This window comes from Meriones unguiculatus, chromosome 1 (genome assembly GCF_030254825.1).
Source record: "Meriones unguiculatus strain TT.TT164.6M chromosome 1, Bangor_MerUng_6.1, whole genome shotgun sequence".
Classification (NCBI taxonomy): Eukaryota; Metazoa; Chordata; class Mammalia; order Rodentia; family Muridae; genus Meriones; species Meriones unguiculatus.
The window spans coordinates 27,034,652-27,310,538 of NC_083349.1; the positions used below are offsets into that span (position 1 = coordinate 27,034,652).

Sequence of the window (275,887 nt, forward strand, 5' to 3'; positions counted from 1 at the left end):
TTTGCATAAATAATTCTGATAAATTGAATAAACACATGAATAGACTCATACCTTGGTGTACATAGGGCAGTTAAGTGTGAGATACCCCGGCATATTGATGAGAAATATAGTATTAGCTTCACTATACTATGTTGACAAGCTGTGTCATTAGTCTATAATTTTACATTTAGATTTTCTTCATTAGTTTAATATCTCTGACTTTATTGTTCAAGAAATTCAACTTAGTTTGAGGTTGAATCCTGTTATAAATATAGGGATGGGCCAAACAATACCCTTCAGGTCTGTGGAACTTATGATCTAATATGAATCGTGTCTTCTACATATGATCTTACATTCTCTATTTCCACAATATATTTCCAGTCTCTGAAGAAATAATTAGAAGAATGTATCAGAAGATGGAAAGATCTCCCATGGCTCACTTTCTTTTTGTTCCCTGACTGTAGCAGGTATTTCAATAAGTAACTAAATTACCATATTGTACCCTGCTACATAGCAGCTTTCAAAACACCCTGACTTGATTTAGTTAATTGTATATTTATAAAAACCTTGACCTAATCTTTTTTTTTCTCAGAAATCTTTAGTTAAATCATTAATCTATCTGTGTGACTTTATTTTTTGGGACATGATCACTATTGGTATGCACTGTGATTGCATTGCCCAGTGAGGAATTAGAAACCTCCTAAGGATATTCATACAGGGCAAAAAAACCAGGGTGACTAAGGCAGCAATAAATATAGTCAGAGCTAGCAGCAGCAAGAGGTCTTTAGAAAACAGGACCCTCTGTGATTTGCTTTTTTGTTCTTTTTTAATTGACTTATTGTTTATTTAGTTTATTATTTATTCATTAAATTTTATTCACTTTTTATCCCAGCTGTAGCCCCCTCCTTCATCCCCTCCCAACCCCACCATCCCTCTCTCATCTCCTCCCATGCCCCTCCACAAGTCCACTGATAGGTGAGTTCTCTTCCCCTTCCCTGTGACCCTAGCCTATCAGGTCTCATCAGAACTGGCTGCTTTGTCTTCCTCTATGGCCAGGTAAGGCTGCACTCCCATAAGGGGAGGTGGTCAAAGAGCCAGCCAGTGAGCTCATGTCACAGACAATCCCTGTTCCCATAAATAAGAAACCCACTTGGACACTGAGCTACCAGAGGTTACATCTGTGCAGGGGTTCTAGGTTTTCTCCATGTATGGTCCTTGGTTGGAGTATCAGTCTCAGAAAATACCCCTGGGTCCTGATTTTCTTGTTCTTTTGCTCTCCTTGTTGAGCTCCTGTCTTCTCCACATCTTTCTGTCTCCCTCTTCTTGCATAAGATTTCCTGCACTCTGCCCAAAGTTTGGCTATGAGAATCAGCATCTGCTTTGATACACTACTAGGTAGAGTCTTTCAAAGAGCCTCTGTGGTTGGTTGTTGTCCTGTTTCCTGTTTTCCCACTCTTCTAATGTCTATCCTGTTTACCTTTCTGAGTGAGGATTGAGAAACTTTCCTAGCTTCCTCCTTCTTGTTTAGGTTTTTTAGGAGTACAGATTTTAGTCTAATTATCCTATATTATAAGTCAAATATCCACTTATAAGTGAGCATATAGTCTGCGTGTCTTTCTGTTATGGGATACCTCACTCAGGATGATCTTTCCTAGATCCCACCATTTGCCTGAAATTTCCTAATATCTTTGTTTTTAATTGCTGAGTAGTACTCTATTGTGTAAACATACCACAATTCAGTTGAGGGACATCTGGTTTTTTCCAGGTTCTGCCAATTATGAATAAAGTTGCTTTAAACACAGTTGAACAAATGTTCTTCTTATATACTTGAGCATATTTTGGGTATATTTCTAGGACTGGCATAGCTGGATCTTGAGGAAACACTATTCCTAATTGTCTGAGAAAGCGCCAGATTGATTTCCAAAGTGGTAGTACAAGTTTACATTCTCACCAGCAATGGAAGAGGGTTCCCCTTTCTTCACAATCTCTCCAGCATGTATTGTCACTTGAATTTTTTATCTTAATAATACTGATGGGTATAAAGTGAACTCACAGGATCATTTTGATTTGCATTTTCCTGATGACTAAGCTTCACATATTTAGTACCCATTGGTTACTTTTACAATACCATGACTAAAAATTCTGGAAGAAATGGATTAAAGGCAAAAACCTCAGTTTGATTCATGAATTTAGATGTTCAGTCAACCATACTCGAAAGAATATGGCAGCATTTATATGGGCAGGTGCTGGTGGCAGAGGATTTTCAGATTATGGGGCCCAGGATGCATGACTATAATCAAAGGCTAGACCTTGCGTGACCTATTTGACAGGAAGACCTTATCTCCTGAAGGATTATTACCCTCCAAAATATCAGTGTTTCAAAGTGAACCTAGTAGGTGTAAATTTTTTTAATATCATCCTCAACAAAATTCCAGGCATAAAGATACAGTGTACCATGTTTTGCTTTAATTAGCATGACTTTTAGCCATTCTGATGGGTATAAGGTGAAATCTCAGGGTCATTTTGATTTCCATCTCCCTGCTGACTAAGGATGCTGAACATTTAAGTGTTTCTCTGCCATTTGATATTCCTTTTTTCTTTAGCTCTATACCCCGTTTTTAAATTCAATTACTTAATGTGTTGCTTTTTAACTTCCTTAGTCCTTTGTATATTCTGGATATTAGCTCTCTGGATATTAGATATAGGGTTGGTGAAGATCCTTTTCCAGTCTGTGGGCTGTCGTTTTGTTCTGATGACAGTGTCTTTTGCTTTACAGAAGCTTATTTTCATTAGATCCCATTTGATAATTGTTGATCTTAGAGCCTTGAATAAACCCACACACCTACAGATACTTACTTCTTTTGATAAAGAAGCTAAAACCATGCAATGGAGAAAAGACAGCATCTTCAACAAATAGTGCTGGTGTAACTGGATGTCTACATGTAGAAAAATGCAAATAGATCTATATTTATCAACCTGTGCAAAACTAAAGTCCAAGTGGATCAAAGACCTCAACATAAAACCAGACACACTAAATCTGTTAGAAGAAATTGTGGGGAAGAGCCTTGAACTCATTGGCACAAGGGGCAACTTCCTTAACAGAACACCAACAACACAAGATTTGCTTCTCAGGTTATACTTATTGTGGCTTTGCAGTCTGGGGAGTTGTTTTCTTCAGGCCATCATACTGGCTAAAGCTCTTCCTGCTGCAAAGCTACCACCATGTTTTTTTTTTCCAGTTTGTAAAATGTTTGAAAATGTGATCAGAATAAAGCAGAATTTTATTTATTTTAGTTTTTAGACTTCCAAATACAGGCACATTATCTCCAAAGTAAAATTTTGTTCAGTGATATGATAAACCTTTATCTCAAAAGTGTCCACACCAGTAAATAGCATGTAATTCTGAAACTGAGGTGCCTTTATCCATAAGTTGTTTAACGTTACATTAGAATTTATTGGACAAACAATTTTATAACTTATTCAAGTGATTCTTTATCATTAACAGAAAATGCTTGTTGAATCCCCTTAGGATCTTTTGGTCTTTCCTCTCTCACTTTTTAGAACTTCTCAACCTTACACACATAATCAATGTCCATCATCAACAAAATAATGATATAATCAGCGAGGATGTTATACTCCACTCCACTAGGTCCAATGTAAACTAGGGAAGCTTCTATGAACATTGGTGTGGTGGTTCCTCAAGAAAACAAACCTTGGACTACAAGATGGTACTAAGCACAATTGTCATAGTAAAATAGCCTTAGAGCCAATTCACAGTTGAATGTGTAAAGAAAACATGGTGAATTGACACACAAAGGAGATAGAAATATATACATATATAAGTAGATACATACATAGATACATAGTGTCCTAAGGTTTTATTGCTTGGAAGAAATACCATCACCATGACAACACTTAAAAGGAAAACACTTAATTAATAGTTTAGAACTTTGGTCTTTTATCATCATGGTTGGAAGCAAGGTGGCAAGCAGGCAGACATGGTACTGCAAAGGTAGTTGAGACTTCTACATCTGGATTTGAAAGATTTTCTCTAATCTGTTTTTCTACTTGAACACCAGACTGAGATCCATTCCACTTCCTGGTGCCTCAAACTGTACATTTTGTATTTGTTTCTTGCTTAACTTACTCCTTTTTATTATAAATCTGGATAAGAGTGAACACTAGTTAGAGTCTTTCAGATGCGCTCAGTAGACTCCTGTCATACGTTCAATGCACATCCCATCTGTCTTTCTAAATGAGGATTGATCATCTTACCCCATGTCCGCTCAATTGATTATCTTTTTTAGGTGTATAGATTTCATTATGTTTATCATATCTTATAGGTCTATATAAGTGAGTATATCCCATGTTTGTCTTTGTGTTTTCAAAGCAAAGACTCATGACCAAACCTTTGGCAGAGTACAGGGAATCATAAGAAAGAAGGGGAGTTAGTCTGATGGGGAAAGGATAGGAGCTCCACAAGGACCAAATATATCTGGGCACAGGGTCTTTTCTGAGACTGACATTCAACCAAGGACCATGTATGGATATAACCTAGAACCTCTGCTCAGATGTAGCCTCTGGTAGCTCAGTAACCAATTGGTTTCCCAAAGTGAGGGGAACAAGGACTATTTCTAACAGGAACTCAATGACTGGCTCTTTGGTCTCCCCACCCCCGAAGGGAGGAGCAGTCCTGTTAGGCCACAGAGGAGGGCTTTGCAGCCAGTCCTGAAGATACCTGATAAAACAGGATCAGATGAATGGGGAGGAGGTCCCCCCTATCAGTGGACTTGGAAAGGGGCATGGAGGAGATGAGGGAGGGAGGGAGGGACTGGGAGGGAATGAGGGATCAGGACACGGCTGGGATACAGAGTTAATAAAATGTAACTGATAAAAAAAAGAGTGAACACTAATAACCACATGACAGAGTCAATACAAGGCTGTTTTGAGATTTCCTCTGCCAATACACCTAATCCAACACTCTTCAATTTAGCCTCAGTAAAGTTTTTTTCTTTTTTGGAAAGGACAAAAAGCATGCACATTCTTAGTGGACATCTCATAATAATGATTACTACGCCACATACAAATATTCTCCTCTGAAACTTTTGAGCTCAATATCAACAGTTCAATCTACCCTCGGCACCACTGTCTTCCATTCTCCTACTTCTTTGGCCCACTAAGCCTCACTTAAAGCATTCAGCTACATTCCTGATCCAAAGTAACAGAGTTCATATTTCTCAAAACAAAAGATTGATCTGGTCTATCACAGCAATATCCTAATCCCTGGCAACAACTTATGTTTCTGTGTTGGCTAGATAGATGAGTTCAAGGGAGATGTAGTAGGAATCACCAACCATTCATTTTTAAGTCCTCGATTGTGGTACTAATTTCTGCAATTCCTCAATGGATCAATACTGGTTTTTGTAGTACGATTTATTTTGTGTGCCTGGACCTTTAAAGGATCTGCAGTCACTAGCCAACTGGCCAACTGGCTCTTTTAGAATGTTTAACCAATGGAGCTGCCTGATCCTATGACCTTCAGGGTTGGTTGCCTTTTGCACTTCTGAGAACAGGAGAGGGAAGAAAAAGCCTGAGAAAGATTGAGTAGGGTTAGAAAAGACACTTGATGTAGAAAGAAAATAGGACTGCATAGAATTAGAGAAGACAGTTGATACAGGAAGAAAAAGATTGAGTAGGACTAGAGAAGAGAAGAGATCAAACAGAGTGAAAACAGGAGACAGTTTAAAGTGAACTGAGCTAGCAGAGTAAGAAGAGAAGACAGCTGGTGACAGCTGAGCCAGGAAAAGCTGAGCTGAGCAGAAAAGATTTTTTTTGGAGACAGTTGTGAGAAGAATCCATGAAGTAACAAAAGAAAAGGCAAAAAGCTACAGATTTTGGTTCACTATTTTCTTTGACTGACTCAAGTATAAAGGCAATTATAAAATTCCTAACACTGCAGGTAGGGAACCAATATAAGAAGTTTGTGAATTTTTTTTAACATTTTTTTATTTTATTATTATTATTATTATTTCAATGCAGTTTATTCAGGAAATCGAAGAAGATATCAGAAGATGGAAAGATCTCCCGTGCTCATGGATTGGTAGGATTAACATTGTGAAAATGGCCATCCTGCCAAAAGCAATCTACAGATTCAATGCAATTCCCATCAAAATACCAACTCAATTCTTTACAGACCTTGAAAAAAAGATTCTCAGCTTCATATGGAGAAACAAAAAACCCAGAATCTCCAAAACGATCCTGTACAACAACAGATCATCTGGAGGTATCTCCATTCCAGATCTCATGCTGTACTACAGGGCAACAGTAATAAAAACTGCATGGTACTGGCATAGAAACAGAAAGGAGGATCAATGGAACCGCATAGAAGACCCAGAAATAAATCCACACACCTATGAATACTCGATATTCGACAAAGAAGCCAATTCCATTCAATGGAAAAAAGACAGCATCTTCAACAAATGGTGCTGGACCAACTGGATGTCTACATGCAGAAAAATGAAAATAGATCCATATTTATCACCCTGCACAAAACTAAAGTCAAAGTGGATCAAGGACCTCAACATAAAACCAGATACCCTAAATCAATTGGAAAAAAAAGTGGGGAACAGCCTAGAACTCATTGGCACAGGAGACAACTTCCTGAACAGAACACCAACAGCACAGGCCCTAAGAGCAACAATCAATAAACGGGACCTCATGAAACTGAAAAGTTTCTGTAAAGCAAAGGATACCGTCATCAAAACAAAACGACTGCCTACAGATTGGGAAAGAATCTTCACTAACCCTTTATCTGACAGAGGACTAATATCCAGTATATACAAAGAACTAAAGAAGCTGAAAAGCAGCAATCCAAGTAATCCAATTAAAAAATGGGGAACAGAGCTAAACAGAGAATTCTCGACAGAGGAATATCGAATGGCAGAAAAACACTTAAAGAAATGCTCATCCTCATTAGTCATCAGGGAAATGCAAATCAAAACGACCCTGAGATATCACCTTACACCCATCAGAATGGCCCAGATGAAAAACTCAAGCGATAACACATGCTGGAGAGGTTGTGGAGAAAGGGGAACCCTGCTCCACTGCTGGTGGGAATGTAAACTGGTACAACCACTCTGGAAAGCTATCTGGCGCTTTCTAAGACAAATAGGAATAGTGCTTCCTCCAGACCCAGCTATACCACTGCTAGGTATATACCCAAAGTTTGTTCAAGTACACAAAAAGGACACTTGCTCAACCATGTTTATTGCAGCTCTATTTGTAATAGCCAGAACCTGGAAACAACCCAGATGTCCATCAACGGTGGAATGGGTACAGAAATTGTGGTATTTTTATACAATGGAATACTACTCAGCAATCAAAAAGGAGGAAATCATGAAATTTGCAGGCAAATGGTGGGATCTAGAAAAGATCATTCTGAGTGAAATATCCCAGAAGGAGAAAGACAAACATGGGATATACTCACTTATATAGACCTATAAGATATGATAAACATAATGAAATCTATACACCTAAAAAAGATAATAAATTGAGCAGACATGGGGTAAGATGATCAATCCTCGTTTAGAAAGACAGATGGGATGTGCATTGAACGTATGACAGGAGTCTACTGAGCGCATCTGAAAGACTCTAACTAGCAGTGTTTTCAAAGCAAAGACTCATGACCAAACCTTTGGCAGAGTACAGGGAATCATAAGAAAGAAGGGGAGTTAGTCTGATGGGGAAAGGATAGGAGCTCCACAAGGACCAAATATATCTGGGCACAGGGTCTTTTCTGAGACTGACATTCAACCAAGGACCATGTATGGATATAACCTAGAACCTCCACTCAGATGTAGCCTGTGGTAGCTCAGTAACCAATTGGTTTCCCAAAGTGAGGGGAACAGGGACTATTTCTAACAGGAACTCAATGACTGGCTCTTTGGTCTCCCCACCCCCGAAGGGAGGAGCAGTCCTGTTAGGCCACAGAGGAGGGCTTTGCAGCCAGTCCTGAAGATACCTGATAAAACAGGATCAGATGAATGGGGAGGAGGTCCCCCCCATCAGTGGACTTGGAAAGGGGCACGGTGGAGATGAGGGAGGGAGGGAGGGAGGGACTGGGAGGGAATGAGGGATCGGGACACGGCTGGGATACAGAGTTAATAAAATGTAACTGATAAAAAAAAAAAAAGAAAGTAATATTTTAATCTGCCTCTCATTCCACAAGATCATTATAAGTTCAAAGCAATATTTCTGTGTTACAGATTAACAAGGATTTTTACCAATAAAGAGATCATCTATTTTATGTTTTATTTTTGAAGTCTTGTACAACTAATTATAATTTTTTTCTTTTATACTCATAATAAAACCATCTATTCCTAGTTTATAATTTTCCATATCCTTGGTGCATATCAAGGCGTGTGGCCTCATCTTTGTACCTAGATTAAATATTTTTCTAGATTTTAAATTTGCCTCAAATCTGTTCTCTCCCTAATAATATATAAGTGGCCTGTGGCATATGAAAGTTCACAGAACTCTTAACAGTTTTTGATATTCTACAAGAAGGTTAAATTTGCTTGACTCAAATGATGGATTCTATAAAATCATTATTAGGAATTATAAAATCATCAATTCCTCTAAACAGTATTATTTCATAAAAGTACATCTTCATATTGATCTGCAGGAAATTTGGCCCACAAAGTGGTTAAATGCCTGGGAAAAGATAGGTAGTGAGGGTCTCTCCACACCATGACATATACATGAGGGATACAGTAATGGCAAGCATGGAAAGGCCTATCAACAGCATGAAGCAATCAGGAGACAAAATTCCTGGGGTGCATGCCTTACAAGAGCAAACTCATCAAAGCCATGCAAATATAGTGGGCTGCCTTCAGAAAGCTAACTTCCTTGCCATAACTTTGTCTGCTTGGCCTATTTCAGACAGAAATCTTAGATCCAGAAGTCTGAAAAAATTGATGATTCATGGCAGCAAGTTTACTGAGTAGTTGAGCATCTTATATACTGTTTGCAGAGAAGAAATGAAACAGAGTCAGCAAAAAGCTGTCACAAAATGGGATGATTAGCAGGAAACTAATCAAGAAATGTTGTGCAACAAGATTCCAATATTTCACAGACCAGTCACATAGCAGCCTTGGGACTCATAAGACCCAGCTCCAGACAGGAAGTTGCCAACTATGCCCATTGACAAGCTCACAGAGCTAGCATTGGCTTGATCCTTCCATCCTCTGAAAAAGGCGTGGACTGGACTGGCTCCAAATAATTGATATTTCTTTTCTTCCTACAGTATGACTTTAGAGGGTTTGCTGAGTTGCTATGTTAGACATGGTTGTTTCTTTATGAAATATAGTTTGTTTGTCTGTGGTTTTGATAAATTATATCCTTACATGTATTCACAAGAAGACTATCTTTCATCTTCTCCTTTGCAAATCATTCCACAAAGAACTTTCTGCAGTGATGGCTTAGTTGTCATGAATCACCCTAATTTGTGTTTGTCTTGAAATTCCCTTATCTCTCCATCAATTTTGAAAATAGCTTTGGTGAAGATCCTTTTCCAGTCTGTAGGCAGTCGTTTTGTTCTGATGGCAGTGTCCTTTTCTTTACAGAAGATTTTCAGTTTCATGATTATTTATCTTAGAGCCTGTGCTGTTGGTGTTCTGTTCAGGAAGTTGTCTCCTGTGCCAATGAGTTCAAGGCTCTTCCCCCTTTTTTTCTAACAGATTTAGTGTGTCTGGTTTTATGTTGAGTTCTTTGATCCACATGGATTTTAGTTTTGTGCAGAGTGATAAGTATGGGTCTATTTGTATTTTTCTACATGTAGACATCCAGTTAGACCATTTGTTGAAGACACTGTCTGTTTTCCATGGTATGGCTTTTACTTCTTTGTCAAAAATCAACAACCCTATATCTGACAGAGGGCTAATATTCAGAATATATAAAGAACTCAAGAAGTTAAACAGCAACAAATCAATTAATCTAATTAAAAATGGAGTACAGAGCTAAACAGAGAATTCTCTATAGAGGCATATCAAATGGCAGAGAAACTCTTAAAGAAATGTTCAACGTCCTTAGTCATCAGGGAAATGCAAATCAAAATGACTCTGAGATGTCACCTTATGCCCATCAGAATGGCTAAGATCAAAACCTCAAGTGACAACACAGGCTGGAGAGGATAGAAGAAAGGGGCACCCGCCCCTGCTGCTGGTAGGAATATACACTTGTACTACCACTTCGGAAATCATTCTGTTGCTTTCTCAGACAATTAGGAATAGAGGTACCTACCTCAAGATCAAGCTATGCAACTCCTGAGCATATATCCAAAATATGCTCAAGTACACAACAAGGACATTTGCTCAACCATGTTTGTAGCAGCTTTATGCGTAATAGCCACAACATGGAAACAACCCAGATGCCCCTCAACCGAGGAATGCATACAGAAATTGTGGTACATTTACCCAATGGAATGCTACGCAGCTATTAAAAACAAGGAAATCATGAAATTTGCAGGCAAATGATGCAAAAGATCACCCTGAGTGACGTATCCAAGAAGCAGAAAGACATGCACGGTATATACTCACTCATAAATGGATATTAGACTTATCATATAGGATAAACATACTAAAATCTGTACAACCTAAATAAGCTAAGCAAGTAGGAGGAGCCAGGGTAAGATGATCAATTCTCACTCAGAAAGGCAAGGGGACAGACATAGGAAGAAGGAGAAATCAGGGAACAGGATAGGAGAATACCACAGAGGGCCTCTGAAAAACTCTACCCAGCAGGGTAACAAAGCAGATGCTGATGACCATAGCCAAACTTTGTGCAGAGTGCAGGGCATCTTATGAAAGACGGGGGAGATAGAAAGACCTGGATGGGAGAGGAGCTCTACAAGGAGAACAACAGAACCAAGAACTTGGCACAGGAATCTTTTCAGAGACAGATACTACAACCAAGGACCAGGAATGGAGATAACCTAGAACTTCTTCACAGATGTAGCCCATGGCAGTCCAGCATCCAAGTGGGTTTCCTAGTAAGGGGAACGGGACCGTCTCTGACATGAACTCTGTGGCTAGTTCTTTGATCACCTTCCCCCCGAACAGGGGAGCAGCCTGGAAGGAAGAATGCAGCCAGTCCTGATGAGACCTGATTAGCTAGGGCCTGATGGAAGGGGAGGAGGACCTCGCGTATCGGTGGACTTGTAGAGGGGTATGGGAGGTGATGAGGAAGGGAGGGTGAGCTTGGGAGAGACTGAAAGATGGAGGTATAGCTGGGATACAAAGTGAATAAACTGCAATTAATATAAAAAATTAAAATTAAAAAATAAAATAGCCTTAGTGGGTGCAGCATTTTTGGCTCATGCTTGTTGACTTTCAAAATTGTCATTTGATGGTCTCCTGGGTATTAAGTTGCTAGCAACAGTGTGGGTACTTCTGACATTTCTGTCCTTGTATGTGAGTGGATGTCTTTCTCTTGCTGCTTTCAGGATTCTGTCTTTACTTTGCATTTTGGCATCCTGACTGTAATGTGTCACTTCAGCACTTCTTTTCTGATTATATCTGTTGGGAGTTTATGTACCTCTTGAATGCGGATGTCTACTTTCTGTACTATTCAGAGGATTTTCTGCTACCTTTTGGATATATCCCAGAGCCTATTTGGATATCCTATTCTATGTGACTCTTCTTAAAGGAATGTCTATGGGGCATTCAGCGACAAGGACTGATGAAATGATATTCACAGATGAATTACTGAAGTTGTCATGGCTCTCTGCTAAGGAACAAGGGTGGGGCTGGATACTAACTACCAAGGTGACCAGATGTAATCAAAATCTTAGAATATTAGAGTCTATGAACTTGCTGAAGGAGAGATGCCAAACTTAGCATGTGAAGTCTGCCCACTATCAGAAAGCTGTGTATAACAGAGCTCAAAGTAACCTTTACCACTACAGAACTATAGACTCCAGGTCCTAGAGTGATATTTAACACTGGAAACATCAAAACTTTGCCCCATAATGACCTCAGGAACCAAAGCTCTTGTCTCTCAGAGGATGTTTGGCACAGGTGCCACACACTGAATACTTGGGGCACAATGCTAGAGACCAGGTTGCTGGTCTCTGACTTTACATTAGCTGGAGGCCTATGTAACTTGTGCTGTCTGGTCCTGTACTAGCTGGATGCCTGAGCACATGGCATTCTATACTCTTTCAGAAACTTGGGTATGGTTACCCACAGCCACAGCTCAGTGGTCCTAAAAATCTGGAGATCTGGTCACCTAGCACTCTCCTAGGCCACAGAAATCTCTATCATGTTCGCCTTTGGGGAGTTTTACTTCCCTCTTTCATGTTGACTTTGCTGATTTCATACAAATACCCATGCCATCTCTCTCTCTCTCTCTCTCTCTCTCTCTCTCTAACACACACAAAAATGCACACACGCACACTAATGTAAACACCAAAATGTAATATGTATACATGACAGAAAATGTGGTTTTTATCATTCTGAGCTAGTGTTACAAATTCTTGCTAAACGTACTATCAAATGAAAAAAAAGAAATCTCCAAAGGAAAGTACATCATCAACTTTGAGTTGAAATATACTTTACTTTTACTCCCATGATTAATGAAAGGTGCTGTGTCACAACACCAAAAGTTCAAGTTTTCTATGTTTTTTTTTTTTTCTCAACTATGTTTTATGTTTTATGCTCCAAGGGCAACAGCACTGGGATTCGTTGGAACTGCTGCTAACTTGGGGGCGTCCCTGGCTCCTCTTTTTATGATGCTCACAATATACTATGCCTCATTGCCCTGGATCATCTATGGAGTCCTCTCCATTCTCTCTGGCCTTCTTCCCCATCTTCTTCCTGAGACCAAGAATCAGCCTCTGCCTGACTCCATCCAAGATGTGGAAAATGAGTGAGTAAAACCTGTACTGTATCTTTAGGGGACTTGTGTGGCAATGATTTGTGACAAAGAAAGTGAAATAACATTCAGATCATCTCTCTCCCAAGCATTCAGACAACTAGGCTTTTCCCATTGTAAACATTGTGATTGGCATAAAACTCTTCCTCATAGATTCGGGTGGGCTTGCATTTTTCTAGACACAAAAGATGAACTCTACTAGGGTAAACAAAGGGGTTGATTGATAAGGAGACATAATCATGCCTTCTGCCCACTCTGCCTTCATGCAAAGCACACAAAGTATAAAGTATATGTGTTAATTTGGTACATGTGTGACATACATGTGGGTGTTCAGAGACCAAAAGACATCAGCTATTAGAACTTACGCTCTCCATTTTTATCTATTCTGTGGATGCTGTTGGTGATCCTGGAGTTTGGATGGAGGACAAAAAGAAGCAGTGAGACTCCTGTCTCTTCTTCCCGTTAACTGGGGTTAGAAGCATGAGTGTCCATGCTTAGCTTTTTACCTGAGTTTCTAGGATTTGAACTCTGGATCTCCTTCTTGTGGAGCAAACACTGTATCCAAGGAGCCTTCTCTTTAAGCTATGAAATAGATCTTCTTGTCTATATTTCACAAGTGTGCAAATAGCATATCATCCTTCAGATTCAGTTACCTGTCAACACAGTGAGTGCCCGTAAGCTGTCTGAAATTGACAGGTTTTGGAGACTTAGATGTCTGCCATGATCACTGAACAACTTAGAGGAAATTATGTACAAGACTAGAGAATCTCCCACAGATGACAGTCACCTGAGGGAAGGACTCTTAGTTTTTGCTGCAAAATTTAGACTATCTTGATTTCACTAAGTATAAAAAGTTCATAACAGAAAGAATGGCATGACAAATAGTGAGATCATAATACAGGAAAGAATTGGGCAGGATTTTTGCATTTTGGTGTACTTTCCATGCTATTTTTCCTTCAAGCCTCCTTGAATGATACTATGACTGCCCAGGTAGTAACTACCAAAACTGACTCGTAGCGATTACTAGGCAGAAATTGGTTTTAATTTCCTCAGATTTACTCAAATCCTCTGAAAGGAACCATGAATTTTCCAAAACCTGATGCGTGAAGAATGATGCTTGCTCTCACAAATTCAGAAGATGCCTTTATTCTATGTTCATTCAGGTTTTTTACATGTTGATAGTGTTTGTTGTATTTCTTCTAGGTGTAAAAGGTCAAGACAAGCAAGACAAGAAGATGCCATCATCAAAGTGACACGGTTTTAATGGAACTCCAGGAATTGGCCTCTGATCAAACAGCAAAATAAAGAAAATGTCACTTAGAGTGGGTGGCCCCAGAATCATTTGCCTCTGCCCCAATCTACTTCATGATGCTATTCTTTGACAACTGAGTTTCACTTCATCCTGTAAATGTACTACATTTTCATTACCCATTCTTCAGTTGAGGCAATCTAGGTCATTTCCAGTTTCTGGTTATTATGACTAAATCTTCTATTAACGTATTTAACCAGGGGTCCTTGTGGTATGGTGGAGCGTCCTTTGGGTATATGCCTGAGAGAGGTTTGGTGGCTCTCAAAGTAGTTTGATTCCCAATTTTCTGAGATCTCACCATATTAATTTCCAAAGTGGCTATACAAGTTTGCACACCAATGGAGTTCAATGGAGGAGTTTTTCTCTTCCACATCCTCACCAGCATGAGCTGTCACTTGTGTCTTTTATCTTATCCATTGGTCCTGATGACTAAGGACATTGAACACTTCTTTAAGTGTTTCTAGACCATCAAAGAGAATTGAGAATTCTGTTTAGATCTGTACCCCATTTTTAATTAGATTATTTGGTTTGTTAATGTTAGTTTCTTAAGTTTTCCAGATATTTTGAATATATTTGTTGTATATATGAAGTTGTCGAAAATCTTTTTGCATTCTGCGAGGTAGTGTTATCCTATTGATGGTGTCACTTGCCCTTCAGAGCTCTTCAGGTTCATGAGGCCCCATTATTAATTGTCAGTGGTAGTGAATGTGCTATCGATGGTTCTGCTTTTCTGTTGAGACCCTTGGATCATTGGAGTTTAACGCAGAGAGATAGACATGGTGATTTCTACATGCTCATATCTAGAGGATGTCAAATAATTATTAGCATTTGTTAAAGACACCTTCTTTTATTTTTATTTTGTATTGATGGATTCTCTGAAAAAAACAGGTGTTCATAGTTTTATGGATTTCTGTGTGGGTCTTTTGTTCAATTCCATTGATGACTCTCTCTGTTTTCATGCAGGTACCTCACAGTTTTTACTACTATAGCTCGGTAGTAGAGCTTGAAATCAGGGTTAGTGGCACATCCAAAAGTTCTTTTATTAGATGAGATTGTGTAGCTATACTGGGTCTCTTGTTTTGTTTTGTTTTAATATAAAGTTGAGTATTGCTTTTTTCAAGGTGTGTAAAGAATTGTGTTGGAATTGATGGGGATTGTGTTGAATCTGTAGATTTTTTTTGGTATGGTGAACATTTTCTTTACAATGTTTTTCTTTTGTTCTTTTTCTTTTTATTAATTACAGTTTATTCACTTTGTATCCCAGCTGTAGCCTCCTCCCTGATCCCCTCTGAACCCTACCCTTCCTCCCTCTTCTTCTCCTATGCGACTCCCCAGTCCAATGAGAGGAGAGGTCCTCCTCCCCTTCCATCTGACCCTAGTCTATGAGGTCTTTTCAGGAATGGCTCCTTTGTCTGCCTCTGTGGACTGATAAGGTGGCTACCCTCCTCAGGCGGAGGTGATCAAAGAGCCAGCCACTGCGTTCATGTCAGAGACAGTCCCCTATTATTGGGGAATCCTCTTGGACACTGAGCTGCCATTGCTATTTCTGTGCAGGGGTTCTAAGTTATCTCCATGCATAGGCCTTGTTTGGAGTATCAATCTCAGAAAAGTCCCCTCTGCTGAGATTTTTTTTTTTTTTTTTTGGTTCTGTTGCTCTCCTTGTGCAGCTCCTGTTCCCTCCAGGTCTTTCTATCTCCCCCTTCTTTCATAAGATTTCCTGCACTCTGCAAAAAGTTTGGCTATGAATCTCAGCATAATGTCTTGATACCCTGCTGGATAGAGGCCTTCTGTGATAGGCTCCTGTACTGTTCCCTGTTTTCTCCCTCTTCTAATGTCCATCTCGTTTGTCTTTCTGAATGAAGATTTGGATTCTTACTGGGATCCTCCTTCTTGATTAGCTTCCTTATGTGTACAGGTTTTTGTATGATTATCCTATAGTATATGTCTAATATCCACCTATAAAAGAGTATATACCATATGTGTCTTTCTGCTTCTGGAATACCTCACTCAGGAAAATAATTTCTAAATCCTACCATTTGCCTGCAAATTTCATTATTTCCTTGTTTTTTTAATTAAATTTTTAATTTTTAATATTACTTACAGTTTATTAACTTTTTATCCCAGCTGTATCCCACTCCCTCATTCCCTCCCCATTCCACCCTTCCTCCCTCATCTTCTCCCTACCCCTTTCCAAGTGCACTGATAGGGGAGGACCCCCTCCCCTTTCATCTGATCCTAGCTTATCAGGTATCTTCAGGCCTGGCTGCAAGGTGGCCTAAGGGCTGCTCTTCCTTTGGGTGTGTGTGTGGGGGGAGGAAGGTCAGAGAGCCAGCCATTGAATTCATGTCAGAAATAGCCCCTGTTCCTCTTACTAGGATACCCACTTGGATACTGAGCTACCATGGGCTACATCTGAGCAGGGGTTCTAGGTTATATACATACATGGTCCTTGGTTGGAGATACAATCTCATAAAAGACCCCCGTGCCCAGATGTATTTCCTCCTTGTGGAGCTCCTGTCCTGTCCAGGTCATACTAACTCCCCCTTCTTTCATATGATTCCCTGTTCTCTGCCGAAGGTTTAGTTATGAGTCTCAGCATCTACTTTAATACACTGCTAGGTAAAGACTTTCAGAGGCCCTCAGTAGTAGGCTCCTGTTCTGTTACTTGTTTTCTCCTACATCTGATGTCCATCCCCTTTGTCTTTCTAAGTGAGGGTTGATCATCTTACCCAGGGTGCTCTTTCTTGTTTATCTTCTTTAGGTGTACAGATTTCAGTATGTTTATCCTATCTTATAGATCTAGTACCCACTTATAAGTGAGTATATACCATGTGTTTCTTCCTTTTTCTGGGATACGTCACTCAGAATGATCTTTTCTATATCCCACCATATGCCTGAAAATTTCATGATTTTTTTTTTGTTTTTGATTGCTGAATAGTATTCCATTGTATAAATGTATCAAAATTTCTTTATCCATTCCTCAACTGAAGGACATATCAATCTGGCACTTTCTCAGACAATTAGGAATAGTGCTATCTCAAGATCAAGTTTTACCATTCCTACGCATATATCCAAAAGATGCTCAAGGATACAACAAGGACATTTGCTCAAGGTGGACATTTTTACTCTATTAAATCTACTGATCTATGAACATGGAGATCTATTTTCTGATTTCTTCTCTAATTTCTTCAAACATTTGAAATTCTTGTAATATAAGTCACTTGTTTAGAGTTGCATCATGATACTCTATAGTTTTTGTAGCTATTGTGAAAAGTGTTGTCTCCCTGTTTTCTTTCTCAGCTCATTTGTTTTTTCTATATAGGAGGTAAGCTACTTTTGTGCCACATCCCTGAAGGTGTTTATCAGTGTAGGAGTTCCCTGGTATAATTTTGAGGTTGCTTATGTATACTATTGTGTCATGTGCAAATAATGATACTTTTTACTTCTTCCTTTCTGATTTCTATTCTTTTAATATTTTTAAATGTTGACTCGATTTAATATATCTTAATATTATGAGAGAACTAACTGAAGATTTTGTAACAGAGATGAGTCAATGAGGCCTTCCTTTTCCCATCACATTGATTCATCCTCCAGAATTCACTTTTTAACTGGTTGTTCCCTCTTCCTTCCTGTTCTTTTTTTAATATTTTATTTTAATTATTATTAATTATACTTTATTCACTTTGTATCCCCCCTGTAGCTCTCTCCCTCCTCCCCTCCCTATCCTACCCTACCTTCCCCTTCTCTACCCCTGCCCCTACCCAAGTCCACTGATAGGTCTTCTTCTCTTTCCTTCTGAACCTAATCTAACAGGTCTCATCAGGAGTGTCAGGAGTGGCTGCATTGTCTTCCCCTGTGGGCTTGTAAAGCTGCTTCCCCCTCAGAGGGAGGTGATCAAAGAGCAGGCCAATCAGTTTATGTCAGAGACAGTCCCTGTTCCCATTACTATGGAACCCACTTGGACACTGAACTACCGTGGGCTACATCTGTGCAGGGGTTCTAGGTTATCTCCATAAATGGTCCTTGGTTGGAGTATCAGTCTCAGAAAAGAACGGTGTGCCCAGAATTTTTGGTTCTGTTGCTCTTCTTGTGGAGCTCCTGACCTCTCCAGGTCTTACTGTTTCCCACTTCTTTCATAAGATTCTCTGCACTCTGCCCAAAGGATGTTCATGAGTCTCAGCATCTGCTTTGATATCCTGAAGGGTAGAGCCTTTTAGAGGCCCTCTGTGGTAAGCTCCTGTCCTGTTCCCTGTTTTCTCCCTCTTCCAATGTCTATCCTCTTTGCCTTTCTGGATGTGGATTGAGCATCTTACTCAGAGTCCTCCTTCTTGATTCATTTCCTTAGGTGTATAGATTTTAGTATGTTTTTCCTATATTATATATCTAATATGCACTTATGAGTGAGTATATACCCTGTGTGTCTTTCTGTTTCCGGGATACCTTACTTAAGATGATCTTTTCCAGTTCCCACCATTTGCCTGCAAATTTCATTATTTCCTTGTTTATATTGCTGAGCAATATTCCATTGTGTATATGTACCACAATTTCTGTATCCATTCCTCAACTGAGGGGCATCTGGGTTGTTTCCAGCTTCTGGGTATTACAAATAAAACTGCTACAAACATGGTTGAGCAAATGTCCTTGTATACATGAGCATCTTTTGGATATATGCCTCACAGTGGTATAGCAGGATTATTTTTTTAATTTTTTTATTTTTATTATTACTTACATTTTATTAACTCTATATCCCAGCTGTATCCCACTCCTCCATTCCCTCCCAATCCCACCTTCCCTCCCTCATCTGCTCCTTGCCCCTTTTTATTTCCACTGATTGGGGAGGACCTCCTGCCATTTCATCTGACCCTATTTTACCAGGTATCTGCAGGACTGGTTGCAAAGTTCTCCTCTGTGGCCTAACAGGGCTGCTCCTCTCTTAGGTAGTGGTGAGGTCGAAGAGCCTGACATTGAGTTCCTGTCCAAAGTAGTCCCTGTTCCCCTTACTAGGGAAAAGCAGTTGGTTACTGAGCTACCATGGGCTACATCCGAGCAGAGGTTGTAGGTATAGCCATACATGGTCCTTCGGAATAGTGCTTCCTCAAGACCCAGCTATACCACTCCTAGCTCGATCTTGAGGTAGCACTATTCCTGTCTGAGCAAGCATCAGATTGATTTCCAAAGTGGTTGTATAAGTTTACCTTCCCACAAGCAATAGAAAAAGGTTCCCCTTTCTCCACATCCTCTCCAGCATGAGTTGCCACTTGAATTTTTTATCTTAGCCATTCTGTGGGATGTAAGGTGAAATCTCGGGTTTGTTTTGATTTGCATTTCCCTGATGATTAAAGATGTTGAGCATTTCTTTTAGTGTTTCTCTCCCATTCTATAATCCTCTATTGAGAATTCTCTGCCTATCTCCGTACCCCATTTTTAATTGGATTACTTGATTTGTTGCTTTTTAACTTCTTTAGTCCTTTTTTTAATTTTATGTTTTCTTATCAGTTATATTTTATTAACACTGTATCCCAGCTGTATTCTGCTCCCTCATTCCCTCCCAATCCCACCCTCCCTCCGTCATCTCCACGTGCCCCTTTCCAAGTCCACTGATGCGGGTGAACCTCCTCCCCATTCATCCGATCCTGTTTTATCAGGTATCTTCAGGACTGGCTGCAAAGCCCTCCTCTGTGGCCTAACAGGACTGCTCCTCCCTTGGGGGGTGGGGAGGTCAAAGAGCCAGTCATTGAGTTCCTGTAAGAAATAGTCCTCGTTCCCCTATATGTGGGAAAACAAATTGGTTCCTGAGCTACCATGGGCTACATCCGAGCAGAGGTTCTAGGTTATATCCATACATGGTCCTTGGTTGAATGTCAGTCTCAGAAAAGACCCTGTGCCCTGATATATTTGGTCATTGTGGAGCTCCTATCCTTTCCCCATCAGACTAACTCCCCTTCTTTCATATGATTCCCTGTACTCTGCCGAAGGTTTGGTCATGAGTCTTTGTATCTGCTTTGAAAACACTGCTAGTTAGAGTCTTTCAGATGCGCTCAGTAGACTCCTGTCATACGTTCAATGTACACCCCATCTGTTTTTCTAAACGAGGATTGATTATCTTACTCATGTCTGCTCTCTTGTTTATCTATTTTAGGTGTATAGATTTCATTATGTTTATGATATCTTATAGGTCTATATAAGTGAGTATATACCATGTTTGTCTTTCTCCTTCTGGGAAATTTCACTTAGAATGATCTTTTCTAGATCCCACTATTTACCTGCAAATTTCATGATTTCCTCCTTTTTGATTGCTGAGTAGTATTCCATTGTGTAAAAATACCACATTTTCTGCATCCATTCCTCCATTGATGGACATCTGGGTTGTTTCCAGGTTCTGGCTATTACAAATAAAGCTGCTATAAACATGGTTGAGCAAGTATCCCTTTTGTGTACTTGAGCTAAGTGTGGGTATATACCTAGCAGTGGTATAGCTGGGTCTTAAGGAAGCACTAGTCCTAATTGTCTGAGAAAGCACCAAATAGATTTCCAAAGTTGTTGTACCAGTTTACATTCCCACCAGCAGGGGAGGAGGGTTCCCCTTTCTCCACAACCTCTCCAGCATGTGTTGTCGCTTGAGTTTTTCATCTTAGCCATTCTGATGGGTGTGAGGTGAAATCTCAGGGTCGTTTTTATTTGCATTTTCCTGATGCCTAATGAGGTTGAGCATTTCTTTAAGTGTTTCTCTGCCATTTGATATTCCTCTGTCGAGAATTCTCTGTTTAGCTCTGTTCCTCATTTTTTAATTGGATTACTTGGTTTGCTGCTTTTCAGCTTCTTTAGTTCTTTGTATATACTGGATATTAGTCCTCTGTCAGATAAAGGGTTAGTGAAGATTCTTTCCCAATCTGTAGGCAGTCGTTTTCTTCTGACAACAGTGTCCTTTGCTTTACAGAAGCTTTTCAGTTTCATGAGGTCCCATTTATTGATTGTTGCTCTTAGAGCCTGTGCTGTTTTTGTTCTGTTCAGGAAGTTGTCTACTGTGCCAATGAGTTCTAGGCTGTTCCCCACTTTTTGTTCTGACAGATTTAGTGTATCTGGTTTTATGTTGAGGTTTTTGATCCACTTGGACTTTAGTTTTGTGCAGGGTGATAAATGTGGATCTATTTTCATTTTTCTGCATGTAGACATCCAGTTGGAACAGCACCATTTGTTGAAGATGCTGTCTTTTTTCCATTGAATGGTTTTGGCTTCTTTGTCAAAAATCGAGTATTCATAGGTGTGTGGGTTTATTTCTGGGTCTTCTATGCAATTCCATTGATCCTCCTTTCTTTTTTTATGCCAATACCATAAAGTTTTTATTACTATTGCTCTCTAGTACAGCTTGAGATCAGGGATGGAGATACCTCCAGAAGATTTGTTGTTGTACAGAATTGTTTTGTAGACTCTGGGTTTTTTGTTTCTCCATATGAAGCTGAGAATCTTTTTTTCAAGGTCTGTAAAGAATTGAGTTGGTATTTTGATGGGAATTGCATTGAATCTGTAGATTGCTTTTGGCAGGATGGCCATTTTCACAATGTTAGTCCTGCCAATCCATGAGATACTGGATATTAGTCCTCTCTCAGATATAGGGTTGTTGAAGAACCTTTCCCACTCTGTAGGCAGTCGTTTTGTTCTGACGATAGTGTCCTTTGCTTTACAGAAGTTTTTCAGTTTCATGAGGTCCCATTTATTGATTGTTGCTCTTAGAGCCTGTGCTGTTGGTGTTCTGTTCAGGAAGATGACTCCTGTGCCAATCAGTTCAAGGCTCTTCCCTATTTTGTATTCTAACAGATTTAGTCTATCCATTTTTCTATTGAGGTCTTTAATCTACTTGGACTTTTGTTTTGTGCAGGGTGATAAATATAAATATATTTGCATTTTTCTACATGTTGACATCCAGCTAGACCAGCACCATTTGTTGAAAATGCTACATGTTCCATTGTATGGTTTTGGCAACTTTGTCAAAAATCAGGAGTCCATAAGTGTGTGGGTTTACTTCTGGGTCTACTATTTGATTCCATTGATCCACCATCTGTTTCTATGCAAGTACCATGCAGTTTTTAGTATGTTGCTCTATAGCACAGCTTGAGATTAGCAGTGGAGATTCCTGCAGAAGATCTTTTACTGTAGAGGATTGTTTTAGTAATTCTGGGTTTCTTGTTATTCCATATGAAGGAGAGAATTTTTCTTTCAAGGTCTGTAAAGAATTGTGTTGGTGATTTTAGGGTAATTGTATTGAATCTGTAGATTGCATTAGGTAAGATGGCCATTTTTACTATGTTGATCCTGCCAAAGCATGAGCATGGGAGATCTTTCCATCTTCTGATATCTTCTTCTAATTCTAATTCTTTCTGCAGAGACTGAAATTTTTTTTCATACAAGTCTTTGAATTGCTTGGTTAGGGTCACACCAAGGTACTTTATGTCCTTTGTGGCTATTGTGAAGGGTGTTGTTTCCCTAATTACTTTTTCAGCCCATTTTTCTTTTGTATACAGGAGGCTACTAAATTTTTTTAGTTAATTTTGTATCCAGCCAATTTGCTGAAGGTGTTTATCAGCTGTGGGAAATCTCTGGTAGAATTTTTGGAGTGACTGAGGTATAATAGCATATCATCTGCAAATACTGCTACTTTGCCATCTTCATTTTCAATTTGTATGCCCTTGATCTCCTTTAATTGTATTATTGTTCTTGCAAGGACTTCAAGATCTATATTGAAGAGGTATGGAAAGAGTGGGTAGCCTTGACTTGTCCCTGATTTCAGTGGGATTGATTTAAGTTTCTCCCCTTTCAGTTTGATGTTTGCTACAGGTTTGCTGTATATTGTCTTTACTATGTTTAGGTATGTGACTTGTATCTTTGATCTCTCCAAGACTTTAAACATGAATGGGTGTTGCATTTTTCAATTACGTTTTTAGCATCTAAGGATATTGTCAAGTGGATTTTTCCTTTCAGTTTGTTTATATGGTGGATCACATTGATGGATTTTGATAACATTGATATATATTGAACCACCCCTGCATGCCTGAGATGACCCCTGCTTGGTCATAGTGAATGAAATCTTTGATGTGTTCTTGTATTTGGTTTACAAGTATTTTGTTGAGTGTTTTTGCATCAATGTTCATAAGGGAGATTAGCCTGAAATTCTCTTTCTTTGTTGGGTCTTTGTGAGGTTTAGGTAGCAAGGTGACTGTGGCTTCATAGAAATGAGTTTGGTAGTTTTCCTTCTATTTTTGTTTTGAAATAGTTTGAAGAGTATTGGTGTTAGCTCTTCTTTAAAGATATGGTAGAATTCTGTGCTGAAACCATCAAGTCCTGTGTGCTTTTTGTATGGGAGACTTCTGATGATCACTCTTGACTCGTCCCGTGTGCTAGTTGAACAGGGTCTGCCTGAAAGAGGGACTGGAAATGGGGGACAGAGACATGAAGAATGGCGATGAAGACAGGCTTTCTGTTCAAGGTCTCAGTTTACTGATGGTACAAACAACACTTATAAAGCAAAGAGTACAAGCCAAATTTTTTCACAGTAGCAACATATCTGTGTCACCTGGCAAGGCATCCAAGAATTCACTCAAGGTTACACAAAGTTTTCTGTCTGGTTCCCAAGGTTACAGGGAGCTTGCTATCTACTTCTAAGGCTCAGAACACCCCACCTGCAGAGACCACCAAGAACAGTCTTTGAGAAATGAAAATTAGATAAGACCAGAATCTGGCAAGGCCAGGAGGCAGAGTTCCAATTACCAGACTCCTTCAGTTCCCCCCTTCTTTGTTTTAGGGAGAGCCTCTCTTAGGTTGGCAAAATGAGCATTTTATCTTACCCATTATCAAGGTCTCAGATGCGATTTTCATAAGTCTCTGTCTTAGGTTGGAAAAACCACAATTTCACCCTTACCCATCATTGACTTACCTCGATATCAAATGGGTTTGTTACAGATATCCAGACACAATTTTTCTTGCTTCCATTGTAGAGAAAAAAAATCAATTTCCCTATGTTAATCTGTATCACTCACTTTCCTAACATTGTTATTCCTTTCTAAGCCTGTTGGCATAAAAACATTTGAGGCCTTGTTGTTCAGCTTCATTGGGTCTGTAGATTTCAATATGGAAGATGCTCAAATATCATTCAGAATGGCAAACAGGATAGACACCAGAAGCTGTGGAAGAGAAGGAGTAGGATGGGAGCCTACTATAGTGGGCCCTCTGAAAGGCTCTACCCAACAGGGCATGGAACACCAGAAGAATGTGGAGTCTAAGACTCAAACTTTGGGCAGAACAAAGAGAGTATAAGGAAGAAGGGGCTAGAAGAACACAGAAGGGAGAGGAGCTCCACAAGGTGACAAAAAAAGCCAAAAAGTCTGACCCAAAGGGGGTCCTGCAGAGACTGATGCACCAACAAAAAACCATGCACAGAAAGGACCTAGACCCTCTGCTCAGATGTAGTGGATTGGCAGCTCAGTGTCCATTGGGTCCCTGAATAAGGGGACAGGGTCTGCCTCTGTCACGAACTCAGTGCCTGCTCTTTGACCTGCTCCCCCTTCCCCCAGCAATGGGGCCTTTCGAGGCCACAGAGCAAGAGGATCCAGGCAGTATTGAGGAGACTTGATGAACTATGGGCAGATGGCAGGGGAGAACTCCCTCTTTCAGTGGACAAGTAGAAAGGGAGAGGGAATAAGGAGGGAGGGTAGTTTGGGAGGAGTAGAGGGAGGTTGCTACAATGAGATAAACAATGAGTAAATTGCAAAAAAAGAAAGAAAAAAGAAAAGATAAAATTACATTAGAAGCCCCAAATGGCCAGAAGGAAGTCTGAGCTTCCAGTTCAGTGGAGTGTTTGCTGTGGCTCTTTGAGGTCTCACATCCCCCAACTCTGGAACCAAAACTTCTAGGCCAGCAGATTTTAGGGTCTAGAAAACAGGAAGCAAAATTTTTCCTAGTGGGTTACTAGGGGTGAAAGTGATTGGAAATCCTTCTTTTTCCACCCCTTGATTCCTAGACCTATGGATCCTGGCTATGGAAGATACTATACCATATATTACTTAGTGATTCACAGAATAATACACTGCCTTCTAGAGATCCCATCCTGGCTGGTGCCATCTAATTGGTGCTCTAATTTTTTTTTTTTACAAAAGGCCATTTCTTCTTTCTATCAGGTAAGTTTCTTTATAATTAGAAGGTAACCAGCATCTCCTGCTGGGTCCACTTGGGGCATACCCAGCAGAGTTTTGTTGAACTCTGTCCTCTGAACTTCATCCATATAGCCTAAACTTCTGCTGAAATACTACTTAGCTATTAAAAAGAATGACATCATGCAATTTACAGACAAATGGATGGAAATAGAAAGTAGCATCCTGAGAGAGGTAATCCAGACACAGAAAGATACACATGGTATGTGCTCACTTATAAGTAGATATTAGCCATTAAGTAGAGGATAAACAGGCTGCATGCCACAGATGCAAAGATGCCAAACAACAGGGAGGAACCATGATGAGAGGGAGCAGGGAGGATTATAACAGGTACAGTCAGAGCAGGGGAGCAGGGGAAGAGACAGGAAAGAGATAAAGAGAGGCAGAGAGAGAGAGAGAGAGAGAGAGAGAGAGAGAGAATGGAAATCTGTTAAGACATCTCTGGGACAAGCCCTGGAGAGCTGGGATGAGGGAGGCTCCTGGGAGTCTGTGGGAATGATGCTACCTGAGACTCCTATCAGAGAAGAATGTGGAGTCTGAAGTGGTCACCACTTGTATCCAGACAGATCTTCCAGTGAACAGAGGGCAACATCAAAACCCACAAATCCTAAACCCAAACTGTGTTCTCCCTACAAGATGTGTAGAGATGAAGATGGAGAAGAGAGGGAATGGCTGACCAATGACTAGCCCAACCTCAGACTCATCTGATGGGAGAGAGCCAACCCCTGACACTACGAATAATACTCTACTATGCTTGCAGACAGGAACTAGGCAAAATTGTCTTCTGAGGTTTCATCTATTGGCTGATGAAAACAAATGCAGATATCCACAGCCAAACATTAAGCAGAGCTCAGGGAGTCTTTGGAAGACTGCGGGGAAGGTTTAAAGGAGCTTGAGGGATCAAGACCAACACAAGAAGACTTATAGAGTCAACTAACCTGGTCCATCCCTTTCCCCTGTTTTGCTGCTTTTTCTAACCTCAGTGAGAAAGGATGTACTTAATCCTGCCCATCCTGAAACTTCATGTGCCACATTGGGTTGGTATTGGGGGCCTCCCCTTCTTTACAGAGAAGGGTAAAAAGAATAGGGGTAACAGAGTCGTGAGGATGAGACCTGGATAAGATAAGGAAGGGGTAAAGGGTTGTAATCTTTATATAAACTGAAAAAAAGAAAAGAAAGAAAGAAAGAAAGAAAGAAAGAAAGAAAGAAAGAAAGAAAGAAAGAAAGAAAAGAAAAGAAAAAAAGAAAAGAATTGTGTAAAAATATTCACAGACTTCTTATATTGGTTCCCTACCTGCAGTGTTAGGGATTTCATAGTTGCCTATATACTTGCCTCTGTCAAAGTAAATAGTGAACCAAAATCTGTAGCTTTTTGCCTTTTTTTGTTACTTCATGGGTTCTTCTCACAACTGTCTCCTAAAAAATCTTTTCTGCTCAACTCAGCTTTTCCTGGCTCAGCTGTCACCAGCTGTCTTCTCTTCTTACTCTGCTAGCTCAGTTCACTTTCAACTGTCTCCTGTTTTCAGTCTGCTTGATCTCTTCTCTTCTCTAGTCCTACTCAATCTTTTTTCTTCCTGTATCAACTGTCTTCTCTAATTCTACTCAGTCCTATTTTCTTCCTATACCAAGTGTCTTTTCTAACCCTACTCAATCTTTCAGCCTCTAATGGCTTTTTCTTCCCTCTCCTGTTCTCAGAAGTTCATTAGGCAACCATCCCTGAAGGTCCTAGGGTCAGGCAGCTCTATCGGTTAAACATTCCAAAAGAGCCAGTTGGCCGGTTGGCTAGCAAGTGGGGATCCTTTAAAGGTCCAGGCACACAAAATAAATCATACTACAAAAACCAGTATTGATCCGTGGAAGAATTGCAGAAATTAGTACCACAATCAAGGACTTAAAAATGAATGGTTGGCGATTCCTACTACATCTCCCTTGAAATCACCTATCTGGCCAACCCAGAGACATAAGTTGTTGCCAGGGATTAGGATATTGCTGTGGTAGTCCAGATCAATCTTTTAATTTGAGAAATTTGAACTCTGCTACTTTGGATCAGGAATGTAGCTGAATGCTTTAAGTGAGGCTTAGTGGGCCAAAGAAGTAGGAGAATGGAAGACAGTGGTGTCAAGTGTAGATTGAAATGTTGATACTGAGATCAAAAGTTTCAGAGGAGAAGAATATTTGTATGTGGCCTAGAAATCATTAGTATGAGATGTCCACTAATAATGTGCCTGCTTTTTGTCCTTTCCAAAAAAGAAAAAAACTTTGCTGAGGCTAAATTGAAGAGTGTTGGAATAGTTGTATTGGCAGAGGAAATCTCAAAACAGCCTTGTATTGACTCTGTCATGTGGTTATTAGTGTTCACTCTTATCCAGATTTATAATAAAAAGGAGTAAGTTAAGCAAGAAACAAATACAAAATGTACAGTTTGAGGCACCAGGAAGTGGAATGGATCTCAGTCTGGTGTTCAAGTAGAAAAACAGATTAGAGAAAATCTTTCAAATCCAGATGTAGAAGTCTCAACTACCTTTGCAGTACCATGTCTGCCTGCTTGCCACCATGCTTCCAACCATGATGATAAAAGACCAAAGTTCTAAACTATTAATTAAGTGTTTTCCTTTTAAGTGTTGTCATGGTGATGGTATTTCTTCCAAGCAATAAAACCTTAGGACACTATGTATCTATGTATGTATCTACTTATATATGTATATATTTCTATCTCCTTTGTGTGTCAATTCACCATGTTTTCTTTACACATTCAACTGTGAATTGGCTCTAAGGCTATTTTACTATGACAATTGTGCTTAGTACCATCTTGTAGTCCAAGGTTTGTTTTCTTGAGGAGCCACCACACCAATGTTCATAGAAGCTTCCCTAGTTTACATTGGACCTAGTGGAGTGAGTATAACATCCTCGCTGATTATATCATTATTTTGTTGATGATGGACATTGATTATGTGTGTAGGGTTGAGAAGTTCTAAAAAGTGAGAGAGGAAAGACCAAAAGATCCTAAGGGGATTCAACAAGCATTTTCTGTTAATGATAAAGAATCACTTGAATAAGTTATAAAAATTGTTTTCCAACAAATTCTAATGTAACATTAAACAACTTATGGATAAAGGCACCTCAGTTTCAGAATTACATGCTATTTACTGCTGTAGACACTTTTGAGATAAAGGTTTATTATACCACTGAACAAAATTTTACTTTGGAGATAATGTGCCTGTATTTGGAAGTCTAAAAACTAAAATAAATGAAATTCTGCTTTATTCTGATCACATTTTCAAACATTTTACAAACTGGAAAATAACATGGTGGTAGCCTTACAGCAGGAAGAGCTGAAGCCAGCATGGTGGCCTGAAGAAAACAACTCACCAGACTGCAAAGCCACAATAAGTATAACCTGAGAAGCAAATGTTGTGTTGTTAGTGTTCTGTTAAGGAAGTTGCCCCTTGTGCCAATGAGTTCAAGGCTCTTCCCCACAATTTCTTCTAACAGATTTAGTGTGTCTGGTTTTATGTTGAGATCTTTGATCCACTTCGACTTTAGTTTTGCGCAGGTTGATGAATATAGATCTATTTGCATTTTTCTACATTCAGTTAGACCAGCACTATTTGTTGAAGATGCTGTCTTTTCTCCATTGCATGGTTTTAGCTTCTTTATCAAAAGAAGTAAGTATCCGTAGGTGTGTGGGTTTATTCAAGGCTCTAAGATCAACGATCAACAAATGGGATCTAATGAAAGTAAAAGCTTCTGTAAAGCAAAAGACACTGTCATTAGAACAAAATGACGGCCCACAGACTGGGAAAGGATCTTCACCGACCCTATATCTAATATCCAGAGAGCTAATGTCCAGAATAAACAAAGAACTTAAGAAGTTAAATAGCAACAAATTAAGTAATTGAATTTTAAAATGGGGTATAGAGCTAAAGAAAAAAGGAATATCAAATGGCAGAGAAACACTTAAATGTTCATCATCCTTAGTCAGCAGGGAGATGGAAATCAAAATGAGATTTCACCTTATACTCATCAGAATGGCTAAAAGTCATGCTATTTAAAGCAAAACATGGTACCCTGTATCTTTATGCCTGGAATTTTGTTGAGGATGATATTTAAAAAAATTTACACCTACTAGGTTCACTTTGAAACACTGATATTTTGGAGGGTAATAATCCTTCAGGAGATAAGGTCTTCCTGTCAAATAGGTCACGCAAGGTCTAGCCTTTGATTATAGTCATGCATCCTGGGCCCCATAATCTGAAAATCCTCTGCCACCAGCACCTGCCCATATAAATGCTGCCATATTCTTTCGAGTATGATTGACTGAACATCTAAATTCATGAATCAAACTGAGGTTTTTGCCTTTAATCCATTTCTTCCAGAATTTTTAGTCATGGTATTGTAAAAGTAACCAAAGGGTACTAAATATATGAAGCTTAGTCATCAGGAAAATGCAAATCAAAATGATCCTGTGAGTTCACCTTATACCCATCAGTATTATTAAGATCAAAAATTTAAGTGACAATACATGCTGGAGAGATTGTGAAGAAAGGGGAACCCTCTTCCATTGCTGGTGAGAATGTAAACTTGTACTACCACTTTGGAAATCAATCTGGCGCTTTCTCGGACAATTAGGAATAGTGTTTCCTCAAGATCCAGCTATGCCAGTCCTAGAAATATACCCAAAATATGCTCAAGTATATAACAAGAACATTTGTTCAACTGTGTTCATAGCAACTTTATTTGTAATTGGCAGAACCTGGAAAAAAACAGATGTCCCTCAACTGAATTGTGGTATGTTTACACAATGGAATACTACTCAGCAATTAAAAAGAAGGATATTAGGAAATTTCAGGCAAATGGTGGGATCTAGGAAAGATCATCCTGAGTGAGGTATCCAAAAGCAGAAAGACACACAGACTATATGCTCACTTATTAGTGGACATTTGACTTATAATATAGGATAATCACACTAAAATCTGTACTCCTAAAAAACCTAAACAAGAAGGAGGAAGCTAGGAAAGTTTCTCAATCCTCACTCAGAAAGGTAAACAGGATAGACATTAGAAGAGCGGGAAAACAGGAAACAGGACAACAACCAACCACAGAGGCTCTTTGAAAGACTCTACCTAGTAGTGTATCAAAGCAGATGCTGATTCTCATAGCCAAACTTTGGGCAGAGTGCAGGAAATCTTATGCAAGAAGAGGGAGACAGAAATCAGGAGCTCAACAAGGAGAGCAAAAGAATAAGAAGATCAGGACCCAGGGGTACTTTCTGAGACTGATACTCCAACCAAGTTCCATACATGGAGAAAACCTAGAACCCCTGCACATATATAGCCGCTGGTAGCTCAGTGTCCAAGTGGGTTCCTTATTTATGGGAACAGGGATTGTCTGTGACATGAACTCACTAGCTGGCTCTTTGACCACCTCCCCTTATGGGAGTGCAGCCTTACCTGGCCATAGAGGAAGACAAAGCAGCCAGTTCTGATGAGACCTGATAGGCTAGGGTCACAGGGAAGGGGAAGAGAACTCACCTATCAGTAGACTTGTGGAGGGGCATGGGAGGAGATGAGAGAGGGATGGTGGGGTTGGGAGGGGATGAAGGAGGGGGCTACAGCTGGGATAAAAAGTGAATAAAATTTAATGAATAAATAATAAACTAAATAAACAATAAGTCAATTAAAAAAGAACAAAAAAAGCAAATCACAGAGGGTCCTGTTTCCTAAAGACCTTTTGCTGCTGCTAGCTCTGACTATATTTATTGCTGCCTTAGTCACCCTGTTTTTTTGTTTGTTTGTTTGTTTTTTGTTTTCTCTGTATGAATATCCTTAGGAGGTTTCTAATTCCTCACTGGGCAATGCAATCACAGTGCAAAACAATAGTGATCATGTCCTAAAAAGCAAAGTCACACAGATAGATTAATGATTTAACTAAAGATTTCTGAGAAAAAAGAAAAAGATTACGTCAAGCTTTTTATAAATATACAATTAACTAAATCAAGTCAGGGTGTTTTGAAAGCTGCTATGTAGCAGGGTACAATATGGTAATTTAGTTACTTATTGAAATGCCTGCTACGGTCAGGGAGCAAAAAGAAAGTGAGCCATGGGAGATCTTTCCATCTTCTGATAAATCCTTCTAATTATTTCTTCAGAGACTGGAAATTATTTTTCATACAAGTCGTTGACTTTCTTGGTTAGGTTCACACCAAGGTACTTTATGTCCTTTGTGGCTATTGTGAAGTGTGTTGTTTCCCTAATTCCTTTCTCAGCCCTTTTGTCTTTTGTATACAAGAGGGCTACTGATTTTTTTTTTTTAGTTAATTTTGTATCCAGCCACTTTGCTGAAGGTGTTAATCAGCTGTAGGAGTTTCCTGGTAGAATTTTTGGGGTCACTCAGGTATACTCTCATATCATGTGGAAATAGTTTGACTTCTTCCTTTCCAATTTGAATCCCCTTGATCTCCTTTAATTGTCTTATTGTTCTAGCAAGGACTTCAAGAACTATGTTATAGAGATATAGAGAGAGTGGGCAGACTTACCTTGTTCCTGATTTCAGTGGGATTTAAGTTTCTCTTCCTTTACTGTGATGTTAGCTATAGGCTTGCTGTATATTGCCTTTAATGTGTTTTGGTATGTGCCTTGTATCCCTGATCTCTCCAAGAGTTTAAAAATGAATACATGTTGGATTTTTTCAAATGCCTTTTCAACATCTAAGGAGATGATCATGTGGTGTTTTTTTTTTCCTTTCATTTGTTAATATGGTGGATCACATCCATATATTGAACCTCCCCTGAATACCTGGGATGAAGCCTTTTTGGTCATCTAATATATTCGATGTGGTCTTGTATTCGGTTTACAAGTATTTTGTTGAGTATTTTTGTATCGATGTTCATCCAGGAGATTGGCCTAAAATACTCATTCTTTGTTGGGGCTTTGTGAGGTTTAGGTACCAAGGTGACTGTGGCTTCACAGAATGAGTTTGGTAGTGCTCCTTCTGTTTCTATATTGTGGCATAGTTTGTAGATTATTTGTGTTAGCTCTTCTTTGAAGGTATTGTAGAATTCTGTGTTGAAACAATCTGGACCTGGGCTTTTTTTTTTTTTTTTTTTTTTTTTTTTTTTTTGTATGAGAGACTTTTGGTGACTGCTTCTATTTCTTTAGGGGATATAGGATTATTTAATTGACTTACCTGGTCTTTATTCAGCTTTGGTAAGTGGAATCGATCAAGAAAATTGTCCATTTCATTTAGATTTTCAAATTTTGTGGCATATATATTTTTAAAGTAAGTCTTAATGATTGTTTGGATTTCCTCAGTGTCTGTTATTATGTCACCCTTTTCATTTTTTATTTTGTTAATTTGGATAGTGTATCTCTGCTTTTTAGTTAGTTTGACTAAGTGTGTGTCTATCTTGTTGATTTTCTCAAAGAACCAGCTCCTGGTTTCATTGATTCTTTGAATTGTTTTCTTTGTTTCTAATACATTGATTTCAGCCCTGAGTTTGATTATTTCCAGCCATCTACTCCTCTTAGGTGAGTCTGCTTCTTTTTTTTCTAGGGCTTTTAGGTGAGCCATTAAGTTGCTTGAATGAAATGTTTCAAATTTCTTCTTAAAGGCACTTTAGTGCTATGAACTTTCCTATTATCACTGCTTTCATTGTGTCCCATAAGTTTGGGTATGTTGTGTCTTCATTTTCATTGAATTCTAGGAAGACTTTAATTTCTTTTATTTCTTCCCTGACCCAGCTGTCATTTAGTAGTGTGTTGTTTAGTTTCCATGTGTGTGTAGGCTTTTGGCTATTTCTGTTGTTGTTGAGGTCCAGTTTTAGTGCATGGTGATCAGATAGGATACAAGGGATTATTTCAATCTTGTTGTATCTGTTGAAGCTTGCTTTGTGACCAACCGTATAGTCTATTTTGGAGAAGGTTCCATGAGGTGTTGAGAAGATAAATTCTTTTGTGTTTGGGTGTAAGGTTCTGTAGATGTCTATTAGGTCCATTTGACTCATGACATCTGTTAGAGATATTGTTTCTTTGTTTAATTTCTGTTTTGTTGACCTGTCCGTTGTTGAGAGCAGAATGTTGAAATCTCCCACTATTAACGTCTGGGGATCTATGTGTGTTTTAAGTTTTATTAATGTTTCTTTTACAAATGTGTGTGCCTTTGTATTTGGGGCATAGATGTTCAGGATTGTGATGTCTTCCTGGTGGAATTCTTCCTTGATGTGTATGAAGTGTCCTTCCCCATCTCTTTTTATTAATTTTGGTTGAAAATCTATTTCATCAGATATTACAATGGCTACTCCTGCTTGCTTCTCGGGTCCATTTGCTTGGAAAACTGTTTTCCAGCCATTTACTCTCAGTTAATGTCTATCTTTGTGACTTAGGTGTGTTTCTTGTATGCAGCAGATGGTTGGGACTTGTTTACAACTCCATTCGGTTAGTCCGTGTCTTTTTATTGGAGAATTGAGTCCATTGATGTTGAGAGAGATTAATGACCAGTGGCTGTTAGATCCTTTGATTTTGATGTTGGTTGTGGTAGTAATTGAGTTTCAGAGCCCACTGTGAAGCTTGAGATTCAATGTCCATTTTAATATTTGACTTTCCTGGATTGATAACTATAAATTTGCTGATGGGCTTTGTTTCACCTGAGGACTTAGTGCTCTGCAACACGTAGACAGAATAGAATCATCTTTTTCTGTTGTCTCATGAAAAATAAAAGATCTCTGACCTAAAGTTCTCAAATTATACATTTACTTTACTATGAAAACAGTGTAAGAGTAGATGAATGGTTGGCTGTGTTAGATGAGTAAGAACTGTTTTCAGTTAGAATAACAATATCTATCTTCTTTGTTGTAACTTCAAATTGCTACATGTCTGTGCAAGAGAAATGGGCTGTTAAAAATATCTGGTTCAAATTCTGTTGATCTGTACTAAAAAATATTGATTTATGATATAAATGTATTATAGGAAGAAACTATAGGGGAAGCTGAGTGATCAGGTGTGTGGTTTTGAATAATTGTTTTTTAAAATAAGAAACTTGTAATCATTATTTGTAATTGAGATTCATGATTAAGGAATGATTGTATGAAAGTAGTTAGAGCCTTGCTCCATCCACCAAGTGTGTGGGAGTGTGTGCCTGCTTTACATTAGTCACCAACTCCACATCTCCTCCTTGGGTCACTGAGCACATTGCTGGAGCTGGACCGCAGCAGTATGGGCTCCTCAAAATACTCAAACACCAATTTAAATTTGATACATTGAAATTGAATCTGATACGTTGAATTCCAACAGCTTAGTAAGTCTTTGAAGAAACTCTAACATGTTTTATGTTAAACAGTAAATATTCCCCAAACCACAACACACTTTACATTTTACAGAAAGTGTTACTGTTCCCTTATTTCCAATCTTTCCAGCCACTATTGAAATCAGGGTGGAGAATTTTCAAAAAGATAAAAATAAATTTACTGTATGATCTAGATAAACCACTCCTTGACATATGCCCCAAAGACTCAATATCACTACTTCACAGATATTTTTACAGGAAGCCCCTATTGCTAAGGACAACATTGCAGAGAGACAGACAACATAAAGAAAGGGTAATGAAGAAGCTGAGATTTGTCACCAAAATAAGAAGTAGATCAACTTTATCACGTCTAGACCGATGCACACCCCAGACAGAAAAAATAATCAACCACAGAAAATGTCATATATTCAAAAATAGATAGCCAGGATACAGAAGGTCAGTGATTTGGAGTAGAAATAAACATGACAGGAACCCCCCTTCCCAAATTCAATTAAATGATTCCTAATGGTGTTTCAACTTGCTCATATATCAGTGCCTAACCCAATCATAATCAAAGAGGCATCCTCCAGTACAGATGGGATTAGATAGAGACCCACACCCAAACATTGGGCAGAGCTCTTGGAACCCCATATAAGAGGGGGAGAAAGGAATGTAGGAGCCAGAAGGGTTGAGTACACTAGAAGAACACAGCCCACAGAATAAACTTAGCAGGGCTCATAGGGACATAGAGAGAGTGAAGTGGCAACCACAGAGCCTTCATGGATCTGTGCCAGACTCTTTGCATACAAGCTATCATTGTTTAACTTGGGGTTATTGTTGAACTCTAGAAAATGGGAGTGAAGGTGTCTAAATAGTTTACCTGTTCACAGAACTTTTGTTCATTACAGTGTTGCCTCATCCAGCATTAATATGAGGGTGTATGCCTACTCTTACAGTGAATCCGCAGGATAGGGAAGGTGGAGGAGAATTGGAGAAGAGGAGGAAGAGGAAGCTGTTTGAGGAATGTATTGTATGAGAGAACAAAGTTTTAAAACATTAGTGTCCAAAACAAAGCAGAATTATCATGTAACCTTAACCCTAACCTGAAAAGAGTGAGAATAACAACTAATCGAGTGAAGATCCACAAGACAAAATAGTATGCCTGGACCTGTTAATGACTGTTTGCCGTTTAGTTCATGATGATACTAAAATGCTAAAAATAATATAATACTAAAAAAAACTTGTTAAGGTACATATATTGTGGAAATAGAGAATGTAAGATCATATGTAGAAGACACGATTCATATTAGATCATAAGTTCCACAGACCTGAAGGTTATTGTTTGGCCCATCCCTATATTTATAACAGGATTCAACCTCAAACTAAGTTGAATTTCTTGAACAATAAGGTCAGATATATTAAACTAATGAGGAAACTCTAAATGTAAAATTATAGACTAATGACACATCTTGTCAAAACAGTATAGTGAAGCTAATACTATATTTCTCATCAATATGCCAGGGTATCCCACACTTAACTGCCCTATATACACCAAGGTATGAGTCTATTCATGTATTTATTCAATTTATCAGAATTATTTATACAAAAGAAATGAATGGATTTCTAAAGATACAGTGAACTCCTAGCCTATCAGGTCTCATCAGGACTGTCTGTATCCTCTTTCTCTGTGGCCTAGTAAGACCACCACATCAGGGGATGTTTATCAAAGAGAAGACAACTGAGTTCATACCAGAGACTGCCCATGCTCCCCTTACTAGGAAATGTAACTCTCTATGTGCCTCTCTGTTACTCATGGAACTACAAAATCTCCAACACTTATCTTGGCTTACTGCATGTCTACATGAAACCACATTTTGCATTAGATCACAAGAGCCCCTCACACTTGCTGTCTGAATCATCAAACTTTTAAGTGAGACTTGCAGTGATGTGCATTTAAGGCTCCGTCTTTATCCAGCCTCTAACAACTTTCATATGTTTACAGTAGGAATAAAGTGATCTAAATCAGGTCAGGTAGCAAAGGTGGAGAATTGCACCATAACTGATTTGCAATCACCTCCAGATTATTTTTATTAACTGTGTTGAACCAATTCAAGACCAAGCAAAATACCTGCAAAAAATACAAAATGAAAAATAATTCACTGTAATTCCCAGTATGTGTTGCATTCTACAAAACCTGCATGTAGAGGAACAGAATAACTCTGGCTTATTTTCAAGGAATTTGCAGATCATTTTCCAGAGTTAACCATGGGGGATGGTGCACAAATGTTCTCAGAAAGTAAATATTTAACAGACTGGATTACAAAAAAAATATATTACCAGGTATTTTTTTGTTACTCTAGGAAACAGGTCACTCCCTAATGCCAACAACCCACAGATTCCAGTTCTATGACTCTGGTCTGAAGTAAGCAAGGAACAGCACATTAGGAAGAACTGAACATCAAACATACATAGTGTGTTTCTGTGAAGCAGAACTTTGTTTAAAGGTTTATACTTACCTAGGTATAAGTATTTCTGCTTCCCGTTGGAGACAGTTATTCAGCCTCTATGGCCTTTCACGATCTCCTGAATCTGGTCGGAGGCATGGGGAGATTTCAAATCCTTCAGGTGGCTTTCTTTCTGATCTGCAATATGATGGTGGCACCTCATGTACTATTGGAAAACTTCACTGCAGCGATCCCTGGTCATCGATGCTGGGTCTCCATCCTAGACAGTGGCAACGTCTCTGACAATGACAGCAGGATCCTGAGCCAAGATGACCTCCTGAGAATCTCCATTCCCTTGGACTCCAACCTGAGGCCAGAGAAGTGTCGTCGCTTTGTTCAACCACAGAGGTATCTCCTACATTCTAATGATACCTTCTTCAATGTGACAGAGCCAGATACAGAGCCCTGTAAGGATGGCTGGGTGTATGACCAAAGCACTTTTCTCTTCACCATTGTGACTGAGGTAAGTGGCTTCAATATAATACCAACCCGTCAGTGAACTGATGACAACAACTCAGCAATAGTTCAAATAGTATATATGCTTTGAGCTTAGTCATTGTCTTATTAAGTGCAAGAGTCTTATTCAATGATTTTAATGACTTCAAACATAAAGAAAAATGCACTTGTCTTGTACTTTCATTTAAGGGATGACCTCAGATTAAAAATCAGTTCATAGAAGAAAATTTAACAAGACAATTTAGCAAGATAAGAACAGCAGATTTCATCGGAAGGCCTATCTCCTCCCAAGCCTTGGCCTTCTAAGTGGCTTTTCAATTATCAGGTTGACTTTCTTCTTCGGAAACAAGCTTCATATCCAACCAGAAATATTTGGTTTTCCTATAGCAGTTATGAAACTATTACACCAATGGCCATGTTGTCTTGCAGGTTAGTATTGTAATATAAGGGGATAAGTTCTGGATAAGAACATTGATGTCTTTTCTTTACCAACATTCTACATAGCAACATCTGGCACTATGAAAGGTAGCTAACAAGGAGAAAGATTGTAGTTTGATTTTGCAGTGATATCTTTGTTCTGAAAAAAGACTGTGTGGTGTCTTCCACAGTAGGAGCTTAACATTTACTGAGAGGTGGTGAATTACAGGAATACTTTCAAAGTTGTTTGGAAGAACTGTGGAGTATCCCTAACCAAATACAAAGTTATTATATATGACTAGCATGACTGCTTAACACCCCAGATCTTCTGCGAGCAGCTATGTTCATCCAAATATTATACCTTTCAAATTTCTCCTTTAAAATTATAGTATGAATTTTTCTTACTCAACAGTAAAAATCTCCTTGAGGCTTTATACAAATCTTTCATGGAGATGCTTGAGTGAGAAATTAATTGAAGTGACAAAATAGAAGAGCATATCTTTGATAGAGTTTTATTGTTCTGATGACACACAAAAACCCTGAGCCTAAGCTTCTATGTCATGTTTCCTCAGTGACCAAGACCATACAACACACAACATACTGAAAAACCAAAAAACTTTTATTCCACTTTTTGGAAATGGGGCATCATATTCTTAAATGTCTTCGTGCTGGCCAGTGGAAATATTTCTTTTGGGTCTTCCTATTGATTATTAATATTTACTATTGATGTGTCTTTTAGTTAAACAGCAGTGGTTCTTAAAGTAGCTGTATACCCAAATCACCACACAGAGACTAGGATTTATTTAATTAACCTAGAGCACAATGCTGGGCAATAATTACTCAGTCCTAAACATCCATCCCACATAGCTTCCTCATATTCAAATTTCCCATATTAAACTGCTTTTAGTCATTTCTTAAGTCTGGGTTAATCTCTCCTGACAGTTCTGGGTCCTCTCCTCTGAGATCTCTATCCTTCTACTCTCCTCCAACTCATTTCTTTCTCCTTCCCTTAGGACCAGGATGTCCCACCCTATTCTCTCCATTACTCAGCATTGGCTTGTTGTTTTGTTGACAATACAGAGAACAAATGGTGGCATGTTTACACAAACTTGAGACATTATTCAATGCAATGTGAGGATTGAAACCACATAGTGGGGTAGAGAAATCACCATTTGAATGAAGTAGGATAAATTGTATTCATTGCCCAAGAACATTATTCCAACATTTCCCCCCTTTAAGTCCAACAAAGCCTCCTTTTCTTTCAATACAATAATAATTATAAAACAGTTATGGAAACTATTAGGTACGATTTACATGTACAATGTCCAATCTATGTGCCTTTGGAAACTAAGGAGAAAGTATTTGAGTATCCTATCTTGACAAGTTTAGAGTTCTATATGTAAATTTACTTTTATCCTTATTATTATTACCTATGTGAAAACATTTTCTTAATTTTTAAACAACGTAAGCTTAATTGTGAAACTATAACTATTTGGTCTTCAACCCCATCAGAGACTTGAGAAGGAATGATATTAGATACTGGAGGAAACAGGGAGTGCATGATAGCAGCTTCCAAAAAATAAAAAAAATTGACAGAGACAGTTTGGTGCCTGCACCCCAAACTCTCTGTAATGTTGGAGCATCATTTTCAGCCTTCTGACTCAGTGTATTTGACAGACATGTATGTGAAGCAGGAACTATTTAGGACTTGCTTACCCTGTCTTGGCAGAGTTCCACAGTCAACTCAGCCTGCATTTAAGCTTGCCCATTTTAGGCGAATTCTGTCTGTTGTGAAACAAGGGCGTTTTCTTTTTGCCCAGCTGGCTCATTTGCCACATGTGAAGCCATCTTGATATGAAGGTTATTTTATGCTCATCACCTTCTTTGAGATAGGCTGAGTGCTGCCAGGAGATGTCCTGTCTCATTGTCAAAGAATCTTGAAAATAATAAAAAACCTTTTAAAAGTCATATACATCAGGTCTCTGAAGTTTTTGAAGATGTACATATCTTCATATAATTGACCTTTAGACAGGTCAATTATATATATTGTCATATCTATCTGTTAAACCTAGGATGTATACTGCTGTGATAAATTAGACTAAGGTCTAACATGAGTATGAGTTGATTAACTAGCAATTAGCTTGCAATACCTGATAACCTAGTCTTATTTTCTCTCTGAATAAGATCATTAACAACTTATAACCATCTCCCAATGACAATAAACATTCATAGCCACAGAAAACAACCAAAAACCCACCCAACCCCCCTTTAAAATAAATTGGACTTTGTTTTCATGAAATTTTTTAGCTGACTTTTTGGATATGCAGAAATCCTGTTAAGGGGCACAAAGGAAATTGGGGAAAATGCTTAATTAAGCAAGCAATAACATTTGTGGTCCAGTCTTTGAATGTTGAGAAATTTCAGATTTAATAGAAGTCCTGTTTGGAAACAGTCTAAAATACTGGGCCAATTGAGGTTAGTAGCGGTCTTCAAAGCTTGCATGGGAGCAGGCTTTGATGAGAACGAGCAATTGAAGCCGTTGAGGCAGTAACAACCAGAATGCTGGAACATGCAAGATACTGGAACAAATGTGTCCATGTCTCAGCATGCTAGAAGGATGAACTCTGTCAGGTTTCATCCAGCATCTCCAGTGCCTAGTCCTTTTGTTTTACAAACATATAATTTCTTACAGGCATTATACAGTCCTAAAATTATAAATGTATAAGATGTACAGGATGGAATGAAACTGTAAATCAATTTTATCTATGCCAATTAAAAGAATGACATAATAAATTTTGAGGATATTGCAGCCAAATGTTTATTGGCCATGTAATATTGAAGTTCTGGCTGGAGACATTTTTTATTTCTCAGTCAGTTTCACAGCTGTTCCCATGTGAAGAAATCATCAATTTATGTTACCTCTTCTGTTTAGTCTTCTTGATTTCTCTCTTCTTCTGTGTGTTCTTCCTCTGTCATATCTGATTTTTATTAGTTTTGATGGAACTCATAATTTCTCTTCTCCTATATGAATATATGCAAAATCTCTTTCCCAGGGTAACACATTCTCTGTTCTGCATTTTGGAATTAGGACCTTTATATGCTGTTCTAATTCAGCAGTCCTTTCCAAATTCCACTGTTTCTTACAGGTGTTTATCTCATTAATAGATAAATCATTGTTAATCATTTTTTGGGAAATACTGTGTTTCCCTTCTTTTTATGACCATCTTTTAAAAACTACTGTTAGATATTTTCATAATTGTTTGACCTGTGGGATTATTAGTTATATCTGTAACAGTTTTCATGTCATAATGTCAAAAACATTGTTGAATTCCAATGGATGTACAAGCTGAAGCATCATCAGCCCCAGTTTGCAAGGGCATCTCCAAAACATTCATCATCTCTAAGAAATTTGCAACCAAAGGATCATGCTCTCCAGAATTTAAGGCAAAAGCCCACTGGAATTCTGAATATGAATCTATGGCATAGTGTGTGTATTTCAGTTATCCAAACTCTGTAAAATGGAGCACACCAGCCACTGTATGACCTTGTTCCAATACAACACTAAAGAGGATCTGCATTTCTTTTCTTAAATTTTATTTTTACATTAATTACAACTTATTCACTTTGTATCCTGGATGTAGCCCCCTCCCACATTCCCTCCTATTCCCACCCTCCTCCCTCATTGCCTTCCATGCTCTTATCCAAGTCCACTGATAGGGAAGGTCCTCCTCTATCTGCTGCTCCCCAGTCAGGGGGAGATGCTCAAAGAGCCAGCTACTGAGTTCATGTTGGAGACAGCCTCTGTTCCATTTACAAGGAAACCCACTAGGATAGTAAGCTGCCCTGGGCTACATTTGAGGGGGGAGGTTCTAAGATATCTCCATGCATGGTCCTTGGTTGGAGTATCAGTCTCTGGAAACACTCCTGGGCCCAGATTTTTGGTTCCATTGCTCTCCTTGTGGAGCTCTTGTCCCTTCCAAGTCTTTCTCTGTCCCCTTTCTTTCCTAAGATTCTGTTCACTCTGCCCAAAGTTGGTTATGAACCTCAACATCTCCTTTGACATACAGCTGGGTAGAGTCTTTCAGAGGCCCTCTGTGGTAGGCTCCTGTCCTGTTTTCTTTTTTTTCCTTCTTCCAATGTCCAGTTTGCCTTCCTGAGGGAGGATTGATCATCTTACTAGTCAGGGTCCTCCTTCTTGGTTAGCTTCTTTAGGTGTACAGATCTTAGTATATTTATCCTATATTATATGTCTAATATCCACTTATAAGTAAGGATATACCATGTGTGTTTTTCTGCTTCTGAGATACCTCACTCACCATAATCATGTCTAGATCTCACCATTTGCCTGCAAATTTCATGATTTCCTTGTTTTTAATTACTGAGTAGTATTCCATTGTGTAAATGGAAGTTCTTTATCCATTCCTCCATTGAGGGATATTTCCAACTCCGTTGATGGGTTATTTCCAGCTTCAGCCAATTGCAAATGAAGCGGCTACAAACAACTTGAGCAAATATCCTTGTTGTGTACATGAACATCTTTTGGATATATGCCTAGGAGTGGTATAGCTGTATCTTGAGGAAGTGCTACCTGAGAAAGGGACAGGTTAATTTTGAAATTGGTTGCATACGTTTACATTCCCACCAGCAATGGAGTAGGGTTCCCCTTTCCGCACATCCTCTCCAGCATGTGTTTTCACTTGAGTTTTTTATCTCAGACATTCTGATGAATATAAGGTAAAATCTCAGGGTTGTTTTGATTTGTATTTCCCCGATGACTAAGGACTTTGAGGATTTCTTTAAGTATTTCTCTGCCATTAGATATTCCTCTACAAAGAATTCTCTGTTTAGCTCTATAATATAACCCATTTTTAGTTGGTTTACTTGAATAATTGCTTTATAACTTCTTGAGTTCTTTATATATTCTGGACATTAGCCCTCTGTCAGATATAAGGTTAGTGAAGATCCTTTCCCAGTCTGTAGGCTGTTATTTTGTCCTGAAGACAATGTCCTTTGCTTTACAGAAGCTTTTCAGTTTCATGAGGTCCCACTTACTGATTGTTGAGTTTAGAGCCTTTGCCCTTGGTGTTCTGTTGAGGAAGTTGTCTCCTTTGCTAGTGAGTTCAAGGCTTTTAACCACTTTTCTTCTAACACATTTAGTGTGTTTGGTTTTATATTGAGGTCTTCAATCTACTTGGACCTTAGTTTTGTGCAGGATGATAAATATGGATTTATTTGCATATGTCTACATGTAGGACATCCAGTTAGACAAGCACCATTTATTGAAAATGCTGCCTTTTTTCCCATTGAATGGTTTTGGCTTTTTGTGAAAAATCAAGTATATATAAAATGTGCTTTATGTGTGGGTCTTCTATTTGATTCCTTTGATCAATCATTCTATTTCTATGCCTGTACCATGCAGTTCCTATTACTATTGCTCTGTAGTACAGGTTGAGGTTAGAGATGGAGAAACCTCCACAAGTTATTCTATTGTATAGGATTGTTTTATCTATTCTGGGTCTTTTGTTTTTCCATACAAAATTTAGAATTGTTCTTTCAAATTTTGTGAAGAATTTTGTTGGAATTTTAATGGGGATAACATTGAATCTATCGATTGCTTTTGTCAGGTTAGCCATTTTCACTATGTTAATCCTACTGTTCCATGAGCATGGGAGATCTGTCCACCTTCTATCTAATTTTTTTCTTCAGAGACATCAAAAATTTTTTTTGAACAGGTTTTTCATTTCCTTGATTAGAGTCACACCAAGGAACGTTATGTTATTTGTGGCTATTGTGAAGTGTTGTTCCCTAGTTTCTCTCTTGGCACTTTTGTCTTTTGTATACAAGAGAGCTAATGGTTTTTTGAGTTAATTTTTAATCCAGCCATTTTGCTGAATGTGTTTATCAGCTGAACGAGTTCCCTGGTTGCATTTTGGGGTCGAACATGTATACTATTATATCATCTGTGAATAGTGACACTTTGACTTCTTCCTTTCCAATTTTTATCTCCTTGATCTCCCTTAGTTATCTTACTGTTCTAGCTAGGACTTTAAGTACTATGATGAAGAGATATGGAGAGTGTGGGCAGCCTTGCCTTGTCCCTGATTTCAGTGGGATTGATTCAAGTTCTCTCCGTTTAGTTTGATGTTGTCTATAGGCTTGCTGTATATTGTCTTTTCTATGTTTAGGTAAGTGCCTTTTATTCCTAATCTCTCCAAGACTTTAAATATGAATGGGTGTTGGATTTTGTCAAATGCTTTTTCAGCATCTAAGGAGATGATCATGTGTTTTTCTCCTTCAGTTTGTTTATATTGTGGATTACATTGATGGATTCCTGTATGTTGCACCACCCTGTATGTCTGGGATGAAGCTTACTTGATCATGATGGTTAATAACTTTAATGTGTTCTTGGATTCAGTTTGCAAGTATTTTATTGAGTATTTTTGCATCAATGTTCATAAGAGGGATAGATCTGAAGTTCTCTTTTTTGTTGGGTCTTTTTGTGGTTTAGTTATTAAGGTGACTGTGGCTTCATAGAATGAGCTTGGTAATTTTCATCCTGTTTCTCTTTTGTGGAATAGTTTGAAGAGAATTGAAGTTAGCTCATCTCTGAAGGTCCGGTAGGATTCTGTGCTGAAACCATCTGGCCCTGGGCTTTTTTTTTTTTTTGAAGGGAGACTTTTGATAACTGTTTCTATTTCCTTGTGGGATATAGGACTATTCAATCTTTCTACCTGATCCTGATTTAATTTTGGTCAATGGAATCTATCAAGGAAAATGTCCATTTCATAAAAAGACACAGATTAACAGAATGGATACGTAAACAAAACCCAGCAATCTGTTGCATACAAGAAACACACCTAAGGCATAAAGATAGACATTACCTGAGGGTAAAAGGTTGGAAGACGACTTTCCAAGCAAATGGACCCAAGAAACAAGCAGGAGTAGCCATTCTAATATCTGATAAAATAGACTTTCAACCAAAATTAATAAAAAAGAGATGGGGAAGGACACTTCATACTCATCAAGGGAAAATTCCACCAGGAAGACATCACAGTCCTGAACATCTATGCCCCAAATACAAGAGCACCCACATTTGTGAAAGAAACATTGATAAAATTTAAACCACATATAGATCCCCACACATTGATAGTGGGAGACTTCAACACCCCACTCTCAACAAAGGACAGGTCAACAAAACAGAAATTAAACAAAGAAACAATATCTCTGACAGAGGTTATGAATCAAATGCACCTCACAGACATTTACAGAACTTTACACCCAAACACAAAAGAATTTACCTTCTTCTCAGCACCTCATGGAACCTTCTCCAAAATAGACCATATAGTTGGTCACAAAGCAAGTCTCAACAGATACAAGAAGATTGAAATAATCCCTTGTATCTTGTCTGATCACCATGAAATAAAGTTGGACTTCAACAACAACAGAAATGGCAAAAAGCCTACACACACATGTAAAGTGAACAACTTGTTACTAAATGACAGCTGGGTCAGGGAAGAAATAAAGAAAGAAATTAAAGTCTTCCTAGAACTCAATGAAAATGAAGACATAACATATCATTTAGATCTTTCAAATTTTATGACATTTAGGCTTTTGTAGTAAGAACTAATGATTGGATTTCCTCAGTGTCTGTTGCTATGTCCCTTTTTTCATTTATGATTTTGCTGACTTGGATAGTTTCTCTCTGCCATTTAGTTAGTTTTGGTAAGGGTTTGTCTATCTTGATTTTCTCAAAGATACAGCTCTTGATCTCATTGATTCTTTGATTTATTTTATTTGTTTCTAATGGATTTATTTCAGCCCTTAGTTTGATTATTTCCAGCTGTCTATGCCTCTTGAGTGTGTCTGCTTCTTTCTTCCTAGGGCTTTCAGGTGAGCCATTATGCTGTTGTCTGAGATGTTTCTAATTTCTTCTTGAAAGCACTCAGTGCTATAAATTTTTTCTTAGCACTGCACTTTTGGTTATAATGTGCCTCATTTTCATTGAGTCCTAGGAAGTCTCTAATTTCTTTATTTCCTTCCTGACCCAACTATCATTGAGTAGTGAGTAGTTCAGTTTCCATGTGTGTGTGTAGGCTTTATGCTATTTCTGTTGTTGTTGTTGTCCAGGTTTCATCCATGGTGGTCCGATAGGATACAAGAGATTATTTCAATTTTCTTGTATCTGTTGAGGCTTGTTTTGTGACTAACTACATTTTGGAGAAGGTTCCATGGGGTGCTGAAAAGAAGGTATACTCTTTTGAGTTTGGGTAAAAAGTTCTATATTCGAGGGCCTCTGAAAGCCTCTGCCCTACAGACTATCAATGCAGATGCTGAGCCTGATGGGCAACTGTTGGGCAGAGTGAAGGGAATTTTATGTAAGAACTGGGAAATAGTAAGAGCTGGAGAGGACAGGGTATCCACAAGGAGAGCAACAGAACCAGAATATTTGAACACAGGGAACTTCCCAGAGACTCATACTCCAACCAAGGACTATTCATAGAGATAACCCAGAACCCCTGCACAGATGTAGCCCAGGGCAGTTCAGAGTCCAATTGGGTTACATAGTAATGTGAAGAGGGACTGCCTCTGACATAATCTGATTGGCCTGCTCTTTGATCACCTCCCCCTGGGGGGGAGCAGCCTTACCAGGCCATAGTAGAGGACAATGCAGCCACTTTTGATGTGAACTGATAGACTAAGATCAGAAAGGAGAGGAGAACCTGCCCTATCAGTGGACTTGGGGAGTGGCATGCATGCAGAGGGAGGAGAGAGGGTAGGATTGAGAGGGGAGGAGGGAGAGTCTTATGGGGGGATGCAGAATGAATAAAGTGTAATTGATGAAAAATAAAAAAAATAAATTAAAAAGAAAGTTCTGTAGTCATCTGTTAGGTCCATTTGATTTAGGACCTTTATAAGTGCCATTATTTCCCTATATAATAGCTTCTGTCTAGATAATCTGTCCCTTGGTGAGAGTGGAGTGTCAAAGTCTCCCACTATTAAGGTGTTGGCACCAATGTGTTTTTTAAGTTTTAATAATGTTTCCTTTACAAATGTAGATGCTCTTGTATTGGGGGCATAGATAGTCAGGATTGTGATGATCTCGTGGTGGATTTTTGCTTTGATGATTATGAAGTTCCTCTCCTCATTTTTTTGATTAATTTTGGTTGAAAGTCTATTTTATTAGATATTAGGATAGCTACCCCAGCCTGTTTTCTGGGTCCATTTCCTCGAAAAACAATTTTCCAGTCCTTTACTCTGAGCCATTTATCTTCGTTACAGGGGTATATTTCTTGGATGGAGCAGAATGTTGGATCCTGTTTCTTCAACCATTCTTTTAGTCCTTTAGTGTGGATCTTTTTATTGGATAGTTGAGTCTATTGATGTTGAGAGATGATAGTGACTAATGAATGTTAGTTCCTTTTTTTGTGGAGTTGGCAGTATTTCAATTTTTGTTTCCTTTTAATTTTTGTTGTGATGTTAACTATAACCTGTGTTTTCTTGGGTGTCATTTTTGTTGAATTGGATTTTTCTTTCTAGTATATTCTGTAGGACTGGGTTGCTGTGTAGATATTGTTTAAGATTAGTTTTGTCATGAAATATTTTGTTTTCTCTATCTATGTACATTGAACTTTTCTCTGGGTATAGTAGTCTGGGTTGGCATCTGTGGTGCATTGGAGTCTGCATGACATCTGCCCAGGCCCTTTTGGCTTTCATAGTTTCTGTCGAGGAATCTGGTGTGATTCTGATCTACCTTTAATGATCTACCTTTAAATTTTACTTGGATTTTTTCCCTTGCTGCTTTAATATTTTTTCTTTGTTCTGTAGATTCAGTGTTTTGACTATTATGTGACATGAAGACTTTCTTTTCTCATCTAGTCTTTTTGGTGTTCTGTAGGGTTCTTGCATGTTTAAGGACATCTCTTTACATTGGGAAAATTTTCTTCTATGATTTTTTCAAAAAGATTTTCTGGACCTTGGATTCTGGAATCTTTCTTTTTGTCTATTCCTATTATTCTTAGATTTTCTCTTTTATGGTGTCCTTGATTTCTTGGATGTTTTGTGTTTAGAACTTCTCTGCTTTTACCTTTTCTTTGAGAGATGTTTCCCTTTCTACGATTATATCTTCAGCACCTGAGATTCTCTCTTCCATCTCTTGTATTCTATATGTGATGCTTTCTTTTATGGTTCCTGATCTTTTCTCAAATCTCTCCAGCTCCAGGGTTTTCTCTGTTTGCGTTTTTTTTTTAATTGTTTTTAATTCTGTTTTCATGCTTTGCACCATTTCCTTCTTCTGTTGGAATGTGTATTACTGTCTTTATATGATGGCCTCAATTTGTTGTTCATTTCCTCTCTGTATGCCACCAATTGTGCCTCTATTTGTTTGGCTGTTTTGCCTGTATTTCTTTGAAAGCTATGTTCATTTCCTCTTTACATGTCTCCATTTGTGTAGCTATTTAGTTGAGAGATTTGTCTGTTACCTCTTTATGTGCCCCTAATAACTGGATAAGCATACGTTTAAAATCATTTTTTCTGTGTTTTCGATGAATGAAAATACCCATTGATTTTGGGGGGTTGTTAGTGAAGCCATGTCCTGATTTTTGTTGGATGTGTTCTTAAAACAACCTCTAGCCATCTGCTTATCTGTAACCTTTGCTGTTTGTTCCTGTAATCTGTACTTCAGACTGGGTCCATCTGTCTCTGGTGTCTTGAGTATTTTTCAGGAAAATGAGAGATAGCCTCCTGTTTGAGAGTGTGTGTTGGTGTTTCAGCTGTAGCTAAGGGTCGAAAGTTGCAGGCACCAGTGTACAAGTGCAGGCGAACAAGCAAAAGCCTGTGCATGGAAGTATGCCCTGAAGGACAGAGTGCTAGAGTGTGTAGATGCCTGGAATGTGGCATGTAAGTGTAAGAGGAGGTGTGGATGCTGGCACTGTTCACAACCACAATGCACATGTGTAGGTTCCCTGAATACCTCAGTGGCCTACAGACCTACCATACTATCCTCCTGGTATTCAGATCTTCCTGTGCTCCAGAATTATTTGACTGGACTCCACTGATTGACCCACCGAACAGGGGCTTCTATGTTGAGAATGCTGTCCCAAGATTCCCTTGTTGGCCACATTGTGTGTGTGTGTGTGAGGATATGATGTCTGGCCGCTAGCATAGAGGGACCCTGGATCTGGGGTTCCGCATGCATTCACTTGAAGGGGCACTCACTAGCTATCAGGCCTAATCGGAAAGCACGGGAGTATGTCTTGTTCTCTAATCACAGATTTGTGCTTGCAAGGGCTAATGAGAATGTAGGAGATCCATCAACCCAGTGGTGTCCACTGTTTCTCTGATGGGCAGGGAGACCCTTACTAGCGGTTGCCACTACTGCTGTCTCAGTCACAGAGCATGGAGGCTCCTGTTAGGGCTAGCTGCCACCCAGCTTCCATGACCATAGGTGTGGGAGGCTGGTACAGATGCCCACTGGGAGGCCCTGGAGGTGTGTACAGCTGCCCACCACTGCTGTAGACCTGGGATGTCTGTACAGTTGCTCACTGGGAAGCCCTGGAAAGCCTCTACAATGGCCCAAAAAACTGGAAGCAGGTACAGCAGCCCGCTGAGAGGCCCACACAGGTGCCTGCTGCAGCCGAAGAACTGGGAAGCTGGTACAGACACCTGCTGGGAGGCCTGTACAGCTTCCCACCTCTGCATGCCTCTGTTCTCTCACTGAGCCAGGCTTGGAGCAGAGGGCACTGCTGGCCACCTCCAATGAAGATGAAGGAGGGAGGCCAGTCAAAGGGAAGTGCAGGGGGGTTGAATATTCACCATACTCAGTCCCCAGAGATCTCCACAGATGACCTGGATCCAAAAGGTCTCAGCTCATGGGTTGTCCCCTCTTGCTCAGGAAGCCTCAGTGTCGAAGTTCTGGCTTTAACTGCCCCTCCACTCGCCAATTTCAGTTTCAGATCCTGTGCCCCTTAGATATACTGCGCACTGGCCGCTGCCATTTTGGATCTTCCAGGATCTCCATTTCTATTTTAGCATATAAACGTTCATCTAGTAATTGAGCTTTATGAATACACACACAGTCTGACCAAGTTGGCCTATAGCTGAAGACTTTCTCTTCAGCATCTCAGTGGGCTGCCATTTTGCAATATCTTCAAGCCTCTGTGGAGTTTTCTCATCTGGAAGCACCCTTTTTGGTGTTATTGTAAATACCAGATTGGATATCTCTGAAGGCTCTCTAATATGATTCAAACATTCCCCCAACCTCTGCTCTATAATTTATCATTTGTTTATTCAGTCTCTTCTTTCAACAAGTCTGTCTTATCCTGATCTTTTCCAAAGAGGATATACAAAACTGAAATCTCCAGTGAAAAAAAATATTTGTATGCAAAGAACCAAACTCAAATGTTATCCAGAAGCACTGTGTCATTGTGTCTTCCTCCATTTTCAACATGGAAAAATATCTTTTTAAATCTCTAATCCATTTCTTAAAGACTTTACTTTATTTTTCCCAGTTTCCCTTTCAGACTTACCAGTTCAGATGTTTTAGGCTTCTCAGTCTGTCTCTTGCTCCTGCTTCCAGGAAGAGGTATTTTTTTCTGCCTCCCTTAATGGATCCTGACCCCTTCCTCACTCTGGAAAGTTAAGGTCCATAAATATTTGCTCCTCAGACTGATGAGTTCCTCTTCTCAAAGGGATTTTGCTTTCTGCCGTGGCTAGCAGAGTCTGGCTTTGAGAAGCTTCCTTGTTAAAGAGCCACTTCTTTTTTCTCTACCTAATGCAGCCATGGTCATTCAGGCCTTTACAGCCATTGAAGCAGGACATTCTCCCCAAGCATGGTTGGATACCATAAAAAGCTAAAATGATACGCTCAGGATGCGAGGCTAAGCACTGCACTCAGGGTCAGCCACTTTGGACCCAGAGAAGAGCATGTCTGATTCCATGCGGGTTGATGCCCCAGGTCCCGCCTCTGAGAAAAAGGTATCGGACGGGTCTGATGCTCTTTGGGTGGATGACACCTAAATGAACATCTGTACAAAGTCCCAATTTATTTCTAATATCAGAGATCAGACCTCTACTCTTGCCTGATGCGTCTAAACCAAAAAGGGGGAACTGTAGAGAGCTGCGGAATGCTATGCCTTAAAGATGGAGCTGGTTTCTGCCTTCCACCTTCCCGATGGTGAGTGCTCTCTGTCACGAACAACTCCACATTTGGCTAAGGCCAAGGATCTGGCTTGATTCCATGTATGTGGACCTATCTGCATTGCCCCCGTGGCACGCCTGGGTTGGCTACCCAGAGGCTATTTAAGCTGTGGGCTGGCTTTCCCCGGGGTCCGAGGATTGTTCAATGTTCCTGAATAAACAGCATTGAAAAAAAAGAAAAAGAAAAAAGAAACTGCCTCTCTGGGGTCTGTATGTAACAATTTTTGTTTTTCTGTAGCCTGCTGGAGGCCTTGCTATTCTGCAGGGTTGTGGGGGTCTGTCTAACCAGGAATCTGTGAGCTCCTGGTTTAGGAACTTTACTTTGTTTTTAAGGAACAGAACTGAAAACTGCTGTAAAGTTTTACTTTCTATTGCAAAACCTGCACTCCTGGTGCAGGGTCAGTACCGCTCCCTCCCCAAAAGAGACTCACAGACCACAGTTCGATGCAAAAGCAAGAGGCAGTTTATTCCGATCGCAATGGGGGTCGTCCCTTCAAAGCAGGAGACGACCCTGAGCATACTAAGCACAGAGTTTTTATTCCTAAAAAAATCAGGCCTTTACATTGATTAGTCAGCAGAAAAGATAGCAGTAATGCGGGCTGGCAGCTGTAGCGGGGAGCTCACAGCTCCAAGGACAGTCCTCCCCTAAATTGCCTGACTTGTTCTTCTTTCTTCTTAGCTGGCCCTTATTCAAGGTCCAGTTGTTTTTCTTTTTAATTTGGGATGTTCCCAATTTTCATTCCCCCCTTTTTCTTTGGCATAATTTTAACCCTAAAATTACAGGCTAGATTTAGCCTGCATCTCTAATTGCTGATACTGCTGTCGAAGCATAAGGACCTGAACGGTACTGATCCGTTCTCTCACGAAATTAACTAGCTTGTTAAGAATGCAGGGGCCAAGAGTTACAATCAGGAGAAGAATTAGCAAAGGGCCTAGCAAGGTGGAGATTAAAGTGGTCATCCATGGAGAGGAATTAAACCATCCTTCAAACCATCCTAGGCTTTGGGCTCCTTCTCGCTTTCTCTTTTTTAAGCCCTCTTTGACCTTATCTAGGGTCTCAGTGACAACTCTAGTATGGTCGACATAGAAACAGCATTCTTCTTTTAGAGCAGCGCATAAACCTCCTTGTTGCAAAAACAATAAATCTAAGCCCCTTCTGTTTTGTAACACCATCTCTGATAATGACTGTAAGGAATCTTTGAGCTCTCTAATTGTGCTTTCTAATCTTTCTATGTCCTCATCAACAGCTGCCCTAAGCTCATTTAACCTGCTATGTCAGAGGGATATAGCCGACCCTCCAGCTGCTGTCCCTACTGCTCCTAGCCCGACCCCAAGCATTATGGCTAAGAAAATTCCCAGGTCTCTTTTTGTTTGTATCAGCAGTTCCCCCACAGAGTCCCAGTATTGGAAGGGCTCTTCATACGGGTGATAGGTGACTCGGGGGATTACCTGGACCAGGACACAGTAGTCAGATGAATTGACAAGCACCTGAGTACTGACACAAGTAGTAATCCCTGTCGCACAGGCCCACCATCCATTGATTGGTGGTATGAGGTACCCAGACAGACCTGCAACATCATAGGTTTGGTTGCATAAAAACTGATGACTGGGGGGGACTTTACCTACACAGAGTCCTTGCCCTGAAACGGCAGACAAGGAAAGTCTAGCCTCCCTTTGCGTCCAACGGCAGGCTGTCGCCTCTTGGGAGTTACTTATCTCATCTGTAAAGGCAATTCCTTCATAATATGGGGGAGCAATTCCAAAGCATAACCAACAAGACTCAGTAACCTTGGGGTTGGTGTTATTCCCCTGTGCTAGGGAATTAATGTATGGTCCAGGAGGCTTAGGGGAAGAAGAATCTTTACCCATTTTTGAGTTAGGAGTCAGTGATGGGGTTGCTGGACGTGGGGCTTTAGTCTGGGGGTCTGATTTCACTGGGGGAACCAGGTGAGGGCCAGCTTTATTTGGCCCTACTTCAGCAGATGGGGCTGTTATTTTTAATTTGATGGTGAAAAGTAACCCATCATTATATTTTTCCTTATATATTCGTAGGCCCCAAGTGAACCCTGTCACCCAGTTAGTTGAAATCTGTTTTCCAGCGTCTGTGAACCGGATTAGCAGGGGGTGGCACCAGGTGGTACATATTGGCTGATTAGTCCACCTATTGTTTGGTCCCCGGTCTGGGGGCTGGGCATGACTGTAATTAGCTTTAACAACAATGTAATCCCAACTGGAGGTAGGCTTCCAGTAAGTATCCCCAGTGGTTTCACACCCCCAATTTTTGCAGTAGAAGTCATTTCTCCCCCCACATTTGTTTACCATTTTAGGTTGCTGGTGGGGTCCTGGACATACATAAAAGGTTAGGACTCGCAGCATACCGCGGTGGTTGGTGGTCCCACAGCCCCCCCCCCCAGGGATCTAAGCCCCTTCTCTCACTAAAAGACCCACGTCTATGGTCCCCAGGAACCATGTTGGGGTCTAGGTGGCTTTGCAAATCCCAGTTAGCAGGTGCTCCTAGAGCCATTTTACAAAGGTCAGGGTACAAGTCCGACCACCATGTGAAGGGTGGGGCTATCTTTGAAACAGACCAAATTATAATATGTCTATGATTAGTTACTTCCCAAGTCAAAAGTTTGGGCTGGTGAGGACTGGAGCCCAAGCAAGTATTGTAAGTGCTTAACAGAGCCAAAAACACCAGCAGTTTGTGGATATCACCCACGGCTAACATTCTTAAAAAGTTTAAGTTTTAAGGGATTGTCACTGGGCTGGATTTTCCAGTCAGAAGTGGAGTCCTCCGGAGCGGGTTTGACGTGTGATGCGTGGATCCAAGCAGCAATGCCTTCTACCTTCACAGCCGTTAGGGTGGTGAGCAGGATGCAGTAAGGACCTTTCCACCGGGGTTCCAAATTTTGACTACGGTGTCGCCGTACATAAACCAAGTCTCCAACTTGGAACTGATGTGGCACCTCTAAGGATCCTGGCGCATATGTACTGCCAACCTTGTTCCAGATTTCTTTTTTAATAAGCTGCAGTCCCTTTAACCTGGACAACAAGTCAGAGTTACCACTAGTTATGTCAAGAGGGTCTCCCAGGAGACTCAAGGGATCAGGAACTCCATACAATAGTTCAAAAGGCGTGAGATTCAACAAGGAAGGAGTATTCCTGACCCTAAAAGACCACCAGTCTCCATGGTCAATTTAGTAAGGGTCTCTTTTAGAGTTTTATTCATTCTTTCTACCTGTCCTGAACTTTGGGGTCTATATGCACAATGTAATTTCCAATTAGTCCCCAACAATCTGGCCACCTCCTGACTTACCTGAGCAACGAAGGCCGGCCCATTGTCTGACCCAATTACCTTTGGAACTCCAAAACGAGGAAAAATGTCATCTAAAATCTTCTTGGCTACAACCAGAGCAGTCTCTTTCTTGGTGGGAAAAGCTTCCACCCATCCTGAGAAGGTATCTACAAAGACTAGAAGATATTTATTTCCATACCTGGCCGGCTTGATCTCCGTAAAGTCCACTTTCCAATGCATTCCAGGTCTAGTTCCCCTTAACCGTTTTCCCGAGCTTTGGAAATTCTTCCCTACGTTTACCTTTTGGCAAGGGGTACATGTCTGAGTCACTTTTTCAGTTAGAGCAGTGAGGTTTAGTATTCGGTAAGGAGATTGGAGAACAATTTCAGTCAATTTCCTTGCCCCTAAATGAGTCCATTGATGCATTTGCGCTATTAGTCTCTTAGCATCTTCCTGTGGCAAAATGACCTTACCTTGGGGAGTCAATCCATGCTCCCACATTAGCATCGAATGTCCCTTGTTTTTTCTGTATTTGCTCCAGGTCGTCCTCTGAGTATTTTAGCTGTTCCTTTTCTGGCAATTCAGTAGTTAATATCACTAGAGCAGGACTTCCTCTAGCAGCTGCTTTAGCCTCCTGATCAGCCATGTTATTTCCCTTTGCTGCCTTGGAATTTCCCTTCTGATGTCCCAGGCAGTGAATTATGCTTATCTTGGTGGGCAGTAGTAAGGCATTGAGCAAGGCCAAGATTTCATTTTTATTTTTAATTTCTTTACCGGCTGACGTCAATAGGCCTCTCTGCTGGTAGATGGCCCCGTGCACATGGGCCGTAGCAAAGGCATACCTGCTGTCAGTGTAGATGTTTATCTTTTTGTCTTTCCCCAAAGTTAATGCTTGAGTTAAGGCAATTAGTTCTGCTCGTTGAGCAGAGGTGCCTTCAGGCAACGCTTGGGCCCAGATTACCTTGTGTCCATCCACCACTGCTGCTCCCGCTTTTCTTTTTCCATTTTCCAAAAAGCTACTCCCATCTGTGTAATATGTCACCTCTGCATCCGGCAGAGGCTGGTCTTTTAAGTCCTTTCGCCATCCCTGTTCTTCTGCCAAAACCTGCAAGCAATCATGCTCTGGGGGCTGAATCTCTGGATCTGGTAACAGGGTGGCAGGGTTTAGCCCCGTTGCTGGGGCAAAAGTAATCCTGTCATTATTTAAAAGCAAAGTTTGGTAATGAGTCATGTGAGCATTCGTGAGCCAGCGATCAGGTGGCTGTCTGACAACACTCTCAAGGGCATGAGGGGCATAAACAGTAAGATCTTGTCCCAAGGTCAGCTTGTCAGCATCCTTTACCAATGCGGCGACTGCTGCTATTATCCGAAGGCAGGTCGGCCATCCTGTTGCTTTTTAGATAGATAAGCTGGATCAAGCTTTTTAGATAGATAAGCTACTGGTCTCTTCCAGGGTCCAATCTTTTGAGTTAACACCCCTTTAGCCATTCCCTGGTTCTCGGCCACATAGAGATGAAAAGGTTTAGTGACATCAGGAAGTCCCAAGGCTGGAGCTGACATTAAAGCCTGTTTAATATTATCAAATGCAGCCTGATCATCTTTTCCCCAGGAAAAAGAGTCATTGCCCTTTGTAAGGGCATACAGAGGGGCTGCCATTTCAGCGAACCCAGGAATCCATAATAGGCAAAACCCCGCTGTACCAAGAAATTCCCTCAGTTGTTTTGTAGTTCGTGGAGGGGGAATATGAAACACAGTCTCTTTTCTAGCCTCCAATAACCATCTTTTTCCTTCCTTTAGTATATACCCCAGGTAACTGACCTGTTTCCGGCATATCTGGGCCTTCTTTGCTGATGCTCTATAGCTGAGTTCGCCCAATTCTTGTAACAGTTGGCCGGTGGCTTTGAGACAGGTTTTCTGACAATCTGCAGCTAGTAAGATGTCATCCACGTACTGGAGAAGAGTTACCTGAGTATTTGTGGCCCGGAAGTGTGCCAGGTCTCAGTACAGGGCTTCATCAAATATGGTAGGAGAATTCTTAAATCCTTGGGGAAGTCGAGTCCATGTTAGTTGGCCCGAGACCCCGGAGTCAGGATCTTTCCATTCAAAAGCGAAAATGTCTTGGCTGGCAGGGCTAAGTTGAAGACAAAAGAATGCATCTTTAAGGTCTAGAACAGTATACCAGGCTCTGTCAGGGGTAAGGGAGCTCAGCAGGTTATACAGGTTGGGGACTGTTGGATGTAAGTCCATAACCTGTTTGCTAACTTCCCTCAGGTCTTGCACAGGCCAATAATCGTTGCTCCCAGGCTTTCGGACCGGCAGTAATGGAGTATTCCAAGCAGATTGACACCTTTTCAAAACCCCTAGGTCAAGGAGTCGCTGTATATGAGGGCGAATCCCATCATGGGCTTCCTTAGACATTGGATATTGTCACATTGCAACTGGGGCTGTCTGAGGTTTTAGCTCTATCTGGACTGGCGGTTGTTTTCTTGCTTTCCCTAAGCCAGTGTTTCAGCCCAGGCCTCAGGGTATTTTTTTTACCCACCAGTCAATGTCTTTTTCCCCTTCTTTTAAATTTTTAAATAGCCGGTATTCATCTTCCAAGTGAATTGTAAGCACGTGAATAGGATCCCCTCTTTTATCTGTAACCTGTGGGCTTTCTGGGTTAAAATAGATGTGGGTTCCTATTTTGGTCAGGATATCCCATCCCAGCAATGGGTATGGGCAGTCAGGCATGACTAAGAACGAGTGGGATACCCGGCCCACTCCGAGGTCCACTGTTCTTCAGGTAGTCCATGTATATTGTTTACATCCAGTGGTCCCTTGAACCCATGATTTTTTTCATGATTTTTTTTTCTTTCTTAGCCCCTGAGTCTTGCAACAGAACTGAATGCTGAGCGCCAGTATCCACTAGAAAATGGACTGGCTTCCCCTCCACCTTGAGGGTTACCCTGGGTTCAGGGAGGGGAACCGAACCCCGTCCTCCCTAATCACTGTCATTGTTTAAGGTCAGGACCCTGGTCCCTGTGGCTCGAGAATTCAGCTGCTTCTTCTTCCTTTTGGGGCAATCCCTCCTCCAGTGTCCCGTCTCCTTGCAGTAGGCACACTGGTCCTTAGACAAAGGGCCCTTACGGTTGCCAGGAACTCTCTCCCTTTTAGTACGACTTTCCTGAATTACGGTGGCCAGAATCTTAGTCAATTTTTTATCCTGCCTCTTGTCTCTCTCTCTCTCTCTCTCTCTCTCTCTCTCTCTCTCTCTCTTATCTCCTGTTCTTTCTGTTTCCTTTTTTTTTCTTTTGTTTCTCGACTATAGAAGACTTTCTCTGCTACTTGCACTAAATCCTTCAACGACTTATCCTGCAGACCTTCCAATTTCTGAAGTTTCCTACGAATATCCCTAGCTGACTGATCTATGAAAGATACAGCTACTGTTGCCCTGTGCTCATCTGAAGCAGGGTCATAGGGAGTAAACCGGCGGAACGTATCCATGAGCCGTTCTAAGTAGGCTGCAGGAGATTCCTCTGGCCCCTGGACCACTTCTCTTACCTTAGTCAAATTGGTGGGTCTTCGAGCAGCCCCATGGAGACCCGACATTAGAGTCTGGCGGTAAACCTTCAAGTGCTGCCTACCCTCTGGTGTATTGTAATCCCAATCAGGACGAGAGAGAGGAAACCCATTATTAATCTCGTCTGGGAGAACTGTAGGCCTCCCATCCGCCCCCGGGACATTCTTCCTTGCTTCTAGAAGAACTCGTCCCCTCTCCTTGGTAGTCAGGAGTGTCTGTAAAAGCTGTTGGCAATCATCCCAAGTGGGCTGGTGAGAGAAAAGGACAGATTCAAAGAAGTCAGTCAAGGCTTGGGGGTTCTCAGAAAAAGGGGGATTGTGAGCCTTCCAATTGTAGAGATCAGCTGTGGGAAAAGGCCAGTACTGAAGGGGATGTTCCCCGTCCCCATCTGGGAATCCATAGGCTCACAACGGGAGAGCCACCGAGTCCGGTTGAGTTGCTCTGTGGCTTCGTGTTCCAGCTGCTGGGCCCCATTCATTCTGAGCAGGGTCAGCTGGTGAGTGCAGCGGGACCTCTGGCGGTGTCTGCGGCGCCAATGGTGTCTGTGGCAGCGGCGCTGAGGGACCGACAGCTCCCTCCCCCAAAGAGACTCACAGACCACAGTTCGATGCAAAAGCAAGAGGCAGTTTATTCTGATCACAATGGGGGTCGTCCCTTCAAAGCAGGAGACGACCCTGAGCATACTAAGCACAGAGTTTTTATTCCTAAAAAAATCAGGCCTTTACATTGATTAATCAGCAGAAAAGATAGCAGTAATGCGGGCTGGCAGCTGTAGCGGGGAGCTCACAGCTCCAAGGACAGTCCTCCCCTCTTCTCCCATCTCTCGGTTCTGTAGTGGGCCGCTTACAGCTTCAAGGACAGTCCTCCCCTAAATCGCCTGACTTGTTCTTCTTTCTTCTTAGCTGGCCCTTATTCAAGGTCCAGTTGTTTTTAATTTGGGATGGTCCCATTTTTCACTATATTAGTTCTTGCTAGATTACTATAAATTCTGCCACACATTGGGCACTATTTGTTGTTAATTATTAATCATAATTATTGATTTATCTTTTATTTAAGCATCAGTGGTTCCTAAACCACTTCTTTGTATACCCAAATCACCACACAGAGACTAGGATTTATTTAATTAACCTAGAGCACAAAGCTGGGCAATAATTGCTCTGTTCTAAATATCCAAGCCCTCATAGCTTTCTCCCATTCAGATTTCCCATATTATACTTGCTTTTAGTCATATCTTACATCTGGTTCTCCTCTCCTGGTTGTGCCATTTCCTCTGCTCTCAAATCTTTCTCCTCCTACTCTCCTCCCACTTGCTTCTTTCTCCTCCCCTCTGGATCAGGATGTCCAACCTTATTCTCTCCATTGCTCAGCATTAGCTGGTTGTCTTATTAACAATACAGAGAACAAATGGTGGCACGTTTACACAAACTTGAGACAGGTGATGCTTACAATAAGCACCACAATACAATGTCAAGATTGGAACCACATAAGGGGGTAGAGAAATCAGCATTGAATGAACAATAATAAATTGTATACATTCCACAAGTATATTATACCAACAAGGCCCTCAGAAAATTTGGATATTGCCCAGTCTTAAAAAGGCTAGCTGTCAGAGGCCCTCTACTATAGGCTCCTGGCCTGTTTCCTCTTTTCTCCCTCTTCAGATGTCCATCTCGTTTGCCTTCCTGAATGTTTAGGCTTCCTACCAGGACCCTCCATCTTGATTAGTTTCCTTAGATGTACAGGTTTTATTATGATTATCCTATATTAGAGGTCTAATATCCACCTATAAGTGAGTATATACCATGTGTGTCTTTCTGCTTCTTGGATACCTCACTCAAGATGATTTTTTCTAGATCCCACGTTTTGCCTGCAAATTTCATGATTCCTTATTTTTAATTGCTGAGTAGTATTCCATTGTGTAAATGTACCACAATTTATGTATCCATTCCTCAACTGAGGGACATCTGGCTTGTTTCCTGCTTCTGGCTATTACAAATAAAGCTGCTATGAACATGGTTGCCAGCAGGGTATCAAAACATACGCTGTGATTCATAGCCAAACTTTTTGCAGAGTGCAGGGAATCTTAGGAAAGTAGGGGGAGAAAGAAAGACCTAGAGGTTACAGGAGCTCCACAAGGAGAGCAACAGAAGCGAAAGATTGGGTACAGGGAGCTTCTGAGACTGATTCTCCAAACAAGGACCAGGCATGGGGATAACTTAGAACCCCTGCACAGAAGTAGCAGCCCATGGCAGCTCATTGTCCTAGATGGTTCCCCAATAATAGGAACAGGGACCATCTCTGACATGAACTCATGGCTGGCTCTTTGGTGATCTCCACCTGAGGGGGAAGCAGCCTTATCAGTCCACAGAGAAAGACAAAGAAGCCAGTTCTGCTGAGACCTGATAGACCAGGGTCAGATGAAATGGGAGGAAGACCTACCCTATCATTGGACTGAGAGAGTGGCACAGGAGAAGAAGAGGGAGGGATGGAGGGTGGGGTTGGGAAGGGATGGGAGAGGGGGCTATGACTGGGATACAAAGTGAATAAACTGTAATAAGTAAAAATTAAATTAAAAAATAAACAGTAAGATAAAAAAAGAAAAAGAAGGGAAGTCTACCTGTAACACTTGGTATCTTGTCTCTGAGTTCTGTGAAAATGTAGGGCTTAAACGAAGTCCTGATTGGAACAGTTTGTGATGCTGGATGATCTAGCTAGCCATTTTAACTTGTTCTGGATGTAGATTTTTGAGATAACAGCTACTGAGACAGTCTGTGATAGGATCGAGTGTGATGCTGGAATAACTCGGCATCCTTCTCAGCATCCTTAAGTGTCAGGGCTACTTTCACTTCATGGTCTCTGGTCCTTTAATTCTGTAAACACATAAACTTTCACAGATAATATACATTCTGCATTAACACATGTATGGAATGTGCAGTGTGCACAATTTATGATTTTCTGCTCTTTGAGTAGATGAAAAGTATCTTTCTTTCTTTATAAGCCAGTCTGGACAGTATATCCAAACTGTAATACAAATTTTCATCTATGCCATGTAAAAGGAAGGCATAAGAAATCATGAGAACACTGTAGCCAACAATATTTGTTTGCTTTACATAGCTGAAGTCCTGGATGGAGACCTTTCTATGTTTCAGCCAGTCTGAGAGCTGTTCCCATGTAGAGGGATCAGAAATATATGTTACCTGTTTTGTTGGTCTTCTGTATTTCTTTCTTTCTGCCTGTAGCCAAAATCTTCAATTTCGATTTTTATCAATTTCCAAGAAAACCACAGTATCTCTTTTGCTGTAGAAACCTAGGCAAAACCTCTCCTCCAGCATAGCACATTTTCTTCCCTTCATTCAGAAGATAAGACATCGCTAATGTACACAGTTCGCTTTAGTCCAGCATGTTTTCCATAAACCAATATCTCCCAGCACCTAGAGTTTTTTTGCTTGTTAGAATTTTAAAAACGTAAAGTTAATAAAGCACTATGTAATATATTTCTGTGGGTCTTTGTTACCCCTTTTTATTTGTTAAGTATTTTCTTTAAAGTGCTATTAGATTTCTTTATTATTGCTTGTTCTATAGGATTTTTGGTATACACATAATATGCTTTATATTATAATATGCAAAATTGTTTTATTTTACTAGAGACATATGCTGAAGTGCTGTCAGTCTTACTTTCTACAGATGTTTCCATAATTGCTGTAACATCTAATAAGAACTAAAAGCAGTTGCCCATTGAAATCCTGAATATGTGTCTATGGTAAGTGAAACACATCTATTTGCCAAATTTTATTTTGGAGTGGAGGGATACCTTTAGGGTTCCTCCTTACGAGTAATGGAATTTGGTACAAATAGGAAACTTCCTTATGATTTTCTTGGCTTGTTGCCAAGTAATAGAAAAATCTTCTTTTAATGCTTTGCTGCTAACATGCAGTTTTTGTAAAATAATTCTGAAACTTCTAGCACATTTCCTCCTAATAGCTGATCAATTTCATCATTACCTTGTTCTAGAGGCCTGGTAGACATGTATGGGATCTGATACGTGTTATATACAATAGGTGATTTCTATTTCTTACCACTTGTTGTAGTTGAATAAACAGTGACATTAACTCTGAATCATCCTGAATAAGAGCAGCAGTTTGTATAGGAAAACAAACCTTGCTGCATGTTGACAATCACTATATTAAAAATTTCTGGAAAATCTAATATCATAAGAATGGCATACAGCTCTGATTTTTCTTAACTGAATTATAAAGATCTGAGCCACCTTACATTGTTTTTCTGACTCATAACCTGCTTTTGCTGACTTACATTACTTGCACCAGTTTAGAATGCAGGGGCTTCAGAAATTAGTGTCCATTTTACTCTAGGAGGGCAAATCCAGTTAGTTCTTTTTATAAATTGAAGTCACTTGATTTTTGGGTATTTGTTGTTAATTTCTCCCAAAAAATTCCTGCATACTCTTTGCTAATGTTCATTTCCTGCCCATATGATACAATCTCAGTATTAATGAACGGTACTACAGTCTTTGCTGGATCCATTCCCACTAATTGATGAAGTCTCATTTTGCCTTTTAGAATCGATTCAGAAACTTTTCTGTATAGATTTTTAATTTTTTACTCTGTGTGCAAAAAAAAAAAATCCATGCTAACATATCATTTTCTCTCTGCATAAGAATTCCTGTGGGAGAATGAGTTGAAGGCAAGATAACTAAAGTACAAGCATCTTTGGATTCAAACATTCTATATGTGCATCTTGTAATTTTGTTTCTACTAGAGTAAATTCCTTTTCAGCCTCAGCTGATAATCTTCTTGGACTATTTAAATCTTTATCACCTTGTATGGTTTGAAATAAGTTACTTGGCTTTTGAGTAATTAATTTAATTGTGGACCTTAGCCCATTAATGTCTGCCAACAATTTCTGAAAATCATTAAGAGCTCTTAATTTGTTTCTCCTGATTTGTACCTTCTGTGATTGATTTTTTGTACTCATCTGATATATTAGATAATTAATAAAATTTCCTATTTGCATTTTTCAGGAGCTGTTTGTAATCCCCAGCAAGGCAAAATTCTCTTTACTTCATCAAACATTTTTCCTAAAGCATTTGTATCTGACTCAGCCAGTAAGATATCATCCATATACTGGTAAATTGCGGATTGAGTAAAGTGTTTACAAACTATTTCTAATGGCTGTCACAGAAAATATTGACAGAAAGTGGAACTATTTAACACTCATTGTGGCAAGACCCTGCACTGGTATCTCTTAGTTGGTCTTTCATGATTCAATGTGGGCACAGTGAAAGCAGAACTTTCTCTGTCTTATTTCTCAAGGGGTACTGAGAAAAAGCAATCTTTTTTAAAATTCATATTCAATACCATTTAGAACTGTTCTTTTTTAAAATTGTATTTATTATTTCTTAAAATTTATTCAATTTGTATCCTGGCTATAGCCCTCTCTCTCAGCCCCTCCCAATCTTACCCTCCCTCCTTCATCTCTCCCTATGCACCTCCCCTAGTCCACTGATAGGGGAGGTCCTCCTCTCTTTCCTTCTTATCCCAGTCTATCAGGTCTCATCAGGAATGGCTGCATTGTCTTCCTCTGTGGTCTGGTAAGGCTGCTCCCCTCTCAGTGGGAGGTGATCAAAGAGCAGAAGAATCAGTTCATGTCAGAGACAGTCACTGTTCCTATTACCATGGAACCCACTTGGACACTGAACTGCTGTGGGCTACATCTGTGCAGGGTTTCTCAGTTGTCTCCCTGAATGGAATTTGATTAGAATATCAGTCTCAGGAAAGACCACTGTGAACTGATATTTTGGTTCTGTTGCTCTCCTTGTGCTCTCCTGTCCTCTACAGATCTTAATATCTCCCTCTCCTTTCAAAAGATTCCCTGCACTCTGCCCAAAGTTTGGCTGTAAGTCTCAGCATCTGTTATAATAACCTGTAGGGTAGAGCCTTTCAGAGGCCCTCGTAGGTAGGCTCCAATCCTGTTCCCTGTTTTTTCACTCTTCTGATGTCCATTCTCTTTGACATTCTGAATGGGGATAGAGCATCTTACCCAGAGTCCTCCTTGATTAGTTTCCTTAGGTGAACAGATTTTAGTAGGTTTATCCTATATTATATTTTTAATATCCACTTATGACTGAATATATACCCTGAGGGGCTTTCAGTTTCTGGGATAACTTGTTTAAGGATGATCTTTTCCAGTTCCCACCATTTGCATGCAAATTTCATAATTTCCTTGTATTTTACTTATAATTTAGTTTTAGTAAACTAAATATCTTCTAAAATGAGATGAAATTAACATTTTTAATTTATTCTTTATTAATTACACTTTATTCACTTTATATCCCCCCTGTGGTTTCCTCCCTCCTCCTGTCCCAATCCTTCCCTTCCTCCACCCTCAGCATGCATGCTCCTCCCCAAGTCCACTGATATGGGAGGTCTTCTTTTTCTTCCTTCTGATCCTAGTCAATTAGGTCTCATCAGTAGTGGCTGCATTGTCTTTTTCTGTGGCCTTGTAATGCTGCTTACCCCTCAGGGGGGAGGTAATTAAAGAGCAGGCCAATCAGTTCATGTCAGAGACAGTCCCTGTTCCTATTACAATGGAACCCACTTGGATACTGAACTGCCTTGGGCTACATCTGTGCAGGGGTCTTAGGTTATAACCATGCATAGTCCTTGGTTGGAGTATCAGTCTCAGCAAAGATCTGTGTGCACAGGTTTTTTTGCTTCTGTTGCTCTCCTTGTGGAGTTCCATCCTCTCCAGATCTTAATGTTTCCCACTTCTTTCCTAAGATTTCCTGCACTCTGCCCAAAGGTTGGCCAAAAGTCTCAACATCTGCTTTCATAGTCTGCAGGGCAGAGCCTTTCAGGGCTCCTCTGTGTCAGGTTCCTGACTTGTTTCCTCTTTTCTCCTTCTTCTGATGTCCATCTTCTTTGCCTTTCTGGATAGGAATTGAGCATTTTATCCAGAGTCCTCCCTCTTGATTAGTTTCTTTAGGTATACAGATTTTAGTAGGTTTATCCTATATTATATGAGTGAGTATATACCGTGTGCATCTTTCTGCTTCTGGGATAGCTCACTCAGGATGATCTTGTCAATATCCCACCATTTACCTGCAAATTTCATGATTTCCTTGATTTTCATTGCTGAGTAATATTCCATTGTGTAGATGTACCACAAGTTCTGTATCCATTCATCCACTGAGGAGCATCTGGGCTGTTTCCAGCTTCTGGCTATTACAAATAAGGCTGCTACAAACATTGTTGAGCAAATGATCTTATTGTGTACTTGAGCCTCTTTTGGGTATATGCCTAAGGAGTGGTATAGCTGGATCTTGAGGAAGCACTATTCCTAGTTATCTGAGGAAGCGCCAAATGCTTTCCAGAGTGCTTGTACAAGTTTTCATTCCAACCAGTAGTAGAGGAGGGTTCCCCTTTTCCCACAATCTCTCCAGCATGTGTTGTCACTTGAGTTTTTTCTCTGACTTTAATTATAAATAAATCTCAATTACAACAGCTAAAGGTAGAAAGTACTTGTGAAATAAATTATATGGAAAAGCACAGGAACAAATGAATAGAGAAACACCTACAAATTCCTGTCCGGTGAAGAAATCGGTGACAAAACACAATGAATGCTTAAGCAATCACAGAATGAGCTATAAGACCCAAAACTTGAGAAAGAATCTGAAAAACACTTGAAAACTGATGGTGTTACTTCACCCATTCATAGCAACCTTACCAACTGTCATGTTTCAAAATATTATTTTAAAGGTATTGTGTTTTGCTAGGTTTCTTGTTGTTTTCTACTACAAAAAAATATGATAAATTCAATGCCTTAAAACAACACAAATATATTATTGTATAGTTCTATAGATTAGATCAGAAGCAGGCTAGAATCAAGGTCCTGCCTGTGCATCTTTTTTTCAAGTATCAAAAAAGAAAGAATTAATAGATTTACTGTATTTTTTAATTAATTACACTTTATTCACTTTATATCCCCCCCATAAACCCATCCCTCCTTCCCTCCCGATCCCACCCTCCCTCCTCTTTCTGCATGCATGCCCCTCCCCAAGTCCAATGATAGGGGAGGTCCTCCTCTCTTTCCTTCTGATTTTATTCTATCAGATCTCATCAGGAGTGGCTGCATTGTCTTCTTCTGTGGCCTTGTAATGCTGCTTCCCCCTCAGGGGGAGGTGATCAAAGAACAGGCCAATCAGATTATGTCAGAGGCAGTCCCTCTTCCCATTACTGTGGAACCCACTTGGACACTAAAATGCTATGGGCTACATGTGTGCAGGGGTTCTAGGTTAGCTCCATGCATGGTACGTGCTTGGAGTAGGAGTCTCTGAGAAGACCACTGTTGCTCTCCTTGTGGAGTTCCTGTCCCCTCCAGATCTTACTATTTCCCACTTCTTATGTAAGATTCCATGCACACTGCCCAACAGTTGGCCATAAGTCTCAGCATCTGCTTTGATAGTCTGCAGGGCAGAGCCTTTCAGAGGCCCTCCGTGGTGGGTTTCTAGCTTGTTTCCTGTTTTCTTCTTCTTCTGATTTCCTTCCTTTTTGTCTTTCGTGATGGGGATTGAGCATTTTAGTCAGGGTCCTCTCTCTTGATTAGCTTCTTTAGTTGTACAGATTTTAGTAGGTTTACCCAATATTACACGTGTGTGTGTGTGTATTTCTGCTTCTGGGATAGCTCACTCAGGATGATCCTTTCCAGGTCCCACCATTTACCTTCAAATTTCATGGTTTCCTTATTTTTAATTGCTTAGTAATATTCCATTGTGTAGATGTACCACAATTTTTGCATCCATTCTTCAATTGAGGGGCATCTGGGCTGTTTCTAGCTTCTGGCTATTACAAATAAAGCTGCTACAAACATGGTTGAGCAAATGTCCTTATTGTGGACTTGAGCTTCTTTTGGATATATGCCTAGGAGTGATATGGCTGGATCTTCAGGAAGCACTATTCCTAGTTGACTGAGAAAACGCCAGATTGATTTCCAGAATGGTTGTACAAGTTTACATTCCAACCAGCAGTGGAGAAGGGTTCCCCTTTCTCCACAGCCTCTCCAACATGTGTTGTCACTCGAGTTTTTCGTCTTGGCCATTCTGAGGGTGTAAGGTGAAATCTCATGTTCGTTTCAATTTGCATTTCCCTGATGGCTAATGATGTTGAGCATTTCTTTAAGTGTTTCTCTGCCATTCTATATTCCTCTGAAGAGAATTCTCTGTTTAGCTCTGTTTTACATTTTTTAAGTGGATTACTTGGTTTGCTGCTTTTCAGCTTCTTTAGTTCTTTATATACACGGGATATCAGCCCTCTGTTAGAAAAAGGGGTGGTTAAGATTCTTTCCCAATCTGTAGCCAGTCGTTTTGTTTTGATGACAGTGTCCTTTGCTTTACAGAAGCTTTTCAGTTTCATGAGGTCCCATTCATTGATTGTTGCTCTTAGACCCTGTGGTGTTGGTGTTCTGTTCAGGAACTTGTCTCCTGTACCAATGAGTTCTAGGGTCTTCCCAACTTTTTCTTCTTCTTTTTTTTAAATTTTTTATTAATTACACTTTATTCATTTTGTATTCCACCATAAGCCCCTCCCACCTCCCCTCCTGTGCCAATGAGTTCTAGGCTGTTCCCCACTTTTTCTTCTAACCAATTTAATGTGTCTGGTTTTATGTTGAAGTCTTTGATCCACTTGGACTTTAGTTTTGTGCAGGGTGATAAGTATGGTTCTATTTGCATTTTTGTACATGGAGACATCCAATTAGTCCAGCACCATTTGTTGAAGATGGTATCTTTTTTCCATTGTCAAAGATCAGCTGTCCATAAGTGTGTGGGTTTATTTCTGGGTCTTGTGTTTGGTTCCATTGATCCACCATTCTGTTTCTATGCCAGGACCATGCAGTTTTTAATACTGTTGCTCTATAGTACAGCTTAATACCAGGGATGGAGATACCTCCAGAAGATCTTTTATTGTAGAGGATTTTTTTAGCAATTCTGAGTATCTTGTTATTCCATATGAAGTTGAGAATTTTTCTTTCCAGGTCTGTCAAGAATTGTGTTGGTAATTTGATGGGAATTGCATTGAATATGTAGATTGCTTTTTTGGTAAGATGGATATTTTTACTAAGTTAATCCTGCCAAACTATGAGCATGGGAGATCTTTCCATCTTCTCATATCTTCTTCTAATTCTTTCTTCAGAGAATGGAAATTTTTTTCACACAAGTCTTTGACTTCCTTGGTTAGGGTTACACCAAGGTACTTTATGTCATTTGTGGCTATTGTGAAGGGTCTTGTTTCCCTAATTTCTTTCTCAGCCCTTTTGTCTTTTGTATACAGGAGAGCTACTAATTTTTTGGAGTTAATTTTGTATCCAGTCATTTTGCTGAAGGTGTTTATCATCTTTAGGAGTTCCCTGGTAGAATTTTTGGGGTCACTCATGTATACTATCATATCTTCTGCAAATAGTGATAATTTGATTTCTTCCTTTCCAATCTGTATCCCCTTGATCTCCTTCAACTGTCTTACTGCTCTAGCAAGGACTTCCAGAACTATGTTGAAGAGATATGGGGAGAATGGGCAGCTTTGCTTTGTCCCTGATTTCAGTGGGATTGATTTAAGTTTCTCCCCATTAAGCATGATGTTGGCTATAGGCTTGCTTTAGTAAGGATATTGCCTTTACTATGTTTAGATATGTGCCTTGTATCCCTGATCTCTCCAAGACTTTAAAAATGAATGGATGTTGGATTTTGTCAAATTATTTTTTGAGCATCTAGGGAAATTATCATGTGGTTTTTTTTCTTTCAGTTTGTTAATATGGTAGATCACATTGATGGATTTCCATATATTGAACGACCCTTGCATGCATGGGATGAAGCCTACTTGGTCATAGTGGATGATATCTTTGATGTGATCTTTTATTCGGTTTGCAAGTATTTTATTGAGTATTTTTGCATCAATGTTCATAAGGGAGATTGGCTGGAAATTCTTTTTTTATTGGGTCTTTGTGAGGATTAGGTAGCAAGGTGACTGTGGCTTCATACAATGAGTTTGGTAGTGTTCCTTCTGTTTCTATTTTGTGGAATAGTTTGAAGAGAAGTGGAGTAACTCTTCTTTGAAGGTCTAGTAGAATTCTATGCTGAAACCATCTGGTCCTGGGCTTATTTTGGATGGGAGATTTTGGAAGACTGCTTCTATTTCCTTGGGAGATATAGAACTATTTAATTGATTTACCTGGTCTTGATTCAGTTTTGGTAAGTGGAATTGATCAAGAAAATTGTCCATTTCATTTAGATTTTCAAATTTTGTGGCATATAGACTTTTGAAGTAAGTCCTAATGATTGTTTGGATTTCCTCAGTGTCTGTAGTTATGTCTCCGTTTTCATTTCTGATTTTGTTGATTTGGATGGTGTCTCTTGGCCTTCTAGTTAGATTGGCTAAGGGTTTGTCTATCTTGTTGATTTTCTCAAAGAACCACCTCTTGGTTTCATTGATTCTTTGAATTGTTTTATTTGTTTTCAATTGATTGATTTCAGCCCTGAGTTTGATTGTTTCCAGCCATCTACTCCTTTTTGGTGTGTCTGCTTCTTCTGTTTCTAGGGTTTTCAGGTGAGCCATTAAGTTGCTCGAATGAGCTGTCTCGAATTTCTTCTTGAAGGCACTTAGTGCTATGAACTTTTCTCTTAGCAATGCTTTCATTGTGTCCCACAAGTTTGGGTATGTTGTGTCTTCATTTTCATTGAATTCTAGGAAGACTTTAATTTCTTTCTTTATTTCTTCCCTGGCCCAGCTGTCATTTAGTAGCAAGTTGTTCAATTTCCATGTGTGTGTATGCTTTTTGATATTTCGGTTGTTGTTGAGGTACAGCTTTAGTGCATGGTGATCAGATAGGATACAGGGATTATTTCAATCTTCTTGTATCTGTTGAGGCTTACTTTTTGATCCACTATATGGTGTATTTTGGAGAAGGTTCCATGAGGTGCTGAGAAGAAGGTAAATTCTTTTGTGTTTGGTTGTAAGGTTCTGTAGATGTGTGTTAGGCCCATTTGATCCATGACCTCTGTTAGAGACATTGTTTCTTTGTTTAATTTCTGTTTTGTTGAACTATGTTTTGTTGAGATTGGGGTGTAGAAGTCTCCTTCTATTAATGTGTGGGGATGTATGTGTGGTTTAAGTTTTATTAATGTTTCTTTTACACATGTCGGTGCCCTTGTATGTGGGCCATTTATGTTCAGGATTGTGATGTCTTCCTGGTGGAATTTTTACTTGATGAGTATGAAGTGTCCTTCTCCATCTCTTTTTATTAATTTTGGTTGAAACTCTATTTTATCAGATATTAGAATGGCTACTCCTGCTTTGCTTCTTGGGTCCATTTGCTTGGAAATCTGTCTTCCAACCCTTTACCCTCAGGTATTGTCTATCTTTGTGACTCGGGTGTGTTTCTTGTATTCAACAGATTGTTGGGTCTTGTTTATGACTCCATTCTGTTAGTCTGTGTCTTTTTATTGGGGAATTGAGTCCATTGATGTTGAGAGAGATTAATGACCAGTGGCTATTAGATCCATTGATATTGATGTTGGCTGAGGTCATAAAGTTGTATGCTTGAGTGCTTATTGTTTTACTGTAGTGAGGTTAATTATTTCCTGTGTTTCCTTGAAAATAGCTAGTTTTCCTGGGTTGTATTTTGCCTTCTAGTGTCTTCTGTAATGCTGGATTTGTTTGTAGGTATTGTTGAAATTTGTTTTTTTCATTGAATACATTGTTTTCTCCATCTATGAGGATTGAGAGTTTTGCTGGGTATCGTAACCTAGGCTGACATTAGTGTTCTCTTAGGGTCTGCATGATATCCGTCCAGGCCCTTCTGGCTTTCATAGGCCCTATTGAACAGTCATTTGTGATTTTAATGAGATTGCCATTATATGTTACTTGGCCTTTTTCCCTTGCAGCTTTTGGTATTTTTTCTTTGTTCTGTATACTTACTGTTTTGATTATTATGTGATGGGAGAATTTTCTTTTCTGCTCTAATTTATTGGTTATTCTGTAGGCCTCTTTTATTCTTATTGGCTTCTCCTTTAAGTTAGGGAAATTTTCTTCAATGATTTTGTTAAAAATATTTTCTGGGCCTTGGAGGAGGGAATCTTCTTTTTCCTCTATTCCTATTACTCTTAGGGTTTGTCTTTTTATGTTGCCTTGGTTTTCTTGGACGGTCTGTGTCAGGAATTTTTTAGATTTAACATTTTCTTTGACAGATACATCGATTTCTTCCATTGTACCTTCCACACCTGAGATTCTTTCTTTGATCTCTTTTAGTCTATTGGTTATGCTTACCTCTGTAGTTCCTCTATTGAAAATTCTGTTTTGCTCTGAACCCCATTCTTTAATTGGATTACATGATTTGTTGCTCCTTAACTTCTTGAGTTCTTTATATATACTGGTTAGTAATCCTCTGTTAGTTATTGGGTTGATGAAGTTCCTTTCTTAATCTATAGGCAGTTGTTCTGTTCTGACAACAGTGTCCTTTGCTTTACAGAAGCTTTTCAGTTTCATGAGGTCCCATTTATCAATTGTTGCTTTTAGAGCCTGTGCTGTTGGTATTCTGTTCAGGAAGCTGTCTCCTGTGCCAATGAGTTCAAGGCTCTTGCCAGTTTTTCTTCTAAGCGGATTAGTGTGTCTTGTTTTTTATTAAGGTCTTTGATCCACTTGGACTTTAGTTTTGTGCAGGGTGATAAGTATGGATCTATTTGCATTTTTCTACATGTAGGTATCCAGTTAGACCAGCACCATTTGTTGAAGATGCTGTCTTTTTTCCATTGAATGGTTTTAGCAACTTGTCAAAAATGAGGTGTCCATAAGTGTGGAGATTGATGTCAGGGTCTTGTATTCGATTCCATTGATCCACCAGTCTTTTTCTATGCCAGGACCATGCAGTTTTTAATACTGTTGCTCTATAGTACAGCTTAATATCAGGGATGGAGATACCTCCAGAAGATCTTTTACAGTAGAGGATTGTTTTAGCAATTCTGGGTTTCTTCTTGTTCCATATGAAGGTGAGAATTATTCTTTCATGGTTTGTAAAATTTGTGTTGGTAATTTGATTGTAATTGCATTGAATCTGTAGATTTCCTTTGGTAAGATGGCCATTTTTACTACGTTAATCCTGCCAAGCCATGAGCATCGGATATCTTTCCATCTTCTGATATCTTCTTTAATTCTTTCTTCAGAGAATGGAAATTATTTTTCATACAAGTCTTTGACTTGCTTGGTTAGGGTCACACCAGGTACTTTATGTCCTTTGTGGTTATTGTGAATGGTGTTGTTACTCTAATTTCTTTCTCTGCCATTTTGTCTTTTGTATACAAGAGAGCTACTGATTTTGTGAGTTAATTTTGTATCCAGCCACTTTGCTGAAGGTGTTTATCAGCTATAGGAGTTCCCTGGTAGAGTTTTTGGGGTCACTCACGTATACTATCATATCATCTGCAAATAGTGATAATTTGACTTCTACTTTTCCAATCTGTATCCCCTTGATCTCCTTCAACTGTCTTATTGCTCTAGCAAGGACTTCCAGAACTATGTTGAAGAGATATGGAGAGAGTGGGCAGCCTTATCTTCTCCATGATTTTAGTGGGATTGCTTTAAGTTTCTCTCCATTGAGTTTGATGTTGGCTATAGGCTTGCTGTATATCGCCTTTACTATGTTTAGATATGTGCCTTGTATCCCTGATCTCTCCAATACTTTAAACATGAATGGATGTTGGATTTTGTCAAATGCTTTTTCAGGATCTAGGGAGATTATGATGTGGTTTTTTTCTTTCAGTTTGTTAATATGGTGGATCACTTTGATGGATTTCTGTATATTGAACCACCTCTGCATACCTGGGATGAAGCCTACTTGGTCATAGTGGATAATATCTTTGATGTGATCTTTTATTCGGTTTGCAAGTATTTTGTTAAGTATTTTTGCATCAATGTTCATTAGGGAGATTGGCCTGAAATTGTCCTTCTTTGTTGAGCCTTTGTGAGGTTTAGGTACCAAAGTGACTGTGGCTTCATAGAATGAGTTTGGTAGTGTTCCTTCTGTTTCTATTTTGTGGAATATTTTGAAGAGAATTGGTGTTAGCTCTTTTTTGAAGGTCTGGTAGAATTCTGTGCTGAAGCCATCTGGTCCTGGGCTTTTTTTGGATGGGAGACTTTTGATGAGCGCTTCTATTTCTTTGGGGGATATAGGACTATTTAGTTGATTTACCTGGTCCTGATTCAGCTTTGGTAAGTCAAGTCGATCAAGAAAATTGTCCATTTCATTTAGATTTTCAAATTTTGTGGCATATAGACTTTTGAAGTAAGTCCTAATGATTGTTTAGATTTCCTCAGTGTCTGTAGTTATGTTCCCCTTTTCATTTCTGATTTTGTTGATTTGGGCGGTGTCTCTCTGCCTTTTAGTTAGCTTGGCTAAGGGTTTGTCGATCTTGTTGATTTTCTCAAAGAACCAGCTCTTGGTTTCATTGATTCTTTGAATTGTTTTATTTGTTTCAAATTGATTGATTTCAGCCCTGAGTTTGATTATTTCCAGCCGTCTACTCCTTCTTGGTGTGTCTGCTTCTTGTTTTTCTAGGGTTTTTAAGTGAGCCATTAAGGTGCTTGAATGAGCTGTCTCGAATTTCTTCTTGAAGGCACTTAGTGCTATGAACTTTCCTCTTAGCACTGCTTTCATTGTGTCCCACAAGTTTGGGTATGTTGTGTCTTCATTTTCATTGATTTCTAGAAAGACTTTAATTTCTTTCTTTATTTCTTTCTGACCCAGCTGTCATTTAGTAACAAGTTGTTCAGTTACCATGTGTGTGTAGGCTTTTTGCTATTTCTGTTATTGTTGAGGTCCAGCTTTATTCCATGGTGATCAGACAAGATACAAGGGATTATTTCAATCTTCTTGTATCTGTTGAGGCTTGCTTTGTGACCCACTATATGGTCTATTTTGGAGAAGGTTCCATGAGGGGCTGAGAAGAAGGTAAATTCTTTTGTGTTTGGGTGTAAAGTTCTGTAAATGTCTGTTAGGTCCATTTGATTCATGACCTCTGTCAGAGACATTGTTTCTTTGTTTAATTTCTGTCTTGTTGACCTGTCCTTTGTTGAGAGTGGGGTGTTGAAGTCTCCCACTATTAATGTGTGGGGTTCTATATGTGGTTTAAATTTTATCAATGTTTCTTTAGCAAATGTGGGTGCTCTTCCATTTGGGGCATAGATGTTCAGGATTGTGATGTCTTCCTGGTGGAATTTTCCTTTGATGAGTATGAAATGTCCTTCCCCATCTCTTTTTATTAATTTTGGTTAAAAGTTTATTTTATCAGATATTAGAATAGCTACTCCTGCTTGCTTCTTGGGTCCATTTGCCTGGAAAGTTGTCTTCCAACCCTTTACCCTGAGGTAATATCTATCTTTCTGTCTTAGGTGTGTTTCTTGTATGCAACAGATTGCTGGGTTTTGTTTACGTATCCATTCTGTTAATCTGTGTCTTTTTATTGGAGAGTTTAGTCCATTGATGTTGAGAGAGATTAATGACCATTGGCTGTTAGATCCCTTGATTTTGATGTTGGCTGTGGTCATCAGGTTTTGTGCTTGGTTGCTTTTTGTTTTACTGTAGTAAGGTTAATTATTTCCTGTGTTTTCTTGAAAGAAGCTAATTTTTGGGGATTGTATTTTCCCTTCCAGTGTCTTCTGTAATGCTGGATTTGTTTGTATGTATTGTTGAAATTTGTTTTTGTCATTGAACATCTTGTTTTCTTCGTCTATGAGGATTGAGAGTTTTGCTGGGTATAGTAGCATGGGCTGACATCTGTGTTCTCTTAGGGTCTGCATGATACCCGTCCAGGCCCTTCTGGCTTTCATAGTCTCTGTTGAAAAGTCAGTTTTGATTCTAATGGGTTTGCCATTATATGTTACTTGGCCTTTTACCCTTGCAGTTTTTAGTATTTTTTCTTTGTTCTGTATACTTACTGTTTTGATTATTATGTGGCGGGAGGATTTTCTTTTCTGGTCAAATTTGTTGGGTGTTCTGTAGGCCTCATGTATTCTTATTGGACTCTCCTTTAACTTGGGGAAATTTTCTTCAATGATTTTGTTGAAAATCTTTTCTGATTCTTGGAGAAGGGAGTCTTCTTTTTCCTCAATAGCTATTATTCTTAGGTTTTGTCTTTTCATATTGTCTTGGATTTCTTGGACGGTCTGTGTCAGGAATTTTTTGGATTCAACATTTTCGTTGACAGATACATCGATTTCTTCCATTGTATCTTCTACACCTGAGATTCTTCCTTCCATCTCTTGTAGTCTGTTGGTTATGCTTACCTCTGTAGTTCCTGTTTTCTTCCCTGGATTCTTCCTCTCCATTATTTCATCCATTTGTGTTTTCTTTAATTTTTCCAATTCTATCTTCAGGTCTTGAGTTGTTTTGTTTACTTCCTTCACCTGTCTGATTGTACTTCCCTGTTTTTCTTTTAGTTCCTTCAACTCTGTTTCTTTTATTTCATTCAGTGCTTTAAGCATTTCCTTTCTAAAGGCCATAAACTGTTTGGCTGCAGCTTCCTCTATTTCTTTACAGATGGCAATAATCTGTTTGAGTTTATCTTCCTCTATGTCTTTACATATCTTATTTGTTTCCTCTGTTATCATCTTCATGAGCATAGTTGTTAGGTCATCTTCTTGGATTTCAGTTATGCTGGGGTGTCCAGGACTACTTGCCCCTGGGTAACTGGGTTCTGGAGATGCCATATTGCTCTGTCTTTTGTTGCTTGAGCTTTTGTGCTGGCCTCTACCCTTTGTGCTATCTTAGGTGTTTGGGGTTATTTTCTGGTGGTTCCTGGGGATCCTGTGGTGGAGAGAATCCTCTTTGCAGAAAGCTGGTTTTTCCTAAAGGATGTCTTCTCAGCTTTTTGGGGATAGTCCCTGGATGGCTGGTGTTTTTTCAGGAGTTGCTGCTGCTCACCTCAGGAATAGAGACCTGAGTGGTAACTGTGATCTTTATTAGTCGAGAGGGTTCTACTCTTTCCCAGTGAAGTCCTGAGGGCAGCTGCCGTGTTTCTGGGTTTCTTGTTGTAAATTTAATGATCAGCTGCTGTGACCCAGTTGGACATCAGGCGGGCAGCAACTGTTTGTGCCTGTGTCTGGAGCACAGCTGAGTGATGGCGGATCGGCCTCGCTAGCTTTTTCCAGGGAAGGATTGGGTGATTTAAGTCAGTACAGTTTCCTTCCTTCCCTGTGGATTCTCTGGAAACAGGGACTCCTAGTCTCTTTTTTTGCCCTGGTGCGCACCGCTCAGTCTCTGCCAGCTGGCTGGCCACAGAAACTGCCTGTATCTGGAGCACAGCTGAGTGATGGCGGCTCAGTCTCTGCCAGCTGTCTGGCGCGCAGAAACTGCCTGTGTCTGCCTTTCCTGCCTTTGGGAGCCTGTGTTTCTGCCTAAACTGGGTAATTTTCCCGAGACCTTTTCGGGGTGGGGGTGTCGGCTGAGTGCTCTGAGATCAGACCAGCCATTTCCCTCCCTATGTGTTTGCACTGGACAGTGAAACTCATTCGCTGGTGCCCTGGTGCCCACAGTTCTATCTCAGAGGGCGAATCAAGCTCGCAGGCAGGCAGGGCTCTGTGCCGGAGCCTGGGTCCCCGGCTCTGGCTCCAGGCTGGCTCCTGTGGCGCCCGTGGAACCTGAGTGTTTTCCAGGGGATGTTGGGTGACCTAAGGTCGGTCCCAATGGTTTCCTGTACCATAGGGTTATCTCTTGACTGAAAATTCCAGTCTCTGATAGTGTACTGTGCACGGTTCAGTCTGGGACCGTGACCAGAGACACTGGCTTGTGACTCTGGGCTGGGGCTTGGGCTGGCAGCCGGCAGCCAAGCGTCTGGCAGAACCAGGGTCTCTTCTGTGGGTTAGCCTGGTGAGTTAAAAGCTGATTGAATCCCCCACCGTGGGGTATCCTCTCCCTGGGAAACACAATGACTGTGTTTTATGGCCGCGAGTTCTGATTGCTGGTCACTGTGCTGATCCTGCTGCTGCTGCTTAGAATGAGAGTCCTCCTGGTGCCACCATCTTGCCCCGCCTCCTATTCTTAGGTTTTATGCTTTCATATTGTCTTGGATTTCTTGGACAGTCTGTGTCAGAAATTTTTTAGATTTAACATTTTCTTTGACGGATACATCGATTTCTTCCATTGTATCTTCCACACCTGAGATTCTTTCTTGCATTTTTTGTAGTTTATTGGTTATGCTTAAATGTTGTAAGTCACAACTAATATTTAGTATTGGTTTATCTTTTATTAATGCTGTTGTTAATCCTAAACAGCTGTATACCCAAATCGCCACACAGAGACTGGGATTTATTTAATGAACCTAGCACACAATGCTGGGCAATAGTTAGTCCAACCTACACCTCCAAGCCCTCATAGTTTCATAACATTTAGGTTCCTCACATTATACTTGCTTTTAGTGATATATTAGGTCCAGTCCATCTCTCCACATTGTTCCAAGATCTCTCTCTCAATTCTGTTCTTCCAGCTCTCGCCTGCCCTTCTCCTCCCACTCTTTTCTGTCCTCTGGCTCTTCCCTTCTCCCACCTACTACTTCCTCTCTATTACTCAACATTGGGGCTGGTTGTTTTATTTTGTCATGTTTACACAAAGTTGAAACAGGTGATTACTGTATGATACTAGTAATATTTACTATTAATTATCTTCTGGTAAAGCTGCTATTAGTCCTAAACAGCTGTATAACCAAATCACCACACAGAGGCTGGGTTTATTTAGTTAACCTAGAACACAATGCTGGGCAATAATTACTCCATCTTAACCCTCCAAGCCCTTATAGTTTCCTAACAATAGATTTCCCACATACACTTGCTTTTTGTGAAATATTATGTCCAGTCCATCTCCATGTAGTTCCAAGATCTCTTCTCCAGCTCTCTTTCCCATTTCTCTTTTCACCCCTTCTCCTCCCATTCATTACCTGCCCTCTAGCTCCTCCCCTCTTTCCTGTCCTCTGGTTCCTCCCCCCTCAACATTGTGTCTAGTTGCTTTATTTTGGCCTGTTTACACAAGAGTTGAGACAGGGTGCTTAGAATGAGTATCACAATGCAATATCCAGATAAAACCAGAGAGTGGAGAGGGGAGAAATCAGCATTTGAATGAACAAGGGTAAAGTGTATACATTTTAAAAGAACATTATACCAACATTTACCCCTGTAAGTCCAATAAAAGGCTCCTTTCAATACAATTATAATTATGAAAACTGTTAGGTAAAATCTACATGTGCAATGTCTAGTCCATGTGTATTTAGTACATGGAGAGGGTATCTTAGGAGAAAATATCTGATTATCCTATCTATCTTGAAAAGTTAAAAGTTCTATAAATAAGTTAACTGTTATCCTCATTGGTATTACCTATATGAAAAGATTTTTTAACTTCTAACCAACTAAAGCTTAATTGTGGCACGATAACTGTTTGATCTTCAACCCCATCAGAGAATTGAGAAGGAATAAAATTAGTTATTAGAAAAAATAGGAAGTGCATGTTAGCATCTTCCAAAAGATGAAAATTTGACAGAGACAGTTTGCTGCCTGAACAGTCACCCATAACTTTCTGTAATGTTGGACCATCATCTTCGGCCTTCTGGCTCAGAATATTTGACAGACATATACGTGAAACAGGAACAATTTAGGACTTGCTTACCCTGTCTTGGCAGAGTTCAGCAGTCGACTTGACCTGCATTTAAGTTTGCCCATTTTTGACAGAATTTGTCTGTCATGAAGCGAGGGTATTTTCTTTACCAGAGTGGTTTGTTTGCCACATTTGAAGCCATCTCCATATGGAGGTTCTTCAATGCTCATTATCTTCTTTCAGGTAGATGGGGTGCTGCCAGGAGATGACTTGTCTCATTGTCAAAGAATTTTTAAAATAATAAAGTCATTTTAAAATGCCATATTCTGTAGGTCTCTGAAGTTTTTGAAGACTACCTATCTTTATGTAATCTGTCTGTATACAAAATCATATCTATCTGTTAAATCTAGGATGCATATTCCTGTGATAAATTAGACTAGTGTCTGACATGGCTATGAGTTCAATAACTAACAAATAACTTGCATTGCCTAATACCTTAACCCATTTTAATAGCTGTTTAACAGTATTCGAAGTAACCTTGACTTTCTATCAATATACTAAAGCTTATGCCAATGTATTAAAATACTTATTTTTGCATCATTATGCAAATTTCTATACCAGAGTTAAAATTAACCTTATTTGCGACTAACAAATAAAACCTTAAATTGAGTAGATTAAATAATCTACCTTTTTTTCTATTCCTATAAGATAACCCTGTATATTCCTTGTTTTACCTTGAATGAGACCATTAATAATAAACATCTCCCAATGACAATAAAATTTCGTAGCCACAGCAAACAACCAAAAACATACACAACTCCCTTTAAGGAAAATTGGATGCCGTTCTCCTGGATTTCTTCTAGCTGACATTTTGGTCATGTAGAAATCCTGTAGGAGGCCCAAATAAAATTGGGGGAAATGGTCAATTAAGCAAGCAATAACGTTTGTGGTCCAGTCTTTGAATGTTGAGAAATTTCAGGCTTAATAAAAGTCCTCTTTGGAACAGTCTAAAATGCTGGAACAATTAAGATTAGTGGCTTTCTTCAAAGTTCTTTTGGGAGCAGGCTTTGATGAGAAAAAAGCAATTGAAGCAGTTGAGGCAGAAACAGGCAGAATGCTAGAACATGCAAGATCCTGGAACAGATGTGTCAATGTCTCAGCATGCTGAAGAATGATTCTGTTAGGTTTGATCTAGCATCTTTGGTATCCAGTTCTTTTTTTTTTTTTACTAGAGACTTTTATTTTATTTTATTTTTTTTAATTAAACATTTTATTTTTTTCCATAATTTTATTTTTCTCATTAGTTACATTTTGTTAATTCTGTATCCCAGTTGTATCCCTCATTCCCTCCCCAGTCCCACCCTCCCTCCCTCATCTCCTCCCTGCCCCTTTCCAAGTCCACTAATAGGGGAGGACCTCCTCCCCTTTCATATGACTCCCTTTTGTCAGGTATTTTCAGGACTGGCTGCAAAGTCCTCCACTGTGGCCTAACAGTACTGCTCCTCCCTTGGGAGGTGGGGAGGTCAAAGAGCCAGTCATTGAGTTCCTGTTAGAAATAGTCCTTGTTCCCCTTACTATGGGAAACCAATTGATTACTGAGCTATCACGGGTCACATCTGAGCAGAGGTTCTAGGTTTTATCCTCTCATGGTCTTTGGTTGAGTGTCCATTTCAGAAAAGACCCTGTGCCCAGATACGTTTGGTCCTTGTGGAGCTCCTATCCTTTCCACATCAAACTCCCCTTCTTTCATATGATTCCCTGCACTCTGCCGAAGGTTTGGTTATGAGTCTTAGTGTCTACTTTGGAGCACTGCTAGGTAGCGTCTTTCAGATACTTTCTGCGGTAGACACCTGTCATACGTTCAATGCATAGCCCATTTGTCTTTCTAAATGAGGATAGATCATCATACCCCGTGTCTGCTTTCTTGATTATCTTCTTTAGGTGTATAGATTTCATTATGTTTATCCTATCTTTTAGGTCTATATAAACGAGTATATTCCATGTTTGTCTTTCTCCTTCTGGGATGCTTCGATCAGAATGATCTTTTCTAGATCCCACCATTTGCCTGCAAATTTCATGATTTCCTCCTTTTGGATTGCTGAGTAGTATTCCATTGTGTAAAAATACCACAATTTCTGTATCCATTCCTCCGTTGATGGACATCTGGGTTGTTTCCAGGTTCTGGCTATTACAAATAAAGCTGCTACAAACATGGTTGAGCAAATGTCCTTATTGTGTACTTGAGCAAATTTTGGGTATATGCCTAGCAGTGGTATAGCTGGGTCTTGAAGGAGCGCTATTCCTAATTGTCTGAGAAAGTGCCAGATTGACTTCCAAAGTGGTTGTACCAGATTACATTCCCACCAGCAGTGGAGGAGGGTTCCCCTTTCTCCACAACCTCTCCAACATGTGTTGTCATTTGTGTTTTTCATCTTGGCCATTCTGATGGGTGTAAGGTGAAATCTTAGGGTCGTTTTGATTTGCATTTCCCTAATGGCTAGTGAGGTTGAGCATTTCTTTAAGTGTTTCTCTGCCATTCAATATTCCTCTACAGAGAATTCTCTGTTTAGCTCTGTTCCCTATTTTTTAATTGGATTACTTGTTTTGCTGCTTTTCAGCTTCTTTAGTTCTTTATATATACTGGATATTAGCCCTCTGTCAGATAGAGGGTTGGTGAAGATTCTTTCCCAATCTGTAGGCAGTCATTTTGTTTTGATGATGGTGTCCTTTGCTTTACAGAAGCTTTTCAGTTTCATGAGGTCCCATTTTTTGATTGTTGCTCTTAAAGCCTGTGCTGTTGGAGTTCTGTTTAGGAAGTTGTCTCCTGTGCCAATGAGTTCTAGGCTGTTCCCTACTTTTTCTTCTAACAGATTTAGCGTATCTGGTTTTATGTTGAGGTCTTTGATCCACTTGGACTTTAGTTTTGTGCAGGGTGATAAATGTGGATCTATTTTCATTTTTCTACATGTAGACATCCAATTAGACCAGCACCATTTGTTGAAGATGCTATCTTTTTTCCATTGAATGGTTTTGGCTGCTTTGTCAAAAATTGAGTATTCATAGGTACGTGGGTTTATTTCTGGGTCTTCAATTCTGTTCCATTGATCCTCCTTTCTGTTTCTATGCCAATACCATGCAGTTTTTATTACTATTGCTCTGTAGTACAGCTTGAGACCGGGAATGAAGATACCTCCAGATGATCTGTTGTTGTATAGGGTTGTTTTGGAGATTCTAGGTTTTTTGTTGCTCCATATGAAGCTGAGAATCTTTTTTTCAAGGTCTGTAAAGAATTGAGTTGGTATTTTGATGGGAATTGCATTGAATCTGTAGATTGCTTTTGGCAGGATGGCCATTTTCACAATGTTAATCCTACCAATCCATGAGCACCGGAGATCTTTCCATCTTCTGAGATCTTCTTCAATTTCTTTCTTCAGAGACTTGAAGTTTTTCTCAAACAGGTCTTTCACTTGCTTGGTTAGTGTCACCCCAAGATACTTTATGTTATTAGTGGCTATTGTGAAGGGTGTTGTTTCCCTAATTTCTTTTGTCATTTGTATACAGGAGGGCTACTGATTTTTTTTAATTAATTTTGTATCCGGGCACTTTGCTGAAGGTGTTTATCAGCTGTAGGAGTTCCCTGGTAGAGTTTTTGGGGTCACTCACATATACTATCATATCATCTGCAAATAGTACTAATTTGACTTCTTCCTTTCCAATTTGTATCCCCTTGATCTCCTTCAACTGTCTTATTGCTCTAGCAAGGACTTCCAGCCATGGCAACTTTTATAAAGGAAAAATTTACTTGGGGTTGGCTTTCAGTTTCAGAGGTTTAGTCCATCATCATCATGGTGGGAAACATGGTGGCATGCAGGCTAGCATGGTACTGGATAAGAAGCTAAGAGTTCTACATGTTGATCTGCAGACACCAGAAGGAGACTCTGTCCCAAACTGAGCATTGTTTGAGAATAGGAGACCTCAAAGCTTGCCTCTTACAGTGACACCCTTCCTCCGACAAGGCTGTATCTATTCCAACTAAATCACAATTTTAATAGTATCCCTTTCTATGTGCAAAATATTTAAACACGAGTTTATGGTGAGCATACCTACTCAAACTATCACATAAGGGAAGTTGTGTGATTATACTTTAGTTAAAAATTTTAATAACAAAAATAGAATTTGAAAGAGGAGGAAATGTCCTTATAGATGAACTCAAAGGAAGAGTGGTAACTTGTACAAGACCAGCAAAAGATCTTAGAGGTATGGCCAGTACTAGGTTGCCTATGTTCCAGTGAACATATAGTCAACATTAACCAAACAGTAGAATATAAAAAAAAAAAGGACATGAGGTTTGGAGACATATGTGTTCAGGCATCTTGGAGGAAGTTGTAGAGTTTTTGAAGGTAGAATATTATTATAGTGCAATGTGTGTGTGTTTCATATATATATATGAAATTCCTAAGAATAAATAATAAGAAAATGTATTTAAAAGGAGTAAATATCATCTTTCAATTTAGTTTAAGTAAAGTGTCCATGTGTTGTGACCAGTCAACATTATTTAGCTTTGATTTAAAATTTGAAATATCTAGGTTATACATACAACAGTGATAGCTAGAAATGTAGGTTCATGACAAAATGCATTTTGCATCTGTAGCACAAGTAAGAACCAAGATTCAGTACAGAGCACAGCCAAAAAAATAAATAAATAAAAATTAAAAAAAAACAAACTCCGAGTAGTTTATATTCTTTTATAGACCAGAATGTGAGTAATTGCTAATACACTTTACTCATGCAAGGGCTGAATGTTATCCTTAGACCTTTGCCACAAGTATAGAAGTAATTAAATAAAACAAAAACAGTGATCAAGCTCTATCTAAGAAGAGACATTGAGGGGGTTGTACACTGATATATAGGATCCAGTAAAAAAATGTTAATGATATCAAATCATATATGACCACATATGAGAGCTTCTTGACATAGGTTAGAAATCACTTAATACAACCTACAACAGTCTAGGAGGACTCCTGGAAACCGGTTTGTTTAAGGTGACACTGAATGGTATAAGCCAAATGATGTTGAAAGGAAAGATGGAGAGGAAGAAGAGGGTTGGTACAGTGGAAGGGGAAGATCATGTTGAAGAATTTGTACAAATTAAACTAACAGACTACCATGCTGTTTTTCTCTTCCAGTGGGACCTGGTGTGTGGATCTCAGGCATTGAGATCAGTCGCTAAATTTGTGATCTTATTTGGCGTTTTGACAGGAAGTATCCTAGGTGGCCACATATCAGACAGGTAAGTATCTGTTCTTTATACCTTTCTCTACATAACAATATGAAGCTTTTCAGTTTCATGAGGTCCCATTTATTGACTGTTGCTCTTAGAGCCTGTGCTATTGGTGTTCTGTTCAGGAAGTTTTCCCCTGTACCAATGAGTTCTAGGGTATTTCCCACTTTTTTTTCAAGCCGATTTAATGTGTCTGGGTTTATGTTGAGGTCTTTGATCCACTTGGACTTCAGTTTTGTGCAGGGTGACAAGTATGGATCTATTTTCATTTTTCTACATGTAGACATCCAGTTGGACCAGCACCATTTGTTGAAGATGCTATCTTTTTCCATTGTATGGTTTTGGTGTGTTTGTCAAAGATCAGGTGTCCATAAGTGTGTGGGTTTATTTCTGGGTTCTCTGTTCGGTTCCATTGATCCACCACTCTGTTTCTATGCTAGTACCATGCAGTTTTTAAAACTGTTGCTCTATAGTACAACTTAAGATCAGGGATGGAGATACCTCCAGAAGATCTTTTATTGTAGAGGATTGTTTTAGCAATTCTGGGTTTCTTGTTATTCCATATGAAGTTGAGAATTTTCTTTCCAGGTCTGTAAAGAATTGCGTTGGTAATTTGATGGGCATTTCATTGAATCTGTAGATTGCTTTTGGTAAGATGGCCATTTTTACTATGTTAATCCTGCCAAGCCATGAGCATGGGAGATCTTTCCATCTTCTCATATCTTCTTCTAATTCTTTCTTCAGAGATTTGAAATTTTTTTCATACAAGTCTTTGACTTCCTTGGTTAGGGTTACTCCGAGCTACCTTATGTCATTTGTGGCTATTGTGAAGGGTGTTGTTTCCCTAATTTCTTTCTCAGCTCTTTTGTCTGTTGTATACAGGAGGGCTACTGATTTTTTTTAGTTAATTTTGTATCCGACCACTTTGCTGAAGGTGTTTATCAGCTGTAGGAGTTCCCTCTTAGAGTTTTTGGGGTCACTCATGTATACTATCATATCATCTGCAAATAGTGATAATTTGACTTCTTTCCAATTTGTATCCCCTTGATCGCCTTCAACTGCCTTATTGCTCTAGCAAGGACTTCCAGCACTATGTTGAAGAGATATGGAGAGAGTGGGCAGCCTTGTCTTGTCCCTGATTTCAGTGGGATTGCTTTAAGTTTCTCTCCGTTCAGTTTGATGTTGGCCATAGGCTTGCTGTATATCGCCTTTACTATATTTAGATATGTGCCTTGTATCCCTGATCTCTCCAATACTTTGAACATGAATGGATGTTGGATTTTGTCAAAGGCTTTTTCAGCATCTAGGGAGATTATCATGTGGTGTTTTTCTTTCAGTTTGTTAATATGGTGGATCACATTGATGGATTTCCGTATATTGAACCACCCCTGTATACCTGGGATGAAGCCTACTTGGTCATAGTGGATAATATCTTTGATGTGTTCTTGGATTCGGTTTGCAAGTATTTTATTAAGTATTTTTGCATCAATGTTCATAAGGGAGATTGGCCAGAAATTCTCTTTTTTTGTTGAGTCTTTGTGAGGTTTAGGTACCAAGGTGACTGTGGCTTCATAGAATGAATTTGGTAATATTCCTTCTGTTTCTATTTTGTGGAATAGTTTGAAGAGAATTGGTGTTAGCTCTTCTTTGAAGGTCTGGTAGAATTCTGGGCTGAAGCCATCTGGTCCTGGGCTTTTTTTGGATGGGAGACTTTTGATGACCGCTTCTATTTCTTTGGGGGATATAGGACTATTTAGTTGATTTACCTGGTCCTGATTCAGCTTTGGTAAGTCAAATCGATCAAGAAAATTGTCCATTTCATTTAGATTTTCAAATTTTGTGGCATATAGACTTTTGAAGTAAGTCCTAATGATTGTTTGGATTTCCTCAGTGTCTGTAGTTATATCCCCCTTTTCATTTCTGGTTTTGTTGATTTGGGTGGTGTCTCTCTGCCTTTTAGTTAGCCTGGCTAAGGGTTTGTCGATCTTGTTGATTTTCTCAAAGAACCAGCTCTTGGTTTCATTGATTCTTTGAATTGTTTTATTTGTTTCCAATTGATTGATTTCAGCCCTGAGTTTGATTATTTCCAGCCATCTACTCCTTCTTGGTGTGTCTGCTTCTTCTTTTTCTAGGGTTTTTAAGTGAGCCATTAGGGTGCTTGAATGAGCTGTCTCGAATTTCTTCTTGAAGGCACTTAGTGCTATGAACTTTCCTCTTAGCACTGCTTTCATTGTGTCCCACAAGTTTGGGTATGTTGTGTCTTCATTTTCATTGATTTCTAGAAAGACTTTAATTTCTTTCTTTATTTCTTCCCTGACCCAGCTGTCATTTAGTAACAAGTTGTTCAGTTTCCATGTGTGTGTGTATGCTTTTTGTTATTTCTGTTATTGTTGAGGTCCAGCTTTATTCCATGGTGATCAGACTAGATACATGGGATTATTTCAGTCTTCCTGTATCTGTTGAGGCTTGCTTTGCAACCCACTATATGGTCTATTTTGGAGAAGGTTCCATGAGTTGCTGAGAAGAAGGTAAATTCTTTTGTGTTTGGGTGTAAAGTTCTGTAAATGTCTGTTAGGTCCATTTGATTCATGACCTCTGTCAGAGACATTGTTTCTTTGTTTAATTTCTGTCTTGTTGACCTGTCCTTTGTTGAGAGTGGGGTGTTGAAGTCTCCCACTATTAATGTGTGGGGATCTATATGTGCTTTAAATTTTCTCAATGTTTCTTTCACAAATGTGGGTGCCCTTGTATTTGGGGCATAGATGTTCAGGATTGTGATGTCTTCCTGGTGGAATTTTCCCTTGATGAGTATGAAGTGTCCTTCCCCATCTCTTTTGATTAATTTTGGTTGAAAGTTTATTTTATCAGATATTAGAATAGCTACTCCTGCTTGCTTCTTGGGTCCGTTTGCTTGGAAAGTCGTCTTCCAACCCTTTACCCTCAGGTAATGTCTATCTTTCTGTCTTAGGTATGTTTCTTGTATGCAACAGATTGCTGGGTTTTGTTTACGTATCCATTCTGTTAATCTGTGTCTTTTTATTGGAGAGTTGAGTCCATTGATGTTGAGAGAGATTAATGACCAGTGGCTGTTAGATCTCTTGATTTTGATGTTGGCTGTGGTCATGTGTGCTTGGTTGCTTTTTGTTTTACTGAAGTGAGGTTATTTATTTCCTGTGATTTCTTGAATGTAGCTAGCTTTCTTGGGTTGTATTTTCCCTTCCAGTGTCTTCCGCGATGCTGGATTTGTTTGTAGGTATTGTTGAAATTTGTTTTTGTCATTGAATATCTTGTTTTCTCCATCTATGAGGACTGAGAGTTTTGCGGGGTATTGTAGCCTGGGCTGACATCTGTGTTCTCTTAGGGTCTGCATGGTATCAGTCCAGGCCCTTCTGGCTTTCATAGTCTCTGTTGAAAAGTCAGGTGTGATTCTAATGGGTTTGCCATTATATGTTCCTTGGTCTTTTTCCCTTGCAGCTTTTAGTATTTTTTCTTTGTTCTGTATACTTACTGTTTTGATTATTATGTGGCGGGAGGATTTTCTTTTCTGGTCAAATTTGTTGGGTGTTCTGTAGGCCTCATGTATTCTAATTGGCCTCTCCTTTAGCTTGGGGAAATTTTTTTGAATGATTTTGTTGAAAATATTTTCTGGGCCTTGGAGAAGGGAGTCTTCTTTTTCCTCTATACCTATTATTCTTAGGTTTTGTCTTTTCATATTGTCTTGCATTTCTTGGACAGTCTGTGTCAGGAATTTTTCGGATTTTACATTTTTTTGACAGATACATCGATTTCTTCCATTGTATCTTCTACACCTGAGATTCTTTCTTCCATCTCTTGTAGCTGTTGGTTATGCTTACCTCTGTAGTTCCTGTTTTCTTCCCTAGATTCTTCCTTTCCATTATTTCTTCCATTTGTGTTTTCTTTAATTTTTCCAATTCTATCTTCAGGTCTTGAGTTGTTTTGTTTGCTTCCTTCACCTGTCTGATTATACTTTCCTGTTTTTCTTTTAGTTCCTTCAACTCTGTTTCTATCATTTCATTCAGTGTTTTAAGCATTTCCTTTCTAAAGGCCATAAACTGTTTGGCTGCAGCTTCCTCTATTTCTTTACGGATGGCAATAATCTGTTTGAGTTTTTCTTCCTCTATGTCTTTACTAATCTTATTTGTTTCCTCTGTTATCATCTTCATGAGCATAGATGTTAGGTCATCTTCTTGGATTTCAGTTATGCTGGGGTGTCCAGGGCTACTTGCCCCTGGGTAACTGGGTTCTGGAGATGCCATATTGCTCTGTCTTTTGTTGCTTGAGCTTTTACGCTGGCCTCTACCCATTGTGTTATCTTAGGTGTTTGGGGTTATTTTCTGGTGGTTTCTGGGGATCCTGTGGTGGAGAGAATCCCCTTTGCAGAAAGCTGGTTTTTCCTGAAGGATGTCTTCCCAGCTTTTTGGGTATAGTCCCTGGATGGCTGGTGTTTTTTCAGGAGTTGCTCACCTCAGGGATATAAACCTGAGTGGTAACTGTGGTCTTTGTTAGTTGAGAGGGTTCTCCTCTCACCCAGGGAAGTCCTGAGGGCAGCTGCCCTGTTTCTGGGTTTCTTGTTGTAAATTTAATGATCAGCTGCTGTGAAGCCAGTTGGACATCAGGCGCGCCTCAACTGTTTGTGCCTGTGTCTGGAGCACAGCTGAGTGCTGGCGCCTTGGCCCCACTAGACTGCTAGACTTTTTCTGGGGAAGGATTGGGTGATTTAGGTCAGTACAGTTTCCTTCCTTACCCGTGGATTCTCTGGAGACATGGACTCCCAGTGTCTTTTTTTGCCCTGGTGCACACTGCTCAGTGTCCACCAGCTGGCTGGCCGCAGAAGCTGCCTGTGCCTGGAGCACAGCTGTGTGATGGCGGCTCAGTCTCTGCCAGCTGTCTGGTGGGCAGAAACTGCCTGTGTCTGCCTTTGCGGCTTTTGGGAGCCTGAGTGCCTCCCTAAGCTGGGTAATTTTCCGGGGACCTCTTCAGGTTGGGGGTGAGCTGAGTGCTGTGAGATCAGACCCGCCTTTTCTATTTCCGGCGGCGAATCAGGCGCGCAGGCAGGCAGGGCTCTGTGCTGGAACCTGGGTCCCAGGCTCTGGCTCCAGGCTGGCTCCTGGGGTGCCCATGGAACCTGCCTGAGTCTTTTCCAGGGGATGTCTGGGTTACCTAAGGCTGGTCCCAATCGTTTCCTGTACCCTGGGGTTATCTCTCGACTGAAAATTCCAGTCTCTGATAGTGTGGTGCACAGGGTTCAGTCTGGGACCGTGACCAGAGACACTGGCTTGTGGCTCTGGGCTGGGGCTGGGGCTGGCGGCCGGCAGCCAAGCACCTGGCGGAACCGGGATCTCTTCCGCAGTTTAGCCGGGTGAGTTAAAAGCTGATTGAATCCCCCACCGTGGGGTATCCTCTCACCTGGGAAACACAATGACTGTGTTTTATGGCCGAGAGTTCTGATTGCTGGTCACTGTGCTGATCCTGCTGTGCTGCTGCTCAGAATGAGAGTCCTCCCGGCGCCGCCATCTTGCCGCCCCCCGACTTAATAGTTTTTTAATAAATGCCTAGGCCATAAGCTTTGGCTGGTTCTGCTACTAGCTCATAACTTATTTACCTGTTTATTCTATTCTGTATGTGCTACATGGCTGGTTACCTGTCCTCAATTTTATATTACTTACTTTTTTACAGTCTAGGACAAATCTCTTTCTTTTGACTCTATCCCATAGTTCATCTCTCTCTGCTGGAATTCCTACCTCTTATGTCCTGCCTCATCTAAGAGGCCATCAGCTTTTTATTGATAGGTGATGCTTTCATGCAGTATGCAAGAGATTCTATTCTCTCCTCCCCCATAGAATGGTAGCCATAACATAATGAAAAATGTGTTTAGCCCACTTCAGAAGTTCCCAGAGTCTACCACAGTCTCAACAACGTTTAAAAGTCCAAAGTTCAAAGTCTCTTCTGATACTCATTCACTCTCTTAACTGTAATTTCCTGTAAAATTAAAAAAAAAAATCACAAACTTACAACATATAATAGCACTAGACATACATTACTATTCCAAAATGAGGGAAGGGAACACGGTGACAAAATAATGGACCAAAGGAAGACAAAAAAAAAAAAAAAACCATCTAGACAAACTCCAAACTCTGCATCTCAATGTCTGGTGCCAAAATGCTCTTTAGATCTCCTTTCAGCTTTAATGACTGCAACATGCTTTTCTCTCAGGCTGGTTTCAGTCTCTGTTAGCAGCTTTCCTTGGCAGGTATCCAATAGCTCTGACATTTCTAACCCTGTGGGGTTTCCAAGGCAATCTAGGCCTCACCTTCATAGCTTTACACAGTGGCCTGTCTGGGCCTCCATATGAGGACACACCTGACACACATCTACCCTCAGTAACTTTCCTTAGTTGAGGATGGAAATTCCATACCCTCTTTCTTCTACCCTTGACTCTTAATCCAAAACGAAGTGGCTGAAACTGCTAAGTTTTGTTGGTGCTGGGGCTGATATAGGCATCTTCATCAAATCACAACTTCACCAGCTTTCTGTATTCCATGATTTTCTTCACTGTCTAAGCTTGGCTGTCCTGGAACTTTCTCTGTAGATCAGGCTAACCTTGAATTCAGAGATCAACATGCCTCTGTATCCTGGATGCTGATATTAAAGGAGTATACCATCACATCTGGACCTATATTGTTCTTTAATTCGTTTTCACAAGAGGTAAACTTAGCTAAATGGGATCTTATGCTCAGGTCACTGCTCCCGTTATTCCATTTAATATCTTTAACCTATTAATCTCCTTAAGCACAGGATTTAGCTCCAATTCACTTCTTGGTGCCCCTTTACTCTGTGAGGCATACATCTTGTATTTTTTTCCTTGCTGAGTTTGCTTCTTTTCATAAAAAATAAAAAATAAGAAAACTTTTCGTAAGACTGAAGAGTAGTAATCACAAACAAAGTCTATACTAGGCTTTTTGAAATTTCCTTTCCCAATGAAATTAATCTAAATTTCTTCACTTTAGCCTCAGACAGAGTCTTTGGACAGGAACAAAAAGCAGCCACATTCTTAGCCAAAATATCACAAAAATATTGTCTGGCCACATTCTAACAGTCTTCTCCTCTTAAACCTCTTGAGTTATGCTCCCACAGTTCAAATCACCCTCAGCACCACTGTCTTCCATGTTCCTACTTGAATGTCCCAGTAAGCCCTGCTTAAAGCATTCCACTGCTTTCTTAATCCACAGTACCAATATTCACATTCCTCCTAACAGAAGCACAGTCAGGCCTATTACAGCAATAGCTCAGCCCCCAGTACTTCTGTCTTCATGATGCTTTTATTGCTGTGAAGGAACATCATTACCATGGCAACTTTTTTTTTAATTTTTCATCAATTACACTTTATTCATTCTGCATCCCCCCATAAGCCCCTCCCTCCTCCCCTCCCAATCCCACCCTCCCTCCTCCCTCTGCATGCATGCCACTCCCCAAGTCCACTAATAGGGGAGGTTCTCCTCTCCTTTCTGATCTTAGTCTATCAGTTCACATCAAAAGTGGCTGCATTGTCCTCTACTATGGCCTGGTAAGGCTGCTCCCCCCCCCCCCACAGGGAGGTGATCAAAGAGCAGGCCAATCAGATTATGTCAGAGGCAGTCCCTCTTCACATTACTATGTAACCCAATTGGACTCTGAACTGCCCTGGGCTACATCTGTGCAGGGGTTCTGGGTTATCTCTATGAATAGTCCTTGGTTGGAGTATGAGTCTCTGGGAAGTTCCCTGTGTTCAAATTTTCTTGTTCTGTTGCTCTCCTTGTGGAGACCCTGTCTTCTTCAGCTCTTACTATTTCCCAGTTCTTACATAAAATTCCCTTCACTCTGCCCAACAGTTGCCCATCAGGCTCAGCATCTGCATTGATAGTCTGTAGGGCAGAGGCTTTCAGAGGCCCTCTGTGGGAGGTTCCTAGGTTGTTTCCTGTTTTCTTCTTCTTCTGATGTCCATCTTCTTTACCTTTCCAGATGGGGATTGGACATTTTAGTTAGGGTCCTCTCTCTTGCTTAGTTTCTTTAGATGCACAGGTTTTAGTGGGATTGTCCTATGTTGTATGTCTATATGAGTGAGTATATACCATGTGTGTCTTTTTGCTTCTGGGACAACTCACTCAGGATGATCCTTTCCAGATCCCACCATTTACCTTAAAATTTCATGATTTCCTTATTTTTCAATGCTGAGTAATATTCCATTGTGTAGATGTACCACAATTTCTGCATCCATTCTTCAGTTGAGGGGCATCTGGGTTGTTTCCAGCTTCTGGCTATTACAAATAAAGCTGCTATAAACATGGTTGAGCAAATGTCCTTTTTGTGTACTTGAGCCTCTTTTGGATATATGCCCAGGAGTGGTATGGCTGGATCTAGAGGAAGCACTATTCCTAGTTGTCTGAGAAAGCACCAGATTGATTTCCAGAGTGGTTGTACAAGTTTACATTCCCACCAGCAGTGGAGGAGGGTTCCCCTTTCTCCACAACCTCTCCAGCATGTGTTGTCACTTGAGTTTTTGATCTTGGCCATTCTCATGGGTGTAAGGTGAAATCTCAGGGTTGTTTTGATTTGCATTTCCCTAATGGCTAGTGAGGTTGAGCATTTCTTTAAGTGCTTCTCTGCCGTTCGGTATTCCTCTACAGAGAATTCTCTGTTTAGCTCTGTTCCCCATTTTTTAAGTGGATTACTTGGTTTGCTGCTTTTCAGCTTCTTTAGTTCTTTATATATACTGGATATGAGTCCTCTGTCAGATAAAGGGTTGGGGAAGATTCTTTCCCAATCTGTAGGCAGTCGCTTTGTTTTGATGACGGTGTCCTTTGCTTTGCAGAAGCTCTTCAGTTTCATGAGGTCCCATTTATTGATTGTTGCTCTTAGAGCCTGTGCTGTTGGTGCTCTGTTCAGGAAGTTTTCCCCTGTACCAATGAGTTCTAGGGTATTTCCCACTTTTTTTTCAAGCCGATTTAATGTGTCTGGGTTTATGTTGAGGTCTTTGATCCACTTGGACTTCAGTTTTGTGCAGGGTGATAAGTATTGATCTATTTTCATTTTTCTACATGTAGACATCCAGTTGGACCAGCACCATTTGTTGAAGATGCTATCTTTTTTCCATTGAATGGTTTTGGCGTCTTTGTCAAAGATCAGGTGTCCATAAGTGTGTGGGTTTATTTCTGGGTCCTCTGTTCGGTTCCATTGATCCACCATTCTGTTTCTATGCCAGTACCATGCAGTTTTTAAAACTGTTGCTCTATAGTACAACTTAAGATCAGGGATGGAGATACCTCCAGAAGATCTCTTATTGTAGAGGATTGTTTTAGCAATTCTGGGTTTCTTGTTATTCCATATGAAGTTGAGAATTTTTCTTTCCAGGTCTGTAAAGAATTGTGTTGGTAATTTGATGGGCATTGCATTGAATCTGTAGATTGCTTTTGGTAAGATGGCCATTTTTACTGTGTTAATTTTGCCAAGCCATGAGCATGGGAGATCTTTCCATCTTCTCATATCTTCTTCTAATTCTTTCTTCAGAGATTTGAAATTTTTTTCATACAAGTCTTTGATTTCCTTGGTTAGGGTTACTCCGAGGTACCTTATGTCATTTGTGGCTATTGTGAAGGGTGTTGTTTCCCTAATTTCTTTTGTCATTTGTATACAGGAGGGCTACTGATTTTTTTTAATTAATTTTGTATCCGGGCACTTTGCTGAAGGTGTTTATCAGCTGTAGGAGTTCCCTGGTAGAGTTTTTGGGGTCACTCACATATACTATCATATCATCTGCAAATAGTACTAATTTGACTTCTTCCTTTCCAATTTGTATCCCCTTGATCTCCTTCAACTGTCTTATTGCTCTAGCAAGGACTTCCAGCCATGGCAACTTTTATAAAGGAAAAATTTACTTGGGGTTGGCTTTCAGTTTCAGAGGTTTAGTCCATCATCATCATGGTGGGAAACATGGTGGCATGCAGGCTAGCATGGTACTGGATAAGAAGCTAAGAGTTCTACATGTTGATCTGCAGACACCAGAAGGAGACTCTGTCCCAAACTGAGCATTGTTTGAGAATAGGAGACCTCAAAGCTTGCCTCTTACAGTGACACCCTTCCTCCGACAAGGCTGTATCTATTCCAACTAAATCACAATTTTAATAGTATCCCTTTCTATGTGCAAAATATTTAAACACGAGTTTATGGTGAGCATACCTACTCAAACTATCACATAAGGGAAGTTGTGTGATTATACTTTAGTTAAAAATTTTAATAACAAAAATAGAATTTGAAAGAGGAGGAAATGTCCTTATAGATGAACTCAAAGGAAGAGTGGTAACTTGTACAAGACCAGCAAAAGATCTTAGAGGTATGGCCAGTACTAGGTTGCCTATGTTCCAGTGAACATATAGTCAACATTAACCAAACAGTAGAATATAAAAAAAAAAGGACATGAGGTTTGGAGACATATGTGTTCAGGCATCTTGGAGGAAGTTGTAGAGTTTTTGAAGGTAGAATATTATTATAGTGCAATGTGTGTGTGTTTCATATATATATATGAAATTCCTAAGAATAAATAATAAGAAAATGTATTTAAAAGGAGTAAATATCATCTTTCAATTTAGTTTAAGTAAAGTGTCCATGTGTTGTGACCAGTCAACATTATTTAGCTTTGATTTAAAATTTGAAATATCTAGGTTATACATACAACAGTGATAGCTAGAAATGTAGGTTCATGACAAAATGCATTTTGCATCTGTAGCACAAGTAAGAACCAAGATTCAGTACAGAGCACAGCCAAAAAAATAAATAAATAAAAATTAAAAAAAAACAAACTCCGAGTAGTTTATATTCTTTTATAGATCAGAATGTGAGTAATTGCTAATACACTTTACTCATGCAAGGGCTGAATGTTATCCTTAGACCTTTGCCACAAGTATAGAAGTAATTAAATAAAACAAAAACAGTGATCAAGCTCTATCTAAGAAGAGACATTGAGGGGGTTGTACACTGATATATAGGATCCAGTAAAAAAATGTTAATGATATCAAATCATATATGACCACATATGAGAGCTTCTTGACATAGGTTAGAAATCACTTAATACAACCTACAACAGTCTAGGAGGACTCCTGGAAACCGGTTTGTTTAAGGTGACACTGAATGGTATAAGCCAAATGATGTTGAAAGGAAAGATGGAGAGGAAGAAGAGGGTTGGTACAGTGGAAGGGGAAGATCATGTTGAAGAATTTGTACAAATTAAACTAACAGACTACCATGCTGTTTTTCTCTTCCAGTGGGACCTGGTGTGTGGATCTCAGGCATTGAGATCAGTCGCTAAATTTGTGATCTTATTTGGCGTTTTGACAGGAAGTATCCTAGGTGGCCACATATCAGACAGGTAAGTATCTGTTCTTTATACCTTTCTCTACATAACAATATGTTCATCAGCTACAAGTCATGTGTCTTATATAGGTGTCTACTGCTGGGTAGAGAAGCCATGGCCATGGCAACTCTTCTGGAGGAAAGTATTTAATTGAGGCAGGCTTACATTTCAGAGGTTTATTTCAATATCATCATGGGGCAGAGCATGGTAACATGCAGGTAGGCATAGTGTGAAAGAGATAACTGAGATTTTTATATATGGATCCACAGGTGACATCAAGAGAGATACACTAGGCCTGGCTTGAGCTTTGGAAGCCTGAAATCCAGTGATATGCTTCATCCAACAAGACAACTGCTAATCCTACAAAGGCAAATGTAATAATGCCACTCCATATAAGCCACTTCCACTCTCTGTTTCCCAAAGGCTTGAGGTCATATCATAATACAAAAGCTATTTCGTTCAACTCAAAAAGTCCTACTAGTCTATCACAGTTTCATCACTGTTTAAAGGTCCAGAATTCAAGGTCTCTTCTGAGATCCATCCAGTCTCTTAGTTGTAATCCCTGTAAAATCAAAATGAAAAAGGACATCACATATTTCCAACATATAATGGCACAGCATATATATTACCATTTTAATTGGGTGAGGAGAGCAAGCAGAGTATGGTAAATGCTGGACCAAAGCAAGACCAAAAACCAGCTAGACAAACTCCAAACTCTTCATCTTCATATCTGATGTGAAAGGGCTCCTCAGATCTCCACCTCCTTTCAGCTTTGTTGACTGCAGCCCACTTCTTTTTCTTTGGGTGGTTCACTCTGTTGGCATATTTATTTGGCAGGGTACCTACAATTCTACCATCTCCAACATCTTGGGGTCTCTAAGGCAATCCAAGTGTCACATCCACAGCTTCACAGTATGGCCACTATTGACCACCATGTAGGGACACCTGTATTATATGCCTGATCTCAGTAGCCTGACTGAGTTGTACAGGGAGATTACAAAACGCCTTTCTTATATCCTTAACTCTAAAGAAAGAACCACATGATCAAAGCTAACAAGTTTTGCTGCTTTCTGGGTCTGGAACATGGCCCCTTTATTTAAACACATTTTCCCCACATTTTTGTTTTCCATGATTTCCTTCACTGCCTATGCTTGGCTTTCCTAGAACTTGCTCTGTAAACCAGGCTGGCTTGAAACTCAAAGATAAGCCTGGCTCTGGCTCTGCCTCTCAAGTTCTAAGATAAAAAACAAACTTTACCACCACACCTGTCCCTAAGCTTTTCTTTAATTCCCCTTCAAAAGTTAGAAGCTTATGTGGTGGTCTTTTTTGTTTTGTTTTGTTTTTGTTTTTGTTTTGTTTTTAAGGTCATCACAACCTCTACCTTATTTGGGACCAGGCTTTTCTTTGAACTCTTTCCTGGTGCTCTTTTCCTTTCCAAATATTATATTTTATAATTTTGTTCATTTTTCCTGCTTTTCATTACAGTGCTGTATGAGACTGGCCATTAATAACCAAGGAACATAGTCTGCCAAAACTGTTAATACAAAGCTTTTCAATTTATGCTCAAGCAGATTTTTTTGGACAAGGGTAGAAAATAGCCACATTCCTCACTAGAATGATTACTATTCTAGAGTCCTCACTATTAAGACACATCCTAATAGTCTTGTCTGAAATGTCTAGAGCTGGATTCCCACTGTTCAAATCAGAATCAGACCTCTCTCTTTCTTGCTTCTGCTACATTGGTTCATTAAGACAGCATATGTAAAGCATTCTAATGCTTTCCTACTCTAAAGTCCCAAGATCCACATTCCAGCAAGGAAAAGCATGGTCAGGCCTATCACAGCAATACTCCACCTCTGGTACCAACTTCTGTCTTTTTTATGGTTCCTATTGATGTAAAGAGACATCATGACCAATGCAACACTTATAAAGGAAAGCATTCAACTGAAGTTGACTTATAGCTCAGAGGTTTTATCCATCACCATCATGGTGGGAAGCATGACAACATGCAGGTAGACATGGTGCTACAGATGTAGCTGAGACTTCTACACCTGGATCCACAGGCAGTCATGAGACAAAGCCATTAAGCTTGGTTTGAGCCCCTAAACATTTTATTCACTTTACATCCTTGTAATCTTCTCTCCTCCAGTCCCATACTCCCTTCTTCCATATCCCCTTTCTCCTCCTCTTTTCCTCAGAAATCTCCTTTTCCCATCCACTCCAGCTCATTATGTTGCATCAGGACTGAGCATGTCCTCTTCCCCTGTGCAAGACAGCCCCATCAAGGAGAAGTGATCAAAAAGCTGGCAACTGAGTCCCTGTACAATGCAGTCCCTACTTCCCTTACTCTAAGACCCATATCAAGCCTAAGCTGCACATCTACTACATATTTGTAAGGGGTTAGGCCCGGTATGTGCATGGTTGATGCTCCAGTCTCAGTTAGACCCGCTGGGTCTTGGTTAGTTGGCTCTGTTGTTCATCTTGTGGTGCTCTTGCCACCTCTAGGTACCTTTCTCTTTCACTCTTTTATAATACACCCTATGCATCACCCAATGTTTAGATGTAAGTCTCAGCATCTGTTTTGAGGCACTGTTGGGTAGAGGCTTTCAGAGGACAACTCTGTCAGTCTCCTGTCTGAAAGCTAACAAATTATCATTCACGATGTCAGAGGTTAGCACTATAAGATAGAGTGGATCTTTGGTTGGGACTTCCCTCAATCTCTACTCTAGTTACTCTATCTTTATCCTTGTGCATCTGGCAAGCAGGAAAAGTCTTGGATCAAAGTTTTTGTGGGTGGGTTTGTGTTCTCCTTCCTCTGTTAGGAGACTTATCTAATTAGAGAGTGGCCTCTCCAGTCTCTATGGCCTCTGTTGGTAGGAGTCTCTGTTTGAATTCTCCTCATAGCCTCCTAGGAGCCTGCCCTTAGACCTCCAGCTTGTCATGGAAATACTCTGATCCTCATTTCTCTTTTCTCTACATGCCTTCTGTACTCTTGTCTTCACTTGCTTGCCCCAGATCTAATCTCCACCCTGTTAACTCTCTGTGCCCCCTATCCTACCTAGGTCCCTCTCTTTAGCCACAACCTCTGTCTATCCTCTCTCCCCCCTAAGTGAGAGTTATGCATTGTCCCTTGGATCCTTCTTGTTATTTATCATTTTGGGTCTGTGCCTCATAATATGCTTCTCTGTACTCTATGGTTAAAATCCACATGAATGTGTGTGTGTGTGCATGTGTGTGCGTGTGTACATGCGTGTGTGTGTGTCCTTCTGTGTCTTGGTTACTTCATTCAGGATGACATTACTTCCATCCTTTTACCTGCAAATTTCATGATTTCTTTGTTTTTAATAGTTGAGTAGTCATCTATTATGTAAATGTGCCACAGTTTCTTTATCCATTCTTTGGTTGAAGGACATTTAGGTTGTTTCTAGATTCTGGCTATTGTGAACAAAGCTGTTATGAATATACTTAAGCAAATGTCCTTGTTGTATGGAGGCATATTTTTTTCAATCTTTAAAGTCAATTTTTAATTTATATACTCAGGTATTACATCCTGCCCACAGTTTCTTCTTCCTCTCCTGGCCCTACTTCTGATATCCTTCCCATTTCCTCCCTCACTATCCATTCATCCTCCATTTGCATTCAGAAAAGAGCAGGCATCCCAGGAATATTAACCAAAGATGGCATAACAAGTTGCAATGATTCTAGGCAAATCCCCTCATATTAGGGACAACTAGTAAGAGATTAAGGGTCTGAAAAGCAGGCAAAAGAGTCAGAAACAGCACCCACTCATTCTACTAGTAATCCCACAAAGACACCAAGCTACATAAATATAACATATGTACAGAGGGCCTAGGTCAATCCTACACAGGCTTTCTGGTTTGCAGTTCAGTCTCTGTGAATCCCTATAAGGACATGTTTGTTGATTCTATGATTCTTGTGATGTTCCTGACCCCTCTGGCATCTATAATCCTTCTTCCCCTCTTCAGAGGGATTCTCAAAATTCACCAAATGTTTGGCTGTGGGTTTATGCATCTGCCTCTATCAAGCTGGATAAGGCTTCTCTGAAGACAATTGGGCTAGGCACCAATTAATTAATACAGCAGAATATCATCAGGCATCATTTGATTGACATTGTTTTTGCCTATCCAAGGATTCTGGGTCATTTGACTTCTGGTTTCTGGTCTTGTATGCAATTTCAGCAGCCAGATCCCTCTTGTGTACTAGATCACAAACTGGACAAGCAACTGTTTGGCCTTTCCCACAATTTCTGACTCAGCACAACATGCTAGCAGGACAGATTGTTATTGAAAGGTTTTGTGGCTGAACTGGTGTAGACTAGGATTAGAATGAAGGGGAAGAAGAGCTCCTCTATCAGTAGACTGGAGGAGAAGCATGGGTGGAGAAGGGGGAGGGAGGGCAGGATTGGGAAGGGAGGAGAGATCAACCTACAGGGGGGATACAAAGTGCTTCCTCAAGACCCAGCTATACCACTCCTAGGTATATACCCAAAGTTCATTCAAGTACACAAAAGGGATACTTGTTCAACCATGTTTATAGCAGCTTTATTTGTAATAGCCAGAACCTGGAAACAACCCAGATGTCCATCAACGGAGGAATGGATACAGAAATTGTGGTATTTTTACACAATGGAATACTACTCAGCAATCAAAAAGGAGGAAATCATGAAATTTGCAGGCAAATGGTGGGATCTAGAAAAAATCATTCTGAGTGAAATATCCCAGAAGGAGAAAGACAAACATGGGATATACTCACTTATATAGACCTATAAGATATGATAAACATAATGAAATCTATACACCTAAAAAAGATAATCAATTGAGCGGACCTGGGGCAAGATGATCAATCCTCGTTTAGAAAGACAGATGGGATGTGCATTGAACGTATGACAGGAGTCTACTGAGCGCATCTGAAAGACTCTAACTAGCAGTGTTTTCAAAGCAAAGACTCATGACCAAACCTTTGGCAGAGTACAGGGAATCATAAGAAAGAAGGGGAGTTAGTCTGATGGGGAAAGGATAGGAACTCCACAAGGACCAAATATGTCTGGGCACAGGGTCTTTTCTGAGACTGACATTCAACCAAGGACCATGTATGGATATAACCTAGAACCTCCACTCAGATGTAGCCTGTGGTAGCTCAGTAACCAATTGGTTTCCCAAAGTGAGGGGAACAAGGACTATTTCTAACAGGAACTCAATGACTGGCTCTTTGGCCTCCCCACCCCCAAAGGGAGGAGCAGTCCTGTTAGGCCACAGAGGAGGGCTTTGCAGCCAGTCCTGAAGATACCTGATAAAACAGGATCAGATGAATGGGGAGGAGGTTCCACCCCTATCAGTGGACTTGGAAAAGGGCACGGTGGAGATGAGGGAGGGAGGAAGGGACTGGGAGGGAATGAGGGATCGGGACATGGTTGGGATACAGAGTTAATAAAATGTAACTGATAAAAAAATAAAAAAATAAAAAAAAGCAAATGTTCATTACAATGAAAAAAGTGATTAAACTGTAATTAATAAAAATAAAAGTAAATAAGAAAGAGATGTCCTTAAACATACAAAAGGCACATGCAGACCACAAAATAGACTAAACCAGAAAGTAAGCTTCTCATATCACATAATAGTCAAAACATTAAATCTACAGAACAAAGAAATAATATTAAAAGCATCAAAGGAAAAAGGCCAAGGAATGGACAAAGGTAGGCCTATCAGAATCACACCAGACTTCCCATAGAAACGATGAAAGTGAGAAGGGCCTGGGCCTTGTCATGCAGACTCTAAGAACACACAGATGATAAACCAGACTACTATATCCAGCAAAATTATCAATTCACACAGATGGAGAAAACAAAATATTCCATGACAAAATAAGCTTAAACAATATCTACACAGCAACCCAGCCATACAGAATATACTAAAAGGAAAACTCCAATCCAACAAAAATAGCTACACCCAAGAAAACATAGGATATAGATAATCACACAACAAAAATCCAAAAGAAAACAAGCATGCAAACACACTAGTACCACCACCTCCACAATAAAAGGAACTAACATTCATTGGTCACTGTAATCTATGAACATCAATGGACTCAACTCTCCAATAAAAAAAAACAGACTGACAGAATGGTTGCAGAAACAGGATCCAACATTCTGCTGCATCCAAGAAAAAAAGACCTCTGCAACAAAGATAAACACTTCAGAGTAAAGAGCTGGAAAAAGGTTTTTCAAGCAAACAGACGCAGAAAACAAGCTGAGTAGCTATTCTAGTATCGAATAACATAGACTTTCGAACAAAATAAATCAAAAGAAATGAGGAGGGACATTCACTCTCATCAAATGAAAAATCCACTAAAAGAATATCACAGTTCTGAACATCTATGCCCCAAATACAAGAGCAACTGCATTTGTAAATGCAACATTATTAAAGCTGAAATCACAAATCAATCCCAACACCTTGATAGTGGGAGATTTCAATACTCCACTCTCACTGAGGGGCAGATCATCTAGACAGAAGACAAATATGGAAATAATGGCACTTACAGAGGTCCACCATGGACTAAAATTAGACCTCAACAACAACAGAAATAATAGAAAGCCTACACATGCATGGAACCTAAACAACTATCTACTCAGCAACACCTAGATCAAGGAAGATATTTTAAAAAATAAATTTTAGACTTTCTAAAATTCAATGAAAAGGAAAGCACATCATACCCAAAACTTATGGGGCACAAAAAAAGCAGTGCTAGGAAGAAAATTCATGGCACTAAGTGCCTTCAGAAATAAGTTTGAGATATCTCATATAAGCAATTTAATGGCACACCTGAAAGACCTAAAAGAAAAAAGTATCAGACACACCAGAGAGGAGTAGACAGTAAGAAATAATCAAACTCAGGGCTGAAGTCAATATTTAGCAACAAAGAAAACAATTCAAAGTATCAATCAAACCAAAAGCAGGTTCTTTGAGAAAATCAACAAGATAGACCAACCCTTACCAAAACTAACTAAAAGGAAAAGAGAAACTATTCAAATCAGCAAAATCAGAAATGAAATGGGGAACATAACAACAGACACTGAGGAAACCCAAACAATCATTTTGTGTTACTTCTAAAGCCTCTAGGCCACAAAATTTGAAAATCTAAATGAAACAGACAATTTTCTTGATAGATTCCATTTACCAAATCTAAACTAAGATCAGATAACTAGATTAAACCATCCTATATCTCCCAAAGAAATAGGAGCAGTCATCGAGTCTCCCTGCCAAAAGCAAACAAACAAACAAAAACAAACAAACAAAAAACCAGGGCCAGGTGGTTTCAGCACAAAATTCTGCCATATGTTCAGAAAAGAGTCTTCACCAATACTCTTCAAACTATTCCACAGAAGAGAAACAGAAGGAACATCACCAAACTCTTTCTATGAGGCCACAGTCACATTGACCTAAACCAAAGAAAGACTCAACAAAAGGGAAAATTTCAAACCTATCTGTCTCATGAACATCGATGAAAAAATACTCAATAAAATACTTGCAAACCAAATCCAAGAACACATAAAACATATCATCCACCATGACCAAGTATGCTTTATTCCAGGGAAGCAGGGGTGGTTGAATATACAAAAATCCACCACATAAATATGCAGAAGGAGAAAACCCACATGATCATCTCCTGAGATACCGAAAAAGCATTTGATAAAATCTAATGCCCATTCATGTTTAAAGTTTGGAGAGATCAGGGAAACAAGGCACATACCTAAACACAGTAAAGGCAATATACAGCAAGACTATAGCCATAATCAAACACAATGGAAAGAACCTTAAATCAATCCCTAAAGTCTAAAGAACCGAATAAAAATCTGAAAAAAAAAAAAGATGTCACAGGTGGAGGGAAGGAGGGAACTGTGTGGGGAAGTGATTAGGAATGAGAACAGGAGATATCAGGTGGGGGAAAATGGGGGTAGAGACAACTGGAAGAGTGGGAGGGTGTCTCTGGGATGAGCTGAACCCTAGAACAGTGGAAACTCCTGGGAATCTATGAGGATGGCCCTAGCGAAGACTCTTTGCAATGGTAGATATGGAACCTGGAACAGACATCTCCAGTAACCAGAAAAGTCTTCAAAGTCTTCCAATGGAGGGATTGGGACATCAACCCAACCACAAAACTTTGGACTCAAAATTTGTCCTGCCTGAGGTACAGGCATGAAAATGGAGCAGAAATTGAATGAGAACTAATGAATGACTGGCCCAGCTTGACACTCATGCCATTTGAGGGAGCACGCCCCTGATATAATTAAAGATACTCTACTATACTTGCAGACAGGTGTTTAGCATAACTGTCATCTGAGAGGCTTCATCAGCAACTGATGGAAACAGATGCAGTGACCCACATCCAAATATTAGGTGGAACTTGGGAAATCTGTAATCGGAACCTAAAGTTAATTAATTAACTAATTAACCAACCAATGAACTAATTAATTGGCTAATTAATTAATGTTAACTTTTTAAAAAAATGTAGTCATTAAAGATTATGTTTCTCTATATGTGCCTTTGATCCTAGAGATCACTAAGCACAAACATACATACCTATTTGGGCTCAAACATCTGTGTTGTTTTGACAGAGAACTAACAGCCTATAAGTTCCAAAGGGGGTTACAGACAGAGGACAGAACAGGGTTTGGTGATGAGAACAGTTAAACATGAGGATGAGACAAAGCACTGCCTATCTTTGGTTTTTAATAACTGAATTTGTCCCTGATGGAATCTTTGTCTTTTCCTCAGGTTTGGGAGGAAGTTAGTCTTCAGATGTGCTTTACTCCTAATGGCCATCACTGGGACCTGTGCAGCTTGGGCTCCCACCTTCCTCATCTACTGCTCACTTCGATTCCTGATAGGGATTTGTGTTCTAGTAACAACCTCAAATGGTCTTTTTCTCAGTAAGTCATACATTTTGATAAACATTGTACAAGCTTTTGCTCTTTACAACATTGTTAGAAGTCAAGATTCATTTTTTTCTTTTCAGTGATAGAATGGACAAGCCCTAAATTCCAAGCCTTGGTGACAACACTGTGGGGATGTGCTAATGCTTTTGGAAACACAGCAATGGCAGGCCTGGCATTTGCATTTCAAAACTGGCAGCACCTCCAGCTGGTAATGTCTGTGCCACTATTTTTCTTCCTTATACCTACAAGGTATGAGCTTTCTTTCCTACCCTATGGTTTGAAATTTTGAGGTGACCATGTCATGAATCAAGATGTAAGAAATGCACTTATCACAATCTCTGTAAATTAATATGTCTGGTATGACAGGAGTCTACTGAGCGCATCTGAAAGACTCTAACTAGCAGTGTTTTCAAAGCAAAGACTCATGACCAAACCTTTGGCAGAGTACAGGGAATCATAAGAAAGAAGGGGAGTTAGTCTGATGGGGAAAGGATAGGAGCTCCACAAGGACCAAATATATCTGGGCACAGGGTCTTTTCTGAGACTGACATTCAACCAAGGACCATGTATGGATATAACCTAGAACCTCCACTCAGATGTAGCCTGTGGTAGCTCAGTAACCAATTGGTTTCCCAAAGTGAGGGGAACAGGGACTATTTCTAACAGGAACTCGATGACTGGCTCTTTGGTCTCCCCACCCCCGAAGGGAGGAGCAGAGGAGGCCACAGAGGAGGGCTTTGCAGCCAGTCCTGAAGATACCTGATAAAACAGGATCAGATGAATGGGGAGGAGGTCCCCCCATCAGTGGACTTGGAAAGGGGCACGGTGGAGATGAGGGAGGGAGGGAGGGAGGGACTGGGAGGGAATGAGGGATCGGGACACGGCTGGGATACAGAGTTAATAAAATGTAACTGATAAAAAAAAATAAAAAAAAAATACAAAAAAAAAAATTAATATGTCTGTCACTCTTGTCATGTTGGGAAGACAATGTATCCTTGGCATCATTACTGCTCTGGGTGATATTATTAGTGAGGAAAATTTATTCAGGAGTTCTTAATTTAGAGAAGGATACATGATAAATAAAATTTTTCTACAGCCTAACAAAAAATCAGCAATTGTCTCAAGAAATGCTCCCCCGTATTCAAGTTATATAACCTCTATTAAAATATATATCTATATGAGGGAGACAGACAAATGTGACTCCAGCTCTGTATTCCAGAAGTGCAGGTACACTGCCTAACTGAATCATGTTCTATTTTCCTAAAAACTGTACATCATGATATAATACTATAGATTTTTGTTATAACTGAATGACTGGTAGGTATTAGATTAAAAATAAAACTATTCAAGAATAAATTTAATGTAGAAAATGACCCTGTGAGAATTTATGTCCACATGGTTTTGAGCAGGTGGGTGTCAGAGTCAGCTCGGTGGCTTATTGTGACTAACAAACCCCAAAAGGCCTTAAAGGAACTTCGAAAAGTTGCATGCAAGAATGGAATGAAGAATTCTGAAGACATCCTTACCATGGAGGTGAGCATAATGCCAGCTTTTTATGACACAAAATACACAATCTTTGACATGTGTATGAGTTAGTGCCCAAGATAATATATGATCTCATTAAGTCACTGGATACATTTCTTTCATTCAAAGAGAATGGTGTAAAAAAAAACCCTTCTTAGATGGTATCATTCATATTTAAACACTTTATAAAGACATGATTTATACACAATGAATTAATTCTAAAATTTATACCTGCACAAAATGTATTGTTTTATTAAAACCCCTTCATTACCACTCCTATTGCTTCTTTTCAAAATTTATTTTTATTATTAATTACAGTTTATTCACTTAGTCTCCCAGCTGTAGCCTCCTCCCTCATCCCCTCCCAATCCCAACATCCCTCTCTTATCATCTCCCATGCACCTCCACAAGTCCACTGATAGGGTAGGTCCTCCTCCCTTCCTTCTGACCCTAGCCTCTCAGGTCCCATCAGAACTAGCTGCACTGTCTTCTTCTGTGGCCTAGTAAGGCAGCTTACTCTCAGGTGGGGATGATTAAGGACCCAGCCACTGAGTTCATGTCAGAGACAGTCCCTGTTCCCATTACTAGTCTCACTTGGAGACTGAGATCATGGGCTACATCTGTGGAGGGGTTCTAGGTTATCTCCATGCATGGACCTTGGTGGGAGTATCAGTCTCAAAAATGACTTGTTTGCCCAGACTTTTTGGTTCTGTTGCTCACCTTGTGGAGCTCCTGTCCTCTCCACATCGTTCTATATCCCCCTTCTTTTGTAAGATTTCCTGCATTATGCCCAAAGTTTGGCTATGAGTCTCAGCATTTGATACCCTGATGGGTAGAGTCATTCAGAGGGCCTCTGTGGTAGGCTTCTGTCCTGTTCCCTGTTTTCTCCCTCTTCCTATGTCCGTCCTGTTTGCCTTTTTGTGAGAATATTACTCATCTTACCTAGGGTCCTCTTTTAGCTTCTTTAGGTGTATAGATTTTATAATGTTTATCCTATATTATCCTAGATTATATCCACTTATAAGTGAGTATATAGCATGTGTATCTTTCTGCTGCTGGGATACCTCACTCAGGATGATCTTTTCTAGTTTGCACCATTTGTGTGCAAATTTCAAGATTGCCTTGTTTTAATTGCTGAGTAGTAGTCCATTGTGTAACTATACCACAATTTCTGTATCCATTCCTCCACTGATGGATATGTGGGTTGTTTCGATGTGTGATTTCAGCTTTAATAATGTTTCATTTACAAATACAGTTGCTCTTATATTTGGGGCATATATGTTCTGGACTGTGGTGTCCTCATGGTAAAATTTTCCTTTGATGAGAATGAAGCATTCCTCTTCATCATTTTAAATTAATTTAGGGTGAAAGTCTATTTTATTAGATATTAGGAGAGCTACCTCAGCCTGTTTTCTGGGTCCACTTCCTTGAAAAAGAGTTTTCCAGCTCTTTATTCTGAGGTAGTATTTATCTTTTTTACAGAGGTGTTTTTCTTGGTTGCAGCAGGATGTTGGATACTGTTTCTGCAACCATTCTGTTAGTCTGTGTCTTTTTATTAGAGAATTGAGTCCATTGATGTTGATAGATAATAGTGACCAATGAATTATAGTTTCTTTTATTGTGGAATTGGTGGTAATACTGTGTTTCAATGTTTGTTTTCTTTTAATTTTTTGTTGTGAAGTTATCTATACCTGTGTTTTCTTGGGTGTAGTGGACTTTGCTAGACTGGAGTTTTTTTTTTCTAGTATCTTCTGTAGGGCTAGTTTGCTGTGTAGATATTGTTTAAGTTTAGTTTTGTCAAGGATATTTTGTTTCTCTATCTATGTTGATTGAAAGCTTTGCTGAGTATAGTAGTCTGGGTTGGCACCTGTTTCCTTAGAGTTTGCATGACAACTGCCCACGCCCTTCTGGCTTTCATAGTTTCTATTGAGAAGTCTGCTGTGATAGGTCTGCCTTTATATGTTATTTGGCCTTTTTCCCTTGCTGCTTTTAATATTTTTTCCTTGCTCTGAAGATTTAGTGTTTTGAGTATAATGTGACATGAGGAGTTCCTTTTCTGGTCTAGTCTATTTAGTGTTCTGAAGGCCACTTTTATGTTAATGGACATCTCTTTCTTTTAGGTTGGGAAAATTTTCTTCTATGATTTTCTTGAAAATATTTTCTGGACCTTGGAAGCTGGAATCTTCTTTTTTGGATATTCCTATTATTCTTAGATTTCTTCTTTTCAGGGCATCCTTGATTTCTTGGGGGCTTTTTGTTTGGAACTTCTCCGATTTTACTTTTTCTTTGAGAGACATATCAATTTCTGCAATTGTATCTTCAGTGCTTGAGATTCTCTATTCCATCTCTTGTATTCTGTTGGTGATGCTTTACCTTTGTGGTTCCTAATCAGTTCCAGGGTTTTCTCTATTTGTGTTTCCTTTATTGATTCTATTTCTGTTTTCATGTCTTGTAACATTTCCTTCATCTGTTTGAATGTGGATTCCTTTCTTCCATGATTCTTTTGTTCATTTCTTCTTCATATGCCTCTATTTGTGTGGTTATATTTGCCTGTATTTCTTTGAGAGCTTTGTTCATTTCCTCTTTATGTGCCTATAAGAACTCAATTAACATAGCTTTAAAATATTTTTCCTGTGTTTCTGATGAAATAGCATATCCATCGATTTGGGGTATTGCTGGTGAAGCCATGATGTCCTGATTTTTGTTGGATATGTTCTTACACTGACCTCTAGCCGTCTGCTTATCCATAACCTTCACTGTTTTTCTTGGAGTCTGTAGTTCAGATTGGGTCCATCTGTCTCTGGTGTCTGTAGTATTCTCCAGGAAGATGAGAGAGGGCCACTGTTTTGAGAGTGGATGTTGGTGTTTCAGCTGTAGCAAAGGGAGGAAGGTCACAGGAGCATTTGCGCAAGTGTGGGCATGTGTGTGGAACTGTGCCTTGAAGGACAGGGTGCTAGAGCATGTAGATTCCTAGAAGGGTGGAGCTTAAGTGCAGGAGGAGGTGCTGGCGCTGTTCATAGGCACATTGCACATGTGCAGATGACCTGAATACCTCAGTGCCCTACAGGCCTGTTGTACTGTCCTCATGGTATTCAGATCTGTATGGGACCCAGGAATTATTTGCCTGGACTCCAGTAGTAGACCCACAGAACAGGGACTTCAATGTTGAGAAAGTGGTCCCAAGGATCCCTATGTTCCCACAGTAGGGGTGTGGGTTGGAGGGATCCAATGTCTGCCTGCTAGCGTAGAAGGACTGTGGACCTGGGGCTCTGCTCACTTGAAGGCAACCTCACTCACTCACAGGCCTAATCACGGGCATTCTTCCTGTTCATTACTCGCAGATTTGAGCCTGCACGGGTAAATGTGAGTGTAGGAGATCCATCAGCTCAGTGGTGTCCACTGTTTGGCCCCTGGGCAGGGAGACCTGTGCTTGGCCAGCTTCCTCTGCCATCTCAACACAAAGCCTGGAGGATCCTGCTTAGGGTAACCACATCTGGCATCTCAGTTATGGAGCACAGAGACTCTTCCTTGGGCTAGCCACCACCCCAGCACAGCTGTAGACCTGGGAGGCCCATATTGCTACCAAGCACCTCTGCCTTCTCAGTCACCAAGCAGGGAAGCCCGTGCTTGGGGCAAGGGGAAGTGCAGGAGGGTGGAATATTTACCACACTCAGTCCCTGCAGACCTCCACGGGTGACATGTATCCAACCTGTCCCAGTTGACAGGTTCTCCCCTCTCACACAGGAAACCTTAATGTTGATGTTCTGGCTTCAGTTACCCCTCCATTCAGTTATTTCAGAATTCTGGATCCTGGGCCCCTCAGATATGGTGCATGCTGGTTGCTGCCATCCTGGACTTTTCCCTATTGCTACTTATTGTTGCTCATCCATGTTTGTGGAAGCTTTATTTGTAATAGCCAGAAGCTGAAAACACCCCAGATGCCCCTCAACTGAAGAATAGATACAGAAATTGTGGTATATTTACACAATGGAATATTACTCAGCAATGAAAAATAAGGAAATCATAAAATTTGCAGGTAAATGGTGGGAACTGGAAAGGATCATCCTGAGTGAGCTGTCCCCCAAACAGAAAGACAAACATGGTATATACTCACTCATATAGACATATAATATAGGATAAACCTACTAAAATCTGTACATGTAAAGAAAATAATGAAGAGGGAAGACTCTGACTAAAATGCTCAATCCCCATCCCAAAAGGCAAAGAGGATGGACATCAGAAGAAGAAAACAGGAAACAAGTTAGGAACCTGCCACAGAAGGCCTCTGAAAGGCTCTGCCTTGCAGACTATCAAAGCAGATGCTGAGACTTATGGCCAACTGTTGGGCAGAGTGCAGGGAATCTTATGAAAGAAGTGGGAAAGAGTAATATCTGCAGAGGACAGGAACTCCACAAGGAGAGCAACAGAACCAGAAAATTTGAACACAGGGATCGTTCCAGAGACTCATACTCCAACCATGGACCATGCATGGAGCTAACTTAGAACCCCTGCACAGATGTAGCCTATGGCAGTTCAGTGTTGAAGTGGGTTCCATAGTAATGGGAAGAGGGACTGTCTCTGACATAATCTGATTGTCCTGCTCTTTGATCACCTCTGCCTGAGGGGAGAGCAGCCTTACCAGGCCACAGATGACAATGCAGCCACTCCTGATGAGATTTCATAGAATATGATCAGAAGGAAGGAGTGGAGGACCTCCCCTATAAGTGGACTTAGGGAGGAGCATGTGTGAAGAAAAGGGAGGGAAAGTGGGATTAGCAGGGGAGGAGGGAGAAGTTTATGGGGGGATACAAAATGAATAAAGTGTAACTAATAGAAGTTTAAAAAAAAATTAAAAAAAAAAAAGAAGTGGGAGAGAGTGGTACCTGGAGAGGACAGGAGCTCCACAAGGGTCTTTTCTGAGACTGATACTCCAACCATGGGCCATTCATGGAGATAACCTAGAACCCCTGCTCAGATGTTACCCATGGCAACTGAGTATCCAAGTGGGTTCCCTAGTGAGGGGAACAGGGACTGTCTCTGACATGAACTCAGTGGTGGGCTCTTTGACCAGCCCCCTGAGGGGGAGCAGCCTTGCCAGGCCACAGATGAGGTCTCTTCAGGACTGTCTGGATCCTCTTTCTCTGTGGCCTAACTAGGCCACCTCTCCAAGGGGAGGTGATCAAAGATCTGGCCACTGAGTCCATGACAGAGAGAGCCCCTCCTCCCCTTACTAGGGAACCTACTGGTGACTGAGCTGCCTATGGGCTACATCTGAGCAGGGGGTCTACTTCCTCTCTATGCATGGTCCTTGGTTGCAGTATCAGTCTTTGCAGGTCCCTCTGAGCCCAGAATTTTTGGCTTGGTTGGTCTCCTTGTGGAGTTCCTGAACCCTCCAGGTCTTTCTATCTCCCCTTCTTCCATAAGATTCCCTGCACTCTGTCCAAATTTGGCTATGACTCTCAGCATGTGCTTTGATACCCTGGTTGTTGGAGTCTTTCAGAGGCCCTGTGTGGTAGGCTCCTCTTCTGTTCCCTGTCTTTTCTTACTTCTGATGTCTATCCTGTTTGCCCTTCTAAATGAGGACTAAGCATCTTCCCTAGGGTCCAATTCATTGCTTAGCTTCTTTAGAACTATAGATTTTAGTATGTATATCCTATATTATATGGCTAATAACCACTTATAAGTGAGTATATACCATGTGTGTCTTTCTCCTTCTGGGATGCCTCACAAGGGATGATCTTTTCTAGTTCCCACCACTTTCCTGCACATTTCATGATTTTCTTGTTTTTAATTGCTGAGTAGTATTCCATTGTGTAAAAATAACAGAATTTCTTATGAATATTGTATCTTATGAAGTAAGAATTTCTTGTGAATTATGTATCTTATGAATATTGGTGCCCAAGCTTTTGGGGCATAGATATTCAGAACTGAGATGTCTTGGTGATGTTTTAGTTTGATGAGTATGAAGTGTCCTTCCCATCTCTTTTGTTTAATTTGGGTTGAAGGCCTGTTTTGTTAGACAATAAAATGGCTACTTTAGCTTGCTTCTTGGGTCCATTTGCTTTAAAAACCTTTTTCCCACCATTTAGTACTAGGTACTGTCTATATTTATTGCCTAGGTGTGATTCTTGTATACAGCAGAATGTCACGTCCTGTCTTCATATCCATTCTGTTAACCTGTGTAGTTGGCTTCCTTGGATTGGAGTTTTCCTTCTAGAATATTCTGCAGAGCTGGTTTTGTAGATAGGTACTGTTTAAGTTTGGCATGTTGTGGAATATCTTGTTTTTCTCCCTCAATGTTAATTAAAACTTTTGCCTGGCATATTAGTCTAAGCTGACATCTGTGATCTTAGTGTCTTTAAGCTATTCAGCAGGGAGAGGACTGTAAACTGAATGTTGTTTGGCCCAACTCAGGCCTCCACAAGATGGAGGACCACTGGCTGGAGGATCCCTCTGCTGGCTGTGCCTCAGGTGGGTCAGACAGAACAGGCAGATCAGGAGCAGTCCTTGGTCTTAAGGGTTCAGAGGCTGCAACAAGCTGGTGAATGGGTGCTGGTGTTATGGATCATATTCAGCTGCACAGCTGCTTGCTGGCCCAAGCAGGCTCTGAACTCCTGGCACTCATAGTTGGCTTGGCTCTGCCACCTTGGACCTAGGACCCAATATTGTCAATCTGGTCTCTACACTGGGGCCAGAAAAATAGTAGATTGGGGTTGGAGTGCTGCCTCCAGTCCAAACACTGCCCTTGTGGAAGTGGGAGTGATCCTAGGTCTGGTTCATGCAACAAAGTGCCTCTGGACCTGAAGGCCCCAGGAAGGCAGAAAGCATTGTGTGGTTTCTACAACAACGCTTGCAACAAAGCTTGGGCTGTTCTTGGCCCTTGGGTCCTGTAAATTGGCCTTGGGATGCTGGCTTTGGTAACTTGGCTAGGGAACAGAAGTGATCCAAGGTCTGGTTACTGAAGTGTACCTGTAACCTGTAGGCAGGAAGTGTTGTGCAGGCATTTGAGACCCGGAACCGGAACTTTGCTAGGCAGAAAACATCCAAACTCAAACTGTGTCAGGGAGCCATTTCTTGCACCGGACATGTCTCCTCCCTTGTGGGTGAAGCACCTATATCAGTATTTTGGAAACTGTTGCTAGGCTGCTTACCATAACCCGCGGTCTCTCACCTCCTGCTTCTCAAAGACAGTATGCAATAGCTGCCGCCATCTTGGAAATCTCCCCCACTTCTTTGACTTTAGCCTCACTCAAATTTTCAGAATATGATCAGGTTGCTGCTAGAATTTGTTTTTGCTTCTCAAAAAGGAAAAATTAATGAATGTCTTCCATTCCAATTCTCAATGAAGTGCTCTTTTTCATGTGAAATCTCATGGAGAAAATCCTCACTGTTCAGATTTGTATCAGTATTTCAGTATACTGAATTTCCACAAAGACAATTCTATTCTCTCTGTACTGATTCTGAAAACTCCCCCGAGTTCTACTAATTTGGTTAGCTTTATCAGAACAACAAGACTTATGCCACCAATTCTGTTGGCTACTTTTGCATTGTTCTGACAAAGATTTACAACAGAAACAACAAAATGGAATAAAAATAATCTAGGCTCATGGGTTCTCAACATTCAGTTAAGCATAGTGAACAGGCCTGGCAATACTGAGAGAGGGGTTTGTGATAGAGACTTGTCAAATCATGGGGACTGAGAAGCATATCCATCATCAAAGGGTAACAATCATTTTCCAATACCCAACACCATTACCTATTAAAGAAAGGTAAGCTTTATCTCCCAAGAGCAATTCAGCCTCTGAAACATACCAGAAACCAAAAAAAAAAATCAACATCTCAACAATATGCTATGTTTTCATTCAAACAGCAAGACACACACACATAGAGAGAGAGAGAGAGACCTTGGAATAAATTCACTTTTTTAGTCTATTTTTCTACCACTGGAAACATTTTATAATCATAGGAAGCTGATTAAAAGAAGGATGAGACCAAAACAAATGAACACACACAGAGAAGCATGCACATACATGTGAACTCACATAGACAACCATACTAAGTTGCCATATTATTTAAATTCATTCTAGTATGACTAGAGATTTGGACAAGAATTGTAGTTACCATTTACTTGCAGTCCATATTCTTTATTCTTCTTCCTCTGTTTAAAATGTCCTCTCTAGAAATAACATAGGTTCCTTGATGGCTGTGTTTTTCTCTAGAAAGGACTAATAATTAATGATCTGGTATTCTGTGAGCACCTAGTATGCACCAAGATGCTCATCATTTTGTGAGAATTAAACTGTTTTTTTATTCTATTGATAAAGGTTGTGAGAACCACTATGAAGAAAGAATTAGAGGTTGCACACAACAAACCTTCTCTGCGTGACTTGTTCCGCACACCCAACTTGAGAAGGCGTGTGTTTCTCCTGTCCATTTTGAGGTAAACTTCACAGGGTTTTCTGTATTTGTCTCTTTCCATTTTGATGGAGATAAAATTTTGATTATATATATAATGTATATGTATACACAAAGGCAACATTATTAAATAACCCTTACCTGGACAAAGCCCATTTAGGGCTGCAGGAGGTCCCAGTCTCCTTGCCAATGAAAAGTTACTTTTTTCAAGGGAGTCTCACAAGGGAAAAAAAAAAACACTTCTAAGGGATGGACCCATTCCCAACTTTAGATGGCCAATGGAAAATGAACTCAATGGCATCTTTGGAGGTCCTTTGTGTTACAATGTTGTGCCATAACTTTTTAAAAAATTTTACAGGTCCATTAATATACATTATGACTTCTGCTTTTGTAGTTTCATGGAATTCCTCTGTTTGCAAACATGTGTGTCACTGCCTCTATATGTGTTTCTTGTACTTTCCACATTGGCTCTTTTTTTGTTTTGTTTTGTTTTTACAGGTTTGTTTTTTGGTGCTATTTTGATTTGGTTTTGTTTTATCTTGCCTTATTTTATAATTATTCTTAGATGCCTGTTCTTTTCCTAATGACACAAAGGAAAGTGTGGATATAGATAGGAGGAAAGGTGTCTAAAAACTAAGAGGAGTTGTGAGAGCCATAATCAAAATATGTTGTTTGAAGAAAAGTGTATTTTTAAGTAAAAAAAAATTGGGCCATGAAGCTTGGGTGGGTAAAGATGTGTGTGTGCCAGGAAGGAATAAAGAGGATGAATTGGGGAAGAATATCATCAAAATAAAAATGTAAATAAACACCAAATAATTCATAAACTATTTCTAAATTTTAAGATAGCATTATAAACCTCACTAAGATTAACTTAGTGAAAAAAATAAAGAAGAAAAGAAAGAATACTCTAAAAGCTGATTTGATTTGTCAAGAATTCCACAAATCCTCTACCTCATCTTAAAAATCCAACATTATTAATATGTGTGTCAGTATATTATGATGATTTTATGATTATTAAATTCACTGATATAAATATTCCAAAATACAGATATACTTTTATAGTTTAACATCAAAACTGTCTTTTTTGGATAACCATATCTGTCTTGTTAGACATGAATTTTAAGTAATAGGATGTGACTCCCTTTGTTTCTTACAGATTCATATCAGTGATACCTCTTGTTGGCTTCAATGCCCACCTCCACCACCTGACAAGTAATACCTTTCTAATTGTATGTATCAGAGGGGCAGTGTCAATCCCAACCAGTGTTGCTGGACTATTTTTCCTGAATCACTTTGGCCGAAGAATAAGTCAATTAGTTATTTGTTTCCTGCTTGGAATCTTCATTCTGGGCACAGTGTATGTGCCTCAAGGTAAGGAAAGAGCTTAGAGTGAGAGGGAAAAAATACTCCCTTCACTCAGTATTTGTCAGGTTCTACTTATGAGAGAAACTATATGCAGAGAATTTTCTGTAAACAGACGGTTAGGGAATATTATTTCACTCACATTCTGAGAGAAGAGCCTAAAGTCAGTAAGTTTGGTTTAAATATGTGAAAGTCTAGTGTATTTGAGAAGTATCTGGAACATTATACCATTTATCCTCGAGTTTCTGTAGGTAAGTAATAAATCATTCACTCATTGTTCAATTATATTTTAATTAGAGTGTAATTACATCATGTCTCCCTGCCTTGTTCTCTCTCTAAGCCCTCTGAAATACCCCCTCCTCCCTCGTTGCCTCTCAATAACATTTTCATAGCTGTAATGTAGGTTTTAGCTGTTAAATTCTGATCCAAAATGACCAAAACATGTTGTCACTTTCTCTGTTCCACTGACTCTTGTTGCTTCAATTTTGGTGATGAGGTATTTCCCAAACTCTATGAATATAGTTATGACTACAAGTACAACCTTGGTCCCAAGAGTTGTAACAACATAATAAAGATCACTTGTGTTGAAGTACAAACTAAATGAAAGGAAGTAGTTGTGGCCTAGGCATGGGGACCACCAGACTTAACTTTGTGGAGTGAAGTGGATGTGTACACGGAAGAGTTCCAGGACAGTCCCCCAAGCTTTTCTGAAACCCAGGACTGTGGTATGTTTTAAAATCTCCACAACTCTTGAATGTCAGCAGCAATGCTTATTTTTCTGCCTTTTCTTAAATCACCTTCCAGTGTTTGAAGCACTCATGAGACTTCCCTCACAGAGCAGAAAATGGCTCTATAAAAAGGGCAATGAAGTCCTAAAAGTCTTTATTCTTTAGGCTTGATAAACTATAGCAAATCAAGCCAATCCTAAGCTTGATGACTTCTCTCTTTCCATGATACTCATCAGTCATATTGCACATAGAACATTTATAAACATCTCATGGGAGTATTTGGAGCCACTGAAAATACAAGCACCAAGAGAAATATGGCTTATATTTTACAACTTACTATGTTTTCATATCATTAGCTTTTGTTTTTGACAACTTCATGCAGGTAAACAATATACTCTGGTCATTGTCACCCTACCTCTTTCTTAGTCATGTCACATTCCTGCTGAATATTCAAATGAGTACGCATTCCTCAGTAATTTCCCCAATGACAGTCTGACATACTTTGTGAAGGATAATGAGATATTGAGTAGAAAAGATGAAAGTCAGTGAATGCCTCTTAGACTCAGCAAGTTCTATACTTCTGAAGTGATATCAGGAGATGCTAGGTGTGATAAAACCAGACACACTAAATCAGTTAAAAGAAAAATGGGGAAGCACCCAGAACTCATAGGCACAGGACACATCTTCCTGAACAAAACACCAAAAGCACAGGCTCTAAGATCAACAATCAATAAATGGGACCTTATTAAACGGAAAAGGTTCTGTAAAGCAAAGGACACTGTTGTAAGAACAAAACACCAGCCTTCAGACTGGGAAAGGATCTTCACCAAACCTATATCTGACAGAAGCCTAATATCCAGTATATATAAAGAACACAAGACGTTAAACAGCAAAAAATCAAGCGTTCCAATTAAAAATGGGATACAGAGCTAAACAGAGAATTCTCTCAAGAGGAATATAGAACAGCAGAGATACATCTAAACAAATACTCTACATCCTTAGTCATCAGGGAGATGCAAATCAAAATGACCCTGAGATTTCACCTTACACTCATTAGAATGGCTAAGACTCAAAAAATCAAGTGAATACATTCTGTAGAGGATGTGGAGAAAGGGGAACCTCCTCCATTGCTGGTGGGATTGTAAACTTGTACAACCACTTTGGAAATCAATCCGGTTCTGTCTCAGACAATTAGGAATAGCACTTCCTTAAGATCCAGCTATACCACTCCTAGGCATATATCCAAAATACTTGCAAGTATGCAACAAGGACATTTGCACAACCATGTTTGTAGCAACTTTATTCGTTATAGCCAGAACCTGGAAACAACTCAGGTACACCTCTAAGGTGGAATGGATACATTTACACAATGGAATGCTACTGAGCAATTAATAACAAGGAAATCATGAAAATTGCAGGCGAATGGTAGGAACTTGAAAAGATCATCCTGAGTGAGGTATCCCAGAAGCAGAAAGACACACCTGCTACATGCTCAGTTATAAGTGGAAGATGACAATGAAGCCACTCCTGATGAGATCTGATAGACTAAAATCAGAAGGAAGGAAAGGATCTCCCCTATCAGTGGACTTGGGGAGGGGCATGTATGAAGAAGGTGGTGGGAGGATGGGATTGGGAGGGGAGGAGGGAGGGGCTTATGGGAGGATACAAAGTGAATAAAGTGTAATTAATAAAAATAAAAATGAAGTGGAAAAAAAAGAGCCTACCAGAGAGGGCCTCTGAAAGACTCTATCCCACGGTGTATCAAAGCAAATACTGAGACTCATAAACAAACTTTGGGCAGAGTGCAGAGAAACTTATGAAAGAAGAGGGAGATAGTAAAACCTGGAGAAGACAGGAGCTCCACAAGGATAGCAACAGAACCAAAATTTCTGAGCACAGGGGCCTTTTCTTCTATTGATACTCCAACCGAGGACCATTCATGGATATAACCTAGAACCCCTGCTCAGAGGTAGCCCATGGCAGCTCAGTATCCAAGTGGTTCTCCTAGTAAGGGGAACTGGGACTGTCTCTGACATGAACTCAGTGGCTAGCTCTTTGACCTCCTGCCCCTGATGGGGGAGCAGCCTTGTCAGGCCACAGAGGAAGTCCTTGCAGCCAGTTCTGATGAGACCTGATAAGCTAGGGTCAGATGGAAGGGGAGGAGAACCTCCCCTATCAGTGGACTTGGAGAGGGGCACTGGAGGAGATGAGCGAGGGAGGGTGAGATTGGGAGGGAAAGAAGGAGGGGCTACAGCTGGGATACAAAGCGAAAAACTGCAATTAATATAAAAATAAAAATTTAATAAAAAGATGCTAGGTGTGTAAATGCAGTAGATCAGAAGTGTTGATTCTTTATAAACCAGATGTGCTGATAGGTCACCTTCTTTAAATTATTAGTCATCAAGGACTTTTAACTGTGCAGGTTCTCCACTCTATATTTTCCACTTATGAAATGGAAAGTAAATTCATTCACCTCAATGTGACCACTGTCCCTGATCTTCCTCCCCACAGAAATGCAAACCCTGAAATCCATTTTGATAACACTGGTGGCAGTAACTTCAACTGTGGCTATGAGCAGTTTTCATCTGCATTCAAATGAGCTTCTTCCCACCGTGATCAGGTACATGCCTTGATGGAAACACCTGTATAGTTATCAACAGCAACCAATTGCAGTAATGACAAATATGGCCACAGTTATTGGAAGTTTGCATTTTGAAAGATACATTTATTCGAAACAGCTGTACAACACTAATAAGCATCTTATAGAAATATGTGGGATCACTCAAAACATAAATGAAATGAGAAATACAACTTCTTTTAATTTTTAATTATTTTTTTATAACATTCACTTCTGTTTTTAGGAAATTTACAGTGTATTGGCCCTCTGTCATTCCTATTCATTTCCCATTCCTCCTAAATTCCTTCTTCACAGCTGGTTTCACTCAGCCCTCATATATTTGTGTGCACACATGTATGTGTGTGTGTGTGTGTGTGTGTGTGTGTGTGTGTACGCATATGTGCAGGTCTTAAAGTACAAACAAGTAATGGGTTATATTATAACATTTTAAAAATGTTTTTCCTTTTTTTAATCTGCCTTTTTGATACTTTATTCCCTATTCCAATAGTCATTTCTTCTTGCCAGTTGTCACACTTCTTATTTCATGATGGTGTATAATACCTTCTTTCAATTGTTTAAATTTTTCTTTATTATTAATATTTATTACAATTTATTCACTTTGTATTCCAGACGTGGCCTCCTCTCTCATCTCCTCCAGGTCCCAACTTCCCTCCCTCTTCTTCCCCTATGGCCCTCCCATACACCACTGATAGGGGAGGTCATCCTCCTCTTCTATCTAACCTTAGCCTATCAGGTCTCTTTAGGATTGTCTGGATCCTCTTTCTCTGCAGCCTAGCTAGGCCACCTCCTCAGGGGGAGGTGATCAAAGATATGGCCATTGAGTCCATGTCACAGACAGCTCCTGCTCCGCTTACTAGTGAACCTTCTTGGAGAGTGAGCTGACTATGGGCTGCATCTGAGCAGGGCATCTAGGTACTCTCCACGCATGGTCCTCTGTAGCAGTATCACTGTCTGCAGGTCCCCCTGGGCCCAGATATTTCGGCTCTGTTAGTCTCCTGTAGAGCTCCTGCTCCTTCTAGGTCCTTTTCCCCATTCTTTTATAAGACTCCCTGCATTCTGTCCAAAGTTTGGCTATGAGTCTTAGCTGCTACTTTGATACCCTGATTGGTAGAGTCTTTCAGAAGCCTCCTATGGAAGGCTCCTATCATGTTCCCTGTCTTCTCCTACTTCTGATGTCTATCCTATTTGCCCTTCTGAATGAAGATTAAGCCTCTTCCCTAGGGTGCTCCTTCTTGGTTCACTTCTTTAGGACTATAGACTTTACTATGTTTATCCTATATTATAGGTCTAATATACATTTATGAGTGAGTATATACCGTGTGTGTCTTTCTGCTTCTGGGATACCTCACTCAGGGTGATCTTTTGTAGATCCCACCATTCGTCTGCAAGCTTCATGATTTCCTGTTTTTAATAGCTGAGTAGCATTCCATTGTGTAGATGTACCACAACTTCTGTATGCATTCCTCAGTTGAGGGGCATCTGGGTTGTTTCCAGGTTCTGGCTATTATGAATAAAGCTGCTACAAACATGGTTGAGCAAATGTCCTTGTTGTGTACTTGAGCACATTTTGGATATATGCACAGGAGTGGTATAGCTGGAACTTGGGGTATCACTATTCCCAATTTTCTGAGAAAGTGTCAGATTGATTTCCAAAGTGGTTGTACAAGTTTACATTCCCACCATCCATGGAGGAGGGTTCCCCTTTCTCCACAACCTCTCCAGCATGTGTCATCCTTTCAGTTTTTTATCTTAGCCATTCTGATGGGTATAAGGTGGAATCTCAGGGTCATTTTGATTTGCATTGCTCTGATGACTAATGATGTTGAACATTTCTTTTTTTTAATTTTTTATTTAACTTTTATTAATTACACTTTATTCCTTTTGTATCCCTCCATAAGCCCCTCCCTACTCCCCTCCCTGTCCCATCCTCCCCTCCTTTCGGCCTGCATGCCTCTCCCCAAGTCCACTGATAGGGGAGGTCCTCCTCTCCTTCTTTCTGATCTTTTTGTTGTTGTTGTTGTTGTTCTCAATGCAGTTTATTCAGGAACCTTGAACAATCTTCTGACCCTGGGGAAAGCCAGCCCACAGCTTAAAATAACCTCTGGGTAGCCAACCCCAACGTGCCTCATGGGCAATGCAGATAGGTCCACAGACAAGGAAGCAAGCCAGATCCTCAGCCTTAGCCAAATGTGGAATTGTTCCTGACAGAGAGCACTCACCATCGGGAAGGTGGAAGGCAGAAACCAGCTCCATCTTTAAGGCACAGCATTACGCAGCTCTCTACAGTTCTCCCTTTTTGTTTTAGACGCATCAGGCAAGAGTAGAGGTCTGATCTCTGATATTAGAAATAAATTGGAACTTTGTATCAATGTTCATTTAGGTGTCATCCACCCAAAGAGCATCAGACCCGTCCGATACCTTTTTCTCAGGGGCGGGACCTGGGGCATCAACCCACATGCAATCAGACATGCTCTTCTCTGGGTCCAAAGCGGCTGACCCTGAGTGCAGTGCTTAGCCTCGCATCCTGGGCGTAACATTTTAGCTTTTTATGGTAGCCAACCATGCTTGGGGAGACTTTCCTGCTTCAATGGCTGTAAGGCCTGAATGATCATGGCTGCATTACACTGTTGTGAGACTCTAATCTTACATATACACCACAGGCAAACCAAGGAGACCAACACCAGAAGGCCTGCTAACGCTCCCATGCCCGCCCATTCCTTCAGATGATTCATGGCTGCAGCAATCCATGGTGATAATCCTGTGGCTATTCCTGAAGTGTTTCTCTGTCGTTTAATTTTCCTCTGTTGAGAACTCTTTTTAGATTTGTACTCCATTTTTAAATTGGATTATTAGATTTGTTGGTTTTTAAATCCTTGACTTCTTTATATTTTCTTGATATTAGCCCTTTGTCAGATGTAGGATTGGTGAAGATCATTTCCAAATTTGTACACTGCTGTATAGTTCTACTGATAGTTTCCTTTGCTACACAGAAGCTTTTCAGTTTAATGTGGTTCCATTTATTGATTGTTTATATTAGAGCCTGTGCTGTTGGTGTTCTGTTCAGGAAGTTGTCACCTGTGCCAATGAGTTCAAGACTGTTTCTTGACTGAGGGGGAAAAGTTTCTTTGTCAAGGTGGAGCCCTGGGATAGGATAGGTTCCTGGGGAGATATGGGTCTGACTCTAGCTGAGACTCCTAAAGAGGTGGTAGGAAAGGGGGGATGCCATGAAGACTGAAGTGACTGTGACCACCTCCTGGCCAGGTAGGACTAGTGGAAGGAGGGGGAACAAAACCTGTGATCCAAACATTACCCTGACTAAAAGAAGTGCAGAGATTAAGTAGGAAAAAAGATTGAGGGAATGTCCAAACAATAATTGGCCCAACCTGAGACTCCCCCCCTCACACTAGAGAGCCAGCTCCTGACACTATTAATGATGCTCTGCTCTGCTTGCATTCAGGAGTCTATCCTGACTGTCCTTTGGGAGGCTCAAGCTTACAGAGACTGAGATATCATCTAAGGAGCATACTTGGTCTGGACCTAGGCCCTTTGCACATATTTGGCTGGCTGAAGGGCAACATGGTGTTCATATGTTGTACCTGGTGAATGGGAGTAGAGGGTTTTTTCTAACATAGACCCTATTGCCTGCTTTTGGATTGCTTTTCCCTAGCAGGGCTGCCTTGCCTGGCCTCAGGGGATGAGGATATGCTCAGTCCTGGTGTGACTTGATGTGCTGGCCAAGGTTGAAGGTGAGGGTGAGGGGAAGGGTCTCCTCTTTTCTGGAAGAAAAGGAAGAAGGAAGGGGGAAGGAGGGGAAGAAGAGAAGGAGAGGAGAGATGTGAAGTAAATAAACTGAATAATAATAATTTTTTTTAAAAACCTACAACTATTGCTTCAAAACCAATATGATCTTTCGTCATTTTATGTTCATTTTAGGAAATCCAAGCTGCAATATTTGTGGTGTAAAAGCTTAATTAAAATTGTTATATTCGGAGGGGCAAGATGGCGGCGCCGGGAGGACTCTCATTCTGAGCAGCAGCACAGCAGGATCAGCACAGTGACCAGCAATCAGAACTCTCGGCCATAAAACACAGTCATTGTGTTTCCCAGGTGAGAGGATATCCCACGGTGGGGGATTCAGTCAGCTTTTAACTCACCCGGCTAAACTGCGGAAGAGATCCCGGTTCCGCCAGGCGCTTGGCTGCCGGCCGCCAGCCCCAGCCCCAGCCCGGAGCCACAAGCCAGTGTCTCCGGTCACGGTCCCAGACTGAACCCTGTGCACCACACTATCAGAGACTGGAATTTTCAGTCGAGAGATAACCCCAGGGTACAGGAAACGATTGGGACCGGCCTTAGGTCACCCAGACATCCCCTGGAAAAGACTCGGGCGGGTTCCACGGGAACCCCAGGAGCCAGCCCGGAGCCAGAGCCCAAAGCGGGGGACCCAGGTTCCGCCACAGAGCCCTGCCTGCCTGCGCGCCTGATTCGCCGCCGGACATAGTAACAGAGGGTCTGATCTCAGAGCACTCAGCTCACCCCCAACCTGAAAAGGTCCCCGGAAAATTACCCATCTGAGGGAGGCACTCAGGCTCCCAAAAGCCGCAAAGGCAGACACAGGCAGTTTCTGCCCACCAGACAGCTGGCAGAGACTGAGCCGCCATCACACAGCTGTGCTCCAGGCACATGCAGTTACTGCAGCCAGCCAGCTGGCGGACACTGAGGAGTGTGCACCAGAGCAAAAAAAGACACTGGGAGTCCATGTCTCCAGAGAATCCACGGGGAAGGAAGGAAACTACTGACCTAAATCACCCAATCCTTGCCTAGAAAAAGTCTAGCAGTCTAGTGGGGCCAAGGCGCCAGCACTCAGCTTTGCTCCAGACACAGGCACAAACAGTTGAGGCGCGCCTGATGTCCAACTGGGTCACAGCAGCTGATCATTAAATTTACAACAAGAAACCCAGAAACAGGGCAGCTGCCCTCAGGACTTCCCTGGGTGAGAGGAGAACCCTCTCGACTAATAAAGACCACAGTTACCACTCAGGTCTATATCCCTGAGGTGAGCAACTCCTGAAAAAACACCAGCCATCCAGGGACTATACCCAAAAAGCTGAGAAGACATCCTTCAGGAAAAACCAGCTTTCTGCAAAGGGGATTCTCTCCACCACAGGATCCCCAGGAACCACCAGAAAATAACCCCAAACACGTAAGATAACACAATGGTTAGAGGCCTGCGTAAAAGCTCAAGCAACAAAAGACAGAGCAATATGGCATCTCCAGAACCCAGTTACCCAGGGGCAAGTAGCCCTGGATACCCCACCATAACTGAAATCCAAGAAGATGACCTAACAAGTATGCTCATGAAGATGATAAGAGAGGAAACAAATAAGATTCGTAAAGACATAGAGGAAGATAAACTCAAACAGAATATTGCCATCCGTAAAGAAATAGAGGAAGCTGCAACCAAACAGTTTATGGCCTTTAGAAAGGAAATGCTTAAAACACTGAATGAAATGATAGAAACAGAGTTGAAGGAACTAAAAGAAAAACAGGAAAGTACAATCAGACAGGTGAAGGAAGTAAACAAAACAACTCAAGACCTGAAGATAGAATTGGAAAAATTAAAGAAAACACAAATGGAAGAAATAATGGAAAGGAAGAATCTAGGGAAGAAAACAGGAACTACAGAGATAAGCATAACCAACAGACTACAAGAGATGGAAGAAAGAATCTCAGGTGTAGAAGATACAATGGAAGAAATCGATGTATCTGTCAAAGAAAATGTTAAATCCGAAAAATTCCTGACACAGACTGTCCAAGAAATGCAAGACAATATGAAAAGACAAAACCTAAGAATAATAGGTATAGAGGAAAAAGAAGACTCCCTTCTCCAAGGCCCAGAAAATATTTTCAACAAAATCATTGAAGAAAATTTCCCCAAGCTAAAGGAGAGGCCAATTAGAATACATGAGGCCTACAGAACACCCAACAAATTTGACCAGAAAAGAAAATCCTCCCGCCACATAATAATCAAAACAGTAAGTATACAGAACAAAGAAAAAATACTAAAAGCTGCAAGGGAAAAAGGCCAAGTAACATATAATGGCAAACCCATTAGAATCACACCTGACTTTTCAACAGAGACTATGAAAGCCAGAAGGGCCTAGACAGATATCATGCAGACCCTAAGAGAACACAGATGTCAGCCAAGGCTACTATACCCCGCGAAACTCTCAGTCCTCATAGATGGAGAAAACAAGATATTCAATGACAAAAACAAATTTCAACAATACCTACAAACAAATCCAGCATTACAGAAGACACTGGAAGGGAAAATACAACCCAAGAAAGCTAGCTACATTCAAGAAAACACAGGAAATAAATAACCTCACTTCAGTAAAACAAAAAACAACCAAGCACACAACAGTATGACCACAGCCAACATCAAAATCAAGAGATCTAACAGCCACTGGTCATTAATCTCTCTCAACATCAATGGACTCAACTCTCCAGTAAAAACAGATTAACAGAATGGATACGTAAACTAAACCCAGCAATCTGTTGCATACAAGAAACACACCTAAGACACAAAGATAGACATTACCTGAGGGTAAAGGGTTGGAAGACGACTTTCCAAGCAAACGGACCCAAGAAGCAAGCAGGAGTAGCCATTCTAATATCTGATAAAATAGACTTTCAACCAAAATTAATCAAAAGAGATGGGAAGGACACTTCATACTCATCAAGGGAAAATTCCACCAGGAAGACATCACAATCCTGAACATCTATGCCCCAAATACAAGGGCACCCACATTTGTGAAAGAAACATTGATAAAATTTAAAGCACATATAGATCCCCACACATTAATAGTGGGAGACTTCAACACCCCACTCTCAACAAAGGACAGGTCAACAAAACAGAAATTAAACAAAGAAACAACGTCTCTGACAGAGGTCATGAATCAAATGGACCTAACAGACATTTACAGAACTTTACACCCAAACACAAAAGAATTTACCTTCTTCTCAGCAACTCATGGAACCTTCTCCAAAATAGACCATATAGTGGGTCACAAAGCAAGCCTCAACAGATACAAGAAGATTGAAATAATCCCATGTATCTTGTCTGATCACCATGAAATAAAGCTGGACCTCAACAATAACAGAAATAACAAAAAGCCTACACACACATGGAAACTGAACAACTTGTTACTAAATGACAGCTGGGTCAGGGAAGAAATAAAGAAAGAAATTAAAGTCTTCCTAGAACTCAATGAAAATGAAGACACAACATACCCGAACTTGTGGGACACAATGAAAGCAGTGCTAAGAGGAAAGTTCATAACACTAAGTGCCTTCAAGAAGAAATTCGAGACAGCTCATTCAAGCACCCTAATGGCTCATTTAAAAACCCTAGAAAAAGAAGAAGCAGACACACCAAGAAGGAGTAGACGGCTGGAAATAATCAAACACAGGGCTGAAATCAATCAATTGGAAACAAATAAAACAATTCAAAGAATCAATGAAACCAAGAGCTAGTTCTTTGAGAAAATCAACAAGATCGACAAACCCTTAGCCAGGCTAACTAAAAGGCAGAGAGACACCACCCAAATCAACAAAATCAGAAATGAAAAGGGGGATATAACTACAGACACTGAGGAAATCCAAACAATCATTAGGACTTACTTCAAAAGTCTATATGCCACAAAATTTGAAAATCTAAATGAAATGGACAATTTTCTTGATCGATTTGACTTACCAAAGCTGAATCAGGACCAGGTAAATCAACTAAATAGTCCTATGTCCCCCAAAGAAATAGAAGCGGTCATCAAAAGTCTCCCATCCAAAAAAAGCCCAGGATCAGATGGCTTCAGCGCAGAATTCTACCAGACCTTCAAAGAAGAGCTAACACCAATTCTCTTCAAACTATTCCACAAAATAGAAACAGAAGGAATATTACCAAATTCATTCTATGAAGCCACAGTCACCTTGGTACCTAAACCTCACAAAGACTCGACAAAGAAAGAGAATTTCCGGCCAATCTCCCTTATGAACATTGATACAAAAATACTTAATAAAATACTTGCAAACCGAATCCAAGAACACATCAAAGACATCATCCACTATGACCAAGTAGGCTTCATCCCAGGTATGCAGGGGTGGTTCAATATACGGAAATCCATCAACGTGATCCACCATATTAACAAACTGAAAGAAAAAAACCACATGATAATCTCCCTAGATGCTGAAAAAGCCTTTGACAAAATCCAACATCCATTCATGTTCAAAGTATTGGAGAGATCAGGGATACAAGGCACATATCTAAACATAGTAAAGGCGATATACAGCAAGCCTATAGCCAACATCAAACTGAACGGAGAGAAACTTAAAGCAATCCCACTGAAATCAGGGACAAGACAAGGCTGCCCACTCTCTCCATATCTCTTCAACATAGTGTTGGAAGTCCTTGCTAGAGCAATAAGACAGTTGAAGGAGATCAAGGGGATACAAATTGGAAAGGAAGAAGTCAAATTATCACTATTTGCAGATGATATGATAGTATACGTGAGTGACCCCAAAAACTCTACCAGGGAACTCCTACAGCTGATAAACACCTTCAGCAAAGTGGCCGGATACAAAATTAACTCAAAAAAATCAGTAGCCCTCCTGTATACAAAAGACAAAAGGGCTGAGAAAGAAATTAGGGAAACAACACCCTTCACAATAGCCACAAATGACATAAGGTACCTCGGAGTAACCCTAACCAAGGAAGTCAAAGACTTGTATGAAAAAAATTTCAAATCTCTGAAGAAAGAATTAGAAGAAGATATCAGAAGATGGAAAGATCTCCCATGCTCATGGCTTGGGAAGATTAACATAGTAAAAATGGCCATCTTACCAAAAGCAATCTACAGATTCAATGCAATTCCCATCAAATTGCCAACACAATTCTTTACAGACCTGGAAAGAAAAATTCTCAACTTCATATGGAATAACAAGAAACCCAGAATTGCTAAAACAATCCTCTACAATAAAAGATCTTCTGGAGTTATCTCCATCCCGGACCTTAAGCTGTACTATAGAGCAACAGTTTTAAAAACTGCATGGTACTGGCATAGAAACAGAATGGTGGATCAATGGAACCAAACAGAGAACCCAGAAATAAACCCACACACTTATGGACACCTGATCTTTGACAAAGACGCCAAAACCATACAATGGAAAAAAGATAGCATCTTCAACAAATGGTGCTGGTCCAACTGTATGTCTACATGTAGAAAAATGAAAATAGATCCATAATTATCATCCTGCACAAAACTGAAGTCCAAGTGGATCAAAGACCTTAACATAAAACCAGACACATTAAATCGGCTTGAAAAAAAAGTGGGAAATACCCTAGAACTCATTGGTACAGGGGAAATCTTCCTGAACAGAACACCAACAGCACAGGCTCTAAGAGCAACAATCAATAAATGGGACCTCATGAAACTGAAGAGCTTCTGCAAAGCAAAGGACACCGTCATCAAAACAAAGCGACTACCTACAGATTGGGAAAGAATCTTCACCAACCCTTTATCTGACAGAGGACTCATATCCAGTATATATAAAGAACTAAAGAAGCTGAAAAGCAGCAAACCAAGTAATCCACATAAAAAATGGGGAACAGAGCTAAACAGAGAATTCTCTGTAGAGGAATACCGAACGGCAGAGAAGCACTTAAAGAAATGCTCAACCTCACTAGCCATTAGGGAAATGCAAATCAAAACAACCCTGAGATTTCACCTTACACCCATGAGAATGGCCAAGATCAAAAACTCAAGTGACAACACATGCTGGAGAGGTTGTGGAGAAAGGGGAACCCTTCTCCACTACTGGTGGGAATGTAAACTTGTACAACCACTCTGGAAATCAATCTGGCGCTTTCTCAGACAACTAGGAATAGTGCTTCCTCAAAATCCAGCCATACCACTACTGGGCATATATCCAAAAGAGGCTCAAGTACACAAAAAGGACATTTGCTCAACCATGTTTATAGCAGCTTTATTTGTAATAGCCAGAAGCTGGAAACAACCCAGATGCCCCTCAACTGAAGAATGGATGCAGAAATTGTGGTACATCTACACAATGGAATATTACTCAGCAATGAAAAATAAAGGAATCATGAAATTTGCAGGTAAATGGTGGGATCTGGAAAGGATCATCCTGAGTGATTTGTCCCAGAAGCAAAAAGACACACATGGTATATACTCACTCATATAGACATACAACATAGGACAAACCCACTAAAACCTGTGCATCTAAAGAAACTAAGCAAGAGAGAGGACCCTAACTTAAATGTCCATCCCCATCCGGAAAGGCAAAGAGGATGGACATCAGAAGAAGAAGAAAACAGGAAACAACCTAGGAACCTACCACAGAGAGCCTCTGAAAACCTCTGCCCTACAGACTATCAAGGCAGATGCTGAGCCTGATGGGCAACTGTTGGGCAGAGTGAATGGAATTTTATGTAAGAACTGGGAAATAGTAAGAGATGGAGAGGACATGGTCTCCACAAGGAGAGCAACAGAACAAGAAAATTTGAACACAGGGAACTTCCCAGAGACTCATACTCCAACCAAGGACTATTCATGGAGATAACCTAGAACCCCTGCACAGATGTAGCCCAGGGCAGTTCAGAGTCCAATTGGGTTACATAGTAATGTGAAGAGGGACTGCCTCTGACATAATCTGATTGGCCTGCTCTTTGATCACCTCCCCCTGGGGGGGAGCAACCTTACCAGGCCATAGTAGAGGACAATGCAGCCACTTTTGATGTGAACTGATAGACTAAGATCAGAAAGGAGAGGAGAACCTCCCCTATCAGTGGACTTGGGGAGTGGCATGCATGCAGACGGAGGAGGGAGGGTTGGATTGGGAGGGGAGGAGGGAGGGGCTTATGAGGGGATGCAGAATGAATAAAGTGTAATTGATGAAAAATTTAAAAAAATTTAAAAAATTTAATGTAACTTTAAAAAAAATCCATCAATGTGATCCACCATATTAACAAACTGAAAGGAAAAAACCACTTGACAATCTCCTTAGATGCTGAAAAAGTATTTGAAAAATCCAACACCCTTTCATATTTAAAGTCTTGGAGAGATCAGGGATACAAGGCCCATACCAAAACATAGTAAAGACAATATACAGCAAACCTGTAGCAAACATCAAACTGAAAGGGAAGAAACTTAAATCAATCCCACTGAAATCAGGGACAAGGCAAGGCTGCCCACTCTCTCCATAGCTCTTCAACATAGCTCTTGAAGTCCTTACAAGAGCAATAAGATGATTAAAGGAGATCAAGGGGATACAAATTAAAAATGAAGAAGGTAAAGTAGCACTATTTGCAGATGATATGCTATCATACCTCAGTGACTCCAAAAATTCTACCAGGGAACTCCTACAGCTGATAAACACCTTTAGCAAATTTGCCGGATACAAAATTAACTCAAAAAATTTAATAGTCCTCCTGTATACAAAAGAAAAGTGGGCTGAAAAAATAATTAGGGAAACAACACCCTTCACAATAGCCACATAAATGACATAAAGTACCTTGGTGTGACCCTAACCAAGCAATTCAAAAACTTGTATGAAAAAAATTCAGTCTTGGCAGAAAGAATTAGAATTAGAAGAAGATATCAGAAGATGGAAAGATCTCCCATGCTCATGCTTTGGCAGGATCAACATACTAAAAATGGCCATCTCGCCAATTGCAATCTACAGATTCAATGCAATTACCATAAAATCACCAACACAATTCTTTCAGACCTTGCAAGAAAAATTCTCAACTTCATATGGAATAACAAGAAACCCAGAATTGCTAAAACAATCCTCTACAGTAAAAGATCTTCTGGAGGAATCTCCATTGCTAATCTCAAGCTGTGCTATAGAGCAACAATACTAAAAACTGCATGGTACTGGCATAGAAACCAACTGGTGGATCAATGGAATCAAATAGTAGACCCAGAAGTAAACCCACACACTTATGGACTCCTGATTTTTTACAAAGATGCCAAAACCATACAATGGAAAACATAGCAACTTCAACAAATGGTGGTGGTCTAACTGTATGTATACATGTAGAAAAATGCAAATAGATTCGTATTTATCACCCTGAACAAAACAAAAGTCCACGTGAATCAGAGACCGCAATTGAAAAATGGATATGTCTTTGCTTTGAAAACACTGCTAGTTAGAGTCTTTCAGATGCGCTCAGTAGACTCCTGTCATACATTCAATGTGCATCCCATCTGTCTTTCTAAACGAGGATTGATCATCTTACCCAATGTCCACTCTCTTGATTATCTTTTTTAGGTGTATGGATTTCATTATGTTTATCATATCTTATAGGTCTATATAAGTGAGTATAAACCATGTTTCTCTTTCTCCTTCTGGGATATTTCACTCAGAATGATCTTTTCTAGATCCCACCATTTGCCTGCAAAGTTCATGATTTCCTCCTTTTTGATTGCTAAGTAATATTCCATTGTGTAAAAATACCACAATTTCTGTGCCCATTCCTCCGTTGACGGACATCTGGGTTGTTTCCAGGTTCTGGCTATTACAAATAAAGCTGCTATAAACATGGTTGGGCAAGTATCCCTTTTGTGTACTTGAGCAAAGTTTGGGTATATACATAGCAGTGGTATAGCTGGGTCTTGAGGAAGCACTATTCCTAATTGTCTTAGAAAGCGCCAGATAGATTTCCAGAGTGGTTGTACACGTTTACATTCCCACCAGCAGTGGAGGAGGGTTCCCCTTTCTCCACAACCTCTCCAGCATGTGTTGTCACTTGAGTTTTTCATCTTGGCCATTCTGATGGGTGTAAGGTGAAATCTCAGGGTCGTTTTGATTTGCATTTCCCTGATGGCTAATGAGGTTGAGCATTTCTTTAAGTGTTTCTCTGCCATTCAATATTCCTCTGTCGAGAATTCTCTGTTTAGCTCTGTTCCCCATTTTTTAAGTGGATTACTTGGTTTGCTGCTTTTTAGCTTCTTTAGTTCTTTATATATACTGGATATTAGTCCTCTGTCAGATAAAGGGTTAGTGAAGATTCTTTCCCAATCTGTAGACAGTCATTTTGTTTTGATGACGGTGTCCTTTGCTTTACAGAAGCTTTTCAGTTTCAGGAGGTCCCATTTATTGATTGTTGCTCTTAGAGCCTGTGCTGTTGGTGTTCTGTTCAGGAAGTTGTCTCCTGTGCCAATGAGTTCTAGGCTGTTCCTCACTTTTTCTTCTAACAGATTTAGAGTATCTGGTTTTATGTTGAGCTCTTTGATCCACTTGGACTTTAGTTTTGTGCAGGGTGATAAATATGGATCTATTTTCATTTTTCTGCATGTAGACATCCAGTTGGACCAGCACCATTTGTTGAAGATGCTGTCTTTTTTCCATTGAATGGTTTTGGCTTCTTTGTCAAAAATCGAGTATTCATGGGTGTGTGGGTTTATTTCTGGGTCTTCTCTTCTGTTCCATTGATCCTCCTTTCTGTTTTTATGCCAATACCATGCAGTTTTTATTACTATTGCTCTGTAGTACAGCTTGAGATCTGGGATGGAGATACCTCCAGATGATCTGTTGTTGTACAGGATCCTTTTGGAGATTCTGGGTTTTTTGTTTCTCCATATGAAGCTGAGAATCTTTTTTTCAAAGTCTGTAAAGAATTGTGTTGGTATTTTGATGGGAATTGCACTGAATCTATAGATTGCTTTTGGCAGGATGGCCATTTTCACAATGTTAATCCTACCAATCCATGAGCATGGGAGATCTTTCCATCTTCTGATAACTTCTTCAATTTCTTTCTTCAGAGACTTGAAGTTTTTCTCAAACAGGTCATTCACTTGCTTGGTTAGTGTCACCCCAAGGTACTTTATGTTATTAGTGGCTATTGTGAAGGGTGTTGTTTCCCTAATTTCTTTCTCGGCCCTTTTGTCTTTGGTATATGGGAGGGTTTCAGATTTTTTTGAGTTAATTTTGTATCTGGCCACTTTGCTTAAGGTGTTTATCAGCTGTAGGAGTTCCCTGGTAGAGTTCTTGGGGTCACTCAGGTATACTATCATATCATCTGCAAATAGTGATAATTTGACTTCTTCCTTTCCCATCTGTATCCCCTTGATCTCCTTCACCTGTCTTATTGCTCTAGCAAGGACTTCCAGCACTTTGTTGAAGAGATATGGAGAGAGTGGGCAGCCTTGTCTTCTCCCTGATTTCAGTGGGATTGATTTAAGTTTCTCTCCATTGAGTTTGATGTTGGCTATAGGCTTGCTGCATATTGCCTTTACTATGTTTAGATATGTGCCTTGTATCCCTGATCTCTCCAAGACTTTAAACATGAATGGGCGTTGGACTTTTTCAAATGCTTTTTCAGCATCTAAGGAGATGATCATGTGGTTTTTCTCCTTCAGTTTGTTTATGTGGTGGATTACATTGATGGATTTCCATATGTTGAACCACCCTTGCATGCCTGGGATGAAGCCTACTTCGTCATGGTGGATGATATCTTTGATGTGTTCTTGGATTCGGTTTGCAAGTATTTTATTTAGTATTTTTGCATCAATGTTCATAAGAGAGATAGGTCTGAAGTTCTCTTTTTTGGTTGGGTCTTTGTGTGGTTTAGGTATCAGGGTGACTGTCGCTTCATAGAATGAGTTTGGTAATGTACCTTCTGTTTCTATTTTGTTGAATAGTTTGAGGAGAATTGGTGTTAGCACTTCTTTGAAGGTCTGGTAGAATTCCGCGCTGAAGCCATCTGGCCCAGGGCTTTTTTTGGAGGGGAGACTGTGAATGACTGCTTCAATTTCCTTGGGGGATATAGGGCTATTCAGTCTTTCTACCTGAGCTTGACTTAATGTTGGAAGATGGAATCTATCAAGAAAATTGTCCATTTCATTTAGGTTTTCAAATTTTGTGGCATATAGGCTTTTGTAGTATGACCTAATGATTGTTTGAATTTCCTCAGTGTCTGTAGTTATGTCACCCTTTTCATTTCTGATTTTGCTGATTTGGATAGATTCTCTCTGCTTTTTAGTTTGGCTAAGGGTTTGTCTAACTTTCCAACTTCTTTTCAGTGGGCCATTGTTTTACAAATACTTCATCTAACAATTCAAAGAAAGTTTTCACCCCTTTTTTTTAAAAAACCTGTGTAAGCTTCCATACTAAGACTAGTACCTTCACTCAGAGAATCCATATCAATAACCTCAGACTGATCTAGTTTTATGTTCCTTCCACTATTATCCTACACCATTAAAATCTATTCCCACACATATTTCCCAGACTTCTTGAGTGAATAAGCAAACTCATTAAGCTCCTTAGTATTGTAGTGAATTTCCTCATGAGCTACACTTTCTACCATTCTTTTAAGAGCCTGCTTATGCTTAAGTTTCATTACAGGTCTAGAGGCAACTAGTGGTGGGTCTGAAACTTCAAGTCAATGCAGAAAAAAATTAAAGAAGATATTAGAAGATGGAAAGATCTCCCATGCTCATGGACCAATACGATTAACATAGTGAAAATGGCCATCCTGCCAAAAGCAATCTACAGGTTCAATGTAATTCCCATCAAAATACTAACACAATTATTTACAGATCTCGAAAGAACAATTCTCAACTTCATATGGAAAAACAAAAACTCCAGAATAACTAAAACCATTCTGTACAATAAAAGAATTTCTGGAGGTATCTCCATCTCTGATCTAAGTTGTACTGTAGAGCAACAGTAATAAGAACAGCATGTTACTGGCATAGAAACAGAATGGTAGATCAATGGAATTGAATCAAAGCCCCAGAAATAAACGCACACACCTACGGACACCTGATTTTTAACAAAGATGCCAAAACTATACAATGGAAAAAAAGATAGCATCTTCAAAAACTGGTGCTGATCTAACTGGATGTCTACATGTAGAAAAATGCAAACAGACCCATATCTGTCACCCTGCATGAAATTAAAGTCCAAGTGAATCAAAGTTCTCAACATAAAACCAGACACACTAAATCTATTGAAAAAAAAAAAGTGAGGAAGAGCCTCGAACTCATTGACACAGGAGACGATTACCTGAACAGAACACCAACAGCACAAGCTCTAAGATCTACAATTAATAAATGGTACCTCGTGAAACTGAAAGGCTTCTGTAAAGCAAAGGACACTGTCAAGAGAACAAAATGACAGCCTACAGACTGGAGAAAGATCTTCACCAACCCTACATCTGATAGAGGGCTAATATCCAGAATATATAAAGAACTCAAGAAATCAGACACCAACAAGCCAAATAATCCGGTTTAAAAATAGGATACAAAATAAACAGAGAAGTCTCAATAGAGGAATATCAAATGGTGGAGAAACACTTAAAGAAATGCTCAACATCCTCAGTCATCAGGAAAAGTTCTTAGCTTTGATATGGTCCACCCACACATCTCCATCCTAACATATAGGATCCATTCTTTACTAATCTTTGCCCTCACTTTAACTATCAATACCCTCTGAGGCTAGGACTTGAATTTTTATTGTGATTCAGCCAACCTCATAATGAGGCCTTCAGTTTTATTTTCTGCAACTCAAGCTCTGTGGCTGCTGGAGAGAAGAGTCTCTTACATGGCACTCTTGGAAACCTTTACACTGTTTAATGTGCATCTGGAGCCTGTCAATTTTATCACTAAGTTCTTTGTTGTCCTTCACCATATTCTGAAGTTGGTTAATTTTATCATATAGCTCATTACTAGCCTTTATCAGTTTATTCAGAGAAGCTAAGAGCAACCAACCAGCACCATCATTTCCTTATTTTGACCCAAACTGTCAGATGTTCATATGAAAGTCACCAAATGCATTGCCACTCATAATTGGTGAATCAGGATAATCAGATGCATTTAGCTGTTTAAGTTTGTAATGTAGTTCACACCATGGGCTTTCAGTACTCTCTGAGCTACCAGGAAAGGGAGAAGCTACAGTAGCTGAAGGTGCTGGTGAATTGAAAAACCCATTCCAGCTACTTAAAGGATTCATCCTTATACTTCTGTTTCTCAAGAACCACTTCTGGTACTAAAATATATATAACCTGGGTTTTTTAGAGCCACAGAACTTGTGAAAAAAATCAGTCTCTAGAGAGAGACAAGGAAATGGGTGTGACTTACAGGCTGCAGTCCAGCTAATTCAACAACGAACAGCTAGCTGTGCCAAGAATCTAGTAGTTGTTCAGTCCAACAAGGCTAGTCTTCTGTATATTCTGGAATCCCAAAGAAGTAGTCTTCAATGACAGTGAAGAAGTAGATGTGCTAGCAAGGTGAGGACAAGCGGGCAAGAGGAAAAAAGCTTCCTTCTTCCATGCCCTTATATAGGTGTCTATCAGAAGATGTGGCCCGGATTAGAGATGTGTCTTCCTGCTTCAAGATCCAAATAAGGGCTTGTGTCTTCTTACCTCAAAGGTAAGGACTAGAAGTGGATTCACACACTTCAAACCAAACAAAAATAATATTTCACAGGTGTGCCTTCCATTTATGGATTATAGTTCATTATAGAGGTACTCAAGTTGACAACCAAGAATAGCCATCACACAAAGCAGAAAGACCAAGAATATTCAGGTTTCATTTATTTCTACTCTCTTTTTGTTTTTTTTCCTGCCAAAGGAAATTAAACACTTTTCATAATGATGCTTAACTCCTGAGTATTATACTTTTTCTACTAGTATAATATATCCAATATTTTCAAAATATTTTCTTTAAAATTATTTGTCAATTTGTAACATAAATTTAATGAGAGGCTATACATTTTGTCTGGTTAATAGGCAAAATACAGAATTCACAGTTACACATAACTTTTGTATAAAGAGTGAATTCTCTTCAATATGCTACTATCTCTTGCTACACTTATGTTTGGTTTTATAAAACTATTTAACATTTAATTTAATTTTAGGCTGAATTCAGTATCCTTGGCTATATCTGACAGTGCAGCTTGTTATTATATCACATATGTACAAAGAGGAGTGCACATTATCAGATATAGACCAAGGAGAAATGTGTTTCTTATATACTCATTCCATGTTCATTATCTTCACAGAATTCCATAACACAGAGGAGGAAAGAAAGCTCATACCTTGTAGGTATAAGGAAGAAGAATTTTGGTACAGTCATTGCCAGATGAAGGTGGTGCCAGTTTGGAAATGTAAAAGCCAGGTCTGCCAATATTATGTGTCCAATAGCACCAGCACATGATAACAGCAGTGCCACCACGGCTAGGAATTTAGGGCTTGTCCATTCTAGAGAAAAAGGTATATTGACTTAAGAAAGATTTCCAGGGTCAAAACCAAAATTTGAACAAGGTCCTATTTCAAAACCTTTAACTTACTGACCAAGGAACTATTTGCTAATACACCATCAACAGACAGTCCTGAGAGGAATCCAATTTAGCAGTAGTGAGAAAGGTGAGAGCAAACGCTGCACAGGTCTCATTGAAGGCCTTTTGCAGTAAAATACATGTGAAAATGAACTTCCTCCCAAACCTAAAGAAAAGGGAGAAATTAAATTTTGGAAACAGTGTAGTTTACATGAAACATTAAGATGGATATAGTTACAAATAATAAATAATTAGAAATAACCAAGAGTGTGTAAGCTCAAAAGATCTTTTTCCTTTTTTATAAATAAATATACATAGTGAAACAAGGCTTCTTGTTGATTTCTCACAGGCAATTTTATTAATTTGTGCCATATAAGTTGGTACTACATTACAATATATCATAAATATCCACAACAAATCATATATTTAGCATATTTATTACTGACTTGTTTTATTGATATGACAAAATACCCGTTGAAACCTACTTAAGGGGTAAAATACTTATTTCGGTAGAGAGTGTCAGCAGATACAGTTCATCACAATGAAGAAAGCATGGTAGATGGCAGTATGGTGGCGTGAGCATGTCAGAGATGAGTCATTTAGAGGCTGAACAAGTAAACGGAAATCATAACAGACCCTGAATAGGTATTTCCTTTAATATACAATCAAACAACTCAATTCTTTCAGTCACTCTGCTGTCAAATGTTCCACGTCCTCCCAAAACACCTCCGAAGCTAAATAGGACAAAGGATTCAAACACATGAACCTTTGCTGGGCAGGTGAGCATAGTACAAAACACATATGGTTCTTCTAACAGTAGGTACCTAAACAAGCACTTGCAAATTGAGTGATGCACGGAACACAACTAAAGTAATATCACAGGAATATTTGATCTGCACCTCCATTAAAAACCTCTTTTGTTAAATTTGGATTTATTGGCCTTGAAATTCTTGTTCCACTTTCCAGTACACGTTATGAGACAGCCGTGATTCAGGCCAAGGGACTTTTGGAAAGTTTTGAGGAAAGAAATAAGCAACACTGACCAGGAAGAAACAGTAAGGAAGAGGTGTTTAACATAAGAAAACAAAATTCAAGGGGGACGACAAGATGGCGGTGCCAGGAGAACACTGCATCTTGAGGAACAGGAAAACATTTCCCATTCAGGGACCAAGAGGCTGAACTCTGGGCCCTAAAACAACAGCGATCGTGTTCCTCAGGTGAGAGGAAACCCCCACGGCGTGGGAATCAGTCGGGTCCACTCTCAGGTCACCCAGCCAGAACCCGGAAGAGATCCCAGGTCCTGCAGGCACTAGGTCCCCAGACCAGAGCCACACGTCTACCTGTCCTGATCACCTTCCCAGGCTGAATGGTGGGCACAAAAACACCGGAGACTGGGAGGCCCTGTCACGAGAGAACTCCACAGGGAAGGAAGGAAATGATACTGACTTGGGTCACACAGGCTTTCCCTGGAAAAAGTCTCACAGACCAGTGGGTGTGCACTGCCAGCACTGTCCAGCCGCAGACCCAGACAGTCTCTGTGCACCAGGTATCTGGCACATACTGAGCTGTGCACCCCAGGGCAAAAAAAAAGACTGGGAGGCTGAAGAGCAGGGCAAGATGGTGGCACTAGGAGGACTCTCAGTCTGACCAGCAGCACAGCAGGATTGACACAGTGACCAGCAATCAGAACTCGTGGCCATAAAACACAAGCGATTGTGTTTCCCAGGTGAGAGGATACCCCACGGTGGGAGGTTCAATCAGCTTTTAACTCAACAGGGTAAACCTCAGAAGAGATCCCCGTTCCACCAGATGCTTGGCCGCCAGCCCCAGCCCAGAGCCACACACCAGTGTCTCTGGTCACGGTCCCAGACTGAACCGTGCACACCACATTATCAGAAACTGGAATTTTCAGTCTAGAGATAACCCCACGGTGCAGGAAACGATTGGGACCGACCTTAGGTCACCCAGACATCCCCTGGAAAAGACTCGGGGTCCACGGGCGCCCCAGGAGCCAGCCCAGAGCCAGAACCAGGGACCCAGGCTGCCTGACCCAGGGACCCAGGGACTCCTGCCTGCGCACCTGATTCGCTGCCTCAGATAGAACTGTGGGCCCCAGGGGACCATAGACTGAGTTTCACTGGCGGGTGCAAACCCACAGGGAGGGAAATGGCTGGTCTGATCTCAGAGCACTCAGCCAACACCCCCACCCCGAAAAGGTCTCCGGAAAATTTCCCAGTTTAGGCAGACGCCCAGGCTTCCAAAGGCTAGAAAGGCAGTTTCTGTTCACCAGCTAGCTGGCAGAGACTGAGCAGTGCGCCCCAGGGCAAAAAAGAGACTGGGAGTCCCTGTCTCCAGAGAATCCACAGGGAAGGAAGGAAACTGTACTGACTTAAATCACCCAGTCTTTCCCTGGAAAAAGTCTCGCAGACCGGCGGGGCCCAGCCGCCATCACTCAGCTGTGCTCCACACACAGGCACAAACAGATGCTGCGCGCAAGATGTCCAACTGTGTCACAGCAGCTGATCATTAAATTTACAGCAAGAAACCCAGAAACAGGGCAGCTGTCTTCAGGACTTCCCTGGGTGAGAGGAGAACCCACTCAATTAACAAAGACCACAGTTACCACTCAGGTCTCTATCCCTGAGGTGAGCAGCAGCAACTCCTGAAAAAACGCCAGCCACCCAGGGACTATACCCAAAAAGCTGAGAAGACTTCCTTCAAGAAAAACCAACTTTCTGCCAAGGGGATTCTCTCCACCACAAGATCCCCAGGAACCACCAGAAAATAACTCCAAACACCTAAGGTAGCCCAATGGGTAGAGGCCAGCATAAAAGCTCAACCAACAAAAGACAGAGCAATATGGCATCTCCAGAACCCAGTTACCCAGGGGCAAGTAGCCCTGGACACCCCAGCATAACTGAAATCCAAAAAGATGACCTAACAACTATGCTCATGAAGATGATAACAGAGAAAACAAATTAGATAGATAAAGACATAGAGGAAGATAAACTCAAACAGAATATTGCCATCTGTAAATAAACAGAGGAAGTTGCAGCCAAACAGTTTGTGGCCTTTAGAAAGGAAATGCTTAAAGCACTGAATGAAATATTAAAAAAGAGGTTGGTTCAAACAAACAGCTGAAAGAAGTGATGGAAAAACAGGAAAATACAGTCAAACAGGTGAAGTAAATCAAAAAAATGGCTCAAGATCTGAAGATAGAATTGGAAAAATTAAAGAAAACACAAATGGAGGAAATTGCAGAGAGAAAGAACTTAGGGAAGAAAACAGGAAATACAGAGGTTAGGATAACCAATAGACTAAAAGAGATGGAAGAAAGAATCTCAGGTGTGGAAGATACAATGGAAGAAATCGATGTATCTGTCAAAAAAATGTTAAATCCAAAAAAATTCTTGATGCAGACCGTCCAAGAAATCCAAGACAATATGAAAAGACAAAACCTAAGAATAATAGGTATAGAGGAAAAAGAAGACTCCCTTTTCCAAGGCCCAGAAAATATTTTCAACAAAATCATAAAAGAAAATTTCCCCAACTTAAAGGAGAGGACAATAAGAATACATGAGGCCTACAGAACACCCAACAAATTTGACCAGAAAAGAAAATCCTCCCGCCACATAATAATCAAAACAGTAAGTATACAGAACAAAGAAAAAAATACTAAAAGCTGCAAGGGAAAAAGGCCAAGTAACATATAATGGCAAACCCATTAGAATCAAAACTGACTTTTCAACAGAGACTATGAAAGCCAGAAAGGCCAGGATGGATATCATGCAGAGCCTAAGAGAACACAGATGTCAGCCCAGGCTACTATACCCAGCAAAACTCTCAGTCCTCATACACGGAGAAAACAAGATATTCAATGACAAAAACAAATTTCAACAATGCCTACACACAAATCCAGCATTACAGAAGACACTAGAAGGGAAAATACAACCCAAGAAAATTAGCTTCTTTCAAGAAAACACAGGAAATAATTAACCTTACTACAGTAAAACCAAAAGCAACCAAGCACACAACCCTATGACCACAACCAAATCAAAATCAAAGGATCTAAAAGCCACTGGTCATTAATCTCTCTCAATATCAATGGACTCAACTCTCCAGTAAAAACAGATTAACAGAATGGATACGTAAACTAAACCCAGCAATCTGTTGCATACAAGAAACACACCGAAGGCACAAAGATAGATATTACCTGAGGGTAAAGGGTTGGAAGATGACTTTCCAAGCAAATGGACCTAGGAATCAAGCAGGAGTAGCCATTCTAATATCTGATAAAATAGACTTTCAACCAAAATTAATAAAAAGAGATGGAGAAGGACATTTCATACTCATCAAAAGAAAATTCCACAAGGAAAACATCACAATCCTGAACATCTATGCCCCAAATACAAGGGCACCCACATTTGTAAAAGAAACATTGATAAAATTTAAACCACATATAGATCCCCACACATTAATAGTGGGAGACTTCAACACCCCACTCTCAACAAAGGACAGGTCAACAAGACAGAAATTAAACAAAGAAACAATGTCTCTAATAGAGGTCATGAATCAAATGGACCTAACAGACATTTACAGAACTTTACACCCAAACACAAAAGAATTTACCTTCTTCTCAGCAACTCATGGAACCTTCTCTAAAATAGACCATATAGTTGGTCACAAAGCAAGCCTCAACAGATACAAGAAGATTGAAATAATCCCTTGTATCTTGTCTGATCACCAAGGAAGAAAGCTGGACCTCAACAATAACAGAAATAGCAAAAAGCCTACACACACATGGAAACTGAACAACTTGTTACTAAATGACAGCTGGGTCAGGGAAGAAATAAAGAAAGAAATTAAAGTGTTCCTAGAACTCAATGAAAATGAAGACAAAACATACCCAAACTTGTGGGACACAATGAAAGCAGTGCTAAGAGGAAAGTTCATAGCACTAAGTGCCTTCAAGAAGAAATTCGAGACAGCTCATTCAAGCACCTTAATGGCTCACTTAAAAACCCTAGAAAAAGAAGACGCAGACACACCAAAAAGGAGTAGACAGCTGGAAATAATCAAACTCAGGGCTGAAATCAATCAATTTGAAACAAATAAAACAATTCAAAGAATCAATGAAACCAAGAGCTGGTTCTTTGAAAAATCAACAAGATAGACAAAGCCTTAGCCAAGCTAACTAAAAGGCAGAGAGACACCGCCCAAATCAACAAAATCAGAAATGAAAAGAGGGACATAACTACAGACACTGAGGAAATCCAAACAATCACTAGGATTTACTTCAAAAGTCTATATGCCACAAAGTTTGAAAATTTAAATGAAATGGACAATTTTCTTGATCGCTTTGCCTTACCAAAGCTGAATCAGGACCAGGTAAATTAACTATAGTCCTGTATTTCGCAAAGAAATAGAAGTGGACATCAAAAGTCTCCCATCCAAAAAAAGCCAAGGACCAGATGACTTCAGCGCAGAATTCTACCAGACCTTCAAAGAAGAGCTAACTCCAATTCTCTTCAAACTATTCCACAAAATAGAAACAGAAGGAACATTACCAAACTCATTTTATGAAGCCTCAGTCACCTTGGTACCTAAACCTCACAAAGACTCAACTAAGAAAGAGAATTTCAGGCCAATCTCCCTTATGAACATTGATGCAAAAATACTAAACAAAATACTTGCAAACTGAATCCAAGAACACATCAAAGATATTATCCACTATGACCAAGTAGGCTTCATCCCAGGTATGCAGGGGTGGTTCAATATACAGAAATCCATCAATGTGATCCACCATATTAACAAACTGAAAGAAAAAAACACATGATAATCTCCCTAGATGCTGAAAAAGCATTTGACAAAATCCAACATCCATACATGTTTAAAGTCTTGGAGAGATCAGGGATACAAGGCACATATCTAAACATAGTAAAGGGAATATACAGCAAGTTTATAGCCAACATCAAACTGAACAGAGAGAAACTTAAAGCAATCCCACTGAAATCAAGGAGAAGACAAGGCTGCCCACTCTCTCCATATCTCTTCAACATAGTGCTGGAAGTCCTTGCTACAGCAATAAGACAGGTGAAGGAGATCAAGGGGATACAGATGGGAAAGGAAGAAGTCAAATTATCACTATTTGCAGATGATATGATAGTATACATGAGTGACCCCAAAAACTCTACCAGGGAACTACTACAGCTGATAAACACCTTAAGCAAAGTGGCCAGATACAAAATTAACTCAAAAAAATCAGTAGCACTCCTGTATACAAAAGACAAAAGGGCTGAGAAAGAAATTAGGGAAACAACACCCTTCACAATAGCCACAAATGACATAACGTACCTTGGTGTAACCCTAACCAAGCAAGTCAAAGACTTGTATGAAAAAAATTTCAAGTCTCTGAAGAAATAATTAGAAGAAGATATCAGAAGATGTAAAGATCTCCCATGCTCATGGCTTGGCAGGATCAACATAGTAAAAATGGCCATCTTACCAAAAGCAATCTACAGATTTAATGCAATTCCCATCAAATTACCAACACAATTCTTTACAGACCTGGAAAGAAAAATTCTCAACTTCATATGGAATAACAAGAATCCCAGGATTGCTAAAACAATCCTCTACAATAAAAGATCTTCTGGAGGTATCTCCATCCCTGATCTCAAGCTGTACTATAGAACAACAGTTATAAAAACTGCATGGTACTGGCATAGAAACAGAATGGTGGATCAATGGAACCGAATAGAAGACCCAGAAATAAACCCACACACCTATGAATACTCGATTTTTGACAAAGAAGCCAAAACCATTCAATGGAAAAAAGACAGCATCTTCAACAAATGGTGCTGGTCCAACTGGATGTCTACATGCAGAAAAATGAAAATAGATCCATATTTATCACCCTGCACAATACTGAAGTCCAAGTGGATCAAAGACCTCAACATAAAACCAGATACTCTAAATCTGTTAGAAGAAAAAGTGAGGAACAGCCTAGAACTCATTGGCACAGGAGACAACTTCCTGAACAGAACACCAACAGCACAGGCTCTAAGAGCAACAATCAATAAATGGGACCTCCTGAAACTGAAAAGCTTTTGTAAAGCAAAGGATACTGTCATCAAAACAAAGCGACTGCCTACAGATTAGGAAAGAATCTTCACCAACCCTTTATCTGACAGAGGACTCATATCCAGTATATATAAAGAACTAAAGAAGCTGAAAAGCAGCAAATCAAGTAATCCACTTAAAAAATGGGGAACAGAGCTAAACAGAGAATTCTCTGTAGAGGAATATCGAATGGCAGAGAAGCATTTAAAGAAATGCTCAACCTCATTAGCCATTAGGGAAATGCAAATCAAAATAACCCTGAGATTTCACCTTACACCCATGAGAATGGCCAAAATCAAAAACTCAAGTGACAACACATGCTGGAGAGGTTGTGGAGAAAGGGGAACCCTTCTCCACTGCTCATGGGAATGTAAACTTGTACAACCACTCTGGAAATCAATCTGGCACTTTCTCAGACAACTAGGAATAGCGCTTCCCCAAGATCCAGCCATACCACTCCTGGGCATATATCCAAAAGAGGCTCAAGTACACAAAAAGGACATTTGCTCAACCATGTTTGTAGCAGCTTTATTTGTAATAACCAGAAGCTGGAAACAACCCAGATGCCCCTCAACTGAAGAATGGATGCAGAAATTGTGGTACATCTATACAATGGAATATTACTCAGCAATGAAAAATAAGGAAATCATGAAATTTGCAGGTAAATGGTGGGACCTGGAAAGGATCATCCTGAGTGAGTTGTCCCAAAAGCAAAAAGACACACATGGTATATATTCACTCATATAGACATACAACATAGGACAAACCCACTAAAATCTGTGCATCTAAAGAAACTAAGGAAGAGAGAGGACCCTAACTAAAATGCTCAATCTCCATCCTGAAAGGCAAAGAGGATGGACATCAGAAGAAGAAAACAGGAAACAACCTAGAAACCTTCTACAGAGGGCCTCTGAAAGCCAGAAGAAGAAAACAGCAAACTAGGAACCTACCACAGAGGGCCTCTGAAAGCCTCTGCCCTGCAGACTATCAAAGCAGATGCTGAGACTTAGGGCCAACTGTTGGGCAGAGTGCATGGAATTTTATATAAGAAGTGGGAAATAGTAAGAGCTGGAGAGGACAGGGTCTCCACAAGGAGAGCAACAGAACAAGAAAATTTGAACACAGGGAACTTCCCAGAGACTCATACTCCAACCACGGATTATTCATGGAGATAACCTAGAACCCCTGCACAGATGTAGCCCATGGCAGTTCAGTGTCTAAGTGAGTTACATAGTAATGAGAAGAGGGACTGCCTCTGACATAATCTAATTGGTCTGCTCTTTGATCACCTCCCCCTGAGGGGGGAGCAGCCTTACCAGGCCACAGTAGAGGACAATGCAGCCACTTTTGATGAGAACTGAAAGACTAAGATCAGAAAGGAGAGGAGAACCTCCCCTATCAGTGGACTTGGGGAGTGGCATGCATGCAGAAAGGGGAGGGAGGGTGGGATCGGGAGGGGAGGAGAGAGGGGCTTATGGGGAGATACAAAATGAATAAACTGTAATTAATAAAAAAATTAAAAAAATAAATAAATAAAAATATTTCCAACTACAAAAAAAAAATGGGGTACAGAGCTAAACAGAGAATTCTCAATGGAGGAATATCGAATGGCTGAAAAACAAAGAAATGCTCAACATCCTTACTCATCAGGGAAATGCAAATCAAAATGACCCTGAGATTTCACCTTATACCCATCAGAATGGCCAAGATAAAAAACTCAAGTGACAACACTTGCTGGAGAGGATGTGGAGAAAGGGGAACCCTCCTCCACTGCTGGTGGGGGGTTCAACCACTTCTACAACCACTTTGTAACTCAATCTGGCGCTTCCTCAGACAAATAGAAATAGCATTCCTCAAGATCCAGCTATACCACTCCTAGACATATATCCAAAAGATCCTCAAGTATACAACAAGGACATTTGCTCAACCATGTTTGTAGCAGCTTTATGTGTAATAGCCAGAAGCTGGAAACAACTCAGATGCTCCTCAACTGAGGAATGGATTCAGAAATTGTGGTACAGTTACACAATGCAATATTACTCAGCAATAAAAAACAGGGAAATCATGAAATTTGCAGGCAAATGGTGGGAACTGGAAAAAAATCATCCTAAGTGAGGTATTCCAGAAGCAGAAAGACACACAGGGTATATACTCACTCATAAGTGGATATTAGATATATAATATAGGATAAACATACTAAAATCTGTATACCTAAACAAACTAATCAAGAAGGAGGATGCTGGCTAAGATGCTCAATCCTCATTCAGAAAGGCAAAGAGGATGGACATCAGAAGAGAGAGAAAACAGGGAACAGGACAGGAGCCTACCACAGAAGGCCTCTGAAAGGCCCTGCAGAGTGTCAGAACAGATGCTGAGACTTATAGCCCAACTTTGAGCGAAGTTCAGGGAATCTTATGAAAGAAGGGGAAGATAGTAAAACCTGGAGAGGACAGGAGCTCCACAAGGAGAGCAACAGAACCAAAAAAATCTGGGCACAGGGGTCTTTTCTGAGACTGATACTCCAACCAAGGACCATTCATGGAGATAACCTAGAACCTCTGCACAGATGTAGACCATGGCAGTTCAGTGTCCAAGTAGGTTCCATAGTAATGAAAACAATGACTGTCTCTGACATGAACTGATTGGCCTGCTCTCTGATCACCTCTCCCTGAAGGGGGAGCAGCTTTACCAGGCCACAGAGGAAGACAATGCAGCCACTCCTGATGAGATCTGATAGACTAGGATCAGAAGGAAGGAGAGGAGGACCCTGTCAGCCCTACTCAGCAACAACATGCTCCCCATCCACATTGATGGGCCTCTAGTATCATATGCTTAGGAACATTTGCACTTTTAGACTTTTAAGAAGTGCTGACAGTGAAATCCATGGGGACTGTGGACAATGAGCAGAATACATTTTTTTTTCTGTAGCTCACATGAAACTTGCCCCCAGATTCTCTGCCTAGCCACAAAATCACCCTGATTCTGGGCAACAGCAAGATATCTGAGACAAGTCTCAGCAATGTCCAGGAGACAAACAAAAACAATTATGCTCAGGGCAGAATGTTATGATTTAGATCAGAGATATCCACAAAGTATTTGCCAGCAGGTGGTGCTATTGTGAAGTAGTAAAAACTTGAGAGATTTTTTTCTTTTTATTTATATTTTTATTAATTAGAGTTTACTCACTTTGTATCCCACCTGTAGCTCCCTCCCACCTCCCTTCCTAGTCCCACCTTCCTTCCCTCTTCTCCTTCCATGCTCCTCCCCCAGTCCACTGATAGGGGAGGTCTTCCTCCCCTTCCTTCTGATCCTATCAGGTCTGATCTATCAGGTCTCATCAGGAGTAGCCGCATTGTCTTTTTCTGTTAACTGGTAAGGCTGCTCCCTTCTTTGGGGGGAGGTGATCAAAGAGGAGGCCAATCAGTTTATGTCACAGACAGTCCCTATTCCCCTTACTAGAAAACCCAAAGATTTTTTTTTTTGGTTCTGTTGCTCTCATTGTGAAGATCCTGTCCCCTGCAGGTCTTACTATTTCCCACTTCTTTCATAAGATTCCCTGTGTTCTACCCGAAGTTTGGTTATGAGTCTCAGCATCTGCTTTGATACCCTGCAGGGTAGAGTCTTTCAGAAGCCCTCTGTAGTAGGCCCCTGTCCTGTTCCATTTTCTCCCTCTTCTGATGTCCATCCTCTTTGCCTTTCTGAATGAGTATTAAGCATCTTAGCCAGAGTCCTCCTTCTTGATTGGTTTCTTCAGGTGTATAGAGTTTAGTAGGCTTATCCTATATTATATGTCTAATATTCACTTATAAGTGAGTATATACCATGTGTGGCTTTCTGCTTCTGGAATACCTCACTTAGGATGATCTTTTCCAGTTCCTACCATTAGCCTGCAAATTTCATGATTTCCTTGTTTTTTATTGCAGAGTAGTACTCCATTGTGTAACTGTACCACAATTTCTGAATCCATTCCTCAGTTGAGGAGCATCTGAGTTGTTTCCAGCTTCTGGCTGTTACAAATAAAGCTGCTATGAAAATGGTTGAGCAAATGTCCTTGTTGTATACTTGAGGATCTTTTGGATATATGTCTAGGAGTGGTATAGCTGGATCTTGAGGTAGTGCTATTCCTAATTGTCTGAGAAAGCACCAGATTGATTTCCAAAGTGGTTGTACAAGTGGTTGAACCCTCCACCAGTAGTGGAGGAGGGTTCCTCTTTCTCCACATCCTCTCCAGCATGTGTTGTCACTTGAGTTTTTTATCTTAGCCAGTCTTATGGATGTAAGGTGAAAACTGAAAAGTTTCTGTAAAGCAAAGGACACTGTCACCAAAACAAAACGACTGCCTACAGATTGGGAAAGAATCTTAACCAACCCTATATCTGACAGAGAGCTAATATCCAGAATATATAAAGAACTCAAGAAGTTAAAGAGCAACAAATCAAGTAATCCAATTTTAAAAATGGAGTACAGAGCTAAGGAGAGAATTCTCTGTAGAGGAATATAGAATGCCAGAGAAACACTTAAAGAAATGCTCAACATCCTCAGTCATCAGGGAAATGCAAATCAAAATGACCCTGGGAGATGGTTTTTTGTTAGAAGTTAGGTCAGTGATGTCTTTGAGAAGATTCAAGGAACCTGGTGCTTTTCTCTTTTTGATTTATGGCCCCAGAAATTAGCAACTTAGACCCACAATATCCTGTCCACTTTGATGTCCTGCCCTATCACAGGACAAAAACCAGACCATTAAACCATGGACTGAAACATTTGAAATTGTTAGTAAAAATACATCTTCTTATATACAATAGTTTATTAAATATTTTATTTAGTATGTATGGTTCCAAACTATGCCCCATTATATCATCTCCAGTTTCTTCCTCTCATACTTCCTCCTTCAATCTCATGTGCTCTTGCTTTTGTTTTTTATTGTTCCCTGTATGTGCATGGGTGCGGAGTCATCTCCTGAGGCATGGGTAGCCTCTCAGGATTCACACCCCTGGAACTTTCTAACTTAACACAAACTTTTACTATATTGTTGTTTGCTTAAAATTTGCTGTATCCAGAGTGATCCTAGATCATCGTAAATCTAAGTGATATTTTTCTTATCTTGCTCCTTGATCAGATTCCAGTTCTTGGAGTTCCTTAAAACCGTGTCACTTTGATGAACATATCTTTCTGCTTTGTTTGTCTGGAGACGCTCCCTCTGTAACACATACAGCAAACATCAAAAACATATAACAGTGAACACAGTGAACAGAGAACAGAGGACACAGAGAAAAATTACATTCCCTACATTCTTCAGTGTAAACTCATCCTTCACTCAACATCCATTATTTATGGCAAGTAATTTGAGTATGTCTTGTGAAATAAAAGGCCAACCTCCCCAGTAGCCTCCGTGTGATGGATAATCTTTTTTTAATTAAATTTTATTTTTTACATTAAGTACATTTTATTCACTTTGTATCCCAGCTGTAGCCCCTTCCCTCATTCCCTCCCAATCACACCCTCCCTCCTTCATCTCTTCCCATGCCCCTCTCCAAGTCCACTGATAGGGAGGTCCTCCTCCCCTTCCATCTGACCCTAGCTTATAGGTCTCATCAGGACTGGCTGCAATGTCCTCCTCTGTGGCCTGGCAAAGCTGTGCCTCCCTTGGGGGTGGGGGCAGGGTGGTCAAAGAGTCAGCCACTGAGTTCATGTCAGAGACAGTCCTTGTTCCCCTTACTAGGGAACCCACTTGAATACTGAACTGCCATGGACTACATCTGAGCAGGGGTTCTAGGTTATATCCATGAATGGACCTTGGTCCTTGGTTGGAGTATCAGTGCCTTGTGCCCAGATATTTTGGTTCTGTTGCTCTCCTTGTGGAGCTGTGATGGATAATCTCGGTGTCAACTTGACATACCAGAGAAGAGAGAACTTTGGTTGAAGGATTGATTCATCAGATTAGTCTGTGGCGTGTCTTTGAAGCATTTTATTGACTGCTAATTGATATAAGGGAGTTCAGCTCACTGTGATACTACCCTTAGGCAAATAGCCTGAACTTTATATGCTTGGCAGCTGAGCAAGCCAGAGGAAGCAAATCAAGGAAATAACATTTCTGGATTATTTTCTGCTTGAAGCTCCTGTCTTGGCTCTCCTCAGTGATGAACTCTAATCTAGTAACTAAAATATAGCCTCTTCTCCTCGAGTTGCATTTGGTCAGTGTTTTATTATAGCAACAGAGATGCAAACTAGGACAAACTTTCTACTTTGGTTATCATGGTGTTCTCCAAGGATGTTTTGGGTGGTGGAAAGCAATGAAAATGTCCCCCAAAAGTTTTGAAATCCTGCCCATTATTTCATATTCTATGATCCCTTTGTTGACTATGACCTTCTTCTCTGTCATGAACACTTTCATTCCTAATGAAAGGAAGATAATCTGAATCTCATAGCGAAAACAAGAGTCCTTCCCTCAGATTCAGTGTCATTTGTGGCAGGTCCTTTAGGTCTATGTAATTTTCTTTAAGTTATTCAGTGACCATCGCACACTCAAGCATATAGGTACTGTCAGCTTCATCTCTATATCTCCCTATGCAATCTAGGTAGTGCTGGTCTTTGTTAGAGAATCCTCCAGGCACATCTGAAACCACTGTATAAAAAATATGCAAATGGTTCCTATACCAAACACAATTTCCTTGTGTAAACAAAAAAAGAACCATCTAGTTTTTAGCCTGCCTGGCACTAGTTTGAGAAACAAGGCTATTTCACCTTCCTCATCACAGACCATTAACAACACACAAGTTCTATGAGGGGCAAGATTATACTCACTCATTTTCCACATCTTGGATGGAGTCAGGCAGAGGCTGATTCTTGGTCTCAGGAAGAAGAAGGACAACAAGGCCACCAAGGAAGGGGAGGACCCCATAGATGATCCAGGGCAAGGAGGCAGAATATGTCTTGAGGATCATAAACAGGGGAGACAGGGCTGCCCCAGCACTACCAGCAATTCCAATGACTCCTAAAGCAGTTGCCCTTGAGCACAAAGCAGATTTCAGAAATAACCGCATGGGGATGCACATTTAAAATATGTTTCTTACCATCTTGCATTAATTAGAGAAATCAGCAGTGTAGTTAGACATAAAAATGTTGATAATTTTTGTTCTTGTTTTTCCTATTTCTGTTTCATTTGGTAATATCTTTTCTCAAGGTCACAATATTAAAATACTCATTTCTCACTTACAAAACCAAACACAGAAAAACAAAGACGACATGTTTTTTCTAATGGGGAGATCCTAGATTTTAGCTTTTATGTATATGTGTACATGGGACGAAGGTATAGGAAAATAGAGGCTAGGAAAATAGAAAGGGAACAATAGAAAGTGATAGAAAATATATTAAGTGAGAAAAGGCTAATGGTATATATACATGGGACATAAAAGAAGGAGGGTGGTAGCTAAAGAGATGGAGGTAACTAGCAAAGGGAACTTGAGGGACAAAAGTGGCAGAGCAACCAAAACAAAATAGATGAAAAATGTATAATAAACATACTGTTCTTTATGTTAACTTTTTTTTTTTTTTTTTTTTTTTGGTTTTTCAAGACAGGGTTTTTCTGTGTAACAGAGCCCTGGCTGTCCTGGGACTTGCTTTGTAGACCAGACTGGCCTCAAACTCACAGAGATCTCCCTGCCTCTGCTCCCCAAGTGTTAGGACAAAGGTGTGTGCCACTACACCTGGCCCCTTTATGCTGATTTTTTAAAACTGATTTTTCAAAAGGTTAAAAAAATAGATTATTTCTAATGACTTTTGCCTTTTCTGGGTTCCAAATATTATGTGAGATTTAGTTAGTGGTATGTTACTATTAAATATACAACAGTAACTGACCAAAAGGTGACATTGAGGAAACTTTGGACATACTTGTTATCGTCACAATTAATTGCTTTAGGTAACTATCCAGTCAATGAAAGTAAATGAGCTAAGAAGCCAGCAAGATGACTCAGCAGGTAAAAGTGTTTGCCATCAAGACTGTGTTTCAATGCCAGAAACCAGAAGAAAATCAACTTCTGGAAGTTGTCTTCTGACCTCCATGGGTACATGATAGAAGCACATGTCTGCATAAACACCTATCGTATACACACATGCACACACAAAAATAATTTTAATGAATTAATTCACAGTAAATGTCAAAAATATTTAAGAGTAAATAAACTAAGAAAATTTGTTCTGACAGTAAACCTTGAGTCTTGTACCTGATTATGGTGGGGAGTAGCTCATTTGAATGCAGAAGAGTACTGCCAACAGAGACGAAAGAAAAAGCTCCTCCCAAAGTTGCCACAATCATACGTAGGATCTGCATTTCTAGAGAGAAGAAGGCCAAGGACAGTCATGAAATCTGAGCTGTGGGAATTTGTGCTCCCCAAATCCCAAGTGGAAAATATCCTTAATGGGGATGAGTAAAAGTGTAAAATATAGCGTAGAGAATGGATACAGAGCTAAACTTCACTCCATGACTAACAAATCGAAGAAGGTGACCTAGCTGCATATATCAGTTTACAGGGAATCAAAGCTTCTGAACAATTGGATTCATAGGCCTTAAATCTCTTCATATTCGCTTAAGAAGCAGAAAACCAGGTGTTCAGGAGGATCTCACTTTCATATTTTCCATCCAATTCCATCAGCAATTTCTCATGCAGAATGTAGGAATATCATGGAAAAATGACTAGGGATGATATGCCCATTCAGATACTCAAGGAATTTAAGTCCACAACGGATGTGAAATATTACAAAATCGTGTCATGAAAAGGTAGAAGTCCCACAGTGGTGTATGATCTGGAGATTGGCTTGGTTTGAAATAATGTCTCAAAACTCAAGAATAAGAATAGTAGTGGGAAGAGGGACTGCCTCTGACATAAACTGATTGACCTGCTCTTTGGTCACCTCCCCCTGAGGGGGGAGCAGCCTTACCAGGCCACAGAAGATGACAATGTAGCCATTCCTGATGATATCTGATAGACTAAGATCAGAAGGAAGGAGAGGGAGACCTCCCCTATCAGTGGACTTGGGGAGGGGCATGCCTGAAGAAGGGGGAGGGAAGGTGGTATTAGGAGGGGGGGAGAAAGGTAGGATTAGGAGGGGAGGAGGGAGGGAGTTTAGGGGGGATACGAAGTGAATAAAGTGTAATTAATAAAAGTTAAAAAAAAAAGAACCTCTGCTAGGAAAACTATCAGACTTTAGAAGCCACTCAAGGAGAGTTTCACAAAGCCATTTCCTACTCAATTCAATGTTATGTTAAGTTCCAACTTTGCACTGAGCCTTCAGGTGAGGCCTAAAGAAACTTACATCACTGCTGACATTCAAGAGTTACGACCCCTTGTGCACTGCTATTTATTACTTAAGTTCATTTAATTCAGTGGAGTCAACTCTAACAGTCTTAATGCTTAATCTAGTCATACTTATATGTACTTCAATATAAGTGATGCCCATTTTCTTGATATAACTTTCCAAAGGAGGATTATATTTGTGACCTTACATTATGAGGCTCATAAGCAGACACACAGAAGTTAGAAAATAAACTGTTACTGAAGCTGGAGTAGTGAGACAGAGCTAGACAGGAAGAAACAGTATGCTGCAGTCATTTTCAATCAAATTATGAGCTCTGGCATGGAATAACAGACCTTGGGAATAATTGGCACAAGTTTCCATGTGCATCTTGAATACAATAAACATTCATCTACTAGAACCAAATATGACTGACTTCTGACTCTTCTCCAGGCATCTTAATGGAATAGTATGCCCCAAATGTCTAGATTGATCACAAGAAACCCATAGAATTTATTTTGTTCTGATTTCACTGGCGGACCTAAAAGTACCAAGGAAAGGGAAGGAGGTCATTTCTTTGCTCTCCACGTATCTTTTCCTCACCTTGAGGCACAAATACTATGGCCAAAAGAGAAATTCCAAACAGGGACATGATAAACGGTTGACTTGTTCTACGTCCCATGTGATTCACTAAAACAATTCCAAGTAAATTGGCTGGAATGGAGATTGTACCAAAAAGACACTGCAATAGGAAGACATTCGTCCTTAGGTGCTGGATGTTAATCAGCAGGCCAAATGCAGATGTCCATATCACAAATCTGTAAAGAACGGAAAGGCACGTCATGAGTTTGGAGCTGATGTCAAAGCAGTCAGCTTTAGTTGTTACAATCTCAAGGTCTAACTGTGTTTTTTTAGGTCCCCAAAGTGGCAGTGCTGATGGCAATGACTCAACTTCCACCTAAGCTAGGTTCTTCTAGAAACCCTCAACCCTCAGAGAGACCCTCAAAGGCTGGCTGAATGCTCCTAACTGAGATAGTCAGCACATAATCTGAGTCCCCATGCTCACTTGGCTAATCCAGATTCTCTGAACAGTGACACACACACCCCAACATCCACCCACATAAAACCCAACACACACTGCTGCTGCCGCCACTGTTGCTGCTGTCTACAGCAGCTTGACATTTTTCTAAGTTAAACTGATATTTCTGTCCATTGAAAATGGTGGTTTGGTTGTTTCTCATTACTGCACCTGGTTACAGTTGGTGCTAAAACCCAGGAAAGGCACCTTTGGGGAATGAGTCCCTTCAAACAAAAACTGACAACTGGGCTTTTCCATGGTACAGATCATTTGCCTCTGTCATGCATCATTTTTTTTTACTAATAAAAAATTCTATTTACTTAGAAGTGTTCAGAATGTCAACAAAACAGCCACTCTTTTGGCATCTACAGAGTAGTTAGTATTCAGTTAACAGAACAATAATTATCTTCACAAAAGCTGCAGCATAGACAACTGAAGATGAAAAACAAAACAAAAAGCAAAAAAGCAAGGAAAATAAAAACCTAACATCCCCATGTCTAACTAATTTGTGCTGTGCACCACCAACCTACTTTAAATTCCCATGCCAATTTACAACCCCCAGACTGTACCAGACAAGGTTAGTGGCCACGGAAAATACTACCAGGACAGGGCTAGCTAAAGACACATTTGGGAGTGTGTTAACTATACAAAAAAAAAAGACTGTATAGTTAAAAACAAATTTTATTCAGCCTTATATTTCAATATTTTTCTTTAAAAGGAGTTGGGGGGGATTAAACGCTTAATAGACAAGAAAAAAAACTGCACTAGAACCAACTTATTCATCATCATCCCCCTCCTCATCCTCATCTTCCTCTTCCTTCTTTTCCTTGTTCTGTTCAGCCTTGACCTCTCCCTTTCTCAAGGAGTCAGGTTTTCCTTTGGTGCTGTAGGCAACAATATTCTTTCCCTATTTCTCCTTCAGCTGAGCAGCCTTCTTTTCATAGGGCTGCTTCTCATCTGAAGCAGTGTTGTTCCACAGTTCCCCTCGTTTCTTTGCAACATCACCAATGGATGCTCCAGGGTGCTCTCCTTTGATTTTGGGGTGGTACTCAACAGAACAAGAAGAAGACCAAAGGAGACATTTTGGGTACATTGGAGTCCTTGAACTTCTTTTTGGTCTCCCCTTTGTAGGGAATGTAGCTTTTCATTTCTCTCTCATAATAAGCCTTGTCAGCCTTTGCCATGTCTTCAAATTTCCCCTTTTCATTCTCAGACATGGTCTTCCAACTTTCTGAGCACTTCTTGGAGAACTCTGAGAAAATGACCGAGGCATCAGGGTGCTTCTTGTGTGCCTGCCAGGAGGTTTGCGCCAAGAATGCATATGAAGACATTTTGCCTCTTGGCTTCTTGGGATCTTTTTGTCCATGTTTAGTTGAGTTTTGTCTGCAAGGCAGAGTCATCCAGTACCTGTCCTGCTTTGTAGCATGGTTATCCTGTGCTATATGGCTAATATCCACTTATAAGTGAGTATATACCATGTGTGTCTTTCTGGGTCTGGGTTACCTCACTTAGGATGATCTTTTCTAGATCCATCCATTTGTCTGCAAATTTCCTTGTTTTTAATAGCTGAGTAGTATTCCATTGTGTAGATGTACCACCGTTTCTTTATACATTCTTCTATCCATTGCTTTCTATCCATCGTCTATATTCCAGCAGATCTCCACACAACTGGAAGTTTCCATCCAGAAATCAATCTTGGCTTTACTGCTCCAGAACCAACTTACCTCTCTAGCCTTGGAGGTCCTACAGAACCAGAGGGCCGTTGACTTGTTGACTGCCAAGAAAGACTTGTCTCTTGCTCAATTAAAAAAAATATATTGTTACTATGTAAACAATCCGGCCAGGTAGGCAAGGGGACACATCTTCACACAGATGTGCATCACACATCTGGAACACAGAACTGGACTCCTAGGATCAGACTTCAATGTAGGACTTTCACTATTGGACTCTTGCCTCATATCTCTCCTCCACCCTCTGACCTCCGTCCTCCTCACAGTAACAGTTGCTCCTCTATCTTTTCATATTTTTAGGAAAAAATGAACTGACCCATTGCTCAGTGAACCAGATGCTTCTGACATAATTCCCTCAGGTGTCCTACCATTGCCTTCTGGTTTGATCCCCTGCTTTGGCCCAACATTTCGGACTCCCTTTTCCAATGTCCACACTCAGACAGAAGTACTCAGAGGAGCATGATTGCCCCATATCATCAATAAAAGCCTGAAATGTTAAATTCTCAAATCTGGCCCCAAAGTGCTAATGACAATGACTTAACTCCCACCTGAGTGAGTTTTGCTAGGAAACATAAACCTAAAGCATTTTTCAGAAATCCTTAAATGCTGACTGAATGCTCCTTACCACAACTCATTTGTCTAAAAAGTCTCAAAGTTAACCTCCTGGTTCCCCATTGGCTAACCAGGGAGATGAGTGGCCTCTTCTTACCATCAACCGATAGAAAATCCAACAAGCTTTTGCAGCTGCTCCTGTCCTCTAATGTCCAAGGCAGCTGGACAGGATTTTTTTTTATTAAACTGTTCTTTATCTCCACAGAGAATGACTGTTTGTTAGCTTTTCTGTGCATGCTTATAATTTGTTCCCTAAAATATTTATTGTAAATGATAATTGTATAATTTAATTATTTTATTTTATGTGCATTAGTGTTTTGCTTGCGTGTGTAATATGTGAGGATGTCAGATATTGGAGTTAAAATAGTTGTGAGCCACCACATGAGTGCTGGGAATTGAACCCAGGTCCTTTGTAAGAGCAGTGAGTGAGTGCTCTTAACTGCTGAGCCATTTCTCTAGACCTTGATATTATGATCACAGTAGACTCTTATATGACTGCGAGACATATTGCTATTGAATTTTTGAAGGTGTAGTGAAGTTTGTGAGATACATGATGAGTCCTTCCTGATTTTTCACTGTATCTTGATCTGATTGAGGTTTAAATAACTGTATGTTGGGCTGGAGAGATAACTCAGCCATTAAAGGCTAGGCTCACGATCCAAAATATAACCACATGTATTCATTAAGATGTATACATTTGTGCATTTCATTTTGAAATTTTTATCTCTTGAAACTGAAAGAGGTCCAAGTTTGTACCATGACTGAGCTTCTCAGCATCAGGCTCTAGTGATGAGTCCAATTAAATGGTTGGATGAATACACTCTACACTGCACAATTAGTCTGTGCTCCTATATTCAAAACCTTTTGACTACATACAGCTCTAGGAATTTCTCATTTTTTATCTCCAAATGCAACAGAGAGAACATTTATCTTCAAACTATTTTAATAGGCACTGTATGAAGCCTACCTCACAAGGAACAGGAGACATATCCGCTTGCGCAGGTTGGGCGTACGGAACAAGTCCCACAGGGAAATTTTTGTCTGTGAGGCCTCCAGTTCCTCCTTCATGGTGTTTCTCACAACCTTCAACAACAACAACATTAATGAACTGATGGGCACTGTGGGTGTACTGGGCACCTGCAGAGAACTAGATCAATAGTCAGTGCTCCTGCCTAGTGAAAAATATAAACATTAAAGGAGCAGTGTCAGCTCTAAAAGTGGCAAGAAGCCAAGAGAGCTAGAAAATTTCAACTGATTTCTACAGTCAGGATGTGTGAAGCAAGGAAGTATAGATGGACTCAGAACACTGAAGACAGGGTGTAGATGAGAGATGCAGATTAGGATGAAAAGAGATGAGTGAAGACTCATTTAGTGTAAGACCTCTAGAGGTTTGACTGAGAAATGCTCCCCACAGACTCGGGTATTTGAATGCTCGTTACCCAGTTGGTAGCCCTGTTTAGAAGGTGGAATGGCTCTGAGATTCACAGCCTGGCCCTACTTCCAGTTTGCACACTCTGCTTGTTGCTTGCAGTTAAAGATTTGGGCTCTTGGGTTTCCTGCTCCAGCTCCCTGCTACCAAGCCTCCTCCACCATTATGTATTCTCCTCTGGATCTGTAATCTCAGGTAGACTTCTATAAGTTTCTTTTGTTGTGGTATTTTTTCACAGAAGCAGAAAAGTAACCAATACAGAAGTTGGTGCCAGATAGTAGCTTGCTGCTGTAGAGTCTGACCATAGACTTTGGAGCTTTAGACTAAACAATCATTAATGTTGTAAACAGAGTTTAACAGGCCATTCTAATAGGAATCTGAAAACAGTAGTGCTGAGAGTAATGCAGATGGTGGAGACCCAGCTCATGAGGTTTCAGAGGGGAACAATGTTAGCAGCTGGACCACAGTCTACTGATAGGATATTTTGGAAAAGAATATGGTTGTTTTCTAGCCATATCCTGAGAATTTACATGAGACTGAATTGATGGTTCTCAACTTGTTCACCTAAGACCACCTACAAAACACAGCTTTTTACATTGTGATTTATAATAGTAGCAAAGTTATAGTTATAAAGTGGCCACAAAAAGAATTTTATGGTCGGGGTCACCACAACATGAGGAACTGTATTAAAGAGTCACAGCATTAGGAAGGTTAAAAAGCACTGAATTAAATTAACAGGCAATAGACTAATTTATTTGGCAAAAAAAAAAAATTAAGACAGAAAAACATTGAATCTGTGGTGTGATTGTATTACTAAAAATTCTTACACAGGTCTACAGTGGAAAGGAGCTAGTGGAGCAAAAATAAATGCAACTGTAAAGCTTGCAGAGAAAAACATAAAAGTTAACTGGGATGATTTGCAATCAAGGCACATGCTTAAAGAAAGGCTGTAAACGGAGATGGACACCATTAAGGAAAGGCTTTTTGTTCTGCATTGGAGAAATGGGAAATGTGCTGAAGAGCAAGGCCCCACCATCTAAGCTTCCAGCTTGTGAAAGGAGAAAGCCTAAGAGAGTAAGCACTGCTCCAACATAAAAAGCTACAGTAGTAGATGTGGGCCAGGGTCCATCCCAAGCTGGCACAGCCCAGTTTGGTAATGTGATGCATGTAGTACTGGCTTTGGAGGCATTAAAGATGCAAGAATTGAGGAGGTCATGGATTTTGTCTTCATAGTTTCAGAGAGTCACTGCTAGAAGGCCCTTAGAGTCCAGGAGGCCTTCACAGTACATTGTGTAAAGCTGTGAAAGAGAAGCCTGGGTTTCAGTGAAAACCCCAAGCTATGTGAGGTGCCATCACCATGAAACATCTGCCAAGAAGAATGGAACAAGCCTAAAAGAGATCTATGTTGCAGGCAGCAAATCTAAAGCATAGAGCTTTGAAACTAAAGATCTAGACACTGGACATGGGGCTGCAGGATTTAGTGCTTGCCTTGCTGTGTTTTGGTCTCACTTTGGCCCAGTGTTTCTTCACTCTGCTCCCAGTCCTTCCATTTGGAATTAGGATATGTATTCTGTGCTGTTGTACGTTGGAAGTATGTGACTTGTTTTCATTTTATTTCACAGTGAGTCACAGTTAAGAGATTTTCTTGGGACTCAGAAGAAACTTTGTACTTTAGTGGGAGTCTGGTGCTCTGTGTATTCAGATGCTAAATTTTGGGCCCCAAGATCTGGTTACAGACCAGATGAGTGCATTCTCACATACACCTAACAACGCCGTGTAAACTTTGTTCCCCAATTATCTCTGATTGTTTTTTGTTGTTTTTGTTTTGTTTTGTTTTGTTTTGTTTTTTAAGGCTAGACAGCCTGTAACTGGGCAGAAAAGGGGTAAGGGGGTTTTGATTCCCAGGCTTGGGGTCTCAGGAAAGGACTATGAGGCAGGGAAGAGAAGAAAGAAGAAGATGGAGAGAGAGGACCTGGTCTGATGGAGCAGACAACCAGACAGTACCAATTTTGGTAAGTAACTCAGGATATGTCTGTGGTGGGGAAGTAGCCAGACTAGATAAGAAAATTAGTATAAATTGTACCTGCCCTGTTATTGTGCTTAAGTTTGTTAAATAAATCAACAGGTCTCTGTATCAATTATTTGGGAGCTGGCCATGTTAGAAAAACAGAATAAAATTTCTACCACACTTTAGTCTTCCGACAGTACTGAAACTAAAAACTATAGTGACTTTTCAAGTTAGGCTAAAAGCATTTTACAGTATGATATGTCTATCAACCAATGGCGTCCAGAGAGTAGAATATGGTGATTTTGATGAGAAATGTCCACCATAGGCTCATATATCTGAACACTTGGTCTCCAGTTGATGATTTGGGGATGATATCCAACCTTTAGAAGGTGAGTCCTTGCTGAAGGAAGTACATTACTGAGGGTATGCTTTAATTGTTTATCACTTCACTCCACCTCCAGTTCACTCTCTCTGTTTCCTGCTGCTATGCTTGCCTGTTGCCATGCCTCCCTCATCATTATAGACCCTTCCTCTGAAACCATAAACCTTTACATTACCACAGAAACAATAAGTAACTAATATGCTTTAGTAGCTTCCATCTTTTTATCTTGTCCAGAGACCAATCCCAGAGGATAGTGCTGAACTTTCTAAAGTTGTATTCCTCATTCCACCTAATCAAGATGATCCTTCATAGTCATGCTCAGAAACTAAACTAATATAAATAACCCCTCACAGGTATGCCTGGAGACTTGTATTCCAAGTGATTCTAGATCTCGTCAAATTGACCATACCATTGCTGATGCTTTCCTACCAGAACTACAATAGGAATATATTGCTGAATATATTACATGCTTTGCTATCAGGATACAGAGAAATTAAGCTAAAATTGAGCTGAAAACTTCCTCCCTGCTGTTTTGCTTTCACAGGCCTGGAAAGTGCTATGCAGGCTGCTGCAGAAGAATTTTCATCACAGTTTACTCAGCTGTAAATGCTTATGCTACACTATAACACACCAGATGTGTTTTCTTGTGCAATGTTGGCATCACTTCCATGGAGTGAATAGAGTTGGAGTTGAGGCCTGTACCACAAGCAATAGCTTGTATTTGATACATCAGACCCAGGTGAAAACCCATAGCTTTGCAAATTGTAGATCTTAACAGGGAGAGTGTGGTAGTCTGAATGAGAATAGTCCCCATAGGCTCATGCACTGAATGCTTAGTTCCTACTTTGTGGAACTATTTGGGAAAGATTAGGAGGTGTGGTCTTGTTGGAGCTGTTTCATTGTGGTGGGCTTTGAGGTTTCAAAAGCTACACCACTCTCAGTTAGCTCTCTGTGTGTGTATGTGCGTGTGTGTGTATGTGTGTGTGTGTGTGTCTTTGTCATCTCTTTCTTCCTCCTTTGTGCTTGTAGACAGAATATAATCTCTCATCTACTAATCAAGTACCATATTTGCTTGCCTGCTGCAATATTCCTCACCATAGACTCTAACCCTCTGGAACTGTGAACCTCCAAATTAAATGCTTTCTTTTGTAAGTGCATTAGTCATAGTGTTTTTGACATGGTAATAGAAAACACAGGAAGCTATTCATGCTGTTTGGGGGCTGTTTTGTGCTTTGAACATGATGTGGCAATTGAATTGCCATCTAAATATCTTTGTTTGTGTCCATAGAGTACTGTTGCTGTCAGTTAGGGTCAGGGAAGCTTCTTTTCACAGCGGGTGAAGATACTGCAAACTCACAAATGGTCAAAGTGCTGAAAATAAGTGGCTGTTGAGTGCTCATCCCTAGAATTGACATCTGTACCACCCCTCCCAATGCTCAAGGAACAACAAGAGCCAGAGGAAGCGGTCAAGCACATACAATTCTATCTTCAAGGCCTTATGTAGCCATTGTACATTTAAACTCTTAACCAGCCATTCTGGTTACCTGCACAGGACCCATCCTGAAGGTCCAGTCAACATTTCATCATGGAAAGTAGAAAGGCTTGTAAGGACTTTCCCTCTCTTCAGAACTTACTGACCATTGCTACATGAAAGGGTTCATAAAGGCCTACTGCTACTGAAAATTTATAGTCAGTTAATGATTTCTGAGATAGAAGATAGCCACTGTAAGTTGCCCACCATCCTGTAAATAACCTCTCACTGATGTTTCTATTGCTAACACTAATTCTACTTTTTGCTTCATACACAAAAAAGACATGAAAGTACAAAAGGACCGTATAAGAAGAGGAAAGGAACCAGTGGGAGAGAAGAACAAGAGCAATGAGTGATAGATACAATAAAATATATAATACACATACATGAATATGTTATAATAACTCATTATGTATAACTAATATATGCTAAGGGAAAGTTTTAAAATTAATAAAATGCTGTGGATACACTTTTACAAATTAAATTCAATAAGCAAAGGGAAGAAAAACACATTTTAGTTCCTTTTGAAAGAAATATAAGCAATAGAGTGACATATTACACCTTTTGCCTATACATATATATATCAAGCTTATGTTTCCTTTGTGTCATAACCAGCTCCCATTATGCTTACCTCTATGGTTAGGACATCTCCAGAATTCTTCATTCCATTTATGTGTGCAACTTTTCTAAGTTCCTTTAAACCCTTCTGGGGTTTGTTGGTCATAATCAGCCACCGAGCTGACTCTGACAGCCACCTATTCAAGAAGAGGATGGAATAATACAATTCTTCTGTGGTCATTTTCTGTGCCAAATTTGTCCATGGATATAGCTTTATTATTAGTCTGATGGTTACAACTCATTCTGTTATATAAGTAAATATAATCCAGTGTTTTCTGGTACTAGGACACAATTTACCCATGCAGTACACTTGTACTTTTGAAATGTAGACTTGGAGTCATGTTGGTCTCCCTGCTATGACTTGGAGGTAAAATTTACATAGAGTTCAGTGAACTGAAACAAGAGACACTTATATAGTACTTTTCCAGATTTCCTTGTTAGAATGTAGAAAATATTTAATTAAGCATCTCTGAAAAAAATTACATACTAATTATATCATCTGAATTGCAATCATTCCTACACCAAGAATGTGATGAAAGAATAATCTGATGAAAATTTCTCATTTATATAATGGGAGCATCAGTGCCACAATGTTGAATGATGTGTTGTGAAATTTTAAATTACATGACTGAGTCTGACAGAATGTCTACTCATTTGTCTGCATGAACTCATCTAACTGTATCAAACCTGTAATCACCTCTAAGAGTCAGTTCTAAACAAGTATGTCTCTTCTTTAGGTTTGTTTGTTAGTTTGTTTGTTTGTTTTTTAAGGAAAAGGTATAATTTCACTTTGGAAGCTAAACCCACATATCCTCTTGCACTAAGTAGGAAAACCCAGCTTCCTCTGCTCAGGCCCATCCAAGCAGCCCAGAAACTCATCTGCAGGAGAAAATTACATCTCAACCATACTAATACTTAGTCCTCTCCTGAACATTGTGTCTCTGGGGAAAGAAAAAAAGAGTAACCTGAAAGGAAGAAGAAGAAGAAGAAGAAGAAGAAGAAGAAGAAGAAGAGGAGGAGGAGGAGGAGGAGGAGGAGGAGGAGGAGGAGGAGGAGGAGGAGGAAGAAGAAGAAGAGGAGGAGGAGGAAGAAGAGGAAGAAGAAGAAAATTAAGAAACATTCAACCAGAAAAGTTCTTCAACTGCTTCAGTTTCAGCTCAGAAACAATAAGAACATGATAAACCAAGAACATGACTCTTCCAAAAATTACTAATCCCAGAAAAAAATGACCCATAATGAAAATGACCAGAAAAAAACCCAGACAAGTAATTCAACACAATTATCACAACTATGTTTAGCACCTCAAATAAGATGTAACTATAGGGCTAGAGAGAAGGCTCAGAGGTTAAGAACACTGGCTGTTCTTCAAAAGGTCCTGAGTTCAATTCCCAGCAACCACGTGGTCACTCATAACTATCTATAATGAGAGCTGGTGCCCTCTTCCAGCCTGCAGGTACATATGCAGGCAGAATACTGTATAAATAATAAATAAATAAACCTTTTTTTGAATGTGAATTTGCTCCAAGAGAACAAAACCAGAGAGATAAAATAAGTAAGTTAGTACAGCAAACAAAAACAGAATTTAATGAAGAGGTAGAATTACTGAAGAAAAAACAAGCTGAAATGATGCTGAAAATGAAATTTTCAATAGTCCAAATAAAAATTTCAGTGAAGCCCAGGCTGGCTTCAAACTCATGATCTTCCTGCCTCCACCTCCTTCAGCAAATCCTACTGGCATGTGCCACCACAACTGGATGTTTCACTTGGGTTTTTTGTTACACTCCTAACAATAGGAGTGGGATTTCTCTGACTCTTTTGCCTGCTTCTATGACATTTTTTCTCCTGCTGGATTGCCTTATCCAGCCTCGATATAAGTGTTTATGCCTAGTCTTATTGTATCTTGTTATGCTGTGTTTAAGTTGGTAGCACTAGGAGGCCTGCTCTTTTCTGAAGGGAAATGGAGAACAGTAGATCTGGTGAAGAGAGGGGATGGGGCGCTAAGAGGATTAGATGGAGAGGAGGCTCCAATCAGGATGTATTGCATGAAATAATACATTTCTTAAATAGAAACAATTTTAGAAGGAAAAATAAACCTCAGTGGAAAACCCCATCAACAGAATGGATGATGCAGAAAGCAAAGTATCAGAGATGGAAGACAAAGGAGAAGAAACAAGTCATTTAATGAAGGTCAATAACACTTTGGTTTTGTATTGTTTTGTTTTGTTTTGTTTTTTGAAACAGGGCTTCTCTGTGTAGCCTTGGCTGTCCTGGACTTGCTCTGTAAACCAGGCTGGCCTTGAATTCACAGAGATCCACCTGCCTCTGTCTCCCTGAGCTCTGGGATTACAGATGTGGGCCACTGCACCCGCAAAGATAACAGTTCTTAGAATAAATGAATGGATTGATGCTTGAGGGGTTCCACATCTTTTACCAACTTCAAAGAAAGCTGAGGGCCCATCGAAGGGCCTGTTTTTGTTTTTGTTTTTTTAACTCTGGGTTAAGACTACAGGTATGTGGGAAGATCCACATTTCCTAGAAGCCCTAACAGTATCTGAGGAACTAGGGTGGGCCAGATCTGACTCTTGGTACACAGGCATGCAAAGAGTTCCTTAACTCACAGCAAAAGCTACTTACCCAGTCAGAAAACACACAGGACAATACTTGAACCTCACAAAAACAATAGAGATAAATCTTCCAGCCCTAACAACCAGTCCCACTGAGGAAGAGTGTAGAGAAAATATCTTGTGTATTGTTTGAATGCATTGCCTGTCAATTAAAAAGGCTATGACCCATAAGAAAAGGTAGAATAGCAGGTGGGACATCCAACAGGCAGAAAGGATTCTGTGGTAGAGGTAGGTGCAAGAGATTCATCTGAGAAGATGTGAGGACAGATACACGATACCTTATAGGAGCTAGTTTTTTAAACTCTAATTTATTTGGGGGTTCCTAAAGCCTCTACCTCCCTTCCAACCCCCCAACCCTAAGTAGGAGAGAAAAAAGGTTAGAAGGGAAAGGGTACATAGACCGCTTCACTTCTTCTGGCTGGGCAGGGTTGTCACATTCTTTTGGGGGTAATACCAATCTCAGTCACCAGAATATCCAGCAATCCAGGTAACCAGGAAACCAGCAAATGCAGCAAGAAGTCTTCTTTCTTCAAAGCCTCCTCTCCCGTCTCCTCAAAGCTGCCGCCCGGTCTCCCTCTGGGTTCTCGTGTTTATACCCCTCAGAGTCCTCAGACTTCAACTAACTCCAGCTGGCAAAGACCACGCCCCTGCATGAGGCAGTTATCAGCTGTGGACAAACTAAAGGACAAACTAAAATCCCACACTTGAGATTAAAACAAAAACTTGTTTAAATAACATAACTGAGTTTTTAAAGAAACCAAAACTTCAATTACAGTACCTGAGCAGAGGTAACCAGCCCACGGCAGAATGTAGATTAGGTATAAATTGATTATTTTAAGTTACAGTCTAGTCAAAGAGCCTAGCTATTTTATATGGCCTGAGTATTTGTAAATATATTTTGAGTCTCCTGAGTCATTATTCTGGGAGCTTGGGGCCTAGAGAAAAAATAGACATCCTACTACAGATGGTACACTGAATGTGGGGCCTGAATCTAATCTTACATTCTGGGAAGTCCTGGGTGAAAGGTGGTTTCCCAGCCAAAAAGTGGGAAACTGAAGCAGAGCGCATTTCAGAGGCTCAGCTCCCTTAAGAGAAAACGCAGCCTTGCAGCAAAACCAGCAGAGGGCAACAGGTGGCACAGTAGCTGTGGATTCTCCCAAGCACAGCAAGGTTTAAAGCACGCTAGAGAGAGCTAAGTAGCCTGTGTGAAAACTGTAACTCAGTTTGGGTCCACACAGGAGAGGCATGCTGCGGCCTGAAAGTCAGAGTGGCTCCAGCCAGAGTTGAGTAGAAAACGGAGCCAATGAGCTACAACAGCCTATGTGATGAGCTTGCTGACCAAGGCTGATGACAGTGCGAGATGCAAACCGAGAAGTCCCAAGTGTCTGAATGGTAAGGCATTGAGTTTGGAAAACAGTAAAAAAGAAGGAAATTGGGTGCAAAAAAAAAAAAAAAAGGAAAAAATATTTGGTTTGAAAATAGGAAAGTAAAGTCTTTAGGGAGAGGAAAAAAAATTTTTGAGAAATATTTTGTATGTTAAAAATGGAGGATGACACAATGATACAGTGCATCCGAATTTCATCCGAGTTTGTTTCTCATAGCATACAAATAATCATTTTCAGTGACAATTGCAGTTTTGTACATCCTCTTTGGGAGAGATCAGAATGAGACAGACTTGGAGAAGGAGACTGAGAAATAAATTGCTGAATTAGAGACCATAGAACAGAGATTAGAAAAAAACAGTTCCAGATGAGATAAGTCCACAGGGGCTTAAGGAAATTGTAAAATGGCAGCCCATTGAGATACGGGATAAAAAGGCCAACATGGTCAGACTAGATATTATATGAGTACTGTAAAAGTTCGATTACTGAATGAAGGTCCATATGCTAAATTAGAAATGTAGATCCTATTTGGTGTTGCCTTGGAACAAGGTCATACAATGGCTTATGTTCTTCATGTTACAGAGTTTAGAGAACTAAAATATATGCACAATGTCATAGGTTCACATTCAGAATTCCAATGGACTTTCTCCTTAGATTCTGAGATTGCACAATCATTGAAAATGTGAAAATTATGGAAATATCTGTACAAATTGAGACTGACAATGTTCCAGCAAGTGTCTCTGGTAAAATGAAACAGTTTTTGCATTCTATAATGTGAAGCATGTTGCAGGTATACCATAAAGTCCTGCAGGACAAGTAATTGTGGAGAGACCAGATAATGCTTTAAAGGAAATGTCTTTTCAGATGAAACCTGATGGTGCTTTGGCATGCTTATTCTTTAGAATACAACAGTTATTTGGACATTATGGCATAGAAAATGTTACAGATATAACTTACAATCATACAGGTCAAGCAATAATAAAGACATCTAACAATAATTTAAAAGAAGCACTCATGAAGCAGAAGAGGAATAAAAAAAAATCCCAGAGATAGATTAAATGGTGCATTGTTGACTTCAATTTTTTTAAAAGTCAATGAGACAGGTAGCATAGCTATTCAAAAGGACTAATGAATTAGATCAACATATATATGTGATAACCTCAGAATGGAAGAAAGAGGTTTATTGTGTTGGGGAGGAGACTTTGCATCAGTTCCAACAAGAAAAAGAAATCTGTGTCTTCCATCAAAACTGTTAAAAATCAGATTTGATAGAGGGAGACCCCTGAAGATCTTAGCTTACCAAAAGACCAAGACAGGCAATGTATATGCTGGTCCCTCTTTATGGGAATAGCTTTGAGACTGGCTAAGACATGAATGTCTTTGAATAGCCATTAAATAGCCAATAAATCTTGTTGGCTACAGAGTCCTCATGACATATTCTTACATACCATCCTCTTATATAGTATGGATGGAGATTTATATTGTAGTTTGGTTATACAGTCCAAACTAACTTATAAAGAAAGACAGATGTCTTTCACCTGCTCAAATAAAAAGCAAAAAAAAAAAAAATTGTCTTTAACTGATCAGTGCACATTGCACATTCCATACATTTGTAATTACAGAACTGTATATTACTTGTGAGAGTTTATATGTTAATATGTTTACAGAACAAAAGGACCAAACACCAATAGAATGGAGATGGCCTTGACAAGACTCAACCTGGAGAATGCTAAGAGGCTGATATGTTTGTTCCAGCACGCTGCTTGATCTAGACTCACACTAATCCATTGCTGTTTCATCAAACCTTGCTTCCAGGACAGCTTCAAAGAAAGCTGCTGATACCAATTGGTCCAGTATTTTAGGCTGTTCCAAACAAAATTTCATTTAAGCCTGCATTTTCACAGCATTTAGAGACTGGACAACAAATGTTACAGCTGGATTTCTTAACCATTTTCCCAATTTTTCTTTGACTTCCCAAAAAATGCCTTCCCCTCCAGAAAAAAATAAATAAACTTGAGAACACAATGCCCAATTTCCCAAAAGGTTGAGTGAGTAAGTTTTGGTCATTCAGTTAGTTACATATTGTTATATGGTTTTGGTCAAGAAGAAAATAAGGTAATAAAAGATTAAACTCAGGAATTAAAAGTGAATGGAGGGGAGATCCAAAATGGCTGCAACCAGGCACACAATATCTGAGGGGCACAGGATCCGAAACTCAGATATTGGTGAGTGAAGGGACAGCTGAAGCCAGATCATCAACATTGAGGCTTCTTGGGCAAGAGGGGACAACCTGTGAGCTGAGATGTCAGGTCACCCACTGACATCTCCAGGGACTAAGAATGGCAAATATTCAATACACCTGCACTTCCCCTTGATGATCCTCCCTCCTTGGAGGAGGAGGCCCACAGTCCCAGCTGCTCCACACACGGACCTCGATAACTGAGACAGTAGAGGAAGGCCTCCCATTACCACAGTGGCTGAAGGAAGTACAGGACTCCCACGTCTGTGGACAGCTATACAGTCTTCCCAGGGCCTCCAGGGGGTGAGTGTACCAGCCTCCCAATTCTGCAGCTGCAGCAGCACTGAGCTGATGGATCTCCTACACTCGAATTTGCCCTGACAGGCTCAAACCTGAGGGTAGAGAACATGGGGAACACTTGTGCTTTCCAATTAGGCCCGCTAGCGAGTGAGTGCACCTTCAAGTGAGTGTGTGCAGACCCCAGATCCAGGATCCCTCTACACTAGCAACCAGACATCGGATCCCTCCCACCCACACCAAACTGTGAGCAACATAGGGATTTTGGGGACAGCTTTCTCAACATTGAAGACCCTGTTCTGTGGCTCTACCAGTGGAGTCCAGGCAGATCTGAATACCAGGAGGACAGTACGACAGGCCTGTAGGCCACTGAGGTGCTCAGGACACCTGTGCATGCACATTGTGCCCAAGAACAGCGCCAGCACCCACAGCCCCCTCTTGTGTTTAAGCTGCACATTCCAGTCATAAGCAGGCTCTACCACCTTGTCCTTCAAGTCACATTTCTACACACACACCTACACTTGCTCGTCCATACTTGTGCACCTGCACCTGAGACCTTCCTCCCTTAGCTACATCTGAAACACCAACACACACTCTCAAACTGGTGGACCTGTCTCATCTTCCCTGAGGAATACTCCAGACACCAGAGAAAGACCCAGTTTGAAGTACAGACCCCAGAAAAAAACAGTGAAGGTTACAGATAAGCAGAGCTAGAGGTTGGTAAAAGAACACATCCAACAAAAATCAGGATATCATGACCACACCAGCAACCCCCAAAATAAATGGATATTTTAATTCATTGGAAATACGGGAAAATGATTTTAAAGCTATGCTTATCCAGTTATTAGAGGCACATAAATAGGAAACAAACAAATCTCTCAAAGAATACAAGCAAACATAGACAAACAAATAGAGGCACAAGTAGAGATATAATTGGCGGCATGTAGAGAGGAAACAAAAAAAGAGAGGCCATCATGGAAAGACAGGAATCCACATTCAAACAGATGAAGGAAATGGTGCAAGACAGGAAAACAGAATTAGAATCAATAAAGAAAACACGAACTGAGAAAATCCTGGAGCTGGAGAACTTAGAGAAAAGATCAGGAACCACAAAGGTAAGCATCACCAACAGAATACAAGCTGATGCGTCTAAAACAAAAAGGGGGAACTGTAGAGAGCTGCGGAATGCTATGCCTTAAAGATGGAGCTGGTTTCCGCCTTCCACCTTCCCGATGGTGAGTGCTCTCTGTCACGAACAACTCCACATTTGGCTAAGGCCGAGGATCTGGCTTGTTTCCATGTATGTGGACCTATCTGCATTGCCCCCGTGGCACGCCTGGGTTGGCTACCCAGAGGCTATTTAAGCTGTGGGCTGGCTTTCCCCGGGGTCCGAGGATTGTTCAATGTTCCTGAATAAACTGCATTGAAAAAAAATAATAATAATCAAACTTTCAAAAATCACTAACAGATTTGAAAATGTTAACAAAATGATAATAAAGTGAATGAAATACAATAAAAAAAAAAGAATACAAGAGATGGAAGAGAGAATATCAGGCACTGAAGATACACTTGCAGAAATTGATACATCTCTCAAAGAAAAAGTAAAATGGGAAAAGTTCCAAACACAAAACATCCAAGAAATCAAAGATGCCATGAAAAGGGAAAATCTAAGAATGATAGTAATAGAAGAAAAAGAAGATTCCAGGCTCCAAGGTCCAGAAAATAGTTTCAAGAAAATCATAGAAGAAAATTTTCCCAACTTAAAGAAAGAGATGTCCATAAACATACAAAGGGCCTACAGAACACCAAATAGACTAGACCAGAAAAGAAACTCCTCATACCACATAATAGTCAAAACACTAAATCTACAGATATATATATATATATATATATATATATATATATATATATATATATCAGCAAGGGAAAAAGGCCAAGTAACATTTAAAGGTAGACCTATCAGAATCACATCAGACTTCTCAAAAGAAACTATGAAAGCCAGAAGGGCCTTGGCAGATGTCATTGTCATGCAGACTCTAAGGGACCACAGATGCCAACCCAGACTACTATACCCAGCAAAGCTTTCAATCAATATAAATGGAGAAAACAAAATATTCCATGACAAAACTGAACTTGAACAATATGTACATAGCAACCCAGCTCTACAGAAGATACTAGAAGAAAAACTCCAATCCAATGAAAATTAATACACCCAAGAAAACATAGGATATGGATAACATCAAAACAAAAAAATTAAAAGAAAATAGCATAGAAACACAGTAACACCACCAACTCCACAATAAAAAGAACTAACATTCATTGGTCACTATTATCTATCAACATCAACGGACTCAACTCTCCAATAAAAAGACACAGACTAACAGAATGGTTGCGGAAACAGGATCCAACATTCTGTTGCATCCAAGAAACACACCTCTGCAACAAAGATAAACACTACTTCCGAGTAAAAGGCTGGAAAACATTTTTCAAGAAAATGGACCTGGAAAACAAGCTGGGGTAGCTATCCTAATATCTAATAAAATAGACTTTCAACCAAAATTAATCAAAAAATAAGATGAGGGGCACTTCATTCTCATCAAAGGAAAAATCCGCCGAGAGGACATCACAATCCTGAACATCTTTGCCCCAACTACAAGAGTGCCTGCATTCCTAGATAAAATATTATTAAAGCATAGATCACACATCGATCCCAATACCTTAATAGTGGGAGACTTCAACACTCCACTCTCACCAAGGGACAGATCATTTGAACGAAGCTAAATAGGGAAATAATGACTCTTACAGAGGTCCTAAATCAAATGGACCTAATAACTGTCTGCAGAACTTCTCATTCAAACTCAAAATAGTATACCTTCTTTTCAGCACCTCATGGAACCTTCTCAAAAATTGACCATATAGTTGGGCACAAAGCAAGCCTCAACAGATACAAGAAGATAGAAATGATCCCTTGTATCCTATCATACCACAATGGCCTAAAACTAGACCGCAACAACAACAGAAATAACAAATAGCCTACACACACATGGAAATTAAACAACTCTCTACTCAATGACAACTTGGTAAGGGAAGAAATGAAAAAAGAAATTAGAGACTACCTAAAATTCGATGAAAATGAAGGCACAATTTACCCAAATTTATGGGGCGCAATGAAAGCAGTGCTAAAAGGAAAGTTCATAGCAATAAGTAACTCCAGAAAGAAGTTGGAGACATCTCATACAAGCAACTTAACAGCACAGCTAAAAGCCCTAGAACAAAAAAAAAAAAAAAAAAAAAAAAAAAAAAAAAAAAAAAAACAGACACATCCAAGAGGAGTAGACGATTGGAAATCAAACTCAGAGCTGAAATCAATGAATTAGAAACACAGAAAACAATACAAAGAATCAATAAGACCAAGAGCTGGTTCTTCGAGAAAATCAACATGACAGACAAACCCTTAGCCAAACTAACTAAAAGGCAGAAAAAAACTATCCAAATCAACAAAATCAGAAATTAAAAAGGGGACACAACTACAGACACTGAGGAAATCCAAACAAGTATTAGGTCTTATTACAAAAGCCTATATGCCACAAAATTTGAAAATCTAAATGAAATGGTCAATTTTCTTGATAGATTCCATTTATCAAAATTAAATCAAGATAAGGTAAATAGATTGAATATTCCTATATCCCCCAAAGAAATAGAAGCAGTCATCAAAAGTTTCCCTTCCAAAAAAAAATCCCATGGTTTCAACACAGAATTCTACCAGACCTTAAAAGAAGTGCTAACTCCAATTCTCTTCAAACTATTCCACAAAGTAGAAACAGAAGAAACATTGCCAAATTCAGATTATGAGGCCACAGTCACACTCACACTCAAACCACACAAAGATTCAACAAAGAGAATTACAGACCACTTTCACTTATAAACATAGACACAAAAATATTCAACAAAATATTCACAAACCAAATTCAAAAACACATTAAAAAGATATTCCACCATGACCAAGTGGACTTCATCCCACAGACGTAGGAATGGTTCAACATACAAAAAAACAAAAAAAAAAATAGACAATGTAATCCACCATATAAACAAACTGAAAGAAAAAACTCTCATCTCATTAAATGCTGAAAAAGCTTTTGGCAGACTCTAACTCCCCTTCATGATAAAAGTCCTGGAGAGATTGGGGATACAGGAAATATTCCTAAATATAATAAAGGCACTCTACAAAAGCCTATAACCAACATCAAATTAAATAGAGAGAAATTCAAATCAATTCCACTAAAATCAGGAACAAGGCAAGGCTGCCTATTCTCTTCATATGTATTCAATATAGTACTTGAAGTTAAAGCTAGAGCAATAAAACAACTGAAGGAGATCAAGGAAATATAAATTGGAAAGGAAGAAGTCACAGCATTGTTATTTACAGATGATATAATAGTACACATAAGTGACCCCAAAATTCTACCAGGGAACTCCTACAGCTGATAAACACCCTCAGTGAACTGCCTGGATACAAGATTAACTCAAAAAAAATCCAGAGCCTTCCTATATACAAAAGACAAATGGACTGAAAAAAAAAATCAGATAGCTCTCTTTACAATAGCCACAAACAATATAAAATATCTTGCAGTAACCCTAACCAAGCAAGTAAAAGATTTGTATGACAAAAACTTCAAGTTTTGAAGAAAGAAATCTAAGAAAATACAGAAGATGGAAAGATCTCCCAGAGTCATATAGGATCAACATAATAAAAATGGCCATCCTGCTAAAAGCAATCTACAGATTAACTGCAGTTCCCATCAAATTTTAAAGAACTAACACCAATATTTCTCAAATTATTCTGTAAAATTGTTTTTCAGAAAAGGAACATTTCCAAACTCTTTTTGTGAAGCTAGTATTGGTGCTATTTTACTAGGCAGTCAGAGTGTCAAACACCCTTACATTTATAGCCATAGCTTTGTGCTGCTCTCAACCTGAGTTAGAAAAACTTCTTATTGCAGAGGGTAGTGGTTAAAGCAGGGCATCATAACTGTTCACAATGCTGAGAGTAAGTGACTGAGAGCTCAGCCCCAGATGGGATGTCTACACCGACACACCTCACCCAGAGTTCAGGAATGTAGTGAAAGAGGGGGTGGAAAGAATGTAAGAGCTGGAAGCCAGAAAGGAGTGCTGTGAAATGCTGCCCTCTCAGTATGGCATGGCTGCTATAGACATGAGCTCACAGCACACAAGATCAAGGCAATTAAAAATTCTAGCTGTAAGGGGAATGGGAACCCCAGATTCCACCCCTAGCTGAGGAGTTATTGGCAGCTGATGGCTATTGGGAGACAGAGAGTCACTTTAAGAGTGTGGTCACTGATTGGTTCCCCATAACCCAGTGAATAACCCTACACATAAGAGCACATGGATAGTGCTCATTGGACTCACAGGGGAAAATATGTAAGTAAATAAATAGTACCCAAAGTTGGGAAGAAGTGATGGAGGGCCTGTGGGAGATGAAAGGGATGTTAGTAATAGATGTGATCAAGATACGTTGTGTTCGTGTATACAATGTATATATGAAAACTTCAAAGGATAAATAAATTCTTTTTGAAAACCTGAGATACATACATTCTATTTGAATACCTAGTAAAAATTTTAAACTTTCAAACCAAAAAGTAAAAATGAGCCCTATTTGATAGCAGACACCTTTAATACTAGCACTAGGTGGGTAGACACATGTGGTCCTCTGTGGATGCAAGGCCAGGCTGGTGTGCATAGCAAGTCCCAGGACAGCTGGAACTGCACAGTGAGAGTCTGTGCAGCTTAAAATTTGTTAAATAAAAATTTGAAATGAAAATAAAAACATGAAAAGGAAAGAAAAAGGACATAAAGAATAAATAAGTGGGCCATTCTTCCTACAGCTGCTCTTTTAAGATTTTATTTTTATTTATTTTACCTTTAAGTGAAAGGGTGTTTTTGCCTACATGTATTTCTGTGCACCACATGCATGTCTGGTGCCCTTGAGGGCCAGAAGATAGCATTGGGTTCTCTGGATCTGAAGTTTTAAGTGGCTGTGAACCACTATGTGGGTGCTGAGTATCAAACGTGGGTCCTCTGAAAGCATCCAGAACTCTTAACCACCGAAACATCTCTCCAGGCCCCTCCCTACAGTTTTAAACTAAAAAACCATGTATGTTCTTCCTTCATTAAATAGTGGGGATTAATTTACTTCTTGTCTTTTATCCATATCACCTGCAAAGATAAATTCACAAAAGTTTCCAAATGTTTTCCTTTTTAAAGCCACACATAAAAACACAACTGCAGTTAGAGACTATGTAGTCTTTAAAGATTGTCCTGTATGAAAGGGAATTTTTTGCAAAAATTCCATTATAACCTGGATAAGTAAAGCTTGGTAGCAAAGACACACAGAAAGAGCAAGAACATTCTGGTTCTTGAATTCATTTACTCTCTCTTTTTTAGGGTAGTTTTTTCCTAGTAAATAAAATTACTTTGTAAATAATAAAATTTAAATATCAAATAGTGCATATGTTTAAGTATATCATATATGATAGTGATTAATAGGTATGTATTGAATACACTTCATCGGAAATTATTTGTTATTTATCCATAGTATGAATATGATGGGATATCTTATCCATTTATTAATAAAAATCAGAACTCACAATTAGAATCTTAAGTTAATGAGTCCTCAGTATATCTCTTGTCACACATGTATATAATTTTATAAAACTACTTATGATTTCAAATTCAAGTTTAATTCAGTCTCCTTGGTTCATCTGAGAGTCCTGCTTGTCCTCATATCACAAAATACGAAGGGGAGCATACACTGTCAGGTGTGGACTCAGGATTAATGCATTTCTTTGGTCCTGATTCCAGGTACATTGTCATCCCAGGATTCCATAAGAAAGAAGAGAAAGGAAGTTCATACCTTGAGGCTACAAGTAAAAACAACATTGGTACAGATACAGCCAGATGGAGGTGGTGCCAGTTTCGAAAAGCAAAAGCCAGGCCTGCCAATAGTATCTGTCCAATCGCCCCAGCACATAATAACAGTGATGTTGCCATGGCTTGGAATTTAGGTCTTGTCCATTCTATAACTGAAAGAAAAGAAAATGAATCTTGACTTCCAATTAAGGTGGAAGGGACATCGAGGTCAAAACCAAAGCTTGGAAAATGTCCATCAAAAGTTTTGACTTACTGAGCAAGCCGCTATTTGTCAAAATGGTTGTGGAAGAGATCCCTGCCAGGAAGCGTAACAAGCAATAGACAAGGAAGGTGGGGGCAAATGCTGCACAGGTTTCAGTGATGGCCATTTGCAGTAAAGCACATATGAACATCAACCTCCTCCCAAACCTGAGGGAAAGGAAGGGTTAAATTATGGGACCAATGCAATTGGCACACAAACTGAAGACACTTTAAAATAATAATCAAGAAATAACCAATAGTGTATAGCCTACAAAGCAACTTCCTGTATTTGTAAACATTATGAACCAAAGCATCTTCTCCAATTTGTTTCTACTATTTTTGCTTCTAATTCAAGCCACAAGACTTGTGTAGAACATTGGAGTTTTAACATAAGTACCTCCTATCAAATTATTCATTTAACATGTATTAATAACATTTCATTGCTATGACCAGGTTTTTTTTTTCAAATGAAAAATTTTACCAAACAGATTTTTATCAAAATAGAAAAGCACAAAAAGTGAGAATTCAGAGTATTATTGTCAACTAGAAGAGGAATTCTTTCTGCCCAGTTGAACGAAGGCATATGCACTGATTTAACAGAGGTGAGTAAAAGTGGTGAACCACTCTGTGGTATCTGCTACTCTCAATAGCATATTTACATTGTGACATTAATTATGCATTATATTTTATGCTCATCTGTACAACAGACTTATAATTCCTTTTTATCACTCTGTACTTGCTAGGCCAACTATTAGTATAAATGCAGTTCTGTTCAGGAGCATTTTCTTTGACTAACTTTGGAACTATCCAGTGATTCTTCTTTTTTTTTTACTTTTTTTATATTTTACTCTTATTTTTATTAATTACAGTTTATTCACTTTGTATCCCACCTGTAGTTCCCTCCCTCTTCCCCTCCCAATCGCACCCTCCTTCCCTCTTCTCCACCCATGCCCCTCCCCCAGTCCACTGATGGGGAGGTCCTCCTCCCCTTCCATCTGACCCTAGTCTATCAGGTCTCATGAGGAGTAGCTGCATTGTCTTCCTCTGTGGCCTGGTAAGACTGCACCCCCCTCAGAGGGAGGTGATCAAAGAGCAGGTCAATCAGTTTATATCAGAGACATTTTCTGTTCCCATGACTAGGATGCCCACTTGGACACTGAGCTACCATGGGCTACATCTGTGCAGGAGTTCTAGGTATCTCCATGCATGGTCCTTGGTTGGAGTATCAGTCTCAGAAAGGACCCCTGGGCCCAGAATTTTTGGTTCTGTTGCTCTCCTTGTGGACCTCCTGTCCCCTCTAGGTCTTTCTATCTATCACTTCTTTCATAAGATTCCCGGCACTCTGCCCAAAGTTTGGTTAAGAGTCTCAGCATCTGCTTTGATACCCTGCTGGGTGGAGTCTTTCAGAGGCCCTCTGTGGTAGGCTCCTGTCCTGTCCCCTGTTTTCTCCTTCTTCCAATGTCCATCCCATTTGCCTTTCTGAATGAAGATTGATGGTCTTACCCAGGGTCCTTCTTGCTTAGCTTCTTTGGGTGTACAGATTTTAGTATGTTTATCCTTTATTATATATCTAATATCCACTTATAAGTGAGTATATACCATGTGTGTCTTTCTGCTTCTGGGATTCTTCACTCAGGATTATCTTTTCTAGTTCCTACCATTTGCCTGCAAATTTCATGATTTCCTTGTTTTTAATTGCTGAGTAGTATTCCACTGTGTAAATGTACCAATATTTCTGTATCCATTCCTCAACTGAGGGATATCTGGGTTGTTTCCAGATTCTAGATATTACAAATAAAGCTGCTCCAAACATGGTTGAGCAAATTTCCTTGTGTACTTGAGCATATTTTTGATATATGTGTAGGAGTGGTATAGCTAGATCTTGAGGAAGCCAGTTGTTGCCTTCTAAGGGAGAGTAATTCACACTGCATCCAGGTAGAATAAGAAACCAAAGTTTATCTTGAGGATAGTTCAGAAAAGCAGAAATAGCTCTTCTAAGTGGAAAGCCAGGCAGCACTGTGAAAGTCAGCCTCCAGTATCTGAACTTAGTGGTCTTGATATATCCTGTGCCTTCTCCTTATCCTCCCCTGGGGTGGTCTTTAGGTATCTTCCTTCCTTCCTGGCATGGAAGATGCTTTCTAAAAAGCTGCCCTTACCTACAATACAGTCTTTTACAATTACATGTACAAATATGTATAAAGGTAGAAGCCCTCACAAAGTTGACAATGCACTAAGTAAAGGCAAAGGTTCTTCTTGCATGTTCTTCAGAAGAAAGCTCTGTGGGAACCAGCAAGAACTTGTTGAAACCAGCTTTGTTGTTTTCCCTGACCCTTCTCCTGCTTCTTGTCTGGTTACCTCATACCCAACTGCCAGACTTCTTGCTCGTCTTGCTCAGTGTTCCTGGTATTGGGAACACTGTTTTAACCCTAATAATTCTAAGTCATGGGAAGATGAGGCATGTGGATTGTGATTTCAAGACCACCCTGGAATATACAGAGAGTTTGTGGCCAGCATGTGTTACACAGTGAGATGCCTTCTTTAAAATAAAACAACCCACAAGTAACAAAACTGAATAAATATTTAATGAGTCTTCATTGAGAAAACAAAGCACAAATTATAATGCTGACTCTCAAATTTATACTTACATAAACAGTCTTTTCAAATACACAAAACAAAAGCACAAAGCTAAAGAAAAAAATAGCTTAATGGAGTGAGAAATTTTAATGTTACTCTCAGTAATTAACAAAAAAGCAAAGAATTTTCCACAAGACTCAAGATATATGAGTGAACGTTACTTCTAACCAAAATTACTTGCTTGGCATTTACGCAGCAGGTTACAAACTTGCTACAGTCTGCTGTGCCTCCGGGATCCATACATGGAAAATGACTACCTGGTCTGATAGTACTAGAAGGGACCTTTCAGATTTTGTTAACTGTGAGAGGAAACACTATAAGCAGAATGGCTACCATCAGGAAATCTGAAAACAAATGTTGAAGATGATGGGGGGAAGGGAAACATTTATTCACTGCCAATGGTGGTGAAAATTAGTACAACCAGTATGAAAATTGGCTGGGAGGCTCCTCAGAAAATTAACATTTAAATTACTATATGACTTATCTATATAACTCCTGGGCATACACCCAAAAGACTCCACATCCTGCCACAAAGTCACTTGCTCATCATTTTTATTGTTGCTATATTTGTGATAGCAAGGACATAGAACCAGCCTAGATGTCCCCCAAGAGATGAACCAATAATGAAAATGCGGTACATGCACACAATGGAATATCTCTCAGCTGTAAAGCAATCATGAGATGTACAGGAAATGAATGGATCAAAAAAGTATGATATTAAGGGAGGCCGCCCAATCCCAGAAAGAACAAACTTCATGTTCTCCCATATATGAGGATAATATCCTATAATGCATATATGTAAACAGGTATAAATGTGAGTAAAAGCTGAAAAATCCAGAATAAAGGTCAAATACCAGGTCCTGGGGAAGGATGAGCGTGGGGAAAAGACAATGGGACATGAGGGGGAAGAGAATCTTGGGAGCAGCAACAGGGAGGAGATAAAAACCACAGGAGGGGATGTGGAGGAAGAAGAACCACAACAACACACTTTGTTTGAAATATCACAGCAAGGGTCTGGGGAGATGGCTCAGTGGTTAGAGCAATGCTATTCTTCCAGAGGGCCCAGGTTCTCTTTTCAACAGCCACATGGCAGCTCACAACCATCTGTAACTCCAGTTTGAGACTATTTTTTAACACTATCCAACATCTACACACATGGAACACAAACATGCATACAGGCTAAACACCACAGTAAAAAAAAAAAAAGTCATAGTAGCACCTAACCTATGATGACTTCTTTTAAGGAGACTATATGAAGGGAGAGAGGGATGTGCTGGGTCGCCTGAAAGGGACTGGGGGAGGGGACAGTTAGGGTAGATATAAAGATATGTTGCTGACAAATGTGAAATTGTCAAAGAGCAATTAAAAGATATTCCTTTTTAAAAATATGAGAGTGGAGCCCTTATGAATGGAATTAGTGGTCCTATAAAAGAGGTATAGAGCCAGTGGCTAAAGACTGGTAAGCTCAATAAGCTCTCCAGCTGCCATGCAAAGTTGAAAGGAGAGAACTGACTTTATAAATTTGTCGTCTAATCTCCACATTGCGAGTCATGGCACATGTGCTCGCTCTCTCTCTCTCTCTCTCTCTCTCTCTCTCACGAACACACACACACACACATCATGTGCATATATACACAGTGATACTAAATGTTTAAAGTTAAAACAAAAGAGGCACAAAGGAGCCTTAGGCACTCTGTACTACCTGAGAGCCTAGGTGAGCCACCTCTGCTACAGGAAAAGGCACCAACTTGCTTACCAGAAATGGTCAGCTCTTTAAAAAGGGGTGTGTTCAGGCACCAATCTAAGTGACTAAACCACAAACTGGGATGACATTAGTCATTAGATGAGTTGTTTCATAGCCTGAAAGGATGAGCTTTAAAAATCATCTTTGGCAGCAGGCCTTTCTTTCTCTTCAGGTCCCAGACGCTGCGGGAGCCGCGGGTTACTGTGCAAACATGGCCAACTCCAAGAACCACACCACACACAACCAGTCCCACAAATGGCACAGAAATGGCATCAAGGAACCCCGGTCACAAAGATACAAATCTCTTAAAGGGGTGGATCCCAAATTCTTGAGGAACATGAGCTTTGCCAAGAAGCACAACAAGAAAGGCCTGAAGACGATGCAAGCAAACAATGCAAAAGAAGTGAGTGTGCAAACAGAGGCCATCAAGGCCCTTGTGAAGCCTGCAGCTGTTAAACCCAAGATGCCAAAGGCCCCCAGCCGAAAACTCAGCCGCCTGGCTTTCATCGCTCACCCCAAGCTTGGGAAGCGGATTCGAAGCTGCATGGCTAAGGGTCGTAGGCTCTGCAAACCAAAGCCCAGTGTTCAAACCAAGGCAGAGGCCACAGCTCCAGCTAAGGGCAAGGCTTCAGCTCCAGCTCCAGCTCAGGCTCCCAAAGGTGCACAGGCCCCTGTGAAGGCCCCGTAGGAAAGGGTTCTGCTAATGTAAAGACAAACAGACTGGTGTGACACAGCCACCTACACACTATTTACAGATGACCAGTGTCCTATGCTGTTTTTACAAATAAATAAACCTAAGGCAAGAAAAAAATCATCTTTGGCAGAAGCAAAAATTAAAGTGACAGACATAGCTTGAGCCATGAAGACATGATGTCCCTTCTCTGTGTTCTACAGCTATTCAGTGCAGTGTCCAGGAAGGAGAAAGCACAGTACCCTTGGCAAAAGTGTCAATGCTGTTTTCTATTTCTGAACATTCAAATAGAATGAAAACAATGTGTTAAAACACTAACTTAAATCTCCATTTGTGTTTGTGTATCCCTAGGATTCTTCTACAGCTAGAATAATACAATTTTCAGTAGCTACTTCACAATGAATGAATGAATCAAAGGTGACTAAAGTACTCACACGTAGAGGCACGATCCAGAGACACTCACCTGTCTGTTAAGTGACCAAATAGGACATGTCCTACTAACATACCACTCAAGAACAGAAACTTAGCTATTGAATCCAGTGACTGAGATTCACATACCAGGTCCCACTGAAAGATACGGAAACCAGAAAAGTAAGGGTTATAGCCTGTCAGTGTCAGACTATATTAAAATGCTTCAACGTGACCCTCAGGTCTCCTTCTAGCAGCTTTCTGAACTCCTTTCCCATTTCAGCACCACCTGTCTTCTACCATCCTGGTCCCAGCTTAACATGGTTCCAGGAATCTTCCCATAGTAACTAGGGCCTAGTTCTTTAGGCCGCACTGCTGACTTGTGGTCCATGCTAAGAAATTCTCAAACTTGGCCATATACTGCAATAAATTGCGAGCCTTAAAAAAATGTAGTGGATTCCACACCTAAGCACAGCCTCTCATATCACTTTGGAAGTAAGGCTCCTGCACTGACTTTATTAGACAGACATAGATAGATAGATAGATAGATAGATAGATAGATAGATAGATAGATAGATAGATAGATAGACAATACTGAAATACTGAAATTGGAGCCCAAGGCCTTGTACACAGCCTCATTCTATCCTATCACAGAAGGTAAAGTATTAAGACATTTTGGAGTGCTAGGGATTGAATCCTGGGCTCATACATGAAACACAAGCATTCTACCTGGGAGCCATACTCCCAGACAACCCACTGTGTTTTTGTTAAATCTCCTAGATATTTCTTATTTGAAATTAAAGCTGAGAAATAAATACTGACTTGTAACATTTTTTTAAAAGAGCACATAAATTATTTGCTTAAACTGATTTGACACATTTTAAATTGTGGTCATCCCCTAGAGTGAAATAATCAAGAGAATAAGTTCCTATCCCTTTCTGTAATTTTTGTAGTTATTAGACTTATTAAATAAGTGTTTCACATTTAATAGATAAGTAATCAATATTGGCTAAAAGATAAAATCTAAGCTCAAAGCATGTGCACTATTCATGCTATTGCTAAACACCCATCATGAACTAATGACAGGAACTGAAGCCACTTACTTCAGTCACAATGGTGGAGAAGAAGGTGCTTTGGTCATACACCCAGCCATCCACACAGGGCTCTGTGTCTGGCTCTGTCACACTGGAGAAGGTGCCATTCAGATGAAGAAGATGCCACTGTGGTTGAACAAAGCGACGACACTTGTCTGGTCTCAGGTTGGAGTCCAGTGGGATGGAGACCCTCAGGAGGTCATCTTGGCTCAGGATCCTACTGTCATTATCAGAGACAGTCTCATTGTCAAGGATGGGGACCCAGCAGCGATGACTGGGAACGGCTGCAGTGAAGTTCTCCAGAAGAGAATGAGGACTCACCATGATGTTGCAGATGAAAATGAAAGTCAGCTGAAGGATCTGGAATCTCCCCAGGCTGCCTGCTTGATTCAGGAGGTCCTGAAAAGCCATCTAGAACAATGACTATGTTCAAAGGAAGGCAAAAAAAATTGCTCCTAAGGTGAGTCCAAAGGATTTAACAAGTTCTGTTTCACTATAGAGTAGATCCCGACCCCTTCTTAATACATCCTTCTTCCGTTCTCCATTGAGGCCACAGAAAGGCTACCCCCTAATGAGTTAGGTATTAGGTAGAGCAGCTACTTCCTTTAAAGTCACCAAGAGGGACATTCTGCTGACTTGCTTTCTGTAATGAATCTGTTAAAGATCTACTCTGTGAGATACTTGTCGGTGCACTACTCCATGATTACCTGCGGACATTGATCTGAAAACACTGAAAATAAACCAGAGTGAACCTGTTATACAATATGCAGTCCTTTACAGAATATATAACTTTCCAGACTCAGAAGTTAGGTATTTTTCACTTTCCTAATCAGTGAAAGGGAGTGTTCAGCACACTTTGGTTAATAAAGTTAATTAAAACAATCATAAGCTAAATTGATATAAATGAAGAATGACACATTCTTGGCCTTTGCTACCTGACCTGCTTCAGGTCCATTCATGCCATGAATTTCCATTGTAAGTATGTGCTAAGATGGTAGGAGGGTGAGCAAGGACAGAGGCTTAAGTCTCAAAGAAACCTTGTGTAAGTTTCACTCAATACCCACAGCTCCTCCCAGCAGTTCTAACCTCGCACACTACCCTAAATCTCTTCCTCCTGGGGATAAGGCTTCTAGTTCCGTTCCCCACCCCACCCCAGCTTCTGATCCCTATATAAAGTCAGCCATTCTGGACATGCTGTCTCTTGGCCTCTTGACGCTCTTGGTTCCCAGATGTTCCCTTTGCCTGTCTCTTCTCTCTTGTTCTCCTCACTCTCTCTCCTATTATGGCCTGTTTTAGTCTGTTGGCCATGCTCAGTTTCAGCTCTTCCAGATGCCTCTGATTGTCCTCCCCCTCACATCTGCAACCATACCATGGAACAGTCATCTGGCACTGAAACCATAGGAGTGGAAGTAATGAGCTCCCTTCCAAGGGACTTGGCCTCTCTGAAGCAAGCTGCTGACTTGACTGTGCTAAGGTATGTTTGAATCGTTTGTTTCTGCTGGCTTCTGCCACCCACCATGCTTGACTCCAAAGTCTGGAGTCCACTTTTTCAGCTGCTTCTTCCCCATACCTGCTTTCTTCACTCACTAGGTAAGTTCTCTCTCTCTCTCTTTCTCTCTCTCTCTCTCTCTCTCTCTCTCTCTCTCTCTCTCTCTCTCTCTCTGTCTCTCTCACTTCTGGAGCTTCTGTGCTCCAGGTCATATCACATAGACAACTATCTAAGACACTTACCCATCTCCCTCTATTGGACATCTCCTTCCCCGCATCTTATTCCCGTAAGCTTCTCTCAGTCCACCTCTTCAGCTGCTTTTTCCTCTCCTCCTCTACTGGATAAGTGTCACTCTGGAGCTGCCTGCTTTGTCTACTATTACTACAAAAATTACACCCATGTGCCAGGACCTTCCTCTTGCCCTGCTGGTCCTCTGTCACATGGAAGGTATATTCTGTGTGATTTGGGACACTCCTCTCTCAGGCGTTTCTCAGTCCGTTCAGGGATACTTTGGGTTGAAATTCTGGTTTATCCCTTCTGCTCCCTTTGTTCTCAGCTCCTTCCTGGAGCTTCCTTGCCTCCCCCTAGAAGCTGCAATCCTACATCTTCCTTAAGCCCTTCTGGGCTTCTACAATTTTGGAATCCTCCCTTGGGTGAGGATCCTCTATGTGACCCTTGTCCTTCACAGCTGCACCATTCTGTCTCTCTGCTTTATCTTGGAGCTTGTAGAAAGCCTCCCTCCAGCAATTTGTTTTGTGACTCTTTTTTCCTCCTTGGACACAAAGATTTTATGAAAGCCTCACTGAAAACAGTTTGGATCCAATACACACAATCAATGGCCAAAAATTGACATAGTCATTTTTCAAATGCTCTTATATGGTACAATTTCTAACCCTGCACACACAGATGATCCCAAAATCTCTTATATCTAAACTTTCTCTGCACTACAATCCTAAAACTCTCTAATTTCCACACTTCAGAATCTCTCTTGCTTTCCCCACTCTCTCTCCTATTATGGCCTGTTACTTAGAAAAATAGATCTACTTGCTGTATATAGAACTTGAATTCAACTCTTGTTTAAGAAAATAGATGTTTTTAAACAGCAGCCGTGTGACTTGCCTCCATCTTGGCTAATGACCTCATCAGAATGGAAGCAACTATGTGACTGGTACCCACCTTTACTATGGTTAAAATGGGTCCATGCCACGTCTTAATTAAGATGACCACATGGTATAAGCCAACTGTGGCAGCATCCATATAGGCAGCCTGCTTCTGGGTTGCCTAGTAACCTATGAGGTCATCATTTGCCACCCACCAGGTGTGTGGCAGACGCAGTTCAGCTGCACACAGACATAGAAGGACCAATCCACCATCTCCTCTCTCTTCTGCCCTCGCTGCTTCGGTCTCACTGTCTCTTTCTCTTTTTACCCACATGGCCCACTCAGGCCCTAAATCCCTTCCTCGTCTCTTCGTCCAAGTAAACCTCTTTCATAGCAGATCTGTTGTATGTGTGGCATTTTTAAATATATCATAACATTGGTGTCGAAATGACTAGGTGGGCAATTCCTTTGTTTTCACTCTGGAACCCCATTCTCTCTCTCTCTTGGCTGCACAAAACACTTCCTTTTCACTCCTGCTACCAGGACCTCCACTTGCAGCTGCCAACTACAGTCATCTCTGCTCTACCTTTCACTGTCGCTTAACCTGTTCCTGCCTGCCTACCACTGCCAGCAGCCGCTGAAACTACCGCTGCAGACTTAACTTCCTCAGAGCCTGCTTCTAAACCATCCCTCTCTCCCGCCAGGCTTCACCGTTAGGTAAGCATCTCATGCCGCCAAGGGCTGGGGACCCACTGCATGCATGGACGGTTTTAAAATTGCCCTCCACCACTGCCTCAGGCAGCTTTAAATTGCGACGCCCCTCAGGCCCCAAGGACAAGGTTTTAAAATTTCCTGCCGCATGCCCACTGCACCCGTGCACTTACATGTGGAGGAGGGTTTTTAAATTGCACCCCCTCGGCCATGCCATGCACAGACAACCTCAAACGCCATTAGACCAGAACAGCCATGTGGCCAGCAAATACCCCGGGTCTGGAGACCCTGGTCCTGCCGTGCTGTCTCGGCTTTGCCCAATACGTGGCAAACTCCATGTTGATTTGGGGGTAAAGAGGGCAGAGCCATGTTTCCATCCCACTGTTTTCAGAACTGCAAAACTGCAGTCTCTTCTGCGTCACTGCTCCCTTTCCAAACGTTCCTGTGGATGAGATACCTTCTATGAGAACTCAACTTACTGCTGCTAGAGCCCTGATGCCAGGCACAGAGTTTCTTGAGCTTAATTAGGCTAAGCCTGCTGTTCTATTTAGTTAATGAACCACTAGCCACATGGTCCATTCCAGTTTCCTTTGTCATTCACAGAAACAGTTTATTCATATTCTCTCCCCTTTTCAAAACCTCTGACTTCTACACCTATATTCGCCATACTCAAATATCTAATATTATCCAGTAACACTAACAGAGATCAGTAAAATAAAAAGTGATTCCCTATCTCTCTTTTCTCAAAGTCACGTCTGTTTCTCTCTGCTCTCCCATGCTATTTGATTTAATTATTTCTAAAACTGTACTTTCCAACTCTTAAAAACAAAATATCCTTTCTCATTTTTTTTTCTGCTCTCAAAAAAAAAATCGTAAGATTAAACTGTCAACCTTAAGATGTCCACATGATATAGAGCAACATTTATAAAACTTCCTAGTCAGAAGAGAGCGACAAGATGGCGGCGGGAAAACACTGTGTCTTGAGGAGCAGGACAGCACTGTTGGCACAGCGACCAGGAGACTGAACTCAGGGACCTAAAACACCAGCGTTTGTGATTGCCAGGTAAGAGGAAAGCCTACGGTGTGGAAATTAATTGGGACCGACCTCAGGTCACCCAGTCAATACCTGGTAAAGGTCCTGGGGACGGGCGGGTGCACCCGCTGCCCGAGATCGGTGCACACAGCCTCCTGCGGCGCCCCCAGCCGCCATCCAGGACCAGGACACAGCTTCTGGCCCAGAGTGAGGCGCTCAGCCTCCGGTCCAGAGCGGAGACCTCAATCGCTGACCCAGAGCAGAGTGCATAGCCTTTGGCCCAAAGCTGAGCGCACAGCTGCCAGACCAGATCTGTGCGCACAGCCTCGGGCCCAGATCGGCAACCCCAGCCACCATCTCAGACGGGATGGGAGGTGGGGGAGAGACAGCCCCTAACCCGGAGTGAGGCGCCAAGCCTCCAACCCAGAGCAGAGCCCTTAGTTGCCAGCCCAGAGAGGCGTGCACAGCCTCTGGCCCAGAAGGGGACACACACTGCCAGCCCAGATCAGAGCGCAGAGCCTCAGAACCAGAGCAGCGCCCGCAGTTGCCATTTCAGACAGGAACACACAGCTTCCATCCCAGAGTAAGGTGCCCAGCCTCCAGACCAGAGTGGAGCCCTCAGTTGCCAGCCTAGAGAGGAGTGCACAGCCTCCAGACCAGAGCAATGCCCCCAGCCGCCATCTCAAACTTGGGTGCACAGTCTCCGGCCCAGAGCAGAGCACTCAGCCTCTGGCCCAAAGACTTGCTAGACGCTCCTCTCACCTTCCCAGACAGAACTGTGTGCCCCAGGGTACCAGACTGAGTTTCACTTTTTGGGAGAAAACCCCACAGTAGGGAATCATCAGGTTCTTCAAGAAGGCTGTACCTGAAAAACAGTGTAACAACAGCAGCAGATCACTAAATTCAGAACGAGAAACCCAGCAGCAGAGCAGCCGTCTTGAGGACTTCTAGGGGTGAGAGGAGAGCCCCCCTGACTAACAAAGACCACAGCTGCTACTCAGGTCTATACGCCTGAGGTGAGCAGTGGCAATTCCTGAGAAACAGTGGCCATACAGTGCCCATAACCAAAAAGCAGAGGAGGCCTTCTTCAGGACAAATCATCTTCCTGCCAAGGGGATTCTTCCTACCTCAGGATTCCAGGAAGCACCAGAAACTAAAAGCTAGCACCTAAAACAGCCGAATAGGTAGAGGTCAGCGTAAAAGCTCAACCAACAAAACACAGAGCAATAGGGCATCTCCAGAACCCAGCCATCCAGGGGCGTGCAGCCCTGGACACCCCAGCATAATTGAAATTCAAGAAGATGACCTTACATCTATGCTGATGAAGAGGATAATAGAGTAAACAAATAAAATATGTAAAGAATTAGAGGAAGATAAAATCAAACAGATCATGGCTATCCATAAAGAAATGGAGGAAGTTAAAGACAAGCATTTATGGCCATCCATGAAGAAATACGGGAAGATACAGCCAAACAATTTATGGCCTTCAGAGAAGAAATAATTAAATCACTGAAAGAAATAAAAGAAACAGAGTTGAAAGAACTAAAAGAAAAACAGGAAAATAAAATCAGACAGGTGAAGGAAATAAACAAAACAACTCAAGATCTGAAGATAGAATTGGAAAAATTAAAGAAAACACAAATGGAGGAAATAATGGAGAGGAAAAATCTAGGGAAGAAAACAGGAACTACAGAGGTAAGCATAACCAATAGACTACAAGAGATGGAAGAAAGAATCTCAGGTGTAGAAGATACAATGGAAGAAATCGATGTATCCATCAAAGAAAATGTTAAATCCAAAAAACTCCTGACATAGACTATCCAAGAAATTCAAAACAATATGAAAAGACAAAACCTAAGAATAATAGGAATAGAGGAAAAAGAAGATTCCCTGATCCAAGGCCTAGAAAATATATTCAATAAAATCATAGAAGAAAATTTCCCCAACTTAAAGGAGAGGCCTATAAGATTACAAGTGGCCTACAGAACACCTAATACATTAGACCAGAAAAGAAAATCCTCCTGCCACATAATAATCAAAACAGTAAGTACACAGAACAAAGAAAAAATACTGAAAGCTGCAAGGGAAAAAGGCCAAGTAACATATAATTGCAAACCCATCAGAATCACACCTGACTGCTCAACAGAGACTATGAAAGCAAGAAGAGCCTGGACTGATATAATGCAGACCCTAAGAGAACACAGATGTCAACCCAGGCTAATATATCCAGCAAAACTCTCAGTCATCATAGATGGAGAAAACAAAATATTCAATGACAAAAACAAATTCAAACAATACCTACCCACAAATCCAGCATTACAGAAGATACTAGAAGGAAAAATAGAACCCAGGAAAACTAACTACATTCAGGAAAACACAGGAAACGAATAACCTCACTACAGCAAAACCAAAAGTAGCCAAACACACAAACACAATACCATAGCCAACAACAAAATCAAAGCATCTAATGGCCACTGGTCATTAATCTCCCTTAACATCAATGGGCTCAACTCTCCAATAAAAAAAAACACAGACTAACAGAATGGATACGTAAACAAGACCCAACAATCTGTTGCATACAAGAAACATGCCTAAGTCACAAAGATAGACTTTACCTGAGAGTAAAGGGCTGGAAGACGGTTTTCCAAGCAAATGGACCCAAGAAGCAAACAGGAGTAGCCATTCTAATATCTAATAAAATAGACTTTCAACCAAAATTAATCAAAGGAGATGGGGAAAGTCATTTCATACTCATCAAAGGAAAACTCCACCAAGAAGACACCATAATTCTGAACATATATGCCCCAAACACAAGAGCACCCACATTTGTAAAAGAAACATTAATAAAACTGAAATCACACGTAGATCCTCACACATTAATAGTGGGAGACTTCAACACCCCACTCTCAACAAAGGACAGGTCAACAAACCAGAAGTTAAACAAAGAAACAATGACTCTAACAGAGGTCATGAATCAAATGGACCTAACAGATGTCTACAGAACCTTTCACCCAAACACAAAAGAGAATTTACCTTCTCAGCACCTCATGTAAACTTCTCCAAAATAGACCATATCGTTGGTCACAAAAAAAGTCTCACCAGATACAAAAAGATTGAAATAATCCCATGTATCCTATCTGACCACCATGGACTAAAACTGGATCTCAACAACAACAGAAATAACAAAAAGCCTCCACACACATGGAAACTAAACAACTTGCTACTCAGTGACAGTTGGATCAGGGAAGAAATAAAGAAAGAAATCAAAGTATTCCTAGAATTCAATGAAAATGAAGGCACAACATCCCAAATTTATGGGACACAATGAAAGCAGTGCTAAGAGGAAAGTTCATAGCACTAAGTGCCTACAAGAAGAAATTTGAAACCTCTCATGCCAGCGACTTAATGGCTCACCTAAAAGCCCTAGAAAAAAAAAGAAGCAGACACACCAAGAAGGAGTAGACGGCTGGAAATAATCAAACTCAGGGCTGAAATCAATCAATTAGGAACAAATAAAACAATTCAAAGAATCAATGAAACCAAGAGCTGGTTCTTTGAGAAAATCAACAAGATAGACAAACCGTTAGCCAAACTAACTAAACAGCAAAGAGACACTATCCAAATCAACAAAATAAAAAATGAAAAGAGGGACATAACTACAGACACTGAAGAAATCCAAACAATAATTAGGACTTACTTCAAAAGTCTATATGCCACGAAATTTGAAGATTTAAATGAAATGGACAATTTTCTTGATCAATTCCACTTACCAAAGCTGAATCAAGACCAAGAAAATCAAATAAATAGTCCTATATCCCCTAAGGAAATAGAAATGGTCATCAAAAGTCTCCCATCCATAAAAAGCCCAGGACCAGATGGTTTCAGCGCAGAATTCTACCAGACCTTCAAAGAAGAGCTAACTCCAATTCTCTTCAAACTATTCCACAAAATAGAAACAGAAGGAACATTACCAAACTCATTTTATGAAGCCACAGTCACCTTGGTACCTAAACCTCACAAAGACTCAACAAAGAAAGAGAATTTCAGACCAATCTCCCTTATGAACATTGATGCAAAAATACTTAACAAAATACTTGCAAACCGAATCCAAGAACACATCAAAGACATCATCCACTATGACCAAGTAGGCTTCATCCCAGGTATGCAGGGGTGGTTCAATATATGAAAATCCATCAAGGTGATCCACCATATTAACAAATTGAAAGAAAAAAGCCACATGATAATCTCCCTAGATGCTGAAAAAGCATTTGACAAAATCCAACATCCATACATGTTTAAAGTCTTGGAGAGATCAAGGATACAATTCAAGTGACAACACATGCTGGAGAGGATGTGGAGAAAGGGGACTCCTGCTCCATTGCTGGTGGGAATGTAAACTTGTACAACCACTTTGGAAATCAATCTGGCACTTTCTCAAATAGGAATAGTGATTCCTCAAGATCCAGCTATACCACTCCTAGGCATATATCCAAAAGAGGCTCAAGTACACAATAAGGACATTTGCTCAACCATGTTTGTAGCAGCTTTATTTGTAATAGAAGTTGGAAACAACCCAGATGCCCCTCAACTGAAGAATGGATACAGAAATTGTGGTACATCTACACAGTGGAATATTACTCAGCAATTAAAAACAAGGAAATCATGAAATTTGCAGGTAAATGGTGGGAATTGGAAAAGAGCATCATGAGTGAGGTATCCCAGAATCAGAAAGACACACACAGTATATACTCACTCATATAGACATATAATATAGGATAAACCTACTAAAATCTGTACACCAAAAGAAACTAATCAAGAGGGAGGACTCTGGCTAAAATGTTCAATCCCCATCCCGAAAGGCAAAGAGGATGGACACCAGAAGAAGAAAACAGGAAACAAGTTGGGAGCCTCCCACAGAGGGCCTCTGAAAGGCTCTGCCCTGCAGACTATCAAAGCAGATGTTGAGACTTATGGCCAAACTTTGGGCAGAATGCAGGGAATCTTATGAAAGAAGTGGTAAATAATAGTAAGATCTGGAGAGGACAGGAGGTCCACAAGGAGAGCAACAGAACCAAAAAAATTGAGCACAGGGGTCTTTCCTGAAACTCATACTCCAACCAAGTACCGTGCATGGAGATAACTAGGCAGATGCAGCCCATGGAAGTTCAGTGTCCAAGTGGGTTCCATAGTAATGGGAAGAGGGACTGTCTCTGACATGAACTGATTGGCCTGCTCTTTGATCACCTCCGCCTGAGGGGGGAGCAGCCTTACCAGGCCACAGAGGAAGACAATGCAGCCACTCCTGATGAGACCTAACAGACTAGGATCAGAAGGAAGAAAAAGAAACCCTCCCCTACCAGTGGGCTTGGGGAGGGGAGTGTGTGGAGAAGGGGGAGGATGGGAGGGACTGGGAGGGGAAGAGGGAGGGAACTGGAGGGGGGATACAAAGTAAATAAAGTATAATTAAAAATAAAAAATATATATATAAAAAGAAAAGATTTGAAAGTAGAAAGGGACTATTTTAGAAGAGGAAAGGACCCAACCAGAGTGAACATGATAGGAAAGGGCAATGGGTGTAGTGGATTTGGTCAAGGTACTGTGTATGCAAGGCTGAAAATATCAGAATAATACCCATTATTGTGTATGACAAAAAAAACTTCCTAGTCATAATTACCTCTCTGTTTATTATTTTATCTTCTTTTAGACTAACAAAGCAATAAGTCTCATTTTAAGTTGGAATGGATTTTTATGTAAATTCAAAGTTATATTTTTACAACATGCTATATATATATGATTCAACCCTGATTTGAAATAATTTTTATATGATGCTAAAATTTCAAGGCTATAAAGGTCTATTCAGATTAACAAGCTAATTTAAAATGTATGTCTAACCGCCTATGTCTTTACCAGTTTCTGAATTAATGAATAAATATTGTTTCTCCTGTTCCCCACTGCCTGTTGATCTGGGTTCACCACTAGGCTTTCTGGCCAATGGATTTGGCATAATAAATTCAAATGTAATTTTAAAGTTGTTTTATACTGTTCTACTATGTTATTGGTTCTAAGACTCATAACTTAGAGGTTACTAGGTAAAAGTTTTGCCTAGATTCCCTTAAACTGTATACTATAATGTTAAAATTTGACCATTATGTTCTAGCTTCACTCTCAAAAAGGTTAAAAATCACTGCCTTAGAAATATGGTTAGTCTTGTTTTCTAAATTGTAGCCTTAGACTTTTATAAGCTATGAACTTTTCCTAAACTAAGTCATACAGGAGACTGTTATACTCTCTCTTTGTGGACTATGCTTGTGGTTTTTTTTTTAAGACTCCAGTTTAACAAGAATAGAGCCTAAAGTCCTAGTCTTTAATTGATGATTAACAAATGCATGTTAATAGTCAGCCATCTTTAACTTAAAGTCCTTTAATGTGTCCAAAAATATATTTACAGTCCTACAAATGCAGACATGGTCTCACTGCCATCTTAACTAAATGGCTGAGGGTGGTCCCTGAAGCCCCGTCCAGGAGTTGGTAAGGATGATTTTTGAAGTGTTTAAAGCCTGAGAGGAGCCTTCCAACAGGCTCAGCTACAGCAGGAAACTATGCTCTAGGCCTTGGCTGGTGCCTTGAGGCTGTCAGCATTCTTGCAGAGGAAGCAAGGTCTGCAATGCCGCATTCCACAGGGTCCAACCTAAGTAGATTCTGCCAGAAACCTGTGTCAAATGCATCCAGAAAGGACACTGGCTCAGCAGCTGCCTCAACAGGCCATGCCCTGCCTGCCAGCAGACTGGCCTCTGGAAGTCAAAACGCTCCTGTCCAGGCTTGTCCTCTATGCCCAGCCATAGAGGCACAACCAACACAAGTGCCACAGACACTTCCAAACTTTAAACTCCTCAACCTAGCAGAGGACAAATGGCTCCAAGATTCAGCGACCTCCACCACCCTGTCAAGACCAGGGTAATGCTGCAGGTCTGTTTTAACCTCACACTTGGGTCCCATGGTCATATTGCCAACCTCTGTCATAGGAGGCTTCAGATGCCTTCTCAGTCCTCATCTGCAGGGGACCAGGCCTTAAGTCTCACTCCTAGAGCTGCTATCCTCAGGTCCAGACACAGCCTACCTTGTTAAAGGACAGTAAATACTCACAACAGTCTCATCTATGTCTCATAGTAAATTTAAAAAAAAAAAAGTCTAAGGATACAGAAGTTTAAATTATAAAGCTTCTAAGAAAATGTTTGAGGTCTAAGAAGGTGTTTTAAGGTTGTTAGAGGCAAGTTATAAAGGTTGAAAGGTCTAAGATGATTTAAGAAAATGTTTGAGGGTCTAAGAAGGTGTTTTGAGGTTGATAGATGCAAGTTACAAATATTGGAAGGTCTAGGGTATCCTAAACAGGTAAAATGATTCGTATTTCCTTTGGTTGCTATGCTACTGTTGTATTGACTGTCCAGAGCTTTGACATTTATCACTAGAGCTCTGATTTATTAATTTAACTGTAATAAAAAACATTCCATTATATGATCCACTATCATGAATCCAAGCTCAAGATTTTAAAACTTGTTTGGTTTGTCTTTTAAGCATAGACTTAAAAATTATTTCTCATTGTGCTAGATTTATGTACATCCGGTCTTCTGGCACCGGCTTCTCTTCCATGATGTGTAATCATACTAAAGGTCAAGATCAAGTGAGCTTTTATCCCTTGACTTCACAGAAAGCATCTGCCTTTCCAGAACTCATCTTAGAGAGTGTTTATGCTGTTAACACAAATGTGTATGTCTACTGCCTTTTCCCTTTTCCCATAATGTATATTTCGTTGCAAAATACAATGGTGATGCTAACATATCTAAAGTTTGTCTCCTTTGTAAATTTAAAAGGATTCTTATAAGCTACAGGAAATCTACTCAACCTTACCATGGAGTAGTCATGTCCTCGGTTTCTCATTCACAAGGATGGAAAGTTAGTCAGTGCCAAGCTCACATGGAAATTGATTAATTCAGATAATTATGAAGATTTTTTTATTCTAGTTGAAAACTACAGTAAATATTAAACCAGTTATAATTCAGTAAAACAGGGAAGGGTGCACAGAAAATTTTAGTCTCCTATTATGAATATTTTAAGATTTGTTTATTTTATATTTAATATGTTAGTTTTTTTGCCTGCATGTATATGTATTCAACACATGGATGCAGTGCTCACAGAGGCCAGAAGGTGGCAGCATGTCCCCTGGAACTTTATTTACAGACGCTTTTGAGATGAATTTGGGTTGCTGAGAACTGAACTCGCGTCCTCTGTAAGAGCAGCCAGAGTTGTCTCTCTAGCCCCTTTTGTAAATACATATGAGATAAGTATTTGTACTTATGTATGTACACATAGATAAGATACACGATGCACTGTAGAATATTTATTTCATGTATTGTATGTGTGTGGGTGTTCTGTCTACACGTATGTCTGTGCACCATGTATTTGCCTGATACAAGAGGAGGCTGCTAAAGGGCATTGAATCCCTGGGTTTGGAGTCACAGATGGATGTCAGCTACCAGATGGGTGCTGGGAACTGAGCTTAGATCCTCTGAAAGAGCAGCCAGCTCTCTTAACTAGTGACCCATCTCTCCAGTGTGCAAAAAAAAAAAAAAAAATAACGATAATAACAAGATATCATGTTAACAAAGGTTAAAACTGAAACCACGCCCAAGATGTCTCCTTCCTGGTGCCACATGACCCAGGCAGGGAGCAAGCCCAAAATGACCACCAGTCCAGTGCTGTACAGGCACAAGCAAGCAGACCACATCTGAGACAACTCCTGCCCGATGCCACACTGCACAGGTGGGGCATAGCACTCCTGAGATCACTCCTGAGACGACCCCAGATAGAGACTCCAGTCACCACTAAGATGAGCAAGTAAGTGGTGGATAAATGGAAGAGAAAGGGAAGTAGAGGGATGTGTGCACAATGAAGAGAGATGGAACTAGAGATTAGAAGGTAGTAAGGAACAGCCTGATGTGAGTAAGCTGGGGAGGTCACTAAGGTCATGGTGAGGTCTTGGCCTGTGTTGCCATTGAGGGCCATGTCTGGGTCTGTGACCCTGCAGTAGCTTGGGTCTGTTACCATCAAAAAACAGGCAGACGTCCTGGTCTTGGCTGCTACCCTGGGCCATGTCAGTGTCTAAGAACTGTGACGAACTGGCCCTACCCCTCACCTGAAAATCATGGGAGACCTGGATCTGAAGGTGTGAAAGCAGGAGAGATGGTCCCACACCTTGCCAGCTGCAGTAGGCCCCTAGCTTGCCCAGGAAACACAGTAATTCCGGCTCTGGTTGCAGGAGTTGTGAGTGATCTGGCCCCAAAGGTGTGGGTGTGGGAGAGCTGTCCCTGCACTCATCTGCCATGTGCTGGCATGGACAAGAAAGAGATGCACTCTCTCCCTTGGTCCTCAACGCCAATGGCAAATAGGAGAGCTGGCCTTGGTGTCATGAGGACAGGAGAACTGGCTCTGTTCTTTGCCACCTCTGGCATTGGATGAGCTAGCTGTGGCAGTACTAGAGAGCTTGCCCTGGTGATGTGAGTGTGAGAGAGCTCGTAGGCTGGCCAGATCAGATACCTCCCAGACCCAGATCCAGAGTTTTGAGTTGGCCCACTCCAGCATCTCCCCCCATTGATGAACTTCTGGAATATGTGAAAGGGCCAATTCTATAGCTCCAAAGCTACAGAATCTCCATGACACAGGGCAACAACAGGATATCCAAGAGGAGTCCCAGTGAGGTTCCAGGATTGATAGAGTAGCAGAAACCAGACCAATGACTCGTGGTAATGAACATTTGCAAGCAAAGAAGTATGGACAAAAGGGTATACTGTGGAACACACTGTGACCCACTACAGCTTCCACAATGAGATTTTTTTTCTTTTGTGGGGAAGGTTGCAAGGGCAGAGGGAGGCTATGAGGGAATGGGGAGATGAACGGAATTGGGGTGCCTGATGTGAAATTCAAAAGAACCAATAAAAAGTTATAAAAATAAAATAAAGGGGGAAAAAAACAAAAACTAAAACTTATAGTGACAGTTTTATCTCATTAAGCTATAATTCTTTTTCTGTTACGTGAAAAATTGTGGTTCCCCTTTGTGTTCTTAGTTTTGTCAATAAAATAATTTAAAAATAGCACCTCCCAATAAGCAAATGTGTGGTGGGGAGGTGGGAGGGATGGAGGAGCTGGGCAGTGCATGAGCTGTGGGGAGAGGCAGAGCTGGAGACATGATGACAGTAACAGGTGTGAGAGAGAGCTGATGTTGATGTCTGTGGGCTGTGTTGCTTGGGAGCCATATTGGTGTGAGTGGACCTGGCAATGCCTGGGTTGGTGCTGGAGCTGAGAACAATGACTGAGTCCTGGGTCCGAGGTCCTACTGTAGTCAGGGTCTGTGTTCATGTCTGTGACCTCTGTTACATCCTTCTGAGGGCCATGTGGTGTCCATGGCCTGTGTTGCCTCCAGGGGCCATACTGACCTGAGTGACCTGCACTGCTGTCTGAGGCTATGTTGATGTCTGTGATCCAGGCTGCCTTCTGAGGGCCTTGTCTGGTCTGTGGTTCTACTGGAGCTGGAAGGATGTGGCTGTGATCTGTGCTACCACCAGAAGCCATGAGGAAGCCCAGGATCCAAGTTCCAGCTGACTATAAAGAGCAAGGAAAGTACTTTGGCAGTGATATCGATGATTGCAGACCTACAACTGAGAAAGAGGGACATGGGTGGCTTCTTTGGTATTCCCCACCCCAAAAGCAACAGGCTAAAAAAGAAGCCATCAAAGAGAACTCTTAGGAACTGTGGTAAGGTGTAGCTTCATACAGCTGATGACTTCTGGCAGGGGTGCAGGTAGAGAAGAACTCAGTTTTCTTTAGGGAACAGGCCACTGGGAGCTTGACCATGCTCTAGTGAGTATATAGACAACACAAACTGGACTTGTTTTGTGTTTGTTTGTTTATCCTGTTGGGGGAGTCATACTGGGGGTGGTGTGGACATGGAAGGACCGAGAGATGAATGTGGTTGGGGAAGGGGGTGGGTATGAGGTGATATTCCAAAGAATCAAGAGCAATATTATTTTAGAGGAAAAAAATAATTTAAAAACAGGCCCACAAAGAAATTCAAAGAAACTTTATTACAATTTGAGAGAGAGAGAGAGAAAACAAGGCAAGCAAGCTGAAAATCTGGCCAGCTAATGGCACAATAAGATTGAGAAGAGGAGTAAAGAAGTTACACCTTTGCAATAAAAGTCTGCAAGCAGCTACATAGGTTAAAGTGGAGGTAAGAACCTCCAGAAAATAAGAAAGAATGCTCAGAGTTCCTAGGAAAGCATTGTTAAAAGTCTTGGAGAGATCAGGGATACCAGGCACACACCCAAACATTATAAAGGGAATATACAGCAAGCCTGTTGCCTATAGCCAACATCACACTAAACAAAGAGAAACTTACAGCAATTTCAGTGAAATCAGGGAGAAGACAAGGCTATCCGCTGTCAGCTGTCACTGTATCTCTTCAACATAGTACTTGAAGCCCTTGCTAGAGCAATAACCCAAATAAAGGAGATGAAGAAGATTCAAATCATAGAAGAAGTCAAAGTATCACTGTTCGAAGATAATATGACAGTATGCATAAGTGATCCCAAAAATTCTACCAGGGAACTCCTACAGCTGATAAACACCTTCAGCAAAGTGGCTGGATACAAAATTAACTCAAAAAAAAATTGGTAGTTCTCCTGTATACAAAAGACAAACTGGCTGAGAAAAATTAGGGAAACAACACCCTTCACAATAGCCACAAAAATAAAAATAAAAAACCATAAAGTATCTTGGTATCACTCTAACCAAGCAAGTGAAAGACCTGTATGAAAAAAATTTAAGTCTCTGAAGAAAGAAACTGAAGAAGATATCAGAAGATGGAAAGATCTCCCATGCTCAGGGATTGGTAGGATTAACAGTAAAAATGGCCTTCTTACCAAACGAGAAGTTCCCATCAAAATACCAACACAATTTTTTACAGACCCTGAAATAAAAATTCTCAACTTCATATGGGGAAAAAAAACAGAATAGTTAAAACAATTCTCTATAATGAAAGATATTCTGGAGGTAGCTCCATCCCTGATCTCAAGCGATACTACAGAGTAACAGTAATAAAAACTACATGATACTGGCAAAGAAACAGACTGGTGATCAATGAACTCAAACTGAAGACCCAGAAATAAACTCACACATCTATGGACACCTGATTTTTGACAAAGATGCCAAAACCATACAGTGGAAAAAAGGCAGCATCTTCAACAAGTGGTGCTGGTCTAACTGAATGTCTACATATAGAAAATGCAAATAGACCCATATCTATCACCATGTACAAAATTAGACTCATTGGCACTGAAGACAACTCCCTGAACAGAACACCAACAGCCCAGGCTGTAAGATCAACAATCAATAAAAAGGACCTCATGAAACTGAAAAGCTTTTATAAAGCAAAGGACACAGTCAAGAGAACAAAATGAAATCCTACAGACTGACAGAGGGCTAATATCCAAAATATATAAAGAACTCAAGAAATTAGACAGCAGCAAACCAAATAATCCAATTTTAAAATGAGGTACAAAGCTAAACAGAGAATTCTAAACAGAGGAATATCGAATGGCAGAGAAACACTTAAAGAAATGCTCAACATCCTTAGTCATCAAGGAAATGCAAATCAAAACTACTCTGATCTTCCCATCTTACACCCCTCAGAATGGCTAAGATCAAAAATTCAAGTGACAACACATGCTGGAGAGGATGTGGAGAAAGGGGACTCCTGCTCCATTGCTGGTGGGAATGTAAACTTGTACAACCACTTTGGAAATCAATCTGGCACCTTCTCAAATAGGAATAGTGCTTCCTCAAGATCCAGCTATACCACTCCTAGGCATATATCCAAAAGAGACTCAAGTACACAATAAGGACATTTGCTCAACCATGTTTGTAGCAGCTTTATTTGTGATAGCCAGAAGCTGGAAACAACCCAGATGTCCCTCAACTGAAGAATGGATATAGAAATTGTGGTACATCTACGTAATGGAATATTACTCAGCAATAAAAAACAAGGAGATCATGAAATTTGCAGGTAAATGGTGGAAACTGGAAAAGAGCATCTCAGAAGCAGAAAGACACACACGGTATATACTCACTCATATAGACATATAATATAGGATAAACCTACTAAAATCTGTACACCAAAAGAAACTAATCAAGAGGGAGGACTGGCTAAAACATTCAATCCCCATCCCGAAAGGCAAAGAGGATGAACATCAGAAGAAGAAGAAAACAGGAAACAAGTTAGGAGCCTCCCACAGAGGCCTCTGAAAGGATCTGCCCTGCAGACTATCAAAGCAGATGCTGAGACTTAGGGCCAACTGTTGGGCAGAGTGCAGGGAATTTTATGAAAGAAGTGGGAAATAGTAAGATCTGGAGAGGATAGAAGCTCCACAAGGAGAGCAACAGAACCAAAAAAAAAAAAAAAAAATCTGAGCACAGGGGTCTTTCCTGAGACTCACTCCAACCAAGTACCATGCATGCATGCATGAAGATAACCTAGAAACCCTGCACAGATGTAGCCCATGGCAGTTCAGTGTCCAAGTGGGTTCCATAGTAATGGGAACAGGGACTGCCTCTGACATGAACTGTTTGGCCTGCTCTTTGATCACCTCTCCCTGAAGGGGGAGCAGCCTTACCAGGCCGCAGAGGAAGACAATGCAGCCACTCCTGATGAGATCTAATAGACTAGGATCAGAAGGAAGGAGAGGAAGACCTCACCTATCAGGGGACTTGGGAAGGGGCATGTGTGGAGAAGGGGGAGAGAAGGTAGGACTGAGAGGGGAGGAGGGGGGGGTTATGGGGGCATACAAAGTGAATAAAGAGTAATTAATAAAAAATTTAAAGAGAAGCAACACCAAAAAAATTAAAATAAAAAATATTTTTAAAACTCTTTAAATGATCTCTCTTCATTGTGCACACACCATTTCACTTCTCTTTCTTTTCCATCTCTCCACCACCTACTTGCTCATCTTATTGGTGTCCTGATCTCTGGGTGTCTTCTGCCCTGGCTGACTCTTCTGTCATTTTTGGTTCCTTATATTTTTTTTCTCATAAATAATTTATCTGGCCCAGGAATTTGTATGTTTGGGTGTGTACTCTAGCTCATACCTTGTGCAACCCTTGCTCCCTGCTTCCTTGTTTACCTTTCACTACGTTTCTTGGTTGGGTTCTGTGTCCTGAGAACTGCAGCAAACTCTTTCTTCTCTAAGTCACGAGCCTTTCACTTTCCTCATGCCTTGAACTGACCTTGAAACTTCTCTTATTCTGAAGTGATGATTTGTTATACAAAGGAATGCAGCTTCAGCTGCACTGGGGGAAGCAGGTGGAAGAACAAGCTGGTTCACGGACAGGTGCTGAGGCAGGCAGGGTTCAGGTAGGAGCTTTATTCACGTGTGTGTGTTTCCATGTGGAAAGACTCCCTGCTCACAAAGAACTGGCAAGAAGCTCCACATAATGGAGGCTCCTGGAAGGGGAAGGAAAGACCTAATTTTTATAGCATTTTCTCCCAGAGGTATAACATATGATCTGGCTACCGGCCACATGGCTTGAGGGCACTGGGAGACTGACTGACATTCAGACAAGGACTGCAGGGATGGAGAAGGCTGCTTTCTCTTCTCCTTTCCTTCCGGCTGTCTGTTGGGGATTTGAGTAGTAGAAGGGGCTGACTTGCTCTTCCTGTGGAGACCTGAATATGACCTTATTCTTCTTGTCAGCTATACGAGAAAGGATTCACCGATTCTTCAGATCTTCCAGCTGAGAGATCCCATCTAAAAGAAACAAGCTCAGGACCAACAAAAATTATGCACGTTTTCATCCAGTGATGAAGAGAAGATTAACCCAATTACAGTCTGTGGCAGAGTGGTACTGCTTTGATCCTACGGTACAGGGTGGGTGTCCTGAGAGAACTGGGTTTCTCCACTTGAAAATGGCAACCAATTGTATGTCTACACTTGTTTGTCATCTTCATGTCCTTGTCTGTGAGGTCAAGACAAGCTCCATGGTCTCTGTCTGTAATGCAAGCTGTGGTGAATCCTGACACTTGGTATCTGTACCATCCCTGGCCCATCCTAAGTCATAATATCCATTAGCCTCCATTGTTCCAGTGGATATGCAAAAGAATGAAATTACATTGCCTGAGACGTTGTCACTTTACAGTCAGCATTTATGTATATTAGACAAATATACCCAACTTTTCATAAAGAGAATGTCTTATTCCTTTAATTTCAGGTAGCATTGCACGATGGAGGAGATTTGAAGAAGTATGAGAGGGAAAGGATGGAATGTATAAGGGAAGGATGTTAACTTTAAAAAGCTGAGTATATGGGCTGGAGAGATGACTCGGCAGGTAAGTACACTGGCTGCATTTCCAGAGGAGCTGGGTTTAATTTCTCATCCATATAATGGCTCACTACCATCTGTAACTCTGGTCCCAGGGTATCCAACACTATCTTCTGGCCTCCCTGGGCATCAGGCATGCACATGATGTACAGACATACAGACATACATACCCATACAACACAAAATAAATAAAATTTTAATCTTCAAAAAAGCTGAGCATAAAAGCATTCCAAGAATTTATAATCACAAATTTAAAAATTAACACAAAGTATACAAAAATGGGTTTTAAAACACACCAAAAAGTGTGAAGGATTGATTTTACTTGATTTGGGGGCTTTTGTTTATCTGGGGAGGGATTTTTAGTTTGTTTGTTTGCTTTTGAGACAGGATCTAACTATGTAACCTTGGCTAGCCTGGAACTGACTATAGACCAGGCTGGCCTCAGACACATAAAGATCCACCTGCCTCTGCCTCCTGAGCACTGGAATTAAAAGTGTGTGCCACCACAACTGACAGTTTTAGTTCATTTTAAGCAAACATATACTTGATTTTTGTTCTATTTAAGAACATGTCAGTCTATAGGAACTTAGATGCATTTGTTTTGGTGTGTAGATACAGAAAGAACATGGGCTTCACAGCCTGGAAAGCAGGGCATATGTGAAAACCAGAAAACACAGAGCCCCAACAGTGAACTGGTCCTGGTGACCTCATGAAGTCACCATGGAGAAGGGGTAGACGTCAGCAATGTTTTCCAAGTGAGTGACTCATCAGCCGTATGTAACAAGAAGACAGCTGACCACCCAGACTTCATCCTTCATCTCCTAGCAGATGAAGCCTCCAGATGGCCCTGCTAAATATAATGAGATGATAATCAGGCAAATAAAGAGTCCTAATAATGCAACAGACAAATTCAGCATAAGCTACTGATAGGACATCAGCCAGAGCCGATGCTAAGATAATGTCACCAGGGCAGGCACTGAACTGCAAGCTCCAAACATTGATGTCACCAATTAAATTTAATTACAAATAAAGGATGTAAGGGTAACGGCCAAAGGCTTCAGTCTGGAATGCCTTTGAAGTCTTTGCCTTCATTACAAAAACAAATCAGTCTGTTCATAAGTCAGACTATTTAACCTCAGCTGCTTTGATGATTTGTGGCACAAACTGCCAACTAAATCCCAATATCCAGTTTTTGTTCTTCTATTACAGAGTTTTAGACACGGGGGGGGGGGGTGTCGTACTTCTCAGCCTGTCATGCAGGAAAGTGCGGCCTAGGCCCTCTCAGCAGCAGTGTTTTCTGTGAGTATGTGTACTGTGCACAGCCTCCCCTCCGCTTCTTCTGAGCCCCTGTGAAGAGTTCTTAGCCATCATGGTACGCTGATTCAGTATGCTCTTCTGCCGTCTCTAGATATCGCCTTCATCATTGCAGTCCAAGATGACTCACCCTTCAGCCTACGCTCCACTGTCCTGAAAGAGAAGAGGCAAATGCTCAGATCCCAAACTTTTCTTAAAGATTTTTTTTAATCATGTCTGTACATGAGAGTGGGTGTGCTTGTGAATGTAGTGCCTTCAGGGGCCAGAAGAGGGACACCAGGTCCCCTGGAACTGGACTTACAGCAAGTTGTGAGCTTCCAGAGGTGAGTGCTGGGAATTGAACTCAGGCCTTCTGAAAAAGCAAATAAGCACTCCAAACAGCTGAACCATGTCTCCAGTCCCTAACCATTTTTATTTGCTTGGTTGTGTGTGTGCACACATTATGCATGCCTGCATATCTTGGAGCACAAGTGGAGGTCAGAAGAAATATTCAGGGGTCAAGAGCTGGAACTCAACAAGCTTGGCTGCAGGTGCCTTTAATGCTGCAGGCCCAGAGTCCAAACTCTGAACACTTTGTTCTGCTGCCCTCTGGTGGAATAATCTGCATTCTGCTCATTGCGCGGCATCATCAGCTAGACAGAGTCATGTGTAAAAACGGCCACCAGGGGGCAGCATGAGACAAGAACAATGCAAAGCCTAGCCGAGGAGACAGGGTTTTTTTGGTTTGTTTTTTTGTTTGTTTGTTTTGTTTTGTTTTGTTTTTAATCATTTATTACAACTTATTCAATTTGTATCCCGGCTGTTGCCCATTCCCTCCTCTCCTCCCAATCCCATCCTCTTCCCTCATGCCCCTCCCCTAGTCTACCTGATAGGTTAGGGTCAAATAAGAGGAGATATCTTATTACATATTGTCCTTGCTGGGAAGTGAACTCAGGACCTCTGGAAGTGCAGACAGTGCTCTTTACTGCTGAGCCACTTCTCCAGCTAAGAGGAGATATCTTAATCTTTCCTCCCTGCTGGAGACTCTCACCATTTCCTTAGTGAAAAGAACTGAACGTCAATACAGAACTGAGTACGAAATGATCACAGTACCTTGTCTAAATATATACACCATTTGATTGTTGTTGGTTTGTAACAGGATTTCACAAAGCCCAGGGGAATGTCCAGCTTGCTGTAAGGCTAGCCCTGAACTCTTGATTTCCTCACTTCACCTCCCAAGTCTTGGGCTCACAGGTGTTAGCCAGGTCATGCGGAGCTTAGATCAAAACCAAAGCCAGGCACCCTACCCACGGATTTACCTCCCCAACCCTGTATTGCAAACCTCTTGACTACCCACAGAGCACCAGCCAGAGATCTGACTGAGATCCAGACAAAGTCTTTGCCCTCAAAAAAAAAGAATCATTATATTCTAATGAGGGGGGATGGGCAAGAGCAAGGGATGGCATAGCAACAACAAATAAGAAATGTATCAAACACAGAGTAAAACAAAGCTAAAGAGAGACAAACAAGAACAAAGTAAAAATTTGTGTGTGAATATGCCATAATGAAGCCCAGTTTTCAGTACTTAGCTTGAAATAAAGAAATATATCAAAACGTGAAGGGACTGATAAACAAGATCCAGATAGCTTCTGCTCTCAGCGCTGAGGAAAGCAATTGTGCTGTTTTATTTTGCCACACAACAATGTCTTTTTACCATACACAGGGGAATGACAGTTATTCTCTTAGTCTCTCCATACACAGCAAAAATGATGTGCTGCTGAATATATTGGAACTTAAAACTGATTACTGCCTAATGAAGAGAAAATTATCATAAAGCATGCTTAGCCAGGGGCTGGGTCATCTCCTGGCCTCCAAAAACACAGCTGAATATGACCAGCTGCCCCCAGCCTTCATTCACTGCCTAAGGTAAATGTTCGGGTCTTTCAGCCTCAAAGCTGTGAAATGTCCAACAAGACTCAGAAAAAGTCAGTGCTGCATCTTGCCTGGGTATTACAGGAACCTGCTAGTTCACAAGCAGAGCTGTCAGGGGCTCACACAGTGGCCATTCTCAACAGTTTTAAAACATCTCACACCGGATTTGCAGAGGCAGAAGCAGGCAGATCTCTGTGAGTCTGAGGCCAGCCTCATCCTCATAGCAAGTACCATGCCAGCCAGATCCTGTCTCCAAAAAATAACTTAAAAATCATTTTGTGCCTATAACTCTGGGACTGGGAGGATCATCAGTTTGAGGACAGCCTGAGTAACATAGTGAAAGTCAGAATACAGAGACAGGTGGAAGAGAAGAGGAGAAGAGAGAAAGGAAGGGGAGGGGAGGGGAGGGGAGGGGAGGGGAGGGGAGGGGAGGGGAGGGGAGGGGAAGGAGAGGAGGGGAGGGGAGGAAAGGAGAGGAAAGCAGAGGAGAGGAGAGCGGAGGAGAGGAGAAGAGAAGAGAGAAGAGGAGAGAAGAGAGGAGAAGAGAAGAGAAGAGAAGAGAAGAGAAGAGAAGAGAAGAGAAGAGAAGAGAAGAGAAGAGAAGAGAAGAGAAGAGAAGAGAAGAGAAGAGAAGAGAAGAAGGTGGTGAGGGAACCTGACACTTGAAACAAGAAGAGGAAAAAACACTGATTCTCCCCCTACAATCTCCAGAAGGACCATCTCCACACATACACTCAACCTAACCCTTCATCTGGAACCAAAGGTCCTCAGCAGTATCGGTGGCACTGGAACTTGTTAACTGGCATTCAGGAAATATCATCTGCAAAGGAGTCTTGTCTCACATATACCCTTTCCAGTCTGCTGACCAAGCCTCCAGCATCCCCAGAATTCCCAGATACAGCTGTCCCAGGGCAGCGACCCATTTGGCTCACTTACCAGGTTAGAGACGTTGCAAGTCCATACCTGCCACATGCTGTCACGGCAGAGCCAGTCTGGCAGGGCTGAGGGATGAGAACCCCTAGCAGCTGCTGGGCACACAACCCACGCTCTGGCCTCTCCAGCACCCAGCACAATGAAGGAAGCTGTCTTCTCCCACCTTCCCAATGCACTCCATACACTGATGCTGTTGGGAGTTGGAGGGTTGGGGTTGGGGGCCTCTTGCAGCCTCTTGAACTACTGCCCTTGCCTCCCCTGAACTACCCAGAGAGCTAACCGCAGTCCCTATAAATACTCACCTCCTACCCCTTTCTGAAGGGAGATGTCCTTCTGGTCGCAGGGAGGCTGACCCTTTTCTGGGGGCCACATTAGACATGGAGGCCCATGGGACCTTAGCAGGGCTTGAAGGAAACTTGAAACCATTTCTTTCTACAGAAAGGATGACACTCTAGTACACATCTCTGGAATGTGCACACACCACTTGCCAAGGAAAAACAAATTAAAGGTGCAGTCTCCTGGTAAACCCAGAAAGCCTCCTGCAAAAGTGGAAGAAAAAGAAATACCAAATAACCACTAAGCCAGAATGTGATGTTCAGAATTACATACTTTATACATGTGTGTATAGTATGTAAATACATTGTGGGCAAACATTATATATACATATATATGTGTGTATATATATATATGTATATATATATATATATATATATATACATATATATATACACAAATAGATATGCCATAGGGCACTGACTTCCTTGCTGGTTATATTTCAAAGTGATGCTTCAGGGGGGTTTTGTGAAAACACATCAGGGGAGGAAAGCTGGAGAAAAGCTTAGTTTGCTTCTGAAAAGATTTACAAGCATTTCCAAGAGGCATTTATGTATATATTCGTTGTATATGAGATAGATAGATAGATAGATAGATAGCAATGAAGACTTAACCCTGTCTTCACACAGAGTTCACCTAAGCCTGGTGATTACAGTGACCATTTGTGTTTAATAATTGCTCTTGTTCAAACGAAAATTCCCTTTTCCCTGTTAATAAGACAGCAGGCAGATAGAATTTTTTTTTTTTTTTTTGAGCCAGACCCAGCTGAAGTTAGGCTAGGATGCTGTGGCAGAAACTGGACCATTGGGCACTGACTTCCTTGCTAATTACATTTCAAAGAGATGCTTCAGGGGAGGAGAGCTGGAGAAGGGCCTAGTTAGCTTCCAAAAGGATTTACAGGCATTTCCAAGAGGCAGGTAAGACTCTGCAATTACCAGGTTTCTACAGTGAAACCTTTAAGAGGGAACTGGGGAAGGCTTTTCACTTCTTCCCAACAGGGACAATTAAACTGTTTTCTCTCCTTAGCTGTGGTCTGGGACTTTTCCTTCCCTTCCCTGGAGGAGCAGGAGCACCTGCCTGCAAAGACAAAGATGAACTCAAAGGAGAAAAGGCACCAGCCACAGCACACTACCTGGTAGAAATCTGGCCTCAAGAAAGCCAGGCCTTTGCCAAGCTGGCTACAACATTCTGGAGGAGAGATAAGTATTTAGATATTTAGCTTGTTAATGCAGATTTTGTGTTCACACAAAGTTTTGAAAAGGAGTTTTCAAACATACAGGAAAATTGAAAGAATGGTGTAATGAGCACTCATCCAGTAACCACTTAGACTTAAGAAAAGGATGCTAGCAGTGTTCAGAACCCACAGTGCTCACCAATGCATGAAAGATCATGAAGGAGAAGCCAGACATGAAGGAGTTGGAGGAGGAAAGGGAGGGTGGGAGTGATATAGATGCAGGTGCAGCGTAAATGGGGGGTTGGTATCTATGTGCGTGTTGCCCCCAAAATCCTCAGATATCAAAACCCATGGGCGTGCAACCTTTAGAGTAACCTTTGCATAGAACCCGTTCAGCATATCTTTGCATATACTTTAAACCACCTTTGAATTATAATGTACAATATAATGTAAATACCATGTCAACTTTTTTATCTTTTAAGAGACAGTCTCCTTTGGCTGTCCTGGAACTCTAAAGGCATGTACCACCATGGCCTATATTAAAAAAAAAAAAAAAAAAATTAAGGCGGGGTATTTTATGGCCCGGGGAGTCCTGGAACTCACTACATGTAACAGGCTAGCTTCAAACACATAGAGATCCGCCTGCCTCTGCACAACCACACCTGACCCAACACAATTTGCTAAAATATTTTTGAAGTGATGTTAGTTCAATGGTTCTCAGCTTGTGAGTTACAACCCCTTTGGGGGTTGAAAGACCTTTTCCACTGGGGTCACTTATCAGACGTCCTGCATATCAGATAGTTACATTGCAATTCACAACAGTGGCAAAATCACAGTTATGAAATAGAAAGAAAAATAGTTTTATGGTTGAGGGTCACAAGAACATGAGGAACTGTGTTAAAGGGTTGCAGCTTTAAGAAGGTTGAGAACTACTGGGTTAGCAAAATAGAGGCTGCAGAAGCTGCAGGTGCAGAGGGCCAGCTGTCCATAGTTTTGCTGAAGCACTTCAAAGCTAGCCAAAATAAGCCCAACTCAGAAAGACAAATATCAAATGTCTCGTCTCATACATGGATGCCAGACTAAAAAAAGATATGAAAGTAGAAAGGCTATTTGTGAAGAGGAAGACAGCCTGTGGAAACGTGGACATAGGACCTGAGAGGGAATTGAGGGCATGAGTGATCAGAATATCTTACAGACGAGTATGAAAACATCATTTGGTAAAACTAGCATACCAAAAAACCTGGGTGTGGTAGCTCATGCCTATAATCCCAGGATTTGGGGAAGTCAAGGCAGCAGGATTGAGTTCAAGGCCAACCTAGTCTATATAGTAAGTGTTTATCTCAAAACAAACAGCCGTGGTGGCCTGGTGTGGTAATTTAAATGAGAATACCCCCCATAAGCCACAGGCTCATAAATTTGAATGTTTGCGTCACAGTTGGTGGAATTAAGACGTTGTTGGAGAAAGCGTTTCACTGAGGCAGGCTCTGGGGTTGCGAAACCCCAAGCCATTCGAAGTTAGGTCTTTCTCTCCGCCTTCCATCTCTTTCCCCCTCCCCCAACCCTGTGCCTGTGCTTGTGGATCAGATGTGAGCTCTCAGCTACGGCTCTAGTACCGTTCCTGCCTACTGCCATGCTCCCTGCCAGAATAATCATGGACTCACCCTCTGAAGCTGTAAGCAAGAGCCAGCTAAATGCTTTCTTTTATAAGCTGTCTTGGTCATGGTGTCCGTTCACAGCAATAAAACAGCGAGGAAGACACCTGGAAAGGTAGTTCAGTGAGTAAAAACACTCGCTGCCAAATGTGATGACATGAGTTTATTACAAGGGACACACAGGTTGGAGGGAGAGAACTGACTCTCACAGGTTGTCCTCTGACCTCCACATCTGCACATGCACTCACGCGCATGTGCACAGACACACACACACACAAATCAAATAAATAAATAAATTTAAATATATATGCTAATAAAAATAATAAAACCAAAATCAGCCCATTGGAAAACAACAGAAATATAACAAATTCTGGAAAACATTCATTTAAAAAAAAAAAAAAGACATCATGATTGCTAAAACCATCAGTGTGAACCTCTGAAATAACTGAACTCTTTAATGGATGGATCAGAGTTGCTCTAATACCTGAGGTAATAAAGCTGTACTCCTGAAATGTTTTCAAAGAAGGGAGAAGAAACAGAGCAAAGGCAGGGGTGACTTCGATTTGGGCCCTACAAAGTCCAGCCAGTTAAACAAACCACTTTTGCAAAGATAAAGTAATTGCAGAAAGAATAGCAGCTTTGAGGAAGAAAATCCAGGACAAAGGGAAAAGATGAAGAGGTAAGGCAGCGTGGGACTGAGGGTAAGGAGTGAAGTCCCAGGGAAGATTGGTGACATCTAAGCTCACTTGAGTGACAGAGGAAACCAGAGAACAAACCCAGAGAGTGGCCCCTGTTGTCAAAACCCTGAGGGCAGAAAGGAGCCTGGAATGGATGGGAGAAGGGAGAGGGGACCAAAGCCAAGGAAAGAGTGGGGGAGGGAGGATTTTAAGCAAAAATATAACCCGACCTGACTTCGTCTCTTAGGTATCCTGTCTACCTAACCGAAAAAGACTTGGTGGACAAAGTACTCTCAAAGCTGAAGAACACTTTTAGTAAAGTGGCAGGATGCAAACATAGTACAAAATTCAGTTACTGCCCCGACCCGTGGAATTTCAATGGGGTTCCTAAAGTAGGAGAATGGAAGGAATGGGGGGAAGGGACGAGAAGCGTGAGAAATGAAGGCCAAATCTGTTCGCCTGATCAAAGCCTCATTTATTAGAAATTTTTACCCAACTTCTATAGGGAGAAGGCAGGAAAGGGGGGAAGGTTAATTTACTGCTGCAGGAGATAGGAAGAGTGCTTTCATGGGTTAAATATTGCACCTGCAAGATGCCGTAAGGATGTGTTCTTAAGCTATCTCACGGATGCTCTAAAACTAACAGATGGATGTCCTCACAATCTATCACCCATGATTTCGGGTCCTAGATAACTCTTCAACTAAATAGTTTTAGGTCTCCACTAAATGACCTTTGCTCACTACTTGGCTTTGGCTTCAGTAAATAGCTTTGTCTCCATTAACTAGCTTTGGCTCACTATTTGACTTTGTCTTCAGAAAATAGCCTTGGCTCCTGGCAAGTTACCCCCATGCACACCAACACCAAACATGCTGTAAAAGACATTGGGGAAAGAATTCCATTCATAATAGACACAAAGATAAAATAAAATACCTAGGAAAAAGCCTAACCAAGGAAAACAAAAATCACTGTGATGGAAGCCTTAAGATGCTTGAGAAAAAAAAAAAAAAAAAAAATCTGAAAAGGACACTTGAAGGTGAAAAGACCAAACATGCTCATAGATCAGAAGAATTAACGCCATGAAAATGGCTGACCTTTCAAAAGCTGTCTACAGAGTCAATGAAATCACAATCAAAATCCGACGGCCAGAGTTCTCAGGCATAAAAAAAAAAAAAAAAAAAAAAAAAAAAAAAAAAAAAAAAAGCTCAAAAGACAAAACACAGCTAAGCAATCCTGGACAACAACAAAAACTGCTGGAGGTATCACGATACCTGAATTTAAATTATCCTATAGATAACTGATAACCAAAACAGTATAATGCTGGGACCAAAATAGCATGTGATCAATAGACAAGGATAGATACAGGACCCAGATGAGTTTACACAGCTATAGCTGCCTGACTTCTGACAGATATACAAAAAATATGTATTAGAGAAAACAAACAAAAACAGCCTCTTCAACAAATGAAACTGGGAAACCATACATCAGTGTGGGGGGATAATGAAACTAGATGCTTACCTCTAACCCCACACAAAACTCAGCACCAGGGGCTGGAGAGATGGCTCAGTGGTTAAGAGCAATTGCTGTTCTTGCAGAGGATCTAGTTTCACTTCCCAGCACATTCACAGCAACTCACAACAGTCTGTAAGTCCAGATTCAGAGCATCTGATTCCCTCTTTCAGTCTTCTCGGGTACCAGGCATGCCTGTGGTGAACATACATACATGCAGGCAAACACTCATACACATAAAAATTTTAAATAAATATATAAATTAAAAATAATTTAAGACCCGAACTCCAACTAGATCACAGACTTCGACATAAGTTCTAAAACTCTGAAGCTTCCAGAGGAGAAAGCAGTAAGCATGCTTCAGCCCTTGGACGGGTAAGGGCTCTCTGAAGAGGACTCCAAGCACAGAAGATAGAAGCAGCAAGCAACAAATGTCATCTCATAGAAAAGGCTCTGATAAGCAAAGGAAGCTGGGAGATGAGTGTACAGGCAGCCCACAGAACGGGAGGAGATCTTGGCCAACAATATATCTGACACAGGATTCCTTTCGTAGAAGAAACAAAGACCTCGAAAACTAAACATTAAGAAAATAACCAACTCAACTGAAAAATGGACAATGGAACCGAAAAGGGAGTTCTCGAAGAAGAACTAGAAATGGCTAACCAATACTTTTAATCTTTTCATTATTTATCTTATGTGTGGGGTGTTTTGCCTGCAGGTATGCTGTGTGCCATGTGTGTGCCTGGCGCCTGCAGAGGCCAGAAAAGGGTATCTGTAGCTCCCCTGGAACTGGAGTTACAGATGGCTACGAGATATCTTGTGGGTTCTGAGAATGGTCCTCAGGAAGAGCAGCCAGTGAGCCGTGTCTTCAGTCCCTAATAAACACTTTTAAAAGTGTTCAACATCCCTGTCTAGCAGAAAGACAGAGATTAAAACTGCTTTAAGGTTGATCTCACACCAGTCAGAAGGGCCGACTTTAAGAGCACAAATGACAACAAATGCTGGCACAGAGGTGAAGAAAGGAGAAACCTTCGTACACTGTTGGTGGGGGGAGGGTTTGTAAATTGCTGCAGCTATTATGCTGGTCAGTCTAGGTGTTTCTCAAAGGACTAAAGAGAAAGCCACCATATGACCCCACTGTACCACTCCTGAACAAATATCCAAGGAACTCTGCCTTCTACTTCAGAGATACCCACATCCCCGTGTTTATTGCTGTTCTACTCATAATGGCTAGAAAAATGGAAACAGCCTAGACGGCCATCTGAGGCATGGATAGCAAAATGCAGTACATATACACAGTAGAATATTAATCAGCTGTAAAGGAAAATGAATCATGAAATCTGCAGGCAAATGAATGGAACTGAAATATATATATATATATACTTGTATACTATAGAAGTATAATATATATATGCATATATATATACTATATATAGTATTAGGATATATATATATAATACTAAGTGAGGTGACCCAAGCCCAGAAAGACAGAGTCTCTCTCATATGTGGATTCTAGCTTTTCATCTTTTGTTGTGTGTGCTTAAATCTGGAGTACATGTGGAAGCCAGGAAACTACAATCAGGTCACTGGGATAAGTGCATTAAGGGAGGAAAAGTAGCAAAATGAATGTAAAAGGGAACTACTGGGGGCAGAAATGTTCGAGCATGGAGCTAGGTAAGGGTAGGGAGTGAGAAGGTGGTCAAAGCTTAACCAGAATAAAGAATGCTTGAAAAAACTGTATAGAAGCCAATGGTTTTCCAACCCAAGAAATAAAATTAATTAATGGGGACAGTAGAACACAGGCGGCTTGAAAGGAGAAGAGGGGAATGCTTAAGGTTAAAAGTTTAGGTGAGGCTAGGGCTACTGGGGAGAGAACAAGGCAGCGGTGGGTTAACCAAAACTCAGGATACATCAAGAAGCCTAATGGAAACCCACTAGTTTCTAAGCTAGGTTTTAGAACATAATAAGCGTAAAAAGAAAAATTTGAACAGAAGTACTAAGCATGGGTGGAGAACTATTCCCAAAGTCATGAGTTATTAAATGAAAATCTCAGTGCCAGGCACAAGCTATCTCCCTCAGAGTTGCTAGTCAGCAAGGCTCCAGAGATACCCAAAACAACACAAAAAAGTGGCAGGCTATTGCCACTACTCTTGGCTCCCAACAGAACTAGATGATAAGACATAACCGAAATGGGTGTTGGGAGGGAGGGGAGCTCTATTGCTAAAGATGTTGCTCATGCTTGTAGGAATGTAAACAAAATGTACTATCTTTTCTATCAAAGGGTTAAATTAGTCAAAACTCTATTTCAGAAACTAAAGAGACCCACTTAGCAAAATTTCAAATTCCTCTGCGCCAGCACTTCTTGATATCAAAACATATGCTCAAGTTTCATCTCTCCCTAGGAACTGTGCTGTTCCATATGTTAGAATGTGAAGCCTAGCTCAGACCACTCAGAGTGAGGCAAGAAACCATTTACATTAGGAACAAAAACCCAGCAGGACCCACACACACATTCTGGGTGCATGTGTTTGCTTAAGGGCAGCTAGGCAATTAGTAAAATGCTTGAGGGCTCACGTTTGGATCCCAAGAACCTGTGGATTGTAAAACCAGGGTGCAGTGGCATGTGTCTGTAAACCAGCAGCAGAGACTAGCAGATCTCTGACGCTCACTGGGGAGCCAGTCTAGCTGCTTCAAGAGAGACCCTGTCTCAAGGTGGACAGCCCAAGGAGGATAACCAACACTGACCTCTGTCTGCATAAACCAGCTCAAACCGCCTGCTCCTCGCCACTTCACACCAGACCCTAAAAAGCTAACCTGTAGGTAATTTTTTTCTCCCACTAGGTTACATCCTTAAGGGATAGCACTGTTTGTCTTCTGTATTTAAGAAAGTGGCAAATCATACGTGAACATGCAAACACACACAGGAAATTGCCCATGATAAAAATGGCAAATGTCACTCTGTATTAATTCTATATTTTATTCTGCATTTATTAAGTTTGTAACATTTTACTTTATTCTTCGACATTTTTATACATTTGTACATGTTGCTCATATCCATCCACCCCTACCATTAAAAAGTTCCTCATAGTGCCTCCAACCCCGTCTCACTTCATGTCTTATTTTGTTTAATTGTAATTAATAACCCCAAGTCCAATTAGTGCAGCTAATATGCTGGGGGGGGAGGGGCACTGGGGCATGGGCAACCTTCCAGAAGAAAGAGAAGTGACTCTCTCCCTCAGCAGCCACCAACTTCAAACTGCTCCTGTGCTGGGGGTGAGACCTCGGGAGCCCCTCCCATACATGCCAGAATTTTGATTGACTTCATCTTGTGCACAACTCTTGAGCTCCAGGGCTCTGCTATCTGGAGCAGATCCTGTAAAACCTAAGGCCCTGGTTTTATCCATCCCAAATCCAAGTCATCCCTCAGCCCTGTTTTGTTTTTTGAGACAGTGTCTTATGTACGCTCCGGCCACCATTTCCGGAGAACTGGGATTGCAGGCACGCACAGACACCACGCCTTGTTTGCGAGTACATCTCTGGGGCATTCTGCATATCCAGGGTTGGGCAATGATCACCGCTCTGCATCTCTAGAATGCTGTCATGGGCAACAGAATTCTATGCCTATTAAGCAGCAGCTCCCTTTCTAAGCCCTCTCATCCTGTGTAATACCTCTACTCTTATTCCTGCATATTTTAATTTTTCATTTTCTAGTGCTTCCTATAAGCAACATCATAGTTATCTGCCTTTTGTATCTTGTTTCACTAAGAAAAATATGTTAAGGGTTTATTAATGTTGTAACATGTGATGAAATATCCATACTTTTTAATTCTTAATAACTAATTCCATTGTATACATATATCATAATATGTTTTTTCATTCATCTGGTGTTAATGAAGGAACATGATTTTCCAGCCCCAAGGGAAGGCCAGTGCAGTGACTCCGTGAAGCCACTTGAGGGCGCATAGGGACCACGAGGCCGGCACTCTAGCAAGGGCTGTTGGTGGAAGAGGAACCAAAAGCCTAGTTTTGCACATACTAAGTAAGGACAGAATCCCGCGCGTGCAAAGCAAGCTGGCCGTGTCTGGACGTGGACCAGAGAGGTAACCGGTCTTTCAAATCTGTCAATTGAATTCAGCTGGAGGAAAGAGGCTCGGAGAAGCCACCCCTGTAATCCTCATCCACCACCACCACCACCACCCCCAAAAATGGAAAGACTCCACCGACCACCCACAGCTTTCCTGCAAGCTGTCGCCCAGGAGCCGCCCACACACAGGGAGCTCAGAGAGGAGGGTGGGGGAGTGAATCCACCGAGGACTGAGCTTGATTCCTGCCTTTCCCCAGCAACCATGCTGTGGCTAAACTGTGGCTTGCACGTTTCACAGATAGGGAATGGGAGCTTGGTGCTGTCAATACAGTGTCCAGAGGAAATGCAACAGGCAAGGTCTGAATGCCGTCCAAGGGGCTCATGTCAACTTCTCCAAGCTCAGTACCTGAATTTCTCTGTGATGTGGGTCTTGGGCCTCGTTATTCCCCACTTTATCACAGAATGGTATATGGCCCTTGAGACTGATCCGCAGGGCCTCTGATAATGTCACCAGAGCTTGCTCTGGCTATTTCTTTGGCAGCCACCTCACATTGACCAGAATTTCCACTAGTGTAAACCCGTCAGTGCTGGTACTGAGACAGCTCACACACACACACACACACACACACACACACACATACTGCATGCCTGTGCAGCTGGGTCTTTGGATCTGAGTGCAGGAACTGACATTTATCCCTGTCAAATTCATCTTGTTCATTCATCTGACAAACATTTGTTCAGTACCCACGCAGTACCAGGTGCTGGTACTGAAATGAGAGACAAGTCCCCTGCCCTTAAGACATTCCCACTGACTTCAATCACGTCACTAGCCACCAGTTACTAAGGACCTACCCTGTGCCAGGAACACAAGGCTAGTATCATAACCATGAGCTGTCTCGTGGCCCCTCACAACCCTGCAGTGTAGGCAGCATTGTCTGTATTTTGCAGACGGGAAAGCTGAGATCCAGAAAGCTTATGTGGGCTGGGGAGATGGCTAACTTGGTAAGATGCCTTCTATGCAAGCATGAGGACCTGAGTTCAGGTCTCCAACACCCACATAAAAAGCTGGGCACCGCTGTGCTGAAGGAAGCAGAGATAAGCGAATTCCTGAGACTCACTGGCAAGCCAGCCTAGCTGAATATCTGAGCTTCAGGTTCAATGAAAGACCTTGATTCAAAAAAAAAAGAGGGGGCTGGGGAGATGGCTCGACAATTAAGAGCACTTGCTTTTACAGAGGACCTGGGTTCAAGTTCCAGCATCTATGTGGCAACTCACATCCATAACAACACTGTGGTTTACATAGGGGAAAAATGTTCACATACATAAACAAATCTTTTTTTTTTTTTTTTCAAATGAATAAAGGTGAAGAGTGATTAAAGAAAGACACCTGTGTTTATCAGTAGTTTTGTCAATTTGACACAAAAGGGAGAGAAAAAATGCCTCCATAAGCCTCGTCTGTAAGCAAGTCTGTTGGGCATTTTCTTGGTTAATGGTTGATATGGGAAATCCTAGCCGGTCAGGGGTGGTGCCACCATGGGCAGGTGGTCCTGAGCTGTATAAAAGCAGGCTGAGCAAGCCATAGAAAGCAAGCCAGTAAGCAGCATTGCTCGTGACCCCTGCTTCAGCTCCTGCCTCCAGGTGTCCTGCCTTGGGTTCCTGTCCTGATTTCTGGTAAACAATGGACTACAACTAAGGAAACCTTTTCCTCCCCAAGTTGCTTCTGGCCATGATGCTTATCACAGCAAAAGAACTCAAATTAAGAACACACATACACACACACACACACACACACACACACGCATGCACACACACAAATACACACACTTATGTGACAGGCAGGCAGTAGAAGCGGCTCAGTAGCAGGGCACACGCCTGGGCTCTATCGCCATCTCTGAAAAAGAAAAATGTTAACTGACTTGTGGGAAGTGATATTGCAACACAGTGGCAGCACTCAACCCTCCCATTGCTTTGGTGTCTGCTTCTCTCCTCCCACTTAGACACCCTCTCTCCCAGCTTTGGGTTGGCACCAAACTCAATAAAGCTTACTTATCTGAAATTTCATCAACAGTGTTGAAGAAACCAGGGTGAACTCAGAGCCCTGAAGTGGACTATCAGGCTGATACCCCGTCTACGGTGATAGACTCTGCATCTTTAGCTATGGAAATTCACTAAGCCGGATGCCATGTGGTGTTCTACCACCCTCAGCCCCAGTTTCAGATGCCCTTCTTTGTTCGAGCATCTGTGGGTCTGGACCCCATTGCCAAGTCCTCCGCATGTAGACTCCAAGTTTTGTCTGGCCCTTGCCTTCATCATGGTCAAGTCGCTTCTCCTGAGCCACCTCACAAAGACCCCCTGCCTTTCCAAAAGGGAAACCTGAAGCCTAGGGACAATTGAGTTGGTTCAGAACATCTTTTCTAGCATCTATGGCATCTTCCCTTTGATACCATCTGCTGCCGGCTCATCTTTATCACTCAGCTCCTCTTTCACTGATTTCGCTGAGGGAGACCCACTGCGGAGTAAGCCTGTGCACTAGCCTCCGGCAAAAAAGAAAGCAGGCTGGGAAAACACGCTGTTTGTTGGGGGAGGAGAACTGTCAGTAAACTTCAAGCTTCCAGTCAGGACCAAAGATGCAAGGACCCGGAGAACCACCACAGGAAATGAGCTTACCACCACACAGCGCTCACAGAAGCACCCACCCTTCTCATAGCCCTTTGGAGCCGAAGCCACTGTCGCTGTGCCCGTTTTCACACCTGAGAACGCTAAGACTCTGCTAAGACTGCATTCTAAAAACCACCCAGGGGCTTCCTGGCCCCCAAAAGGATGACAGAGGACTGGGTTCTGCTACAGTGGTACTCCACAGGAAAGGGAGGTGACTGCAATCTTAAGAAGACTTTCAGAACGTTGTCTAAAAGCCTCCCACTGAGTCTTTTGTCCCCAGAGCATTTCTATTAAACATGAAACCACCAGATTCCTGTCATGAAACTGAACAGTGACATGTATGCCAGAGCCAGACCCTGCCTTCACAGCCTTACAGCCCACAGGAGGAAGGCCGCTGACAAGAAAACACATGACTTCAGGCATCCACGGATGCTCTAAAGATGCTGTAGCACACAAAAAGAGGGAGGTAAGGGCTGCACCAGCCTGGTCTGGGAAGGCCTCTCTCTAAGGAAGTGACATTTAAGGAGCTGGCCTTGGGACCAAAGAATACGAAGATGCCAAGAAGGAGAGTATGCAGTGCCAAATCTACCCATCCCCACTGTGGTTGGCATCCCGGAGTGAATTCAAGACCTCAGAGAGAATGGAAGTATGCGGGAAGGTGTCTCTAGGGGGTCTACCACCTGGTTCCTGTTCCCTCCCTTTTCCTTCTGTGGCTTTGTGAGCCCCCAAAGCGATGTTGCATCTTCTTCATTCTCCTGTCCATTTCTTCAATGCTCATTTCTTCAGAAATCCCAGCCCAGATGCTGGATAAATATTTAATCAGGTCATAATTATACCTAACAAGATAAAACTATCCCACGTACCACCAAAAATACGTTATAAATTTAGCCAGATCATCATTACACCTAACACAATATGGGTGTCGCCCGCACAACCGCAGATGTGTTATAAATTTCAGAAAACATGGCACTGTGCCTTGAGAGACATTCTTTCAGCATCTCAAACCTAAATATGATAACCGCTGAGATTCTCTTAATTGGTGTTACATTACTCAGTAAAGAAGCTGAGGGGCTGGAGAGATGGCTCCGTGATTAGAGCACCTGTCGCTTTTGCAGAGGACGCAGGTTCAGTCTCCAGCACCCACGTGAAGGCTCACAGCCATCCTAACTCCAATCCTGGGGGATCTGATGACTTCTGACTTCTGTGGGCGGCGTACATACAGTGTACAGATACATACATGCGTACACAAAACACTCATACGGATGAAATTTTTAAAAAATCTTTTATTTTAAAAAAGAAAAAGAAATTGAGGGAAGAAAACACAAATATCTGTTCAAATGCATTAAAGGATCTCCTACACTCTGGACATAACATTTCTTACCTCCATTTCAGAGAAGCAATCCAGTTTCCCCATGGTAATCTGGATCAACCACTCCTCCTAGCACTGTTATTCCTTTCTTAGCCTGTTGGCTTAAGGGCATCAGGAATCCAAAGTGGCCAGTGGGGGGAAGGGGCTCTGAGCTTCCAGTTCAATGGAATATTTGTTGTGTCTCCTGGCAGGAGTGCTCCCTGCTCTGGAACTAAATTTATAGACCAGTAGAACTTAAGGTCGTGGGAACAGGAAGCAAATTTTTTCCTAGTGGGTCACTGAGGGTGATAGTGAGTGGAAGTACTCCCTTGTCCACCCCTTGATTCTTGAACCTGTGAATACTGGCTATCTGAGAAACCATATCCCATCCTGGACAGTAAAGGATAACCCACCTCCTGCAGAACCCCGCCGCCGCTCTCCGGGTTGCTGCCACCTAACTGGCATTTTAACTGTCTCTTCAAAAGGCTACCCCTTCTATCTGTCAGCCAGCTCCTTCAGGATGGTGTAGAGTATGGTAGATTCCAGGACTGTGGGCCCACTGTCGCACTTCTCTGGCCGTGAAGTGAGTTTCTTGGTCAGAAGCAATGCTGTGTGGAATACCATGATGGTAGATAAGACATTCTGTAAGCCCGTGAGTGGTGATCTTGGCAGAAGCACTACATGCAGGAAAGACAAATGCATAACCAGAATAAGTATCTACTGCGATAACGTGGGGTACATGAACCGTGCCACCAGAAGAACTGGCATCGGACTGGCAAAGTGGAGCATGTTCAAACTCCAGAAATTTCAAACTTGAGATTTAAAATTTCATCCTGAGACAGGCAGGGAGGGGGTGGCTTCCTCCCTGTTTCCTGTGCCTGCCTCGGAGCGTGGAGCACATGAACCTAACCCCCAACCAGGTGGTCACTGGCAGCCAATCAAGTAGCAGGCACCTGGATATATATAGGGCATCACCAGCATGCCAGCCACAACCAATGGGAGATGCCCTCAAAGACCCCTCCTACTGCCCAAGGTTTATAAAGTCCCTGTTCACATGGAATAAACACCTCACCTATCTCACCAAAGATTTTCTGAGACTGGGGAAACACTCATACACGTGAAATTTTCTGAGACTGGCTGTTTCTCATCAAGCCGTTACACTTGGGAAAGTAGGGCTCCCCTTCCCTCTGAAGAATTCATCGCTGGACCCCTGGACTCGCCTGATCGTCAGACTCTTGTCTCGACCACCACAGCCAGTCACGGCCACCCCAGGAGCTGCCTCTGAAGATCACCAAGGCAGCAAGCTTCTGCAGTTTGTCAGCAAGCTGCCATCACCTTCAACTCTACCCGCTGCAAAGCCTATCTGCAGGAGCGGGGCTGCTAGCTGTTCCCCAAGCAGCCAGCCTATGCACCTAAGTCAGGTCCTGCTCCGCCCGGCTCGGTTTTGGAGCCTCAAGCTCTAGCGGTCACCAGACTTGGTGCCCGCAGCCCAGCTAAAAGAGCTGTGACACTATGATGTGTTGCAGAGAGGGTCTTTCTCTCCTGCATGCTAATCAAAGAGCTGTGATTCTTTGCGGGATAGAGGATCTTCTTCTCCCACACCCCGGCCGGACCGAAAATCGTGTAGCACGGGACCCCACTCTGCGCTCCATCCTTCTCAGCTCAGTTTGGCTGTGCCGGACACACTCCAGGGACAAGTGCATGCTTCCTCCCTCCCAACTCGGTGTCGGTGGCATCTAGGCACCCCAGGGAGAAGTGGACACACACAGTAAAGACAAAGCATAGCCCTTTTCATGGAGGAAGTGGTCCAATGTATTCAACCTGCCACCAGATCACTGGCTGGTCACCCCAGGGAATGCTGCCATATCTGGGGCTCAGGGTTGGTCTCTGCTCTTGACAGATCTGCACTCAAATGTGGCTGTAGTCTGGTTAGCTTTGGTGAGTGACAGTTCATGTTGTCAAGTCCACAAATAACTTCCATCTCTTCTACCACCATGGCCTCTTTATTCCTGGGATCACTGGGCAATGACAAGGCTGGCTGGGGAAAGAGGCTGACTATCCACAGAACGGGTCTTCCTATCTAGTTGATTACTGAACTCCTCCCCTGCTGAACTCACTTTTTGGTAAACTTTTACACAGGACAGAAGTATCTTCACATCCTTTGCCCATTTGGAGAGATCTGTCCACATACTTCTTCCCCAGATGTCTTCCTCACCAATTTTCCAGTCATGTTCTTTCCAAAGTCCCAGCCAATCCACAATTACGTGTCCATGAATCTTATCATGTCTGGAAACACTAAGTCCAATTGATGATCCAGTACCAAAGGTCAATATGACTCATGCCTCTGGAACATTCACTTTGCCTGTGCTGCCCATTACAGGCTAGATCACTGTGGACATTGGTGTGTCTGTGCTGCCCATTTCAACAACTATGAGCACCTTGCCTTTGACAATTCACTGCTGCCACCTGGCCTGCTACTTTGAGACCCAATTAAAGCCATTGCATTTAGTTCATCCAACTGAGCAGCAGTGTCTCCAACCCTAAGGTCTGGCACAAGAAAAAGGCTGACAGCAAAACTCTTCAAATGCGCTGCTACCCCCCTCACTATTTTGTGTTTTATTGGATTAATGAGGGGCATGTCTTCTGAGCCTTCACATTGTAAAGGATTGGATTTTGCACAGTGTACTCATCCTAGCATTGCAATTTCCCTGAGCCTTAAAATCCCTAATCAATATTGATACCAGGCACCCCCAACTCCTTTTCAGTAGGGCATCTTTTGACAAATGCTTCAGCCAGCCATTCAAACCAACTTTTGACACCTTTTAAACTGTGTGACTCCCATATTAAACTTAGAAACTCCACTGAGAGGGCCTATATTAATAAACTCAGCTTGATCTAGTTTTATGTTCCTTCCACCATTATCCCACGTATCTTCCCCAGACTTCTGCTTGAATGATTAGCAAACTCATTAAGCTCTTTAGAAGTGTAGTGCACCTCTGCATGGACTACACTTTCTATCTTCCCTCCATGAGCCTGATTATCCTTAAGTCTGATTGTAGGGCTAAAGGTAACTATTGCTGGGCCCTGAGGGATGTCAGTATTGTCTTGCCTGGATTTTTTTTTTTTTTTTCAGAGAAAGTCACTGCTGGTTTAGCAGACAATGAAGGATTAACTTCCTCAGTCAAAGGCAGAAAGGACAATATTTCAGGACGTGGGGGTGTTCGTCTATCTTCTGCTAAGGGTAGGGAGTCCACTTTCTGCAGGTGAGATAAACCCTTGAGAATCTGATGTTCAAAGTTCTCAGCTTCAGCCAGACACAGTGGCACACACCTGTAATCCGAGCACTCTAGGAGGCAGAGGTAGGCAGATCTGTGTGAGTTCAAGGCCAGCCTGGTCGACAAAAGTGAGTCCAAGACAGCCAAGACTACACAGAGAAATCCTGTCTCAAAAAACAAAACAAAACAAAGTTCTCAGCTTCAATGGGGTCCATACATCTCTATCCTAAGTTACAGGATCCCGTTCTGTACCCATTAACTTTTACTGCTAATACCATCTGCAGCTGTGAGCTGAATGTAAGCCAATGTTAAAACAAAGGCTTCAGTTTGACCTTCTGCAACTTGAGTTCCGTGGCTGCTGGAGAGAAGATCCTCTTCCAGGGCATACTTGGAAACCTTTAGATTTTATGCTCATTGGGAACCTGTCAGTTTTATCACTGAGCTCCTTGTTTTTCACTGTATGCTCAGATGCTAGAAGTTGGTTAACTTCATCATAGAGAACATTCATTTCCTCTGTTACTTTATCCAGAGATTATAGGAGCAACCAGCCAGCATCATCATCATTTTCCTTATTTTTCCAACATTTTCAAAAGTTTTGTATATAGAGTCACCAAACCTGTTGTCTCTCACAATTGATGGAAGGATAACCTAAAGCATTTTTTCTTTCTTTATTTATTTTTTATTAGTTACATTTTATTAGCTCTTTATCCCAGCTGTGTCCCGCTCCCTCATTCCCTCCCAAACCATCCCTCCCTCATCTCCTCCCTGCCCCTTTCCAAGTCCACTGATTGGGGAGGACCTCCTCCCCTTTCATTTGACCCTGTTTTATCAGGTATCTTCAGGACTGGCTGCAAAGTCCTCCTCTGTGGCCTAGCAGGACTGCTCCTCCCTTGGGGGGTGGGGAGGTCAAAGAGCCTGCCATTGAGTTCCTGTCAGAAATAGTCCCTGTTCCCCTTACTATGGGAAACCAATTGGTTACTGAGCTACCACCAGCTTCATCCAAGCAGAGGTTCTAGGTTATATCCATACATGGCCCTTGGTAGAGTGTCAGTCTCAGAAAAGACCCCTGTGCCCAGATATATGTGGTCCTTGTGGAGCTCCTATCCTTTCCACGTCATACAAACTCCCCCTTCTTTCCTATGGTTCCCTGCACTCTGCTAAAGGTTTGGTTATGAGTCCTAAAGCATTTCTTTCCTTAAGTTTGTAAAATAGTTCACACCATGGACTTTTGGTACTCTCCAGCAACTGTAGGTGTTAGAAAATCGGAAAGCCTATTTCAGACACTCTAAAAATTCATCCTTATTTCTTCAGTTGCTCTAGAATCATTTCTGGTACCAAAATGTGTAGGGAAATTTTAATCCAGCAACATGGCTTCTCTGATCACATTCAAAGACCTTCTAGGTCTGTGTGATCCTGCTGGAATGAAGACACACCCTTCGTACACACCTTTAATCCCAAACAATAAAGGTAAATTTAGTTTGTAGAAGGAAGCAGCCATGTTTGAAAATGATGTCTAATTGACAAGCAGAAAAAGTGACAAATCAGAGAAAGATTTGACAGCATAGGCTATGCCCAACTCTTGTGAGAACAAAGAAAAAGGAGAGGTGACTTAAAAGAGAGCAGCACAGAGAGATCAAGAGTAAGAGTGAGAGAGAGAGAGAGAGAGAGTTTTACAGAGACAGGTTGTAGAGAGAACAAGCTAGATGCAGATGAAGACAGATGAGCCAGAGAATGAGAAGGAGCCAGAAGATTAGAACAGAGTGCTAGAGTTAGTTTGAGGCCAAGCAGAGCAATTCAGTGAGAAACTGAGAAAAGCTAGATTGAATCAGCCAGCATTGAGAGGAATTTCAGCCAGAACCAGCCAGTTGAACCAGCCAGCCAGAATTCAGAAAGAGCTAGAAAGGGTGAGCTTATCAGCAGTAACTCTCAGAGGTTGAAAGCATTCTAAGCCTAGATTAGATTGTATGAAGACTAGAAACTTCCATGTTAGGCCTAGGTTAGCAGACAGAGGCAGTAAGCCTAAGAGATAACAATTATATCAGGAGAATATAAATTACTTTTACATCCAAAATCTGTAGTAGTCAGAGTTCTCTAGAAAAACAAAACTTAAAAAAAAAATTATATACATAGATTCTCTCTCTCTCTCTCTCTCTCTCTCTCTCTGTGTGTGTGTGTGTGTGTGTGTGTGTGTGTGTGTGTGTGATTTTATTAGAAAGGCTTAGAGGCTAATCTAACAATGGCTGCTACCAAACAAAGGTCAAAGAATCCAGTAGTTGTTCAGTCTGAGAAGCTGAATGTCACAGCCAATCTTTAGTATACACTGGAATCTCAAAGAAGAAGGCTCTAATGCCAGTGAAGAAATGGACTTGACATGGAGAGCAAGCAGGCAAAAAGAGCAAGCTTCCTTCTTTCACGTCCTTTATATAGGCTCCCGGCAAAAGGTGTGATCCAGATTAAAGGTGAATCTTCCTACCTCAAAAGATATGGACCAAAAATGGGTCTTCCCACTTCAAATGATTTAATTAAGAAAAAAAAATTTTTTTTAAATCCCTCATAGATGCATCCAACTGACTGGGGTTTAATTCCAGGTATAGTCAAGTTGACAAGCAGGAATGGCCATCACTGCCAGCAAGGAGGAGGCAAGTCTAAGGCAGTAGACAGTCCTACTTTCCTCTCCCAGGAACCACTTCATGGAGCCTGTGGCCCCCCACGAGTGATAGGAACAGAGAAGGCAACGGGATTCCAGAAGGTGGGAGGAAGGGTCGCCTACACAATTGGAAATTTTTCGCACAAAAAAGTCCAGATTTCAAGCTATTTTTAAAATATCTGAGGATCTGGCAACCCAAAGCCTGCATATCCCCATGGCAACAGCAGCTGGTGTGAAGCAGCAGCTACCCCCTTCAGACTGGACGTGTGCTTACAGCTCTTCATGGCCACATATGCACATTCATGCACACACACACACACTCTACAGCTCTCCATGGACACATACGCACACTCCATAGCAGCTCATCGCGGACAGACGAACACACACAGGCACACAAACACATGCTCACACACTCTACAGCTCTTCATGGATCTTTCTTTCTCTCTAGCTCTTTAAGGACACCTTCCCTTACAGAGAGAGAGAGAGAGAGAGAATATGTTGCCAACACCTGACCCACCCAATGTCTTCACATATCCTCTGCCCCTGAGCATTGAAGTCTGTCAACCCTAGCATAATACCTTTGATGAACAGAAAATTATGCTGGGGAAATTTAGACCATGGCATTTGTCCCATCATCTTGGAGCTAAATACCCCCGCCTGGGATCCCTCACTTGAGTTCTTTTTGTTACAATCATCATTTTTGTTTTTGGGTTACTGGTAGTTTTTCGATGTTATTTGTTATTTGCGATTTTTGAGGATTGTTTGGAGGGGGTGGGGGCGTTGTTTTGGTGTGGCTTGTTTGTCGTTTTTAAGACAGAGTCTCACTCTATAACCTAGGCTGGCCTCATCCTCCTGAGTGCTGGGACTACAGGTGTGTGACACTGGCACCAGGTCTCCCCCCCAGATCCTTACGGTGCTTGCCCAGTGTAGAATGGGGAAGCTCACTCCCTCCAAATCCATATAAAACTGCCCTGGACTCATCCTCCATCTTCAAGGAAGAAGTGCAGTTTGTGGTGTAAACCAGAAGGGGGGGACTCTCCCTGCCATTCCCTTGGAGCTGCCCATGAAGAGCCTTTCCTAGCCTTAGTCAGCCACCAGGCTCCTGTTGCCATAATATGATCTTGGATCCTGGAACCTGCCCTATGCCACCTGAGGTGACAGCTGAGGCCCAGGCTGCATGAGGGACTCAGGCAGAAGTGGCTGGGCCAGAGTCTGTTTAGTCCAGTTGACTAGGAAGATCTCAAGAGGCCCACTCACCGCAAAAGCCTGCCAGTCTGTGCCCCCTATGGCAGGCAGCACTCCTGCCCTCTAAGAACCTTTTCTTCCTTCTCTCATTCTATGAGGCCTCAGCTCCCCTGAGACCTGTTCCCTCAGACCTGATCCCCAATGTAAGTTCCATGTGTTTGGTTCTGTGGGTTTATATTATACACCTTAAATAAAACCCCAATAAAACTACAGCCCCATCTTACATTCAAGAAAACTAAGGCTTAAACAGGTGATTATCACTTGCTCAAGTCCAGCCAACAAAAGGTAGAGTCAATATCCACAACCAACCCTAGGAAAGTCTTCTTTCCTAGACTGTGGGCTGGGTCTTCACAAAGAAGAGGGAAGAGGAGTTGAGTTTTGGTGGTTTTGTTTGTTTGTTTTGTTTTATTTTTTGGTTTTTTTTAAATAATTTTTTTTTGGTTTTTATTTTTTTTAAGATTTATTTATTTATTATGTATACAATGTTCTCCCTGCATGTACACCTGCATGCCATTATAGATGCCATTATAGATGGTTGTGAGCCACCATGTGGTTCCTGGGAATTGAACTCAGGACCTCTGGAAGAGCAGCTGGTGCTCTTAACCCCTGAGCCATGTCTCCAAGCTGAGGAGTTGGGTTTTAAGGGCAGGAAACATCCTCTTACCCAGGCCCAGCATGAAGACACCCCACACAGATCATATGTTTTCTTGGAGCTACTCCGGGACAAGAACTGAATTTGGGGTCTCTAATAAGTTAGTGATTGATCCCAAGACTGAGAGGCTCCCATTCATCCACTTGAGAAATACAGATCCTGGCCCTTGGGAGCTGAGCCTTACCATCCTCATCTCTGAGCATTCTAAGCAGCCATGCAGGGGAAGGACACTCTCCTGCCTCAAACTCTTGAGAGGGGACAGACAGGATGGCAGCAGCTACTAGCAGCCAGCCTGGTAATGTCCTGGTCCTGAGGCCAAAGATAGAAGAGCAGAGGTTCTGCCCAAGTGAACTTATCCATTTCTCTTCTGTTCCCCACAGCCACCCTGGGCTCACTACTCTTCCCTTCCAACTCCACCTGTTAAACTCACCCTATCCAGTCATCAAAGCCTGGTGATGGTTCCTGCGCCTCCAGGCAGCCCATTTTGATCTAGTCCTCCAGCCTGGTCATCTTAGAGCTTGATCTCCTTTGTGATATAATTATTTCTGAAATGCTGTCCATTCAGAGAAGCACATTGGACATAAGCACAGCCACAGCATGGAAGCCACAGATATTCAAGCCATGGCTGGGTGGATGTGTGGTCAGAGAGTACATGGCCACAGAAAAGTCAGTGGGATCCCTACTTCCCCTTTTCAACAGCTCCCCTGCCTCAGGGAAATTAAGATTTAGAAAGGTGCCAAAGAAGCTGGAGATCCAGCCTGTGTTTTTTTACATTGGGCCTCAATTCTCCACCACACACCCAAATAAGATGAGGATAAAGGACTAGAGAATTTCTTGTATCCTTCTTGGTCATGGCACACCCTGCTGATGAGACCTGACAGATTACAGGGGAACCTGAGCTCAGCTTCAGCTTAAAGGAGACTGAAAGAACTGAAATAAAAAGGAAAAGGAAAAAGAGGGGGTGGGAGGAAAAATAGAAAGAAAAACCTATTTCCATTAAAAATTCATGAAGCATATAAGATTTCTTAAGTATCTAATTTCTTAAAAAAAAAAAGTCAATTTGAATGCATTGAATTTAGAATCAGGGAAGAGGCAGCCTGGGAGAAGACACCGAGAAGAGTGAATAAGAAAGGTGAAGGAGGTTCTCATTTTGGCTACCATCTCTCTCTCCCCTTTCATTGAAGCAACAACTCTGTTATATACTTTATGTAGAGATGTTATGTATCCAATATACTGTTGAATAAGAGGTTCTGATGCTTTTTTTTTTTTTCAAAGCCACTTAACTAATGAAGATAAAAGGCCCAGGAAGAAGTGATTTCTCCCAAGGTCACACAACTGCATCGTGCAACCCCCAATAGCCTTGATTAAGGGATCAGAAACCCAGGCACATCTGCTGGGGTTTGGAGGCACTGCCCGGATACAGAGGCCCCTCACTGGGCAGTTGGGCTATGTATACTCTGGCTCAACCCCAGCAGCCTGAGGGAAGTCTCCAGGCTCCTTTAAACAACATCCCACTGGGACAGGAACAGACGGACAACCCAGGCCAATTAGGAACCAGAAAATCTCTATGAGAGTGAACACCCAGAACGGGGGGTTAGCTGCAGCAGCCCAGCTTGCTGCAAGCCTCACAGTCAAAACCTTCCTAAAACAACCCCTTGGCATCCTTGGAGTATAATTTAATCTTCCTTTGATGACTCCAGATCTCACCCTGCCTCCGGCCACTCAGAGAACATCAATAATTGCTGAGTCCAGGTGGTAAGCAAAGAGGAGGGGCTGGAGCAGGGTTCATCAGCTGACCCTGCCCTGAGGTAGAGTTACAAGCTGGCAGGCACTTCAGCAGAAGGATCCCAGGACTAGCCTGGGGGTTAGATGCCACCTTTAAGAAAGGGGCTCAGGAGGAAAATGGGAGACCTCTACCAGAAAAACAACAGAGAACTCCAAGTGGGTCCTTCTCTGGCCCCCAGAGCAGGTGGGACAGCATATTTCCCGGGGTTTCAGGAAATAGCAACAGTAAGCCAAAAGCAAGCCAGTCGTGATTTAAAGGCACTGCAGGTAAGGCAACTTTGCTAGGGAAGAAGCAATGAACAATGCCCTGCAGACTTCATAGAAACCCAGAAGTGACAGTGCTTGTTCTTAGTCCCAGCACTTGAGGGGAGACTAAGGCAGGCGAAATGCTATGAGTTGAAGGCCAGCCTAAAGTATATAGTGAGATTCTGACTCAAGAACCCAAAGAGGGAAGGAAGGTGGAGAGAGGAGAAGGAAAGTGACAGAGAGAGAGAGAGAAAGAGAGAGAGTCTAGATGCTTAAGGACAGAAATGGGCTTGAAGCCATGCCCCTGACCTACTTCTTGGCTGAGGACCCTAAGCAAGTTACTTAATTTCCCAGTCTCCTAACTGATTATGCTAGGCTAACAGTGGGGCTGCCATGAGTGTCAGCCAAACTTCAAGCTGGCCGCTAGACCCTGTCTTAAATATGAGTCTGAAGGAGAAAAGACTAGAACATACCACAGAACTCCCTGCCCAGTTGGCTCTTGGGTGAGACTGAATGTACTTACTCAGTTTGTGTTGGCTTGCTAAGTTTCTGTATTGGACAAGAAATGCACATTATTAGGTAATTAAACCATACTCAGAGAAATAAACAGAGCCATAGGGACTGCAGAGAGAAGCCAGAGAGAAGCATCTGGGGAAGCAAGTGAGTCCATGGACGGAAGAATGGTCACTGTGTCTGAGACTAAGACAGGGATGGACCTGGTTTTTCCAGGAGTCCAAGGCATGGCACCTCTGAGACCATAAGGACCAGTGCTTGGGACTTTCTGTCTGGGTGTGTCCTAACACTCTCCATGCACCTACCCAGAAGACCCCAGACAGGAAAAGATGGCACGTTGCAGGAATGCTGCCTCTCATGGGCAGTGGCACCTTTCTCGTCAGTTGTTCTCAGCTCCTGGTCCTCTAAACATAAGCTCAGAGGGTTCCTGAACCCTCAAAACGGAATCCCTTAGCAGATTCTCTCTTAGGAAACGTGGCCTGGGCCACTCAACCCTTTGTCCTGCCAGCAGCCCTCTAGGCTCACTCCTTTCCCAGCCCCCTCTCCACCCCCACCAGCCTTGGCAGAGGCAGCCCTTTCTTTCAGGAGAGCTGGGCTTGGTGGGTGCACAGCATTCTCCCTGCCGGATGTTAATCCTCCAAAGAAAGTCAAACATTAGCCCAGGAAACAGCTTATGCCTTATATAAGGCCCCCTGGGGGAGACACAAACAGCTTGTTAGAGCTGATCTGTCCTACCACAGCGGCTGCCGGACCCTAGGACAGAGCACAGGCACTGCCACATCCACCTCCAGCCCCGCTGGATCCAGCAACCAGGCCACCAGGTGAGATGGGATTGAAAGCCCCCAAGTCTAGCACCCAAGAACACCCCAAAGCCGGGTCCTGCTTCCTCACGGTAACTGGTCAATCCCCTAATGCCTTCGGGGACCTGCTTGGATTCTTCTGGTACTGCAGCACAGGGAACCCACTTCAGGGAACAGCAAGAAGGCTTTGAGCTTGGGGAGATCCTTCCCAGCCCACATGAAGCCATCAGGGAGGTGTTATCCTCCCCCTCACCCACCTACAGCCTGTGCAACCAACATCCAAGTTTGGACCCTTGGTCCCTACTCTGTGGCCTGTGCAGCCTCATGCATGCACACCTATAACAGATAAGCACAGGGCCACATGTCTGCCTTCATACAGCCTTCATGGGCACATACCTCTGCACCCACACTGGTATTCTAATATCCTCCATGCAGCTGGGTACACCTTACACACCCACACACCAGGGCCCCACATCTTTACACATGCAACAAACAACTCCAAACATGCTCCACACATGTAACTAGGTACATCTTCATGCATGTGGTTCTACAATGTTCCTCAGGCCTACATATCACACACACACACACACACACACACACACAAACACACATACACATACCTCTTTTTGGCCTGATGCCTTGCCTACAGTTTTGGTTCATCTTGCCTGGTGCCATGACCTTCTCCGAGATTCTGGACCGTGTTGGAAGCATGGGTCCCTTCCAGTACCTGCATGTGACCTTGCTGGCCCTCCCAGTCCTCGGAATAGCCAACCACAACTTGCTACAGATCTTCACAGCCACCACCCCTCCTCACCACTGCCGCCCACCCCCCAACGCCTCTGTAGGGCCCTGGGTGCTCCCTTTGGGCCCGAAAGGGAAGCCTGAGAAGTGTCTCCGGTTTGTGCATCTGCCCAATGCCAGTCTTCCCAATGACACCCAGGGGGCCACCGAGCCATGCCTGGATGGCTGGGTCTACAACGGAACCAGAGACACGATTGTGACAGAGGTATGTCTGGCACCCTCTCACCCTCTACCTTACCTTAGGTACTCCCACACTGTACAGCACTTTTGGATAAGAGGCAGGGGGCCTCCACTTCCTGGGATTGGAGGACAGGGGACTGGGCAAAGAGGAAGGATCCCATGAACTGAATGGTTTGGTTCCTTCATGCATAGAGCCCAAGCATTTCTCTGACAACCCACAGCACAATATTGGGCTCCAGGGATTCAAAACTCGACAGTCCCTGCTCCTGGTGGGGTGTTATAGCCTTTTTGGGTAGCATCAGTGGATGAAAACACCACATGAAGTGTAAAATGACTTGTTAGCTCTTGCTATGCAGTGACCTTGGACTGTGACCTTCCACTCTTAGACTAGTTATAGGGACAGGAAGGAGTGAGCATTGGACGAAGCCACTCTAAAGAAGTATCCCTGGAGCTGAGATTAGCACAACAGGCAAGGGTTAACCAGATGAGGAAGGAGAAGAGGAGGGGGAGGAAGGGAAGGAGGGAAGGAAGAGGAGAGGAACAGTCCATCCTGTGCAAAGCATTTCAGGACGAGGTGGGTAGAGGAGGGATCGCACGGTGCAGAGGCTGAAAGACTCCCAAGCAGATCCAGAGGTCAGTCACCCACGGAGGCACTTATGGTTTCACTTCCCAGGCACCCTTCTTGGAGTGGCTGATACACTCACCTGTCATTTCCAGGAACTAGAGTTAAATCAAATCCTTCAACAAACTGACAGGTCAGTCAGGAGACTGTGATAGGAAGAAGATGAAGAAACAGGAATCGGTGTTTACTGAATGTCAACTGACTGCCAGGCACATCTGGGTGCTCAGCAGCTCTGGTGTGTGGATGCATAGGGCTGTTTTGCTGTTGTTGAGGTTAGACACTCAGACTGGGGAAGAAAAATGATTATTCAGTGCTGTGCACACAGTCAGTTTCATGGCTGGAATTTAAGGCAAAATACCCCTAAGTACAAAGTGCAAGGGAAGCCTTGGCCATGAGACTCCAAGGAGGTTTAATAGAGGGAAACCCTGTGATCCCCACAAGTGCAGGATCCAAACATTGCTTCATTAAAAGACCTTTGCTTTGCAAATACACTCCCACGGTCGCCACCACGCCATGGGCCTAAGCTTCCGGGAATCCCAAGGAATGCAGTCCCTTTATCTCCATTTCCTCTGTGGGAAGAGAGAGGAATTAAATCCAAGACCATGTACATCATCTATATAATTATCCATGTCGTTAACAAATCTATAAAGCATTTGTTATATGCCAGACACTCTTCTAAACCTCTTACAAATGTTAACAGTTTTGAACTTTTTCACAGCTCTAAAGTAGTTATTTTCAAACCTCATCATTCAGATGGGGAGACTGAAGCCCAGAGAACTTAGAGGCTTTCTCAGAGTCATACTATGAATAAGCAGGCTCAGGGTCTGAGCATGAGCACTGGGTAACACATTTGCTACACTCATGTCCCCTAGGCTATACCTCTTCCTCGCTGTCAGATCCACTATTTTTCTGTTCTGTGTCAAGCATAGTATTCAGAAGGTATTAAGTATCCAAAACACAGGGTACATTGGTGTCATAGTGCAGAATGCTGGGACCAGAGTTAAAGAAGACGTTAGTCTCCCAGATGCCTACCTGTAGAAGGGACGCAGGTTCACCCCTTAGGGGTCCAGTGCTTTAGTAGGATCTGTATGCTTCCTGAGACAGAATTCACTGCTGTGTCCGCAGTACCTGGAATAATACCTGGCACGGAGGAGAGACTCGAGGAATAAATATTTATGGATAGAATAAATAAATGTTCGATAATCTTAAGGTTCTGAAAACCCAGTGAAGAAGTTTCTAATCAGCACAGGGGTCAGGAGGTCCTAGAGGGCTTGTGGGAGTCACGCTTGTTCTGGATGTAAAAGAGAAGTGCATGCAAGTGGGCGGCACACCCCAGATACAAGGCACAGCATCTCAAATGCAAAATCCCAGACAATAAAGACTGAAGAAGAGTGAAGAACAGTCAGCCGTAGAGACTGTGGACATGGGGCAGGAGAGGAGAGCAGGGGGGCCTAGTGTGGTCACTAAGGCAAATTTGGCCTATGCCACAAGGGAGGAGAAGCTGTTGAATGTGGTAGCCTTTAAGAAGAAGTATGGCAGGTTTGGGTCATCTTCTGAGGAGCCTCACTCTGAGGAACAGAGTGGAACATAGGGAAGGTTTTAGTCCAGCCTCAGGATAAGCTGGTAGCAAGCTGCATAGGACTGCAGAACAGAGGTGACACATAGGTGGAATGTTAGATTTAGAAAGCAGAGGAAAATAAGGAATTGGAATCTGTGGTACTTGGGAACAGATATGGGAGGCAAATAGGACATCAAAGACATGCCCATAATTTTCCCAGTGCATGTGTAGCTTGCTATGCATCTGCGAAGGCAATAGAAAGGAATAAAAGGCACCACCCATCACTTCCAGAAACATAGAACTGAAGGAACAAACAGCCTAAAAGAAAAGCTGGGCATGGTGGCTGAGGCAGGCTGAATACTTCCAAGCCACCCTGGGATATACAGGAAGATCCTGTCGGGGGTGGGGGCTGGAATTAAAAAAGAGGGAGGAAGGTGGAGAAGGAAGTGAAGGAAGAACAGGCAGGCTTACAAGGAATAACCAAATGGCCTCATCATGAACATGGTGAGTGAGTTTACAAGTGCCAGCCAGATGGGTATAGGTGCATGCATGCATTCATTTAATTCGCACAACCCTCTCACTTGAGCACCTTGATAATTCTGTTTACATAAATGAGGCAACTGAAGACAGATCACTAACCAACGTACAACATTCACAAAGGGTTGAGTGGAGAATTCAAGTGCCTGAGATAAGGCTCCAAAGTCCATGCTCCTTAAGGCTGCACAGAACCTGGCTGGTAATCCATGAGATTGACTATCCACTGTGCACCCCCATGAGGGTATTGGGTGATCTGATTTGTCCACAGATGCCCATTTCACTCTGCAGTAGCTCCTCCAGTACAGGGACAGTATCTCTCCGACCTATATCTGCCCTCTCAGGACTAGGGATACAAAAGTGCTTAAATAATGCTAGAGATGGACTAAGCTCCTGCATCTACAGAAAAACCGCAGAGAAACAGCTTCCATTCCAGGTCACTCCTCAGGTCAGCTCCCAGGAGCATGCCAAGAGCAGAGGTTACAGAGCCTCATACCCAGTCAGGCATCAACTTACCTCTGTGCCAGGCAAATCTCCAGGCACCATGCCATTCCTTGGGATGATGTGAAGCTGCATAGCACAGGAGATCTGCAGCAGTCCTCATAGGGTCTGCACCTTGCCCATGTCAGACCTCATTTAGCTCTGCATTAAGCTCTAATTCCCTGGAGACACTGCCATGACAAGTCCATAATAAGGGTCTCTGCCCTGCCCAGCCACTGGAACATTAATGGCAAAACCCAACTAGAAGAACAAACACAGCATTCTGATCCTCTGTTCATTCAGCCATGGCAACTACAAACTCCATGTGCTTGGGGTAGGGTAGAGTGCCATTCTGCCACCCATGTCATAGAGGCAATCAGGACTTCCCAGGAGCTTTAACTAGGACATTAGGAGGAAACAAAAGCCTTTCTTTTGTGTCTGAAAGGGCCTGGATCCTGATCTCTGGGTTCCCTGGAGTATAACTCACATACACTAAAGCTCAGGCTCTGGTTCTCTGGGCCCTGGCCTCAACTGAGCAAAGCACACCCTTCTAAGGCCCCTGGGCTTCCTCTCTGGGCCTCTTACTTTCCTGATCTGTTTCCAGGACCACAAGAAGCCCATGATCTCTACCATGGAGTGGACCCTTGCAGGGCCCCCGGTCAACCTCTGCTATCTTTCATCCTCATTACCAAATATCCAGATTCGGGACACCTATGTCAGTCTCTTTTGTTCAGTCCCAGTCCTGCTTCACAACTCCACTGGCTGCCCTTGGCCCTGCTTCAGGTTCCCTCTTCTTCCACCTCTTTCTCAGCCCCTGATCTCACTCCCCAGAAAGGACTTAGGAGTTTCACACTGCCTACATTTCTAGCCAACCTGATCCCACTGGCAGCCACTCTGTAAGAAGCTCCTGATAATCTGACAGGGCCTAGAGCAAGTCTGCAGTTCTTGAAATTCAAGCACTCAGTGGATACCTACTGTGCACAGGCCCCAGAGCTGCAGCCTCACTTTCTGCCTGTTGTGAGCAGGCAAGTCAGGTATTATCCTCACCATTCTATAGAAAATGGACTCTGACCACATACAAGTTAAACATATATCCAGGGCTAGAAATATGGCTCAGGGCTTGGGATCCTACACAGCTGAGATGGTAGCCCAGGAGACCCTGACTCCAGAACCATGCCCTACCTATTGCATCACATGACACATGTAATTGGACATGTGACTATAATAACAATAACAGCAACAACAATGATAATAAAAATAATTTCACTGTGACTTGAGCTCACAGTGTCTTCCAGCTTTAGGGCTGGGTGCTCTTCATTCCTTAACTCATTCACAGCTCTAAGAAGTAGCCAACAAGTACCACAGATACAGCCGAGGACTCTGACCACATAGAAGCTAAACATCTGTGCAGGGATGAAAACATAGCTCAGTCAGTAAAGTGCTTACACATAAGCATGAGGACCTGAGTGTCAATCCAAGCACCCACATAGAAAATCTGGGTATAGCAGTTCTCATCTGCAATCCCAGCACTGGGGAGGCAGAGACAGAAAGATCCCCGAGTCAGCCCATTCAGCTAACCAGCCAGCAAGCTCCATGTTCAGTAAAAGACTGTGTCTCAAAAAGTTAGTGGAGAGCAATTGGAAAATACCTTTGGCTTTCACATATGTGCACACAGATATACACACACAAACATCTACACCCATACAAGTGCACATGCACACACTACACACGAGCTGTTCCAAAATACACAGCTCCTAAGCAACAAGATTTATGTCCTTTTGATACTTGCCAAGGGACTTGGCTTGTCCTGGTTGGTCTTCATGACCCCCAAACAGGTTCCATCAAGGGTGTGAAAATGCAGAGGGCCAACTACCCTAAGGTCTGAACCGGCTCCAAAAGATACTCAGGAAACTGTTTCATTCTGATGCATAGGGACATTATGTGAGACCTTGGTTAAGTCAACTTTGTCTACGTGCAGCAGGAAGCCCTTCCTTTGCTTTGACTGTAGTCTGCCTCCTGCATGCTTGTGGTGATTATTTATCATCCAGTCTGCTTACCCTCTGAGGGACCTTCCTGGCCACTCTTCTTGCTGCCCTAACTCCTAAACCTGTATCTTTGGACCTTGACCAGACCAGTAGGCTCTGACCATTACACAATGCCAGACTGAGCTATGCTGTCTAACAGAACAAGAGCTCCCATGCTTAAGCCTTCCTTCTGGCAGAACACAGCACACAGTGGGGCATCTTGGAGTTGTAGTCCTGATCAAGGACATTCAGTGGGAGGAGATCTTGCAGACCTATGCTTGAGTCACTGCCTTGAAATGATCCAAGCCATGCTTGGGCAAGCTGTTTATCATCGGAGCCACAGACTCTTTGTGAAAATGAGGTCATAGCAGCACCAGCTCTGTGATGCTGTTCTGCCATGGCTTGCCCTTCTCTTTCCTCTCTACCGCCTTCCTGTCATACCGGGCCAGGCAGAAAAACAAGGCTGAGGTTTCTGTCCTTTCCTTCCAGAACCAGTTCCTTAGGGCTTGGTTATGCTATAAGACTGGGGAAAGAAACCCAGTGCAGGACTAGGCTATGAAGAGCAAGAAGACTGTGCAGAATAGGCAGGAGCTGATGGGAAATACAAGCCTAGGCCATGCTCAGGGAAGGAGAGAAGCACCAAGAAGCTAACATCTGGCTTTCTCCAATTAGCACGTAACCGTTCCCATCTCTAGGCCTCATTAGTAAAAATATGCAATATTTTGTTCATTTATTATTCATTAAACGAGTACTAACATATATTATAACCAACTACTCTGATAGTTGCCAGAGATAAACAGTCAAGTGAAATGTCTTCTGCCTCAGAGTGGCTATAGAAGGTAAGAAGGCGGAACAAGGAAACGAGTAGCTATGAGGCTTTGTCTTAGCATTTTCCCTGCTGGCAGTAAAAACAGAGCTGGGGAGACAAGGGGCACCTTACCTATACTGGGAGCCAGACTTCTTAGACATTCATCCACATCACACACATGAATTGACCACCAGATACTCAGAATTGACCCCTGATACTCAGAAAAGATTATCAAAGGGCAGGCAACATTCCTGAGTAAGGCGACCCTGACACATGAAAAACAGGAAAGGAACCATTCTTTTTTTTTTTTTAGACTCAGAGTAAAACCTGATTAAATCCAATCCAAGGACTGCACCAGCCTATGGAGGCCCAGTCAAAGGCAGCACAGAAAGCACTCCTGATAGCTTGAATAGTCAAGCCTTCGGCTACAGGCTCCAACAGGACCCTCTCAGGGGCTTTGCACAGGAGCCCCACAGAAAACACCCAGGATGCTCTCTAAAATCTTCCTCCCTCAGAAAGTTGGGGTGCCTTTAAAAACCCATCCAGTTCTTCCACACCTGCTTCCCTCATCTATTCCAAATCCCTTTCCCATCACCACCTATCAGGCCAATAGATGTCTCACACATCACAGAGTTGTGGTTTATTCATTTCCAGAAAATCTCCCCAAACCAGGCAGCTTAAAGCAACATAGAGTTATCTCACAGAATGGAGACTAGAATTGCAAAGCCCACAGCATCGGTATGCTCTCTACAGAATCCTCCCTTGTCTCTTCTAGTTCAGGTGGTTGCTAGCAAGCCTCTGCATTGCAGGAATTGTGGGTCCACCACTCTAAGCTCCACCTCCATCCTATCCCATCTATGCCTCTCTCTTCTCTTCCTACAATGCTCCTTCCTGCCCAGTATGGCCTTACTGTAACTCAGCTAATAATATCTAAACAATTGGCTTTCCATTCTAGGAGATTACAACTTCAGTGTGTACCTTTTGAGGGGACACAATCAACGTATAATGGCTGTGGGTCTCAGACCTGCAACCTATAGTTTGTGTTGCTCTGCAGGGCAGTCAGGGCCACATTTTTCTGATGAGCTTTGTTAGTCATGAAATTTCTAAAATCAATTTACAATGTGATTGAAGTTTGCTTTATTTTTTAATATTTAACCACAGGGTACCTATTTTGAGCTTCTAATTTTTACTGAAGGACAGTACTACCATGTTGTAATTTTCCAACCGGATTGTAAACATCAGAGGTTTCTTTCCTCACTAGCACAGAGTTAGTGTGCTAGGTACTACCCATCCCACCAAACACAAAAGAGGCAGATTTCCTCACAGACTTTAGAATGTATACCATGTGGCCTCTCAGGTAGACGTGGAGGGTGATACAAATTCCATTTTCATCTGCTACTTTTTGTGGTTATAACAAATGCTTCAACAATAAGTCACGGCTTAACTATTACTAATAAAGGAGTTTCTTCTGTAAGAGTTCTGAAAGAAGGAGTGTTTCAGGCTGATGGTTAGATCTGCTCCTCAGAGGCCATCCAGGGACCCCCACCGACGGCAGCTCCGCCACCTTCAGTACTTGCCTCCCAGGGTTGTTTCAGTCATCACTCTTCCCTCCCTTAAGAAAGGAGAGAGTGTGTGTAAGCCTGGCTAGGAAATCCCTGCTAAGACAATGAGGTAGAAGTGCCACCTTCCGTTCCCACTTACCAAGAACCACATGACTCCCAGCAACTACCACATCACGGAAGGACTGTGCTTTTTACTGTGAAGGGAGAAGTAGAGCTAATTTATGTGGACAGTAGATCATTTCTTTAGATTTTCCTGAAAGGCTTAAGATGGCATGTCATAAAGTACCAGAAGTCTCTTTAGAGACTCCCATCATGCTTCTCTTCCTCCTGTATTTCGTCACTTCCTCCTGTATTCTGTTTCCTCCTCTGCCCTCACACCGTGCCACGTAAACCCCCTTCCCTGTTAAAAGTCCTGTCTACCCAGAGTAGGGGATGTGTTGGCTCAGCTGAAGCTACCTGGAAGACTTGGAATCCTCATCCACCCTCATCCTGCCTCACTTCCAGAAGAAAAAGGTAGAGAAGAACTCCTTAGGCTCCATGATCTTTCCTCACACTTTACTTCCGAAACACTCTTGGGAGGCATTTCTAGGGAACATTCTTCACTTCATTACACAAGTAATTCAGGATGTCTGGAGCAAAGAATGTGTGCTGGGATTAGTGGGAGATTAGAGCAGGCAGGTTGACCAAGCCAAAGCATAGCAGGCTTTATAAACCTCTCAGCAAGGGAGTGAGTCTCTTAACCTAGCCGACAAGAGAGCACCAAACAATATTCTTAGCAAAGTAGAAACCTAAAAGCCATTTATGTCATTAAGGAAAGAGTGGGGAAGACTTGTTAAAAGCTTGGCACAGCAATCTGCTCTGAAACTGTTTCCTGCCCTGTAAAAATGAGAACATAACATGGTTGCCTAGAGGGTTAAAGAAATTACAGAAAAGCTTACCTAAGGACAATGCTTGCTACAGTGAGCCCTCTGTAAACATCAGCTGTCACTGTTCATTCAAGGGCAAGAGGAGGAGGCCTATATTAAGGCAATTGTGATGAAAATAGAGGGGCTGGAGAACAGGCTCAGCCGTTAAGAGCACTTGTTGCTCTTGCAGGGGACCTAATTTCTGTTTCCAGTATCCACATGGCAGTTCACAACCATCCATCCAGAGGTTCTGGGGATCTGACATCCTCTTCTGACCTCTGGAGGTACCAAGTACACATATGTGCATATATATGCAGGCAAAATACTCATAAATAAATCTGAAAAACAGAGATATCCAGATTCAAAAAAAATGAATGCAGCCGGGTATGGTGGCACACACCTTTAATCTCAGCACCCAGTAGGCAGAGGCAGACAAATTTCTGTAAATTCCATGACAGATTGGCTTATGAGTTCAAGGACATCCAGGGCTTTATAGAGAGACCCTGTCTAAATATATATATATATATATATTAGAAACTTGATGATCAAGTGATTGTGGGGTGGGGTGGGGTCTCTGGAAACACCAGGGCCAGCAGAGTTTTGATCTGTGTGAAGCAAGAAGGAGATCCAGTTCAACAGGACTCAGTTGCTGGTGTTGGTTCAAAGTTTATTCTAAGCATATTTAAGTACATTAGAATTTTGGAAATTTTTTCTGGTGACAATTAACTCAGTCTTGTGTGCACAATAAAAATTAAGTAATGACTATATCTAAACTCTTTGCAAAATACATTTGATCTCTTCCATAAAGATGAGTTCCACAAGTGCACTGAGAAACAAGGCTCAAGATAAGGGCAGTGATTCTCAACCTTCTTAATGCTGCGACCCTTTAATATAGTTCCTCATGTTGTGGTGACCCCCAACCATAAAATTATTTCATTGCAACTGTCAAAATTATATATGGTAACTTCATAACTGTAATTTTGCTACTGTTAAGAAACATAATGTAAAGTCTGATATTCAGGGTATCTCATATTTGACCCCTGTGAAAGTGTCATTTGGCCTCCAAATGGGTCACGACCCACAGGCTGAGAACCACTGGTCTGGGGAGAAATGTTCTGCCCAGTTTGTGAACCCCAAAAGACCAGGAATAAACAGATTCCGCTGTAAATACATGAGGTTCTTTTTATTGTAAATTACAAGCTGCAGCTTGGGCCCACACCCCCCACTGCCAAAGCGGTGGGAGCCGAGCTAGTTGGTCCCTCCCAGCATGCCCAAGGCAGGGGCAATTCCTGCCTGGCAAGCATCTATTGGTCAAAATGCTACATTTTGAACTGATTGGCTATAGGAACCCCAGACTGTGACCTGGTGTCCCTCCCTAGGGGGATGGGCCAGTTTCCTAACAACTGTATCTCTGGTGGGGGGGGGGAGAATGCAGTAAGGCGGTCCTTCCCCTCAGGGCATTACTAGACTTCTCCACCCACCTAGTTCAGGCCTTAATTAATCGCTGATTTTTAATCTTTTGGTCTCTCAGGATGAGTAAAGTAAGCCTAGCAGTCTGGGGAAATCAGGTGTGGCCTGGCCCTGCAGAGAGCGCAGGGCACCAGGCTATTAACTACATACATTCTCAGCCTTCTGGGAGAAGAACAGGCTATACTCTTCTTCCTTTGAAGAGACAACCCTGCATGTTTAACATTCCTGGTTTCCCTACTGCATACTGTGAGCACAAGAACATTGTGTCCTCTACAGGATGGGAGAGAAAAGGAGGAGTCAGAGAGGGACACCAGCGTGCTCTCTTATAAAGTAGAATTCTTTTTTATTAATTTATTTTTTATTAATTACAGCTTATTCATTTTGTATCCCAGCTGTAGCCCCCTCCCTCTTCCCCTCCCAGTCTCACCCTTCCTCCTTCTTCTCTTCTCGTGTGCCTCCCACATAAGGTAGAATTCTTAGAAGTAGAATATAGAATCGTATTTGTCAGAAGCTGGGGACTAGAAGATTGGTATGTAATGGACACAGGAAAGCTACTCATCAATGGATACTCAGTTTTAGCTGAATGATAAGAATAAGCTTTGTGTTCTATTGCACAGCAGGGTAACTATCATCTTAATAATGGATTAAATATCAAAACAACTAAAAGAGGAAACTTTAAAAGAATTATCATCAGGGCTGGAGAGATGGCTCAGTTGGCTAAGATTGCTGTCTGCCCTTCCAAAGGACCGAGGTTTAATTCCCAGCACCCAATGACAGCTCACAATTGTCTGTAATGCCAATTCCAAGGGATCTGACTCTTTTATACTACTGCACATAAAATAAAATTTAAATAAATTATTTTTTAAAAAGAATCATCACGTGGCACACCTGGGTTGGCTACCCAGAGGCTATTTAAGCTGTGGGCTGGCTTTCCCCAGGGTCCGAGGATTGTTAAAGGTTCCTGAATAAACTGCATTGAAAAAAAAAAAACAAAAAAAAAAACAAAGGTGGGGGAGGCTTGAAGTTAGGTCAGGGTCAGGAAGTAAAGGCTGGGTCTGGTAGGAGTTAGGGAATGGAGTAGGTGATAAATATTATCAAAATACATGTGTGTGCAATTCTCAAAGAATTAATACATTGTAAAGTACAGTAAAAAACAAAAAAAAACAAAAAAAAAAGAAAAGCTAATATTAGGGAGTTGTATGAAATAGGTTTTCCAATATTAATTTACTGTTTGGCCTATACACATAGAACAGATTCAAAATCATTGAACTAAAGTCTTACTCTATACTCTATTGGGTTTCATTAATAAACACTGAGTAATTATGAATGCCATATTTTAATATCAGTAAAGTGCAACTTGACAAGATCATGGAGTCACAAAAATGAAAATATTTTTACATAATTTGAAAATGCATTGAAATCCAAAATATAAACAAACAACATGATTTCTATTTGTTAAATAAAAATAGGTTATGAAAATAAAAAAAAGAATCATCACCAAAAAAAAAAAAATATATATATATATATGTATATATATATATATGAAGTAGGAAAGGTGATGGATGGGTTTCCTTGGAGCATGATTTTATTCTTTCCACATGTATCAAAAACATGGCAGTGTTCTCCACACAAGTAACATAATTACAATTCATCAACTCAAAATCATGTAAATTTAAAAAAATAAATCTTTTAAAAAGACAGGGTTGCCATTTGGTGTGCATGGGACAATACAAAGAGTGAACTGACAAGTCCTGTTAAGTCTGGGGTGTTCATGAGATGTCATCCAGGCAGTGTTTTCAAGTAGGCCTCAGGCTCTGATGGTCTGAAGGCCAGAAGAGAAGATGGGCTGCAGAAAAGGGTTTGGGCTCTTTGGCATAAAGAATAATATAAGCCTTAGAAACCAGTGGCATTGTCTGGGGAAAGTAGATGGAGAAAAGGATCCAGAGGGAGTCTTGGGAAACTATGTGGGCTAGCCAGGGGAAAAGGAGACAGGGATGGGAAGGCACAAAGCAAGAGGAAAAAGGATCCAGGTGGAGGGAGGCTGCCAAGGACTAAGCAGTTCAAGAGGCAGAAGGTCTGTAGTATAGGTGATAAAGAAACTGTGGGTGGCTTTGGGCAGCACAGTGTCAGTGCATTCATTTGTCAGGACAGAACTGACAACTGAGTGAAGGGGAGGATGGGTGGTAGCAAGGGTGCTTTCCTGCTCAAGAGAATTGGAGGGAGTGTAGAAAGGACATTTTATGCAGAAAACTGATGGAGGGGAGTTAAGAGAAATGAGAAAGGAAGGGGACAAGGGAGGGAAAGACTAGAAGAGTGGACTGTAAGAGGAGGAGAGATGTGGTCAAGGACACAGGTGAAGGGACTAGCCTTGAATATATGGGGGAAAGAAGAGGGAAAACTGGATGCTGCAAGGCACAGATGAACTTTCCGTGGAAGAGGGTAAGAACAGGTCGATGGAGCAGCTAAGCAGCCTCTGTAAACCATACAACAGGTCACACACACTTGAGGGATGTTGTCATTACACAATCGTGGGTCAAGGACCCAAGGAACCCCCACAGGCAGAAAGAACTGCAGCTAGGAAAGACCAGGCTCATGGAAGCCAAGGCATGTGAGTGCCTGTGTGTGTGTGTGTGTGTGTGTGTGTGTGTGTGTGTGTGTGTGTTGTGTAGGTGCAGGCTGAGCATGGCTAGGAAGACTGGACTGTGTTGAGCTGAGCTGGCCCTACCTTACTCTTGTGCAGTGGGACTTGGTATGCAGCTCCAACAAACTGAAGGAGATGGCCCAGTCGATCTTCATGGCAGGCATACTGATTGGAGGGCCTGTGTTTGGAGAACTGTCAGACAGGTGAGGCTTGGGAGCACACTCCATGTATATCCCCTCCTGACTCTATTGTACCCATGTACGCCAAAGAAGAAAAAGCTGAGGAAGGTGGGAAAGATGGCCCTCTCTGGGCAGATACCATTCCCTTGCCAGGCCATAGCCTTCTCTGTTCCAGAGTCCTCACTTGAATCATCTGGCTTCTTGACCCAGGTTTTTGGACACAGTATTGTGCCTGCATAGTGTAAAGCCAGAGCAGATGAATTGCTTAGAGATACATGGTCTTTTGACCTCTGCTCAGTCAGCTAAGCTGAAATGAGGGAAGTAACTCATTAACTCAATGCTCCTACTGCAAATTTGTTGAATAATAGCAATTACCAGTAAGGCTCTGTCTGGTGAGGGAGTTATAAGTCCTACCTGATGCATGAGTGAAGCTTGGGGGTTGCCTTCAGCCCTTTGCCCCAAAGCCTGCAAAGTCACTCAATTTGGCAGATACACAGTGGCTAACCTGGCCCTTCCTCTCTTCTGAGCTGCAGGTTTGGCCGCAAGCCCATCCTGACCTGGAGCTACCTAATGCTGGCAGCCAGTGGCTCAGGCGCTGCCTTCAGCCCCAGCCTTCCTGTCTATATGATCTTCCGATTCCTGTGTGGCTGCAGCATCTCGGGCATTACTCTGAGCACGGTTATCTTGAGTGAGCCACAGTGGGGGCCTGAGGAGCAAGGCATTGGGGAGCACCAGCCAAAAGCTGAGAGAGTGGGTTTGAATCAACCGAAAGGCCCTACTTTTGATTTCTCAAGACCCTTCTGAGTTGAACAGCAATCACAAACTTAACGACAGCAGCTATGACGCTATAGGCCTTGCCTCAGGTCTGGGTACTCTGCTAGGCATATGACCCTATACAGCACATACACAGAACAGAGTGACAGATGATAAAGTTGAGGTGGAAAGCAAGGGAATATTCCAGTATTGAGACATATTAAAGGTGAGTTTGGGAGGAAAGAAGCCCAAGTTTGAGTCCTATTTCCTTGAGTTTCAGGGACAATATGGTGATAATTGAACCACTGGGATCAGATGAGTGCAGCTCCTGGGAGGCAGAAGCTGATACCCTTTCACAGAGAGGTACCTGGGACCCGACAAGACCCTAATCTGGTCCTTGGACTCTTCCCACAGATGTGGAATGGGTACCCACCTCAATGCGGGCCATCTCATCAACAACAATTGGATACTGCTACACCATTGGCCAGTTCGTTCTATCCGGCCTAGCCTATGCCATTCCTCAGTGGCGCTGGCTACAGTTAACCACGTCTGTTCCCTACTTCATCTTCTCCTTATTGTCCTGGTATGTGGCCCTCTGCTGTCCTCCTCTATCCCCAATTCCACCAGGGACAAATAAGGGTTCCATGCCTATTCTGACTATCCACCTCCTCTGTGCCCAGCTCCCTGTGCCAGAGTCAAGGAAGGTCTTCCAGCATGGAAGGGCGACATGTGCCGAAGCATACTGTAGGACAGAGCAGGTGTGGGAAGCACTGAGGGCTGCCTGTGGCTGAATAAGGGGCATGAGTTGAGATGGATGGGAGTGGGCTGGTCCATCGCTAGCACAGATAGCCAGCGAAGCCTCAACTTCATATGGAGGCAGATGGAAAAGTATAGAAGGTGTCTATGACAGGCCTGGTGCAAGTTCTGTTTGTGGGAAGGAAAAAAAAAAAAGGCCCTGAAACACAGACACACAGACCCATATGGTGAGGCTAAGGACAGAAGGAAGGGTACTATGCAGGCTAGAGGATTCTTGGGGAAGAAATCTCAAAGACATTTTAAAAGAAGTTTCTACATAATTGGGAGAGTTTTCAGATTTAAGGTACAAATGAATATCCAAAGCAGAGTCTCAGCCTGGAAATCTGTAAGAACTGAAGTGCTTTGGTGGAAGACCCAGAATGGGCTGAGAACTCATTATCAACCTGTTCAACCCAAAGCCACACAGAAAAACAGGAAATTAGCCTGCAGAGCTCGCTGTTGAAGCCCAAGCAGTGGACGTCACAAGCATTCCAAGGAAAAGCTGTGAAACCTTAGCATAACTATTTATAACTAAGCACAAGGCCCCATTCTGGACAATAATTAATGTTGTCTCTTATCCTTGTGGTGTTTGATAGGAGTATTATTGTCCCTATTCAAAGATGAGAAAACTGAGGCTTGGGGAAGGTTATATGAAAAAGTACAGACTTGAGATGGAACTTCAACTTAGATATGAACGTAGAACTGTCAGAATAAACAGCAGTCTGAAAGTGAGAGAGAGGAGGAGGAGGATGCAGTGGAGACAGAAACACGTGCACAGCCAGGGGTGGAAGCAGTCAGCGTCAGGAGACAAAATGGGCAGATAGTCCACAGAATACAGTTGTGAGCTCAGGGCCCTTTATTCTGTGACTTGGGGCAGGATTCAAACACTCTGAGCATCAAGATTTTTCTAGGTAAGGTGGGGATGATGTTGAGGATTCCCTTAGGTTTTATTGGGCTGGATATAGGAAGGCTTGCTGATTGGCAGCCGTTGCTGTCATTACTCTCAGGGAGACAAGTCCTGGGCTCAGCTATGAAGCATGAGAGGAACTCCTTCACAGTCTTGGTGAGAGTAGGACTGCCAAGGTAGAAACAGGATCTCTAAGTCCATGAGGAACAGACTCAGAAAGCTAGGAGCAGGGGTCTGAGGCCAAGTAATCAATGTTCACCCTCCAAAGGCCCTGAAGAAATCCAGACCAAGGAAGGTTAGGGAAGCAGAGGTAAATGACCCTCCAGCTGTCCAGCCTCTGGTATGCTATCTCCTCCCCAAGCACCACCTACCTTAGCCTAGCCCCTGGGCCTCTTAGCTAAGGAAGCCATCCAACAAGAGACCTAGATTGAAGACAGAGGAAGGCTTTTTAGATGTGGGGCAACACAGTACTGAAATTTGTACTAACTAGAGGCATCCCAGGTACAAAGACGGGCCAGTGTGAAGTTCCATGGAAAGGGCATGAGATTTCTGGACCTCCTATCCCAGGGACCCCATGCAGATGTCTCAAAAGGGACTCTGGAACAGGAGCCAATATGTCTTGATTCTGGCCCCCAGGTGGGTACCAGAGTCCATACGCTGGCTGGTTCTGTCTGGAAAGTTCTCCAAGGCTCTGAAGACACTCCAGAGGGTGGCAACCTTCAATGGCAAGAAGCAGGAAGGAAAAAAGCTCACCGTGGAGGTAGGTGGGGAAGGATTGCGGTTGGGGCCCAACCACATGTCTGCCTTTCTTGCCTCTGTTTCCTTAGTTTACAGCTATATCCCACCGGCTCCTCCAATTAATCCTCTAGAAGAACTAGATCTGAACCTCCTTCCCTTCCACCAAAGAGGCCCAGTAACAACACTCCTCTTTCTCCCATGTCCCAAGGAGCTGAAGTTCAACCTGCAGAAAGATATTACCTCAGCCAAGGTCAAATATGGCTTATCTGACTTGTTCCGAGTGTCCATCCTGCGCCGTGTGACCTTCTGTCTCTCCCTGGCCTGGTAACCTGCCACCTCTCCCTACCCATGCCTTGCACAGAGTTGTCCATCAAGGCAAAGCCTAGGGTACCAGCAAGAGAAATCAAGGGAATGCCTCCTAGGGGCCTCCAAGCCCAGCTTCAGTCCCAGAATCAACTGAGAGGGTCTGCCTTCCTCTGTGGTTGCACTACCCCACAAAGAGCAGGTGTTCGAGACCCTTCAGTGCACATTCTGGTGACAGCACTCTCCACATAATCAGCCTCTCTGTCACTGAAGCCTTCTAGCCTAACTCTGCCTTCTGGACCCACACAGAACAGAACTGGCCCTGCACGCTGCAAACTTGCAGGAAGCAATTATGTGCCCCCCCAAGTTTCGTCTTCTGACTGATTCTACATCTTCCCCAAACCTTTTTGTAACCTGATTGTGAAACCATTTTCCATCCTAGTCTTCCCCAGGATCAAATTTGTTCCACATTTTGCCATAATTCTGAGAGGAGGAGTTACCCACTCACTATTTACAGCTTGACTGTCACCTCTGCCTCTCTGGATATTGTACTTTCAGTGAACAAAAATAGATCATTTCCTGCCTCCTCTGGTCTCTGAGAATCCCTCCAGTCCTGTTATTCTATGGAGCCAATCTTGGGCCCTGTTGCCATGAACACCCTAGAGCATGCCAGACATGACCAATCAACCCCAGCACTTTTCATTGAACTCAGACACAATCTCACAAGACTCAAAAGTATACTCAACTATAATTAATATAGAAAAAATAAAAATTTAATTTAAAAAAGTGTACTCAAGCAGCCTGTATCAACCAGTTATAGACGCCACAATAAACAAAACTATTTGCCATCCTGGTAACCCATGAATTGCTCTGGGAAGAGACCTCGGCTTGGCTGCAGATTCTAACCAATGGTTCTCTGTCTCTCAGGTTTTCTACTGGTTTTGCCTACTACAGTTTGGCTATGGGGGTAGAAGAATTTGGAGTCAACATCTACATACTCCAGGTCATCTTTGGTGGGGTCGACATCCCAGCCAAGTTCATCACAATACTCTCCATAAGTTATCTGGGCCGGCGGATCACTCAGGGCTTTGTTCTGCTCCTGGCAGGAGGGGCCATCTTGGCACTTATCTTTGTGTCTTCAGGTGAGAGGTTGAGGTTACCTAGGACCTTCTGGAAGAAGCTGTCACAGTCTGGAAAGTGAACTCCAGCTTTGTTAACCCTCCTCCAATTCACTGTGCTGGCCTTGAACAGATCCCTACCTTTTATAGGGCTCAGGTTACTCTTCTAGAAAACAATTCAACTGGCCTACATGACAATGCATTACGAGTAGCAGATGGGTTATTCCTCACCTTTCCCTTCTCATATGAGCTTCTGGGCAAGCAAAGCACAAAGGAAAAAAAAGTCTGCTAAGGAGTGAGAACATTCAGGTGCTCATAAACACCAATGCCTATCCCCTAACCCCTTCCCATGCAGAGATGCAGCTCTTGAGAACAGCACTGGCTGTATTTGGGAAGGGATGCTTGTCTGGCTCTTTCAGCTGCCTCTTCCTCTACACAAGTGAGCTCTACCCTACGGTCCTCAGGTAGGTGATACAGCTGGGTCAGGGGCTAACAGATGGAATGGCCTCCTCCTGCCATCTATCCAAGGGTCACAGGATTGTCCTTTAAAAGCCGTCTGCACAGGCTGCTAATTCCTTCTCTGAACCCTCCCAGACAAACAGGTATGGGTATTAGTAACGTGTGGGCTCGAGTGGGAAGTATGATAGCCCCACTGGTGAAAATCACGGGTGAATTGCATCCCTTCATCCCTAATGTCATATTTGGGAGCATGGCTCTACTAGGAGGCAGCGCTGCTTTCTTCCTGCTTGAGACCCTCAATCGGCCCTTACCAGAGACTATTGAGGATATACAACATTGGTGAGTTGTCTGCCTCTGGCTCCCAAGGCTTCCCTTTGAGCAAACAGGCCGGAGCTCCAAGCTTTTCCTAAGTTCTATGTCCCTAGGCACCAGCAAGCCGAGAAGAAGGAGCCAGAAGAAGAAAAGGCATCCCAGACAATTCCTCTGAAGACTGGTGGATAGGACCCCAGCTGAGAACAAGAGAATCCTCTTTCTTGTCCTCTGGAGACTGATCCCAAGCAGGACCCTTTCAGGGCTCCTCAGACACCTTGGATATTGGGGAAGGCCCTGGGTGGCCCCAATCTTCTAGAACAAAAACTTCTGAGAGTTCAGTAAAGTTATTCTACCATCAGCACCTCTACCATAGCCCACAACCCAGACCTGGCCTGTTCACAGCTCTAAACACAAGGCTTCTCATATTCATCCCTGCACTCATCCTCCCTACAACCCAGGCCTTGCCATTCTTCTACCTACCCTTTCTGTACTGGCCACTGTCCTCCACTGTCCTAACTCCTTCTCCCTTGAGATCCCCTAGAAGTTCTGATGGCTTCCTATTTCCTTTGTAAAACTTTCCTTGGTGGGAAATTTCAATAAACTAAATGAGTAACTCAGGACATGCTTCTTGGGAAAACAGGTGGGGAAAGAGGGTTGGTGATGATGTGGACATGTGAGCACACACACACTGGGTACTGGGTTGCATGCAAGCTGGGCTACTCTGACCACATACATGTGTCCTAGTGTGTGTTTGCAGGATAACTGTATACTACCACAGGCTGGATTGTCTAGACAACAAAAATGTATTGCTCACAGTTCTGGAGTCTGGGAAATCCAACCAAGGTCAAGTGATCAGTGTTCAGTGTCTGGTGAGTTATTGTGTCCCCACAAAGCTGGTTCCTTCCAGCTATTTCATCAGGCACTAACCCATTTCCTGAGAGTGGAGCTGTGTGAGTCAACTTTCTAACATCATGACAGAATACCTGAGGTAAACAACTTAAAAGAAAGGCTTTATTTGGCCTTCCAGTTTGAGATTTTGGTCCATGCTCACTAGGCACTGTTTCTTCAGAGCTGTGGCGGAACATCATGACAAGAGTCACTTCATCCTTCTCCAAGGGTTTGTATTCCCAAGACCTGCTAATCAAGGAGTTCCCGAATCCTACATGAGAGCTTGCCTTAGTTAAGGTTTCTATTGCTATGGTAAAACACCAGGAACAAAAGCAACTCAAAGAGGAAAGGGTTTATTTCATCTTAGAATGCTCGGGTCACACTTCATCACTGTGGGAAGTCAGAGCAGGCCTCAAAGCAGGAGCTGAAGCAGAGGCAGAGAGGAACACTGCTTACTGGCTCACCCTTGGCTTGCTCAGCCTGCTTTCTCATAGAACCCAGGACCACCAGCCCAGGGGTGGCATTGCCCACAGTAGGCTTTTTTCTCCCACATCAATCATTAATCACAATACCCCACAGGTTAGCCTACAACCAGTCTTATGGAAGCCTTTTTCTCAGTTAAGATTCCCTCCTTCTAACTTCTGTTAACTTGACAAAAAATGAGCCGGGACACTCAGCTTGGATCAGCTCCATTCAAGCACTCAGCAGTGGCTATTGGCGACCATATAAGACAACGCCAACCCACTCTATGGATTCTCGTTATCAACCACAGAGCTAATCACTGCTCCTGAGTATGTATTTAGAGATTTGAGAGGGTGCTTAATCAACATGAAAAGGATTACACTGTGCGCTGCCCCCACTTTTCAGTGATTTCTCACGGGGATAAAACAGCAACCCTCTTACAAGACCCACCAGAATCAGGTCCCAACCTGCTGCAGCAATTTCAGTTTTAACACTCCACTTTCACACGCTGAAATCCATCCTCCACTCAGTTTCTTTGTGTTCATTACTGCTGCAGCCTTTCACTCAGGACTAGAATTTTCCTGTCGGACTCCCACTGCACTTGGCCCTCCCATAACTTACCTTGGGCGTCTCAACTTGTGTAATTTCCTCCCAAAGGATTTCTGAGGCTCAAAAGCCTGGGTTAGGTGCCCTACAGATTGTACGGTAAATTGAAATCATGGTTGAATCTTGGTGTAGATTTCCCCAGAAGCAGACCCCAAGACAAGGATTTGAATGTAAAGTAGTTTATTGGGCAAGGGCTTCATGAAAATAGGAAGTAGGGAGCAAGCTTGAGAAAGGAAGCAAGAGCCAAAAGGAGAGGGAGTGAAAGGACAGAAGGATCCCTCTGCCACCCACCTCAAACACCACCCACACCAGCCTGTCACCCAGCTTCACCAGAAGCTGCCATTTACACTTGGTTTGGATGCAGGAGTCTCCCTTGCCAACCTTTAGACAATTTGGGGCTAGAACCCAGGATCAGCTACACTGACATGGAGACCTGACTTTTGTAGTGAGATTATTAGGCTTCATCTTAAAACCTGATGTCTACTGATGGGGTTTCAACCTTGGAGCCTAAGAATTAGCTCAGAATGGAGCCAGCAATACCTCCTTTTGGTTATACTTGGTCTCCACCAGACAAAGAACTGGGCTCAGTGTGAATCACTGGCCCTACCACCTCCCCATCTATTAGTGCTCCAGAATTCAGGATGACTCCTGGAATGCCCTAGCCATGACCATTCCTGCACCGCTCCAGGGTGGTGGTTTATTGCAGATACACAGCAAGGAAAAGGAAAATGACCAGAAAGCACTTCCCATTGTTGCTGTTAGGATTTATGGTGAGCCACCAAATTCCTGTACCCGTTACTGCTCTTTCTCAGCCCTTCCTGCTTCCTCTATTCCCTTCTCTCTGTCCCTGAGCAGGGACAAGTGCCTCAGTGAATTGCCACCCAATATGGAACACCCTCTGAGTCACCTCACAGGTGAATGATCTCATATCTGGTTTGTGAGTGTTTGCTGTTTTGTTGAGACAGGGTCTCATGTAGTCCAGTTTTGCATCCAATGCTCTGAATAGCCAGCTGAGGACAAACTTGAACTTCTGGTCTTCCAGCTTCTACCCGCTAAGTGCTAGGATCACTTGTGTGCCACAGTGCCCCATGCTATGTGATCTGGGAATCGAATTCAGGACTTTCTGCATGCTAGGGCAGGCACTCTATCAATGAGCTACACCCCCAGTTCACATCTAGCTTTTAAACAGCAGTTTTAGATGGGCGTATACTGCCTGCGGGCTGGGGTGGCCGAGAACAAGGCACAAGGTTCACTTTGGCTCTGAAATTTCCGGCTCAGACGCTGGCAGGCAGCTGGAGTCTTCTGAACTCTCCAGGTCATTTCGACCCCATGCTTCCAGAACATGATTTGAGCCAGGGTGTCTTCTTTGATCTGTAAATTATTTATTTGAAAGGTGTCACAAAGTAATAAAAGTCACATGTAGCTCCACACTTTGAATCCCATTGACTTAACAGACTATAGTTATACAAAGTCAGCACTTATTTCAGAAAATCTAGCCTATGTGATGGCAGCTCACACGGAAGGGAGAACATAGGCGGCAAAAGAGGTGAGTTTAGGACTTGCAGTGTGATCATCTGAAGCTCTGACTCCTGTCTGAGCCTCAGTCTCCTTATCTGTGTCACGGGATGTTTTCAGCTGAGTGACATCTCTCAATTCCAGTGGTATGTGGTTCTGAGAAAAATAATAATAATAAGCTTTTGCCCATATCCATACCCCCAGAGCTGACACCCTCCCACTGAATATAACTGGAATTTAAGCCAATGCTCCATTTAACACAGAGGAGTCCCATCTCTAAATTTTTAATGGCCCACAAGGTCAACAAGAGACAATCCCCAGATGTGAAAATCCTGGGATCTTGCCACAGTTCAGTTCCTGGAGTTTCCAAAGGAGCCTTTTATAGACTTAGCCAGACATGGGAATGGTCAGGAGCTATGCTGGCTAGTTTTATGTCAACTCAACACAAGCTATAGTCATTAAAGAGGAGGGAACCTCAATTAAGAAAATGCCTCCCTAAGATCCGGCTGTATGAAAGCCTGTAGGGCATTTTCTTAATTAGTGATTGATGAGTGAGGGCCCAGCCCACTGGGGGTGGTGTCATCCCTGGACTGGTAGTTTTGAATGCTATAAGAAAGCAGAATGAACAAGCCATGAGGAGCAGGCCTGTAAGCATCACCCCTTCATGGCCTCTGCATCAACCCTGTCTCCAGGTTTCTGTCCTGCTGTCCTTCAGTAATGGACTATGATATGAAAACATAAGCAAATAAATTCTTTCTACCCCAAGTTGCTTTGGTCATGGTGTCTGTCACAGCATTAGTAACTCTAACTAGGACAGGAGCTAAGAAAGAAGTTCTTATCCAGAGCAGGATTAGGCACAAGCTTGGAGAGGGAGGGTATTTGCAGGAGATCGCTCTACTACCCTCAGCACTCCACCTACTTCCCTACGACAGCTCTGAGTCTTGGCAGGAAACTGACCCCACAGGCTCTAAGCTGTTTGTCCAGCTGTCCTCGCCTCCCCAGGCCACAGGTTTGTATATATTTTGGCCTGGAGAATGTATCAGGCATCTGGACACCCATTGAGCCCAAGCTGGAATCAACACATGCTGGGAGTGGGAAGCTGGTATGAATTACAGTCGCCCCTGGCTCTCTTCTCTTCATACAAAGTTAGCTTACCTTCAAAACCCCTTTAGAATGGCAGCAGACACACCTCTAGAGACACAGTTAAGAGTTCAGCTTTTGGCCACACATAGAGGATCCAGGCCTATAATCCCAGCACTTGGGAGGCTGAGATCAGAAAACTGTGAGTTTGAAGCCAGCCTGGGATATACAATAAGACCCTTTGGAGGAGGAGGAAGCTAGCTTTGAAGTTAAGACCGTACTGTAACATTGTGTGTCTGAGGACCTAAATAGACAGTAAACCCCTACCCAATTTGATGCATAAAAGTAGAGTTTGCATAGCATAGTATCTGGTCTTTTTTTTTTTTTTTTCCTGGTGGGAAGTTCTTTAAGATAGGGTCTCTGGAAGTACAGGGTGCCATCAAATTCACAATGTAGCCAGGACTAAGTTTAAAATCCTAATCCTCTTGCCCAAGCTGGGTTTAAACTCCTGAGCTCAATCTTCCTGCCTCAGGCTCCCCAGGAACTAGAACTATGGACACAGACCTAGATACTTGGATAAAGGCTTCTTTAAACTCTTTTACCTTTGTTGGCTCTCTTAACCTTCCAAGAAGAAAATAAAGGGGACGTGAAAATCATCTCTATCTTGAACACAGGCACAGAAGCAGACAGGAGTTAATAACTTGCTCCTATTCAGACAGCGTAAGAAGACAGGAAGAGAAACGACTCCAGGGTTCAATGGTTTTATACCAGACACATCTTGCAAATCAAAGCCATAGAGTAGCAGCCTGCCCTAAGCCTCCCCAGTCTGGAATCCAACCAATCGGATCCAACAGAAATATCCAACTATTGGTCAAGACTGCCTCTGATTGTGAGTAACCAGGGTAAAGGAGCCAAAAACTGTTGGAGGAATTCTAATCAGGTCCTAGACTTGTGACTAAAAATAAGATAGGTTCATGCTCATTAAAAAAAAAAAAAAAATGGAAGAGGGAGATGGAGAGGTGACTCAATGCTTAAGAGCACTGGATGCTCTTGCATAGAATCCTGGTTCAATTTCCAGCACCTACATAATGGCTCACAACTGTCTCTAAGGCCAGGTCCAGGGAATCTGACACCCTCCATTGCACAAATAGGCATAAAATGCACAGATATGCATGCAGACAAAAACACCAATGCATATGAGATAAAGTAAAATAGTTTTTTAGAAATAAAGAAAACACAAGAACAATGGGAAATTTTTTAATCAAGATAATTAAACGAGGAAACAGGGCCAATAAGATGGCAGGTAAGGGTGTCAGGATGGCCGAGTGGTCTAAGGCGTCAGACTCAAGAAAAAAAAAGATGGCAGGTAAAAGCACTTGCTGCTAAGCTTGATGATGAGTTCAATCCCCAAAGCCCACATGGTAGAGAGAATTCACTCCTACAAGTTGTCCTTAGGCTTCCATGCACAACTTGTAGCGCACACACACACACACACACACACACACACACACACACACACCAGTCAACTACTTAATTAATGTAAATAGTGTGATTGCATACATTGTAATACCAGCACTTTGGAGGAGGAGCCATTCAAGACCAGCATTGGCTACATATTGACCTGAAGGCTACCCTGAGCTACATGAGACCCTATCTTTAAAAACAAGTAAAAAAGAATAATCAAGAATATGAAATCTGATAATCCAGAAGAGTGATTCCCATTATGTCTGATTTTACCCTTGGTCCCCATGTCTTCAAGAGCAACTTCTGACCCCTGTTGTTTCTTCCAGCAGCACAAAGCCACGGTCCTGCCAGACACGAGCTGTTCTTGAAAGACCAAAGACCAGGATTGCTCAATTTAGCAAATAAGAATACAAGATTCCCAGTCAGATCTGAATTTCAAATTAACGCACAATTGATTTGGCATATAAACATAGTCTATGCAATATTAGGGCTACACCAATTAAAAATTAATCACCAATATGTTCGGGTTCAATGGGACTTGCCATGCTTTCTCTGGTGTTATCCTGAAGACAGACTGTGGTGTTCACAGAAACCCCTCAGGAGGCCACCACATTTCCCAGAGCCCAGACTCCTCAATAGAAGAAAGACAGAAGGTCCCACCTTGTCCCCTTCTGCATCCAGATGCCCAAATGGCCTCCCCCAGTGAATCCACTCTGAGTCTCATCCACCCTCTCCTGCCCTTTATACCCACTTGGAGAGATTCCACTGACACAAGGAATACTCACAGGGTTAATCCTTCTGACACCAAGTCACACTTTAACTCATTGTCTTCAGGACAAAGATTAAAAGCTGCCTGCGTAAGAGTCAGGGCTCCAGCAGACCCTGAAAGCTGAGCTGTCCAGACCCCCGAAGTGAAGAAAAGAGGCGAGGGCAAGGGAGGGCCAGAACCAGGGGAGAGAGAAAGGAGGGGCGACCCACTAGCCTGCTGTCCCGCCACAGAGCCGGCTCAGTTCCAGCTCCAGGAGTCACTCAGCTGCAGAGGCAGCGGCAGCCCCACTCCTCAGGCAAAGGGCAGCAGGCAGACAGACAGAGGTCCCAGGACTGGAGGTCCTCAATCCCTGACCACTCGGCCTGGCCCAGCCCCATGGCCTTCAATGACCTCCTGAAGCAGGTGGGGGGCGTCGGCCGCTTCCAGCTGATCCAGGTCACCTTGGTGGTTGCTCCCCTACTGCTGATGGCTTCCCACAACACCTTGCAGAACTTCACTGCCGCCATCCCCACTCACCACTGCCGTCCACCTGTCAACGCCAACCTCAGCAAAGATGGAGGTCTAGAGGCCTGGCTGCCCCTGGACAAACAGGGACAACCCAAGCCTTGCCTCCGTTTTACTTCCCCACAGTGGGGACTTCCCTTTCACAATGACACAGAGGCTAATAGCACTGGAGTCACAGAGCCCTGCATTGATGGCTGGGTTTATGACAACAGCACCTTCCCTTCAACCATCGTGACTGAGGTAAGAATTTGGGGCTTTCTGTCCATGTGATACCACTTTGCCTCTCACACAGACAGACAGACAGACAGACAGACACACACACACACACACACACACACACACACACACACACACACACACGGGGGTTGGGGGAGGAGGGAGTGTCAAGTTCTCCAGGAGCCAAGCTCAGAAGATGAGATAAAAACATTCAGGAGGATTGTATTTGTAGAGATGGTGGATGTGGAAGCTACTGAGTGTTTCAAGTGTTCTTAGCTCAGAGGAACTGTGAGACAAACAGCAGAGGGAAGTACGACTGAAAGAGGGTGGACATGGATCCCAGAGGACCTTCCTAAGGGAGGGTGAGGGGCTGCCCTGCATCCAAGCTCTTCTCTGCCCAACTCTGGCTTACCTCTCCCCACAGTGGAACCTTGTGTGCTCCCATCGGGCCCTCCGCCAGCTAGCCCAGTCCCTGTACATGGTGGGAGTGCTGCTGGGAGCCATGATGTTTGGCTACCTGGCAGACAGGTCAGTCCTGGGTAAGCCAAAGAGCTGGGATAAACTGGGATTGGGGGCCCTGGCTGGATTCAAGGCAGGGGTGGCTGGTTTAAGTGCAAGACTAAGTATTCTTCTTAGGTCCTCAGAAGACTGCAGCCAGGGCCCTTACCCCAGGCAGCTACTCCTCTTCTGTGTACCTCAGCCTGGCTCCCAGCTGTCCTCAGGCCCCTCACACAGGTCTTCCCTTCCCCACAGGCTGGGCCGTCGGAAGGTGCTGATCTTGAACTACCTGCAGACAGCTGTGTCAGGAACCTGTGCAGCTTATGCACCCAACTATACAATCTACTGCATTTTCCGGCTCCTCTCGGGCATGTCTTTGGCTAGCATTGCAATCAACTGCATGACGCTAAGTGAGGACTGCTCACCTATGTCCCCTCTCACCTCCCAGTCCCTCTGGCCTCCTCCCCGAAGCCCTCCCCTCCCCACCTGTTCTCAACCCAAAACCTCCCTTAGACCTGCATTTCCAGTCAACACAACACTGCCTTCCCCAGCTCACGCCATCTTGACTCCTCACTTAGTAATAAGATTGCAGACTCCGTGGTCACAGTGACCAAGACAAGCCAGGTACAGGAGACCTTAGGAGTAATGAAGACTATACCCAAAGGAGACCCAAAGGCTAGAGAGACGAGCTATGCATGGTGGCATGTACCCATAATCCCAACACTCAGGAGTCAGAGGTGGCAGGACCGTCCCAACTGTGAAGTCAGACTAGTCTATTTAATGAGCTCCAAAGAAGGTGGGGGTGGCAAGATGTGTCAGAGGGTTAAAGACACTTGCCACCAAGTCTGATGACATGAGTTTGATCCCCAGGACCAACATTTCAGAAGAAAAAAATCAACCACTGCAAGTTAGTTCCCCTCTGACTTCCACACATTTGCCATACCATAAGCACACACACACACACACACACACACACACACACACAAAGAAAGAGAATAATAAATAAACAAATGTATTTTTTAAATCCTACTTAGATATACCAAAGGCACTCCCAGTCAAGAAGTCATATCTCACTGTTTTTGTTGGTGTTGGTGTTTTGTTTTGATACGGGGTCTTACCATGTAGCTTCCAACTCATGACACTCAACTTACCCCTCCCAAGGGCTGGCATTTCAGGCACACACCACCACACCACTCTCACTTTTTTAAATATAAAAATCACAATTATTTTAACATTGCCGTTAGTCTAATATTTCTAAACAAGGATGGGCTAGCATCGTATGCACCAAATACACTTAATGACTGAGAACAGTGAGTTCATGGACCATCATTGTGCTTCCTCTAGTAGGTTACACACACACACACACACACACACACACACACACACATGCATGCACACACTCACACACAATTTCCCAGATAATGAATCTGAGGCTAGGAAGAAGAAAAGAAATTTACCTGTGGTCATCCCTTAAGCCCAGAAAGAAATCCATGGAACTAGCTAGGCCTTAGATAGAACTGGGGTATGCCTAAGGCTCCAGCTGCAAAGTCAATATAAATATTCACTTGTATCCCAGCAGCAGAATCAGAAGCCCACCAGGAACCCAGCCCATCCTCTTGAGACCTTAGCAAAGCAGTGGCCCCCTTCCTACCTGGACTGATGCTCCAGAATAGAAAAAGTAGTGCTCGGACCACTGAGCACTACTCAGGCCAGCCCAGGACTGAGGGGAAAGGAAGTGGTTTCTGCTGAGAACAGACTGAGTGGTCAGAGAAACTCTGCAGGGAAAGGGGCTGTAGTCAGGCCTTTGGGGCAGGGCCAAAAAGCAGCAGGAGCATGGAGAAGGCAGTTCCTGGGGATCCTGAATCTAACTCCCAAATCCTACCCCCACCTAAGTCTCCCCTCTCCCTACCTTGGCACCCAACCTCACTTGTCTTCTACAGAGCCTCGGGGAAGAGCATGATCGGGAGGGAGCAAGAGAGGGGCCTCTTCCCAACTAGCAGCCTGGTTACTCTACTCTAACCCTTTCCAGATGTGGAATGGATGCCCATCCACACCCGCGCCTATGTGGGCACCTTGATTGGCTATGTCTACAGCCTGGGCCAGTTCCTCCTGGCAGGTATCGCCTATGCTGTGCCCCACTGGCGCCACCTGCAGCTTGTGGTCTCTCTGCCTTATTTCGTTGCCTTCATCTACTCCTGGTATGTGGGATCTGTGGTGGGAAGCAATACCCAAAGGCTGCAGGGCTACAAGAGACAGGTGATCGCCCAGAGCAGGGCACAAGCCTCCCCAGAGCATCCATCAAGCCAGAAAGCTGACCCTAATCCAATCTTCTATTGAACAGACTCTGAAGCCAAGGCTGTGGGGACAATTTTGTCCTGGAGGAAGGCAGCAGTTCTCCGGTACCCCACAGTTTGACCTTCCTGCTGGCACTGCTCTTACCTACCCAGCACCCAAGAGCTGAGCTTCTGGGATGGGGATGAGTCATTATCAAATTGGCCACTGTCTTGTCCTTAAAGGGGTCTTGGCGAGAGCCCTGGCCCCCAAAACATAAATAAAACCCCACTGCATATCTCTAACCCAGAAGACTGAAACTGAGACCAGGCCAATATCCACCCTCTCTCCATCCCCACTCCCAGGTTCTTCATTGAGTCAGCCCGATGGTACTCCTCCTCAGGAAGGCTGGACCTTACCCTCCGAGCCCTGCAGAGAGTGGCCCGGATCAATGGGAAACAGGAAGAGGGGGCTAAGCTGAGTATAGAGGTAAGACAACTTGGTTCCTAGCTGCCACCTGAGCTCCAACCCAAAGCCCAGGACTCAGGAGTTGGACTGAGAGGATCCCCTAGAAGAATCTCAGGCCCTGAGTCATGCCCATCCCATCAGGTGCTCCGGACCAGCCTACAGAAGGAACTGACCCTAGGCAAAGGCCAGGCCTCAGCCATGGAGCTGCTGCGCTGCCCTACCCTTCGCCGCCTCTTCCTCTGCCTCTCCATGCTGTGGTAGGCTCAGAAAGACACCCTCATGGACAAGCTGATGAAAAGACAGAAAGCAAGCTGGGGGAGGGCATGGATAAACCAGGTGAAAAAGGCAGGTGAGGGGGAAGAAAAGTCAACAGATCTACTATTAGGAGTAGTGAGGGCCCTAAGGAAACAAGAGTCCTCCAGCTCAAGCCAGTGCCCATGCTCAGACTGGTCACTCATCTCCCAGCTTTTCTCACCAGACTTGTTCCAGTACAGACCACGTCATCAAAATCAATGCTCTCCAAAGATTCATACTGTGAGGTCAGCCTAGTATGTTTTGAAAGACTTTACTAGCCGGGTATGGTGATGCACACCTGTACTCCCAGCACTTGGGGAGGCAGAGGCAGGTGGATCTCTGTGAGTTCAAAGCCAGCCTGGTCTACAAAGGCCAGGACAGCCAAGGCTACACAGAGAAACCCTGTCTCCGAAAAAAAAAAAAAAAGAAGAAGAAGAAGAAGAAGAAAGAAAGAAAAGAAAAGAAAAGAAAAAAGAAAGGGAGGCAGAGAAGACAAGAAAAAGAAAATAAAAACACTTTACTGCTATGATGGTGCCTAGGGAAAAAGCACCACATCATAAGAGAACCCACACTTATCCCCCAAAACACACTTGGGACAAAGATGGTATAAGCCCAAGTCTCCCTTTCCCTGCACAATGTCCCCGTTATCTCTCTCATATGCATCACCATGGTAATCCCATGACAGTTAAGTGGGGTATAGTCAGAAGAACAATCTTGCCAAAGAATTCTCCTCTTCCAGTTTTGGGTGTATTCTCTGTAGTTCTATCCCAGAATATAAATTCTGTGAACCCCTAAATATTCATCCCAGAAATACAGGAATGTCTCAGAAGATGCCAGCTGTTACAACACCTTGATGTGGCTTACACAGTAACCTGCCCTCCCTGAGCCCAGCAGATAAGATAAAGACTAAATGTGTATAAACCCTACTTAACCACAAAGTGAAAGCTTCCCAGTACCCTGGGATGTCTAGTTAGCACAGGATTGGAGGACTGCCCCAATCCTGCAACCTCACAGTTTGAATATGCAGTTGTTAAGTGTCTGGAGAAGCAATAACCAAAGCAGATCCTAGGTCCCAAAGCAGGATATCCTACACATCACTGTGTTTATGAGTGTATAGTATATCACATACATATAATGTATACATATGTATATTATGAATCATATCATGAGCATCCTTAGTTTTTTGTTGTTGTTTTGTCATCTTGGGTTGTTTTGTTTTGTTTTGTTGGTTGGTTGGTTGGTTGGGTTTGGTTTGGTTTGGTTTGGTTTGGTTTGGTTTGGCTTGTTTTTGGTTTTTCAAGACAGGGTTTTTCTTGGCTGGCCTGGAACTCACTATGTAGACCAGGCTGGCCTGGAACTCAGAGATCTACCTGCCTCTGCTGCCCTGAGAGCTGGGATTAAAAGCGTGCGCCACCACCGCCCAACTAACAGCACCCTTGTTTAAGCCTATCTAACCAGCTCCACCTTCCTCTCCATCTCCCTCACCAGGTTTGCCACTAGCTTTGCCTACTATGGGCTGGTCATGGACCTGCAGGGCTTTGGGGTTAGTATGTACCTTATCCAGGTGATCTTTGGTGCTGTGGACCTGCCTGCCAAGTTCGTGTGCTTCCTTGTCATCAACTCTCTGGGCCGCCGGCCTGCACAGTTGGCCTCTCTGCTGCTGGCAGGCATCTGCATCCTGGTGAACGGCATCATACCAAAAGGTGAGCACACACCAGCATCTTGGCTCTCAGTCCTACCCACCCTACCCCCTCAGACATAACCCAACTTCTCAGAAGAAGAAAAAAGCCAGTACCTCCAACCGCAATCCGCAAGCCCCTACTCTCCTTACTCCTTTCTCTCTAGACCAGACGATCATACGCACCTCCCTAGCTGTGCTAGGGAAGGGCTGCCTGGCTGCTTCTTTCAACTGCATCTTCCTGTACACTGGAGAGCTGTACCCCACAGTGATCCGGTGAGTGGGAGCCCAGTGCATGGAGGGTCTAGGGAAAGACAGTCTTTTACCCACATTAAAGCCAGAGTCCCAGAACAAATCCCAGTATCCAGAACATCTCCTAAAAAACATCCATCAAGGCAGGATATTAAAAAAAAAAAAAAAAAAAAAAACCCACTTAGTTACTCGTATCAGGGTCTGGCTGACAGAGGTGTGGCTGTCCACCTCTCGTCTGACCCTAGAGACGATCTAGAAGTTGTTACCAGCTGCAAAAGGGCATGGTGCCACATCTCAGAGGCAATGAGCTGAAGACTCCAGAACCAAGTTACAAGCTATGACGGTACCTAAACTCCATCTTAAACCAAGTAGTACATTTGAAACTAAAGTCATGAGCATGCATGCAACTTCCCACAAGAACCACTCCTGACAACAGGCCAGCCATATGCATGACTCAGCACCACTTTATAGTGAGATAGGAGAGGCATTAAGAAATAAAATAGTACATCTACTTTAAGAATTGAATGCATGCATCACATGAAATGTCAAAGACCTGAGAGGTCACCGTGCCGAGATAAGAACAATGACGCATCCTGGATACTATCTCATGCCTTTACAATGTCTAGACAAAGTGTGTGCTGTGTACCAAGCGCTCAGGTAAAGCATGATTGTGTATCAAGTACTGTCTTAATCTTTTCACAAATATTAACTCCTTTCTCATAACAGGTCAAGGTAGGCACTATCATTTTCCAGTCACACAGGCAAAAACAGAGATACAGAAAAGTTAGGTGTCTTCTCCGGGATCACACAGCTAGCAATGGAGCCTGCAGGGAACCGCAGTGCAGTTGCCTCCTGAGTCATAGTTTTTAACCTCTTCTCTCGTGTTCTTGCTTAGCTGGATTTATTTTTAGATTTATTTGTTTTTATGTTATGTATGCGTGTTTTGCCCATGTGTATGTATGTACAGCATGTACATGCCTAGTGCCCACTGAGCCCAGAAGAGAACGCCACACTCCCTGCAACTAGAGTTACAGATAATTATGAGCTGCCATGTAGGTGCTGAGAATTGAACTTAGGTCCTCTACAAGAGTAGCCAGTGTTCTTAGGCACTCAGCCACCTCTCGAGCCCCTCACAGAGAATGTTCTTAACACACAAGCAACATATAGCTTCCAGGTCCCTTCCCCTGGGGACTCTAACTAGGTCTCTGTGAGATGGGACAGCTTTTAACATATAAGGTATGCAGGTGTGCTGGGGTGTAGCTCAGGGGCAGAGCAGCTGGCTTACCGGTGTGAGGTCCAGAGTTCAATCCCTAGCATGGCCAGAAAAAAAGAGAAGGAAACAATCAAAAAAAAAAAAATTTCCAGAATCCCTGGTCTTACCCAACGGTCTCATGTGACGGCTAGAAACTGAAGCCCAGAGATGAAGTGAGGTTGGCTGAAGGTCACACAGCAGCTTAAGGACAGAGTCTGGCTCTGTCTCAGAGAACTCAAGTCTCCCAGTTCTCTGACCACAGCTGTTCTCAATTTCCCTTTTTGTTTAAAAAGTCACCACAATGGCCTGGGGATGCAGGTAGGTAGTAGAGTGTCTGCCTGGCCTATGCAAGGCCCTGGCTTTGATTCCAGCACAAACAAGAGCCAAACACAAAAATACAGAATCATTTACTGATCAGGTAGGAAAGAGGAGTCACAGAGACGTCCCAGGCTGGCAGAACTGCCCTGCTCTGAGTGTGGCCACTGGCACCCACGCCAGAGCTCTAACCAACACCCACCTGACCACAGGCAGACAGGCCTAGGCATGGGCAGCACCATGGCCCGAGTTGGCAGCATCGTGAGCCCACTGGTGAGCATGACTGCAGAGTTCTACCCCTCCATGCCTCTCTTCATCTTCGGCGCCATCCCAGTGGTCGCCAGCGCTGTCACTGCCCTCCTACCAGAGACCTTGGGCCAGCCACTGCCGGATACAGTGCAGGACCTGAAGAGCAGGTGGGCACACTCCAGAGAGGATCAGTGACTTACTCCAGGTCACCCACACAGGCTGGGGCAGCGCTGAGGCTCAGACCCAGGCCTCCTCTTCCACATCAGGGCTTTGTTCCTTTGTCTTCAAGTGGAAGATTCCCATAATCCTTCTTGGGACTCTCAGCTCTGGGAAAGAGCAGTTGCTATTTGGGAGTAGGTGGCTAGTCACAGCTGGGGGGAGAGCCTTCCCCATCTCAGACCCATATGGGAGGCTTCAAACCCAGATATCTGCTTTCCTTTCCCCAGGAGCAGAGGAAAACAGAGGCAACATCAGCAAGAACAGCAGAAACAGATGGTGCCACTCCAGGCCTCAACACATGAGAAGAACGGACTCTGAGGATGGAAGGGGCTTCACAGGCACCAAAGGGTTAGAGTTCTACAGCTCCTGCCATCTACATGAGGAGGGGGAATGAATGGAGGAACCAGACCATCCAAGTGTGGAGGCTGCCATTCAGGGAACTGCCTCCCCAAAGGTCACCTCAGAAGACCCAACTAGGAACAAAAAGTCTGACTGTGCATAGCTTCTTAAGCAGAAAGCACTCTTCATCAGCCATCTTCCAACTCAGTGGTCATTCCCCCAGCTCCACTGCCCTCCACCTCTAGGACATTGCAAAGAATCTCAGACAATTAAAAGATTCTGTTCTCTAACCTTGGTCACTCTCTCTCTCTTCTTCCCTGCCCCCACCTCTTGTATCCAATCATTTCTAAAGCTAAACAACCTTAGCCCCTTCCCTTCCTGGAAATCAGAACTTGATAAGAAACTGAAATGAAAGCAGCAATCAAAGGCTCTGCTTTGGGCTCTTCTCCTGATATTAGAGCAAATGGAAACTTCTAGCAACAAAAGAGAAAGATGATTGTAGGTGCAATGCTTCCTGCAAGTTCAGACCACTCACCAACCTAATCCTTCCTGTGTTTTCTGAGTTTTTAATGTTGCTCTGTTTCCTGTGTGCCCAGGGGCTGGTGGAGGGGAAGACATGAAGGCTGGATAGTATTGAGCAGCCAGGGAAACCCAACATTGAGTGCTAATTATGTGCCAGGCCGTGTCTTAAGCAACTTAAATATATTAACTCAGTTTCTCTTCTCAGCCACCCTCTGTAGGTAGATACTGTTTGAGGGTAATTTGGTTTGGTTTCTTTTTGTTTTTGTTTGTTTGTTTGTTTGTTTTCCTGATACAGGGTCTTATCTAATTAGTTATTTTGTCAATTTGACACAAGCCAGAGTCATCTGAGAGAAGGAAAACTCAATTGAAAAAGAAATGTCTCCATAAGAGGCCTGTAGGCAAGCCTGTGGGGTGTTTTAGGTAAGCCTGTGGGGTGCTTACTTGATTAACGATTGATGTGGAAGGATCCAGACCACTGTCAGCAGTGCCATCTCTGGGCTGGGTTCTGTAACAAAGCAAGCTGAGCAAGCCATTGGGAAATAAGCCAGTAAGCAGTGTTCTTCCATGGCCTCAGCTTCAGTTTCAGCCCCGACTTTCTCACAGTGACGGACTGTGACCTGAGAGCTGTAAGATTAAAATAAACCCTTTCCTCCTCAAGTTGTTTTGGTTATGGTGTTTTGTCACAGCAATGGAAATACTGAGACAGGGTCTCGTGTGTCCCTGGCTGGCCTTGAACTTCAGTAGCTGAGGATAACTTTGAACTTTGATCCTTCTACCTCCACCTCCCAAATGCTAATATTATGGGTATGTGCCACGATGCTCAAATCTGAAAGTATTTCCATTTTATTCCTGTCTTAGTCTCTTTTCAGTCAGCGTGTCTGTGACCTGAGCAAGATGACAAACTCCAGAGAATTCTCAACAGCCTGGTCTTGATAGAGTGCTCCTCAAAAGCCACATTCTCAAGGAGTCACCCCATGAAGCCAGGCCTTACACAGGCTTTAGACAAGTTCAAATTCCTTCCTTATATACTTTCATTCCCCTCCCCAGAAGTTTCATGAACCTAGGGAGATTTAGAGGACAGAGCCTTCACCAGCTAAGCTTCAAGTCTTATGGGAGGTTGGACAGAGGAACCCACAAAGATGCCCACAGCCAGTATCTTGGGACCTTCAATTGTGTTGCTGAAACAGAAAGGGAATCTTGCAGCTACGACTAAATTAAGGATTCTGTGGTAAGGAAACTATCCTAAATTATTTTGGTTAGTCCAATGTGATTGCAAGGATAGTTAAACATTTCGGTGGACAGTAGAGGTAACAGCAGAATCAAGAGGTTGGAGGGACTCAAGAAGGGACACAAAATAAAAATCAGTTCAAGACAAGACAGACAATAGGCTTCAATTAATTGTTACTAAATTAAAGTAACTTCATTTTCAATCAAATAAATACATTCAGCATTATAAAAAAATTTTTTTTGAAGTAATATGGGCCTCCAAGCTAAGCAATGACAATTCCAGAAGCTGAAATGGAAAGGAAATGTATTCTTCCTTGAAGCCACTAAAAGGAACTGTTGACATAGCAACCTTAGATATGCAGCCTCTATCTACATGAGAATAAATGAAACTGTTTTAAGCCTCTATATTTTCAATGATGTCTTACGAACAACAACAGGAAACTGATCTGCCATTTGTTAGCTTCCTCCAGGAGACCCAGTAGAGACCTATTTTCCCATGTACTGTATTTTTACTTGGGGTAAAACTGTAATGCCTAGGTAGGAAAAGGGTCCTGTTATCAAATTCACAGGGTTTGCTTTACCCCCTGTCCCTGTAGATATTTTGGAACTCCTAGACTCCCCTCTACTAAATTCTCACCTGCCTGCTACTAAACCCCACACACACTCCCCCAACCCCTGCTTAGGTGTTTCAAAACTGTTTACATCATAGGTATGGAGCAAAAGAGAAATACTGTACCGGGGATGGAAATGTAGCTCAGCCGGGAGAGTACTATTCTAGTAGGCATGAAGTCCTGAGTTCCAGCCTCCGCATTAGCAAACCAGGCCTGGTGGTGTACACCTATAATCTCAACACTCAAGAGGTAGAAGTGGGAGGAGCTAAAGTTTAAGGTCACCTTGGGCTACACAGTGAGTTTGAGGCCAGCCTAGAATTGAAGATGTGTGCTGTCTCAAGGGGAGAAAAAAAAGAGATGAGCAGGGGTAAGAAAAGGAAAAGAAAGGAAACACTGGGTAGACCTGTGCCCCATTGTGCCTCCTCTTAAGAAAACCCTCAGTGATCTCTTAGGGATATCTCCATGCACCTGGGATTGTGGTTAAACACCAGGAGCTGAATCTGTTGCTAACCGATAAAGTGCTAAGCGGCATGATCCTGAGGCTCAGTTCCCTGCACCAGCTCCAATCTGTTCTCACCCTTTGCTTTAAATCCCTCCCCAAGAGAAGCCCACACCAGCACTGTGATGTAAATCACATCTGTAAACACCCAGGTCAGCTGTGGTTTAGATGTAAGTGGTGACTGGTGCCAGACGTTCGGATGGAATGTCTGAGAGAATGGCAGTCCCTAGGGAAAGCAATGGCTGAGGGCACCAAAATGCAGCATAACAGAAAGCTAGCACTACCTCTGGGCTGGATGATGTCCTCGGCACATAAATTTAATCAATCCCAAAGCTACTTACTGACCTCTACTTGAATTCTCCACTTGCAATTATACAAGGACCATGGCTGTTATTCTAAAGGCATTGAGGATGGGTTCCAACCGTCAGGGAGAGCAGGATCTAAGACAACTTTTCTACTGTCAACAACTAGAAAACTGAAGGAAATGTAGAAGAAAAACTAATGGAATTGTAGTTCAGACACTGGATACTAGGTAGCACGAGGCCGACTTGCTGGATGAACAAATAGGGCTGGAGAGATGGCTCAGTGGTTAAGAGCACTGGCTGTCCTTCCAAAGGCCTTGAGATCAAGTCCCAGCAGCCACATGGTGCTTACAACCGTCTCTAATGAGATCCAGTGCCCTCTTCTGGCATGCAAGCACACATGCAGACAGAACACTGTACAGATAGATAGATAGATAGATAGATAGATAGATAGATAGATAGATAGATAGACAGGGACCCTGTTTAATAAGAACAGGGACCCTGGAGGCCTGGCTGCCTCCTGCACCCTCTTCTCTTCTCCAATGGGAACAATCCTTCCCTGATAACACAGAGGCCAGGAGCACAGGAGTCATGAAGCCCGGCTTGGATAGCTGGATCTTCCTTCCCTTCTACGAGCATGGCTGAAGTGAGGAAACCTAAGATAGATAGATAGATAAAATGTTTAAAGAAAGAAAGAAAACAAATGATATGAAGGCTACCCTCATCCAGGCTCCCTTCCTGAGAGCAGGTTCTGGACCTCAGTACAGAAGCGGGGTCCAAACAAAGTCAGGCAAAAGAAGTTGAAGAGAGCAAAAGAGAAGTGCAAGGTAGCCAAGGAAGCTGGAATTTGCACAAGCGAGAGCTAGAAAGCTTCTAGAAATGAGAGAGGTGTGTGAGCACCGGCTTCCACAGGTTTCGAGCCTAAGGAGGATTCCCAGTGGCTGGCAGAGATGTAGTAACTCGGTAGGTAGAGGGTTTATCTACCTCAGTACCAAATACAAACCAGGCATATCGGCTCATGCCTGTTATCTCAGCACACAAAAGAGCAGAAGTTCAAGGTCATCCTGTTACTTAGAGAGCTTAAAGCCACAGTGGGCCACATGAAACTGTATCAAAAAACAAATAAGTAAGCAAAAAGACTTTCTAGGGCCAGTAAGATGGCTCAGTGGGTAAAAACACGCACCACACAAACCTGACACCGTGGATTCTATCCCTGGAGTCCACTATAGAAGCAGTAAACTGACTCCTGAAAGTTATGTTTTGACCTCTATGCGCACGCGAGTACACAGAGAGAGAGAAAGAGAAAACAGAATTAAATTTTAAAAGAGTTCTTAGAACTCAGTAAAGAGAACTCAAGCACCCCAATTCAAATACAGCCAAAAATCCTATTTTTTATTTTCTATAGAAGATACAGGAACAGGCAATAAGGACAAGAGATGATCAATGATTATGAGGAAATGAAAACTGGACCACAATGAGATGCTGGTTCACACCCACACAAACAGCTAACATGTAAAATTCTGGATTCTCTGCAGCCATGCCATGCCCTGGGCAGCACCTTGGGACTCTATAGGATCTTCACCAATGTGAAGACTCTCACCAGATGTGACCCCTTGACTTTGGACTTCCTCCTATTCCATGTGACCAAGATGCAGCCAGAAGAGACCTATCCACAATGAACTTTGACTCAGGGGACAGTGACTTGAAAATGGAGCTCCGACAGGGAACTCCCCCATGGTGATAGGTCCACAGCTCAGCTGCAGACCCAGGTGTCTTCTCCGGACTAGTCTGTAGGTCACACTATTCGGCTCAGTTTTCTCTATAACTCTCCCAAATGCCCAGTGGGCTATCAACAAATGTGTTCTCTCCTTGAAAAATAAATTGATACTGACCATACTGGTGTACTGAAAAGAAGAAACAGAAATCCAGTTCTGGTGGAAACCTAAGTTTGTAGCCATTTATTAGCAATGGTAGCAATAGTGAGCCAAAGTAAACCTTTGCTCTTTGTAAGTTGACTTACCTCAGGTGTTTGTTGCAGTGACTGAAAGCTGACTAATATACAGGTTTCCAAAACAGAATACCAAGGACTAGATAGCTTATTCAACAGAAAAGCACTTTTTCACAGTCCTAGAGGCTGAAAGTCCATTATTAAAGAGTCAGCAGGTTTAAGCATCTTCCCTTGGCTACCTTCCCAGTGTGTCCTCACATGGCCTCTCCTCCACACGCACACATCCCTACTGCTTCTTTTTATAAAGATATCAGACATTTGGATTAGGAACTTAAATAGAATATTTCTTTATTATTTGACAATTCCACACATGTAAATAATTTACCTTAATCCTATCCACCCCAACTCCCTGGCCCCTCCCACTCTGCCCAAGTACCCCCAGCATGTTCCCCTCTCTTTCAGTTCCTCAACTTCAGTAAGAACAGGGACCCTGGAGGCCTGGCTGCTCCTGCATCTTCTTCTCTTCTCCAATGGGAACAATCCTTCCCTGATAACACAGAGGCCAGGAGCACAGGAGTCATGAAGCCCGGCTTGGATAGCTGGATCTTCCTTCCCTTCTACGAGCATGGCTGAAGTGAGGAAACCTAAGACGCTTTCCATCCTCCGTGCCCGAATCTGTGTCAGTTACCTTCCTTGCTGTTGTGTCACGGCGACTGACAAAAGAGAAGAAAGGGTTTATTTTGGTTCACAGTTAGAGGAGATACAGTCCATCGTGGCAGGCCACAGCAGCCTGGGGTAGCTGGTCACAATGGCATTTGCAGTCAGGAAACAGAGAGAGAAAACTGCCTTTATTCCAGTTTTCTCCTTTTTATTCAGGCAGGAAGCCCAGCCCACGGAACAGAGCCACCCAGATTCAGAGTGGGTCTTCCCACCTCAGTCAAATATTTATGGAAATGCCCTCACAGAAGCACCCAGAAGTTTATTTCCTACGTTTTTCTAACTCCAGCCAAGATACCCATCAAGATCCCTTGCCCCATCCCATCTTGCCCTCTCTACATGCAGACACAGACTGTGTGACACTGACTTGAGTTTGTCTGAGTGGGGAAAGCCCCTGAAGCTACAGTGTTTGCCCCAAGCACAGAGGTGTTTAAGTTGGGAGGCTCTGTGGGTGGGGGGTGGGAGCACGGTTATCCCTGCAGGAAGCAGCTCTCCACCCAGCCCACACCAGAGAAAACTGCAACAGCAGCCAAATACTCACCTTCACCTCCTCAGAATGCCAAAGGACCCTGGGGAATCAGACAAGTCCCCAAGGTCAGTAGGTGGGTGCAGAGAAAGGAGAACAGAGGCTGGAGGCTGGAGATTCTGAGCTCAGAGTTTTAGAGACAAATGCAATTTCCTGAATTCATCTAGAAATTGCTCTCAGTAGCAGGAACCAGGAGATGGAGCACAGCCAAGAAGCTAAGATGGGAAAGACAACAGAGCTGTGGGGTTCCTTTCATCTTGGTGATTTAGTGCCTCTCCCCTCAAATAGGCACACACACATATATACACATACACACTGTCACACATACACACATACATCTACACATACACACACTCATACATATACATGTACACACACACAAACGCATGCACATACACCCACACAGGATTGGATCATGATGGCCACTGAGTGGCTCGTGTTTCATTCTGAATTTCAGAGTTGTGACACCGTGTTCTTCACCTCCATTCATGTCAACGGCTTTTTGGTAAGCAGAAACGGCCCCTCTCAAATCAGCCCGTGGGTAACGCGGCATAGCTTCAGACATGCAAAAGAATTCAAGGTGCCTGGAGAGACTGCTTAGTGGTTAAGAGCACCTGCTCAGGGCTGGAGAGATGGCTCAGTGGCTCAGAACACTGGCTGCTCTTCCAGGGGACCTGAGTTCAACTCCCAGCACCCACATGGCAGCTCACAACTGTCTGTAATCCATCCAGCTCCAAGTGTTTTGACACCCTCACACAGACAAACATGCAGGCAAATGTCAATGTACACAAAACAAAAATGTTTATTTAAAAGAGCACCTGCTCTTCTTCCAGAGGACCCAAGCTTGGATCCCAGCACCCAAGTCAGGCATCTCTCTGTGACTTCTCTGTAAGTGCCTGCACTCATGTGCCAGAATTGTCTCGCATTGCACCCTCATGCAGCCTCACCTACAGATAATTTAAAATACTAAAAATAGATGTTTTGGTGTGTTTGTTTGTTTGTTTTTTAAGACTTCAAGAACAAGCGATAAAGCATATCCAGGACTCTCGAAAACTGGAACCAAGAGCTGGAACACCAAAGGTGTTTCTGTTTGCTCCCTCTGCTCCTCCTCCACTGCCTGTCTCTTCTGTGCACTCATCTTGCAAAATGACCCCCAGTCCTAGCTCTGCTCCGTTTCTCAGACATTCTTGCTTACCCCACCATACCTTACCAACCTTCCCAGTTCTGTTTTCCATCTTCTTTTCTTCTTTTTTAATTTTTTAAATTTATTTTGTAGTGTATTGTGGTGCAGGGGAAGAGGAGGGCACATGTGATGGTCAGAGGACAACTCTGTAGAGTCGGTTCTCTCCTGCCTTCATGTGGATTCTGCAGACTGAACTCAGATTATCCTGGCAAACGATTTTTACTTTTATTTCCTGAGCTCCCTTGCCAGCCCCTCCTTGCCACACACACACACACACACACACACACACACACACACACCCTTTTCAAGTCCAGGTCTCCGCTTTCTGCTTGCCAAGCGAGACCATACTCTCCAAACTGTCAACCATCCTGCTGAGTTTCTGTCCCAAACAGCAGGCAGTTTGATCTGAAAGCTCAGATTTCTTACCATCTAAAGAATCTGAATAAACGAGCATTTTGGATTCCCATATAAATGAAGACTTGATAATAATCTCCTTAACATTTTTTTTTAGATTTAATATCTTACCAAGACTGATACACAGTTACCCCATTCCCTGAGACAATTCCAAACATGTCTGTATGAATGCCAGGAATGATCCAATCCTCTTCCAATGGACACCATGGATGGGGCTATCAACCACCACCGCATTTGGGTGTAGACCACTAGAAAGTCTATTATATAAACACAGTTATGATACTTTTTCCTTAGGTCAAAAATGTCAAAGCCTCCCAAGAACATCTCATTAGGGTAATAACTAACACGCATAACCCAATGTGAAGCTGGACCTTCTGAGATGTTAAGTAAATGAAATGGCTCACAAACCAGCAGGGGCTACTTAAGCAAGAAACATAACTGCAGTGAAGACATTTCACCCAGGACCACATGGCTGTGTCTGGTAAGTACAACAAACCAAGTGGTCATCTGAGAAAGACAAGTCCCAGAATGCCCTTGGGAAAAAAAAAAAAAAAAAAAAAACTCTTAAATGTGCCAAGACCTGGGAGGGATGACTCAGCAGTCTACATGCAATCCAAAATATAACAACAACAAGAAAAAGTTTCTAGTTGTAGGTTAAAACAGCCCTAGGCCAGCGAGATGGTTCAGTGAGTAAAGACGCCAGCTGCCAAGCCTGATGACCCATGTTTGATCTCTGGAACCACATGGTGACAGGAGAGAACTAACTCCTGTAAATTGTTCTTGTAAATTAAAAATGTTAGACAGGAAGCTAGAGAGAGGACTCAGCATGAGGACCAGACTTTGAATCCATACAAAAGATGTGTCTCATGGCATTACACACCTATAACCCTGAGTGCTGGGAGAGGTATAGAGGCAGGAGGTTCCCTGCAACTCATTAGCCATGGAGTTGAGCCCAATTCAGGTTCAATGAGAGACCCTGACTCAAACAATAAGATGGAGAGATGGCTCACTAGCTAAGAGCCCATACTGCTCTTGCAGAGGGCCTGTTTTGTTCCCAGTATCTACATCTGAAAGGGTTAGACTAACTTTGTAACCTATATGTCTTCTAAAGCCTATAGTTTTGAGTTTTAGGTCCAGGTTAAGCTAAAGCCTCTTAGTACCTTTCCAGAGAGTGAAGGAATGTGACCCTATCTGTGAGGACAGATATAAAAAAAGGGCAAGCAAGCAATGACCTTCACTCAGCAAAGGAAGGACCAGACCCTTGTCCTTGAGATAGCGTTTCTTAGCAACGAACCTAGACTTCTTCTGAGTAGCTTTTGACCTCCAGCCAAAAGTCTGTAGCCCCTAATCTTCAAGGATGAGCTAACCACCCCCACCTTAAATTGCAGCTGCATCCACACTTGGCAGGACTGGCCAAGCTTGA

The 275,887-nt window shown here is 41.8% G+C and overlaps 5 protein-coding genes, 3 long non-coding RNA genes and 1 pseudogene across 8 annotated transcripts; 7 read left to right on the top strand and 2 right to left on the bottom strand.

Annotated features, from left to right (window-relative positions):
* Positions 1-12,687: 12,687 nt before the first annotated feature.
* LOC132654761 (uncharacterized) lies at positions 12,688-14,231 on the top strand. Its single transcript, XR_009592478.1, has 2 exons — positions 12,688-12,903; positions 14,113-14,231. It is a non-coding gene; the product is annotated as an uncharacterized LOC132654761 (long non-coding RNA).
* Positions 14,232-37,074: 22,843 nt separating this feature from the next.
* On the top strand, positions 37,075-137,749 carry LOC132654782 (solute carrier family 22 member 19-like). The gene is made up of 11 exons (XM_060386084.1): positions 37,075-37,665; positions 83,950-84,053; positions 104,241-104,395; positions 104,482-104,650; positions 105,811-105,934; positions 114,250-114,365; positions 115,497-115,711; positions 118,942-119,050; positions 123,002-123,175; positions 136,429-136,515; positions 137,147-137,749. Exons 1-9 carry the CDS (start codon positions 37,264-37,266, stop codon positions 123,150-123,152), a joined length of 1,545 nt encoding a protein of 514 aa, XP_060242067.1. The 5' UTR covers positions 37,075-37,263; the 3' UTR covers positions 123,153-123,175; positions 136,429-136,515; positions 137,147-137,749.
* Positions 137,750-149,339: 11,590 nt separating this feature from the next.
* On the bottom strand, positions 149,340-184,224 carry LOC110543269 (solute carrier family 22 member 19-like). Its single transcript, XM_060386061.1, has 10 exons — positions 183,528-184,224; positions 182,480-182,583; positions 176,961-177,115; positions 176,691-176,859; positions 163,231-163,354; positions 158,217-158,332; positions 154,433-154,647; positions 152,761-152,869; positions 151,343-151,546; positions 149,340-149,738 (listed from the first exon to the last, which is right to left on the bottom strand). The coding sequence occupies exons 1-10, from the start codon at positions 183,927-183,929 to the stop codon at positions 149,678-149,680; spliced, it is 1,659 nt and encodes a 552-aa protein (XP_060242044.1). The 5' UTR covers positions 183,930-184,224; the 3' UTR covers positions 149,340-149,677.
* Positions 155,642-156,307, bottom strand: LOC110543268 (high mobility group protein B1-like; annotated as a pseudogene).
* Positions 164,282-169,265, top strand: LOC132654790 (uncharacterized). Its single transcript, XR_009592494.1, has 2 exons — positions 164,282-167,233; positions 168,891-169,265. It is a non-coding gene; the product is annotated as an uncharacterized LOC132654790 (long non-coding RNA).
* On the top strand, positions 181,510-182,013 carry LOC110543342 (large ribosomal subunit protein eL29-like). The gene has a single exon (XM_060386082.1). It carries the CDS (start codon positions 181,537-181,539, stop codon positions 182,011-182,013), a length of 477 nt encoding a protein of 158 aa, XP_060242065.1. The 5' UTR covers positions 181,510-181,536.
* A 577-nt stretch (positions 184,225-184,801) lies between the features above and the next one.
* Positions 184,802-203,379, top strand: LOC132654788 (uncharacterized). The gene is made up of 4 exons (XR_009592493.1): positions 184,802-184,992; positions 187,757-187,881; positions 202,650-202,823; positions 203,164-203,379. It is a non-coding gene; the product is annotated as an uncharacterized LOC132654788 (long non-coding RNA).
* Positions 203,380-232,700: 29,321 nt separating this feature from the next.
* Slc22a8 (solute carrier family 22 member 8) lies at positions 232,701-251,793 on the top strand. The gene is made up of 10 exons (XM_021631319.2): positions 232,701-233,033; positions 245,712-245,815; positions 246,325-246,479; positions 246,959-247,127; positions 248,883-249,006; positions 249,193-249,308; positions 250,215-250,429; positions 250,761-250,869; positions 251,000-251,203; positions 251,290-251,793. The coding sequence occupies exons 1-10, from the start codon at positions 232,701-232,703 to the stop codon at positions 251,363-251,365; spliced, it is 1,605 nt and encodes a 534-aa protein (XP_021486994.1). The 3' UTR covers positions 251,366-251,793.
* Positions 251,794-258,034: 6,241 nt separating this feature from the next.
* Positions 258,035-266,805, top strand: Slc22a6 (solute carrier family 22 member 6). The gene is made up of 10 exons (XM_021631318.2): positions 258,035-258,704; positions 259,105-259,208; positions 259,434-259,588; positions 261,208-261,376; positions 261,815-261,938; positions 262,059-262,174; positions 263,700-263,914; positions 264,057-264,165; positions 265,921-266,124; positions 266,404-266,805. The coding sequence occupies exons 1-10, from the start codon at positions 258,336-258,338 to the stop codon at positions 266,492-266,494; spliced, it is 1,656 nt and encodes a 551-aa protein (XP_021486993.1). The 5' UTR covers positions 258,035-258,335; the 3' UTR covers positions 266,495-266,805.
* The last annotated feature ends 9,082 nt before the right edge of the window (positions 266,806-275,887 follow it).

Excerpts from the sequence above, each read along its gene's own strand:
- LOC132654782 (XM_060386084.1), top strand. The coding sequence starts at position 37,264 with ATGGCCTTTCACGATCTCCTGAATCTGGTCGGAGGCATGGGGAGATTT. Across the intron at positions 114,366-115,496 it reads TTTCTCCTGTCCATTTTGAG|ATTCATATCAGTGATACCTC; the intron begins GTAAACTTCACA and ends TGTTTCTTACAG. Across the intron at positions 119,051-123,001 it reads CTTCTTCCCACCGTGATCAG|GAAATCCAAGCTGCAATATT; the intron begins GTACATGCCTTG and ends TGTTCATTTTAG.
- LOC110543342 (XM_060386082.1), top strand. The coding sequence starts at position 181,537 with ATGGCCAACTCCAAGAACCACACCACACACAACCAGTCCCACAAATGG.
- LOC110543269 (XM_060386061.1), bottom strand. The coding sequence starts at position 183,929 with ATGGCTTTTCAGGACCTCCTGAATCAAGCAGGCAGCCTGGGGAGATTC. Across the intron at positions 182,584-183,527 it reads TCTCCACCATTGTGACTGAA|TGGGACCTGGTATGTGAATC; the intron begins GTAAGTGGCTTC and ends CGTATCTTTCAG. Across the intron at positions 158,333-163,230 it reads GAGATGTCCTAACCATAGAG|GTTGTGAGAAACACCATGAA; the intron begins GTAAGCATAATG and ends TTGTTGTTGAAG.
- Slc22a8 (XM_021631319.2), top strand. The coding sequence starts at position 232,701 with ATGACCTTCTCCGAGATTCTGGACCGTGTTGGAAGCATGGGTCCCTTC. Across the intron at positions 233,034-245,711 it reads GAGACACGATTGTGACAGAG|TGGGACTTGGTATGCAGCTC; the intron begins GTATGTCTGGCA and ends ACTCTTGTGCAG. Across the intron at positions 251,204-251,289 it reads ATTGAGGATATACAACATTG|GCACCAGCAAGCCGAGAAGA; the intron begins GTGAGTTGTCTG and ends CTATGTCCCTAG.
- Slc22a6 (XM_021631318.2), top strand. The coding sequence starts at position 258,336 with ATGGCCTTCAATGACCTCCTGAAGCAGGTGGGGGGCGTCGGCCGCTTC. Across the intron at positions 259,589-261,207 it reads AATCAACTGCATGACGCTAA|ATGTGGAATGGATGCCCATC; the intron begins GTGAGGACTGCT and ends AACCCTTTCCAG. Across the intron at positions 264,166-265,920 it reads CTGTACCCCACAGTGATCCG|GCAGACAGGCCTAGGCATGG; the intron begins GTGAGTGGGAGC and ends ACCTGACCACAG.